The following is a 288,358-nucleotide window of genomic DNA, read 5'->3' as shown; positions in this document are numbered from 1 at the left end:
GAATGACATGGAGAACTTGTTAAAATGCCAGTTGTTGGATCACCACCCCCACAGATTTGATTCAATAGGTCTGAGGTGGGTTGCTCAAATTTACAACTCTAACTGGTTCCCAGTGATACACCAGCTGCTGGTCTGGCCACTATGCCTGAGTCATGTCAGTAAGTCAATTTCCCTTTTCCTAGCAGCTGGGAGAGCAGGGTCTGCCTGGAGAATCTCAGACAATTATTTTTCATTTATTCATTTACTCAATAAATACTTGCCAGGTACCCATAGAATCTCACCAAGTTCTAAATACAGGTTGGGGCAAAAGTCAGTTTACAGTTGTAATTACATGAAACAGAGTGCAGTCTTGTATTATTATGGAGTAACTAGGGGTCCAGTGCATGAATTCGTGCACCTTGATAGGGGCAGGTCTTGGCCCATTCTCCATGCCCCTGCCTGGCCCCTCTCACCACAGCCCCTAATCCCCTGTCTGCCGGCAGCCCTGCTCCCACCGCCACTGGCGCCAGGCACCGGCAGCGGGTGTGAGTGGGGCCAGTGCCGGCAGTGGATGCAAGCGGTGGTTCTGGCGCCAGCAATGGGTGCGAGCCCCCGGTGGGACCATGGCGCACAGGAGCAAAGAATTTTCAGTAACCACCAGAGGCTTGCCTTGATGACAGTGACTGGTGCCCTGCCTTGGTTTGGTGCTCCCGCTCACCTGCTCCACCATCTCGCTGCAGCCAATGCCCGCCATGTTCCGTGCATGCCCCCTGGTGATCACCGCACATCACAGCAACCAGTTGTTCGGTTGTTGGGTTATTTGGTTGTCCCGCCATTCGGTCTATTTGAATATTAGGGTTTTATATATAGAAATTATTGCATTATTTTCCATAGGACAACTGTAAACTTACTTTTGCCCCACCCTGTATACAGCTATGAATAATAAGACTTAGATGCACGAAATTCGTGCATGGGTGGGGTCCCTAGGTCTGGCAGGCGATCAGGGCCCGAAGGCCCTGGTGGGATCAGGAGAGGAGGTGACAGTGGCTGGCCAGGTGCAGAAGGAACAGACATCAGATGCCGATGCTGCCCTCAGCACCCCGCCACCCCACAGTTCCCTGCCTCCCCCCCTCCTTCCCTCAGTGCTGTGCCACCACCAGGGGCCTGCTGGCCAGGGGAGGGATGGGGGGAGGGGGCAGGGAAGGTTTTGATCCCCAGTTTGGAATGTGCAGGAGGCAGCCAATCAATGATTCTCTATCATCATTGATGTTTCTATCTCTATTTTCCTCTCCAAAATCAATCAAATATATATTTTAAAAATGCAAGGTTTTTTGAGGAAGAAAAAGGGAGCAAGGGAGCTATTGACAGGGAGACATTTGAGATCTTGCTCACATTTCAGATAGGATAAGGTAAGTTGGTCCTCAGGGGGTGACAGGTGAGGAGTGGCAGTGGGTGGAGCAGGGCACTGCGTGCTCAGGAACAGGCTGTAATGACTGGGAATGTCTTTGACAGTGACACCAAGTGTGTGTTGGAGCCATTGCTGGATTCATTCATCCCCAAGAGGTTTTGATTCCAGATGGGAGGAGAAACACAGAGATCAGCAGGCCTTTCTTAGCCTAGAAAGTGAAGCAGGAGGCAGGAGCGGGCTGCCCTACTTCCCTACAAATGTAAGCATGCAGTGTAACTGCACATGGATGTCAGTCACACGACCAAATCAATGCCCAGCCAACGCTGGTGGCTGTGTCCTGCCACTCTCTGGCTGTGCTGCGGTGCTATTGGCTGGGGGAGGTGGGGGAGTGAAGCCACGCCCCCTAGTGCATGTAGTCTAGGAAGGGGAGGCAGGAAGCCAGTAGCTGGAAGTAGCTGCACCTCACCGGTGAGTCCCTGCAAGCTTGCAGCATGTCAGCCAGGCCAGGCGGGGCCTGGGGAGGCCTTTCCCTCCTGGAGCCATTCTTCCCAGGGTGACAGCATTGGCCATTTTTGTTGTTGTTGTTGTTGTTGTTGTTTTATTGGAAAGCAAGCTCTGGACTTGCGGTTCCTGGGATCCCTGGGCCATAGCGTGCGCCTCCAGGCCTCACGGTGCCCCCCTCCCCTTCCTCCTGGGTTAAGCATCTGGCCCCTGGTGGTCATTACAGTCATTACTCCCTTTGGGCTTTTATTATATAGGATTGTTGCATTATTTTCCATAGGACAACTGTAAACTTACTTTTGCCCCACCCTGTATACAGCTATGAATAATAAGACTTAGATAACCATTGCTTTCAATGTGCCTACAAGCTAATTATGGAATTCTGATAAAGTATGTGATGATTATAAATAAGGACTCTATGAAACATAAGAGGGACACCACACAGACTTGTGGAGGGGACATGGAAGTCTTCCTGGAGAATGTGACACCTTCACTTACTTTTCTGAAATTTCCACTAAACTAAAAAATGAAAGAAAAAAAGCCTATAATTTAGAGTTAGTGTCCTCTTCCCTGAATTAATGTGAGAGCTTTCTTAGAAGGTACAACCTGCCACCTCTCTCAGCTACTTACAAAAACCTCAACACCACTACTATCTTAGAAAAATACAAATATAATCACATTACTCTCATGCCTAAAACTTCCTACAGCCTCAGGCTTAATGCCAAACTTCTTTGTGATCTTTTCCAGTGTGCACTTTCAATTTTCAAACATGCTACCAGCCACCCAAACACCTTATTCTCCAATCTTGTGGTATTTCTTGCTCATCCTGAACATGCTTTTTCTTTTGCATCTAGATATTGCACATACTCTTTTCTCTATCTAGAAATTTTATTGTTGTTGTTCTTGCATTGCCCAATTCCATGTTATCTGTTGCAGTTCAATGTTTTGGTCTTCTGTGAAGCCTTTTTAAATATATATATATATATTGATTGATTTCAGAGAGGAAGAAAAAGGGAGAGAGAAACATCAATGATGAGAGAGAATCATTGATCGGTTGCCTCCTGCAGGTCCCCCACTGGGAATCAAGCCTGCAACCAGAGCATGTGACCTGATCATGAATCGAACCATGATCTCCTGGTTCATAGGTCAACGCTCAACAACTAAGCCACACCAACTGCGTTGTGAAACCTTTCTTGATTTTTTTCTGGAAGACAAGCACTTCTTTTTCTGCATTACAAACATCTGGCAGATATATTCTTGTTAAGTGTGATGGGTTAATTATTTATTGACTTGTCTATCCACTAGACGAATGACTTACAACCAGTGTGCTGCAATACTTTTTAAAATACAGTGGGGCCTTGACTTACGAGTTTAATTGGTTCTGAGACTGAGCTCATTAAGGAGCTCGTTAACTCAAATTATTCTATCAACTCAATGCAAAAAATCAGCGGAGAGGCAGCTGGTATCTCAAAAAACTCGTTAGTTGGGACACTCGTAAGTCAAGGCCCCACTGTATGCAATACCTGACTATTTAGCCAGGGGCACTGATCTCTTTTACCATCGATTGTCAAATTTAAAAGTGACAATAGCCCATACAATAATAATCATCTGTGAATGAATCAAAATTATACCCATTTTTGTCAGATCAGCAAAATATGTATTTTTTGGTGTGCCACATAATTTTAGTAATTAGTTTATATGCCATGAGATGAAAAAGTTTGAAAATCACTGCCTAAGATTGGACTATAGATTATTGGGTAACAGAGACTATGAATTACTCATTTCATAACATAGTACTTACACAAACTAGGTGCATAATAGGTGTTTAATTGGTTACTGAATTTTAAAAAATGAAAAATGTGGGCCCAGTTACTTCTACCTTAATGATTACATAGTCTAATATTTTGTTTTTTTACTTAATACCAGTTTTAAATACCTAGATGAGTGAATCCAACAGACAGAGCTTGAGTCTAGAATCCATTATTTGTCCTCTAAGTTGTGACTTGAGGATAAGGTAGAGTTGTGCAATTCATAAAGTTTTCCCTTATCAGTTATGGATAGATAAATTAACCACCAAGGATAGGGGAGGGCATGAGTAAAAATGATAGAATCATTTGCCTCATTTATTTCTTTTCAACCCTCCAAATATCACTGTATGTGAAAAGAAATAACTAGGAAAGAGAAAATAACAGATGAGAGATTCAGTGAAATGTAGGGAGATGAGAAGCAAAGGAAAATAATAATTGATTTAGAGGAACAGAGAAAGTTTAAACCTAATTATCTGCAGAGGGGAGTTATGGGTGAGCCAAATTACTCCATGGAAGTCTGAGAGCTTTGATGATTGGAGGTACCCCAGAAAGAGAAAATAAAGTTATGCATAGAGTAACGTTCCCACAAGGGAATTCTTTCCCAGCATTTTCTGGGAAATTATGTTTTTCTTTACCTAGAGAAAAATCATTTGGAAAAACAAGAAAAATAATTACAATTTTCCTGCAAGAATTAAAGCTTAATAATCACCATAGAGATGTTACTAGTTTGAAGAAATAGACTGATTTCAAATTGGAAGCGAGAGCAGAAATCACTAATATGCAGGGTCAGAAAATAAGTTTGCAATTTTCAAGAACTAGGGCAAGAGCAGAGAGGAGAGAAGCATTTAAGATCTAATCAGTGGCTGTTGTGATATTATAAGTGTTTGTGGCCCCATCTGCTGCTAAGAGTACATCATTATTGCAAATAAAATAAATATTAATACATTTATATGCATAGTATACTTTACACAAATCCTTAGAGAGTTGTTCAGAAGCAAAGCAAGTTATTAAATTGGCAATTTGCACACGTGATTCTGTGTAGTGCTGTTAATTGTGTTAGGATATCAGAATGTTATGCTATAATCCAATAATGTTAACTAGACTTTTCCAATGTTTGAAAATACTCTGTGGGCTACAGGGGTTTGTAAACACTTTAACAGAAGAAATGCAAGTGGAAGAAGATAAGAATGTTGTAGAATACTAAAACAATTAGTAACTGATCTAAAATCTGAATCAGAAAAAGCAATATAAATTTCAATGGCAAAACCAAAGTTAGGGTAAATGAGTAAAATATTTTCATTACTGAAAAAGGAAATGACCTTTTATGAAGCAGCATATTCCCTAACATTCAACTTGAAGATTTTACTCGACCAATAACTGCCACAAAATACAAGGAATTTTTCTACAAAATGGAATATTTGTTACAAAATAAAAAGTCAAGACTATTGGACAGAGATCAAATACTTTGTGTGTTTTATTTTATTAAGTTTATTGGGGTCACATTGGTCAATAGGATTATATAGTTTTCTATGATACATGATCTCTATATTGCATTCTGTGCCCACTGACCTAAATCAAACCATCTTCCATCACCATATATTTGGCCCCATTTCCTCTCCCCGCCTCCATCCCCTTCCCTCTGATAACCAACCACCATACTGGTGTCTGTGTCTATGAGTTTCAGTTATATATTCCACATATGAGTGAAATTATATGGTTCTTAGCTTTTTCTGACTGACTTATTTTGCTAAGCATAATATTATCAAGGTCCATTTATGTTTCTTATGACTGAGTGATAATATATGCCATAGTATATATAACCACATCTTTATCCAGTCCTCTATTGAAGGACACTTTGGTTGTCTCTATATCGTGGCCACCGTGAATAATGTTGCAATGAACATAGGGGTTCCTATATCATTGCAGGTAAATGTTTTCAAGTTTTTCGGGTAGATACTCAGGAGAGGGATTTCTAGGTCCTATGGTAACTCTAGTTTTATTTTTTTTAAGAACTGCCAGACTGTTTTCCGGATGGTTTCCTTTTCTCTATAACTTCTCCAACTCTTGCTATCACTTGTCTTGTTAATAATAGCCACTCTAACAGGTGTGATGTGATATCTCATTGTAGTTTTGGGATGCAGTTCCGTAAAGCAGTGGTTCTCAACCTTCGTAATGCCGCGGCCCTTTAATACAGTTCCTGATGTTGTGGTGACCCCCAATTTCCTTGTTACAAATTGAACACAATTAAAGCATAGTGATTAATCACAAAAACAATATGTAATTACATATATGTTTTCCCGATGGTCTTAGGCAACCCCTGTGGAAGGGTCGTTCGACCCCCAAAGGGGTCGCGATCCACAGGTTGAGAACCACTGATCTAGAGGCTAGTGAAGTCAAATATCATTTTGTTTTGGCCATTTGTATGTCACCTTGGGAGAAGTGTCTATTTAGATGCTCTGCCCATGTTTTTATTGGAATGTTTGTTTGTTTGGTGTTGATTTGTATGAGTTTTTAATATATTTTTGATATTAAGCCTTTGTTAGAGCTGCTGTTTGAAAATATAATCTCCCATATGGTAGGTTGCCTTTCTGTTTTATTATAGGTTTCTTTTGCTTTGCAGAAGCTTTGATATAGTCCCATTCATTTATTTTTGTCTTCACTTCCTTGCATTTGTGGTCGATTTCATAGAATGTTCTGTATAATTAAGGTCCATAAGTTTAGTACCTATGTTTTCTTCTATTAATTTATTGTTTCAGATCTTATATATAGGTCTTTGATCCATTTTGAATTAAGTTTTGTACATGGCGACAAATAGTAATCTAGTTTTATTCTTCTGCATGTGGTTTTCCAGTCTCATAGTGTGATACTGCCAGTATTGTGTTTTCCCCTCAGGATTGCTTTGGCTATTTGGGATCTTTTGTGGTTCCATACAAATCTGATGATTTTTTCTTGTTCTATTTCTTTAAAAAATTTATATTGGGAGATGAATTTCACAATCATAAGATGAATGAAAGGTACATAATTCAGAATATTCATATGGTATAATTCTATTTATGTGAAGTTTAAAAGTAAGCAAAACTAAATATGTTGTTAGGGCCACATACATAAGATGCAAGATCATTTATTTTCACATTGGTAACATTGGTAAAGATAGTAGTTATTCTTTGGATTAGGAAGAGAGGGATATGCCATGAAAGGCAACTGGATCAGGGACTTGTAAGTTACTAGGGGATGCTTATTTCTTAATGAGAGTTTTGGCTACTTTGATATTGACTTCATTATTATTTGCTAAAATATGCATGTAGGTTTTATACACTCTTCTAATGTATGAATATATATTTTTTTAAATGCCTCTGTTTCAAGGCACTGTGTACCTAATAGCTACTGTACTCAAAGGCAACACCTTTTAAGGAGATCTATTTATCATTGACAAACCTTCAGTGAAAATGAAAAATTAACTCGTAACTGTTGTACATACTACCTGCCAGGATAAACAATATTACATTCAATTATGCATTAAAGATTTTTAAGAATATTATATGCTGAATCCTGTGAATATATTATACATCTGATTATAAGAAGCACAAGGTCATGATGGAAAGAAATAGATACAAATATATTGGTAGAAGTTTCACAAGAAAAATGATCTCCACCTTAAAATCTCCAATAATATATATTTTTAATTTAATTTTTTATATTTTTATTGTTTAAAGTTTTACATATGTCTCCTTTTTCCCCCGATTGACCCCTCTGGCCACTCGCCCCCCCCCCCCCCCCGCATAGGGCAAGCCCTCACCACCTCAGTGCCTGTGTCCATTGGTTATGCTAATATGCATGCAGATAAGTCCTTTGATTGATCTCTAACCCCCCCTCCCCTGCCATTTGTCTCTGGATCTATTTTTGTTCATCAGTTTATGTTGATCATTATATCCCACATATGAGTGAGATCATGTAATATTTCTCTTTCTCTGACTGGCTTATTTTGCTTAGCACAATGCTCTCCAGTTCCATCCATGCTGTTGCAAATGGTAAAAGTTCCTTTTTTTTTATATAGCGGTGAAGTATTCCATTGTGTAGATGTACCATAGTTTTTTATATAATTTAAGGTTATGGGTTCTCCACAAAAAAATTCGCTTCCAAAGAAGAGGTCTTATTAAAGCTTTTTCATACAGATTAGAGTTGGTTTTCTAGGAATGGAGACTTTGAAGGACATAGATATCATGATTATGTACTTTAGTATGGCCTGTACCCCTCACTTTTTGTTGCCCTTGTGATAAGGGCCAGGGTCTCTTTCATAATGTGAGTAAGAAGAGGTGGTGAAATGATAGAAATTGAGGTTACAAAGTAGTTGGAAACTAAACAGTGATAGGAATTTTATGCCATTCTGTGGTATTTTGACTCTAATTGAGTTATGGAAAACCTTCAAACTATTTTAAATAGTAGACACTACCAAGGTGAATAGTCACATGTCTATGTAGCTTAGAGTTAAAGGAAGAGAAAAAGCAAATACAGCCCTCCGCAAGAGGTCGAGTTTGAGAACAGAAAATATTGGGGAACTGTGAAAACACGGTTGATCAGTTGGAAATTAAAAATTAAACTTTCATCAAAATTTTGAAACTTTTAAAATTGAGTATATGATTTAGATATGGATAAGTAGATGTTTTTCTCTTCCTTCTTTCTATTTGACATAAGGATCTTTGAAGATAGCTTTGAATGAACTGAAGTACAGTAGAGGTTTTTGCCTAAGACACCATATTCTTACTATGAAACTAAAGCAAATACTGGTATTCTCTCTGCCTGGCTTGTTTGCCATTGGTGCCATGGTTCCTTAAGGAATAATCCATAGTATCTAAGTCCATGGTACTGTGGTTCTATGTGCTTTACAATGTCTTCTCCACAAGAATGTTATTTCAAATGGGAGATGACATTACCAGAATTAAGCTATGAAACCAGCAGTAAAAATATCATTACTGCTATTCCAGCTTGAAGATGCAAGGGCTGATCTGTTTATTTTTATTATCTTGCTTACATTTTCAATTTGAGTCACTGAAAATGTGGTTACAAAAAATAACAAGTTGAGGCATGTAGCTAGACATTGTAGTCTCAGCAAAGAAATCTGTGATTGGCAAACTCATAATTTGTCAGTTTCAGTGTTTTCACATGGGTCTCTTCAGTGACACTGATAAAAGGGCCTTGATTCAAACTCTGTAAATGATTCCTTGGAGAAGACTACTCAGAGTTCTAAAAGTCTGAGATCAAACCTGTACATTTCTACCTAGTTTTGTAGAATTGGTGTTGCAAAATATTCTTAGCCTTGTAGAAATAACACTTTACTCTTGAATAATCTATAATGATAAAAGCGTTATTTGCTAAATAGACTGGACAGGTGAACAACTTTCTGGATGGCCTTCCAGATGAAGTCTCAGTGGCAGGGGCTGAGGCAGAGGCAGTTAGGGGCGATCAGGCAGGCAGGGGAGCAGTTAGGGGCAATCAGGCAGGCAGGCTGGAGAGCAATTAAGGGCGATCAGGCAGGCAGGCAGAGTGGTTAGTGGTGATGAGGCAGGCATGCAGAGTGGTTAGATGCAATGAAGCAGAACAGTGAGTGGATAGGGGCAATGAGGCAGGCAGGCAGAGTGGTTAGGGGTGATGAGGCAGGCAGGCAGGCAAGTGGTTAGGAGCCAACGGTTCCAGATTGCAAAAGGGTGCAGGCTGGGCTGAGGAAGCCCCCCACCCCATTGTGCAAGAATTTTGTGCACTGGGCCTCTAGTAATAAATAATATGCTTAAAGTCAGGCACCAGCCTGGGCCATTATATGCTATGAAAATCAGCATTCTACATTTAAATTTTGGGCCCAAAGAAAAATATTTCTTAAAGAACTCCATATTTTTTGTATTACAAAGTAAACATTTTCTTTACTAGAGATATTTATTTTTTGCATTCCTGCATTGAAGAGACTATACCAGCAGAATTTCTACCTGTAATATACACTGTTCTAAAAATTCTAAGTGGAATACATCATTGACTTGATCTCTGAGTGCTAATGTGATAAAGAGATGTGACCCTATGGTTTTTTCTACTTTGTCACTTAACCTGCATTTTTCTTAGTTTCCAAATTGATATAGTCATATGTATCTTTGTACTATTAACTTATTTTGTGATCAACTTAGATAAGAAAAAATGTAAAACTTTGCTATATTTTCAAAAATCAAACAGGAACTATCATTTAAATCCTCTAAAATTTCTAAAGTACAACAAAATATATTTTTTTACCTCCTTGCTCCTCAATGCATGATCTGAAGATCAACAAGCATCAGCATTATCTGGAGCTTATTATATGCAGAATCCCAGGCCCCACCCCAGAGCTACTAAGTCACAATCTGCATTTGAACATGGTTTCCAGGTGACTAGAAGGCACATCAAACTTTGAGAAGCCCCTCTCTGGCTGAACTTTACAAGTGTACTACTGTAAAGATTTGGTCATATAAGTTGTAACTTTATACAAAGAGTGGAATTCTAGACATATGAATATTTTGCAGGAAATATTATGACTGTAGTTTGACAATGATCTAATTTGTGATCTCTTAGACGAAATAACTTAGCTGAGATAAATTGTACATAAGTGGAGAAGTGATTTCTATAGTAACCTAGGTCTCCTAGATGTTTAGAATTAGAAAATTGGAAAGTAATCATAGTGTCGCTAAAGCACAACCATAATGGATGAAACTCTTTGCCAAATGGCAAATGATTGAGTGGCTACCATTTGGCATCAAACTGAGATTTCTGCTGTTTTTTCAGTGGTAAAACATAAAGAACTTGCTATCAATTTTGAGATTGCTGTGACAACAAAATATGAAAAGTCTTCTCAATATCTGAGAGAAAAATGGTATCCAAACTGTCCATATTTGTAGCACGAGGCTAAGAGTCTCCTGACACACAACTAATTTATAATGACCCAGAACCCCTAATGATGATATCAATCTTAAACATGCAAAAACAATGTTTAGAATAAAAAATATCCTAGGAAGAGATCAGTCATATCATTAAAATACCACTTAGAACTTTCATACTGTTAATCAGGATATGACCTTATAGTAAGATTGTATTAAAATATTTTATTGTTGCAGTGCTAATAGATTGATGTATGATTGAAAGTTATAGGCCAGTGTAAAAAATTCTCTACTGTTAGTTCAAAATGCTTAGGCTTAAGCAACTCCCTGGGTTGTTACCCTACTAGACACTAAACTCATTCAAAAGCTAAGGACATAGAAAAAGGAATAAATTATTTTCAACATGTTGAAGGGATTGTTTCTCTAAAATATACATGTCCTTCCCAAAATGTTTTGTTGCTAGTGTTTTCAGTGGCTAAAAACCCAAAAGTGTTGAGTATCATTGAATTTGTAATGTCCTCACATGTTCTCTGATCACTAACAAAAATCCACTTATCAAGCTTTCTTGAGTCCTTTGTATGTGCTGTTCTGGAGAGATAAATCAGAGTCCCTGCAAAGAAAGAATCTTAGCATTTGTCTCTGCTTCCCATGCATTCTCTGTATGTATTGAAATAGTCTGATGTCCAGGTAAATCAGCCATACTGCTGATACTTTCCAACTATTTGCAATATCAATTCTCCAAAATTGGGTCCTGTCCTTGAAATTTAGTTTAACAGGGCCTGAGATCTCCATCTACCTTTTAAACATTCCCATTTCACCTTTCAGTGTACCTATAAAAATCTTATTCTTCAAAGCATATTTTTAAAATTTCATTTCTTTCTTGAAACATTTTGTAATAACTTCCTTGAACACCCCTAAATTTTCAGTGTTATCCCCCACATAGGTACTCCCATTACACCTCTCTCTTATGTCCCTCTATTAGTTTATTCCCTCCTTAGGGATAAAGTGTGTCTTATTCATCTTTGCATTTGCATTTCAGTTCCCAGTAGCTTGCACATAGTTACTTGTGAAATATCTATAGCAGCGACTTTCATCTGGTGTGCTGCAAAAGGCACACTGGTGTGCGCAAGAATTTTTAAAACATGCAATTCCTATTTAGTCAGGGGCACTGACCTCTTTTCCCTTAGACAGTCAAATAAAAATACAACAACAGCCAACACAATAATTGCCACTGTGAACGAATCAAAATTATACCTATTTTATTTTGTCAGATTAGCAAAAATATGTATTTTGGTATTCCACTAAAGTTTAGTAATTAGTTTATGTGTGCCATGAGGTGAAAAAGGTTTAAAATCACCGATCTATAGGATATTATTTAACCTAATCTCCCAGTGTCCAACACCGTGCATCCCAATTGTTGGGCTACTGCACAGTTTTCATGCATGAAGCACCTCTGTTGATTCTGGGCTCTTTGGCTCCTGACACTGATTCCTATAGTATCCTAATTCAGATTACTTAAAGAAAATAACTGCTTTTCACCTACCTGGTGAAATATTTATCTCACTTTAACTTTATTTTGACTCATGCCTTACACTTGAACTGAGCTCTGGCCTTGAATCTACTTTCTGAACTCACATCTCCCTTGCCTGTTCCTTAGCTGTGCTCTTATCTCTGCCAATGTTCAAGAGCTTAACTAACCTGGAACTGACTGGTCTTCTTCCCCATACTAGTTATAATAGTGTGCCAAGGCCTAAAATTTAGGGAAAGAACCAAAATTCTATCTTATGCTAGGCTGCCTTGGCTGATTATTTGAAGTAGATTATAGGAGAAAAAATGTACTGCCTCATACATGTAAGACACTCATAGTCCATTGTGTTTAATCAAGTGACCTTTTACAAAACCACTGTTCTAGAGTAGATGCTTTTCTAGGGGGTGGAGGTGGGAGCAATAGGAAGAGGAAGAGATTGAAAGATGAGTAAGATATTGACACTACCATCAATAAATTTTTTAGCATCAATCAGATATCCTGGCTGTGCTACTTACTAGTTATGTGATTTTATTCAAGCCACTTAAGCTGTTAACCAACTTTTTCTGTTGTCAAAAGAGGATAATTATTCCTACCTCACAGTTACATTTTAGAGAGTAGCATAGTGCATATGCATACATACATGTTTAATAAATGGTAGCAAATAGCTTACCCAAGTCTTCTCTTCTTCATTTGATAATTCCACTGATATTTAGCTTAACACACATCTACACTAATAAAAGAGAAAAATGGTAATTGGCGTACGACGATACCCTTTTCATTGGCTAATCAGGGCTATATGCAAATTAACTGCCAACTATGATTGGCAGTTAACTGCCAACTAAGATTGGCAGTTAACTGGCAACAAGATGGCGGTTAATTTGCATAGGTAGGCACAATGCAGGGAGGCGAAAGGGAAAGTAGGAAGAAGCCCCCTGCCACTGACAGTGATGGGAAACCCAGGGGGGAGAATCAGGCGCCTTTGCTGCCCTGGCCAGTGATAGCAGGAAGTAGGGGTGGAGCCAGCGATGGGAGCTGGACACGGTCGAAGCTGGCAGTCCCGGGAGCTAGGGGTCCCTTGCCTGGGCCTAAAGCGGAGCCCACGATCGCGGGGCCGCTGCAGCTGCGGGTCCCCGCTGCCTGAGCCGGACGCCTCAGCCAGAGGTGTTAGGCCTGGGCAGGGGCGGAGCCTGCAACCGCGGGGAGCTAGGGGTCCCCTGCCCAGGCCTGACACCTCTGCCAGAGGCCTCAGGCCTGGTCAAGGGGTCGATCCGGTGATTGGTGATCGGAGGGTGATGAGGGTCAACTCCTCTGGCCGAGGCATCAGGCCTGGGCGGGGGGCTGAGCCAGGGATTGGGGGGATATGATGGTCCCCTTGCCCAGGCCTGAAGCCTGGGTCAGAGGCGTCAGGCTTGGGCGGGGGGTGGAGCAAGCGATCAGAGGGAGATGGGGGTACCCTGCCCAGGCATGATTCCTGGGCCAGAGGCCTCAGGCCTGGGCTGGGGGCAGAACCAGTGATGGGGGGAAATGAGGGTCCCCTGCCCAGGCCTGACGCCTCTGTCAGAGGTGTCAGGCCTGGGCAAGGGGCCGATCCTGCGATTGGAGGATGATGGGGGTCAATGCCTGAGGGCTCCCAGTATGTGAGAGGGGGCAGTCTGGGTTGAGGGACACTCCACACACACACACACACACACACACACACACACACACACACACACACCCAGTGCACGAATTTTGTGCACCGGGCCCCTAGTTTTAGATATTACTTTCAAACATTTCTCAAAACTTGGTTTTCCACACTGTTGGATCATTAGAATCACTTGGGAAGGTTTTCAGATTCCCATCCCCCTAATTCTGATTTAATTTGTCTGGACTGGAAATAAAGGAAAAAGTCAGTAATTTTTCAAAGCTGTCAGGTAATTCAAATATACAGCCAAGATAGAATAACTTTGACAAGACACTTAAGTTCAACTTCATTCTCTCGTTCTTGTCTGCAAATATTTAACTCACCTGTGTACTCTGTCACAAATCTTTCCTTATAACCTTTTCTCTAAGTCAGGAGATGACACCAAACATGTCTATCACAGTATGATGCCACGGTCTAGAAAATCTGGATAATTACCATCAAGTACAACTGGATGACATTTTCCTTTCCAGAAACATTTTAAATTTTAGAACTAAGGGCCATGATTTCCCTGGTAACTGCGGTTGGGGGATGTTGGAACTTCTGATATAATAAAATTACCAACAAGGATCTAGATATAATTTTGGGGACCATATTGTATGAGTTCCTGCCCCAGATATACTGACAATATGAGTATACTTATTGGGATAATGCAATAGAATATTTGAAATTCACCTGACCCTTAACACCTGGAATATATGATTACTATGCATAGATCTTTTAAATCTGTTGGTCTTACACATGGTCGATCAATCTCACTTTAATCTGAAAGGCAAAATCATTTTTTACTCCTATGATGCCTGAATTTGCAGTACCATGAAGATTTCCCAGGTGTTTCTTTACAATTCATTGTCTGTCCAACATTTTTGAGCTAATGTTCTTGAAGTAGTCCCTAAATCAGTCTCTGATTGCACTTAAATTACCAAAGACTGAACATGAAAAGATGCTATCAGGGTCCCAACAGAGATCAGTCAGAACCTGCACTAAACTACAATGCGATGACCTCGAAACCCATAAAGAGAGAAGTGATACAGTTGAGGGTAATACAAGGTCCTGTCACTTCCTGATATTCTGTGTCTTCCTCCAAGTTTTGAGAAATGTTTTGAAATTTCTTTGAAAGCTACATTGCAGGAGATATCATTCAGTGGATGGCTCTGGGAGACATTTAATAAGTTTAATGGTGGAAAAGAGATAGGATGAACAGATGATAAAGAACATGTTTAAATGGAAGATAGCAAAAATTTTCCTTCTGAGTGAACATAAATTTTTAATTTAATAAGAGTCTCTTTGGATCAGCACCACTTTCTCATCTTTAGTCTTTATAGTTCAGGTGGGGTTGACACCACTTACAGCTCCAGACACCAGCTCCATGATGAGCCAAAGTCCTCTGCAGGACTTCTTTTGGAATCATTGTAAAAGTGGCACTGTCTTCCTCTGGGATGGCTAGCTGTAGATGATACAACCTAAAGTTACCATGGCTTTATTTTACGTTGTGTGAGGAAATTTTTATCCAAGAAAAAGTCTACCTAGAAGTAAGAAAAGCTCAGAGGTAGTAATAAATAAACAGTGTCATGATACCAGCTTCCTCTTGTACTACTCTGTTTAAAAACTTTGATTTCTTTATTAGATGGGAGATAAAGTTATTTATTTCAACGGTGAAAGCCTAGGTTTTCATTGTAACATGTACATTTGACCCTTAAAAAACACAGGTTTGAACTGTGAGTCCACTTACGTACATGAAGATTTTTTTCAATAAATACCATAAATGTATGTTCTCTTCTTTATGATTGTAACAATTTATTTTCTCTAGCTTACTTTATTGTAAGAATACAGTATATAATACATATCACATACAAAATATATGTTAATCAACTGTTTATGTTACAGATAAGGTTTCCAGTCAACAGTAGACCTTTAGGAGTTAGGGAATTAAAAGTTACATGGGGACTTTTGACTGTGTTGTTCAAGAGTCAATTTTAGATAGCTATCTAGTCAATTAGTTGTCATCTAAAGTAGCTATCCCTACCCTACTCCAAAAAACATTTGAGATAGTCAGTACTAGTACTAAGTCTCCAAGATAATTCATGGAGATGGAGGTGTAATCTCTTGTAATTTCTCAATGACGGGAATCATTTTTTGTTGATCTCCAACCTAATTTCAGAGGCAGATTGATAGGTGAATAAAAAAATAGAAAGAAATCTTCCATACCTCTGGATACTGTTTTTCAAAAACTATCTCAAAATTTTTCTCCAAATAAAAGACTGTATCTGCTGCAATAATTGTCAGAGAGAGAGGTGTCAAGGGAAGATATGTTGAATAATAAAATAACAGCCATCTGTTTAAAGACGGCTTGGCAGTCTTACCCCATAAAGGAAGCACTTATTTCCTGTGCCAGAATTGGTCCCAGGGAGTCAAACTAGACCTAGAAGTACTGTGGCTTTATTTCACACATTAGATGCAAAAGATCTAGCACTATTAAGGCTTCTGTATACCCAGATCCTTGTGTAATGCAATCAACTTAAACCCAGTCCTCATATTTGATGATTATGACCTTATTATAAATGTAACTGGCTTATTGAATTAACGACTTCATAGGAGTAGAAAGCAATTTCCCAATACAACTCCTTTAATCTACTCCTTCAATTTATACCACCACTCCTCAACTCCTAAGATAAAATCTCTGCCATTTCCAATAGATTTCCTTGTCAGCCCCTTCTACTCCCCACCCCACCTCTATTTTTCATTGTGGGGGAACGGAAATACCCATTTTAGTCTCACTGAGAGACTGAGACCTAATCATAGGACTAGAGAAACATCTCTGCCCATACTTCACACACACTCACACAACACACACACACACACGCACACACACACGCACACATACAACACACACAACACACACAACACACACAACACACACACACGCACGCGCACACACACACAACACACAACACACACACAACACACACACAACACACACACAACACACACACAACACACACACACAACACACACACACACACACATCCTATATAATAACGGTATTACAGCTTAAAAACTGCAAGCCTCAAATGCTATTTAAGGAGTATCTAGGGAAACTGATGGACAACCTTGGAAAACAGCATACTAGAGAAAATTTTAACCTTTGGCACCAGCAAACAGGCACCTCTGGCTACAGCAAAGAGGAGACATGATCTAACTCACTAGAAAAAACATGAAACCCTCATACTAAAAGCCTATCTACCTCAATTCTTTTTACCTAATACATTATGTCTAGTTTTTAACAGTTTTAACAGTTTTAACAGCAAAATACAAGGCATAAAAGCACCGTATCAGAACCCAACTTAGATACAATAGATATTTTGAAATTATTAGACTAGAAATTTAAAATATCTATGTTTAATATATAAAGGCTTGTTGTAACTTTTAAAAATTAACATTTGTTAAGGGCACACAGGATGCTGATGGTGAGCAGCAATTTCACATAAAAAAAAATTGCTAGAAATAAAAAATACTGTAATAGAAATAAAGAAAGCCTTTAACAGAATTATCAGTAGACTGGATATAGGTGAGGAAAGAATCAATGAGCATGAAGATATGTCATTAGTAATTTCCAAAATAAAATGCAAAAAGAAAAGGAATAGAATAGATGGAACAAAATATCCAAGAACTGTGGAATAATTACTAAAGTGTAATGAGAATACTAAAAGGAGAAAAAGAAAGAAAGAGAGAAAAAAAATAAAGAAAGAGAAAAATACTTGAAGTTATAATGACAGTATTTTCCCAAAGTAATGATAGAGCCAGGAAACTCAGACACAAGAAGCTCAGAGAACATTAAGCTATAAAATATCAAAACATCTACACATAGGTATATCATATTTGAACTGCAATTAAAAAAAGAAAATCTTGAAAGAAGCTAGAAGAAAAAAAATACCCTACTTATAGAGTAACAAAGATAAGAATAACATTAGGCTTTTCATCAAAAATCATGCAACGGAGAATAGTGGAGTGAAATATTTGAAGTGTTGAAAGAAAAAAAAACACACCAACCTAGAATTCTGTATCCAGCATAATTGCCCTTCAAAGGTGGAAGAGAAATACTTTCTCAGACAAACAAAAATTGAGGGAATTTGGCACCAGTAACATCAACCTTGTGAAAAACTTAAAATATTCAGAAAGAAGGTACGTGTAATAGAAACTAGGAGCTACATAAAGTAAGAAGCACATTATAGGAGTAATAAATGCAAGTAAAATAAAATCTTTTGTCTTTCTTATTCTTAATTGATCTAACAAATAAAAGTTTGTTCAAAAGAGTAACACAAACCATGCATTTGATGATTGTTGACTATGAATACACTAAATAAATGACATCACTGTTATAAGGAACTAGAGGCCTAGTGCACAAAATTCATGCACTCGGTGTGGGTGGGAGCGTTGTCTCTCGGCCTGGCCTGTGCCCTCTCACAGTCCAGGAGCCCCTTGATCAATCACCCCAAAGAGACAGGCCCTGCCCACCCTGTCAGGGCTCCGCAATGGATCACCCCCGCAGAGGGAGGCCCCGCCCATCTGCAACAGCACTGCCGCAGGGTAGCCTGGGGTCTCCCTCTTTGGGGTGATCATGGAGCACCCCAATTGATCCATCACCCTGCTGGCCACTGGCCTGAGCCTCTTTCTGCAGGGCCATCATGGGGCAATGGCTGGGCCCCCAACCAATTGCATTGCACCCGCCTTGGCTGGCCTGGTGCCAGTGGGTGTCATAGTGTGGTCATCTGGATTATCGTTCCGCTATTGGCTGTTTGGTCGATTTGCATATCACACTTTTATTATTAGAGATAGATAGAGTAAAAGTAAAGAGATAAATAAAAATGTACCATGCTAAAACTCATCAAAAGAAAGCTGGAGTATCTATGTTAATTGCAGACCAAAAAAAAAAAGCTTTAAAGCAAGGGAAATTATCCAGAAAAAGGTAGGGCATTACATATGATAAAATGGTAATTTCTTTAGGAAGACATAATAACCCATAATGTACTAGTATATGTGCCTAATGACAGAGCATCAGAAATATGTGAGGCAAATTGCCGAAACCGGTTTGGCTCAGTGGATAGAGCGTCGGCCTGCGGACTGAAGGGTCCCAGGTTCGATTCCGGTCAAGGGCATGTACCTGGGTTGCGGGCACATCCCCAGTGGGAGATGTGCAGGAGGCAGCTGATCGATGTTTCTCTCTCATCGATGTTTCTAACTCTATCTCTCTCCCTTCCTCTCTGTAAAACATCAATAAAATATATTAATAAAAAAAAAAGAAATATGTGAGGCAAAAAGTGATAGATCTGAAAGGAGAATTCACTATTATAGTTGGAGACTTTAACACTCCTATTTTAGTAATTGACAGATTCAACAGGCAGACAATCAGTAAGAACATAGTGAACTGAACAGCTCCATCAGTCATCTGGATCTAACTGACATTCAACAACAGTACAGCATACATTTTTCTCAAGCTCACTTGAATATTTACCAAGTTAGACCAGATTTAGGACCATAAAATGTAACCTATTAAAATTTGTGGGATACAAGGCAAATAGTGCTTAGAGCAGTGGTTCTCAACCTTCCTAATGCCGCGACCCTTTAATACAGTTCCTCATGTTGTGGTGACCCCCAACCATATTGTTTTTGTGATTAATCAATATGCTTTAATTATGTTCAATTTGTAACAATGAAAATACATCCTGTATATCAGATATTTACATTATGATTCATAACAGTAGCAAAATTACAGTTATGAGGTAGCAATGAAAATAATTTTATGGTTGGGGGTCACCACAACATGAGGAACTGTATTAAAGGGTCGCAGCATTAGGAAGGTTGAGAACCACTGGCTTAGAGGAAATATATAATTTGGAATGCATAATTTAAAAAGATTTAAGACCAATAATCTTAGCTTAGAAAACTAGAAAAAAAAAAGAAAATTAAATCCAAAGTAGACAGAAGAAAAGAAATAGAGCATTGTTGTATATTACATTTGTAAGAATTACCTTTATGGAGGAAATTCAGATGAAATTGAATGTTTACTATGTGTTATAAAAACAATGTCAAATTTTGTATCTAACATTTAATATCTGAGTAGCATCAAAATATTATCAAATATCTTCCCTGGCCAGTATGGCTTAGTTGGTTAAGTGTTGGGTTGTGAACCAAACATCATGGGTTCAATTCCCAGGTTGCAGGCTTGATTCCCAGTACAGTATATTGCAGAAGATAACTGATCAATGTTTCTCTCTCTCTACCTCTCCCTTCCTTTCTCTCTAAAAATCAATAAAAATATTTTTTTAAAAATCATCAGATCTCTCTGAGGCTCAATTTCTTCATGTAATAGAGACAATAACACCTATTTTATATGTTTATTGTGAGGATTAGGTAAAATAATTAATAAAAAACATTTAGCACAGTAACCATTCAAAATGGTAGGACTTGTCTTTGTCACCAACCTCATTATCACCATTATCACCACCACCATCATCATATCATCATCATCATCATCATCATCATCATCATTATCACAATTAAATGCATATTGATGAGAAATATTAACATACAAGGATAAATAAATTCTGGTAAGATAAATAGACAAATTGTAGAATCCACAAAAGAAGCTTCCTCTTTGCTAGGGAGCCTGCTTAAAGACCAGACTTTTTTAGAATATATTCTTATGTGAATCCATCCTAATATTGATGACTTACCTTCTCCTCAGTGACTGAACATTGAGGCACTTCATCTTTTCAAGTTCTGGTGAAACATTCCACTCATAACACTTCCTTATGGGAGATTTTGTAGAAGAAAGGAGAGGCTAATTATCATACACCTCAAAGAAAACAATATGGAAATTCTTATTGACATTTCTTTCTGTTCTATCAAACCCTTCTTAGTAGCCCTGCCAACAATGGTTTTGCTTTCTGTCTCCTTTCCCCCATAAAGTGCCAATTCCCCTGCCTTCTCTCCCCCTCTTTCATTTCCCTTTATAAACTTCAAATTCCTCTCTCCCTGTTATACAGATTAATTCAGCTTTCCTTGGCTATTCATCTCAAAACTTGTATAACAGATCATATAACCTGGACTCACAGAGGTTTTTTTTTTTTTTTTTTTTTCAGGACAACTCATTTTATTCTGTTTTGTAGACTCATCCTTGCCTGCCCATGGATGAAAGCCTAGGCCAGTCCCATAGCCTTTCCAGGGACTTTAAGTTTTTGTTAGTTTATTTATGTTTAGTCCAATTTAATATCAAAATTACTCTCATAAAAATTGAAGCTTCAACCTTCCCCCAATCTAAACCTAGCTCAGATTGGGAAAAACTTCAGTGGGGGAGGATTTTGTTGTGTGGTTCTTCATGATTTTCACTCTTCTCACTGTGCAACCTCTTGGTGGAGAGGGAAGCAAGACAAGGTTCATAAAAAGTCTGGAATGTATAGTGGTAATCTGTTACTCATGCCCTCCTGGAGTGATGGATGCTCAATGGCCCTTTGTGTGGGTGCATGATAATCTGAGGTCATGTCAGCAATATCTATAGGGATCTTCCACCTGTGCTCCATGGTAGGTTGATGTTTCCTGTGCTGGTTACCTACGACTCTCCCTATGGTCCTGGATTCCTTTCCTCCATCCTTGAAAGGGCTGTATCATACCTTCAAGCATTCCTCACTGGCAGGGCCCCTCTGAAGTGACCCAAACCTCCACCCTTCTACTGGTTACAGATGTGGCCCACGGGAATGATAAGCTTCCTTGTTCAGTTAGACTCTGGGATATGTAGACTATTCCCAGAGCAGCACTGTTTCTTAGTTTAGCACAGTACTCTGACGATAAAACTCTCTAAGAAACCCTTTCTACCAATATACCTTTATCAGTCACAACCCTTTCTATATATCCTAAAGGTGGTAATAGTCTATGGCAGTGATTGTCAACCTTTTTTGTCTCATGGCACACATAAACTAATAACTAAAATTCTGAGGCTCACCAAAAAATGTATCTTTTGCCGATTTTACAAAAAAAAAAGGTATAATTTTGATTCATTCACACTGGATGGCTATTGTGTTAGGTGTCATTGTTTAGTTGAAAATCTAAGGAAAAAAGATCAGTGCTTCTGACTAAATAGTCAGGTATTACATAGTTTAAAAATTCTTGTGACACACCAGTGTGTCTGCTATGGCACACTGGTTGAATATCATTGGGTCAGATTTGGCATCATCCTTTAGCAAATTGTGCATAGATGTTTTGGCACCATTACTAAAAAATGTGTGAGCACCAAACACCATTTGATTTGACTTTATGGCTTTATTCAAAACTAAGACAACAGGGTAATTCCCATTTTAACATCATGTTTTATTTGCATATAAAAATTCTTTGGTATGTTCAGGAAAACTTAGGAGTTATAGATTTAAAAAATTTATATATACTAGTATATATAGCAATGTAATGCATTGAGTTCCTATTTTTAAAAGCTTTTTTGTATTATTTTTTTATTTCTTGTATTTTATGTTAAATTGGAAGAAGTTCTTTAAGGGTATGCTCAAGAGATATAACCAGTGAAAGAGTTGGAGAAGGCTATTGTAGTGTGAAGAACTTTGCCTTATGGTAAATTCTCAAGAAAAAGTTCTTTTGTAATGCTGTCTGGGTGAGTAGGGTAGAGTGTGTCTCATATTTTAAATTTTTCTTAACTCTATATTTAATGTCTAGAGATATGGAGAATACTTCTATACACTTATACTACCTTCCAAAAATTGATATTCTTTAAAAATAACTATGTAATTGAAGTGTTAAAAGCCTTCCTTTAAAATAAAAAAACCTCAGAGTTGAATTAACTTTTTAAAAAATAGCTTCATTCTCTCTTCATTTGCATCATAAAACTTGAACTTAATAAACCACCAGTGGTATAAGTACATTAGAAGCTAGCTTGCCAATTAACATATTTTTGGTTGTGCAGCAATAACCAAGCATAGAAAAAGTTAAACAAGTTTGACTTTGATGTAATTATGTAGGAGACAAATTTAATCAGATATTTATTAGATTTCTCCAAGGATTCTCTGAAGCAGCAGCATTAGTATTGTTTTCCTAAATATTCACCCGAGCCAAATCTTCAATGAAAATAAACAAAGGAGCTCTCTTGCAAAGTTTCTAAACTCAGTTTCTTCTGCATCTTCTCACTCTGTGCAAGCATAAAACTCCCTTTCTGGCAATGGAGCTATTTGAGTTAAGTACATTGTCTGTTTATCTCAAGTTGACCAGCTAGTGTTGAGACGGCTTTATAGTAATTGCTTGTCTTATTACTCAGAGAATCTCCTAACAATCCTAGTGAGATTAGGAAAACAGGAATGTAATGGAAGGTTTGCACTAGGGTGTTAGAGAGATATGTCATCTAGTTAAGAAGAGCCTTTAGTGACATAGGTGGAAAGCTGTCCTACGATCTATTTTCCTACTTACATTGCCTTTTCAGTCCATCTTAGACATGTGAACGGGGGTGCTTGAATATAAACATTTGTGACCATTTTGTTTCTCAAGATCTCATGTGTTAGCATTCACATAGAGTAAACAAGTTTGTAATAAAAGGGATAGAAATAGAAACGCTTGGCACTTTGCTTAAACAATTTATGTCGTAATGCTGGTTTTCACCTACTATCAAGATAATTCGAGTCTCTGAAATTTAATGCTAAATCATCATTTGAATGTTTTTAAGTTCAGCTCCAACTGCAGTTGTCTATAATAAAATCTTCTCTGGAGCCAGATTTCATTAACTTTTTCAAATGTTTTCTAAATATATTATGGAACATCTTATCCTTCTTCTATTCTTCATTAAGGTTTCAAATAAAAACATGATAAATGCTGCTTTGATTGCAGTATTACAGTTCACAAATCTTACACTAAGTGGTAAGGGAATGTGAAGATAAATGGTGCTGGCTTCTCACTTACTAATTGTACTTTAGTGTAAGGGAAAAACAAGATGCCATCTTTCCCTTACTTTAAAAACATAAATGAACTAAGGGAAGAAAAGTTGGAAGGAAAATGGTGAATCTGGTAATTTCCAAAGATCACAGTTTGGAAGGAGGTAAAATTGAGTTTTGGGGGTTTGTTTACTTTTGTAGATTACTTTAAAAAACAAACTTGTTAAAAAGAGGAAATGTCTTATAAAAAATGTGCTTGGGTTTCTAATACAGCTAGATGCATGCTACTGAGTGGAAGAAACAGGACAGAAAAGAATAAGAAACACTGATTTAGTGGCTACAAATAACTTTTCACTTATGTCCAGTAATATTATTGGCTATCTTATTGACTGTAGTCATTGATCACCATTTCATTTTGTGTGTGCATTCCAGTTTTTGAAGAAATGGTGTGCTATCTGATCAATTTTCTTGCTTTTAGAGGGAAAGAGAAACTGTAAATTATTACACAAGGACATAAACATTTCTTTGAGAAGCAGAAACAGACTTTAGTGCAATTTTCCCTTGTTTACAAGGTGCCTGAAATGTCTTTTTTCTAAATAGTGTTTTGAGTTTATACTTATTACATCTGTCTATCTGCTACATTACAGTCTCATGAAATCCAAAAAAGTCCTAGGATACCCAGGTTAAACAGAAATAAAAAATCATACTCTTTCCTACTTCCCCAAAGAAAAAGCATTCTTCTCTCACTTCACCACTTATTCCCATTTTCCAATGGAACAGCAGCTTTGTTTAGCTTGATAGGTTTCAATAAGATATAAGATGTTGGAGACACCTATGTTAATAATAATAATCATTATTGTTATAACTATCCATAATTTATGTTCTACAGATATAGTTCTAAATTTTTAACCATTCATAATTTAAACATTTGAACTAAAAAGGACGGGTAATTCCAATTAAGATGGGTAGGTTGCATATGTTCTGCCAAAGATAGTAGAAACACTTTAGGTTACATTGGTTGGGGGGAGGGGGGAGGAGAGACAGTACTTTAGATATGAATGATTGATGAAAATTTATTCCATATCCTTTCAAAAAGAAAGTAATTGAGTCAACAAATATGTAGATTCATGGACAAACAGGACATGTTTACATTTAAGTTGTAAACCTACTTGAACAGTGTACTAAAGATTGTGTTGAGGTTTGAGAAAGAAAGGTGGTCTGCCAGCAACTCTCCTTATAATTTTTGAGCTATAATCGTGTGCCTGACTCAGTCTCTGTAAACAGAGCCAAATGCTCTTTTTGCACCAACTCAACTCTCTCTATTTGTTACTGTATTGCAGAAGAGAAGAAACTAACATTTAATGAATCCCTACTATGTGCCAAGCATTAAATTAGCACAATACCTATTTTATTTCATTTAATTCTTGTTTAAATCTGTGCCTGAGTAAACTGATCTGGGAGGGTTTTATAATCTTCTCCAACTAGTGGCAAAATACCTGCTTGTTAAATCCTAATACTCCTACCCTTTTTCTGAGGCTTGACTATACCATACTATCTTTTAAAGGATTGTATAGAGGAGAGCTCTGATCGCATAATATTTGGAAGATATGTTCAGGCATGTTGGTATTAAGCTAGACCTGCATATTGCTGTTTTATTTCAATACTAGAGGCCCGGTGTACAAAAATTTGTGCACTCGGGGGGGAGAGGGGGTCCCTCAGCCCGGCCTGTGCCCTCTCGCAGTCTGGGACCCCTCAGGAGATAATGACCTGCTGGCTTAGGCCTGCTCCCGGGTGGCAGAGGGCAGGCCCAATCCCTAGGTGCAGCCCCTGGTCGGACTCAGAGCAGGGCCGATTGGGGAGTTGGGGCACCGCCCCCTGTCACACTCAAGGCAGGGTCGATAGGGAAGTTGTGGCGCCACCCTGTCACGCACAGAGCAGGGTGGATCAGGCGGTTGGGGCGCTGCCTCCTGTCATGCACAGAGCAGGGCCCATCAGGGGGGTTGGGGCTCCATACCATGTCACACACAGAGCAGGGTTGATCAGGGGGTTGGGGAGCTCCCCCTGTCACACACAGAGTAGGGCCAATAGGGGAGTTGGGGCACCGCCCCCTGTCACACACAGAGCAGGGCGGATCAGGGGGTTGGGGTGCTGCCCTCTGTCACACACAGAGCAGGGCTGATCAGGGGGTTGAGTAGCTCCCCACTGTCACTCACAGAGCAGGGCCCATCAGGGGGTTGGGGCGCCGCCCTCTATCACCCACAGAGCAGGGCCGATCAGGGGTTTGAGGCTCTGCCACTGTCACACTCAGGGCAGGGCCGATGGGGAGGTTATGGCTCTAACCCGTCACACACAGAGCAGGGCCCGTGGGGGGAGAGGGGGTTGGGGCGCCGCCCTCTATCACCCACAGAGCAGGGCTGATCAGGGGGTTAGGGCGCTGCACCCTGTCACACACAGAGCCGCAGGGCGATGAGGGAGTTTGGGCGCTGCCCCCTGTCACACTGATCCCGGTGCTGGGAGGCATATTACCCTTTTACTATATAGAATAGAGGCCTGGTGCACGGGTGGGGGCTGGCTGGTTTGCCCTGAAGGGTGTCCTGGATCAGGGTGGGAGTCCCCACTGGGGTGCCTGGCCAGTCTGGCTGAGGGGCTGAGGGCCGTTTTCAGGCTGACAGGTGACTGAAGCTCCCAACCGCTCCTTTTTTTCTTTTTCTTTTTTTTTTATTCTGGGCCAGCTTTAGCTCTGAGACCTCGGCTGCTGAAAACAGGTTTCTGGCCTTTGTTTACAGTCTGTATTTGATACAATGTTGCAGTCCGGCTGGCTGAAGCCCAGCTGAGTAAAGCAGGTTTCTGGGGTTTTTTTACCTTCTATATTTGCAACATAGTTGCTTAGAGTTGCAGCTGAGAGGCCGGCAAGTCAGGCAGGGAACGTTGGAGTCCTCCGTCACTGAAGCAAGCAAGCCTCCCTGTTCGCATCAGCTGCCTGGCTGCCGGTCGCCATCTTGGCTGGCAGTTAATTTGCATATCTCCCTGATTAGCCAATGGGAAGGGTAGCGGTCGTACGCCAATTACCATCTTTCTCTTTTATTAGATAGGATGACTTTACTCAAATTTGAAGGGTTCAGAGATTTATGGGGAAATATCCCAATGTTCTATTTTAGGATATTTTCCCTCTTAAAGAATAATAATAGTATTTATGCATCTTGCTGTTTCATTCTATTATTCATAAATTTTTGACTTTTCTGAAAATTTTAACTATACAAATTACTTAAAAAGAAGTATTTTTGTCTTTATATTTGTTGTTGAGGGTATTACAGATGCCCCCATTTCCCCCCACTTCCCCCTTCACCCAGTTCCCACCCTACCCCAGGCCTTCAACACACTATTGTCTCTGTCCATGGATTATGCATATATGCATAGAGATTAACCAAAATAAGTATTTTTAAAAGATTTGGCATACATGGAAATTATAAGAATTGGTCATATACATGGTTTCATTTTGGTTTGACATTTTTATTCTGGGAAATCTAAATGAAATTAAATAATCATTAAAACCTGAATTTTTCATAAGCTTTTACATCTTATAAAATATTCTGCTACACAACTAGAAGAACTTATAGTGTCAACACAGTGTATTCAATGCATGAGCTTACATTAAGGAGATTCTTAGCTTCCCTACAAATCAGAAATGTAAGAGTTAGTCTGATTTAACATGCTCACAGATGGGAAGTACACATGTTTTTGCTTATTTTGCTTCTATCAAAGTTTCTCAGTCCAGATGTTTAGTGACTATAACATCCCTTTTCACTCTTCATGCACTGTGAGCTATCACCCATTAGGAGCAAGGAGGGCCTATGTTGTCTGGGAATCCAAGTAGACCGTGGACACTATTGGGGTTTTTAGTAGCACCAAATGTCTTATCCATCCAGTATTTCTTTATTTAAAAAATTCATATTATAGGCTTGAAAAGAGAAGAATACTCTCATACTTTAAAACAAATGATAATTCAGCCTGAATTTTCATTGCACGGGGGCATTCAACATATACTTCATATTTATATTAGAATAGCATCTTACATAGTTTCAGGATAGCAGGTTCAATTCCTTCCATAAAGCAGATGGAAATAATCTATGAAATTCATTTGTTCTCTCTTTCTTACTTGAAGAGAAATAACAGTTTAAAGCCTCTATGTTTAGTTTCGTTTTTCTTACTATATCCCCTTTGCTTGGAAATTGCTTCTAAATGTCTACTCTTTTTTATTGGGTGACATCCTATCTAATAAAGAGATAATATGCAAATTGACCATCACTTTAACACACAAGATGGCCGCCCCATGTGAACACAAGATGGCTAGCAGGGGAGGGCAGTTGGGAGGGACCAGGCCTGAAAGGGAGGGCAGTTGGGGGCAACCAGGCCTTCAGGCAAGGGCAGTTAGGAGGGAACAAGCCTGCAGGGAAGGGTAGTTAGGGGTGACCAGGCTGGCAGGGGAGGGCAGTTAGGGGCAATTCAGGCTGGCAGGGTAGCAGTTAGGCATTAATCAGGCTGGCTGGGGAGTGGTTAAGGGGTGATCAGGCTGGCAGGCATATGTGGTTACGGGCAATCAGGCAGGCAGGCAGGTGAGTGGTTGTGAGCCAGCAGTCCTGGATTGTGAAAGGGATGTCTGACTGCCCATTTAAGCCCAATCCCAGTGAAATTGGGCCTAAACGGGCAGGCAGACATCCTTCAAGGGGTCCCAGATTGGAGAGGGTGCAGGCTGGGCTGAGGAAACCCCCCCCCCATGCACGAATTTCATGCACTGGGCCTCTAGTCCTATCTAATAAAAGAGAAACATGGTAATTAGCGTACAACCGCTACCCTTCCCATTGGCTAATCAGCGAGATATGCAAATTAACGGCCAGCCAAGATGGCGGCCGGCAGCCAGGCAGCTTGAAACTAACATGAGGCTTGCTTGCTTTAGTGACTGAGGAAACCAACGTTCCCCGCCTGCCTTGCCAGCCTCTGAACCTGCAGTTTGAACCATTGTAACAAATATAGAAGCTAAACAAAACCCCAGAAACCTGCTTTCAGCGAGCCAGGATCTCAGAGCTGGAGTTATACATTGTTTTGATTATAGAACCCAAACAAACCAGATACCTGCTTTCAGCAGTGGAGGCCTAAGAGCTGGAGTCTCAGTGTTAAAGCTGGCCCAATATAAAAAAGAAAAAGAAAAAAAGGAGTGGTTGGGAGCTTCTGTCACCCGCCAGCCTGAAAACAGCCCTCAGCCCCTCACCCAGACTGGCCAGGCACCCCAGTGGGGACCCCCACCGTGAAGGGTGTGTGACCAGCTGCAAACAGCCATCATCCCCTCACCCAGGCTGGCCCCCCCCCCAGTGGGGACCCCCACCCTGATCCAGGACACTCTTCAGGGCAAACCAGCCGGCCCCCACACATGCACCAAGCCTCTATCCTATATAGTAAAAGGGTAATATTCCTCCCAGCACCGGGATCAGCAAGACAGGGGGCAGCGCCCAAACCCCCTGATTGCCCTGTGGCTCTGTGTGTGACAGGGGGTGGAGCCACAACCTCCCTATTGGCCCTGCTCTGTTCGTGACAGGGTGCGGCGCCCCAACCCCCTGATCGAACCTGCTCTGTGTGTGACAGGGTGCGGTGCCCGCCCCCCCACACATGGGCACTGCTCTGTGTGTGACGGGTTAGAGCCATAACCTCCCCATCAGCCCTGCCCTAAGTGTGACAGTGGCAGCGCCCCAACCGCATGATCGGCCCTGCTCTGTGGGTGATAGAGGGTGATGCCCCAACCTCCCCCCACAGGCCCTGCTCTGTGTGTGATGGGGTAGAGCCATAACCTCCCCATCGGCCCTGCCCTGAGTGCGACAGGGTATGGCACCCCAACCCCCTGATCCGCCCTGCTCTCTGTGTGACAGGGGGCAGTGCCCCAACGCCCCTATCAACCCTACTCTGTGCGTGACAGGGGGAGTTCCCCAACCCCCTGATGGGCCCTGCTCTGTGCATGACAGGGGGGAGCTCCCCAACCCCCTGATCGACCCTGCTCTGTGTGTGACAGGGTATGGAGCCCCAAACCCCCTGATGGGCCCTTCTCTGTGAGTGACGGGGGCAGTGCCCCAACCCCCTGATTGGCCCTGCTCTGTGCATGACAGGGGGTGGTACCACAACCTCCCCATCGACCCTGCCTTGAGTGTGACAGGGGGCGCTGCCCCAACCCCCCAATCAGCCCTACCCTGAGCATGACTGAGGGTGGCATCGCAACCTCCCAATCCGCCCTGCTCTGTGCATGACAGGGGCAGTGCCCCAACTCTGCAATCAGCCCTGCTCTGAGCCTGTCCAGGGGCTGCACCTAGGGATTGGGCCTGCCCTCTGCCACCCCGGAGCAGGCCTAAGCCAGCAGGTTGTTATCTCCCGAGGGGTCCCAGACTGCGAGAGGGCACAGGCCAGGCTGAGGGACCCCCCTTCTCCCGGAGTGCACAAATTTTTTGTGCACAGGGCCTCTAGTGTATAATAATAAAAGCATAATATGCTAATAGACCAGACAGCTGAATGGCCTTCTTGATGTCATTCTGGACGTCTTTTTGGATGAAGCCTCAGCAGCAGGGGTTGAGGCAGAGGTGGTTAAGGGTGATCAGGCAGGCAGGCAAGCAGTTAGGGGCAATCAGGCAGGCAAGCAGAATGGTTAGGGGCAATGAGACAGACATGCAGAGTGGTTAGGGGCAATCAAGCAGGCAGGCAGAGTGGTTAGGGGTGATCAGGCAGGCAGGCAGAGGCAGTTAGGGTTGATCAGGCAGGCAGGCAGAGGCAGTTAGGGATGATCAGGCAGGCAGGCAGAGTGGTTAAGTGCCATCATGCAGACAGGCAAGTGATTAGGGGTGATCAGGCATGCAAGCGGGCAAGTGGTTAGGAGCCAGCAGTCCCGGATTGTGAGAGGGATGTCCAACTGACAGTTTAGGCCTGATCTCTGTGGCAATCGGACATTCCCTGAGGGGTCCCGGATTGCAAAAGGGTGCAGGCCCGGCTGAGGGACCTTCCCCCGTGCATGAATTTTGTGAACCAGGCCTCTATTTGGTTAATAAAATTCTATTAGTTTCAAATGCACAATTCTATGGTACCTCATTTGTATATTGCATTGTTGAAAAAACTAGAAAAACAAACAAAAACTCATAGACACGGATAACGGTACGGTGGTTACCAGAGAGAGGGGTTTTGGGGAGATAATAAAGGGTAAAGAGGGTCAAATATATTATACAGTGATGGAAGAAGTTTTAAATTTCTACTGCTAATGACTTCCTTCACTTCCTAAAATCATAGCAATTATTTAGAATCCAGCTTAAACACCAACTCCTGACTAAAACCTCTAAATCTTAACCCTCTAAAACACACGCATGGATGCCATCCTTCCTTCCTATTGCATTTTTACACCACTCTTATTTAGAGCATTTACCATTCTTCCACAATTTACAGTCATTTCTATTCATATTTATCTCCTTCACTATAATTAACTTTCTTGTGAATGGGATTTTGACTTGTTTATTATTCTATTTCCATGTATAGTATATTTCCAGGAAGAGTGATTCATACATAGTGCTTAACAGTTGCAGTTTTTGTTGTTTATTTCTTGGTGGAATTAAACCCAAAGAGAATATAGACTATCATACAAGAGGTTTTCACAATCTCTTACTCAGACTTAGTCCAGATTGTCATGAAATTTGAGCATCCATTTTCCCATATACATACACAGCTTTTCATTTATTTTTCATTTCTTATACAGCGAGAACAGTGGGCACAAGGGGTTCTCTTCTCATAAGCCCTAATTGAGTCTTTGCTGGATTTCATGAAACAAATGGTTAGAATAATACTAGCCCTGTACAGAACTGAGAGAACTCATAATTTTAGTTGAGATGAGGCAAGAGAGAAATCACAGCAGACTGATTAGTGGAAACAGGCTACCCTGGTTTATTCAGAAAGGCTTGAGTGAAGGAGGTGTCAAAAACTCTGATAATATGAGCAACTTTGACTTCTATATTCCATCTTTTGTTTGAACAAACTCTCTAGGATTCAGTTGTGAATATCCTTTCCATTATTCTCTGAGTTAATATACTTTATTCTACTGTCAGAATCTGAGTAATACAAAACCTTCAGTTCAATAATGTCTTCCTTGAACACATAGAAAAAAGGTCTCAAGCATATTATGTGCTTTTGGCATTTATTTAAAGGTTGATGAAGTCTGAGTAAACTGTAGCTGCATTTTAAAACTCATTTGACATAGAAGTTGCCTAATAAATGCAATGTGAATAGTGGATGAATGACAAATATCACCGTACTTTCAGAATGAAAACTTTTAAGAAATAATCTTTTTAGAATTCTTTTTTTAAGTTCTAGAAATTATTCATGGTCACTTAAACCCTTCTTGCTGAATAAACATTCCAAATCCTAAAAGTTATATGTATTTCCATCTACTAAACAAAAATAAATGTGGGTTTTCTTAATTTCTAAATCAAAGCAATTATAAGCAAAAAATTATTTTCAAAAGTTTTCCTGACCCATTAATTTCTGCACAAAACCAATACAGAAAAGAACAATATTTGTCAGGTTTAAACTAAAGTCATGGTAACACATGTGGGGCATGGTTTATTTACAGTCTACAAACACTCTTGAAGTCTCTTTGGAATGAATGTCAGGGTGAGCTGGTGTCATCCTAAACATAATGGCTATGAATAAGCTCCTTCTGTATAAAATAAACTGGAGGCCTGGATCAGGCTGAAATTGGATCTCCAACATCCCCCGAGGAGTCCCAGATTGAGAGAGGGCACAGGCCAGGCCGAGGGACTCCACCAGTGCATGATTGGGGCTGGGGAGGGGTGTGGGAGGTTGGCCAGCTAGAGGGGGACCAAGGTAAAGCTCCAGGGCATGTCTGGCTCATCTCACTCAGTCCTGATTGACTGGACCTCAGCAGCAAGCTAACCTACCAGTCAGAGCGTCTGCCTCCTGGTGGTCAGTGCACGTCATAGCAAGAGGTTGAGCAGCCTTAGCATATCATTAGCATATTATGCTTTGATTGGTTGAACGGACAACCTGATGATCAGACACTTAGCATATTAGGCTTTTATTATATAGTGGGGCCTTGACTTACGAGTTTAATTCGTTCCGTGACAGAGCTCGTAACTCAAATTACTCGTATGTCAAATCAAAAAGTGAATGAGTGAGACACGTGATGCTGGGCTGATGTTGTGGCATTCGCTGTGCCAACTAATGGTGGGGTATCTGAAGCTGGTTTGTAACCCGAATTTTAGCTCACAACTCAAAGCAAAAAGTTGGCCAAGAGACAGCTCGTATCTCAAAAAACTCGTTAGTTGGGACACTCGTAAGTCAAGGCCCCACTGTATAGGATTATATAGGATAAATAGACTAAGTTAATATCTATTCTCTAACTGGTTCATTATCAGTACCTTTGAAGATCGATGTCATTTTCTTTGCCTCTATGTTAGTAATACCTGCTCATTTTGATAGGCCGATAGCTTTCAGGACACCATTTTGAGATATGTCTCAAAAGCAAAAATCGCTAACATGTTTGTGCCTTTTTTCTCTAGTTTGATGCAATTGTGCACTTTTATTGGAAACAGAATGTTGTAGAGAAGATTAGAGAGGATGGGATGTTGGATTTAAATAGGGATAGCATTTCCTACTGCTATTTGTTCTGAAATTCTAATATATTTGACTTACATCTGTTGAGCATCCAGGATGTGCTCAACACTTTCTTAAAGGCCATGGAGAAAAACATGAGAGTTATTATAAAAGAAAGCAATAATCTAGTGATGAAGGCAAATAAGTTTTCTGCAAGTTGGAGTGTGATTCATGCTGGTAGAGGTATGCACAAAGTTTGAAGGGCATGGAAGAAGCAGTTTAGGTAACAATTTTAATTGCAACTGAAAAATCAGAAAGCCTTTCTGATAAAGGGACACCTGCATTGTGTCTTGAAGAATGGGAAGGTTTCAATAGGCAGAGGTGGGAAATATAAGCTTGTGGGAAGATGAAACATAGGGGCAAATGTTTAGAAACAGAAGAGTGCATATTAGATTGTATATTGAATTCATGGACATAGAAGAGATTATAATTATAAGTTATAATTATAATGTAATGTCATTGAAGACTGATGGAATGTTCTTCCTTTGTTTTGATTTTCCACATAGTCTTTTATAGAATACAATTAAGACAAGCTAAAGAAGTTTTAGACTGAGATTGTTTTATAGCAATGCATCTTATATTTCAGTGGTGGAGACGTGGAAGTAGGGGAACTAGGTAGGATGCCATTTCACTTATTGGAGTGAGAACCTTAGGTGATAGCAATGAGAATTCAAAGGAGGAAAGCAATGTTAAATATACTATGAAGACCAAATTGAGAGCACTGAAACACCTCTTGGGTGTGGAATGAAAGGGATGGAGGTGACCCAAATGTTTCTGAATAGAAACTTTCTGAAGGGAATTCCAAGATGGGGAACTTAGGAGAATTGCACACATGGGGGCTATCATTGTAAGAATTTCCACCTCCGGGCTTGTACTTGGAAGGGAAGACTGTCATTGAGACAGTGGTGTAGTAAAAAACTGAGGAAGTAAACAAAACTGATAATTATGTATGAAGTGAGGGTACACAACTGCAAAGTAGAGTGCCCAAGTGCCAGATGAAGGTGTCAAATCTAGAGTATAAAGTCAGGAATCTAGGTCCTAGGAGAGAGAACAAGTACATGTGAGCCAAGAGTAAAAAGGGGGAGTTTCTAGGGAAAAATACTGTAATTGAGTCTCAGTGACCAGGGTGCGTATGTAGGTCCAGCTTAAAGGACCAAGACAGGAAAAGCAACTTTACCTCTTTTGAGAAAGTTTGAGGTGATTATATAGATAAACTGCTGAAAATTGTATTTGGGAATTAAGGGAAAAGTTGAAAGCTAAAAATGGAGAGAATTTGGATTCATTTTCATAGAGATGGAGTTCATATCATGGGGAAGCATAGACCACCAGAGAAAATACAGTGAAGGGAAAAATGACACACAATGCAACTTTGGTGGAGTGGGTTCCAGAAAACTGGAATAGAGGAAGAGTTATAAGGCCACTACATATGAATTTTCCAGTCAAAAAACACCCCTAAGTTTACAAAAAATGTAACTACTCACTTTTCCATAACTAAACTTAAATACCCCCCCCCCCCTTTTTGTTTCTGTAAAGCAGAAACCTTACTCTGTTGAATAAATTTCAGGATTTGCCAGATTTTCACCCACTGTTTCCCAGTTCAGTAGTTGGCAGAGAATATGACACATGAACTAGTGATAAAATTAGGAGTAAGACAAACTCACATTTATGAGAAAAGGAAGAAATCTCTATAAGAGAACCTTGTCTTCCTTTTAATACTCACCATTTCTAGAAAGAATGATAGTGAATAAAAACAACTCACAAAAGAACCCACCAAAATAAGAACATTTCTTAGCAGTTTTTAGTTCTTGGCTTTTCTATAAATCAGTGCATCATGTCAGCATGCATTTATTGATCATATATGATGTTGCTTGTTTGATCTACAAACATATTTGCTCAGTGAAGTGGATTTCCCACATGGAATTCTCAACTTCCTTGTTATAATTATACTAGAGGCCTGGTGCACAAAATTCATTCACTGGGGGGGGGGGTGTCCCTCAGCCCAGACTGCACCCTCTCCAATCTGGGAACCCTCAGGGGATATCGGACATCCCCCTCACAATCCCGGACTGCTGGCTCCCAACCACTCGCCTGCCTGCCTGCCTGATTGCCCCTAACTGCTTCTGCCTGACAGCCTGATCACCCCCTAACCACTCCCTTGCCAGCCTAAGTGATGCCTAACTGCTCCCCTTCCGGCCCAATTGCCCCCAACTTCCCTCCCCTGCCAACCCAGTTGCCCCCAATTGCCCTTCCCTGCCAGCCTGTTCACCCGCAACTGCCCTCCCCTGCAGGTCTGGTTGCCCCAACTGCCCTTCCCTGCCAGCCTGTTCCCCCTCAACTGCCCTCCCCTGCAGGTCTGGTTGCCCCCAACTTCCCTCCCCTGCTGGCCCAGTTGCCCCTAACTACCCTCCCCTGCTGGCCTGATCACCCACAACTGCCCTCCCCTGCCGGCCATCTTTTGGCTGTGGGTGCCGCCATCTTTGAAGGCGGACAGTCAATTAGCATATTACCACCTTATTGGCTGTGGGCACCACCATCTTTGAGGGTAGGGCAGTCAATTAGCATATTCCCTCATTGGCTTGGGTGCTGCCATCTTTGAGGGTGGGGCAGCAATTAGCATGTTCCCTCCTTATCTTTGAGGGTGGGGAAGTCAATTAGCATATTCCCTCCTTATTGGCTGTGGGCACAACCATCTTTGTGATGGCATGAGGGCCAATTAGCATGTTCCCTCTTTATTAGATAGGATCTTTATTTTCTTCACTGAATTCTCTTGTAATATTTTTTATTTCTATGTATTGATGCCCTAATGATACTAAAAACCCTTTAAATGTCAGAAGACTTTCTACCAAAAAAATGGCATAATGCTAGGCTCATGGGGCTTAATTAGAATATTAGATTAGCTAATTATGAGAAACAAAGTGGTTGTATGGGAAAACATCAGGAAACTTTTTATTCTTTCTGAAGTTTATAGCAGAATATAAAAAAGAAATCTCATTAAAGATTGTATTTCATTAATCATATCCAGAAAGAAAATGTCACCATGGACTGGGATTTGGAGGAGGAGTTCTTGAAGAACTTTTAAACTGCATTTCCCTTAACAGTCCTCTCAATCACTATGAAATTATAGGATACTCCAGTGGAGCACAAGCTGGTTAAAACCTTTTGAAAATAAGTTCTAGGCAGACAAAAATAAAACAAACAAAAAACACTGTTTGTTTGTAGCATTGCAAAGATGAGTATGTTTCTATTTCTATTCTGTTTATTTAGATCAGGGGATAGTAAACTATTACAAGTAGGCCAAATCCAACCACTGTCAGTTTTTATAAATAAAATTTTATTTGAAAACAGCCACACCCATTTGTTTACATGTTGGCTACGTTTGCAATAAAATGTGAGTTAAGTAGACCACAGAACTGAAAATATTGACTCTTTGACTCATTACAGAAAATGTATGTCAACCCTGATTTAGATGCTCTTACTGACTCTGCTCTCAAGTATTGATATGTGCTCTGCACACAGTAGTTGATAAATAAATACGACTGCTTAATTAACTCATTCATTCATCTGGTGTTGAATCTGCCTTATTTGGATTAAATAGCAGCTTCAATAATAAAAACACAAAATTTAATGTGGTTTCAAAATCTTCTTGTACATTTTCCAAATTCCAAATGACCAGAAATTATGGGTTGGGCATAAGAAAAACCAAAGCATTAATTTAAAAATTGTAATTGCTAGAATGGCCATGAGGAATGTTATTTTCTTACATTAACAAAACAAGTATTACTTGATTGATACCATCCTACTAAGTCCTATTGTGCTCATTTACCTGGAATCAATGGATCTTTTAATAAATAAATAATGTTTGCATAATTGTAACTTACCAAATCCTATAGAAATTATAAATCCTACAAATATATTTATCAGTTCAAATACAAAAACAATGTGGGAATAGATTTCCCTGGGCAGTGTAATGTTGATAAAAAGTGACTTCTGCCGATGAATCCCTCTGCTTCCTTTTATTGGTTCCCTTTTGCTTTGGAAGTGAGTTTGATGACCCAATGCAGTAGTTATTTTAGCTTAGATTTGCAAATATGACCTTCCCATCATTATTTGGCTATTATTATTATTATTTTTTTAATCAAAAAGCATCAATGCAGTTTATCTCAGTGCTTCTAATCTATGAGAATAACTTCTTAATGCTACATCAGAAGTCAATTCATCAATATTTAATTTGGAAAGCATAAGCAATTTAGCACAGGACTAGGTAACATACTAGAACAAAAGCAAAATAACACAAATTGAAGTATGAACAATGGCGGATAGACATTCTTAAACTCCAGGAGATCAATGAACCTCCCAAAACTCTATACAGGTCCAAGATGGCTGCTGATGGGCTGCAGGCTGCTAGACATTGTGAGAGTGAGAGAACAAAAGGAGAGTGCGTGGATGTGCGGGGAGTGTCAGTATTTGTGAGTGAGGGACAGCTATACTCCAAGGGACTGTTGGGGACTGACGGACCGGCCCCTGGCCCCTTAGGCAGGGCAGCCTCTACTGCTACTGAAATCTCTCACAGAGCGGCCGGCGCTGCCACAGAGGCCACACCATCTTGAAGGGGAGAGTGGCTGTGATCATCGGAGACTGACTGTGATCGGAACCCCAGCCTTACTGGGGAGATCTCAGATGCCACCTGGGACCTTACAAGGACAACGCCCAGGGACTAGTTACCTCAGCTGTGAATCCACTACCGCTGGAACTCCAACCTCCCTGAACACGGGCTCCTGGGAGGTCTGCTCAGGGGGAGACAAACGTGCGAATTGGCAGATGGCCCTGCGCCTTCTCACAGGGCAGAAGGAACAGCTGAATCAAAGAGCACCCACCCGGAACTGGCAAATTAAACACAGCTGGCATTGCCTAAAGAAAGGTGAGATTTGGGATCCAGGCTAGAGGGAGATACGCACGCAGTGGGGACTAGAGCCTCAGAGAAAGACTGTCCCCCACAAAATTCGTGGCTGTTGGGATCAGTGTAGGCCTTGAATGTGGAAGGGGATCCACAGGGCTGCGGGTAGAAGGGGATTCTAGATATTAACCCACCGCTGGACCCAGAAAGCCTGAAATACTGTACGGCTGCACAGGGTCCCGCACAGAGTCGCACGTAGAGTGTGCGCAGAGCCAGAGTAGAGAGGCCTGTTCATAGCAGCACAATTCACCATAGCTAAGATTTGGAAACAGCCTAAATGCTCATCAGCAAATGAATGGATTAGAAAACTGTGGTAGATCTACACAATGGAATATTATGCTGCTGTAAAAAAGAAGGAATTCTCACCATTTGCAATGGCATGGATGGAACTGGAGAGCATTTTGCTAAGTGAAATAAGCCAATCAATGAAAGAAAAATACCACATGATCTCACTCATTTATGGATAATAAAGACCATTATAAACTAATGAACAAAAATAGATACAGAGGCAGATCAGCATCGAACAGACTGTCAAACTACAGCGGGAAGGCTAGGTAGGGCTGGGGGGGGGGTGAGTAAGAGATCAACCGAAGGATTCGTATGCATGCATATAAGCATAACCAATGGACACAAGATACTGGGCGGTAGCGGAGACTAGGGGAAGGTCATTGGGGGAAAAAGGAGACATATGTACTACTCTTTGTAATACTTTAAGCAATAAAATAAAATTTAAAAAATCTGTATACAAAAAGTTGTGTAGTGCATGCACTTTTCTGAGAAGAGGTCCCACAACTCCAATCAACTTCTAAAGGGGCCAAACAGCGCAGAGTAGAATTCTGATCGCCTTCCCTATATTTTCTGTAATGAAAGCTGTGGAAGTTTACTCTTGGACATTTAATAGTCAATTTTCATGGAAAGAGGATATGAAGGAAAACAAATAAAAGTAACTTGCAAGGACTAGGCAGGGAAAAACGCCAAAGTGCTATTTACCGTCTAACTTTACTAGGTGTACCAGTTAATAATGCAGATTTTTTTCTTTTTTTTTTTTCAATAGATGGAGTTACACATATGTTGATATATATGCAATCTGATATGTATGCTATTTTGTTGTATTGACAGCAAACTTCAAAACTTCATATATCAAATTTGCTGAAGGTGTTAACATCATAGATATTTTTATGCTTAAAAATGTCAAATTTCATGCCAAAAAAAGAGCATTTGTGGGAAATTTTAATTCATTACTTTATTTTGAAGAAAAAATTATCGTATACTTTGGGAAGCTTATGGTGAACATGCTCCACCTCTAGATACTCGTGAATGCTGGTTTAAACGCTTTAAAAGTGATTGATGTGAAAGACAAAGAACTTCTAGGTCAATCGAAAAAGTTTGAAGACCAACAACTACAAGCATTATTGGATGAAGATGCGTGCCAAACTCAAAAACAACTTGCAGAAAGATTAAACATTTCTCAGCAAACAATTTCCAATCATTTACAAGCAATGGGAAAGATTTTAGAGGAAGGAAAATGTCAACTGAACAAAAGACAAATGGAAAACTGAAAAGTCATCTGTAAAATGTTGCTTCAATGGCACGAAAGAAAGTCTTTTTTTGCATCGAATTGTGACTGGCGATGAAAAGTGATTTATTTTGAGAAACCCAAATGCACAAAATCATGGGTTGATCCAGGTCAACCATCAACATCAACTGCAAGGCCAAATCTCTCTTCGGAAAGAAGACAATGCTCTGCGTTTGGTGGGATCAGGAAGGTGTGATGTATTATGAGCTTCTAAAACCAGGTGAAACCATCAATACTGATCACTATGGACAAAAAAATAATCAATTTAAACCACGCTTTGATTGTGAAACGACCATAATGTGCCAGAAGACTCGGCCAAGTAATTTTGCTTCATGATGATGCACCATCGCACACTTCAAAACCAGTTAAAGACACGTTTAAAGATCTTGCCTGGGAAGTATTAACCCACCCGCTGTATTCAACAGACCTTGCTCCTTCAGATTACCACTTGTTCTGATCTATGGCACACGCACTTTCTGAGCAGCACTTTGAAACATACGAAGAAATACAAATTGGGTCTCTGAATGGTTTGCCTCAAAACAAGAAAAGTTCTATTGGGACGGTACCCACAAATTTCCTGAAAGATGGGGAAATGTGTAGCTAGTGATGGACATTAGTTTGAACAAAGCACATTTGATGTTTCTCTTGAAATTATCGTGCTTTCTTTGATTACAGAAATCCGCCATTATTAACCGGTAGACCTAGTAGTAACATGTTCTGACTTAGAGAGGAGAAATAGGGATCTGAGTGTTAATATAAGCTGGAAGCAAGGAGGCTTCCACAGGATTTTTTCAAATCCTTAGAAAACTAAACTTAGTAGGAATAGAGCAATAGCAACAACTTAAAATGCAATCTAACTCAGGTTTTAGTTTCTGCATGTTAACAACTTATTTTTGACGATCACAAACTTCAATCAGAATACTTTAAAAAATATTCCTCATGCATTTCACAAATCTGACAAAGGACAAGTATTTAATTTACTTGCATTATACTATGAAGCTTTAACTGACTAGCTAATTAACATATATTTAAAATCATTAAGTAAAGGTAACAATGAAAAAGTCAATGCATTAATCTGATGGCACCCATTACTATGCAGTGTTCATTAACACTACTAGTAATTACCCTGGCATGTAGGCAAAATGTAGATGGAGGAATTTCCCTTAAAAGAAAGTTTAAGGGATTAAATATCATCATCAGTATCATCACTACTAAGGATAAAGCTGTTGCCGGTGGACAGGACCCCTTCTTTCTGAATATTCCCCAAACCACTCACAGTCCCTTTCTCATCAGAATCATCAAACAACTTTTCGGAATCATCATCTTTGAACATGTTTTCACCTATACCTTCTTCATCCTCCTTTGCATGTATTTATCTTCCTTTTCATCTGAATATTCAAACATCTTTTTATCTGTATCATCTTCTTCCTCCTTTTCATCAGCATCTTCAAGACCCTTTTCATCTGTATCTTCTTTTCCTCTTTTTTTAAACGTTTTTATTTATTTTTAGGGGGGGGGGAGGGAGAGGGATAGAGAGATAGAAACATCAACGAGAGAAGAAAATCATTAATCAGCTGCCTCCTGCAAGGTCCCAACTGGGGATCAAGCCCGCAACTGGTGACATCTTGGTTCCTGGGCTGAGGCTCAACCACTGAGCCACACCAGCAGGGCCTCTTTGTCTTCTTGTTCATCAGACTCATCATCAAAAACTTTTTTATATGCATCTTCTCCTTCCTTTTCATCTGATTCTTCCTCAAACTCTCTCAGAGCCTTCCTCATTCAACACTTCTTCAGAGCTGTCATCTTCAAATTCTGATTTTTTTCAGAGTCATTTTGTTCTCTTTTTCAAGAATTTTTTCATTAAACCCCTTGTCAGAGCCAGTCACAGTAAACTCTTTTCCTCCAAATTCTTTTTCAGAGCCATCTTTAAGCAGCTTTTCAGAAAAAGTCTTCTTCAGAGTCTCTTTCTGACTCATCTTCTTCAGACTCCTTGTTGGGGGCTGTTCTCTTCTACAGACTCCTTTGCAAAGCCAGTCTCTTCAAAATCATTTTTTTGAGTCACTTCTTTTTGGATTCTCTTCTGGGGCCATTCACTTTAGACTCTTTCATTGGACTATCCTCTTCCAACTCTTTTTTGGGACTGCCTTCTCCAGACTCTTTCAAGGTGGAGTATGGAAACCACACTCTGACCTTCTTTCAAAGCAGCCTTCTTCAGCTACTTTATGAGGCCACTCAGAATGCTCTTCCATCTTCTGTTTTTGCAAACTTCTTTTCATCTACAGGTTCTTCGGGTTCCATTTGAGTTGCAGCTTCTTGAGCATTCATTTTAGATGTGTTAGGATGCTCTGGAAGGCCCTGCCCTTTCTGAAGCACAGATGGAATTTGAACGCCAGAGACCTGTATTGGCCTTAGGAGTATTGAGAAAAGCCTCCCATCTTTTCAGCCTTTCCCCCCTTTTTCTCATGATCTCCACCTGATAATATGTAGTTCCATCCCACACTTGGGCAGTGATTTGACAACTGAACTACCATCCATTGAGGGTTTGAATACAATAATCAACTCTGTCTGGATCCCTAAAGATACAGAGGCCACACCATCTGGGTTTTTATCAAACAGAGCTTCCTAATTTGTCTAAACTTTGAACACTCTATTCAAAGATTTTCTCTGATCTTCTCATTCAGCACCAACAGATCACCCTCAAAATACAGAGAATGAAACATATTTTTGATGATGACCACTCACTCATGGCACATTCGGGATGGCCCATCTCCATTCTCTCAGGTCTCTAATCCAACTGCTTTTGATGCAGAGACGAATTTTTCTTGCAGTCCTAGCACTTCTTCTTCTTAGAGCCATCATATTCCCCCTTCAAAAGAAACTTTGCCACCTCAACATGTAATTCATAGGCTCTGATTTCATCTTCATCCAAAAGTTTTAATGTGAGATCCGCAGATTCCTTCTTCAAATAACAGCAAAGCCCATCTCCTTTAAGATTTCCTTGGTTATCTTTGTAAAGCTCAACCATAGATTTTTCTGTTTGAGGATCTTTCATAATGCCAGACTTGGACATAAACTGTATAAATTCATCCAGTGTAATGTTGGAGACAAACCAGACACAAATACACTTGGATTTCTGTCTTCTTCAACTTGAAACCATCCTGATTCTGCCTTTTTCTTTTCTCCCCTCTTTTTGGGATCAGTGGGTTCAGGGGTTTTTCTTTGAGGAGATTCTTCTGCAGGCCCAGTACTAACATCTAGTGCATTTGCAGTAGAGCTAAATGTACCATTATCATTAGAAAAGCCATAATTGGCCTGGTGTGTACCAATGAAATTTTCATTGATTTGGGAGAACCAAGCCTTTTTGTCCAGGTCCCACTCATAGGGGGTCTCATCTGGCTGCTGCCCAAAAGAATTGGTTTCTCTACCTGGAACTTTCTGGGTGTCTCTGTCCTTGGTGTCTCTGTACGATTGTTGCATTTGCAACTGTTCATCAAAGTCATCTTTCCCATCCAAGTTGTTGCCGCTCACATTGCCGACTTAGCCACGAGGCAGAGCCCAGGTGAGCTGAGAGGCCAAGATGAGGCGAGTCTGGAATGACTGCAGCTCAGAAGCAACGTGGGGAAATAACTTGAGAACCAGGGATGCCAGCTCAGACTGTGCAGTCACCTTGGTTGGCACTTCTTCGGCTGTTATTTTTTTATCCTCTTCTAAGGATTCTGCTTCACATTTGACTTTTTATTGTATACTATCATAATTTTACTTAGAAAATTAGTTTTTGAGAAGTATATATAAGAAACTAAAAATATATGATTGGTTGTCACATCCAGCGTATGTACAAATTTATATAAAGTTTATTAAATTAGTCAGCCCACTTGGGTTCATTGCTAAAAGCCAAAAGTAAGTGTCCCTAAGTGAGATAGGGGGAAATCATCTGGCTATTTCAGTCATGGGAGAGAAGATATTTAGCTTCATCCTGTAATTAGCATTTTCAGAAGGACCTTAATTACATATTACATTGCTTCTCCAGGCCATTGCACACAAAGGGGTCTTTTTGTGAGTTTAGAAGTAACTGTAATAACATGAATTTTAATGATTGACAGTCATGGGCTAAAATATAATCATGAACTGATGGCTTTTTCTGTCTGAAGAGATTTCTTGACTTTCAAGTATGTTTCTTGGAATAAATACTCCTTACAGGCTAAGTGAAAATATAAACAATATTATTTATTTTCTTTAAAGAACATAAACAATAAAAAAACTAAAACCACAAAAAGAAAAACACTAAAATATTTTATTGAATGAGAAGCCCTGTGCTTGCCAATCACTTACTTTGTAGAGTTCATTCATAACCTTATGAATTCATGTGAATAGGCATAAATTAAAGAAATAACTATTTTCTGTTACTCATTTTCAGGTATTACACAGAAGTAGCTTAAAGTTATGTTGTAAAGAAAAGAAACTAAGCTCAGACACAAACATGCAAGGTACTGTGATCAGGCTTTCCGAACACTTTGCTTTGTATTTTAAAATGTGCTCCTTATATGCAAAGTAATAAAAGCTAAATATACATGAGCTGCAATCCACAAATAGTTCCAGCTATACATCTAGAAGCACTGGTCAGGAGTGAGATGTATGCACCCCCAAAATAAGGCTGTAAAATCTACTTCAGCTGTAAGGATCAATAGTGTTTATTCAAAAGCTGAGCTGCGTGGTTTTAATGCAAAGCTGATTCTGCCTTCAGAAAGACCAGCTTTTTTTGCACTGTCCTGCAAGTTTGATTCATATACTCATTCATAATGTTTACTGAATGCCTAATGGAGGCCATAAAACTCCCTGCACAGATCTTAGGTAGAAACTTCTCCTCTTTGGCTGTTTTATTTCATCTCCCAGAATGGGGAGACATCCTCACTTGTTTTCAGAATTTAATTGGAGAACCACAGGAAATTATTTTTTGATAAGTATATTTCCTTTCTGACTGGCTTAAAATGCCAAAATATATGCTGCATAAGAGGGGCCTTAAGCTTTACCTTTATACAATACCCAAAATCAATGTGGTAGAAACTCTATAGGAAAACAATTTTTAAAAACATTCTTTAGCAATTAGGTTCTATTTGTGGAGGAGGCAGTTTCAAAATACATCAGAAAGCCTCCAGAAGCTCTGACTACTACTCTAAGCTGTTATTTACTTTATAAGCATAAAATGCTCCATACACCCACCAAAACAAAACAGGAGCCCTGGGTGGGAAAATGCACTGTCTTCAATGAGCGTCTTTCAGTTGGATCCTCTTACTGCTGGGGCTGTGCATATAGATGGGGTATTACTGTCTCTGATTTGAACTGGTATTTTTCATGAGTGAGAATTATAAAATCAGGTAGCTACAAGAATGCCTCTTAACACTCTGTAGGAAGGCCATTATATTTCCACTTAATCAAAATGTGTTTGTATGGATACAGTTGCCAACTTTTATAATTTGGTCAACTTTTATATAAGCAGTTTAAGAAGTATTGTCAACAAATAAGAAAGGAGAAATCAATCACAGATTGCAAAAATACTTCATAAATATTTGAACATTTTTATTTTAAAATGAAAAGACTATGAGAACCTACTATAACTATGAAAGAGTCATGATTTTTTGAATGAAAAAGAGTGATTCCATTCAGACACAATAATAATAAAAACATTTCAACATATATTCAGTTTCATAGAGGGATATTTATTTGAATGTTGGGAGAAGGAAGTATTAGACTAGCTTCCTGACCTTAAAGACACTACAAAATATGATTAGTGTGTGTTTCTTTTCATTTTTCTTAGGTATTTTATTTTTATTTTTTTTAAAAAAATTTATATATGTTTTTATTAATTTAATATAGAGGAAGAGAGAGGGAGAGAGGGATAGAAACATCAAGAATAAGAGAGAATCACTGATCGGCTGCCTCCTGCATGACCCCTACTGAGGATCAAGCCCACAGCCTGGGCATGTTCCCTGACCGGGGATTGAATCATGACTTTCTTGTTCATAGATGGACACTCAACCACTGAGTTATGCCAGTCAACCTATAATTACTGTTTTAATGAAAAACTTCACACACAAATGTTTCCAGCTTCAAGATTTAGTAGGCATTTTATATCATTACTAGAGGCCCAGTGCATGAATTCGTGCATGGGTGGGGTCTGGCAGGCCCCCCACCCCTGATGGGGGCCAGGGGCCTGATCAGGGGTAGGGTCAGCTGGGGGGAGGGGCTGCAGGAGGTTGGCCAGCCAGCCCTGCCCCCAATCGGGCCGGTTGACTGGCCACAGTGGGCATAATAGCGACATAGCGACCAGTCATTCCAGTCGTTCTGGCGTTCTAGTCACTGACATATATATATATATATATATATATATATATATATACTAAAATAATTCAAGGAACAACAAGGGACATTGTGAAAGAAAATAATTTGTCTTAAAAAAGACATTCTTCTCCTCCTTAAGGCTTTAATGGTTAGGTTTTCTGGAGTAAGATTTGTGTATTATAACTGTAGGATATAATGTTCTTACCATTCCCCTTTATGCCTATTACTACCATTTATCCTACTAAATATAAGTGATAATATAGAGGGTATGTATGCATGTGTATTAACTCAATGTGGACTTTATACAAAAAAATAAGTTATTATAAAACCTGGCCTTATCTTGAAGTGTTTTAAGGCACAGTCTTTGATATCTGAGCTTTGGTCCTCATATTTCAACAAATTATGTTGCTCACTTCTGCAGGACTAAAAACAATGAGCAACAATATATATTAAACTTTACTAGATGTCCGATGCACGAAAATTTGTGCAAAGTAGGCCTTCCTTCCCCTAGGCTGCCGGCACCAGCTTCCCTCCGGGACCCGGGACCCGGGCTTCCCTCCTTCAGCCGCTGGCAGGCACCCAGGACCCACGCTGGCTTCACCTAGGTCACTTGCAGGCACCTGGGACCCCAGCTGGTTTCCCTCTGGCCCCTGCTTTGTCAGGAAGGACATCCGGAATGACATCCAGAAGACGTCTGGTCTAGTTAGCATATTACCCTCTTATTATTATAGATGTAACACTCATTCATATAAACCAAGATCATGAATGAAAGCAATAACTACCACAGTGTCACTAATGAGGAAATATTTTTAAATGTTATGGATTTCATAGCACACAGACCTTGGCTGACACAATTTAAAATGACACTAATTTAAAGACTAATATTTTACCTTTATGATCAATAAATTATTAGGATTCACGTCACATGGAGTCTAATCATTAATATATTTTTAAAAATTGGTACTAATGCAACACAGTTAACTCCTTCACCTTAAGCTATTTTTTATTTGAAGTAGTTACCCTACATTCACAATGTATGTGAATGAATGGTTGCATTTTTGCTTCAAAATAAGCTTATTGGTATGTATACGTCAATTTATTTCATTATAACTCATTCTGTCCAAATATATATACATGAGTGCAGATGTATACTCCTTTATCTCTACAGAGAGATAATAATAATAATAGTTATTTGCCACGTGATTATTATGCAAAGGCATCATATAAATCATCATATATATTCTGATCCCAAACCTTTTGAGGAGGTTTTATTATCACGTTGCTCCTGTTGTTATTATTATTACTGTTGTTATCTTGTAGAAGATCAAATTGAAACTGGGAGATATAAAGTAACTTGCCAAAGATATCGTAACTAATAATCAGCATGCAGGCCTATATTCTTTACCATTAGGTACACTGCCTTCCCTCTGCTTTTAACTATTTGTACTACCCTTTCACCAAAATCATACCTATAATCTGCATGACTGGGCTCTGGGTTTTGGCAAGGATACTAAGTATGAAAAAAAGAAGAAAAAAACCCACTTTTATTTAAAGGTTCCAATATTATTCAGTCCCTGGAAGTCCCTGGGGAAGATGTCCTTTACTTAGGGAAAAATCCCAGAATAAGCTCTGAAGTAAAGTATGTTTGGGGGACAGGGGAACCCTACAAAATCACTGTGAATCTTAATGCAAATGTAAATATTGTGATTTGAAAAAGCAAATTGCTTCAAATATGATTGAGATAGAACTATATCTCTAAAGCTTAAATGCCATTTACCTAGGGTGTTGGATTGAGGGTAGTATAGAGATTTGAATAAATGCTTTTCTCCAGATTGAAAAATGTTGCTTGTTCGTGCGTGCGTGCGTGCGTGCGCGTGCGCGTGCGTGTGTGTGAAGACACAAGTTTACATATCAGTACAAATAGAAAAAAAGGAAACTTCACGGGAGGGAGAATCATATCAATAGAATGAATGCCAATACTTCATGTTTCAGAGGTGAAAAGGGATCAATTGTGTAAATGGTTTGTATACATTACATAAGCCTTGCTCAGCCCTACAGTTGTTAGGAGGAACACAACTTTCTGAGGATACAGGAACGCTACATGTGTTACTAACCATTGAAATTTTGGGCTGCTCCTGTGGTTCTGGAAGTGCTTCAACAATACTACTGAACTCAGCTTCTTGAATTGATATTAGAAACCGGGTAAAATAGCGGCTCTCAACCCTTCTATAGTCTTTGATGCACTGAGGGGAACACACCAAATAATCTGTTTCTTTCAGTCCTAATATTCTATAATTCTAGCTAAGTTGTCCCCTTTCAATGAAGTTGTGACTATTCAGCCATCAACCCTCCATCATTCCACCTTCACGCCCCATTCAAACTCTGTCTTCTTCTAATGCCTATCACTTCTTCTAAATTAACCTCATTATTTTTATTTTTTGTCAACTGTTATGTACACTAGAATTTTAATGGTTGTTATGCTGATTACATTGTCCTACATATTTACTAGTACATCATGTTTATTGTATTAAAGTAGCCTGATTCAGGTTGAGTTGCCTGGGAGTTACAGACTTATGTGCATCTAATCCAGCAAAGAGTGAGGAATTTCCCCTGAGCTCTGCACAAGGGACAGATAGTAGTACTGAGATGTATAAACAAGAAAAGATGCATTTTACAGAATCAAATAAGTTGTTGGTCTGCAAAATAGAAAAATAGAATTAATAGAATGAGATTAAAAAAAACACATATCAACAGAGATAAAGAAAGCCGAATCTGACTACATGCTGAGGGGGAAATTGTCCTAGCTTTGGAACTTATGTCAGCTCTGCTTGGAACAATGTATGATACATGTTAATCTAACCTAATCTAATCCAAGTAATATGATGTAAATATATATATATATATATATATATATATATATATATATATATACACACATACAGTCTATTCTGGCTAAAAATGTAGGTGCATACTGATTTTTTTAAAACACTATAATAATTATGCAGAGAAGGCCTTTGGAAGATGTTTATATAGCTATTAGTTAATAGGTTTTTTAAAATTCTGAGTAATGGCTTATTTAGAGAAAAACATAGCCACAATAGAAGAAAAAAACACACCACCAAAACCCAAGTATCTATTATAATACATTATAGCCTATAAGTCACAATTATATCAATGGATTCAGAAAATCAAGCCAAATAAAACTGATGTGATGAAAGAAATAGCAAGTACATTTTCAGGTAATGAATAATCTTTTATCACCATAGAATGTCAACTGAGGTTGGTTGCAGCAGTTCTTCTGTACTTACCAAGATCTTACATGACTGCCTCTTCAACATGTCACTGCTAGTTTTTAGGTCTTTGACCATCCTGGATAGCATTGAACTCTGTACCAGAGGCCTGCACCTTAAACTCTATTTTCATAGGCTTCTAATTAATACTCAATGAAAGATTTAGAAATGGAGAACATCTTGTTTAATCCAGTCAAGTCATATTTAGGAAACCACTGGAAATTTCATCCTCCCTTTTCTTTCCATCTCTTCTTTCCTCCTCCTCCCTCCTTCCTTTTCTTTCTGTTTCTTTTCTTTCCTCTCTCCCTCTTCCTTCCTTCCGTCCTTCCTGCCTTCCTTCCTTACTCCCATTTTTACTTTCTTTTGTAAGCACATAGGCATACTAAAAATCTCTCCATATTAAATATTAAAACACTTTAAATAGTATTCCACTTCTGTCCTTCCCTGCCAACCTTTAGATGAGTTTTTCCCAGATGCCCTTTATTTGCTTTCTGTCTCCCAGCACTTTTTTTTTTCCCAGTGCCATGGCACATATAGAACATGATAGATGACTAAAGCTGACAATGGCTCTAGGGACTGTCTCAGAGGATCTGCGGTTCTGCCTATTCCAAAATGCTGAGAGGATTGATAACATGGTGCACCTGTAACCCCTCCAGGATTCGCCGCTGTGCTGAGGTACAGCTGAGGGGTGCTCTGCTCAATTTAATTCATACAAACCTGAGTTCTGCTTACAGTAAAAACCTGACCTGCTCCCACCCAAGGTCATTTGAGATTTTTTTTGCTATTTAACATAACATATGATTTTACTTACATTGTTTTATGTGAAATATAAACAGTTTATTGGTCTCTTAAAAACATTGTACCCCCATTTTTTTTCTATAATTTTATTCCCTACTTTTCTCTCTGCTTGCATTGGACATATTTTGTGCACCACCTCTTGGTTCACTCTTACTTCAACAATTGCTGGTGTTATCAGCACCAGTTTCATGCCATGTGACCCAATAGTCTAGTGACCCTTATGGTTGACAGAATTTCTTATGCCTCTTTGGTAAGCCCCAGTAAGAGAGATCCCTAGGTTCTGAAGCAGGGCATGCTCTTGCTGCAGAGAATGACCCACGTGTTGAAAATTAGTTCTTGGCATGCTACTGGGATCCTTAAAGACTGAATGCCAGGCCATGGGAAACTGACTGTGAGATCAAAGGCACCATCATTAGTTGGATGTTATCAGATCCATCAACTCATAAGTTTTACTGTTGCAGCCATCTATCATATCCTGAGTGATTCATTTGGAAATGGGCCTGAGCAGGCCTGGAGGACACATGTAAGTTTCAGGAGCATGGCCCAGACTCCTCTGGCCGCTACTATAGTTGCACTGAGGCTTTCGCTAATGTCTCCATCTCTCTCAATTTGCACCTCTGGCTTCCTGACAGGGATCCCTATAACCTAATAATAGAAAAGGAAACACATCAGGCTAATTCACAGGTGGATCATCCCCGATTTCGTGGCCTCATTACCACATGATAGCCCAACTGAGAGGTGATCCTGCAGGACAGTGGAAAGGGGAAATCCTTCCAGGGGAACAGAACTGTCGGCTGTGAAGTTGGTCATTCATTCACCTTGTGTGAAGGTGAATGTGACCTGAGGGATAGCTATACAGAGTCTCCTGCACAGGACTAAATGGCTTAGCTGGTCGATCCAGGGACAGGGAGGAGCATCATTGGAAGATCGGAAACAAGGACATTTGGGGGAAAAGCATGCAGATGGACAAATGGGGACGGGCCGAAAGTGTGGCAATTTTTGAATTTTATGTTAATATCTATCAGAAACTGTCCTCCACAGAGAGCCACTAAAAAGCCATGTAAACAAAGGGGCTGTCTTGTAAATGCCAGCCTGCTTCCCCTCTGGGACCCAGTGTTTATGCAGTGGGCCCATGAGCAGTGTGGTCACGTATGCTGCCTATTCGTCTATTGCCTCTCAGCTCCCCTTTTGCCTACTTTGTGGAAATAAATCTGGGCCTTTATAGATTTTTCCTTTGTCAGATGACACCGTTTTAAGCTTAGTTAGTAGAAGGGGTGGGAGCAGAGCTGCCAGAGGAAGCGTTGCTCCTCCCTGGTCCCAGTGCACTTGCTTGCCAGGTTCCTGTAGTTCCCTGGCTTCTCCAGCTCTGGCTGCTACCCTGCGGGCCTGTCAGCAGCATCTCACAGCCAGCAGCTTCCCTTCTTTCTGGTTGTTTGTATCCCAGTATTTGTGGGGCACCATGAACAACTTTAAGCAGCACCTTAGAGAGTTCTGCCACACAACACTGCAGTGACTTTAGTGCTGGCCAGTAAGCCACAGCTGTGACCTCTCCAACAAGGGCTTGGTGAAAGCCCTGGGGTTGGGGGATTTCTCCTTTGGGTGCTCAATTGTAGTCCTAGGGATAGTGGCTATTTCTTTTCTTCTTCTTAAAAAAATGTATTTTTATTGATTTTCACAGAGAGAGGAAGGGCGAGGGACAGAGAGAAACACCGATGTGAGAGCAAAACATTGATAGGCTGCCTACTGCAGGCCCCCTACCAGGGACTGAGCCCAAAAGCCCCGTATGTGTCCTGACCAGGAATCCAACCAGCCACCTTTCCATGCATGGGACAATGTCCAACCAACTGAGCCACACTGGCCAGGGCATGGCTATTTCTTATATCTGCTCTTCCTATATTCTTTGAAGTTCTGTTTATTTCTTACTAGCCAATTCCTTGTTATTTAAATACTCAATTATAGTTAATAATCATTCATCTTTTCAGCTTTTAAGACATATAATTGACAAATAAAAACTGTATGTATTTAATGTGTACACTGATATTCTGATACACAGGCATACCTTGGAGATATTGCAGATTTGATTCCAGACCACTGTAATAAAGTGAGTCATGATCTTTTTGCTGGTGGAGGGTCTTGACTTTTATTTTTACAAAACACAACATCTGTGAAACACTATAAAGTGAAGTGTCACAAAAGGAGGTATGCTTGTATGTTTACATTGTGAAATGATCACTACAGTCAAGCTATAGTTAATAATTCTCTAACTAAAATTTTTATGTTCAAATGATGGTTTTCTCTATCTTCCCTGTTTGGACCCAGACTAATAACCATGGAAGCAGGCAAGAGACATAGGCATGGGCTCTACTGAATGGGCTCCCATTCATGAACCTTGATCTTGCTACTGACATTGCCAAATGCTTTTCTCTCAGCAGCAGAAACCAGTGCTGAGGTCTTGTTCTGGCTCCATCTCTTAAAGATTCCAGTCCACCACCTGGTGGCAAGTGATAACTATAAATGAGCCATTTCAGGAATCATAGTGCAACAAGAATTAAACAACTGTGAGCTTCATCTTCTCATGGATGAAGTCACCGCATCAGGCGAGCAAGCAAGCTAAGCCCACTTAAGTGCCGACTGAAGATGAGCAAAATCTTGAGTGGGTGGTAGAAGAAAGCTGATGAATGTTAATGAAGTCATTAGGATGACATTAGCTGGGAAAGTAGCTTGTTCCATTCACTCTTGTATATTAAATATATTTTAGAGATTACCAGCAACTACTAAATCATCAAAGCATGCATGATGGATTGTGTTTAATATGGGACAGGAGCAGATATGAGTGATGTAAAGAATCCATATATTTGTGCCTCACCTCTTACTTTCTGGACCCTCCTTTTTACTCTGGCAGTTACTGTCGCACCCAGGTGCACACTGCTCAAATGAAAGCATCCTCCTCATAGATCTCTCAGTTTCTATCCCAGTGCTTCCCTCCCAGCACCGTGTGAGTTTTCTAAGGAAACCCTTTCAGTCATTCTGACATAAGCATAAACCTCAGAGTGCAAGGGTCTTAACAGCCCAATGGGTCTACCTTGACCACTTGGCACTAGAGCCTATGAATAAATGCTGCCCCTTTATGTCCCCTGGGGTGGACAACTTTGGGGTGTATTACACATGGTTCTTCAGAAGTCCCTAGAGGACTGAAACCCCTGATACCCTTGGTGGGGGGTGAGTTCAGCAAGACACCTCAGATTGTCTCTTGCCCCTTGTTCAACTCTTTGCAGCACCCCACTCCCATTCTCAGGAATAACTTATCAAAATAAACCGCCTGCACCAAAGTATTGTCTCAGATTCTGGTTTGGGGGGGGGGGGGGGGCCTGGGCTAAGACAGATCTCTCTTATCTTTTACCTTCAACTTTCCAAATGTGTTCCTCTTCTGTTAGCTGTTCCATTAGGTGTTGATATTCCACAGATTCCAACCTTGGTCTTCTCCATCCACTTCCCTGCTTTATTTCATAAGCACTTTAACTATTATTTAATTGTTGAAAACGCTCAATCTGTTCCACCTGTCCACTTCATTCTTCTGACCCACACAACCCATCCCACACTCCCTAAGACATTATTTACTTAAATGTTCTAACATAGGTTGAATGTAGCATTAAAAGGAAAACTGAGCTCACATTTGCCAGCCCCATTCCTTCTCTGGCGTTTCCTGTTTGTGAATGACATTATAATACTCTGAGATGCACAAGCTAGGAAGCTGCAAATTATTTTTGTGTGGGGATTTTTTGTGTGAATGAATCTTGATACCTCCCTTTCTACAAACCCCCCTCCTACCCCTGGCAAACAATAAGCAAGACATGTGATTTCTACCTATTAAGGTCCTCAATTTTCCATCTCTACTTGACATTTCTGCAGCTTCCTGATTACTACCAACTCTCCTTTTCTCTTAATTTCTGTACCAACCATTATAAAGGAAGCTCAAAGAACAAGATGAGCCAGTGGGTGCAACAGAGGCAGTATGAGATGACTACTGTCTGCTGGCTGTTTGCCCAGGTCAGGGGACAGAGCTGGACTAGCTTAGTATCTAGTACATACTAAGCTAAATCTGTATTTGACTATTGGAGCAAATGTTGTAGAGAAGAAGAAGAAGAAGGAAGAGGAGGAAGAGGAGGAAGAGGAGGAGGAGGAGGAAGAGAAGGAGGAGGAGGAGAAGGAGGAGGAGGAGAAGGAGGAGGAGGAGGAGAATTGCAATTGAAATGAGTGAGGAAGAAATCTTTAGGTTAGTGTTTTACACATCTTCAAAACACTATCCTGCAATTCATTTAAAATATATATAAAGAAATTTTATTTGTTAAGACCTTACCAATAACATAGTATTTTCATTCCTATGTGAATATTGTAATGCAGTTGGCTAATGATTTTACTGGCATGTTATATATCTCTCATAGATCCAAAATCTCCAAAGATTTCTTAAGTTGGTAGGAACAAACATAAGGCTTGATATATGTATTGTTTTGGTGGTGGTTGGTCATAGAATAGGGGGAAGGTATAGAATTGGGAGAGGAGCAAAGAGTAAATCAGTTCTGAAGCACAACTTTTAAATCTCTATTATCACCCTTCTGAATTTCTTCATCTGTTTACTTTTTATATTACGTACATATTTTTGTATACTTCCTTAGATATCTTTGTTAACAAATTAAGAAGAGGGCCACATTCCCTCTTTATTTAAAAAATAAAATTAATTGTGTAAGTGAATTAGACATCCTGTATGACACAGGCAATTTATGGTTATGAGTCTAATAAAAATAATAATTTTCTATTAAGAAAAACTTTAGTTCATGTGTCATTAAGTTAGTAAAACAAATATAGCTACATATGTATTAAATTACTCTCAAGTAACCCTGGCTGCACTGGAAATGACTCATTTTCCAAGTGTAAACATACCTCTCTTTGCAACAGTTTATTATCTTACAGGTCAGCACAGTGGAAGTTGTACTTGGCATCCTTTTGACCTAAATAATGTTATATTTAAAAATATTGCCAGAGAACCCTGATTTGGATGTTTCTAAAAAGAATAATCTGATTTCAAAATAATAGTACAATACAATTATTACTAAAAGTATTTTTTCATCATAGTTCAAAATAAAACTGCATGCTGAAAATATTATTTCTCTAAAACTTCTTAGATCAACTGGAATATAGTTATCAGACCTAACATATTACACTCTTTCTTTTGCTCTGGAATTAGGCCAAATGACAATATGTGCATCTATGCATTGCCCGGTAGCAGGTGACTCTGCCATCTGGACATGTGTCCTTCACTTCACTGAGCAGGGCTCTGAAAAAATGCTGTATTACTGGCCTCAGGGCAACGAATGGAAGGGGGAGCAAGCAGCCCTATAGATCCTGCTCATAACTTACCTTTCCCTGTGGTATTTATAGCCTGATTGCATTTTATGAAGATTTTAAAGAAAAGGCCCAGGTTAAGAGAATTGAAATGTGGCTGTTGGCCCAGACATTCAAGCTTCTTTTGCCATTAAATGTTTCAGGATACTAGAGATTCTTTATCTTCTGGTTGTGATCCATAAAAGATTGCTGGGAAGCCTGCTGAATTGATCGGTGTGGGTTGTGAACGGGAAAGCTGGGTTGCCCACCTTGAGTTTCCTTTTTGATCACATCTAACCCAGCAGTTCCAGCAAAGACACCACAATGAGAGACCTCCAAGTTGCCCTGACTCAGGTTATTCACCTCCTTTGCATGTTTGGCTTACCGATTTATTTTGTAAAAATTCCTGCCCTTTCTCTTCTCAGATTAAAAGCAATACAATCTTGGTCTTGTCTCCTTTCTCTGTGACTTACATGCCTTTCCCTTTGATGTGTTATTTCTTAGTCCAGTTGGTTGGAATCACCTAAAATTCACTAGGAAGGCAGTCGCTGGTTGTCTTGTAGCCATTACTTGACAAGGCTGCAATTAGTTGGGCCATTTTATACCTGCTTTCCCAGCTGGGCATGGCATTTCGCTTTGCGGTGGTTTGTACCGGAACTGAAAGACTGACAGGGCACAGATTCCACATTCAGAGAACTCACAGAATCCTCTTTCCCTCTTTCCCTCTTTCCCTCTTTTCCTCTTTCCCTCTTTCCCTCTTTCCCTCTTTCCCTCTTTCCCTCTTTCCCTTTTCCTTCCTTCCTCCCTCTCTCTCTCTCTCTCTCTCTCTCTTCTCTCTCTCTCTCTCTCTCTCTCTCTCTCTCTCTCTCTCTCTCTCTCTCTCTTTCTTTCTTTCTTTCTTCTTTCTTTCTTTCTTTCTTCTTTCTTCCGTGCAAGTGTGTCTTTCTTCTGACATTTAACTGTTTTGATAGTGTTCAGTGGATAGCTTCTAACAAAGAAACCAAAATTGACTCCCACTTATGTTGGTAGCTCCTTATTTAATATTTCAGTTGACTTCTTTGAAAGATGCATCAGTTAAGGCTCATTTTCATAGTAATCATAGTTACAAGTGAACCTTTAAGCCCTGGAAATATGCCTTTCAAATAATTCAGAAAACATAGTGGACAATGCCACTTGTGTAAATTAATTCTCATGCTAAATTAAACCCTTTTAAATGAAGAATACATAGATGTTTTAAATTTAATGCCTGCTATTTCTATCATTGCTCAAAAAGTGCTGGCCAGGAAGGAGCGTGGTCTAAGAAAATTAAACCAATCCTTTCCTAAAGACTCCTTGTTATCAATGGAGAGCACTTCACCTTCTTCCCTCTGACCTCTATGATAATGTTTATTTTAGGCTTATTTACTGCGCTTGTATGATGGTAATTGATGCTTGCCTTTGTGAGTGATCCAGAAGAATCTTAGAAATGAGAGGAAGCTCCAGCAAGTATTCTATGAAGTCAGTGGTGCTCCATTGTCAACCCAGTGGGTCATCGCCTGAGCCAGTAATGGGTAGATATTTTACATAACTATTATGCAGCAATTAGTTATGCCTTTTTAATTAATTTTTTTTTTACTAAAAGCACCATTAATGGATCTCCATAGAATGCTTATCCAAGAGCTGTAATGATCAACTTAATAATGTCAAAAGCTCCTCTCAGTTTGTTTTATTTAGAAGATAAAAAATGTATATTTACCCTAGCTTGTTCTTTTAGAGAATTAAGATGCTAAATCTTGCCCACAATTATTAATATTTTTTCCTTTGGAACTCTATCTGAAAAGAAGTCAAATCCCTCTCTTGCTCTCAACATTTTTCTCTTTTGGTTTCATGAGGAATAAAAAATAATTCCAGCATTTTTACAATGCTACCAATTATCTATATATATAAAAGCCAGCGACTGTAATGCCATAACAACTGGAATGACCAGTCGCTATGACACCCACTGTGGCCAGTGAACTGGCCTGATCAGGGGGTGGGGCCAGCTGGCCAACCTCCCACAGCCACTCCCCCAGCCTGCCCGGCCCTGATTGGGCCCCTATTGGGGTGGGCTGGCTGACCGACCTTCCGCCATCTCCTCCTCAACAGGCCCAGCGCCAGTCCGCCCTGATTGGGGCCGGGCCAGCTGGACCCCACCCGTGCACAAATTTGTGTACTGGGCCTCTAGTTTCTAATAAACACCAAGCTCTCCTTTCTTCTTTAATAAATGTATTTCATCTTCATACTCCCTTCTCTCTACTCATAACTGTTCAATTCAGTTGAGATCCTCAGCACATTAAGTTAGACTCTCTGTGCAATTCTCATCCAGTTTGTCTCCCTCCATACAGATGACTCGACTCTGTTGCCAGAACTATTTCAGCTTTTACTCTCCTGCTGAATACCCTGAAGTGGTTCTCCCTTACCCACAGTTCCTTATCTGGGCATTCAAAGGCATTCAAATAGTTTCCATTGGTCCTCTATTATTCTCTACCATAGCAATATTAGCTTCACAGATTCTTTTTTTTTTCAATCCTCACCTACTTACTGATTCTTAGAGATAGGGGGAGAAAGATAGAAGAGAGAGGGAGGGAGGGAGGGAGGGAGGGAGAGAGAGAGAGAGAGAGAGAGAGAGAGAGAGAGAGAGAGAAACATAGATCGATTCAGTTGCCTCCTATACCCACCCACACTGGGAATCAAACCTGCAAACTTTTGGTGCATAAGACAACACTCCAACCAACTGAGCCACCTAGCCAGGGAAGCTTTACAGATTCTTTTAAATGCATCGTGATCATTCCCTTTCCCACATTTGGAATGGCTATTTCTTTTTCTCTCCTAATTCTGTTCAACCCCTGTCATTCTTTCATCCTCATGTTTGTTTGTTTGTTTGTTTGTTTGTTTATTTATTTATTTATTTATTTATTTATTTATTTATTTATTATATGAGGTCTTAGTAATCTCATGTCCCTGAATAGTAACATTTAACCTGCAAAACCTGATATGTATATTTATTTATGTTACATTGTATTTTTGTCCTGCTTATTCAACTTTATTTGCCTTTTCCTCCCCCAATAATTTACCCCACTTAATCACATGGAAAGTCTCTAAAAGCAGAGACCTTGTCTTAAACTTTGTATTCCTACAGCAACTGGTAAGTGTCAAGGTTGGAACATAAGCTCAACAAATGTATGTTGAGTATACTGTTTCCCTTAAATTTGAGAAATCAGATGTTTGGGAGCCAAATCAAGTACTTCTCTTAAACTATTAAATAATCATCCTATAGAATAAAGAGATAATATGCAAATTAACACTCATACCCTCACAAGATGGCTGCCTATGACCAGGTCGGCAGGGGAGTTAGTGAGGGATGACCAAATGACTGAATAGCAGGCTGTGTGGGGCGACCAGGCCGGTGGGGGTGCCATGAGGGGTAACCAGGCTGGTGGGGGGAGTAGTTGAGGGTGACCAAGCCAGCAGGGGGGGGCAGTTAGGGGCAACCAGGCTGGCAGAGGGGGGCAGTTGGAGGTGACCAGGTCAGCAGGGGGTCAGTTAGAAGCAACCAGGCTGGTGGAGGGGGCAGTTAGGGGTGACCAGGCTGGTGGGGGGGTGCAGTTGGGGGCAACCAGGCCAGCAGGGGGTCAGTTGGGGATGATTAGTCTGGCAGGGGGGCTTTGAGGGGTAACTAGGCCAGCGGGGTGCATTTGGGGGTGACCAGGCTGGTGGGGAGGGAAGTAAGGGGAGACCAGGCCAGCAGGGCGGGCAATAAGGGGTAACCAGACCGGCGAGGGGGCCACTTAGGAGTGACCAGGATGGCAGGGAGGGGGCAGTTGGAGGCAACCTGGCCGGCAGCGGGGGGCAGTTAGAGGTGATCATGCCAGCACGCAAAGGCAACGAGGGGCAATCAGGCCAGCAGAGGGGGACAGTTTGGGGCAACCAGGCAGACAGGCAGGTGAGCGATTAGGAGCCAGTAGTCCAGGATTGTGAGAGGGATGCCCGACTGCCGGTTTAGGCCTGATCCCTGGGGTTAGGCCTAAACCAGGAGTCAGACATCCCCCGAGGGGTCCCGGATTGGAGAGGGTGCAGGCTGGGCTGAGGGGACCACCCCCACCCCTGTGCACAAATTTTGTGCACCGGGCCCCTATCCTATAATAATAAAGGGATAATATACTAATTAGATTGGACATCATTCCAGATGTCCTTCTGGAAGAAACCGGGGCTGAAGGGAAGCCTGGGTCCAGGGTACCAGAGGGAAGCTGGTGCTGGCAGCCGGGGGAAGGAAGGTCTACTCTTGCACAAATTTCAGGTATTAGGCCTCTAGTAAAATAATATTTTGTGTATATGAAGCAACCACCAGACTATATGAAAATAAATAAGTTCTTTTATCCTAAGAATATTTGGGAAGAACTATCTTACATATACTCTTCAGAAAATTGTTAAGTTTTAAAAGGATATTTTTCTAACACTTTTACAGTAATATAAAATTCCTCATAAATTGGACTCTTTCTTGCCAGTTTCAAGTTGCCATAGTTATGCATCTTTGAATGTACCTATGATAACATTTGCTACGGTCACCTTTAGTTCTATATCATGTAGGCAGCCGACTTTGAATTTACTTTTGGAAGCAACTTGTTTTGATATATTTATCACACAAATTTTGTCAATTCATCCTTTATCACCAAAATGCTAAGAGCATCCAAATGAATGCCTAATTACTCATGTTATTTGTTTACAGAAAAATATCATAAAAATAACTGAGAAGGTTGATTCATTTAATCTATACTCATATTTCCTCTGAGTCCTAGAAGACATTTTGGCTTGTGGTGGTTTTTATTTTTAGGTATTACCTTCACTGGAAAGATCAAATGAGCCCAGCAGGGTTTCCCATGCTGCTCTAGTGATTATCATTTTTTTAATGCTGGCAGTTTCTATTTGTCAAGGCTGCTTCTGTCTATGAGACTTTCCAGTCTTAATAACTCTTTCACTAAAAAAATAAATAAAATTATCTCTCTGCTATTTTTGCTATTTGCATACAATACTTTCTAACCTTGTATTGATGGTTATTCTACATTAGACTCTAAGTACCTTGAAAGTTGGGCTTGGGTCTTATTTTGTCATGCACGCATTGCAGGCCCAAGGGCTGGAAGTAGGCATTAGATAAAACTTTGATTTATTTGTTAACTGATTAATTATAATAGCTGACATTTATTGTGTATTTAATATGTTCCAGGCACAACTCTAACCCAATTCACCCTCAGAAAACTCAATATGATATTCTTTTATTTACCCTACTTTACTGATGAGGAAACTGAGGCACAGAGAGGCTGAAAAAATTAACAGTCATATAGCTAATGTGTTCTGGAGCCAGCCTGGTCTGCCAGCTGCTGCAGTTTCCACTGTATGAAAGCTGTGCTTCATCTTCTGAAATTATTCTTTTTCATGGCATTTTTTTCTACTGCTCTGTTCAAACTTCCATTTTAGCTACATTATTGTTTTCTATGCTTTGAAACTGTTAATTGGGAAAAATGTCTAATCTTAGAGTGACGTTGCATTAAATATGGCTTTCCAAGTTTTTGTGGCATTCTGTTTTAGCGACTTGGTTTCACCATGTTATGTGTGACTGGTGGGTGATAAGGAAACTAGTCAGACCTTACCTATCCAATAAACTTGGATTGGTCTAATGCTTGATGCCATATTGTTTGAGCATCTTATTTATTGGAAAGGATTTAAAATACTGAATTCAGTGGAGCATCATGTTTTGGGATAATTCTAAGCCATGTTATAGTAAATTGGGTGCCTTTATATAGTGTTGAGGCTGGAATGCTAAAATTAGATTTTCCAGAATCACTTGAAGCTAGCAATCTTAATGCACTTTAGATTCCACCAATCAGATGTAGCTCTGTGAGTCTTGAGTACCAAGCCATGTGGAATGGAAAAGAGGCAGGGTCAGAGATATCAACTTTGTTTACTTACATTATGTCAACCATAATCACCACCTTCCCCATCTCACTGGCAATTTTCTGATGCTACAGCTTCTTAAATCAAGGAAACATTTCCATGGCAGCCCAGTCTGTGTTCTTCCTGAAGTCTAGGTCTAAAGTCTGTTCCTTTAGCCCTCCTAACAATTCTTTAGTTGTTAAATGTACTATTATAAATCTCTCTGTTTAAGCTTGGTAGAGTGAATTCTGTTCTCTGCAAGTGAATCTGACTGATGCAACTTTATCTAACTCTATGTTTGAGTTATTAAATATTAAGCCAGATTTTATAGCTGTGTCTTAGGATAGAGAAGTAACAAATCTTTGCTTTGCAATAAAATGTTTTTGGGCATTTGTTATTTATGCTTGTTGTAATACTTTCATTGCTCTCATAAAAAAGAAAACCTCTAAAATAATGTAGATAATTTAGCATTCAGGTTTACTGTTTTACTCAACATACATTTATTGAGTGCCTTCTCTGTGCCAGCAATAGTTCCTTGGTGAGGAGGCTACTGCAGTGAGCAAAACAAAGTGACTATTCACATGTAATGCAGAGTCTTCCCCATGAATTTACAGATTGAATGAACTTCCCACAAGTTCTTAGGTTACCAAATCAGTTGAAAATATTTCAAAAGCTTAAGATATAGTGATAATACCTCAAAACAGAAAGAGTTCAGTTTGGCATTGACATTACTAATTTAAAGAGTGGCCAGCTTACTAACCCATAAAATGGGGATTTATATTTCTTTCTCATGATGAGAATAGCAATAAATGGCTCATTGGAGAGATGGTTATGAATCACTTAGATGTGGAAAAAATAAATTTGAAAAAATCAATTTGGCAGTAGTGATGAGAATCATAGTCATTTTTAAATCTTAGTACTAGTAATAATATAGGAAACATGAAGAGAAGCAAAAGGCTTTCTTTAACAACTTATATTAAATTAAACTGGGGTTATTAGGCAACATATATACCACTTAAATCACCACAAGTACAGGAGGCCCTATAAAAATGGTCTTTCAATTTTTATCTACAATATGATCATATTTAAAAAGAGTACAAGGGAACTTTATGAAATTGTGTTAAATTAATTCCAGTTTCAACAGCAGTGATTCCAAAAAGGACTATCCATGCAATTTTAGGTATTAAATTAGGAAAGAGTATGTTGATATTTTCAGCCATAAAATAATTAGATTGCATTGGGATATTTTTTTAAAGAAATTGTCAAGCTTGATATTGAGAAGGAAAATAAGGGGGCAACGTTGGGGGCTTAGAGCCTCGTCCAGCATCTAGTTAAACAGTAATCTTCCCCATTCTAACTGACTTGGGTGGAGCTGCAAAGCCCACCCTGAGGGGCCGCCACAAGAAGATATATATCTCAAAACCTCCCCACATTGTCAGTTGAGGCTTTGGATCAGAGTCCCCTAGACTAGCAGCGCTGCTTAATAAAGGTTTGCTTTCCTGATTCCTCTGGGTGCTGGCTGTCATTCTCCTGGGCCATTTGCCACAACAATATGATTTGTTTCAACTGATCATTATATACATATCTAACCAAAATTAGAATACATATTTTATGTTTATTTTGTAAAGCAGAAATAGAAAAGTATGATGCTAGCTCTTTCATTGGGGATAAAGGTTAATAAGGTTAATCCCAAAGCAAAAGTTTTCCATTGTAAAGGAGAAAATTGTTGCAGTTTTCAATGACATTAAAATATGCATGCCTTGTCCTAGCTCAGTGGTCCGCAAACTACAGCTTGGCAAACCACGGCTCGCGAGCCACATGCGGCTCTTTGGCCCCTTGAGTGTGGCTCTTCCACAAAATACCGACTTCTGCGCCTGGGCCACGAAGTTTCAATCGCACTGTACGTGCGCGCCTGCACGTAGTATTTTGTGGAAGAGCCACACTCAAGGGGCCAAAGAGCCACATGTGGCTCGTGAGCCGCGGTTTGCCGACCATGGTCCTAGCTGGTTTGGCTCAGTGGATAGTGTCAGCCTGTGGACTGAACGGTCCCAGGTTTGGTTCTGGTAGAGGGCACATGCCTGGGTTGGCGGCTCAATCCCCAGGAGGCAGCCAATCAATGATTCTCTCTCATCATTGATGTTTCTGTCTCTCTCTCCCTCTCCCTTCCTCTCTGAAATCAATAAAATATGTGTGTGTGTGTGTGTGTGCCTGTGTGCCTGTGTGCATCTGTACATGTAGTTTTCCTAGGATTGAGTAAGGATTATTGTTGAAGGCGATATGGGAAAATTGGACTGGAATGCATGGTGTTCCTCTGGGCAGGACGGTTCCCGGGGTTCTTTGTCCAGTGGAGTGAGTGAACCACAGATGAAAAATGGTATAGCAAAAGGTGGACATTTATTGAGAAATAAGCACAGACTCACACATAGGGAGGGGGAAAGAGTCCCACTAAATCCCTTTTCCTTCAGTTATAAAGGCTGCAGATCTTTGTGCCTCGATATCCCCTCTGATTGGTTACGATCCCCCTTAGATTGGTTACTATAGCAACTCCAAGCTACCTCACGAAGTACTTGAGGTTCCCTCCTTCTTCTCCCTTATTGTTTCCTATTCCCTCTGAGCTTTCTTCCTCCCTCTCTGACTGAGGGGCTGCCTTCCCTTTATTCTGTAAATGTGTACCTTTCTGCTACTCCCAGCTCCCTTATCTTATGGAAATGAACCTTCTGCCACTCCCAGCTCCCTTATCTTATGGAAATGTACCCTTCGCAGCTCTGTAGCTCTGTGCTTTTTCCATGGACCCCTTAATTCCTAAAATTTCCTAAACCTGCCTATTTCGCACCTAAAAACTCCTTTTAGTGGGTTTAAATATTTTTTATTCAAAGATAAAGTACAATATGTAAGAACTGGAAGATATTTTATAAATTAGCAATTAAAACTGGTAATTATAAAAAGCACAAAAAGAATTCTCTCTGCCATATGAGTTACTATCTAAGGACATATGGGAAAAGGTGAGCCATCTTAAATGTAGCTTTCAGCCTTGTGTGCCAGATTTCATCACTGGGTGCTTGTCTTATTGTATTCAGTCTAATTTCTTACTTAGTAACCTAGTTTCTAGCCTATATTGATCATTCCATCCCTTGTTATCTCTTTCACCAAAACTGGTGTTCAGCCCCCAAGGCACAATCCTGCTATGAGCTGTTGAATGCCTCCTGAATTTTCATAGGATGTCTACTTCAAACCCCCCCCCCCACACCCCCCCACCCCGCTCCTGCCCACGCGTCCACATGCTAGCACCCTCTTGACCTCTTAGATGACATCTCTTCATTGTGTGAAACCAGTACACCATTCCTCATCTCAATGGTATGTGTTCTCCAAGCTATAGTTTTTCCAAGTCCTGAGGCACAGATTCTGACATGAGAAGATTTGAATCACAATGTGAAAGGAAGAAATGTAAATAAACAACAAATAAATGGGGGGCAGGGGGAGACAGAAACAGTAGAACACATGCTTGGTGGTTTTCTTGGTATTGCAGAGGATGCTGGCTGGATAAAAACCTTTGAACTGTCAATATCAGCCACAGGGAAGGAATCCTTCTAAATATAATACATATGTTAAGTATTTTATTCCATGAGCTAGATTAAAACTAACCTTTTTTTAAAAAAAAAAATCTTGTTTTCTTTAGAACCTATTGTTTTTCTTTCCTGAAAGTAATGCAAGAATTAATTGTTATGTTCTGTCACTTTGGACTTTTAAGGTTTTTGTTTTTTTATAGAGGCTTTTGTTTCCTGGAGGCATAATTCTTATATTCACCTTGGATTGCATTTTAATTCCCATTATGTCAAAACAAGTGATATTTGAGTGCTTGCCTGGTCACCTGTAATTCACAAACTAAGGCAATCTAAAGAAACTTGTCATCTCTCTGGTGACCTTAATCACCTCTATAAAACCAAGTTTGCTTTAGAGCTCAATATCCAGTGGAAATAAAGAGCTGTGATATCTAAATGTAGCTTTTTTACTTATACTAGCTAAATAGTGAGCTTGAATAAATCATTTAACTTAACTGAGAGCCTGTTTTTCTATTTATACTTACTATTATATGATATAGCTCAGTGATGGCGAACCTTTTGAGCTCGGCGTGTCAGCATGTTGAAAAACCCTAACTTAACTCTGGTGCCGTGTCACATATAGAAATTTTTTGATATTTGCAACCATAGTAAAACAAAGACTTATATTTTTTATATTTATTTTATATATTTTAATGCCATTTAACAAAGAAAAATCAACCAAAAAAATGAGTTTGCATGTCACCTCTGACACGCGTGCCAGAGGTTCGCCATCACTGATATAGCTCATTAGAAAATATATGCAGGAACATGTAAACTTCAACCTTTTGCCTTGTTGCACATTTGAAAGCAAGGTGGGTCTCAGGATTCTCCGCCGTAGCCACCTGTGAAAATTGGGCCAGGGTTTCCCTTCTTGCCACATGTGCTTAAACCATCAAGGTCTGAGTTGGAAATATACCCATGCCCTCAGTTTCCATAAGTAAGCAAAGGGTATAGGCTTAATCAAGTTGAACTAAGTGATCTCTGTGAATGGATCTTCAAAGACCTTTATCTATCAAAAGAAACAATGCTAGCTCTTTGTAAGTTAAAAAAAACAAAACACTTTTATTATGAGTGTTTTAATGCAAATTAGTTAATTGGTTATGGAAATCTCCTTTTAAAAACACCTTCTCAAAGAATTCATCTTCAAAATGCAAATGCATGGCTTATTTTCCTCTGTTATATAAATGTATTCATGCTAACAAAATAAAGTTCAAATCACTTTGATTCCTTATATATATTCAATGTATTACCACCCAACAAAGACCTAAGGCCACCAGAGATCATCAGATTATTCTTATTCTTCTGTCTTCTACTTACTAGTTTTCCAATTATTTTCAATAAATTTTTTATTGTTCTGATCATAAAATTAATGCATATTCATTGTAGGAAAAGTTCAAAGAGAATAAAGAACAAAAATGTCCATAAGCCTAGTACCAAGCAGTAACCAGTGTTAACAGACTTGAACTGATTTTTCAAGCTGCAAAATTCTAATTCTATTTGAAGATTGTAAAGTGGTACATTGTGCTTTTCACTTTTATTTATCCTAGGGCTTATTGATTTTTTTTTCCTTAACCTTACCTTTGAATGTTAATTGTTTCTAATGAGAATACCAAGCATTTGTCAAATAAACCATTTAGTTGAAAGAATTAATTTACTTTCATCCTGCTATACCAATGAATAATAATAGACTTTAGTCATGACATATATTCAGCCTAATAAGTGCAAATATAAGCTATGATAAAATAACTAAAAATTTACAAAACTAAGAAATAACTTACATTCAACAATATTTTCTTCACTATAATTTTACCTGCAATTCATTATTTGTCATCTTTTGTCCCTTTTTGTGTTTAACACTTATTATTAATTTAGTGGCTTAGCTTCACTCCTTCTATTTACAGAGGAGGAAATTAAGACTTAGTGACATAAAGATTCACCATGGATGATAAATATATGTATATTTGGACGAAGAAAGGGCTTCTATGGAAAGTACTCTCATAGGGTGATCTGATTATAAATTCCAAACTGGGCAGGTTATGGTGGGCAGTCATGCCTCAAAATATAAGCTGCTTTAGTAAAAGGTTTATCTTTCCCTTAAGTAAGCCCTGTTCATTTGTTCTGTACATCTAGGTCAACACACCTTTGAAATAAACCATAACAATCCTCAAGTGAGCACGTATCTTGTTAACTATCCTGTAATCCAATTCCTGCCTTGCTTTCTCCTACCTCCATATAATTTTCCTTTCCATCCCTCCCTAATTTCAAAGGCATAAATAAAGCTCTAAAACTGTTATTCTCCAGAGCATTTGAGATCTGGCTCCTCAAATATGTTGTCAGTTTGGCTCAACTAAACTAAACTTTTGTAAACATTCTCTACAAGTTTGGACCTTTCTTATATAGACTTTTTTTCCCTTCTGATAATACTTCCTATTTTCACCAATTCCCTCTTTCATACATCTTTGCCCCCTACTCACCACCCTTACTCACAGACTAGGGATGATATTCCATGTATATTTATCATAATGGACATACATATTGTTAATAATTTACATTGACTGATTTACAGCTTTTTCCTTGAGCTCTCAAGTGCCATTCCATCCTGCCTAGCCCCTTTACAATGCTGCTCAATGATCCAGCAATTAAACAGTTAATGCCAAATGGAATGGGAACGCCAAGACTGTCTCAGTGTTTACATCTATTCTGATTATCTGGTGCCATACCATGCTGCTGATAGATACTTTTAATATCACACTGGCTACACCAATATGCTTCCATAAGAACATCTGGGGGGAAAGTAAGGTTGGATCTTGAAAATACCATGCTAAGTGAAATAAGACAGATATAAAACTGAAATCAACAAATAAACAAAGAAGAAAAACAAACTCATACCAAACATACTGTTGGTAATCAGATATACGGGGGTGGGGGGAGTAAAGTGTGTCAAATATATGGTGGTGGAAGGAGATTTGACTTGGGGTGGTGGGCACACAATGCAATATACAGATGATGTGTCATAGAAATGTGTACACTTGAAATATATCATTTTATTAACCAACTAGAGGCCCGGTGCATGGATTCACGCACCAGTGGGGTCCCTCAACGTGGTCTGTGGGGATCAGGCTGAACCCAGCATCCATCATCTCCCGAGGGATGTAGTAGTGCATGAAGCAACAGGTGGCTGGGGAGGAGCCCGGGCCTGGGCTGGACACTGTGCTGCTCCCGCTCATCCTGGCTCTGCTTCAGGCTGCTGCTGCTTGGTAGTCTTGCTGCCTCTCCGCTGCGGTCTCCACGCGCCTGTGACTGAGAAGCAGCCACAGGCTCACGCCCAGTCAGTCCTGATGCCAGTCCCAATCCAGGTCCTGGTCTGGATGGGGAGGGGCGTGCAGAGGGAGTGTCCCCAGGAGAGGTTCTTCTGGCACTTTTCAGTCAGCTGAGCGGTGCTCCCACTGTGGGAGCGCACTGACCACCAGGGGGCAGTTCCTGCATTGAGTGTTTGTCCCCTGGTGGTCAGTGTGCATCATAGTGACTGGTTGACCAGTCACTTAGGCTTTTATATATATATAGACTAGAGGCCCAGTGCACAAAAATTTGTGCACTCAGGGGGGGAGGGGGGAGTCCCTCAGCCCGGCCTGTGCCCTCTCACAGTCTGGGACCCCTCAGGAGATAACGACCTGCTGGCTTAGGCCTGCTCCCAGGTGGCAGAGGGCAGGCCTAATCCCTAGGTGCAGCCCCTGGTTGGGCTCAGAGCAGGGTCGATGGGGAGGTTGCGGCACCACCCCCTGTCATGCACAGAGCAGGGTCAATCAGGGGGTTGGGGAGCTCCCCCCTGTCACGCACAGAGCAGGGTCGATCAGGGGGTTGGGAAGCTCCCCACTGTCATGCACAGAGCAGGGTGATCAGGGGGTTGGGGAGCTCCCCCCTGTCACTCACAGAGTAGGGCCGATAGGGGAGTTGGGGCACCGCCCTCTATCACGCACAGAGCAGGGCCGATCAGGGGGTTGGGGTGCCGCCACTGTCACACTCAGGGCAGGGCTGATGGGGAGGTTATGGATCTACCCCATCACACACAGAGCAGGGCCCGAGGGGGGGGGGTAGGGGCGCCGCTCTCTATCACCCACAGAGCAGGGCCAATCAGGGGTTTGGGGTGCCGCCACTCTCACACTCAGGGCAGGGCCGACGGGGAGGTTATGGCTCTACCCTGTCACACACAGAGCAGGGCCCGTGGGGGGTGGGGGGGGGGATTGTGGCCCCGCCCCATGTCACACACAGAGCCGCAGGGCGATCAGCGGGTTTGGGCGCTGCCCCCTGTCACGCTGATCCTGGTGCCTGGAGGCCTCGCGGCTCCGCTGATCCCGGTGCTGGGAGGCATATTACCCTTTTACTATATAGAATAGAGGCCTGGTGCATGGGTGGGCTGGATGGTTTGCCCTGAAGGGTGTCCTGGATCAGGGTGGGGGTCCCCACTGGGGTGCCTGGCCAGCCTGGGTGAGGGGATGATGGCTGTTTGCAGCTGGTCACACACCCTTCAGGGTGGGGGTCCCCACTGGGATGCCTGGCCAGTCTGGGTGAGGGGCTGAGGGCTGTTTTCAGGCTGGGACTGAAGCTTCCAACTGCTCCTTTTTTTCTTTTTTTTTTCTTTTTTATCTGGGCCAGCTTTAGCTCTCGCTTCAGCTCTGAGGCCTCTGCTGCTGAAAGAAGGCTATCTGGTTTGTTTAGGTTCTATAATCAAAATAATGTATAACTCCAGCTCTGAGATCCCAGCTCGCTGAAAGCAGGTTTCTGGGGTTTTGTTTAGCTTCTATATTTGTAACAATGTTTCTTAAACTGCAGGCTCAGAGGCCAGCAAGGCAGGCGGGGAACATTGGAGTCCTCTGTCACTGAAGCAAGCAAGCCTCATGTTAGTTTCAAGCTGCCTGGCTGCCGGCTGCCATCTTGGCTGGCAGTTAATTTACATATCTCACTGATTAGCCAATGGGAAGGGTAGCGGTCGTATGCCAATTACCATGTTTCTCTTTTATTAGATAGGATATCACCCTAATAAATTCGATTTCAAAAATAAGGGAAAGGAAAAAGGATGGAGAGGTGGAATAGTGTCTGCCATGCAGAGACAGAGATAGAACAGAAGCTAATGTTATCCTGCCAAGTGGACTTTGTGGGGAAAGCAGAGCTGCTTTAAGGACCTGGTTATGGAATATGGCACAGAGTTGGGGATGATGGCCTTCTGCACATGGGCTATTGTTTAGGAAGTTAAGAGGATCAACTATTATGGGCTTAAATAGCGATAAACTGACTACCGATCCTATTAGCCGCTTGATTTTCCTAGGAGAAGTTTACCAGTCTCCCTTCCCCCCACCCCCAGGCCCTGCTCTCTCATAGATTTTCTTCAGCAGAAGTTGTCTTTGGGATAAGAGTCCTAGAGGCCACTCATTCAGTTCAACTGCCATTAGATGGTTGGATCCCCTCCATAGCATGCCTAACACCTATCAACAAGTTTAAAAGGGAAGGAAAGTAGCACTATCTATTGCACACTTGCTGTGAATCTAGACACTCTGCTATGTGCCTGATGTACACTATCTCTTCATGTGAGCCTTTGAGGTAGAGGAGAGAGCAGGGGAGTGTATTTTGTCCCAGGTATAGGTCAGGCTTCTGGTGCAGACCCACCTTCCTCAGGGACATAAGCTGCACCGAAGTTACCCTGTCATTCTGGACTCTGAGTGACACTGCCTTGAGCTGAACCAGTAGATACTTTGCTAAGCTGATGGCCCACTGAAGAATGGCTACCCTGAAGAAACACTGGTGGAGATAACTCTACACCAAGTAAAGCCAATGTATTTGGGAAGCTGAACACACCCACACTCCCACTGGCTATTACAGCCCATGTTTGTTTGACTCCTCATAGTCACACAGATAATGTTACAGTAGGGGCTACTTTACATAAATTTTAGAAGATTCCCTCTCACTCCAGCTAAGGGCCACACATCCCCCCAGCTTTACTGAAATGTAATTGGCATATAACGTTGTGTAAGTTTAAGATGCACAACATGTTGACTTGATACACTTACATATTGCAGAATGATGACCACCATAGAGTTCACTACTACCTCCATCATGTCACATAATTACCATTTGTTTTTTGTGGTGAGAACCTTTAAGATCAACTCTCTCACAATTTTCAAGTATTTAATACAGTATTATAAACTATAATTACCATGCTATATATTAGATTAAAACTGGAAGTCTGTACTCTGACCAACATCTCCCCATTTTCTCCATCCTTCAGGTCCCAGTAATCAAACTAAAATAGCTCTTACTTTGCCTTCTTATTTGGTCTTATTTTTATTCCTTAGGGTTTTACAGAGAAATCTAATTCTTCCATAGGGTTATTCTTCAGACGATTAAAGAGTACAGTCTCCTGTCCACCAACTTCTCTTTTGTGGGTGAACACTGTCAATTTATCTCATTATTTCATGTATGGCATGGTTTCTAGTGTCTTCCTTATCCTGTATCTTGGCTTTGAATTTCTTTTAAATTCATCTTAAATGCAGTCCCAAGAACTTGGCACCATACCACTTAAAATGGCCAGCTCAAAATAGAAACCACCATCTTCTATATACTAGACATTTAAAGAAGCTAAAATTATATGGGTTTTATTTTTTAATACTTTTTAGTAACAAAATACCATTTTGTCATATAGTACAAAATATAAGTAGAAATAGCTGTTAGTTCAAAAGCTATTAAGTCCTGTTTTACTCTCTCTCCCCATATACTTCTTAAACTTTTTATTTTGAGATAATTCACATGCTGTAATAAAAAATAAATAATACAGAGAGATCATGTGCACTCTTAGCTCAGTTTTCTCCAATGATAAAAACTTAACACAACCAGAATATTGACATTAATGCATTTAGTAGGCACAACATTTTGATCACAAGAATCCCTCATGTTTCCCTTTCATAGTCACACTAGAGGCCTGATGCATGAAATTCATGCAAGAGTAGGCCTTCCTTCCCCAGCTTCCAGCACCGGCTTCCCTCTGGCACCCGGGACCCAGACTTCCCTCTGGCTGCCGGCAGGCACTCAGGACCCAGACTTCCCTCACAGCCCCAGCTTTGTCTGAAAGGTCATCTGGTCTAATTAGCATATTATGCTTTTATTATTATAGATCTTCTTCCTTCCTACTCCTAATCCCTTCTTAAACCCTGGCAACCACTAAACTGTTCTCCATTTTGGTAATGTTGTCATTTTAAGAATGTTATATAAATGAAAACATATAGCATGCAATATTTGGGGATTGCTTTTTCTACAATCAGCATAATTCCCAGGAGATTCATATAGGTTGTTGCATTAATCAATAGATCATTTCTTTTTACCGCTGAGCAGTAATCCACAGGATGGATGTATCATAGTTTATTTAACCATTCACCCATTGAAGGACATCTGTGTTGTTTCCGGTTTGATGCTATTATGAAGAAAGCTGCCATAAACATTTGTGCACAGGTTTTTGTGTAAACATAAGTTTTTATTTCTCTGGGATAAATTCCCAGGAGAGCAATTGGGTTGTGTGGTAGTATGTCTACATCTTTTTTTTTTTTTTTAAGAATAGCAGTTATATTTGACATTCCCACCAGCAATGCATGTATGATCCAGCTTCTCTCCTGACCAGCACTTGATGGTGTTACTATTTTTATATTTTATTGAACAGTATGCAGTGCTATCTCACTGTGGCCTTAATCCGCTTTCCCCTAATGTCTAAGGATATGCAACATCTTTTTATGTACTTGTCATCTATATATCCTTCTTGCTAAAATTTCTCTCCATGTCTTTACCCATTTTCTAATTGAATTATGTATTTCTATTATTGAGTTTCCCATATATTCTATATATTAGTCCTTCATTGAATATGTGGTTTGCAAATATTTTTTCTCAATCTGTAGCTTGTTTCTTAATATTCTCAAGAATCTTTTCACAGAGAAAACATTATTAATTTTGCTAAAGTCTACTTTATCAATTTTTATTTTATTTTATAGTTAATATTTTTGCTGTCAAATCTAATAACTCTTTTTTGGGGGGCCTATTCTTAAATCCCTTAGATTTCCTGTTAATTTTTTGTTTGTTTGTTTTGTTTTTGTTTTTTCTAAAAGTTTTATATTTAAGCATGTAAAATTTAGGTTAAGGTTGATTTAAATATATATGTATGATATCCAATCGCTAAACACTATTTGTTGAAAAGATTATCTTTCCTCCATTTAATTGTTTTTGAATCTCTTTCAATAATGAGTTGGGCATATTTGGGTTGCTCTATTTTGGATTCTCAATTCTATTCCATTGATCTTGGATTCTATACCTTTGGGTAAACTGCACTCCCTTTTATTTTTTTTAAAATATATTTTTACTGATTTCAGAGAGTAAGGGAGAGGTAGAGAGAGATAGAAACATCAATGATAAGAGAAAATCATTGATCAGCTGCCTCCTGCAGGGCCTTTACTGGAAACCAAGCCTGCAACCCAGAAATGTGCCCTTCATCAAAATCAAACCCAGGACCCTTCAGTCCACAGGCCAGTGCTCCATCCACTGAGCCAAACCAGCTAGGGCTGCACTTTCTTGATTATGGTAGCAATTCAGTTGATGGATAGACTGATTCCTCCCATGTTAATCTTTTTTCCCCAAAAAAATGTTTCAGCTACTCTAGTTCCTTTGCCATCCCATATAAATTTTAACATAATCGTCTCTATATCTATGAATGAAATTTTGATAGTAATTGTATTCTATGTGTATAGTCATGCACCACAAGCAATATTTCTGTCAACAATGGTTGACGTACACAGCAGTAGTTTTATAAGATTACTAGAGGCCCAGTGCATGAAATTCGTGCACAGGAGGGGGGTGCGCCTGAGCACGGCCTGCACTCTATCCAATCTGGGACCCCTCCGGGGATGTCCAACTGCCTCTCGCAATCTGACTCCTAACTGTTCACCTGCCTGATCGCCCCCAACCCCTCTGCCTACCTGCCTCATTGCCCCTAAACCCTCTGCCTACTGGCCTCATTGCCTCTAACCAACTCTGCCTGCCTGATCACCCCTAACCACCTCTGTCTCCCTGCCTGATTGCCCCTAACTTCTCCCCTACTAGCCTGATCACCCCTAAATGCTCCCCTGCTGGCCTGATCGCCCCTAACCATCTCTGCCTTGCCCTGCACCCAGGACCCAGGCTTCCCTCCTCCAGCTGGGTGCAGGCACCTGGGACCCAGGCTTCTCTTCTTCTGGTTGGCCACAGGCACCCAGGACCCAGGGTGGCTTCACCCGAGCCAGCCACAGATGCAAGGGATCATAGGCAGGCAGCTTCACCTGGGCCACAGCTGCAGGCACCCGGGACAGTGGGGTGGGAAGCTTACCCCTCTCCCAGGCCACAGCCGCAGACGCTGGTGCCCAGGACCGCAGGGAGGGAAGCTTGTCCCTCTCCTGGGCCACAGTCTGGCTGGTCCCCATTTCTCTCTCGTAAGCTCATTTGTGCCTGGATGGTCCCCATTCCTCCCTCCCCAGTGTTGAGTGTCTGAGCTGTGACAGCGTGATGGTGTGAGGGTGTGATGACCATTTGCATATTAGCTCTTTATTATATAGGATAATGGAGCTGAAAAATTCTTATCACTTGGTGACAATGTAGGCACCATAATGTTGTAGCATATAACACATTACTCACATGTTTGTGGTGCTACTAGTGTAAGTAAACCCACCGCACTGCCAATCTATATAAGTATAGCAATTAGGTACAGTACGTAATACTTGATGATAAGTGACTATGCTACTATTTATTTATTTACTGTACTATACTTTCTATCATTATGTTAGAGTGTACTCTTCCTAGTTATTTAAAAAATTGGTGTAAAACAGTATGCTGTGTTATGTCAACAGCAGCCTCATGCATCTTGTACTTACTGTGTCTCTATTTTCCTTCATTTTATTTTATTTTTTTCTATCACTGTTTATTCCCCCTATACCCTCTTCCACCTCCCCCCACAGCCCTTGTCCCTGTGTCTCTGGATTCCATCTTTTTTACTGCACTTAATTAATTAATCATTTTTTTAAAAAATGATTAATTAATTAATTTTATTGATGTTTTTACAGAGAGGAAGGGAGAGGGATAGAGAGTTAGAAACATCGATGAGAGAGAAACATTGATCAGCTGCCTCCTGCATACCCCCTACTGGGGATGTGCCCACAACCAAGGTACATGCCCTTGACTGGAATCAAACCTGGGACCCTTCAGTCTGCAGGCCGATGCTCTATCCACTGAGCCAAACCATTTAGGGCTACTGCACTTAATTTAATCTCATGTTGTTTTATACATCTATAGCCCCTAAGCCTTTGCTCAGGGACTAAATTGCCTAATGGCACTTTTCTCAGAGGCGCCTCTGTCGTTAAGGACATGTGACTGTCTGTCGATGTGAGAGAATGAACATCTTCAGTATGTTGAGTCTTCCAAACCATGACTATGCCATATCTACCTATTTATTTAGATATTTGATTTATTTTTATCAGAATTTTATAGTTTTCAGCATATAGACACTGTACATGTTTTGCTAGATTTACACCTAAGTATCCCATTTCTTTTTAAATAATTGCAAATGATATTTTTAATTTCAATATCCAAGTATTTATTGCTAGCGTATAGAAATACAATTCACTTTTGTATGTTTTTCTTATATTCTGTGTTTAGTGTGAGGCCTGTAGTAGTGCCTGCACCCCTGCATCATGGGAAGGGTCTCCATTTACTCTTTGCGCCCTCCCCCCTCCCGCCGCCCATGGCAGAACACTGTTGATCCTGCTAGGCTCTTCCCACACCTCTCCCTGGGGTAGGGTGGCTTCACTTCTTCCCTTTACCTTGGTGTCCTTGGGTGCCAGAGGGATTGCTGTCCCTCCCCTAGCGGCTTACTGCGTTAGCTTCCTATGTGAGTGAGTAGTCTTGGGAAGTGGCAATGTTTCAGGCTTGTCCCCTAGTAGCAGCAATTTCTCACCTCTTTCCTGTAAGTTCCTAGTGGAGACTCATGGAAAAGAGCCAGGGAGTGAATGCAAACTCCCTTTCTGTCTGGGCTCCCAGATGCTCTAAAATGACATGTGAGTTCATGTTCAACACTTAGAAATTTGCTAAAGTTCCAGATGACTTCTTACTTGCTTTCCTCTGGTGCTGTGTCAAACTGGAAACAGTTTGGGTTTCCTGATTTCCCTCAAAGAGGCTTGTCACTCTGAAATTAAGTTCACTTGCTTGATTTGCAGCCTCAGATCTCCAGTGGGTTCAAGAAAATGTTTGATTTTTGTAAATTATTCAACTTTCTCTTTTTGTTAGGATGGATGCAATGTTATCTTGAAGTTTCCTAGTTACTAAGTGGAAATGGAACTCTTCAGGAAGCATAATCAGTTTAAAAATAACACTAACCAGAAAGAAGAAAAAATATATTGGACTTTATAATTGATGTTTTATTCATTTGTGCACACCATTATGAGCATGAATAAACAAGCCAAATAGTAGGAGATTATATTTCCTACACCTATAACCAACAAAAGGCTCAAACCCAAAATACATAAAGAAATCCCACAAATTAATAACAAATAAAAAAGATAAATATGAGCAAGAGTGAATAAGCCTTTGACCAGTTTATCCAAAGAGCCAATAAACATATCAAAGGAACATAACCTTATCTGTCATTAGGGAAGTGCAAAAGAAAAGCATAAGGTACTGCTATGCACAGAGAGAAATTGCTAAAGTTAGAAAGATAATATATTGATATAACCACTTTGGAAAAGTGACATCATGTAGTAATGCTGGACATATGCATCTGAAATCAATAAAATTAGTTTTAAAAAATAAAAGGTAATAACTAGAAATATATTGCAGATATTTGTAACAATTAACTAAAAATTTGAAGTTAAAATGTTCTATTACTTCAAATTCACTTGACAATTTATGCCAAATCAAGAATCAACTGACGTTCAGAAATTCTTTTTCAAACTATTTTCTGGAACTGTATTAATCAGCTCAAAAATAATCACTTTTTGTGTACTAACTAAATGGCACCCTTCTCACCAGATGCTCAGTTTTACATGCTTCTTCTGACTTAATCTTTGCAACTCTGTAAAGTAGCGATTATCATACTTAACCTAAAGATAAAAAATATGAGGGCAAAAAACTTTATCAATTTTGTTTTATGTCACATAGTTAATTAAACCCTGAAGCAGGATTAGAAATCAGTCATTCCAATATTAAATATCCTTAAAACTTCCACTCTCTGCCATCTCTTGTGGGTTCATCAATGATAATAATTACCCTATGAGTATCATCATATATTCCCTCTCAACTCTTCAGGTAAAATTTCAGTTGATAGAATAATTACCTCGGGCATTGTTGTCACTATGAATAAAGTTAACCGAAATGCCCCTTGGAAAACCTTATATTGATATATGTATAATATGTATAGAAGAGAATGCACTCATTTATGAAGCACTTTTGCTTGACACTCCCGAGCTAGGCACTGTAGCTACAATAATAAACAGATTCCTGTTTTCAAAAGATTTATAATCTGGTAGCTGGAGGGTTAAATAGCAATACAATTAATTTATTTTACATTTAAAATAATTTAACTGTTGAGTGATAATTAAAATAAATGGGTTATAACAAAGAATCCTACTTCCTCTGGTTCTGTATTTCCCCCCCCCCCCCTCCATGTTTTGAAAATAAGCACCTTTATATAAGTAAAGCAAAAGCATTTCCCCGCTAAGTATAAAAGTACACGTTTTAAACAAAGGTGTTGCGGGTACCCTGAGATTCTGGCCCATTAAACTGCATCCCTTTGAGGAGGAATGGATTCTCCCTTGTCAGCTCAGAGGTACAGGCACCTGGAGATGTCTTCATGAAATGTGACTTATCTGACTTGGAGGCCCTAGTGAAGAATTCGGTTTGGAAATGACCTTTTTGAATTTTTTTTTTTTTTTTTTTTTACTTGTGGGAGTAAGAGAGGTAAGGATATAGAGTCAAGTAAAGGGTGGGTGTCTGCAGAGAAAGTCATTTCAGGAGATGCATTGCCCCTCCACAACCTATTACTTATGATATTAACTTGCCAGTGTGATTAACCAAGTTTATCTTCTGAAATAAAGGGTAATCCTTAACATCTACACTAATAAAAGAGAAACATGGTAATTGGCATACAACCGCTACCCTTCCCATTGGCTAATCAGCAAGATATGCAAATTAACTGTCAGCCAAGATGGCGGCTGGCAGCCAGGCAGCTGAGAACAGGAGGCTTGGTTGCCCCAGTGATGGAGGAAGCCAAGGTTCCCTGTCTTCAGCTGCAGGGCTCTGAGCTCCTGAAGCAACAACTCCAAAAGATACAATGTTTCAATTATAGAAGCTAAAAGATGGCGATTAATTTGCATACTCAGGCTCCAAACAGAGGAAGCCAAACAGCCCTGAAGCGGCAGGGCAGAGAGGCCTCCCGGCCCCGGGATCAGAGCAGCCGGGAGGCCTCAGGACCCCTGAATCAGCGGAGAAGCGAGGCCTCCCAGCACCGGGATCAGTGTGACAGGGGGCAGCGACCAAACCCCTGATCGCCCTGCGGGCTCTGGTTGTGACAGGGTGCGGAGCCCCAACCCTCTGATCGGCCCTGCTCTGTGTGTGACAGGGGGGAGCTCCCCAACCCCCTGGTGGGCCCTGCTCTGTGTGTGACAGGGTACGGAGCCCCAACCCCTTTGATGGGCCCTGCTGTGTGTGTGACAGGGGGTGGTGCCCCAACCTCCCCATCGACCCTGCCTTGAGTGTGACAGGGGGCAGTGCCCCAACCCCCCAATTGGCCCTACCCTGAGCGTGACTGAAGGTGGCATCACAACCTCCCAATCCACCCTGATCTGTGCATGACAGGGGGCGGTGCCCCAACTCCCCAATCGGCCCTGCTCTGAGCCTGACCAGGGGCTGCACCTAGGGATTGGGCCTGCCCTCTGCCACCCGGAAGCAGGCTTAAGCCAGCAGGTCGTTATCTCCCGAGGGGTCCCAGACTGCGAGAGGGCACAGGCCGGGCTGAGGGACCTCCTCTCCCCACCCCGAGTGCACAAATTTTTGTGCACCGGGCCTCTAGTGAAATTAATAAACAACTTTAAAGTTTGGGGATGGAAGGTTTCCATATATATGCTCGTTTTTCAATTAAAATACCTGAGAGCCTTGCTCTTTGAGTGCAACATATGGGAGAATTAAAAGTGAACCCATTATAATATCAGGTAATTGACTGAGTATCTCTCTCTCTCTCTCTCTCTCTCTCTCTCTCTCTCTCTCTCTCTCTCTCTTTCTCTTGTCCATTTCACTATTAGGGAAAGAATAACCAAAATTATTTTAAAAGCTGAAACAAACTCTAAGTAAAACACAGTAATTTCATCTACAAACTAATACCATTATTAACTTCTTTCTCTGGCTAAGGAAATATCAGTTAGAGTTCTGATCTTGGTACTATATTTCTAAAGTACCAACAAGAAGTACATTGTAGAATGAATTCATCTGTGGCAATTTTTTACAATTTAGAACAACCTGGCAGTAAATGTCTTGTTGAATTAATTTACTGATGAATAGTTAAGTGTGTGTTTGGGCCAGAATTTAAATATTGTCATTGGTGAATATTGACAAAAAGCCTCAAAGTAAATATTAAACAAAGATAAATAAAGCCTAAAAATATCCTCAGCAATCATAATACTTATTATTCCTGGACTTTGATTATTGGGTTTCCAATAAAAATACTACATGTCTATTATGTGGATCCAAACATCAATTGTCTTTTATAATTTTTTTAATTACAATTTACATTCAATATTATTTTGTATTAGTTTCAGGAATACAGCATAGTGGTTACACAATAATATATTTTACAGATATGTTCCCCAAGTATTTCCAGTACCCACCTGGCATCACACATAGTTATCACAATATTATTAACTATATCCCTATGCAATACTTTGCATGCATGACTATTCTGTAACTACAGATTTGTACTTCTTAATCCCTTCACCTTTTTCACCCAGTGTCCCAACTTCCCTACCCACTGGCAACCATCAGTCTGTTCTCTGTATCTATGGATCTGTTTCTGTTTTGTTTGTTTATTTAGATTGTTTAGATTCCACATATTAGTACAGCCATATGGTATTTCTCTTTCTTTGACTGACTTATTTCACTTAGCCTGAGGTCCATCCATGCTGTCACAAATGGTAAGATTTCATTGATTTTATAGCCAAGTAATATTTTCTTGTATACATGTACCACCACTTTTTTATCCACTCGTCTGTTGATGGGCACTTGGGGTGCTTCTATATCATGGCTATTGTAAATAATGCTGCAAAGAACATAGGGATGCATATATTCTTTCAAACTAGTGTTTTGAGTTTCTTATGATATATATCTAGAAGTGGAATCAGTGGGTCATAAGGAAGTTTCTTTTGTTGTTTTTAATCCTCATCTGAGGATTTTTTTTCATTGATTTTTAGAGAGAGTAGAAGGGAAAGGGAGAGAGAAAAATATTGATAGGAGAGAGACACATTGACTGGTTGCCTTGCACATGTGCCCCGACCAGGGCTGGGGATTGAGCCTGCAAGTGAGGTACATGCCCTTGATCAGAATGGACTCAGGACACCTTCAGTCCATGGGCCAAAGCCCTAACCACTGAGCGAAACTGGCTAGGGCCATTTTTAATTTTTTGAGGTAACTTCATACTGCTTTCCACAGTGGCTGCGCCAACCTGCATTCCCATCAATAGTGTGCAAGGGTTCCCTTTTCTCCACATTTTTCCAATACTTGTTCTTTGTTGATTTATTGATAGCCATTTGAGAGATATAAGGTGATTATCTCATTGTGGTTTTAATTTTAATTGTGATGTTGAGCATCTTTTCATATGTCTATTGGCCATCTCTATGTCCTCTTTGGAGAAGTGTTTATTTAGGTCCTCTGCCCATGTTTTAATTGGATTGTTCGTTTTATTGGTATTGAGTTGTATGAGTTCTCTATGAATTTTGGGTATTAACCCCTTATCTAAACATCAACTGTCTTTAAGTGCCACTAAATTTAGAATGAGTGAAATATTAAGTTTTTCAGCACGCAACTGAACTCATGAAATGTTCTTGTAACACTTGCTGAATGACTAAATTAATTTGACTGAAGAACATTTAATGCTCTACCAAATGGTGTATTTCCAGATACAATAAAATGTTCTGTTCTTCATTATAAAATGAGCATTTTCTTATAGGAAGCAATTTGTTATTGTGTCTACACTAGAACACATTATTTATTGACCTCCAAGTACTCTATAGCAAAAAGAATACTACACTTTAAAACAGACTTGAATGTGATATAAACTCTTATTCCTTCTAAATCATAACTTAGAACAGTTTTTCCTTGAGGTGAATTTATGGAAAATAATAGTTAAAGGCTGAATTTATTTAATGCCCAACCAGAATCACCATTAGTTTCAGTAGGAAAAAATGTTTTGCATCTCACTCCCCACCCCCCACCCCCCACCCCCCCAAAAAATCACACCAAACAAACAAAAAACCACATTTTTGCTAATTCAACAAACACTAGGTTTTATTCAGTTGGAAGAACTACTTCAATGGTTAACATGAGTTACAATGCAACTTAATATAGCAGTCTGTCTTCATTAATGTGATTTAACTAATGTAATTAAATTGCTTTAACTTGATATAGCTGCTTACCTGCTCTAATTTGTCCTTTGGGAGCTACTAAGAAACTTGGACTTAACCTATATTTATAAACAAAACACATATACGATACCCTGAATTTCTGTAGTGCCTTATATTGTAACATTTCCCAAATGAAGTAGTAAAGACAAAAATAAATCAATAAGCAATAGAAATTATGTCAGACCCAATGAACAAGTTGTCATCCAGGAGATCTGAAATAATAATATATGTGTCTTATAAATTAAAGCACTGGACTCTGAGAACTTAAAGCTTGCAACAGCTCCACACTCATGAAAATGACCAGGCTCTAGTTTTGAGCTACTTTTATGTTGAGGTAAGGGAAATTCTAAAGGCCTCTCACTCAAATTCTCATAGCCCCATACATTGTACTGCATGACTATACTCAGCCAGGTGTGTTTATTTTTAAAGTTGTGTTTAAGTTATACTGAGTGTTAATCTACCTAATTTTCCAATTTAAAGAATCAGCTATATTTCTCTTTCACCTTAAAATCCTATGAATAATATTATTTAAAGAAAGAACCTGAAGAAAATTTATTACTCGCAATTTGTATTGTTTTTTCTAAATTATCATCATATATAACTTGGGAGAGAGTGGTGGGAAAGTTCAAACTCTATGTGTAAATTCTAATTCAAAATAATATTCATATCCCTGTCTTTCTCCAGTTACCATGCTCTCTCCAATAGCCTTAACAGCCATAATTAAAAATATTTTCTACATTTATTGGTTTCATCTTCCTTTACATCCCCAACCTATTCCAATGTGACTTTGTTCCCATCACACTATGAAAAAATTATCTTGTTTGTATGACTAATGACTATTCATGTCACTCTCTGCTCCCAGCTTGCTTTACTTCTAGCAGTTATCCCCTCATTTGAGCCTTCCCTCCTTCTTGAAATCCTCACACGTTTTGCTTTCCAGAACACTATACTCTTCCAATGTTTCTCTTTCCATGCTGTCTGCTCCTTCTTCTCTATCCAAATTTATAGGTAAATAGCCTGTACTTCTCTCTTGAAGATTCAACAATTTCCACTGTCTACCTTATAAATATCTTTTCAATCTGTCCACTTCTCTCCTTCCCCATTTTTGTCCCATCAGTAAAAATCTAATGTACTCTCCTACCTGGGCAAACGGAGCTTCCTTATGGTCCTGCCACTTCAGCTTTAATTTCCTTCCAATTCATTCTTCACATTACTAGTACATTAAACTTTAAAATGTCAATCTGATTATGTCACTCCTGCTCTTAAAATCTTTCATTGATGTCTCAGTGTCCTTAAGAATTCCCAAACCCTCAACATAATCCACCAGATATTCCATAATATGATGGTCTCTTCTTTCCCATTTGATTTGTTATATGTGCTTGCTATATGGCTTTAAAATAATACAAATAAAGTGCAGGAGATGATATCTTTCAGGTAGAAAGAACACTGTGTGTAAAATTTTTGTGGTAAGAGAATAATTTCACATGAAGAACTGACAATTAAGTATCAGTGTTCAAGTACTAGGTTCTGAAATACTTGATACTTCAGCCTAGACTCTCGTTAAGTCTTGTGGATGAATGATGCTTTCAGGTCACAAAGAATTGGGGTCATGGAAAATTATAGACTGGGTGAATATGAAACATATGCAGTATAATGGTTAATTTAAAGTATCAATTTGCCTGGGCCAAGGGTTTCCAAACATTTGTTCAAACAGTATTCTGGATATGTCTGCAAGGGCATTTCTGGACGAGATTAACATTTAAATCAGTAGACTGAATAAAGCATTATTCACCCCAATGTGTGTGGGACCCATCTTGTCAATTGAAGGCCTAAATAGAAGAAAAGGGCTGACTGAGAGGAATTCTTCTGCTTTACTGCTTGAGCTAGGACATCAGTCCTTCCCTGTATTTGAACTCAAACTAAAAAACATTGGCTCTTCTTGCATCTTGACACTGTCAGTTTGGAAATGATACCACTGATTTTCCTGTTTCTGAGGCCTTTGGACTTGGGCTGTGGCTACATCATTGGCTGTCCAGGCTCTCCACCTTATGAACTGCAAATCTTGAAACTTCTCAGCTTCTATAATCATGTGAGCCATATCGTTATAATCTCTCCTCTTTCTCTCTCTTTGGGTGATGATAGAGAGATAGATAGATAGATAGATAGATAGATAGATAGATAGATAGATAGATAGATAGATAATAGATGGTCATGTACCTCATAATGACATTTCAGTCAACAATAGGCCACATATATGATGATGGTCCTATAAGATTATAATGGTGCTAAAAAATTCATATTGCCTAGTGATATCTTTGCCATCATAACATCATAGCACAGTGCATTAGATTACTGTAATATTCAGCACAGTAACATGTTACATTGGTTTGCAGCCTAGAAGCAATAAGATATACCATATAGCCTAGGTGTATAATAGGCTATACTATTTAGGTTTATGTAAGTGTACTCTATGAAGTTCACAAAACAATGGAGTCGCCTAATAACACACTTCTTAGAATATGTCCTTGTCACTAATTGATGAATAACTGTATCTAGATATATCTTAAATCTTAAGCCTTATTAAAAATTATTTTTGAGTCTTAAGATCTAATAGAATTTTTCTGTCTAGGTTTTAGACTTGCTTGGGTCCCATCACCCCTGTCTTTCTAATTTATCTAGTTCTAGATCTCTCTGTTATCTATCTATCTATCTATCTATCTATCTATCTATCTATCTATCTATCTACCTATCTATCATCTATCAACTATCCATTCATCCTTTTGGGTTTTTTTCTCTGAAGAACCCTGACTAATACAGATTTTGGTATGAAGAAATGAGGTGCTTCTGTCACAAATATCTAAACATGTGGAAGCAATTTTGGAATGGGATAATGGTTAGAGCCTGGAAAAGTTTGAGGTTCATGCTAGTAATATGAATGTAAAGGGCTATTCTAATGAAATCTCAGACAGGCATGAGGAACATGTTATTAGAACCTAAACAACAACAACAACAATAACACAGACAAACCTTGTTTTGAAAAGAACACTAAAGGTGTGGCTAAGCAACCATTTGATGAAGAGATCATGGATGTAACTCATGGACTTAATCAGCCATCTCAAGAGAAGCCAGAAATAGAGATGGGATTATGTCAGTAAATATACTGCCAGTTCCTAAAGGGGACACAGAAAGTGGGATGGAATGAAGGAAGGCTCTCGGACAGGAATGGACCATAGAAAGATTCAACTGCAAATATGTGTTATTTTTCAAAGAAAGGGAAGAATGATCCTGATGGCACATTAGAGATCATCAGGGCTGCTACTCCATCATAGACCAAAGGTTTCAAAGGGTGGAGCTGAAGGTGTGGAGCCACCCCTCAGAGCTATGGAGGTGATGTTGCCAACTCAGTGAGCCTGGAAAACACAGTATTAAACCAGAGAAGATTTTTTTAAAATTTTAATTGATTGAGTTTAGAAAGATACAGGGAGAGAGAGAGAGAGAGAGAGAGAGATAGAGAGAGAGAGAGAAGAGAAGAGAAGAGAAGAGGAGAGGAGAGGAGAGGAGAGGAGAGGAGAGGAGAGGAGAGGAGAGGAGAGGAGAGGAGAGGAGAGGAGAAGAGAGAGAGAATGAGAGCCACTGATTTGTTATTCCACTTATTTATGCATTCATTGGTTGATTCTTCTATGTGCACTTATAGGGATTGAAACCCAACCTTGGCATATTGGGATGATGCTCTAACCAACTGAGCTACCTGGCCAGGGCTCAAACCAAAGAGGATTATTCTTGAGCCTTAAGTTCTAATGAAATTTGTCTTTCTTAGGTATTGGACTTGCTTGGGACGCCTCACTCTTTCCTTCTGATTTCTTCCTTTTGGAATAAGAATGTTTGTCCTATGCCTGTCCCACCATTGTATTTTGAAGCACATCATTTGTCTGGTTTCCCAGGTTCACAGCTGGAGAGGAATTATGTATCAGGATGAATCATACCTTATCTATATCTAATTTAGATGATATTTAGATGAGACTTAGGACTTTAGACTTTATAATAGTTGTTGCTGGACTAAGTTAAAACTTTTGGGGCTACTGTGATAGAATGAATGTATATTGCATGCAATAAGAAAATGAATTTGGGGAGGCCAGGGATGCAACATATTGAAATTTGTCCTCCCAAAAGTCCCAAAGTGACCTTATCTAGAGATAGGGGCTTTAAGAGGTAATTAAGTTTAAATGAGGTCATGAGAGTGGAGTCCTAATCCAATAGGACTATGACCTTATATGAAGATCTCTCTCTCTCTCTCTCTCTCTCTCTCTCTCTCTCTCTCTCTCTCTCTCTCTCTCTCTCCTCTCTCTCTCTCCCTCCCCTCCCCCCCACCCCATTGTGAGGACACAATGAGAAGGCTGTTTGTAAACTAGACGAATCTTCTCACCACAACCCAGTCATGCTGGCACTCTGATCTCAGATTTCCAGCCTCTAGAATGGTGAGAAATAAATTTCTATTGTTTAAGCCACCCAGGGGTATTTTGTTATGCCAGCTTGAGTTGATGAAAACATGCAGAAAATAGAGGCTAAACCATACTGCTGCAGTGCTTACACAAAGGAATCTGAAAGCTCTTGCTAGAGTTTTGTCCTCTATTGGTTGCAAATAATACACCAAAAGTATTTTCTTATTGCTTTATAATGCATTCTCAAGTTTGCAGTAAATCTTTTTGGTAGCAATGAGCTAAAAAGAGGTTGCATGTTTAATGAAAAATTAAATACCAAATTTTTATTTCTCAAGATAGTAGATGATGAATGTGTAACTTGCAAGAATTGTTTGTTGACATTTACTATTCACTATGATGGATGGTACAGAAGCAGCTACAGAAGATGTGTTTGCGTATCAGTCCATGAAACATGTATTTTCATCTAAATCAAGTTGCCTGTTATTCTAAATTAATAATGTTTATTTTGACTCCACATTTTCTTGAACATATTTGAAGCATGAATGGTAGTGGCTAATGTATTGGCTTTATGATCAAAAGACCATCAGAACCAGTTAAAGGGTCCCAGGATAACACCACAGTCATTAAATGCTTCAGATAGAAAATAAGTGAATTTCAGTAATTTTTTTTCATGCAATTCATGAAATAAAAGAAAAACCTTTGCAAGTTCATTCTGCTGAAAGAGAAACATCTGCTATTATTGTAAATGTTATTGCAAACTTGATTAAGTTCAAAATTGAACAGAAAATTATTTGTTTTTGTGGCAATTATATGAATGCAGTACATGTGTGACAGAGCACAGTACTTTGGCAAAAACAATATTCTTACTAAATTAAGGAATTTATGGGGCAGAAATGTTCCTCTATCTGCCATGGTGTTCATATAAGTAATAATTACATTTTCAAACAGATAGCAATATCTACTAATCAAAATAGAACCTGTATATGTCACATTTTATAATATTGTTATATATGCCCACATATAAACTGTGATGAAGCAGATGTTGCATTAATTAGTAAAAGCTTGAGCAGAGCTGTACATACTTTCTCACTTTGCTGCTCAGCGTTATTTGTATTTTAGAAATGTTTTAACCTCTGAAGAACTACTTTGAAGTCAACTTAAGCCCTACAAGATAATAAGCCTTTTAAAAATTAAATCAGGCCTCTAAATTTCAGTTGCATTTGTTCAAAATCAGTTGAATAACTAAAAAAGTGTTTAATCAAGGGAATTTCAAATTTTTTTGTGTTCAAACTTTTAAAAATTGCAGTTAATCAACTAAATCTTACAACCAGGAAGACACACATTTGTCCTCACAAAAACAAGAATAGTTGTTATAATAATCTGTCAATTGACTCAAGTCCAATTTATGGCTTTTTTTTCTTCTGGGTCAGGATTAAGGATTCAGTGTAGAATCAAATACTGCCTTAACTGTTGTATTAATTATCTATTTCTGCATAACAAGTTACCACCAAGCTGAGTAGTTTAACACCATAACAATGTATTATCTATAGTGTTTATAGGTCAGGAAGTTGCAAACAACTTGGCTGAGTCTCTTATGAGGTTCTAGTCAAGGTGTTAATAGAGTTGAGTTCATCTGAGGGCTTGACTAGGGCTGACAGATCCCTTTCCAAAGTGGCTCCCTCACATGATTGGCAAGTAGGTTCTGGTTGTTGTCAGCCTACCTGAGTGGCCCCTGGCTTCCTCTAGAGCAAGCAATTCAAGAAGCAAGGGAGAAGTGACAGTGCCTTTTTTGATCTAGTTTCAAAGATCTCACACTGTCACTTCTACCACGTTCTCTAATCATACAGATCAACCTTGGTTCAGTGTGTGCTGGGACCACACATGGGTGTGGATACCAGAAAGTGAGGATAATTGAAGGTCATACTGAAGTTTGGCTACCAAACTGGTCATGTCCCTCTTTATCTCTTTTAATTAAAAAGGCAAAAAAAAAAAACAAACACCTGTATTTCAATGAACTAGTTTATAGTTCCACCAGTAAAATGAGCAGTCAAATAAATTATTTAATTATGATTCTTGACACTTTTTATCCTCAAATGTCTTCAAGTTTTGACAGTAACTTATACGGTTACCTTAGCCTTAGCTTAAAAAGCATTACTTTCATGAGTTATTTTGTGTGTGTGTGTGTGTGTGTGTGTGTGTGTGTGTGTGTTTGTTTATTTGTTTGCTTGTTTTTTGTTTTTTTTTTTACAAAGGTAGATGGCAGGAACTTGACTCCCTGTAGGACTATGGTATGTGCTGGGTTTATTTATTTATTTATTTGTTTGTTTATTTGTTTATTTGTTTATTTCCTTGCCTGAGAATATTTTTCCATTGATTTTTAGAGAGAGTGGGAGAGGGAAAGACAGAGAAACATCGATGTGAGAGAAACACATCGATTGGTTGCCTCCTGCATGAGCCCGAACCAGGGCATGGGCCAGGGATGAGACTGCAACCAATGTACATGCCCTTGACCGGAATCGAACCTGGGACCCTTCAGTCTGCAGCAGACACTGTCCACTGAGCCAAACCAGCTAGGGCTCTTTCTGGAGTTTTAAAAAAATCCATCCCATAATCAATTAATTTCTTCCTTTACACACTCCCTTTGTATCTTGAACTTTTCTTTACATGACACTTATTGAACATTGTCTTCTCTTTAAAATGGAACTTCCACAAGGGCAAAACATGTTTAAAATTAATAAATGGATTGAAGGCTATTCTGATGATCGATATTGTTATAGTGTTTGATCATTGTATTTAATATGTTATAACAAAATATGAAAGTAGAGTCAGTCAATTAAGATGCCAACTACAAACCCTTTAGTTATTCATTTATTCGCTCAACACGTGTACTGAGCACCACTACTGTATGTTAGAGGCCCTCCTAGAGGCTGGGGATTCAGTGCCTTGGGGTATATATAAGGGTTTTTCTCTCATGAGGCTTCCATTCAGAAGGAGGGTGACCAAAGCATACATCATAATTCCAGATTGTGATGAGTGCTAGATGTAATAAAATGTATTAATGTGATATGAAGTTCCGGGAAGTGTTGGGAGAAAAGGCTGCTTTAGACTGCTCTGTGCAGGTGGCATTTGAGCTGAGATTGAGTTAGCAAGGAGTCATCCATTGCAAGAGCAACAAGCTCTTTTTCAGGAAGGGATTATACATGAAATATAGAATAAAGGATCTGTGTTAGAAATGCCTATGTATTCGAATAGCTAGAGATTAAGTCAGATTCAATGATGAGAAACATTCTCAATTTTCTCAAAATGCATTTGATTTTCTTAAATGTAAAAGTATGTCTCTAGATTATTGCTATTGCTGTTATTACAATATTATTACTTGTTTTTATACAGTTGCTGTTGTCTGGTGAATACAAATGTGGTTAACTGATTTACTCACCAGGCACTCTGTAAATTTAAGCCATCTGTGAGTGCTTAATAATATGTTAATACATGCACCTAGTTGTGTTTCAGTTCATAATAGAGTATGAATCATCACATTCTTAGTTCTGAGGGCTTGCAGAAATCCTTGCCTTTTCCCTGAAGTCGTTCTGTATTCAAACTCCTCAAGCAAATAAGATTCTAATATAAAAATACAGTCTTAGTTCATTCAATTCAGATCATGTCCTTAAGCTGATGCTTTTGACACATGTGTTCTTTACCAGTGGTAGACACATTACTTTATAAACCAACTCTGAGATGGTGTTTTGCATCGGAATGAACAGAAACTTGAATTTTAGATTGCTGACTATGCACTTGGGTTTATGAATCTTGATCATGTCAATGCTTGTCCATAAATTCTGCACTGTAAATTATTAAAATAAACTAAATATTTAGTTGCATTGGTTGTGCATATAACTTATTATTCTAAATTATTTGTTCTTTAATCTTCTCTAAATATTACATTTATTCAAGTACATTTGTATGTGGCTCATAGTACTCTGTACAGCACATACATTTCTGAGAAATCCTGTGTAAATCTAACTATTTTAAATAGAGTTATTTTCTAAAAGCATATAAAGAGCTTGGACTTTAAAGGAATCCTACAGAATCACTTTTTCTAAGTAAGAGTCTTTTTATATAGTAACTTATCACTACTATTTCACCTATAGGGAGGTCAGATTTTCATGGACCAGGTTTTCTTAGAAAACATCCATACACATCACATTCCTTATTCACAGACACTGCTCTACTTTATAAAGGACTGCAATATCTGCATACAATCTATAATCACCCAACTATTTTAAGAATGATCAAAGATGATGACAAACAGACTCTGTATCTATGTTATTCATGAAACAATGTCCACAATATTGCTATTTGATCTCTGACCTTTTCTAATTGACTTAGCATCTGGATGGCCTCAGTACTGCATGCCAAGAAAGTCTGTTGTGCTTTCCTGGATTTGCCCCAGTATTTTATAACAATTTATACCTTTCTTGTAGTTGAACTATAGTGTCTTAAGATTATTATTTTGTTCACACTGTTTTTGGTCATAGTGCTTCCAATTTGACATAAAACAGATACTTCTTAACAGCACATAATAGTGCAAGGAGCATGGATTTTAGATTCCAAAAGACCTCTGCTTTAATAATGGCTCTGTTTCTTATAAACTGTGTGATCTTCAGCAGTTTATTTACATTCCCTGGACTCTGATCCTTCATCTGAAAGTCAGATAATGATAGCTCATAGCAATTTTGTGTTGATTAAAGGAATTAAGTGGTTACTATAATTGATATTAACAAATGGTACTATTGCTTGAGAGATTTTAAAACCATTCTTTATATATATGTAAATATAAACATACACATGCAGGGTGGGGCAAAATAAGCTTACACTTGTAAATAGAAGAGACATTAAGACTAATATATTATTATAGATAAAGGGGGACATTTTATTAGTTGTGAGTATGTGAAATACAGGGATTATTCTTGTATTATTATATTAATTATTGTATTATTTTCACAACTATAAACCCACTTTTGCCCCATTCTGTACACAGTGTGTGTGTGTGTGTGTGTGTGTGTGTATCTTTCTTCCAAAACATGCTTGTCCAGGGGGGGAAAAAATAGATAGTATCACACCAGGATTTCAACCTTCAATTACCTATTAAACTTTTCTTTCCTGAAACTTAAACAAAAAATAGATATGTTAAATATAATTTTAAAATGAGATAATCTTAAGATACATACTCTAAATTGTAAATACTTTAGCATTCTCTCATCAGTTACCAGGATCTTTGAGATATTTCATCTTTCTTGGACAGCCGTTTATCTCAGGGTAAACCAATGTGGCTATCTTACCTTAACCTAACTTACTATAATCTCTTGCACGAGTTTATAAATGTCAAGATACTGCTGTCAATTCCCTATACAACATTTCACCACAAATATTTGTCTGACCTTGTTGAGAGGCTAGTTCATATTTCTCATTGTAAGGAGACCTGTAACCATTTTTTTAAGGTATAAATCCTGCATACTTTATTATTGCATAACATAAACTGATGCTAAAGGCAACTTTTCCTGTCATCTCTCATTCATATCAAATAGAAGAGATTTAAAGACTAACATATGATTGGAGATAAAGGGGGACATATTATAATGATAAAAGAATAAGTTCCTCAAACTCATAAAAACCTCAAATTTGTATGTAACTATTAGCAAACTCTCAAATTATAGAAAGCAACAAGATGTAACAGAAAAGAAAAATAAATTCACAATTATAGTGGAAGGTTTTAACCCCAATTTCGCAGTAACTTTTTAATAAGAATATTGAATATTTTAACTACACAATTACAAGCTTTACCTGACATAAATAGAATACTGACCCAACAATTGCAAAGTACACTTAAAAATTATTAAAATTGATACATTCTCCCTATCTTAATAATTACAAAATTATAAATATTATAATAATTATAAAAATTCAATATAATGTTAGAAACCTATAATAACAATAAAATTAGAAAATTCTAATATGAAAAATTATAAATAAAATTCAAAATGTTATTAAGTAATAAATACATTAAAATGAGAAATGAAAATAAATGTAAAGATATATGTCAAAGAGGTAAATTTGCACTGAATGAAAATAAATGTAAAGATATATGTCAAAGAGGGAAATTTCGAAAAGCACAACCAACAAAAAATAACCCAAGAAGAAACAGAAAATCTAAAACTGTTAGAGAAATTTTTTCTTTAAAAACGTTTGCAAAAAATTCCAAGTGAAAATTATCTTTTATATTCAAATATATTCTTTAAAAATTATCTGTTTTAAAACCCAGTAGTTTGAAATTTGAACTTTTAATTATAGATAATATTCTAGTAGTGATTGTCCAATCCTAATATATGAAAACCCAAGGTTCGTAACGACCAACCAAAAGCTCAACTGAACACTGGAAGCCAGTCCTGCAGTCAGTGCTGGGTTGCCATGGCGATCCAGCACTGACTGCCAAGGAGGCTGCAGATCAGGCCCCAAGAGATGCCCAGAGAGATTGGCAGGGTCTGATCCACAGCCTCCGTGGCAGCTGTTGATCAGCCATTGCCTCTTTCTCTTCAGCTTCGCCAGCAGCTGCGCCTCTATTTCTCTCTGATCAAGCCTGGAGATAGGCCTGGAGATGCTGACTGGCATAGAAACCAACCAATCAGAACCAAATCTGGATTAACTGTGAGGAGCCAATGGTGGCCTAGGAGGTGGAGCTTTTCATGCTGACTGGCATAGAAACCTACCAATCAGAACCAAATCTGGGTGAAGTGTGAGAAGCCAATGGCTGCCTAGGAGGCAGAACTTCTGACACTGACTGGCATAGAAACTGACCAATCAGAACCTAATCTGGGTGAACTGTGAAGGCAGAACCAAAGGTGGAGGCTGAGGAGGGGTTTTAAGGGCAACAGCTGTTTGGTGTAAGGTGTAAGGAAGCATTTCAATTTTTAATGACTGGTTTGTCAGAATAGTGCATATGGCTATCAGTCCAGATATAGGGATCATGTATTTTTGTTTGCTGAGAGCACCTCCTCCTGCTGCAAAAGGCTCTCCCTCCCATTTAAGCAATCCTATCCTATATAATCTATCTATACTAATAAAAGGGTAATATGCTAATTAGACCAGGTTGATCAGCCATCTTCCAGATGTCTGACTTCCTTCCAGACAAAGCCATGGTAGTGGGGGCTGAGGCAGAGGAAGTTAGGGGTGATCAGGCCAGCAGGGGAGGGCAGTTAGGGCTGATCAGGCAGGCAGAGGCAGTTAGATCAGGCCGGAAAGGAAGGACCATTGGGGGTGAGATCAGGCCAGCAGGAGAGGGCAGTTGGGGGCAAGATCAGGCCTGCAGGGGAAGGCCTTTGGGGGTGAGATCAGGCCGGCAGGGTAGAGCAGTTAGGGCAAGATCAGGCTGGCAGGAGAGGGCCATTGGGGGTGAGATCAGACCAGCAGGGGAGGTCAGTTGGGGTCAACCAGGCCATCAGGGCAGGGCAGTTGAGGGCAAGATCAGGCCAGCAGGGAAGGGCAGTTAGGGGTGATCAGGCAGGGAGGCAGAGAGGTTAGGGGCGATCATGCAGGCAGGCAGAGACTGTTAGGGGCAATCAGGCAGGCAGGCAGGTGAGTGGTTAGGAGCCAGCGGTCCCATATTGCGAGAGGGATGTCTGACTGCCAGTTTAGGCCCAATCCAACAGGCAGTAGGACATCCCCTAAGGGGTCCCCGATTGGAGAGGGTGCAGGCTGGGCTGAGGGACCCCCCCCTCTGTGCACGAATTTTGTGCACCAGGCCACTAGTATTTTATAAAAACACAAAGGACTATAAAAGTTATAATTACAACTAGTACTAAATTGTGTTAATGACATTTTATTTTCTTGATTTATTCAGTTTTATAAAAATTCACTTGGTTACAAAATAGTTATTTATAAAGAATATTAGTATGTCAGTGTGAAACAAACCAATAAACCAAAGTTTAAATAATTAGGTATAAATAAGTAAATATATGTGTTATTTTTTTTTTTCTGAAATTATTTGTTCTTATGTTGAGAAATCAGTTGTTTTGTAGATAAATTTGTTTAAAAATGTGTAAAGAATTTCAAGTGAAGTGAAACAATATTAAGTCAGTGGGTGCAACAACAGCAATAAGAAAATGTCTGACTAAAATAGTATAATTAAAAATATTCATATGTTAAACTTTTTCCCTTTTGAATTATAGTATTTATTTTACTTTTTTATATTTTAATTTTTTACAACATAATTATATATCAAAGTTCAAAAATGGAAAGTTTTCACTGTCCCATTATATCATTTTTTAATTTTGTTATTCTTACTAAAAGTAATTTAGTTTATAGAGGAAGGGATTTGTGTTAAAAGTATCCATTGCAGGTGTCAAATACACTGAGTAAAAGACAGATAACTTGGAGTAATAAGAATTTCTCTTTCAAACATATTGTTAAAATAGTAAAAAGGTAAACAAGACTGGGATGATATTTATAACATATATAAGGTATAATATGGGCATTATATTCAGAATAGTAAGGAATTCCTAAAAATCAACAAGAAAAAAAAATAACTCACAAATGAAACTGGCAAAATCTTGAACAGCCACTTAAAGAGGGTATTCAAATGGTCAGTAACTATATAAAATTAATGCCAATTACATTCACAATGAGAATGCTACCAGTATCACTAAATGAAAAGAACTGACAATTCCAAGAGTTGATGAGGATGAACAGCCAAAAAGAATTTTACTACAATGTGATTGGCAGAGTAAATTGGCACAACCACTTAGGAAAAGTTGAAGACACACATTTTCTATGACCCAGCAATTCCACTCCTAGATATACCAATGTCTGTGTAACAATAATTTATAAGAATATCTAAAGCAGGTACAAGGATATTCACAGCAATATCATTCATAATATCTGAAAGCGAGAGTCCACTTAAATGTCCATTAATAATGGATTTACTAATTTTGGCTACAATGGAATACTCTATAGGAATAAAAATGAATATACTATAGCTACAAAGAGCATGGAGACATCTTGTAATCCCAATGATTAGCAAAAGAAATTAGACACTAAAAACAACTGTGTGATTCTTTTCATAAGAGCAGTTTTAATTAAGTTGTAGTCCTGAATAATGCCTACTTACTTAGGTGGTAATTTGAATGAAGAAAAGCAAGAGAAGTTTTTCTATTAAAATCAGGGCAGCATTTTTCTTGGAGTAGGACACTGGGTGGGGAAGGAGTGCATGGGGAAAATCATGTCCTGGCAGTTTGTTAGGGTGGATGTATGCTTTATAATAATTCAATGAATTGTATATCTTTATTTTGTGTACTTTATGTGTGTTTTATTTTACAATAAAATGTGGGCTTTCATATTTTTTAAATACTTTTCTTGATTTCAGAGAGAAAGGGAGAGGGAAAGATGAGAGAGAATCATTGATTGGCTGCCTCCTGCACGACCCCTACTGGGGATCAAGCCAGTAACCCAGGCATGTGCCCTGACTGAAAATCGAACTCTGACCTCTTGGTTCATAGGTCAACTCTCAACCACTGGGCCATGCTGTCTGGACTGGGCTTCTTTTTTTTTAAAGAAAGAGCTGTTGGTAATATTTTTTTGGCTTCCATTTCTTGGTATTACTTTTTGTAACACTAGTTGAAAGGTAGAGTGACTCCAGCAGCCATGGCAGTGGAGTTTTTATGAAAACAACAATTAACTCATCAGTCAATAAAACACCAAAACCACAACATCTGTAAGTCATCAAAGTACAAATCAGCTCTAAAGCTCTCTCATTCTTGCATGAGACTTAGAACACAAAAATATACAGGCTTCTACCACATGATGTCCAAAGTACTGGTGCATTTGAGGGAAAGATCTTACAGGATTTCAGTTCAAAGCACACGACTATCCTAGCTAGACTGGTAGAGTGTCTTGTGAGTTCCTTGGCTGGCTCTGAGGCACTGCACACATAGTTATACATAACTACAATCCCAAACAGTGGAAGATGGCACTCTTTGAAGTGTTAAACACTGCTTCCTGGAGGAATAGAGTTTCTTTATAGGGCCTTTTAGTGAACCATGAAAAAGTTATTGATTCCATTCCAATTTAATTTGTAAAGGCACTGGTACCATTCTCTTGCTGCAGCAGAATATAGTTCAAAAAATAGGTTCTGAATTATTCGGTGTCCTTTCTTATCTCCAATAGCTTTTTTTCTTTATTAGTAAATAATTTTCTATGATTAAAAACAGCAACTCTAGAATCCCTAAATATATTCTTTCTATAATAAAAAAGTGACAATAATAAAAACAATTTAAAATTTTGACACATTATGGATATTCATGAAGAAAACAAACTAAAAAAACTTAGAAAGTGATTGTACTTTAAACAAAATTTAATTTATTAACAGTAAAATACCAAGGAAACTACAAAAATAATCAGGGCGGTACTATGAAGACAAAACAATAATGCTCTACAAGTGTGGATAAGAAAAGAATATTTTTCACAGATAAATTAAAAGTACCCTATTTCCAGTTTTCTGTAAGCCAATAGTTCACTTCAATATTTTTAGACAAGGCCTTTGATTTATATCCAACAGTAGAACAAAATTTCTGAAGGGAGAAAATAGCAATTCTTCCAGTAAGAAAGAAATCATTTGCCTAATAAATGGACAGATTGAAACACAAAGGCCCTTTGGAAATAATGACATAAGCTAAATTTTGTTTTAATGTTAAAAAATGTAAAGAGTCATTCCCAGTGTGAAAAATATGTATTATTTTACTACCGTGGGCTAAGAAGCATATTCAATAGCAGGGATGGTCAATAGGAGTCAAATACTGTCTCCTACTTGATAAAAGCAGATCAGTTCTTCCACAATCATCCTGCGACCTCCCTTCTGCTGGTTGCTCAACTCCTGCCCTCCCTCTTCTACAGGGTCCCTGGCGAGCACTACTTATGCTCCTCCATCAGAGAATTTTTATGCTTCCCAGTTCAAAAGTGTTTTTCATAAAATAGGAAGATCTTATTTTTTTTCTTCTTAGCTTTGTTCAAATAAAGGGCACATTGAATTTATACATTCTTTTTTATAAACGGTATTAACCATAAAAATCAACATGGTCATATTATTCTTTCTGCCTGCTAGGCCCCAACCAATATTTCTAGCTTGATATTTTTTCCATTTTCACCTTTGGAAGTCTATTATCACTTAACCTAAGTGGATGGCTAACCCAGTCATCTTCCAGTCTTGCACTTAAGTGACTATTAGGATGTACTTTATGAAGTTTGAAGTGACCCTCTATTTCTTCTCATATAAAATATCTATAAGATATCAGTAACTGTCAGATACTATTTCTAGGGAAAAGCTACTGCATTTTCTCCAAGGTCATAATTGAACTAAAGCATCCAAGGGCAATGTTCTTAGACTGAATTCTATTTTTTCCCCTGAAACATATAACACAGGATTGATAAGCCTATAATTCGGAACCCACTTACAGACTTACAGGAAAATTATATATCTCTAACATTCCTGATGAAAGAACATAGGTCAAAGGCAAAAAGGAAACAGGGCAAGAAAAGAACAAAGTAGAAAAAAAATCCTTGAATCTATCTTGACTATAGAATAAAATTTTTGGAATTCTAAAGAGCTCTTTTAAAAAATTCTGAGGGCATGCCTTGATAGGCTAGCACATGTGGGAGCTGAGCTTATGGTGAGCACTCCATGAACATTAAATGGACTGGATTTCGAAAATAAAATAAATTGGTTGGCTGTACAAGTTAGATATCTCTGAATGTCCATGTTAAAGTCTACCAAAGGCTTCCTGAAGCTGATTGGTTTAGACACATCGTCCTCTGTGAATAGCATTTGATCTCACATATATATTCTAAATCATTGGAAGCAAAAGAATCTGAGTTTATTTCAACTATTTGTGGGAGGAAGGGTTTCTCCAAAGATTTTTTTTTCCTCTTTTTCCAGTTTACTCATTATTTTTAATATGAGTTAAATTAAGCCATCAACTGTGACACTTATCCACTTTTCACCCCCTCACCTTAGTCCCTACCAAACCAATACACTTCCTCTCTCATCCAGGTCCACCCCCTCCAAACAGGGGGATGGTTAGACTGTCTCCTCGCCAAAGCCAATCTCACCATCTTTACCCTTGATAGCATCCATGTTCATATCTTTAAGAATCTTACTCCCTAGATGTCCTCTCTTGTTCTTGCATTTACTTCTCTTCAATTTGCAAGCACTTTTCTCTGGACTTATAAAGTGCTCCAGTTTCTCTCATTCTAAAAAGAAATGTCCTGGCTGCAAATGTATTCTCCATCAATATACGACACTGTTTTCCTTTTCACTTTCAAGTTGAAAGTGAAACAATTTTTGCTCTTAAAACAAATAAAAAATAAAAAAATAATAAAAAAACAATTGCTTTCTAAATACCCAAACTATTGGCCACTTGGTAGTCCCTTTTTTACATTAACTTATTGTATTTCACTACCTTCTTAAAACAGTCAACTCTTTGTTTTTGTTGTTTGTTTCACTTTATATCTTCTATCATGTTTCACTGAGAGTGTCTTTTTAGGCTTTTTAAAATTCTTGATTTAGCAAGATAAGATTAGGTAAACTATCTTCAAGTTCATTTGAAATTGTTAGGTTTTGTATAAAAGACTGATTGCACTTTTTAAGATGTGGAAATGAGATCCTTTGGGGGGAAATCCTCAGGTAGAATCAGGTGTTCCTGTAAAACAATTATTCTTTTAAAAAATATATGTTTTTATTTATTTTAGAAAGAGAGGAAGGGAGAGGGCTAGAGAGTGAAAAAACATCAATGAGAGAGAAACGTTCTCAATCAGCTGCCTCCTGCATGCCCCTACCTGGGGATTGAGCCCACAACGCTGGTATGTGCCCTAACCAGGAAACAAACTAGTGATCTTTTTGGTTCATGGGTGTGCACTCAACCACTGAGCCACTCCAGCTGGGCAACAATTACTCTTATTTCCCTGAGTAAAGTCTCCTGAGAGATGCTTATTTCAGCAGGTAGTTACTGTCATTTGGATGTGGAGTTTGATGCTTTGAACTATAGTGCTTATCATATTATTTTAAAATATCAGTTTGTTCCATTTCCTGTTTTCCCATTGGAGTTTGAAATGAGCCCTATTTCCTAGGAAAGAATCTGAAAAAGTATTTTAATCATTTTTCTGAATGCTAACAAGACCAGTGAGTAATGTTTCCATGCTCACAGTCCAAAGACTCCATATTCCTCAGCTGAGATCATTCCATTAGATGCAACTGCTTTCCTGAGCTGTTGCCTTCTGAAAGGGGCCTAAGAGAACCTGGCCACAGTTTCCCTGTCTGTTCAATTCATTCCTAATGCCAGGCTAAAAGTAGCACTGTAATTGCACACCACAAAGCTAGTCTGTATTTTACCCTACTCTGGAAATTAGCCAAAATATATGCACAAAACCTGGAACTGGTCAGAAAGCCACAAAAGATGAAAATTTACACTCTTGGCAGCCGTGACAGTATTGCTGGCTTTAAAGTGCACACTGCTGCTTCCAGCTGGCATGACTGCAGGCCAAAGTCTCACTGGTTTCCATGAACTTCTACTCCCACCCATACATTAAGGATGGGACACACGGAAACAAAAATCACTAACACCAAGAAAAGTTCCAGTTTAAAGTTTCCAGTAGTTTCATACTTTGCAAACATTATTTTCTGACATTTTCATATTTGAAAAAATAATTTAAGTTCATATTAATCTTAGTAGTTAGTCATATCCAAACTATGACTTAACTAATGGCAGATGCACTTTCACACGATAGTGTCCCGAGTTAAAAGATTTCACTGAATAAAATAAATAGTAATTACAAATAGACAAAATTTTACATTTAATGTAAAGTGAAATATATATTACAATGTATTGAAACAGATATTCCATATATATTTAATGTGCATGCATATATGCATATATTATATACTTTAAATAAATTAAAATTGTTATGTGGAAATAAAAGATAGCTGCCAAAATTTTTCCTAAAAAAACATACTTGGTTTCCATGAAATTTATGTTTTGGCAGCCTTGTAATAATAAATAAAACTCTAAGGGTTAGAATGTGATTCAAAGATATCCAGTCTACAGTTGATTTCCAAACAAAGGAGTCAATATAATTCTTGTGAGCTTCATTGTCTGCTGCCAGAAAACCTATTTATTTATGAATAAGAAAGGCTTAGATATGTTGCCTCTTTAAGGATCACGGTCCTTATTTGGAACATAAGATCTTGTAAGACTTTTAAAAATGATCCATCCTAAGTTCAGCTGGCATCTTAGTTCACCATTAGGGAACTCTGTACTGGAGTTACCCCAGGGCTCCTTGGTCTATTGGAAAGATGGCCATGAAAGCACATTGAGGTTTCCTTGCATTCTCAGAGGTTTGGGGGACTGTCTTCAGTTATTTTTAAACTTGAGTTGGCTTGGTGTGATTTCCATATTATGAATTAGATACAGCTGTTCAAATGATAATTTAGACTTACACTTTAAAGCTTTTTTTACTGCAAAGATATGTCCTCTAAATCTGTTAGCCTACCATAATATGCCAAAGCAATTAAATTAAATCCACCATTTAAGTACAAAAATAAAATATCGTATCCATTTCTGACCCAACTCTCCTAGGTATATTTCAGAAGACCAAGAAGTTTCCCAAACTCTGCTCAAGTATGAGCCTACTTTTATCAGACATTACCTAATAGGCTGTTAGTTGGCTTTCATGGTGAGAAATATTTTACATGGGTTTAAAACTGTACTTAGTATGCATCACATTTAGGATGTACCCAGTCTCAAGCTGCAGAATATATATGAAACCAGAACTTCTCAACCAGTGTGCTACAGTGTGCCGTGAACGGATGGCTGGTGCCTGAAATACTAATTGTAGGTACAGTGACAGTGTCCAGGAAGGGCTGCCTGTGGCAATCAAAGTCCATGAGCCACTTGTCTCAGGTGAGGATCCTTACCTGTTTACTCCAGTGTGCCATACAAATATGATTTTATATGCGGTCACAATGTGTAAAGATAGAAAAGTACTGTCTGAATAATAGACAGTTTTCACTAAATCAAGACACCTCTAAGTAGGCTTTCCAGAATTTGTTTCAGAATTGGATCAATGGTTCAATAATGTCATCAAAGACCCAATCTCATTTCTTTCTTCCATTTTACCGTCTCAGCATGTTGACATTTGTCTTCAGGCCTGTCACCTCATGATTACAAGATGGCTGGCAAAGCTCCACACTTCATAATCTCACACAAGAGCATCCAGAGCAGGAGGCAGGGCAGGGATCAAAAACAATCTTTTTGTCATGAGGCCTTATCTTTTCTAAGTGCTCTACCACACTTCCCTTTGCGTCTTTACCTTGCATTGATGAGGGGCTACTTTCATGTGGACCTTGGCAGAGAGGAATAGGATTACCATGAATGGCTCGGACAGTCTTGATTTATCAGTGGGAGTGGGTATACTGTTCCCAGAACAGAGGGAAACAAGAGTTCAATTAGCAAGAAACATAGGAGAATGACTGCTAGGTAAGCAACCTTGGTGCCTTGGCTGGAGATTAATAAAAAAAAAAATGAAACAATGTTGTTTATAATTTTGAGTCATAACCTATTTCAAGTTAAAGGGAATATATAATTTCTTAAGTCTAACTGGCCTATTCTCAAACCTTGAAATACACCTGCTTCAAATTTTTATAACAAATTTAGGGTTTTTATTAATGTATAAATAACTTTCTGATATATTGTTTTAGCCACAGCAGTATTTGCAAAACAGATATGTGATAAAAGACATATCCAAAATATACAAAGAACTCTTAAAACTTAACAATAATAAAACAAGCAACTCAATTTTTAAAACTAGGCAAAGGTTCTGAACAGATATCTTATGAGGAAAAAAAATATATGGATGACAAACACATGAAAAGATGCTCACATTTTCTTGTCATCGGGGAAACTACAATATGGCATAAAACTACACACCTACTAAGATGAAAATCCAAGCTAACAATATCAACAGCCAGTGATGATATGATCTTGGTTTCTACTATCATTCACCAACAAAAGAACTAAGACTTCTTAGAGAACTGTATGATTCTATAGCTGGGACTGGGCATATACTAGATGAGACTGAGTCACCTGGAAGTGCCAAAAAGTAAGGAAGTGCTCAAAACACAAATAACCACAATGTTAGGGGGCATGTTAAAGGGACAAAGGAACCAACTAAAAGAGTTTCCAACAGCCAAAGCCACAATAATTTGATCTACAAAACAAACTAGTATTAGATTATAATGCAGAGTATAAACTAAATATTCTGAATCCAAGAAACAATGCTGCTTTATCCTTGCAAACAGAAGTATCTCCTTTAAAATTGTACCCTTGAAGGCATACATGGTGGGGTAAAAGGGAGAAGTCTTTCTACCTATTATATTGTTCACATATTGTTCAGTAATATCACATTTTAATATATATATAAATATATATATATATATTTTTATTGATATTTTACAGAGAGGAAGGGAGAGAGTTAGTTAGAAACATCGATGAGAGAGAAACATCAATCAGCTGCCTCCTGCACATCTCCTACTGGGGATGTGCCCGCAACCCAGGTACATGCCCTTGACCGGAATCGAACCTGGGACCTTTCAGTCCGCAAGCCGACGCTCTATCCACTGAGCCAAACCGGTTTCGGCAACACATTTTAAATAATATCACTTTCAGCTCCATAAAATGTTGTGCTACACTGAAAAGCCATATCTAAGATACAAGGTACAAGAGCAAAGTGTGTCACACATTTTCAGTAGAAATAAAAGATTAGGTCTGCCTTTTTCTTTCCTTAAAAGACCATGATGGAATGAATTAGATGAAGGTCTTTCATGATTCATCCCTCTAAATTTGGTGGCCTCTACTCCCAGAGAGGTTGCAGGCCACTTGTGAGCCAATTGTAGAAGAAAGAAGTGAGGGAAGGAAGGGATGGGGGGGGGGGGGAGGTTGCATAAAGGAATTGAGCAAAAAAGAAAGAACTCATAGACACAAACAATAATGTGGTGATTAATTGCAGAGATAGGAGGGGGTGGGTAGAGGTGGAAGAGGGTATAGGGGGGACAAATGGTGATGGGAAAAATAAAATAAAATTAGATGAAAGAAGAACCAGAAATGGAGTCAGGATACCTTAATTCTAATCCTGCCCCTTTCGTTATTTAAGCAGTAGTTTCACCTGAGCAAATATTTTTGATTTTGCTGAGTTTCTTATTTGAAAAACAAGGTATTTTTCCAACAAATGGAACTCAAAAATTCTGTGGAATCGCTCCCTTCTTTTGAATAGCAAAGGCTAGCGATGGGTCACTTGTCCTTTCAGGGCAGGCTGAGCTAACCCTTGATCTCTGTGCTGAGCAGCTGAGCATCTGAGCATCATGGTTAAAGCTCTAAACTTGGAGAGGCCACAGCCTACCTGGAGGGCAGAGGAAATGGTCTAGGAGCAATTGTTTCCATATGCATTTCCAGAGCTGAGACACAGGAGTGCTTTGGAGTAGGCAGGAAGAGGAAGCAATTTATCCTCTTTCACATTCTTCAGAAAGCTTCCTGGGGAGTTCATGACCTTGGTCTACCAAACACCTTTCTGGGTATTGATTCTTGAAAGGGAGTCAGAAGCAACCTTAGGAGTTTACGGGCAACCAACCTTTTCATCCACAGGCTTGACAACCTCTGTTTAAACAGAATTTGAAAGAGTAATTTTGCCAATGATATTTTTAGGCAACACATATTAATATCATAAAAAATGAAGTGTGTGTAGTTATCACATTTTGCTTAAGCACAAGTAATGATCATCCTGGTAATAATATTTGAGGCTTTGCCCATTGTTTAGCCCAATGGCAAATCAGCAGGTAAAAATTAGTAATGTCTTTTCTTCATCCATTAAAAAAGCTTATAGAGTGTCCAATCAATGTCATATCTAATACACACGGGGAACATTCACTTTCTGACTTTTCTTAATATTCTTTTCCCAGACACAGGTTTATATCTACCCACACCTTACCAACACAGAGAGGAAGAAAACTGAATTCCCAGTAATGATATATATTTTAAAAATTCTCACATTATAACCATAAATGTACACTAAAAATGATAAGATACTTGTGGCCATGGGTGTCGGCTGCCCTCTGATATTTTTCTCCATCCTTCAATTACACTGGCTTTTGATCGCCATTGGGAAATACATTTTCAGTGGTGCCTGAAGCCAATAATTATGTTCTTTAAATGATGTGCTTGAAATACATAGCTTTTCCCCTCACACCTCTCCAGCTGCCACCACGGTTTCTCACAGTTCCTGTCTCTGGCTTAGTTTTATGGGCCTTGCATAGGAGCAAAGGACCAACACTATCTCTTCTATTTCTGGAGGACATGCAAATATACCATCTTGAAATATAACTAGAATGCCCTATTTAGCAGAGTACAAATAACAGATACATAACAACAGTGTTGGAGGCAATAAAACATGTTTGGTTTTGCATAAACGATTAAAATTGTGGCTTGGTTGTTTTTAAGACTAAATGTATATCAGTAGGGAACACACACACACACACACACAAACAATGGCTTTATTTCTTCAACTACAGCTTGAGAGTGGACTGACCAGTGCCATATACAATATAGGAAAGGATATTTCAGGTGTGTGTGTGTGTGTGTGTGTGTGTATATCAATGTATATATGTGCATATATAAGGGTTTTGTTTCCTTATTCACTCAACCACTCAACCACCATTTGTCTTTTGACTGGAGCATTTAATCCATTTTATTTAAAGTAATTGTTGATAGATATTCTTTATTGCTGTTTTATTATTTATCTTTTTATCTTTTTCTTCTTCTTCATAAAGAACACCCTTTAGCTTTTCTTGTAATACTGATTTGGTGGTGATGAACTCCTTTAGCTTTTTGTTGTCTGGAAAGCTCTTTATCTGTCCTTCAATTCTAAATGATGGCTTTGCTGGGTAGAGTCATCGTTGTTGTAGGTTCTTGCTATTCATCACTTTGAATATTGCTTGCCAAACCCTTCTGGCCTGCAAAGTTTCTGTTGAGAAATCAGCTGGACAAGCTTATGAGAGCTCTCTTGTAGACAATTAACTGCTTTTCTCTTGCTTCTTTTAAGATTCCCTCTTTTCTTTAATATTTGGAATTTTATGATGTGTCTTTGTGTGCCGCCTCTTTGGATTCATCTTGGATGGGACTCTGCACTTCTTGGACCATATGTTTATTGCATTCACTACATTAAGAAAGCTTTCCATCATTTGTTTCAAATAGGATTTCAATTTCTTTCTCTCTCTCTGATCCTTCTGGCACCCCCATGATGTAAATGTTGGTATGCTTGAAGTTGTCCCAGAGGCTTCTTAAACTATGCTCTTTTTTTATTCTTTTTTCTTCTTCTTCTTCTGATTGGTGTTTTCTACTTTATCCTTCGGATTGATGATTTGATTGTCTGCTTCATCTGTTCTACCATTGATTTCCTTTAATGTATTTTTCATTTTAGTTATTATATTCTTCATTTATGACTGATTCTTTTTTATGTTTTCTATCTCCATCTTTGTTTCCTATCGCTTTGTTAAAGTTTTTACTAAGTTCATCTACTCTTCCCCTAAATTCATTGAGCATTCTTATAATCAGTGTTTTGAACTCTGCATCTGGTACATTGCTTTTCTCCATTTTATTTAGTGATTTTTCTGGAGTTTTGTTCTGTTCTTTCATTTGAAACTTGTTTCTTTGTCTCCTTATTTTGGCCACCTTCCTGTGTCTGTTTCTAAGTATTAGGTAGAGCTACTGTGTCTCTGAGTCTTGGTAGATTGGCTTATGTAGTAGGTGTCCTGTAGGGCCCAGTGGCACAGTCTCCCCAGTCACCTTTAGCTGGGTTTTCTGGGTGTGCCCTTTGTGCGGGCTGTGTGCACCCTACTGTTGTAGTTGAGCCTTGACAGCTGTTGGCATGTCAGTGGGAGGGCCATTTGGCTGGGAGGACTGGCTGTGATTATGGAGGAGGAGCTGCTGTGCAGCAGCCAAACCCACAGAGCAAAATGTGTTTCAAGGGTGTTCTGCTGCTTGATGATTCTGCCACTTGAGTGAGCCACTCATGGAGGTAGTTTCATGATGCCCCAGCATGGTCTGAAACTGGCCACCAGATGTGCTGGCTCTGAGGCCTCTCAAGAGGTGCAGGCCAAGGTTAGCCACCACCTGTGCCCTGCCCTGGGCCAACTGGCATGATCTACAGATCAATCTGTAAATGGCTGCTGTTTGTGCTGGACTTAGAGCAGGGGTGGGCAAACTTTTTGACTCGAGGGCCACAATGGGTTCTTAAACTGGACCAGAGGGCCGGAACAAAAGCATGGATGGAGTGTTTGTCTGAACTAATATAAATTCAAAGTAAACATCATTACATAAAAGGGTACAGTCTTTTTTTTTTATTTTTTTTTAGTTTTATTCATTTCAAACGGGCCGGATCCGGCCCGCGGGCCATAGTTTGCCCACGGCTGACTTAGAGGTTCCTGAGAGGGGCCAACCTACAAATTAAGGCCACCTGTCACCAGTGCCAGGCCTGAGGCTACTTAACAAGAGGTATGAGGCATACTGAGGCCAGATGCTATGTGTTTGGGGTTTGTGAGCTGTTGAGAGATTTTAGGAAACCCCAAAGCATAAGCCAGGACAACCATTTAAATGAAAAGCCACTGGAAATGGCTTGGGTGGTCCCACAAATTGGGTAGTGTTGGTTCTCAGGGAGTCACCAGGATGAGGCCAAAACTGTTAGCTAGGGTAATGATGACTCAGATATGATGCTTGTCTGCTGGCTCTGTGGGATAGGGTTCAGCAAAGAAACAATGGCCTCTGCCAGCACTTCCACTGGGAGAAAGCTGCCCCTATAGCAGTTATCCCAAAGCAAGACAATTCAGTTTCTCCCCATATGTCCCTGGCAACTTTCAAGCTGCTGCCCCAGAGCTGGAGCTCAGAACAAGTGAGTCGGAGTAAGTCATGTGTGGGCCTTTAAGAGGAATGCCTGGGATTCCAGAAGCCCTGCATCTCACTCAGCCATAATCTCCATTAGTTTTCACAGCCAGAAGTTATGGGAACTTATCTTCCTGGCACTGTAACCCTGGGCTGATCGGCCTGTGGTGGGGCTGGGACTCCTTGTTCCTGGAGTGGACTTCTGTAGCCAACTTATCCCTCCTGATTTTTAACTGCCATACGTGGGTGTGGGATCAGACCATTCAGTCTCCATCCCTATGTCAGTCTCAATGTGGCTTCTTCTTTATATCCTTAGTTATAGGACTTCTGTTCAGCAAGGTTTCAGGTGGTGCTGAATGGTGGCTGTTCTGTCGTTTAGTTGTAATTCTGATGTGGTTGTGGAAGAACGAGAATACTGAATTTACCCATTCTTCCATCTTGACTGGAAGCTCCACACAACTTTAAATAAATATTCCTCAATTTCAAAATAAAAAAGTTCTACAGAAATTTCGAAGTGCTATAAGCTTAAGCTTTGCATTAAACAATTATATCTTATAAGGAAAAGGGTGTTATGAGAAAGAACAGTAGAAAACTAAAATTTTATAATGAAGGAAATAAAAAAACCCACAGAACCGTAACATTCTAATGAGTAGCACACACTATTCCAGTGCACTGTACGAAGTAAATGTCCTCTTTGGCGTGGGGTTCAGGAACAAATCCCGAAGGAGGAAGACATCCCTGGAGGGGACAAGAACCTCAGAGGGTTTCCAGGAAGGATTCGTTCAGAAGGCTGCAGGTTTCCCATTGAGCTCCTCTTAGCCCCTGGCATGTGGACAGGAGATATAACCAGGTGTAGCATTTTACACTCTTTAACAAAGAAAAACCCAAGCCTTTTAAATATATTTTAAACAAGATGTTACTTTCTTAGATTGAGCTCATCATGTACCATGAGAGGTACATTGTTCTCTCCTGAAAACAGACCTACAAAATAGGGCTGCTGAGAAAAGAGGTAATTGGAACTGACAACTAGAGAATTGAATTGCCTTTAGTTACCAGATGTCTAGATTTTTTTTTCTTTTAGTGGGTTGGTTCTTCACGAGATGAGAATCATTTGTAGAACTGGACTATCAATTGAGAATAGGAAACACCTGATTGTGTTGGGATGGTTCTTAAAAAGAACTGTCAGTTCTACTATTGGGGGTGAGGGGTCCTAATAATGAAAGACAAATTTAAATGTAATGACACAAGATAACATCAATTGAAAGATGACTATAATTTGTATATGTGATTTACTTGAGAAACATTCTTAACTACTTCATCAGCTCCCTACTGAATACCTGAATTCAGGTACTTAAATATTATTTCATTAAGTCCTCAAATATTCTTAATTTCTCTCTCTTCTTCTTCTTCTTCTTCTTCTTCTTCTTCTTCTTCTTCTTCTTCTTCTTCTTCTCTCTCTCTCTCTCTCTCTCTCTCTCTCTCTCTCTCTCTCTCTCTCTCTCTCCTCTCCTCTCCTCTCCTCTCCTCTCCTCTCCTCTCCTCTCCTCTCCTCTCCTCTCCTCCACTTCTTCCTTTCCACCCTTCCTTCTTCTCTCCCTCCATCCCATAAACTTGTCATAATATGATGTTGAAGCTAGATAAAGGCACTTTCTACTTTCCTAAAGAAATCCAGAAATACAGGTTCCTATGAATTAAATAAATAAAATGGTCATGCTGTACTATTAGAGATTTTCTATATGACTGTAAGCATTGAATTTTTCATAACTATATTATGTTTCATTTCTCAAAGAAAAAAATCCAGTGCATTCATTAATATGCCAGCTTCCTAAAACCTAAATGCAACCATTATGTAAAATTGCTTTAATGATTTGAAAGATACATTACAAAAATAAGCTTGTCTTTGGGTTTCATTTAAAGTGAATTGTCATGTTTTAAACATAGGAGCAATATAAATTAAACTGCCATAGTATATGCCAAAAGTGAAATTTCAGAGAAAATAATTTCAAAAGCTTTTTTTTCTTTTTCTTTTTCCTTTGAGGAAAGTTTTCATTTTTCCTGGAATTTTAACAGTTTCATAGACTTTATTCTATGTTAATCAGTGCGTTTTCACTAGCCAATCTCAGTTACACAAGAAAGTAAGAAATATAATTGTTCAAAAGCACTGAGAAATCTGAAGGGCTGGGTTAATGTACTCAAATATGATGTCACCAAATCTCAAACTCTCTCTCCCTCTCTTTCTCACACACCCACACACCATAGTCGTACTTATCTTTCCTTAAAATCGTATTGTTGTGAGTATTACCAATTTCCCTCCTTCGCCCCCATTGCCCCCGTCCACCTGGTTCCCACCCCAGCTTAGGCCTTCACTGCCCTATTGTCTGTGTCCATGGCAATGTATATATGCATACAAATTCTTTGATTAATGTCTTCCTGCCCCAATTCCCCCTTCCCTCAGAGGTTCATCATTCTGTTCCATGTTTCCATTCCTCTGGATCTATTTTATTCATCAATTTAGTCCTACTTATCTTTTTATTGATGTTATTCTTAGGAAAACTTGCCCAGAGTGGCCAGGATTGGCTAGCAAACTGTGTTTCCCAGAACAAGTTCCAGATCTTATTAACAGGGAGAGGGATGGTTCCAAATAATCAAGTTTGAAACATGTTGAATAAATAAAAATTAATGGTCGTCTTTACTATAGGCTTCTCTGAGCCTTGAATACAGTGTAATACTCATGACTCTCCAAGAGGGATCGAAATCATACCTGCAGCAATTTCTAAGTTAACGACCCACGGAATCTTTTTCTTTTCCCTTTTACTGAGGCAGATCTGCTAGCACTAGTAAGACAAAGAAATAAACAAGGAAGCATATAAAACACTCTCTCAGCACAGTCTCCGGGGCTCCGTTCCATGCCCCCATTTTCTTGATTGCTTGGCTTATTCTTTGAGGACAGCTATGAATCCGAATCAGCATTTTAACAATGTCACTGGATGACTTGTGTGTACATTACACTTTGAGAAGTAGTGTCTTAGAACATTTTGAAAGGGTCATTAAAAATTACTGACTAAATAGAAAAAAAAAAAATCACCGACTACGTGGTTTCCAGAAACACTTTTCTGTGTACATTCAAATATCCCTGCCATTCTGCCATGGGAAGAACCAGAATAGCTCAGACCAGCAAATTTATCCTTGGTTTCTGTTTCCCTAAAGCCATGTCGAGTTGAGTGATCCTCCAATACTACCCTGTCTTTTGAGGCCTCTTTAAATGGCCAGTTATAATTCATTCAGGAGATAATCTCCAGGCTGTCGTCTCGTTTCCTCTGTGATTGAGCATCACTCTGCTTTTTATGTTTAACCTGCATTCACTCCAGCAGCATTTTATTTATGGTTGAACTAAATTTCCAGGCTTAGGACTGTTTCTTCCCCACTTTGTGAAATCTGCCAGCATGCAATATGCAAATATAAACGTTCAGACCTGTCAGGTGTGGGCTAGGCCTAGCATAAAGAACTTGGTGTTGGTGCCCTGACTTGGAACATGGCCGGGCTGCCTTTACTTACTGTTAAATGGACAGCCCTGCCTGGCATTGTTATTTGCTGGGATGTGTATGTGTGCGCGCAGTAACTACAATCTCTGGAAAATCAAAGAATCTCACTGCTTACCAGTCCAGTGACTAACATGGCGCTCAGCACAGTGTGAACACAAAAAATAATGGAGCAAATGGTATTATTCTCTTCTCATTCTAAAACACAAAGGATTACATTATACAGAGTGAAGGAAAGGTCAAATTGTTTTGAAGTTTACAATACATGTGACCATAACAAACTCAAAAGTCTTTTGATGGTACTATCACTTTATACTGAAAAAAAAAACCCCACAAAAAAACAAGCGTTTGAGGTAGCGACATATGCCCAAAAATAAGGAGCGGAGAAATAATTTTGCTAATTGCTTCTCCTTGACATTTAAACACTGACTAAGTGACATTGCAGCCAGGTAGCGAGGTAAATCAAGCTCCCAGAAATATCAAGTTTTATCTTTTAAACTATATTTCCCTCTCATTCTGAAAAATCACATTGGAGAATCGACAGAGAATTTAAAGCACAAGTGAGTCAGCAGACATCAAATGAAAACACCCACCAGCACTGATGCAGATCTCAGAACCCTGAGCTAATAAACACGGTTTAAAGGCCTTAATGGCCTCCAGCAGCTGGGAGAACGTAAGGGGGGCGGAAGAAAAACGCCTTCCCTTTTCCTTAACCCTGTTTTCCAAAAGTTTCCAGCGCTGCCCACCCACTCAGTTAATTTCCTAAGAGCTTGCTGATGGGGTGGACAGGCATAAGAACTCCCCAGTGCAATAAAACTCAGTGATGAAATTATAGAGGAATAAGCAGCAGACTTTCCACAAGAGGTATATGACATTTCATACTTCCAGAAGGTCTTCTGCCAGGTAAAGGCACCACACTGTCTCATATTAGCCTTGAGAGCAACCAGCTGGAACTCAGCTATAGTCACACATCTCACAGTGACAGCACTGGCTCTGGGCTACCAAGGCTGAGCCTTTCACCGCTGGAAAGAGTGTAAACCAAGCCTGCAAGGTAGGTAGGATTCCTGAGAAATCCTCTGCTTTCATTCATTTTATCTTCCAGACATGCCCTATCTCCATAACAGGTTATCCTAGTAGCCGATCTAATCACCTCTAAGTATCCATACAAACCCCAAAGACAGTCAGTGGGTGTTTTATTGCCCATATTCCTCCTGAAATCCTCCTGAAATACTGCCTAGGTCTCATTATCTAAAAATACTCCAAAACCCTGTTGCTTTTTTCTGAAGAGATGCTCTGAAGAGCAGTTCTCGCTTCTGTGCAGTGGAATTCCAGAAGGATTATCTTCCCTGTTCTGTTCATTAAGGTCAACTAACTTTATGTTCAACATCATTCATGACTACTGTGTACATAAGTGTGTTTGCAATTCACCCTGGAAGAGGTAGGACAGGAAAGTAATAGCTTGAATTCACATGACATTTATTTTCCTCTATTGATATCAAAGGGATTAAACAAAATGATCTCATTTCATATTCTAAAGTTCCTGAAACCCCCCCACCCCTTTTTTCAGTATAGGACAGATCTGAATCTGCTGTTGCTGCAAATAGAATCCATAACTGATTTTACCTGTGTGCCATGTTCTCCCATGTGGGCTCACTTACTCCCCAGCCAATCCAATTCCAAGGACTAGACATTGCTTAAAAGAATTTTTAAAATATTTGTTCTTGCAATTGCTTCACAGGATATTTTGCCCTTTTATTTTCTCTTTTGATTGTTTGTCTATCCCATGTCCCCTCCCTCATTTCAGATTCTAAGTCTTTATTACTATGAACTTCTGAGTACTTCCAGGCTTTGGCACCTTAGCCCTCCTGCTAAATGGTGCTTACTATTTGTGGGGACCCTGTCTACAGTGCGACGGATGTTCAAGGCCACTCTGAGCATGGGAATCCTAATTAGTGTTCAAGGCTAAGACGCTAATATGCAGGTGCAAGAAGGAAGGCACAGTAATCTATGTACACTGTGCAAGTGTACCCTTCTATAACCCAAAAGACTGATGTCATTATTTTAGCAAGAAGCCTCTTTGGTCTAAGTTAGTATAAAGTATGTTACTGACCAGCCATATCAGAGACAGCTGCTTAGTGAGGTTGTAGCTCTAAGGATGGCTCCTGTATAGCTCCTCTGTTGGAAGCTACTACAACGTTGTGGGAAAGATGTATTGTTATCTAGCTGGATTAATAATTGTATAGGACTTTACTTTGAAGAACTGCTATGTCTAATAGCTCCTGTCATAGCAATGGCTACTTGGACTACAATAAAGACTTTCTTATATACCCACAACTTCTCATGGCTTCTCAGTTGAATACCCAGCATCCAAGGGGGTCCAGTCCCTGGCAGAGGGGCTGGGACCCAACAGTTGGCATAGTAGAGGAGGAGTTAAGGAGTGAGTACTCCAACACTATTCCACTGAGATTCAAACATTGAAATTCAACACCTGGAGCTAATGAGCAAAACCATTTATGAGGAAAGGAAGAAGAGCTTAAGGGAATGTCGGCCTGCAGTCAGAATGGGGAGAGGGTGCAAGAGAGATAACTTTCTTTTCTTGTTTCTTTATGTATATTCTAGAGGCCTGGTGCACAAAATTCGTGCATGGCGGGGGGGTGGGCATTCCTCAGCCTGGCCTGCACCCTCTCCAATCTGGGACCCCTCAGGGGATGTCTGACTGCCGGTTTAGGCCCGATCCCCCAGGGTGTAAACCAGCAGTCATACATCCCTCTTGCAATCTGGGACTGCTGGCTCCTAACCGCTCACCTGCCTGCCTGCCTGATCATCCCTAACCCCTCTGCCTGCCTGCGTGATCGCCCCTAACTTTCCCCCCTGCCAGCCTGATCAACCCTAACTTGCCCCCCTGCTGGCCTGATTGCCCCTAACTTGCTCCCCTGCCAGCCTGATCTCCCATAACAGCCTCTGCCTCAGCCCCAGCCTAAGCCACAGTCTGGCCTCCCTCTGTGGGAAGCTACTTGGCGGATCAGGGGAAGGCACCGCCCCCATTACCCTGCTGTTGCTGCCACTGCCAGCCTGAGCCTTGGCCCTTCGCAATTTCCCATGGCTACCTGATCCTGGGCCCTTCACAGCTGGTACAGCTTTGTCTGGAAGGATGTCTGGAAGGTCGTCTGAAAGATGTCTGCCCTTAATTAGCATATTACCCTTTTATTAGTATAGATTTATTTTATATTTTCCATTACTATTTATCGCCTCTATGCCCTCTTCCACCTCCATCCATCCGCCTCCACATCCTCAATCACTACATTGTTGTCATGAGTTCTCTCTCTTTTTTTCCTTTTTTGCTCAACCTATGAGTCACGCAGAGAGAGAGCTTGTTATTGTTGAGTAAACCACATCTGTTTAGCAATGTTTAGCAATGTCTTTTAAGAATTAGGACTGCCCTAATTCGGGCTGGGAAATCAGTTGGTTAGAGCATTGTCCCAAGGTTGCAGGCTCAATCCCCCATCAGGGCACATACAAGAATCAACAAATGAATGCATAAATAAGTGGAACAACAAATCAGTGTTTCTCTCTCCCATCTTCTCTCTCTCTCAAATCAGTTTAAAAATTTAAAAATTATCATCAAGGGGGAAAAAAAGGAATAAAATATTTCATATATCCTGGAGTCTTTGAAAAGAAGAAGTCCAGCCTTGTACCTTATATTGGTGGAAGAATAGGTAGTTTGCTTTGGAAATATGTGGCCTTGACTTCTGTTCTGCCACATTACTGTGTATTATTGGACAAGATAACTTACCTCTTTAAGCCTCAATTTCCTCATCTATAAATATAACTTGTTATGTACATATCATGGGATCATTTTGGGGATTAATAATTGTTTAAAAGTATAGCACAGTGTAAAACATTTAGCAAGTTCTCAGAAATAGTAACTATTATCAATCATCATGCTACAGCTTTTATTCTCATGTGTTAGCTTTATAAGATGGAACAACTAGATTGGGAAAACCTGTATTCGCAACTGGGTCTCACTTATCTGTTTATATTATTAACTAGAGGCCTGATGCACAAAATTCATGCTTCCGTCCCCTGGCTGCTGGCACCGGCTTCCCTCTGGCACCTGGGACCCAGGATTTCTTCTGACCGCCAGCAGGTACCCAGGACGCAGGCTTCCCTCACAGCCCTGGCTTCATCTGGAAGGTCATCCAGAAGGATGTCCAGAAGGACATCAGGTCTAATTAGCATATTATGCTTTTATTATTAGAGATCAGATGATTTGTTACATGGTTATGTTAAATCAGTGGACACTGCTGAAATTCTAGATAATAAAGAGCTAATATGCAAATGGTCATCATGCTCTATCGCCCTCACGCCAGAGCTGGGGGAGCTGAGGCCATGCCCCCTGCCCTGGGGCCAGGTCCAGGGGACTTAAGCCTGTGCTCCCTCTTCTAGCACCTGGGCCAGGGGACCTCAGGCCAGGCCAGGGGACATGAGGCTGTACCCCCCCACCCCAGTGGGGTTTGATGGGGGACCTGAGGCTGTGCACCCCACCCGGCGCTGGGCCAGGGGACTTGAGGCTGCGCCCCCGGCCCTGCGGGGCTTGACAGGGGTGAGGCCGGCCAGGTCTGGGTCTTGCACAATTTTGAGTGGGTGGAGACTTGACTCTGGGTCCCGCAGCACACCCCTGACTCTGACAGGAGGGAGATTTTCATATACATTTTACTAATTTTCTTTCATCTCTGACACTTCAATTATAGAGAAAGGGCAAATAGCAATATTAAAATATTTCCTCTAATTTAATTCCCTTTTTGTTAAAATATATTTTATTGATTTTTTACAGAGAGGAAGGGAGAGGGATAGAGAGTTAGAAACATCGATGAAAGGAAAACATCCATCAGCTGCCTTCTGCACACCCCCTACTGGGGTTGTGCCCACAACCAAGGTAGGTAAAATCTGAGTGTCAATTGAATCAGATGCTTAAAACATGTGAATTTTACTGATATTCTGGTTTATTGATATTCTTTCTTCTATTCTGGTTCAGTCTAGTCCACTCTGTTTCTTTAGATTCCTTCCTATCCTATCCTATCCTATCCTATCCTATCCTATCCTATCCTATCCTATCCCATTCAAATGAAATCCTAAGCTATTTATTTTTCTAGACACTAATGGGTCACAACCCACAGTTATGAAATTCTGGTTTATAGCAATGAATTTAAAAAAACTGTGGCTCGCCCTAATCAATAAAAATTTTTGAAATAAAAAAGCATAGGTAGATGTAGAAACACATCTACTGCTATTTATATTTATTAAATGTTAAGAAAAATTTTATCTTATTTGTTAGATAAAAATATAAGTTATATAATTTCCCTCAGCATACCATGTATAAGGTCTAAGCTTAGCTCCCACTTATATGACATTGGGCCAGTGGACTAAATTCTCTAAACTTAGAATTTATCTGAAAACTGGGAATGAGAGCATATTTTTTTATAGGTTTGTTGGGATAATTTAATTAACCATTGGGTTTAAAGCACTTGATCTGCCCACAAGTAAATAATGTTATTTTTAAATTAATATTAATTGCAAAACTTTTATGGATTACCTACTGTATGACTATATGCCAGACACTGAGAGAACACAAAGAACTATAGAGACAAGCTATGATGATGAAGATGATGATAATGATAGTGATGAAGTAGAAGATAGAACATGAAGAGTAAAGAGACATTGTAATCTAGTAGGAAAGCCAGCCTATATAAATACTATAAAATGAGGCAGAGTATAACATTATAATATGCCTTAATTAACACATATTTCATATGCTATCTAACAGTTAGTGTGAAACAAATATTTTTGAGTACTTGCAATTCATGAATGAATGAGTTCCAGCTTTAGCCATTGCCGTACAACCAAAAGAAGTGACATACTGAGAGAACATGAGCATCATTAATGCCACTTGCCAACTAAGAGAAAAAATAAATGTGATTATCAAATTTCCCATAGTAATTTTTACTTTATCAAATGTGTGTATTTCCAAAACAATGGTTACAAGTGAGAATCACAGCTCTTTTTTGTTTTGAACAGATTATTTCATGTGCATCATAATATTATGGAGAGGAAATAACTGCTATTAAACTTCTTTTTTTCTTACTTAGCAATCAGAGGGCAAAGGCACCTAACTACATACCAGTTAAGGAAACTTAAAGTTGCATACTAATAACCCACGGTTTCTTCAAATGCATAAAATTAATTTAAATATTTTATAGATAAACCACTTTATAAATCAACAGACAAAAACTGTTATAACTATATTACTAATTATTTTCACATAAATATTAAAGGGCCACTTTAAAACATTGTTCATTTTCTTATCTTCTCTCTCTCACCATTTCTTTTCTATTGTAAAGCCAATAGAAAATCTCCTTAAACAGGTCTCAAGTTATGGAGAATGTGGAAAAGGGTTTCAGATTTACTTTTTTATGCAGTAACTTATGTTTTATCATTCATAGGATGCAGCCTATAAGGTGACACATTGTAGCCAGATAGAGAAGTGATATTTTTCAATTGCTATTGACTGTAGTTCTGTTTTTATTAACCCTCTTGCTGGTAAATCTAAATGCAGCTCTGTGGAATCAGATGTGAAATGATAACTTTCTTTAGTGCCATTCAGGCAATGGAGAATGATTTTCCACTTGTGGAAATATCATCTAGGAAATAACCTACATGGCAATTTGTCAAAAAAAAGAAATCCATCACAAAATTTGATAACACTATTTGAGAGTGAGGCATGTACGTAGTTTCACAGTTACCATTTGACCCTTGCTGTCCCCAAGATTATCAATCTTCCTGTTTCTTTCACTCCTTCATTCTCTCAGCCTCCTCTCTCCCTTTGCCAAAGAAACTAGCAGCTGGGTGGAGTGCATGCAATAGCTTTCAAATCTTTTTTTAATTCAATAAAATAACACTGTAAGGTTGACAAGGTAGGAACATTATCTCTGTTCCATAAAAAAGGAAACTGAAACCACAATTAAGTGACTCGCCTAAGGTAATGCAGCTAGAAAGAGGCACACATGTGGCTAACATCTCTTTCTGGGTCATTGCTCTTTGGAATACTGAGGCATTAGGGGGGGAAAATGAAAGAAGTCATAAAAACCGAGAAGGCTTAAGTCTATAATACTGTTTCTGCACATTCTTATGACCTAAGTTGAACTGTGTCCAGCATGGCCAGTGGTGAACCTGAGGAGGGGTGGTAAAGGTTTAAAAAAAACACAGACAAGAGAATATAGTTGGGGCCAGGTGGATCACTGCACCTGGATGAGGACACAGTGACCCCGCCTGTAAGCCGAATCTTTATTTTATAGTCAGATCACACAAAGCAAAACCAGGGAGTGGTCAAGATATTTACAATGTTCTTGAGATTTTCAAATCTGCTTCTTTACTGTTATTGCAGTTCTCTGAACTCTATCAAGCTTTGTTTTGGCAGCACTTGCTGTGCCTCCCGCAGCCCACATCCCTCAGCTACCTAGGACTACAAGATCAAATTATAAGGTCAAGCTTACATAAAACGATAGCCTTTGGCTATAATTGTGCTGGGAGGGCTTTGCCCTCCAAGCTGGGACTTGTATGTGGCTTTGCCACAAGAGGACCATGCCCTCTCATCAGTCAGAGACTTGATCCTGTCTAAACACTGTAGCTGTTCTCCATACTTAACTAGAGGCCCGGTGCATGAATTTGTGAATGGGTGGGATCCCTCTGGGAGGCCTGCAGGGATCGGGTTGAAACCCACAGTCCAACACTACTTGCAGCTCCTACCTGCCACTCTTGCTCATCCCAGCCCTACTGTGCCTGCTGCTGGCTTGCACCTAATCAGTCCTGATTGGGAGAGGCTCACACTGCTGCAGCAGCACTCGCCAGCCATGAGCCCTGCGCCTGGCACCCTCCCAAGGTGAGTGGCCTGCAGGATTGAGCTGAAACCTTCTCTCCGACATCCCCCGAGGGTTCCTGGATTGCGAGAGGGTGCAAGCCAGGCTGAAGGACCCCACCAGTACATGATCAGGCTGGGAAGGGGCTGTAGGAGGGCTTCTGGGTGTGTTTGGCCCATCTCACTCAGTCTGGATCAGCGGGACCCCAGCAGCAAGCTAACCTACCAGTCAGAGCATCTGCCCCTCAGTGGTCAGTGCACATCATAGCGACTGATCGACCAGTTGACTGTCTGCCCCCTGGTGGTCAGTGCACATCATAGTGAGCAGTTGAGCAGCCTTAGCATATCATTAGCATCTTACACTTTGATTGGTTGTTCTGCCGCTTGGTCTATTTGCATATTACCCTTTTATTATATAGGATTATTTTAAAGTAACTAATCTTTTTTATTTTTTTTTGCATTTTTTTAAATTAAATCTTTATTGTTCAGATTATTACATTTGTTCCTCTTTTTTCCCCCCATAACTCCCCTCCTCCCAGTTCCCGCCACACCCTCTGCCCTCACTCCCCACCCCCCCACCCACTGTCCTCATCCATAGGTGCATGATTTTTGTCCAGTCTCTTCCCGCATCTCCCACACCCCTTTTCCCCCCAAGAATAGTCAGTCCATTCCCTTTCTATGTCCCTGATTCTATTATGATCACCAGATTATTTATTCACTTGATTCTTAGATTCACTTGTTGATAGATGCATATTTGTTGTTCATAATTTGTATCTTTACCTTTTTCTTCTTCTTCCTCTTCTTAAAGGATACCTTTCAGCATTTCATATAATACTGGTTTGGTGGTGATGAACTCCTTTAGCTTTTCCTTATCTGTGAAGCTCTTTATCTGACCTTCAGTTCTGAATGATAGCTTTGCTGGATAAAGTAATCTTGGTTGTAGGTTCTTGGTATTCATCACTTTGAATATTTCTTGCCACTCCCTCCTGGCCTGCAAAGTTTCTGTTGAGAAATCAGCTGACAGTCATATGGGTATTCCCTTGTAGGTAACTGGGTTTCTTTCTCTTGCTGCTTTTAAGATTCTCTCTTTGTCTTTTGCTCTTGGCATTTTAATTATGATGTGTCTTGGTGTGGTCCTCTTTGGATTCCTTTTGTTTGGGATTCTCTGTGCTTCCTGGACCTGTAAGTCTATTTCTTTCACCAGGAGGGGGAAGTTTTCTGTCATTATTTCTTCAAATAGGTTTTCAATATCTTGCTCTCTCTCATCTTCTGGCACCCCTATAATTCTGATGTTGGTACGCTTGAAGCTGTCCCAGAGGCTCCTTACACTATCTTCGTATTTTCGGATTCTTCTTTCATTTTGCTTTTCCAGTTGGGTGGTTTTTGCTTCTTCACGTTTCGAATCTTTGACTTGATTCTTGCGCTCCTCTGGTCTGCTGTTGGGTGTCTGTATAATATTCTTTATTTCAGTCAGTGTATCCTTAATTTCTAGTTGGTTCTTTATCACAACATTGAGGGTCTCATTCGATTTCTTGAGGATCTCACTACATTTATCGGCGGTCTCACCAGTCTTTTTGAGGGCCTTACTAAGTTTATCGGCTGCTTCTAGACAGTTCTTGAGAGACCTTAATAGTGTGGTTTTGAGCTCTATATCTTCCATTTCTGACATTTGCATCCTGTTTCTTTGTCTCTGCATTTTTTTTATCTTTTCTTGGTGCACCCCCTAGTGGTCTTTGTGCGCAGTCTTGTTGTAATTAAGCCTTGATTGTTGTCGGCAATACCAGGGGTGATTTGACCTCCAGGCTAACTGGCTATGAGAGTCAGCTGTGTCTGCAGTGGGAGAGCTTCTGTGCTGGATCTCTAGGGCGGTGCTAATCTAGCATTTGCCTGAGGCTATCTGGCAAATGGCTCTGTGCAGGGCTTGGGCGGGGCGGGTCCCCGGGGATCTACAGGGCGGGCAGAGCAAGCAGTTATGGCTGCTCTCAGTTCCATCCCTAGGTGCTCTGCCTCTCAGAGTCCCAGCAACCAATGCAAACCTCGGAGAGAAAGCTGCCTTTGAGTTCCGACCAAAGCCAGACAGTCCCGCTTCTCCCGTTTGAGTTTGGGTCCCCAGAGACTCGCCTGGATCTGGAGCTCAGAGTCTGAAACTCCCTCCCGATTGAAAACAACAACCGCGCCCTCACCGCCAGCCCGCTCTGCGCGCGCACTCCGCACCTGAGTATTTCACTTCAGCACGGCGCCTCCTCTGAGTCTGGGTATGATATTCTCTTTCCTCCTAGTTGTAGAATTTCCACTCAGCCAGCCTTCCTGTGGTTCTGGTTGATGTCCATTCTGTCCTTTAGTTATATCTCTGAAGTGGTTGTTCGAGGCAGCAATCTCCGGTGTTAACCTATGCCACCATCTTGGTTTCTCCACTAATCTTTTTTAGAAAGTGTATCAGTTATCCATCACCACAATAATGCTGTGTAGTAAACCTCCCCCAAACCCAATGGCATAAAACTATAAGCATCTATTTTTGCCTTTGAGTTTCTGGATCAGCTGGGTGATTCTTGTGGTCTCAGATGAGCCTACTTGTATAGCTACAGAGAACTGTAGACTGGACAGATGGCACTGATGATTGTGCCTAGATTCCCTTCCATGCTTTAATGTTGACTAAACATAGGCTGGTTTAGAATAGTTTCAGCTGTGATAACTGGATTCTCCTCTCTGTGGCTTCTTGGCATCCATCAGCTTAACCAGTCTTGATAGAGGGGTGCCAAGTTTCCAAGGGAGTGAGCATTAGGGCAGAAGACCTTTATTGACCAAGGTTCAGGAGTAGAACACTGTCACTTTCATTACACTCAATATGGCAAAGAAGATTGAAAGGGCAACCCAGGTTCAAGAGATGGTAAAGCAGACTCCACCTCTTAATGATAAGAGCTATAAAGTTACTTTGCAAGGAGCAAGGAGTGGGGAGTCATCAGGGCCAATTTTGCAGTCAATCTAATACAGAAACCACCTTTTATCAAACCAGTGAACAAGGCTTTGGAGAAGACAAAGATGACTATACTCCCTTTAATATGTGGGAGTTTACAGTCTGGTAATAGAGAAAAGCATGTCAAAAGATCATTATGATAGGCATGAAAATGAAAACCTTGATCTACAAAACTGAAGAATGTAAAACATGTAACTTTCTTAATTATTCTGTAAACAAATTTAATGTGTGTCTTGAGTCCTACTTTAATCTATAAACATATTTTATCAATTATAGATAACAAATAAATTCCAAGTTTCCTAAATAAATTCAATGTCTTCTCAGTGAGGTCAGAGTAAACCTCTCTCCCCCTTGTCATAGGATCAAGGAGCCCCGGTATTGCCCTTAATTGCCTCTCATTTTTATCTGTGAAAATGTAGTATTCCATATGGTCTTCATTCTGAATCCTTCTTCATTTCCTAATAAATTTGTGCCTAATTCTAGGCAAATTTGTGTAACTAGGTCACAAATGTTAGAATACACATCTAGTGACCTGGAGATTAAAGAAAAGATACATTTTATTTAGCACCAATTTTAATAAATAAACATTCATGGATATGATTTTGATATAAGCACATTCCAGAATGAAAAGGATTTCTATTTTTAGAAACTAAACAAAATTGCATATGGAGAGAGCACTGAACTGGGAACTGAGATATCATGAACAATAATTATCCATGTGGCTCTAGCAAAATCATGTTGCTTCTCTGGCCTCAGTCTCTTCAGTTCTTTATTAAGTGAATTGGACTAGAGAAATATTTCAGTCCCTATCAGCATTCAAACCCTACAGTTCTTAGGAAATTGAAGAGTCATTTGTGGCATTAAGAAGAAAGATGGAGAAAGAGAGAATCAAAAGAAAACTGATAAGATCACAACTTATAGTGTACATCTGAGGATGATTTATTAACCTAGCTGAGATAATAATGGTTGAATAGCACATATTTTAGTATTACATAGGGTATCTAATATTAGTCTTGGTATGAAAGAAACATTTTAATAGAACACTGTGTACTCATTACAGTATCAATATTCAATTGCAAAGTAACATACCTCATTGTTATTATATTAATGATGTCTATCTATGATTTCCTCTCCAATGATAACATTATTGTCAACAGCTAAACTATGAAAGGACAAGAAGTCACTTTTAGATTCCCTAATAAGAAGCATAACTGCCAACACATTTCAATTTAAAATATTATTACTAATATTATTTTATAATCTGGTTAGTCATACATTTTCCCAATTGATTTACAATCATTGAAATGATCTATTTACTAACAATGGTTACTTTGTTCAATACTGATAAATGCTACTTATTGACCACATGATTGATTTCTCAATTTTAATATTATGCAAATATTTCAAGACTATTTAGTTGCCATAATTAATGATGATCCTAATGAATTAAACCATGATTAATGCTGATTTAATGTAATCATAAGTGAATAAAATTTCTAGCTAAAACTTTTCAAGAAAGGCTTTGGGCAGAGGACATCTAATATTGAAACTGATGTGAGTTCGCTGCTTATTGTGAACTGCACAATAATAATCTCATGTTGAAAAGCACTAACCCTGGGGGGTTTTGTTTTTTAACCTTAACTTTGGAAACAGACTATGATTACTCATGCTTTGGTTTTCAATTATTAAATCACACTACCCCATGACTTTGAGACCGACTACTTTTAAACCTCCGTGGTACATTTTGTTCAGTCTGCTACCAGTACCAACCAAGCTAAAATAAATAAATAAATAAATAAATAAATAAATAAATAAATAAATAATTATTTAAAGCATATGAAGGGTATAAAAGCTAATCATCATAGTTCTTATTGACTAGTTTTGTAAAGATACTGTCTTGTCGAGGATGAGGAAAGTTAGCTACAATTTGCTATTTCTTCAGTTAAGAAAACGTCATAATCTACCAAATTGATGCAGCAAATGGGGGAAACTATTCAATTGACATGCAGCATTGGTTCTTCAAATACAAAAGAGGTAGACATGACCTCCCATTCTATTCCCCACATTGCCGTCCCCCTCCCCCCACACACACATGATTAATGCTGATTTAATGTAATCATAAGTAAATAAAACAATTTGGAACAATAGTAACAATTAATAGTAACAATTTGGAAAGGGACCAGGTATTGCCATACACCTGGCAGACTTTTAATAAATGTTGGGCAATGATGAGTTAAATATTAAAAATTGTTGTTATTAAAAGTCCCTCCCCTCCTTCACTAAAACAAAACATAACACCTCAACGCGAAGAAAAAGTCATTTTGCTCTGATTTCATGACCTTATTTAGCTAACCCTGCCTTTGTTTTCCTTTTTACTTTTTTTTCTCTTTTCTCCTTATTCCTCACTAGAGGCCTGGTGCATGAAATTAATGCCTTGGGGGAGGGTACCCTCTCCAATCCAGGACTCCTCGGGGGATGTCCAACTGCCAGTTTAGCCCCTGGAATCAGACCTAAACTGGCAGTTGGGCATCTCTCTCACAATCCAGGACTGCTGGCTCCTAACTGCTCACCTGCCTGCCTGCCTGACTGATTGCCCTTAACTGCCCCACCCCCTGCCGACCTGGTTACCCCCAACTGCCACCCTGCTGCCTGGTCACCCCTCACTGCCCCCCCCCCGCCAGCCTGGTCACCCCCAACTGCCCCCCCCACTGCCTGGTTGCTCCCAACTGCCCCCCCCCACCCCCGGCCTCGTCACCCCATGCAGCCTGCTGTTCAGTCATCTGGTCGTCCCTCACTAACCCCCCTGCCGGCCTTGTCGCCCCAGGCATCCTGCTGGTCATTACTGTTACTGTGCTGGTGTCTCAGACAATTTGCATATTCCTCTATTATTAATATAGATGATTATTTTAGCTACTCTGTAATGGTCTGAGTGTTTGAGTCTGTTGGGAAGCTCAGCCACCCCAAGCCTATTGTACTGTAAACCTAAAAGGAGCTTCTGAGTGCCACAGGGACCTGCCTCTGCTGGTACACAGGGCAGCCTCCTCAGGAGTTTCTGCTGAGAAGGGACCCACTGATGGGAAGGGACCCACTGATGGTTAGCTAACAGAGCTGAGTCTTTCCGTGGACAAACAGGTGTAATCACACAAATTTCCTCAAAAGTAAACTGGTTGTAAGTGGGTGGGTGGCCCATGTATCTGTTAGTATGGAAACCGCCCATGCACAAGTGTGTTATTTCACAGGTAATGTCCTTCGAGGGCCAGTTGAAATTCCCTGGACTTCCAAGGTAAGCAGATGCCTCTGTCTCTCCCATGTCTCTAAAGGCCTAAAGCCATATGGTCTGATAAAAGAGAGCTCTTAAGCAAAGATAGGTTAAGTAAACCATAGTAAATTTTATGTAATGGATTATAACACAACTTTAAATACTCATGAGGTAGAAGAATATGTATTGGCATGGGAAACAGTTACTAATAAGTGGTTAAGGCTACAAAAACTATTGTTCCAAAGATGCACTATTTTGATCAAAACTATAATAGACCCATGAGATCTTATTTTCTCTTATCTAAAGTACACCATCAATGTATTCTATGTATTGATTATAAGAGTTACTATAATTTAAGAAAATATAAATAGAAGTTCAGGCATTTTAAAATCAAGGTACAGTACAGCCGTGGGCAAACTACGGCCCGCGGGCCGGATCCGGCCTGTTTGAAATGAATAAAACTAAAAAAAGAAAAAGGACCGTACCTTTTTATGTAATGATGTTTACTTTGAATTTATATTAGTTCACACAAACACTCCATCCATGCTTTTGTTCCAGCCCTCCGGTCCAGTTTAAGAACCCATTGTGGCCCTCGAGTCAAAAAGTTTGCCCACCCCTGGTACAGTACATTATCTGATATAGTACATGTTATGTTTTTATGTTGAATGCTACATAGCACATTGTAATGGATTTTATATACATTAATAAGATGTGGCAACTTGTGTATGTTGTATATTAAATAATATGTACTATAATTATATTATGTTTTTTTGTTATATGTTATTTAAATACATCTTACATTTTTTATAAAGACTGGCATGAAATCACATTTGAGAGTTTTTTTCCTCTACCTTTTTCAGTGTTCTGACTTTTTTCTGCCTTCAGTAGGTATTACTTTTGTAATTACAAAAAAAGTTTAAACTTTAAAAAAAATAATAGTTCAACCGTTAAATAAATCAAACAGCCAATATGTTTGCATTTTTTCTCCTCTGCTGATTTTCTATTCTCCTGATGGTAAAAATGATGAAGACTATAAAAAATTTTTTAAAAAAATAAAATAAATATAAATGATGAAGGCTGTGGGAGCACAGCCTAGCTCTGTCCCTTGGAGAAACCCCTCTGGGGTCTGGCATGCTGTGTGCACAGAGCCTTTGTGGGAAGTGGGGAGGTGAATGTGAAACAGGCTTAGTGACCAAACTCAGCTGTTTTCCCGCAAATGGAGCCTGGGGCCTGCCATGGTAGGGTTCAGGGCCGCACCAGCCACCATCTATGTGGGCACTGTCACCCCCCCAGGAGCAAGCAGTTGGCTGTCCCATGGTCAGTGACAACAATGGAGCAGCTGCTCCTTGGCCATGGCTGCAGGTCCCAGACTATGACCACAGTGGTCTGGGCAGCTTCTGAAGCACAGTGAGTCACATCTCCTCCTCTTCTCAGAACACACCTATGGGTCCACGTGGGAGAAGCCAGGGGGGAGCCTGATCATTACCGCCTGTACTTTTAGAATGAGGGCAGCCAGGGTACCCCTCTTCAGACAGAATGTTGGAGGCCAGCTGGTCCTCCCTCATCTGCATTGTCTACATCTCCTTCCTTATTCACTTTCCCTTCCATCTACTGGTAAACCCCCATCTTCTTCCAAATAGTGCCTTTCTTACTTGACATTGGGATTATCATGCCACTTCTAATGAATCGAGGCAATGTATGGAGGGGAGAGAATAAAGTGGACTTTGGGGAAAAAGGGGGGGGTGCTATTTAGACATGCTGTTGAGCAAATATGTAATTTCAGCATTTGGACTATTGACCAAAACGGCTGGTCTGACTTCCATTGCACTTGCTTATTGAATACACTGTCAAAATGTATCTCTGAAAAGTTTATTTAGCAGGATTAAAACTAGAACCATGAATTTGACTGCCTGTATCAGATGGCCAAGATGGACCTGGCCAGGCAAGACCAGGGAAGAGACCCAGAGAGGTGGAAGGATTTCAGAGGTTTTGCACAAGTGGTTGAAGAAGACAACTGCCCAAGTCCAGAGAAAGCAGTAAAAGACAGCCACTGGCAGATCTCTGCACATTTGACACTGATACTGGGCTTCTGCCTTCACTCAGTCAAGGGCAGAGATGTAGGAGGGGAGAAGCTGGACTTCACGTACACAAGGAAGGTAGTAGGGAGCGAAAAGTGAGAACACCTGACTCAGGGCTGACCAGGGGAAGACTCAAAGCAATTGGCAGAGGCCCCTGCATTGAAGGAAAGTCGAAGAGTGAGAACTTGGCCAAAAAGACTGTAGGAGAAGGAAAAAGAACAGAGTGGCTATTAGGGCAAAATAGTGAAAATAATTTCAAATGAGCAAGGAAACTGTACTATTTTTTTTTCTTTTTGCCAATAGTAGGAATTTGAGGTATGAGGAAATGGTTTAAAAATAAACCAGGGAGTGCTCGGGCTGGGTGGCTCAGTTGGTTTGGAGCATTGTCCCATACATCAAAAGGCTTCAGGTTCGCTTCCGCAGTTGAGGCAACTGATCAAGTCTCTCTCACACATTAATGTCTCCCTCTCTCTCTTCTTCTCTCTTTCTAGTCAATAAACACATCCTGGGGTGAAAATAAAAAACAAAAATAAAAATAAACCAGGGAGCAACTAGAAATGTGTCACAGATATAAAAGCTCTCCATCTTCTGAAAAAGTCTGAGGAAAGGCCCACACTTGTGCTCTTGGAATGATGAACCAATTCTTCTTACCTGTTCACCTCTCAGGATAGAGTAAACAATTTGCACAGACTGAAATTTGAGGAACACAGGGGGTATTGACTTCCACATTAAATTACCCATGATACTTGCCATGTTTTCTTTCTGAAGCTTACATTTCTGTTCAGAAAACTCTGTTAAAACAGCTGTTGTATATTTCAGATGTTCTAATAATACTGATCAGTGGGTTGAGATGCTTCTGATTTTTTTTTTGCATCAGTCCAATGAATAAAAACCATTGGACATGACCTATTCAATCTATTTATGGGTCCTGTGGCAGAAAGTAAACTTACATACTTTTTTTTGATAGCCACAAAAACATTTACCAGGTAAGTTGGTAAGTGATATAATGGTTTTCTTTTTAAAAAATGTCTCAAAATTTTTTCTGCAACCTATTGTTTTCCCACCTAAAACCACATATCTAGGGACCTAAAACAGATATTTCTTAAAATGTTTTATTTTATATCCATTAAAAAACTACCATTGCTTATTCATGATGCTTTACCCTTTGTGCAGCTGAGTCGCCTGAAGCAAGATAAGGAGAAATGTTCTAACCCACATCTCAGGTTGTGTTTGAACTTCAGTGCATATCTGACCCTCTGTGTTTAACAGAATGCCTTCTTAGTAGTAATCACCTCTTGCCAGAGTTTTCAATAAATGAGTGACAGTCGCCTGTAATTAAGTCCCTTTGGTTACTTTGTATAATTCTCTGAAGCTTTCTTCTTTCTTTTGCTTTTTCCTTCATAAACATTTTGGAAGAAAATGCCATGAAAACACATTACTTTTACCATAGAAAATACTAATTAAAAACTTAAGAAAAATGGTTATTTCCCTATACAAAATTAATAATGATTAATAAATTCTTACAATAGCTCTCTGTAAAAAACAAACAAACAAACAACAAAACAACTTAGTCTAAATAGCCTGTTAATCTGAGCATCCTAAGAATATTTTAAACTACTACTATATATCTCAGGATGTTAATAGAAGTCTAAGTATTATATCAACTTGCCCATTATTATAAGTAATGTGGAAACTTATATAAAATCAAACAAAGAGCCAGATGCATCACAAAATAACACTGCTTATTAAGGGTTTGAAAAATGCCAACGCAGAATGGTGTTCAGGGTTCACATATCCAACATGCAGTATCATGAACTGTGAAGAGCGGATAGAGATGGTATTATATTGCCATTGGAATGAAAATTTTCCAGTGACACCTGGAAACATTAGATACATGAAAATATCACAATAGCAAAATGGTCCATCTATGTGGTGATTAGATTTTCATCCACAATCCAAAGTTTTCTGGTGGGCTGAACCTAAGAATGTTTGCATGTACACATCAGGAAATAGAGACAAGTAACAATGATGAAATCATTGAAAAGAGAAAAAAGAGGTTTATCAAATGAAGGTGAGAAAATTAAACATTTTTATTATTCAATTTCCAAAGGTATACAGCAGCAATCGTTATCATTGTTGGTATAATATGTTATCATTTTTTAAATATTAGGCATATATCTTGTGTCATGCTAAATGTAAGGTGATTTCTTTCTTCAAGAAAATAAAAGTCAACATAATTTTTATGACTTGCTAGAAGTGTCTAGTTATTATTTATTACAAAGTTTCTAAAAATTAATTTCTATAATAGTAGCTTGCTACATATAATTCACAACCTCAGGTGAGCATGAACTGTGGTATTGTAATCTTATGATGATTTATTTGTATTTGAGCCACAATTTCACTGGATGGTAGAAAATTAATTTCTTTAGATTTACATAGTGTTGAGGTATTGGACTTAACAGGCACAACCTATGATGTGTTGGTCAACCTACTCTTTGGAAAAATAATAATAATAAAAATAGCCTTGCTTGATAGTGTTTGCCAGTTTCCATAGTATAAATATTCCTGTCAAATTCATAGTACCTTTCCAATCACTAAAGGTACACAGATGGGAAGAAATGTGCACCATTGGTTTTTTCATGTGAACCAGCTCCCACAGAGCATCGTCATGTATCTGTCCTAAATGTCATCAATAATCCTCTTTCCAGCTTGGTCTCATCTTTAGGTCACTCCCACTTGAGGCTTCTTCTGATCTTCTACTATTCTGTGTGAGGTCCACAACACTCTGTTATGCAAAAAACATTCTACTAGATAATGGAAAATGTTATGATGCTAACTCAGGCCTAGGCATATGAAACAGGTATTATCTCTTCTTCTGCACCAGGAAGGGAACCGAGGAACTGGTGGTCTATGGCTGTGGCTTTATGCTTTTAGAGCCTCAAACCCATCTCAAGTCCCTTGTCTTCTCGAGGCAGTGAGTCAGAAGAGGGATGCCTGCCAATTTTTCACCTTTCTTTGATTCCCAGGTGACAGCCTTCTACCTTTAATCTTAGTCCAAACATCTTTTACCTAGTTTTAGCAGAGGTCAAAATAGATACTGCTTCATCATATATTCTTCCAAATGTTTTCACTTTGCCCTGAACTTTAGATTCTGGATATTCTAAAGCCAGGAATTTTATTCCTTTATAACCTGCATTCTTCTGTGTGCTTTAGTTGCCAGAGCTAGGAAAGGTTCATGGGATATGAAACACAGGAGAAAACTATCTGTTAATATGTTTAAATATTTTCCTAATCTATGCCCTCTTCTGTTAAGGTTGGTTCTGGGTACTCTAAGTAAATAATGAATATAATACACACAGAGAGAATGCATATATGCACATATACATGTATATATATATATAAAGTTAATTGTTTCATAACTTTCACAATATAGTCATTTATCTTTGGAGATCATGGCTTACACCTCCTTCCTGATACAGGAGTCTCTCTTTCCAGGCACATTACAAATTGTCTCCCCTCCTGTACTTAAATTTAAAAACTATATTAGAAGATCTTGTTAGAAAATAATCTAAATATTATATGGAAAAGTGTTCTGAATGCTGAGCCTCTCTATAATTCTTGTTTGGTCCCAGTCTTGGTGAATGTAGCTTTCTGGTGTCCTCGTATTCTAATCCTTCATGGAATAAATATTTTCTAACTTTTAACTGTTTATTATATACTAGAGGCCTGGTGCACAAAATTCTTGCACTCGAGGGGATGGGGGGGTCCCTCAGCCCAGGCTGCACCCTCTCGCAGTCCAGGAGCCCTTGGAAGATGTCTCACTGATGGCTTAGGCCCGCTCCCTGCAGGTCCACAATGGCTTAGGAGCAGTCCAGGAGCCCTTGGAAGATGTCTCACTGATGGCTTAGGCCCGTCCCTGCAGGGAGCGGGCCTAAGCCATCAGTCAGACATTCTCAGTGTTGCCGCGGAGGCAGGAGAGGCCCCTGCCACCGCTTCTGTGCTCGCCAGCCGCCAGTCGTGAGCCCGGCTTCAGGCTGAGTGGTGCTCCCGCTGTGGGAGTGCACTGACCACCAGGGGGCTGCTCCTGCGTTGAGCGTCTGCCCTCTGGTGGTCAGTGCACGTCATAGCAACTAGTAATTCCACCATTGGGCCAAAAACCAGCTCTCCAACATCCCCCAAGGGGTCCTGGATTGCGAGAGGGCACAGGACAGGCCATGGGACCCCACCAGTGCATGATTGGGACCGGGGAGGGATGCAGTAGGTTGGCCAGCTAAGGAGGGACTGCAGGAGGGCTCCAGGGTATGTCCGGCCCATCTCACTCAGTCCAGATCAGTCCTGCAGCAAGCTAACCTACTTGGTGGAGCATCTACCCACTGGAGGTCAGTGCACATCATCACAACTGGTTGACCTGTCTACTGTCTGTCCCCTGGTGGTCAGTGCACATCATAGCAAGCAGTTGAGTGGCCTTAGCATATTATTAGCATATTACACTTTGATTGGTTGAATGACTGACTGGACAACCGGACACTTAGCATATTAAGCTTTTATTATATAGGATTATTATTTTGAAATTTGTCCCTTTTCTGAGGCCTTCTTTAGACACATTTCCTTTGGCATAGAAGACAGAGTGGATAGTGCTCAGAATGTTATTCAACCAGCACCAAGCAGCCTAAAATTACAAGAGGAATCTTTCCTCCTTTGATTTGGATTTTACATTGCTATTAATTAGCATCAATTTATTTATATCAGTAATTCCTACTCTTAAACTTTGTTTACTACACTCCTAAATCATCTATATTGCAGACCCACAGAGGATAGTGAAAGAGCATGGGTGCTGGGGTCAGGCCGCCTGGGCTCAAATCCCAGCAATGTCTCTTGCAGTTCATTGAGTTATCACTTTATTTAGCCTGTCGTAGCATCTCTGATTAATTGAGGCAATTATAGTGAAAGTACTTGGTGCAATGTGTGCATTCAGTAAATATTCCTTTCCCCACCCTTTTGCTCCTAGATTTTACATTTATCCCTGTCAAAATCACTGAATTTCATCTTGAGTTTGGCTCACATGTGTACATACCAGGAATAGCTTGGAATCTCCATCTAACTCTTGTCTACAAGTTATCCAGGTTAAATCAACACTATTTGTTGTAAATGCACTGTGTGCAAAGCAACGAACTACTGCTAAAGGTAATGAGAGGGGTGGAAAGGGGTAGTTTTTAGAAATAAATATTAATAAAGCACAGTCTCTATCCTCCAACAATCTAGAAGCTACTGGAGGATAGCTCTATGAAAATAACAGACATGGTGTAAATAGAACAGAGGTATGTGCACAGCTGTGTAGGAACATGCAAGAGGAAGTCATTAAATAAATTCGAATAGAGTGGGAATGTGGACGAGGTTGTTTTCAAATGGATCCTTGAGTGATGAATAAGAAGCAGGGAGAAGGTGCTATACTGGTGGAAGCAGGAGTATAGAAACAGAGATTAAGATTAAAATCTCACCAAGGAGTGGTGATAAATTGTATATTTTTGCTTCGTAGGCTGGAGAAAGGAAGGGCATGTGCCATCTTTATGTTGATGCTCAGGCCTATATTAGCCTCAGTCATTATGTTTGAAGAGATGAACTGAAGTTGTAAGTCATGAGGGTTACAGAGTGGTTTTCCTATCATACTTAAAATTAACTTTTGGTCCCCCCCCCCCAAAAAAAAAAAATCAGCTGTGTATAGTGCAAATAATTTCTAGCTCCTCTATGCAAACTTTGTTGTTTTGATTGGTTTATGTCTTCAGATCCATAAATCTCTCAAGAAATTTGCGTAATTTAAAATGTTATTTTTTAAATGTTACTTAATTGTTCAGTGGGGACCCTATTAAGCTGGCTCCTATTTCCTTTGAAATAATTGCATCATTTTATGCACTTCCTTACTTTCTGGCACAACAATACTGTCTAAGCTCTTCTTATTCCTTCTCTGCTCCAGTCTTAAAATAAGGTATGGCTAGTGAAAATTGGTATTCACAAATCAAAGTCTAGGTTATAAAAATGTTCATTTTTACTGGAGTTTCCTTGCTTTTAGGCCTTTTCCACTGACCTAGACCTAGTGAGAAAAAAATATATACATATATATATATATATATACACACACATATATATATACACACATATATATATATATATATATATATATATATATATATGTATATTGAATTCATCAGCATATTAAAAGAATCATACACCATGATCAAGTGTAATTTATCCCTGGGATGCAAGGATGGTTCAACAATGCAAATTAATAAATATGATATACCACATTAATAGAATGAAAAATAAAAATGACATGATCACCCAGCTGATGTGTTTCAGTCGGTTGAGCATCATCCCGTGGACCAATAGGTTGCCAGTTCAATACCTCGTCAGGGAACATGCCCAGGTTGCGGGCTCGATCCCCAGTCAGGGGCGTGCAGGAGGTAGGTAGCCAATTGATATTTCTCTCTCATCAATGTTTCTATCTCTCTCTCTACCTCTCCCTTTCTCTCTAAAAACTCAATGAAAACATTTTTTTTTAAATGTTGTGATCATTTCAATAGATGCAGAAAACATATTTGACAAACTAGAACATTCTTTCATGCTAAAAATGCTCAACACAATACAGGCCATATATGACAAACTCACAGCTAAAGACCCCACTAAAACACTATTAGACTAATCAACGCATTCAGTAAAGTTTCAAGATAAAAAATCAACATACTGAAACCAGTTGTGTTTCTATACACTAACAACACTTGAAAAGGAAATAAAACTATCCCATTTGCAATAGCGTCAGAAACAACAGAATACTTCAGAATAAATTTTACCAAGAAGGTGAAAGATCTGTATAGTAAAAAGTACATGACTTTGATGAAAGAAATTGAAGAAGATGCAAACAAATGGAAATGTATCTCTGAAACTTGGATTCACCCTGGACGGTAGTACATGAGATTTTCAGAGAAGAGAAGAGTGAGAAGGCAGGTAGGGCCAATTCTTGGCAATAGAATTAGTGGAGAAAAGGAGATAAAGAAGGATTCTTTAGGACAACTAGGTGAACCAGAAGTGTGACAGACACATCATGAAATCAAGTAGAGATAGAGGAAAGGGAAAAGGGCAAAGGCAGGCCTGGAATGGTACAAGGAGGGCAGTGCTCCTCCTCCCCATGTCCACACTCGTTGTCACCTCTTTTTCTGCTGGGCTCCATAACCAGGCCAATCCACAATCATAGATCTGATGAAGCCCTTCTGTGCATGCTAAATTTCCTGTTTCTCCACCTCTGAATACAAAATGAGCATTAGGAAAAGAGAACTCAAAACTCTATATTTCTTCCAGGTGTGTGTGTGTGGGGGGGGGGGGCGGTGGGGGGGGGGCGGGCAGGGGCGTGGGGCACGTGCAGGGAAACAACCACAAAAACTTTTTCCCAGGAAAAAAAATTTCATACTTAATCAGAACTAGACTTGTTTACTTAGCTATTGGACACTTTAAGTTCTTGGAAAAGCCTATTTAACAGCAAAATAAATAATTTTTTTCTTGCTAAAATAAGGCAAAGCATCTTATTAGATAAAAACTTCTCAGTCCATCGTCTTATCTGGTCATTGTTTCTCAATAACAATATCCAGTCAGCCCCTATCTGGAGGTTAATATTAAACATAAAAGTGGATTTTTTTTTTATGATTTCACAATTAGGGACTCTGAAGTGTTTGTAATCTGCCTTGGACTTTCTTTCCCATGGACAGCCCCTAGGATCTATACACGCAAGGAATATTAGGAGAATAGGAATCATGGTGCCATATTATTATTACCTAAACCAGCACCCAGTGCCTCAACACAGGACCCCTTCGGTAAAGTATCCTGAAATGTGTAATTTTAACTTGAATTCAAAGGGGAGTTTAGCTATCCATTTCCCCTTTTCATATAAATCGTAGCCCCAGCAATCTCAGGTGTGCCTGGAGGCTCACGGAGGGAAAGATGGCTCTGCTGTTCTCACCTAAAGGTAGAAGATTAAAGGTTCAAACTGAAGGTGAAGGTTGGGTAAGAAAAAGAGAGGAAACAAAAGACCAGCTGGAGTTTCCCTGAGCAGAGAGATGTGACCAGGACTGCTTCCACATGAACACTGGGACCACCAGGGAGGAGGCGGGGCGGGGAGGTCATGCTTTCTGCCTTTCAGATGGAATAACCTAACCTCCTAGAAAAGTCTAACCCAGAGAATATCATGGGCTCAGGAGAGGCAGGGTAAGATGAGGAGCTCATCCTCCCTTAGGAGGAAGCCAGAAGCGGGCAAAGGTAAGCTGACTTGCCATGGAGTGCGAATCAGTAACAGCCCCTTTGCCTACAGAAGCTATATGCCTTTTCTATAAAAAAGTCTTTTTGTCAGGGAAAAAAAAAATTTCTCTCATGATAGGCTGGAGAAATTTATGGGAAATCAGTGACATAATCTGTCTTCGCAACCGCAAAGATTTTGATTTGGTCTCACATGGTATGAGTATATCAAAATAGAGACAATACGTTCATTTGTTAGATGCATAACTAGTTTTCAGATCCTACCCAATAAAATGTCTTGAGTAAATGAAAATCAAATTGGAGGGGCATCAAGAAAATGAAACTACACATGCTCACTTCTGTGCACAGCCCCTTCCATGTTTTAACCCAGAGCCATAGGAGTAATACTCATAGATGAGCAGCCTGACAAAGAATGCTGCCCTTAATGAGCATGCTCAGCATTTCAGAAGAGAATGTAGAACTAGAGTGACCTTGTAAACTGAAGCATTAATAGAAGAGGTTCACAGAGGACAACTGCCACATAATACACCTGAGGAAACAGTCTTTACACAAGTTCAATAGGCCAAGGTTTGACAAATTATGAGTTAGACTGGAAAATAGAACATGGTGGGTGACAAGCTTGCTTGTATCTTCAGTGAAGCCCTGTTTATAGTTTAAAAAGAAAGTACGACATTGTAAGTTTTAAAAAAAATCAGTTAGTCTAGCCATTATCTTGGGAGAAAAATCAGCCAGAACATATATTGGCATATGTTTAACAAAATAATGGGGGTAGTAGAGTATACAGAGAAGAGATGCAAAGATTCTTTAATTCAGTGTCACATCTGAAACAAACATAAAAAAAAACACACAAGGTTTATTTTGTTGGTAAAAAATAAAACTGAGGAGAATTGTAATAGTCATCTAATAGAAAAAGGTCTAATAGGCAGTAGTGACAAGCAGTTCTCTTGCCCCACAGTGGATAAAATATTAAAGAAAAAAGGCTTAAACAACAGCCTGAGAGAGATTTATTTTTACCTCCCTACTCAGGCAAACTTGAAAAATTCACTATTTATGAAGCTCAATTACCTATTTGGTTAATATACATGTGTATATGTGCTAAATGCATGCTGTGGTCATATTATTCAAGGTGATTTTCTTAAGCCCAAGTTCTGTCATATAATATTTAACACAACACTACTTGCAATTAAACCTTTAGCATGGTCTTTGGATGTTGTAATAAACAATATAGATTGTCCTGTCTTATAGCTGGTGACCATTGGTCAGGTGTTGAATCTCATTCCCCAAAGCAATCCATTCTGTTTTTAGCTTAAGAAACTTTAGACTTCCTTGAATATCGATTTAGAGAAAGAAGCCAAATAGAAAATTAGTTCCCATGTGAATGAGTTTGCTTTCAAGTACTTTGGGTTAGGCATTATTGTCATTTCTAAAGTGGTCATAGTCTATTGTGCAAATTAACTTTTCAAGATCTAAATTACAACAAAGTGTAACAGTATCCCATTCTCGTGTAATATAAACATTATTTTTTATTTGTTATGTGCATATTACAACCCTAATGTAACTAGTTTATAAAGTTATATATTTTGCCAATTTAAATGCTTTTTTATTGATTGATTTAGAGAGAGAGGGTAAAAGGGAGAGAGGGAGAGAGGGAAAGGGAGAGAGAGAGAGAGAGAGAGAGAGAGAGAGAGAGAGAGAGACATTGACTTGTTGTTCCACTTATTTATGCATTCATAGGTTGATTCTTGCATGTTCCCAGACCAGGGATTGAACCCTCAACCTTGGCATAGCCAGACAATTCTCCAACAAACTGAGCTACCTGGCCAGGGCTTAAATGCTTTTTAAAGATGTGTTTGTGTAAGGACTCTTAAACAATGCATGAGTTGGTCCAGGATGGCCTTCCAGGAGATCTTAAAGAAGGAAATGGGTTCCTATGGTCTGCAATAAAGTTTGTTGTTTTTTTTTGGTGGTTTTTTTTTTTAAAGTTAGCACTTTGGTAGAGAGATGTAATGTGGAATATCTTTTTAGCTCTGTGTTTAGTCTGTTATTAATAGTACAAATATATTAGGTGGATATGACTGCTGAGACGATATAACCGATAGATCATAAAATCATGGTGTGTAGACAGATAGATAAATAGATGAGATAGATAGATAGAGATTTTATAAATCTTCCTCTCCGAACTCTTTGTTGCACTGACAAGTTAGGAAGAGAGGCCCAGAGTCCAAATTGCAGACTAGCATTTAGCCCAGGCTAGACTTTGAAATGTTTTCCTTGTATTTGTAATAGGTAGTGTTGTAAAAGACATTATTACTTAATAATGCTAGAAAACAGAGAGGCACCAACTTCTTTTGTAATTCTGCATCTTTTTACCAGGGTAAAATAATTATTTTAAATTAATAAGACAGTTCTAGCTTTAGGGTTTGCTACTAAATTTCAATCCAGAGAACCAGACATCTTTGAAACTCTATAATGGAAATTCTAACAGAGTTTTAAGTTACCACTGTGTGTCTCTGCTATAAAACCATCCATGCAAAGAACATAGTTCATTTATCCACAATGTTATCAACATTGGCCTTAAATTAAATCTTCATACATTTTAACAAGATATAACAGCCATGATTTATTTGTGATATATATGACATAATCATAAAAACATCAGTGCACCAGATCCAATGTTTTGCATCTTTGTAATTCTTTAAATTATTTTTCATTTATAAAAAAAGTCAAAGTAATTTCACATGACATCAATATGCATAGAATACAGTGTATATAACAGTTAAACTCTTCTAAAATATTTCTTGTAACCAACAGTAATTTATTAAGTAATAAACCAGGAAGCTCATTAATGCAAAACCATTAATTTTCTTCTTTTAATATTATGAGAGAGATTCCATTTTAATTTCAAATGTGAATGGTTGATATAAGAGTGCAATTTTTATAGCAGTAGTTACAGACTGATTACATTTTGTTTATGTTAAGTAATTCTCAAGTTTTAATAATCTCTGGAATGTTACTCAGCATTCTATTAATAATAATAGTGTTTCAACACATTGTTGAATCTTATAATGTATCTGATAGTTGGCAGGTGAGGTTTGTGGCTTTTGCAATAGACAAAGCACATACTTTGCCCTCGAGGTGCTTGTGATTTAAATAGAGACAAACATAGACACAGATAATTACCAAAAGGTCTCACAATTGCAATAGTTGAAGTAAGACATTTATTATCTAGGAGATTTTGAGACATACAGGTATTACTCTGTGTGGCCTCTTGACATGCTGGCCAGCTGGTCTTCACATTTTGATATGCAGATTTCTGTAACAAATGTTTCTTAACTCTCTGCCCCACCCCAATGCTCCTACCACATGCATCCATGTATGTATTAATGTCAATGCCTTACAGATGTCTAGCATTTGGGAGGTGGTACTCAACAAACATTGGTCTAATGAGTTATCTTAATTGACTTGCTTTGCTAAAAAGCAGGTTCTCAACTATTTACAAAATGTAAATTTGGTAGGAACTTTAGTTGAGGAGTGTTTCCTGCACACTCATGCTCACCAGAAAATAAAGTATGTAACAAGATGATATGAACTGTCAATAAATGCCTGACCTACCAATGAATGAGGCTATCTGCTCCTCATATGTAGAGAAAATGCAAAGGAGATCAAATATATTTATATTACTTAACTTCTAAAGTTCAATGAAGTACCCTCTCCTGGTAGCCAGATACTCTACAGCATGTTCTGGAGCAGAGTAAACAAAGAAAGTAAATGATGTTAGTTCTTTGAATCTACCACCCCCTCTAGACCCACTCCCCACTCCACAGCCTATATACACATATCTGACAAGTTTGAGGAAATGAGAGACAGGAACAGAAGAAGATGTGTAAGGCCTCCTTCTGGGTAATCCTGATAATGAAGACAGTGGTTATGATTGGAGGTTGGAGGTAATTGTGAATATATTGCTTCTTCTTTCCTGGTATATGCTATTTAGCACAACTCCAGATCCAGCTAAACCTGTTGGACAATAGGGAAGGACAACAGAAAGAAGGTAGAGTGACAGAGCCAGGTGGAAGAAGGCAAAGAATATTCCATGTGTACAATGTGGGAATTCCAAGTTCCTATGGACATAGAGTGAAGTCAGGTTTTAGCTATGAGAGTAAATTTATGTGTTGTCACCCTAAAACCTGCCCAGGAAGGCAAGGATATCTAATGAATAGAGCTCTGATTGTAGAAAACTCATGGTTGGCTGGTAGGGAGAATTGGGGTGGTCAAAACAGCCCAAATGTGCCTTATCAGAAATATTATTTCCACTTTAGTTACTGAGGAGGCCCAGATGGAGGTTTTAAGAGTGTCCAATGTGCCTCATGAGAGAGCCAGCAATAGGACCCATCCACACTTAGAGGGGCAATAATCAGGGTCTTAGAATGTGGGTATCAGCAGAGCCATAGGACACTGCTGGGTTGTGGCCTTGCCCTTTCTCCAAAATCTCCTTTCTGTAGCTGTGTGAAGTTGTGCAATAACACCATACAATCTATAAGAAGCTTTGCATTGAACAGTACACACAATAATAATGCCCAATTTAAACTAGATATTTTGTGTTACACAGAGTTTACTACAATTGGAGGGCCTGACTAGCTTACTAGCTGGGAGCCCAACAGTCAAAGGAAGCATGTCGGGTGCAAACTAAAGCAAACTCTTTGTTTATAAACATCTGATTTGTGAAAGTAAAATTTATTCTTATTATATGCTAGAGGACTATTTATTGTTTTGCTTTTGGAGTATGTGGGAATTAATCATTTGGAATAAAAAGATTTGGGACAGAGTTCCAGTTACTCAAATCTGGGGGGAGAAAAACCCAAGATAAAAATTAAGACTCACCAGGGAAGGACATGCAGCTGTGTAAAAATATGAAATATTATTTTGTGTTATAGTTTTTCCCACTGAATCCTCTCACCTGCTCACCGAACTCTCTCAAATGAATCCCAAAGGCCTATTCACCCGCCCCTGCAGATGCCCCTCTTCTTTGCAACTTGTTCATACTAATAACTGTGAATGACCCCTGTGGAAAGAGAAACAAAATGGGCAAGAACCATTCAATATTTAAAGGATATCTGCAGAGCCAGTGTTTCTGTGAGGAGAGACTGAGGAACTGGCTACAAGCTGGGGAAGAAAAAGAAGGAAATCCATAGGGAAGGATGAAGAGACATCTTTATGGCCCAGGATATGGAAAACTTTGGTTGAGAGTTCCAGAGAAATGAATCTGGGAGCTGACTCAGTGCCAAGCTGTATGCAGAGCCAGCAGATAGAGAAACATTTTTATTTTTAATAATTCTCAAAGACACTTCTTCTGAAAATGTGATCCCTGGACCAGCAGAAGCATCTGCAAACTTGTTAGAATGCACATTCCTGGGCCCAACACATGATCTACTGAAGCAGAAACTCTGGGTTGGACTCCAGAGATATGTGTTTAACAAACTCTGTTGGCGATTTTGATACACACTCAAGTTTAAGAACCACTGCTCCAAGATGAAGGTACTAGTGATGAAGCATGCCTCAAATACTCCACTCTCATCTTTGGCATTTCTTCTGATCTGCTGCATTCTGTCTACAAATTTTGATGCTTTTTTTTTTTCATGGGGTGTCTAGGAAGTGCCAACTAAAAGTACTGGACAATGGTTAAAACTCAGACCTCATTTTTTTAAATGACTACTTTAAAAAAATATATTTTTTTATTGATTTTAGAGAGGAATGGAGAGAGATAGAGAGATAGAAACATCAATGATGAGAGAGAATCATTGATAGGCTGCCTCTTGAACACCCCACACTAGAGATGGAGCCCACAACTCCACCATATGCCCTCACTGGAAATCAAACCATAACCTCCTGGTTCATAGGTCAATGCTCAACCATTCAGCCATGCTGTCTGGGCTCATGCCTCATTTTTTAATGTACCTAATTAGTTAAGTGACTAAAAAAAATCTAGGGATTGTAGTGGTCTAGTTATGACACCAGGGATAACAACCAAATGTGAGTAATGATAACCATGTCATAAATGCCAGCTGGCCTAAAGATACCATTGATTTTAAGACATAAGTGAAAGGTGATAAAAATGAGATATGTTAAAAATTTTTATAAGCATTTGAAATGATGAATTATGACAAAAGAGAAGAACAATATATGCAGTTACAATGATAATTAAAATAGACAAGGTAATACTAGTAAGGAAATAAAGCAGGCACTAGGGATAAGACCCAGTTCTAGAGCAGAACTAGGACGTAAGTTGAGAACAACATCCAAAATGTTGGGATACTGGCTTCCTTGCCTATGGATCCTGAGGCCGGGAGTAAGGCAAATCTATGGTTGAGAGGTTTATGGTCTGCTTGTGGGAATTAGAAAGATCTATTCAGGTCTGTGCACAACACCGGGGGAGGGACAACACACCCAGACATTGGCATGTTGGGAATGGGAGGCCACTAAGGACTGAAAGAATGAAGATCATCCAGAGTCACCATGGAGTAATATTACTTCCTTCACAATTCTTCCTTTAGATTGCTTCATCTGTCTTCACTTGGGCCCAGATAAATGGAGTATAAAGTTAATAATGTATTTTTTATTCTGCCTGTGCCAAGATTTATATACTTCAACTGTGGTTATGGGATTATGGGCACAGTTGCATATATTGAGAGTAAGGGCAGTGTCTTAGTCCCTTTGAGTTGCCATAAGAAAGTACCATAGAGACTCAGAAGATGGCGGCCAGCAGGATGGAAGTGAGAGAGAGTGTGAGAGAGTGAGGGAGTAAAAGGGGAGTATGTGGACATGTGGTGTGTGTGTGTGTGTGTGTGTGTGTGTGTGTGTGTGTGTGTGAGCAAGGGACAGTTAGATCCTGCAAGACTCTTGGGGGCTGGTGGACCAGGCTCTCTTGGATGGGGAGTCCCTGCTACCCCTGTGGGCACTCCCAAATGGCTGGCGCTGGCACAGAAACCATACCATCTTGAAGGGCAGAGCTGCTGTGACTAGGATCCCAGCCTTACCGCCACCCAAACTGGCCTCAGATGAAAATCGAGACCCTACAGCCAATTTGGACAAAGACCTGCTACCATAGCTACAGACTCACGGACACTGACTTCACCCATACCAGTCTCAGGCTACTGTGAGTCCCAAAGTGTGTTCACCTCCTGCCTATCCACCTCTGCAGCACAGGTCCCATGCATCTCAAGCTGGCCCCCTGACTGTCAGCGCATGTGGACCCACCCAGACTACAGTGGAGGTGTCTCCCGAGCACCCAGCTGGCCCCTCTGACTGTCGGTGCATGAGGCCCCACCTACTATGTCTACTGCATCTCTGAGGCACCCAGCCAGCCCCCCTGACTGTCAGTATGCACAGACCACGCTGGGATTGCGGCAGCAGCACCTCCTGGGGACCTGAACGGGCCACCTAACTATGGGTGTGTGTGACACTCCCGCCAAGCCCGCCATCGCAGCTCAGGTCTCCCACAACTGGGCTTCTGGACCCTTCAGTAATAGCAGAAATGGAGAGACAAAACAAACCCCAAAGGAAAGAAAAAGAGGACTCACCCCAAAAGTGGGAACTAAATGAAAAAGAGGCATGTAACATGTCAGAAAAAGAATTCAGAGTAATGGTCATACAGTTCATAGATCAGATGGACAAGAAAATCAACAACCTATATAAGGACCAAGAAGAAATCAAAAGTGATATATCTACAATCAGTAACACAATGGAAGGCTTCAACAGTAGACTAAGAATAGCAGGGGACTGAATTAGTGAGCTATAAGATAGAGCAGAGAAATAAGCCCAATCTGAACAGCAACTGGAAAAAAAAAGTTAGAAAGCAGGAGGAGAGCCTAAGGGAGCTTTGGGACAACATGAAACAAAGTAACATACATATAATAAGGGTGCCATAAGGACAAGAAGAGCAGCAAGGATTAGAGAACCTATTTGAAGAAATAATGACAGAAAACTTCCCTGATATGGTGAAGGAAAAAGTCACCCAAGCACAGAGAGTACCAAACCAGTTGAGCCCCAAAAGACCCACCCCAGTAATCCCACTTCTAGAAATATATCCCAAGAAAACAGAAACACCAATAAGAAATGAATCCCTATGTTCATAGCAGCACAATTTATAATAACTAAGATTTGGAAACAGCCTAAGTGCCCAATAGCAGATGAGTGGATTAAAAAAATGGTGGTACATCTACACAATGGAATACTACGCTACTGTAAAAAAGAATGAATTTTTACCATTTACAATAACATGGATGGAACTGGAGAGCATTATGCTAAGTGAAGTAAGCCAGTCAGAGGAAGATAAATATCACATGATCTCATTCAGTTGTGTAATACAATGAACAACATAAGCTGATGAACAAAAATAGAACCAGAGTCATAGAAGCATCAAACAGACTATCCAACCTATTAGGGGAGGTGTGGGGTGAGGGGGTAAAAGATCAACCAAAGGACTGTATGCATGCATATGAGCATAACCAATGGACATAGACGGGAGGTGGGGGTGAGGGCATGTGCTGGAGGGTGGGTGCGGCTGGGGAGTGGTCAATGGGGGAAAAAAGGAGACCAATGTAATACTTCAAACAATAAAGAATTTAAATTTTAAAAAGTACCATAGATTGAGTGACTTTTACACAGCAGAAATTTATTTCTCACAGTTCTGGAAGCTGAGAGTCTGAGATTAGAGTTCTGGTAAAAGCTCTCTTCCTGACTTATAGACTTCTGACTTCTCATTGTATCCCCACATAGTGAAAAAAGAGTTGGTTAACTAGCTAGCTATCTGACATTTTCTAATAAAGCAGAGAATCCCATTCATGAAGGCTCTCTCCTCATCATCTAACAGCCTTGCCAAAGCTCACCTCCAAAATACTCCCACATTGGGAAATTGGTTTTAGCACATGAATTGGGGGTTGGGAGACACCAGAACAATCAGTCCATTGCAAGTAGCAATGCCTTGGAATATAGATATTTTAAAATTAAAAATGGGGGTCAAGAAAGTGTCAACTAAAATAAGTTTGAATTTCTGACCAAGGAACTAAAACTATCTTTCCTAACTAAAACTATCTTTCAGTTTGAGATACAGATCTGTCCCTTTATTCTCTCATGGGGCACATCATACAGGGCATAATTTTCTACTTGGTCGCATGTAGGAGGTTTTTGAGACAGGTTTATTATGATTATATCTCCTTCTCACTGTTAGCTTCTGAAAAAGCCTAAAATGTTTGAATTTGAAGGTCATACTCCACTCCATGAAAAATTAAATCATTTATATTCCAGATAACTGCTTATTAAACTAGACAAAATAATTCTTATGAGGATTTTTAGGAGAACTTTGGAAAATTTTTATTAAATATTTTAATTAAATAAAGTGATCCTATATAATAAAGAGCTAATATGCTAATTAGACTGGATGGTGAAATGACTTTCTGGAACGATCTTCAGACAACCTTCTGGAAAGACCATTGGGCAGGGAGCAGGGCCGTGGGGTTACAAGGCAGCTAGGGCTGTGAGGGACGAGGCAACCGAGGCTATGAGGGCCAAGGCAGCCAGGGCTTCAAGGGCCTACTCTTGCATGAATCTCATGCATTGGGCCTCCAGTAAAAAATATTAAATTGTTTTAATTAAAAAAACAGTTAAAACCTATAGTTAACATAAAATAGGAATCATATTCAGCATGAGTCATATTTTCTTAAAAATTAATCCCATGCTATGCTAAGCATGAATTGAGAACAACTGCACTAATAAGACAAAACTGGGCCCACATGGAACCTATCAAAATATTAAGCATATTATTACAAATGAGAGTCCTCAATGACTAGCTATACTTGGCAGCAACATCTTTTTATAGAAGAAATAGTTGTGATTCTCAGTTGGTTGGCTACGATTAACCAATTACAGTAATTTTTCAGGGCAATTTTACCTTTCTAACCCTGTGTCTAGTGACATGCTCTGTGAACTTTGGCCAGAACATATCTTGCTGTTGGGTTAGGTTGGTGGATGCCACACATGCCCTTCTTGCTTTCAGGAATGGTGTGGCCTTGGTGAGAGTCTCTGAAGTCTGTCTGTGCTCCAGTCTCAACTCTCCCTCTCTCCTATCAGTTTTAGCTTATACATATGTCCTCCAGTGATTTCAAAAATTTTTAGAAGTTTCCTTTTCCTTTTTTTTAATTTAAATTCTTCATTGTTTAAAGTATTACAAAAGTCTCCTTTTTTCCCCCATTGACCTCTCTCTGGCTGCCCCCACCCCCCAGCATGTGCACTCACCCCCCACCCCCCGTTGTGTCCATTGGTTTTGCTTATATGCATGTATACAAGTTCTTTGGTTGATCTCTTACCCACTCAAGCCCTGCCTTCCCTCATAGGTTGGACAATCTGTTCGATGCTTCTATGACTCTGGTTCTATTTTGGTTCCTCAGTTTACATTGTTCATTATATTCCACAAGTGAGTGAGATCATGTGATATTTATCTTTCTCTGACAGGCTTATTTCGCTTAGCATAATGCTCTCCAGTTCCATCCATGCTGTTGCAAATGAATTCCTTCTTTTTTCACATCTGCGTAGTATTAAATTGTGTAGATGTACCACCATTTTTTAATCCACTCACCTGTTGATGGGCCAAATCTTAGCTATGGTAAATTGTGTTGCTATGAACATAGAGGTGTATAGTTCCTTTCTGATTAGTGATTCTGTTTTCTTGGGATATATTCCTAGAAGTGGGATTACTAGGTCAAATGGAAGTTCCATTTTTAATTTTTTGCAGAAATGCCATATTGTTTTCCACAGTGGCTGCTCCAGTCTGCATTACCACCAGCAGTGCAAGAAGGTTCCTTTCTCTCCTCATCCTCTCCAGCACTTGTCCTTTGTTGACCTGTTGATGATAGCCGTTCTGACAGGTATGAGATGGTACCTCATTGTTGTTTTGATTTGCATCTCACAGATGATTAGTGACTTTGAGCATGTTTTCATATGTCTCTAAGTTTTCTGTATGCCCTCTTTCAAAAAGTGTCTATGTCCTTTGCCCATTTTTTTTATTGGATTGTTGAACTTCATGTTGTTAAGTTGTATGAGTTCCCTATAAATTTTGGAGATTAGATCCTTATCTGATGTAACATTGGCAAATATGTTATCCCATGCTGTGGACTTTCTTGTTGTTTTGTTGATGGTTTCTTTTGCTCTGCAGAAGCTTTTTATTTTGATGTAGTCCCATTTGTTTATTTTCTCCTTAGTTTCCATTACCCTAGGGTCTGTATCAGTAAAAATATTGCTACAACAAATGTCTGCTATTTTTCTGCCTATGGCTTCTTGTAGGATCTTTATGGTTTCCCATCTTACGTTTAAGTCCTTTATCCATTTTCAGTTTATATTTGTGTATGGTGTAAGTTGATGGTCTAGTTTCTTTTCTTTTCTTTTTTTTTTGTATGTATCTGTCCAATTTTCCCAACACCATTTATTGAAGATACTGTCTTGACTCTATTGTATGCTCTTGCCTCCTTTGTCAAATATTAATTGAGTATAATGGCTTGGGCTGATTTCTGGGTTCTCTGTTCTGTTCCATTGGTCTATAAGTATGTTCTTGTGCCCATATCAGGCAGTTTTGAGAGCAATGGCTTTTTAGTATAGCTTGATACCTGGTAATATGATTCCCTCCAACTTTGTTCTTCTTTCTCAAGATTGCTGCAGCTATTCGGGGTCTTTTCTTATTCCAGATGACTTTTTGGAGAGTTCGACCTAGGTCTGTGAAATATGCTGTTGGTATTTTAATGGGGATTACATTGAATCTATAGGTTGCTTTGGGTAGTATGGACATTTTAATGATGTTGATTCTACCAATCCATGAACATGGTATATTCTTCCATTTGTTTATGTCTTCCTCAATCTCTTTTTTCAGTGTCCTGTAATTTTCTGAGTGCAGGTCCTTTATCTCCTTGGCTAAATTTATTCCTAGGTATCTTAATTTTTTTTTGTTTCAATGGTAAATGAGATTATTTTTTTAAATTTCTTTTTTGGTGAGTTCATTATTGATGTATAAAGAAGCCATAGATTTCTGGGTGTTAATTTTGTATCCTGCTACATTGCCAAATTCATTTATTGCTTCTAGTAGTTTTTTTGATAGAGTCTTTAGGATTTTCTATGTACAATATAATGTCATCTGCGAATAATGACAGCTTTACTTCTTTTCCAATTTGGATGCCTTTTATTTCTTCTCCTTGTCTGGTAGCTATAGCTAGTACTTCCAGTACTATGTCAAACAGGAGTGGTGAAAGTGGGCATCCCTGTCTTGTTCCTGTTCTTAGGAGGAATGGTTTTAGTTTTTTCCCATTGAGTATGATGTTGGTGAAGTTTCCTTTTCTTAAAAGAGATGATAAAAATATAAAAATCTGCTGAGTGAAAAGTAGTTTATTCTCAGTAGGAAGACAACTTCAGAGAAATTGGACATATTGATAATGCTGGCAAGAGGTAGAATGGGAAAGAGGAAAGAATATAGTTTCTGGAGTTAGTGTCCAGGGTAGTGATTCTGCCACCCATCACCTAAGCACATTACATAATCTCTCCAAGTCTCTGTTCCTTCTTCTATATAATGGAACTCATAACTTCTACCTTTTAGGATTATTGTAGGAGGCATAATTTTTGTGATAAGGTCACAAAACTTAATCCATCTTACAATTTGGATAGGTAGAGAAAATGTAGTACTTTCAATTCATTTAATATTAATCTGCTCTTTCTCCTGAACCTCCACTCATGCTTAAATAAAAAATAAATAACAAATACCTACATTAAACATTGAAGTAATACTAACAGATAAATTCTCAAATCTCAGTAGCCCAACAATCCAGTGTGGATGTGGTCTAGTGACTCTCTACCAAGTGGTAACTCAGGGATCCAGGCTTCCTCATCTTTTATCTCTATCATTGCCAAACTCTTATAGTCATCCTAGACATTAACATCTACCTGATAGATGGAGAAAAAGGAGCTAAAAGGGGAATGTTGTATTAACACTTAGCCGTCTAGGCCAGGAAGAAATACACATTACTTATAATCATTGACTGTAACAATGCAATTACTACATTTTGTTGATAACTATTCAAGTGCTCTGCCTAGACATAAGAGGAGCTAGGAAGACATCTCCCAATTATATTTATCCAATATGGAAGGGTAGCACAAATTTTTGCCATAAAAGATTTCTTCTTAACTTTCAAGTATTAGGTGTAGTGCTGCTGCCTCTAATTTAATGCTTCCGGAGAGTAGGCACCTCTCCATGGGACTGCTGATCACATAGACCAGGGGTCCCCAAACTTTTTAAACAGGGGGCCAGTTCACTGTCCCTTAGACCATTGGAGGGCTGGACTATAGTTTTAAAAAAAACTATGAACAAATTCCTATGCACACTGCACATATCTTATTTTGAAGTAAAAAAACAAAATGGGAACAAACACAATATTTGTATTTGCATGTGGCCCGCGTGCCGTAGTTTGAGGACCCCTGACATAGACGATGATCTCTTGGAGAGTAAGGCTGACTTATTCAATTTTTTATCTCCAGCAACTAGCTGTGTTCTAGCATGCAAAAAATGTTTAATAATGTTTTTAGAATAAATCAATATAAAATGAGCTTTTAAAGCAAGTTGTAATATATCATACTTCAATTCAGTAGCTTTCAAAGTGTCCCCAGACCAGCATCATTGTTATCTGGGAACTTATTAGAAATACAAATTCTGGGCCCTACTCTGACCTACTGAATCTGGGGTATGACCCAGAAATCTCATGTTTTCCTTTCAGGTGATTCTGACACATACTATAAAATTTGAGCACCATTGCGGTAGGTAGTTCATTAACATTTTTCCTAAGAATGTCCAGGTTTAAAAACTTGTATTTACAAAAAAGCTAAGTCTGCTTTGTTTCTTTTTAAAGTAAAAGCTATTGAATTTGATAAGTAAGGAATTTCCTTAGATATTCTTGAAATATTTTTTATTTGGTGGGCCACATGCAAAGATTCCATGAGTTTATGAACAATGTGTTTTGAACCCTGACATTTTGTAACTTTTCCAGAGACATCCTGTCATTGTTTTATGTACAGAATTTCCATTGAATTAGGTGAAGTGAAGAGAATAGGTCAATAGCAGGATATGGACTCAGATTACCTAAACAGAGATATGTCGCCCCTCCCACGGCCGAGTTCTTCCAGGCTGCATGCTTCATTGTCTGCTACTCTGGTGACTTCCTCACCCAGAGACACAAGGCTGCATGTAATCCTATATTGTCCACATATCACAAAGCTAAAGTTTTTAGTCATTTTTCACCATCCTTTGAAAAGATTGGTGCCACCTAAGAAGATTACTATACCTTTTACTTTCAATTTTATCATTAGACCATATTTAATTTATCAGTTTTTCCTGGTGGACTAAGTCAAGCTAATAGTCTATTTATCTAACAGACTAAATTTAAGATTAGCTAATAGAATTGTAGCTGAGACATCGCTTTAATTGAATTGGGGCTGAATGTCATTCTGAGCTGACTTTATGACAGCTAATCAATGCCTTTAATGGGACACTTCATGATGCCACCACTTCCTTAAAGTAAATGCCCCCGTGTAATAGAGCTATGCCAAATGTCATTAAAGCAAATGCACGTAAGCTAAGATGGTTCCAAATGTGTGAATTCACAGTGTTTTGCTTTTATTATTCCTATAAATAATAAGAAATTATTGTCTATTTAAACATTTATTAATAAGTTGTTGTCCGTTTCTGCCAGAAACACCTAGAAGGTTTTTAACTTTTCCTTCAGAATCCCCATGTAGGTTGACATAGTGACTGATGGCATCATTACCCAGCATACCCTTGGTAACTGTAATAATCAGTATTGTCTGAAATAAATAACAGGTTTAACTCACTATAGAACTTAAGTTTTCCTGAAAGTACCAGGACAGTTTCTCAAATATTAATGTGAGATAACCACCTGCAGCTCTTGTTAAAAATGTGGCCTCTAGCCATAGCGGTTTGGCTCGGTGGATGGAGCATCAGCCTGCGGACTGGGGGGTCCCGGGTTCAATTCCAGTCAGGGGCATGTACCTTGGTTGCGGGCGCATCCCCAGTGGGGGGTGTGCGGGGGGCGGCTGATCAATGTTTCTCTCTCATCGATGTTTCTAACTCTGTCCCTCTTCCTCTCTGTAAAAAAATCAATCATATATATATATATATATATATATATATATATATATATATATATATATATATTGAATGTGGCCTCTAATTCAGTAGGTCTGGAGTGGGTCTGCATGTATAACACACTGATTTTAATGCTGCCAGTCCACACATTTTTGGTGCAAAGTCACTAGAAGGCATCGTATTGGAACCAATAGAAAAACAAGTGAAAAATAACACAATAAATACTCTTACAAACTGTTGCAATTTCTACATTTCCTATGTATTAACTATCCAACTTGTAAGCATTTTTTGAGTAGTGTATGTGATGGTAATAATAGTCTTGTATTTCTAGCCAATATACAATAAAGGAGCTTATGCTCTCACCTCCATGCTAATGTGGAAACAAACGTGAGTATAGAATGGCTAGAAATAGCAGCTTCATTTTCAAGCTTGTAAGAATAATAATATAAATATTTGCTCTAGCTTATTTACTGTATATTTATTTTCCCTAGCTGTTTATTATATAGATATTTGTTCTAGATTATTTACTGTATATATTTGCTCTAAATTATTTACTGTGTGTATACTTGCTCTAGATTACTGACTGTCCTTGTAAGGACTAGCAGAGCAGTCACTTGTTCTGAAGTGCAAGCTTTTTCCTTTCATAAACATAGTGTGCCTTCTCCAGAGCAACCTGCACTTTAATAATGATCACAAAGCTATGCTTTCTTAGAAAATTAATTCTAGCACATGCCTTGGCCAGTTTGATTTCCGCTCCCAGGTAATTCCCATTTCCCCCCCAGTTACAGCAAAAGCCTCTTTATTTTCTTACCTCCATAGACTTCTCCCTCTCACCCTGCCCCTCACCTTTGGGTTCCTCTCAATGAGCCTGATTGAACAAGAGCAGTCACCTCTGAGTGGTACTCTTCCTTGTAATTACTGTTATTTTTAACTTGAGAAAACCACCTGGTTGGACTGCTGCCTGTGTGCCAGGCAGAGACAGCTGTTCTCGGTGTCTGCCACAGCCGTGCCGCAGCCTGCCGGGAAATATGCTACAAGCAGGAGTTTGGCGTAGGGTCAGTTTGGACCTAAGGCCTCCCTGATAGCTCATCCTCACTCTGGTTTGCTGGCATCATCAGCAATGCTCCTCCAACCCAAAGAGAATGCTGCTGTTCTCTTGCTCTGTCTCTGCAGCACACACATACACACGCACACACACATATGTGCACACACAGACACACATTCATTTTCCACAGACTCTCCTTGGAATGGAAAGGGAAGTCTTGTAAGGAATTGGATGTGTGCCACATTGCCATCGGCTATACTGTAGGTGCTTTGGAGAGAGCTTGTGAAGAAACATATGGGCCTCATGGAAGAAACAGCTGCTTGTTCAAAGTAAAAAATAAAAAATAAAAGTTGCCCCACTGTTAATTTGGAACCTCTAGAAGGAAAGCTGATGGTGATTAAATGAAGGAAGCTGCTGGAGGGTTTATTCTGCCCATATCCCTCCAGCTGAGGCATCTCTATTCCACTGAGTTTTAAACAGATATCATTAAGGATGTGTTCTGTATTTAGATTCTGAGAAGATTTAAGAAATCCTCATACTAGGCAAGTTCAAAAATTGGATTACTTCTTCCTCCAAACAAGTATTAAAGGAGAGAAGGAGAGAGAGAGGGAGAAAAAAGGGAGAGAGAGAGAGAGAGAGAGAGAGAGAGAGAGAGAGAGAGAGAGAGAGAGAGATTGATTGATTTAGATTTGCACCAAACAGCCAGCATGGTCAAGATTTCCAAAAGGATTCTTGCACCTTCTCCCAAATTTTTGGACATTTTAAAAGATAATTAAGAACTGAAAGCAACTAGTCATGGTTTTCAAAAGTGTAACTTTAATTACCCAGAAATGATTTGATAACACGATAATTTATAATACAATTTTTTAAAAATTTACTCACACACTTGAAAATGATCTAAAAATATACACATCATGAAGGCTATAAGTTTCTTTAAATTAAAATGAGCGCCTATGGCCCTGGCCCAGTGTGGCTCAGTTTGTGGGTGCATTGTCCCTTACACTGAAAGGTTGTGGATTTGATCCCCTGTTGGAGCTCATATGGGAGACAACAGACTGATGTTTATCTCCGCATTGATGTTTTTCTCTCACCCCCTCTCTTTCCTTTCCTCTCTTTCTAAAATCAATATGTATGTCCTTGGGTAAGGACTAATTGTTAAAATTAGCACTTATGATCATAAGAATAAATATTAAATAATTTTTATCTCTATGTTTCAATATAACAAGTGGAGACCACAGTCCTTTACTTATACTTGACAATATAGAACATATAGGAAAATCCACTGCCACATGTTTGCTCAAGTAAGGATACTTAGATACTAATGAAATCATTATGTGTCTATTAAATGGGTTACCACAAACACATGTGTGTGTTATGTGTGTGTATACATACAGACATACATGTGTACATAATATATACATAGTATAATTTAATTTTTATAATTTAAGTCATATATTTACAATTATTTCTTTACATAGTAAATATGTGACATGAAACATAATACTTTTCTGAGGCATGAGATTAAGAATGTTCTATTTTCTTCTTTTTGTCCAACTGTACTTCCTGATTTTTAGACTTAGTATCAACTACTTATAAAGCAAAAATAAAGAGTGAGAGGAGAGAAACATTTTACAGGGTAATTTAACCTGCTTTCAGGTCACTCTGAGATGTTCTGGAGCTCAGCTCTGAAGAAGAGCAGGCACTGATGTTAAGAATCTGCCCTAGCAGGGTATACTTCTGGTTGTTAAGGATTCTCTTTATCTAGAGAAAAAGTCCTTAAAATACTCTCCATGGGCCAAATCTAGCCTATAACCTGTTTTGTAAATAAGTTTTATTGGAACACAGCTATAACCATTGATTTATGTACTGTCTAGGGCTGTCTTTGACCACAACAGCAGAGTTGAGTAGTTCCCACAGAGACTATGTGACCCACAAAAATCTAAAATATTTACTATCTGACCCTTTATGGAATGTTTGCTGACTCCTAATTTTATCTCAAGGCAAGGGACTTCTAGAATGTTCTTGTATTTAATACAAAGCCCACCTATTCCAATGCTTAAAGCTATGGTTGGTGACATTGTCAAAATCTGAAACATCATTAAACTTTTTAATGATTTTTAGAAATATATATATATTTAGTGATTTCAGAGAGGAAGGGATAGAGAGATAGAAACATCAATGATGAGAAAAAATCATGGATCGGCTACCTCCTGCACACCCCCTACTGGGGATTGAGCCCACAACCCTGGCATGTGCCCTTGACAGGAATCAAACCTGTAGCCACATGATTTTTAATACCATTATTTCAAGTAAATTCAGTTCATGTGCATCTAATTCAATCAAATGTAATTCAACAAAATGTGCTTTTGGAAGATATTTTTAGTGTTCAAAAAAGCACACACATCCTTCCCAGATCCCAGACATTGTGCTCCTGCTGGGGTGAATAAACTCCAGACCCTAAAAATGAGTTGTAATTAAACTTGGGATTAACAAGGTCAAGTATGTATGAGCGCTTTCTCTCTTTTTAAAGATGCTAATTTGAGTAAGAATTAGCCCTGAGAAAGTTGGCATAAGATCCTATTTTAAAGTTAAAGTGTCACAAGTTTTTATTCTCAACAAAGATAAGTCCCTCAATCAAGTTTCTTCTCTACATTTTATTTACTTTGGGCATGGATATCAGTAAAATACTGTATGTCAGAGTAATTGCTTAAAATATACCTGTCCTCTTCAAGAAGTACCATTCATTCTTCAAGTTCAGTGTAGACAATCAGAGGAAAGCAAATACAGATTTACTGATCACGAGCCCAAGCATCCCAATCAAATTTGCCAAACATGCACTGCTCACTTACCAGTGTTGGGTCTCTAAGATACTCAAGTGAGAGACTCGCTCAAAAAGCTCCCAATGTGATTTATTTTGGGGTCTTATAGCTCGTGATTCCTTATGGACTGTGTGAGACCACCCTGGAGAATCCGGACCTCTTGCTTTCCACTACACTTTTTCTTCATGGCTTTCCTTGTATGATAAGTATTTTCGTATCAAATCAGAGAGTTTTTTCTAAGCCTGCTGAGAGAGAAAGGCTTAGGATCTGTGCTTAGTCACCAATCTCCTGTAATTACCTAACTAACTGCTCGTGATTGTATAACCCAAAAAATTAGCCTTCAATTAATCTAGTGCAAAAATGAGAAGGCTGTGACAGAAATCCCACATAAATATTAAGGTACTATTATGAATGATATTCTTATGGTTTAGAAAGTTAAAATTTAATATAAAATCATTGATAAAAAATAATAATAGATTTGCATCGAGCTAGACAATTGATATGAATTATCTCATGTATTTTCCCCAAAAGTTTTATGAGGTAATTTATATTATTATCTATGTTTTACATAAGACTCAGGAAGGTTAAATAACTCTCTGAAGATCATAAGTTAGTAAAAAGTAGAGCAAGGACTCAAGCCAGGTCTATCTGTTTGCAATGCTTATGTTTTATTATCTCCCAACTTACTACCTTGCACATTTCTATATGTGCCCTACATAGTTGACTCCACATTTCTTTTTGTTACACAAGAAATGCTAGTTGTTTAAATCTTAAAATAAAACTAAGAATGTGGGTAAGTCTAAGTAAAATTAAGGTAAATTTGTATATCTTCACGATATTGCAATAGAGTATTAGGAGATAAAAAGAGGTGACGCCTTAATAGACTTGATCTTACCTTATTTAAATTTAAAAACTATCATTTTTATAAGTAACTAGTGAACCAGTGCGTGAAATCGCATGAGACCCAGGACCCTGCCTGTGCCGCACAGGAACCCCCTGAGTCCCGCCCTGCAGGGCCAGCGCCACGAGGGACTCCCCCGATGCACCCCCTGGTCAAGTCCCCGCCAGCACCCGCCCATGGGACACAGCATCAAGTTCCCGCCCACCTGCACGCACCTGCTATGCACACAGCCTCCTGTTGATCAGTCATTATGGTGTGACAGTGTCATGACCACAGGCTTTTATTATATAGGATAAACAATTTTTTTCTCCTAGGGTGGAGACTAGGGTTTATCTTTCTTTTGGAAAAATGTCTTAAGTGAACGTTTAGTTAAGCATATTTAGGGGCATGTTCCCTGTGTTCCTGACTAAGCCAGGAGTTCTTTGAATTTCCCCTAAGCTAATGATTTAAGCTGAGATAGTAAGTATTTTACTCAGTAAAGTGAATATATGCCCCCTAAGAGTTGGAAAGGTTTTTCCATTCTTAATTTGTAAGTGCACCATCTTTGCCTAGATGCTATGGTTCAGTCTTGGTTGTTGCATATATGTGCAATGAAGCTTTTAATGACAGGAGTAGTAACCCAATACACTTTAACTTCTCTTCATGTTACACCAGAGAAAATACAGTGACAGGAATTAGATGAAATTTGGTGCCTTACAAATTGAGTGTAACCGTTGGTGCTTGTTTCATATGGAATATACCAGATTAGAAGGTAATGTATTTGTCTATCATCAAAGCTATTTTATCAGAGTCATAGGGTCAGATCAAGCCCATGAATGTGGGAGGTGGGATTTCATCTGTATGGCTTTTCCCACCTCTCCTGGGAAATGCTTAGGGAAGTGGGCTTAGCTTTGGGAAGCAAAGACTTCTTTATTGCCCATCTGGGCCCAAGTGTTAACTGGTTCTGGAAATGGAGGCAACAACTTGCTGGCAGTGTTCATGGCAGTGGGGTGAGCTATCCTTTGCCACATAGAACTTCAGGAGTTGGTCAAGGAGCTGGCCTAGTAAGGAACTATAATATTTGTTTAGACTCTAGAAGAGTAGCCTCATTTAAGAGTGACCTTCTACAAAATTTTCTTTGTCTTCAAGGTTCATTAAAGCCAGTTGTCCTTTGAGGAATTTGCAGAGAAACAATCTACTTCAAAATGTGCTGTGGTATTCTCCTTTGTATGGGCAGGTGGGCTGGGGGGAAGTGGAAGGCATGAGGTTGAGGCTTGGCTCAGCAAAGCAACAAAGTCACAAAGGTCAACCATGGCTGAGGTGGCAAGAGGAATAGAAGAGGAAAAACCAGAGAGACCTGATCCCAAAGACACATGAGAGGACACAGTTTAGGGACACTTGGGTTGGGGGGGGGGGCAATCTCTAGCAATCATGCCATAAGGACTATGTATTTTTTAAATAAAAAGTTACTTGGTCATCATAGACTATTGATACCTAGGGTTTATGTGTTACATGAGAATGATAAAAACAGGTTTAGAAATAGTCTCATCTTTAACAGACTTCTCCTGCTGTGGTGGAAGCCTGCCTTGACTTCTCTCAGGCCCAGTAACTGATCTGTCTACTGAGGGGTTCATGTGTTCAATGGTATACAGATAATAAAAACATACTTCCTCATAAAGACCTACATCCACGTAGAAACCTGTCAACTGCTACTCTTCGTGAGATAAAAAAGTGAGGGAACTCTTCCAAAGAAACCAATGTTCAAAATGCAAACCTGTCCACTTCATTCCATGCCTTTTTCCCAGGACTCCTCCCCCACAGAGATTCAGGTGAAACATTCACTACACTCACCAAGTTTGAGCATTTGGAACGTTTATCACTGTGTACGACCTGGCTACAGCTTCCATGTGCTATGCAGCCAGGAATTTATTAATTTACTCAGAACCCCTCTTTGTACGAGGTGCTACAATCGGAGATTAGATGATCACAGTGTTCACTTTCATGTTGCTTATGGGCTCTTTCTGAAAGGATTTAAGAAGACATATATGAGTGACGATAACATAAAAATGGCAAGTTGGGATCACAATATAATAGAGATCATACAAAGATTGAAGGAAAATTGATGGTACTGATTTCCTGAGGGGAATTGCTTTCTACTCAGATTTGGAGTTCCTTTCTAAGAGTTCTGAGCACATAAAGGGCTTAGGGAGAGCAAATATATGAGAAATGCTTTGTGGATATTTCCTTTTTAACCAAGGCTAAACTTAAATTAAAATTTTTCCTATAAGGTCTTTGTGTAAAAGAACCTGAAAATCAAAGTAAATTTTATTTTCAAATATGGTTTTGTAAAACACGAAATATCGAAGCAAATAATTTTTCTGTTGCCCTTCTTTTTTCTCTTATGACTTCATAAAAGGATGCAGAGCTATGATGTGGGATCTCAAAGTATGTATCTCAGAGCATACTTTTATATGATCTCAGAGTAATTAAATACACTATTAAATAATCTCTCTCAAATATGAGTTATTTTAAATATACTTTGATGGGTGTCCTCTCTATCATTTATCAATCTGTCTATCTCTCTATCATGTACCTATCATCTATGTGCCTGATGTACCTGTCATTAACTGTGAAAATTTGGAGACTGGAGTTAATTGCTCAGAATGGCTACTATTGTTCAACATGGGCCTTGCCCACTGAGTAACATCATATAAACCCATATTTGTCTAAAAAAAAATCTTTACATTTGTCTTGGCAATTGCATAATTGTTATTTGAATTTCAAACTTCTGTTATGAATGTAATTGAAAAAATATTCCAGGCTTATAGTAATGGTTGATTGTTTCTACTATTAAAAATAAACAAATGCACATACAAAGCCAGAATCCAAAACCAAAATCCTTAGTTTGAACCTGTGGAAGATTAATTCCATAGGAAGATGGATTTTCCTTTTCTCTGAGTGTGGCAGCATGAATAAATTTCAAAATATTCCACCCTCCCTGCCCAAGGAGCTGAAAAATAAATGATCCACTGATGAGATTTAATAATTATATGAATACCTATAAAATAATAGTTCTGTGGTAATTGATTCAGAGAAATATTCTCAGAAAGTAAGCACCCTTATAGCTCTATCTGATTATCATAACTGTTACTTTACCAGAGAAAATGTTCTATTTTCCATTGTGATAGGTATTGGAATGGTTAGAAAATTCACATCCTGCCCTCAAGGAATATAAAATCACTATGAGCACTTTCCAGTTTGCTATAGTCATGAGTAGATCTTCTCTGGGATGTGGCAGCACAATAAAGCTACCAACACAACATAGAGTTTATCATATTATAGCTTATTAGCTATATCTAGGTCCTTTTCAAAAGAAGTCACCTCTCTCTTTGGGTCCTCCCGATCTTTAAAGGCATGGTGGCCTGTCTGATGAACTCTAGAGCTCATCTCCTTCTTGAACAAGCTGCTCTTCCGGGCAGCTCTTTGAGCCAATGATATGTCCTTTTTGGTTCAACACCCTCAACAATCAGTGCTCTGCTAGTCTGGTTGATTTCTCAGTCTGATTCCCTCCAGCCCCTGTTTTTTTAACTCAATCTATTGTATATTTATTAAGCTCTTGCAAACCCCCCCCCCTCACTCTTTTACACACACATACACACACACACACACACTACTGCTCTGGTAAAACTTCTTTGCCCTACAACAAATTAGCATATATATTATATGTTAGTGTATACATGATGTATGATGATATATGAGAGGTAAATAATGGATGCATACAGCTCACTTTTAAGTATTCATGCCTAGAAGTATACATTCATTTTGCCTTTAAAGAAATTTTAAGAAAGGTTTTAGAGTTTTGTAAAATCTAGAAGGTGAAATAGTTTTTGGCACAAAATGTAAGAATGGGAAACAAAATGGAAGTGATTTAAAACACATGATTTCATTTTACATGAACTTTAGAGATGAACAGTATTATATCTCTTTATTTTAGAGTAAAAAAGAGACAAATTTCACCATAGAAAAAAGGCAAAAGGAAAACATTTTTTAAAGGTAAGAATATTGCAGAAGAAATCAACTGAATAACATAGTGGGGGTTTTGTTTTTTATTTTGTTTAAGAAAAAATAAAACATAAAGATAAATTTCGATTATGACAGAATCGGCTGATAAAATATGCCTGCGAAGAGAAATCTGTAATTTAGGAAAAGCCTTATAATAATTTATTTTTATAATCTGACCTGGCCACTTCCCTTAGAGCACATTCCATCTCTAGTGCAATCAGCAGTAGCTCCATCAAAGTCTGCCGAGTATAAATATTAACTCATCTTCAAAGAAGCATGTGAGTACTAAATTCAAACCTATTTTGCTTTTCTAGACAGGTAATAGATTATAACTATCTGCTTGGTTCCCTGTCGCTGCCTCCTGTGACCTTCAGAACTGAGATCACTAAAACACTAGAGATTCAGCCTTAATCAGTTTCTCAGTCTAGACTGGTCTCCAGGGACTTGGAAGGAGCCCAAAACTAACAACACTCTGTCTCGACCACTTCAGAACTGCTGCAGGTCTGGCTCAAAATGTAAGAATTTATTAAGCTCTGACCGTAGAGTCTAATAAAGAATTTGAGATCACAATGTATATCCTTGCCTTTCCCATTTCACTAAATGATCCCCAAGTTCCCCCCTTCCCCATGACATTCCACAATTAGAATTCTGCCTGAGGTCCAGCCTCTATGTAGGTACCTGCCACCAGCTGTCTGAACTTCTTAATGGCATGAGGCATATCCTGCCAGATCCCCACCCATTGCTGACTGTTGAATCCCGCCCCTTCCCCAGTGCTAACTTCTCCCAGGCCTGCTCTTCAAGTTTCTCCCTATAACTTATTCTACCTCCCAAGTTCCGGTTTCTTCCTATTACTTGTTCTGCCTCCCAAGTTCTTCCTGATCTCTAGATTTCACCCTCCTACACAGGCCTTTTCTGTCACTGATTGAGCAGTATAAGCACTCCTCCAAGTACCATCTAATCATCCTGGCTGAGCTTTGTATTGTCTCCAAAGGATTGTTTCACAGGCTTTCTTATGATTAGACACATTCACAGATATAGGAGGACTCAGAGATCCTGCATTCCAGCTCTCATATAATATAGATAAACAAGCTAAGATCATACATCGTGTGTATACTTATAAAAAATTCTCTCCCAATGATATGTTTTTTATTGATTTGAGAGAGAGGGTAAGAGCGATGAGAGGGAGGGAGGGAGGGAGAGAGCGAGAGAGAGAGAGAGAGAGAAAGAGAGAGAGAGAGAGAGAGAGAGAGAGAGAGAGAGAGAGAGAGAGAGAGAGAGAAATGAGAGAAACATTGATCAGTTGCCTCTCATATGCATCCTAATTGGAAATTTAACCTGCAACCTTTTGGTGTACAGGAGTGACCACATTCCAACCAACCAAGCTACCCAGCCAGGGCATGTCTTGATTATACTTTTTACACAAAGAAATACTCAAGCATACATAGGTATTACTAAGTATTTCTGATCTTAAACATCTCTCAGAACTAGCTCCCAGTCAAGGCTGTAGTATTGGGATTAAAATACACAGGTTATGTTATCCATTGTTAAGAGCTGCAGAGCAATATAATTAATCAATACTGTATTTGTTTCCTCTGGACTGTGGTAATCTAAAGGACATAAAATAAAATACCCAAACAACTGGGAACAAAAGGTGTTAAACACCAGAGAACAATATGTGCTAAATGTTAAAAATTCACACCACTAGAACTATGAGAGTTACTTGGGACCTAAGCTGGATTTTGAAGGATGCACATGGATCCTTCAAAATGAATAGGAAAAGAGAGAGGAGTAAACCAGGAGCAAAGATTCAGAGAACGGGATCCTTTACTAGTAGAATGAACTAACCCAGCAAAGGACCAGGCTGATTAGAGCAGGGCTTAGTTCTGGGTAAAAAGAAAATGCTAAGGAGACTTGTCAGAATCTATGTATCAAAGTTCCTCCTCCCAAAAGCGACTTAGGAAAAAGGCTCCTGGGTTCAAAATCATAATGAGAACACATGAGACTAATCTCCATCTCAACTGTGACATTGAGCTAGAAGTTCAACCTTATGGACTTCACTTTTTTTGGTTGTTGTTTTCAGTTCTAAAATCTCTATATGTAAAAGGCTAAGCGACCATCTGACCATCAGATGCTATGATGCACAATGATCACCAGGGGCCAGACGCTCAATGCAGGAGCTGCCAAGCTGCAGTGACTTGGCATCAGTGGTTCTTGGGTGACGCACCCCAGAACCAGAGAGGAGGGAGCCCAATTCCAGGGTGTGTCACCAGAGAACTGCACTCTTGCAATCCTGGACCCCTTGGAGGATGTCAGAGAGCTGGTTTTGGCCCAATCCCTGCAGGCCAGACCGAGGGACCCCACCTGCCAGAGCGACCCCACTCACTCCGCAGATGCCCATCGAGCTGCGACACTGCTCCAGATGCAGCCAGCCAGGGAGGGACCATGGGAGGTTGGCTCCAGGGCATGCCCGGCCCATCTCATCCAGTCTTGCCCCGCTAGCCACTTTCTAATTAATTTCCTTTCAATGTGCATGAATGCTTGCACCAGGACACTAGTAGATAATAAAAAAACTAGGGATGCCTACACCTTGTTCCTACATTGAGAAAAGGATATGTTAACATAACATTGTCATATACATTGGTCAGTATCTTTGTTTCATAAACGTGACTCCACTGCAGCATCTTCAAACACTGGGTTCACTTTTGTTTAGGGAAATAATTATTGAATGCGCACTATGCACCATACTATTTAGGGATTGTCACAAATAAGTCTGATCAGATCTATCAAGGTTTTGAGTTCATTCTACTGCTCTTAGGTTGGTCTTCAGTGACCCTGGTATAGTTCTTGAAACCTCGGATTTCCCACAGCATTGCAGATAACCATTAACCACTGGTTAGCCCTTATGGTTGAATTTATCCCTTCGATTTTGACTGAACTCAAGTGCCCTATGGAAAACTTGAGCCAGATCTCGAATCCAGGACTTTGTTCATCGGACCTTGACCCCTACCTCTCCTTTGCCAACTCCTTGATCCTGAAAATAGGACACTGTCTTCTATGACCCAGAATCAGGCTAATGCCTTGAAAACTGGTGCCTGGAAACTTACATAGCTTTTTCTTCTCACCATACATGTTCTAGTTCTTAATAAAAGGTTATTTCTGTCAAGCCAAAGAGGACCACTTTGGCTGTCCCCTTCCCCTAGCCTTCAGTGAAAGGCCCTGAAATGCTTTTCAGTCATGCTTATCTTATGGATGAGACATCCTCATATTGTATACACAGGTCATGACCCCAGTACCAATCTCCATCCTGTTGAAAACCTAAGGGCCTAGTCACACCATGAATTCTTTTCCTAGTTTGAAGCCCCCAACCAAGCCCCCTGTCTATTGCTCCTTTAGCTTTGCTGAAACTACATGCTTTCCCACATTTCTCCTTAATTTGGCCGAGGAGGATCCTGACTTTAGTGCAGTACTAAACTTATATCCCACTGAACTTAAATCTGAAACCTTAGGGCTTGCACAAAGTAGCATTTAAATAATCTCAGGTGTTTACAGTCCTGCAGGAGAGTTTTAGCTCTGTGATACATTCAGACACCACTTTAGTTGCACATTAAGCATTTTAACATTTCTTTATGTCAGTGACAGCTTTCACACACAAAGTCAAAGATTCAGATCAGATTCAGGCACCCTAGCTTTTCAGTGAATGGTGCCTGAAATTAAATGACTTTGCCTTGGCCTAAAGTGGGGGCTGATGCTCAGCATTTCCTTTATAGAGCCACGGTTCACATTCAGAGAGCTTCTAATTGCCTCTTTAGCGATGTTGCTTGTGTTCGGCAATTCCTGTTCCTGAAGCAAGAGATTTGCTGTGATGCCAGGCAGGGTCAAGCTTCTACAGAGCAGCTGGTAAAGTATGTGTGGATTGTGGGAGAGCAACACCCAGACTGATTTTTCAAAGCCTGATCTTATGATTTAATCAGATCATTGTGAGAATTTTCACTCATTAATGAGCAAAATGTTCAGAAAAAGATTTTGATTAGTGTCATATTTTCCTATCTCTGGAAATAGCTCCTTTACTGCCCTATATTAAATATAGCTTCAAGGAGAAGTATTGGGAATAGATTTTTAGAAAACCTCACATCATTGATCAGTATATTTTCATGTGCCTAAACTTTTACAGTGAGAATTTCTGGTTTAGTTAATTTTTCAATCTGTTTCATTTGCTTTGGGTGATAGAGAAAGGGAAACCATTTACAGAACAAAAACAAACATTAACAGTTGCCATGCTGGACTTTTTCACTTAAGAACAACTTTTTTTGTTTAAAAAAAGGAATATTTCAAAGTATAACAAAGTTATTAGATAGATCATGATGTATTTCAGTTATACTGAATTAAGTTTTGCTTTCAAATAGCTAACATTTTGGATGTTGCTGCTTGAATTTGAATAAACCATTCATCTTAAATATAACACTAAAGCTATCTTGTAAGCTCCATATATTATGTTAGCCTCACGGCATTAATCTGAGAAAGGGAATTAGTTTGATTTAGATGGCTTAAGCCAAATCCAATTTTTGGATTTGTCTGTAAACATGGGATCATGACTGTTTTTTTGAAGATTTGCTAGGTTTCCACAGTTACGATTATACTCCAATGAAATGGCATAAGATAACAAGAGGAGGGAAAATAAATCTCACATATGAAACTGATCTTGGTATTTATTATAGGTTTGAAATTGCACAATCCTCTTGTCAACTTTAAGCCCTATTTCCAGTTTGATTTCACTTTGATATTATAGACCTAAAAGTGGAGAATGACATTGTAGAAAGACTGCAGAAGTCCTGAATGGGTTGATTAGTTGGTTGGAGCACTCTCCGGTACACCAAAAGGTTGCCAGTTTGATTCCCAGTCAGGGCTCCTACCTAGGTTGCAGGTTTGATCCTGGGCAGGGCGCATACAGGAGACAACCAATTGATGTCTCCCTCTCTCTCTCTCTCCCTCTCTCTCTCTCTTCCTCTCTCTAAAAAATCAATAAAAAATATATCCTTAGGTGAGGATTAATAAAATAAGAAGAAAGAGTGTAGAGCTGGTAGCTCTCAGTTCTTGCCCTTTATACCCTAGAACACTCTAAAAAAATTTTTTTTTAAGTAAAAAAGGACTTTACAATATACAAAAAACTAGAGGCCCGGTGCACGAAATTTGTGCACTGGAGGGGGGGGGGGATCCCTAAGCCCGGATTCTGAGAGGGCGCAGGCCAGGGTGAGGGACCTCACTGGTGCACACTCAAGGTTGGGGAGGGATGTAGGAGGTTAGCCAGCTGGAGAGGGACCGTGGGGGGGGGGGCTCCAGGGCATGTCCAGCCCATCTCACTCAGTCCCAATCAGCCAAACCCCAGCAGCAAGCTAACCTGCTGGTCTGAGTTTCTGCCCCCTGGTTATCAGTGCACATCATAGCGACTGGTCAACCAGTTGACTATTTGCATCCTGGTGGTCAGTGCACATCATAGTGAGCAGTCGAGCGGCTTTAGCATATCATTAGCATATTACATTTTGATTGATTGAATGGATGACCAGACAACCGAATACTTAGCATATTAGGCTTTTATTTCATAGGACTAGAGGCCCAGTGCACAAATTCATGCATGGGTGGGGTCCAAATGGCCTGACCCCAATCAGGGCAGATCGGAGCTGGGCCTGTCGGGAGGAGGAGATGGCGGGAGGTTGGCCGGCTGGCCCGCCTGGATCAGGGCCAGATCAGGGCCAGGCCAGCTGGAGGAAGGGGCCGCGGGCAATTGGCCAGTGGGCTCTGCCCCCAATTGGGAATGGGGGGCTGATTGGGGCAGGGCCAGCCATGGGGAGGGGCTATGGGTGGTGGGCCGGCTGGCCCCACCCCTGAATGGGGTGCATGGGGGGTGCTGGATGCCATGGGTTGTTGGCCGGCCAGTCCTGCCCCTGATCGGGGTGAGGGGGCTGATCTGGGGTGGAGCCAGACAGGGGGAGGGGCTTCTGGAGATTGGCTGGCCAGCCCTGCTCCCTATTAAGGTAGGGTGGCGATCAGGGCCAGGGATGGCCAGGGGGAGGGGTTTCAGGAGGTTGGCCACCCAGCCCCGCCTCCTATTGGGGTGGGAAGTATGATCAGGGGTTGGGTGTCCAGGAGGAGGGACTGCAGGAGGTTGACTGCCCAGCCCTGGCCCCTATTGGGGTGGAAGAGTCCGATCAGGGGCAGGCCGGCAGGGGGCAGGAGCCCTGAGGTTGGTCGCCAGCCCCACCCCCTGATTGGGCGGGTGGCTGGCCACAGTGGATGCATAGCGACTGGTTGTTAGGTTGTTATGGCTGTTATGGTAGCTGTCTTTTTATATATATAGATGTGCACTGCTAAAGCATATTCTATCCAGCCAAATGCCATTGGACACACCTTTTCTGGATCTGCTACATTTCTTGGACCCCTTGTACCATTAATTGCACTGCCCCTGCCAAATCCTAAACTTAGTTTAATCCAACTGCTTCAGGAAATGGCAAGGTATAGCAGAAAACTAGAACAGAAGTTTTATGTCAGAAAAATTCTGATCCTGCTACTTAATGTTTCTTTCTAAACCTTGTTTTTCTAACTCTAAATGTAATTAATATTTTCTTCACCAGTCAGAGAAAAGAATAAATGAGATTACCTACATACAATGTTTAACATTGTCAGATAAAACCCATTTAACAAGTGCTAGCTCCATTTCTCTATTCCCACATGTGGTTAGGTACTCTTTGTATCGGTCAAAACAAAAAAAGTATAAAAACAAAATTATAGGACACCTTGCAAATTTAACTTGGATTTATCTCTATAATATTAACTAGAGATTTGCAAAGGTAGGGAACCACCTTTCTCCACTATCTTTCATAATCTGAGCACTTTCAAATCAGCCTCTAGATTTCTTAATTCCCCCCAAAATCCTTAACTACTAGAGCAATTTTTGACTAACCCGGTGAGATTTCCTCTTTTACTCCTTTTTTATTGAGTTCATGTTCAGTATAGCTAAAACTTTTCTTTCTGTGTAGTTGTCCTCAAAAGAACAGTCACGTTGGTAAATTATTATAAATTATACGAACTATATTCACCTAGATCCCCCTGGGGTCTCTAACACTGGCAAATAACTGCTAGAAAGAACAATGGCAGAGGTACCTGAAACTGCCTTTTGTTTAGTTCTAATTTTTATAAAATAAAATTGCATAAATTTTGGCTTTTCCTCTTCTTTTGGGATTTAAAGCCTGAGGCTATAAAAGAGTTCAAATCTGTGAACAGAATCATGAAAATGTCTTGGTGCTCACCTGTTGAAAGCTTCAAGGAAAACAGAACTCTAATATCTCTATACTCAAATTTGAATATTGCTCTATTTGTCATTATATTAATCTTTTGTGCAAAGACCTTATTATTTAGATTCTTGGTAAATCATGTTTTTCTTCAAATTTCCCAAAACAGCATCTCCATGATCCACTCAAGGTTAGGTGTAGGCCAGAGATTCTGAGACACTTCACCATTTTGCTACACCACGTTGATCTATATAGCATACCTTTGTTATGATGCTAAATCACTATTTTACATTTGAATATCAATAGTAGGGATGTAAGTAGTATTATCATAAACAGTGTGTAATAATTTTAGGGATATTATAAAATATTACACTAACATATTCTCAGAAATCATTGTGTCCATTCTCTGTGGAGGGGTCCTGTGGTCCAAAGGGACCAAGCATCTGTGATCTTTCCCAAAGAATGAAATTAATACAGTACCATAATAATAAAAGCTAATTTTAATTTTGCAATACTTTTAAAAACTCAAGTTATGAAATTTTGAACCTATTTAAATTTTACTGATTCAGGGTCACTATTGAGGTTAGTATTAATGTAGAATTGGAAATGCATGGTATATTTACAATGAATCCTAACACTTCTAATGATCAGATATTAGGACCCAGGATTCCATTGCCCACAATGGAAAATGACTCACCTAAACTAATTTTACACATTACAGTAAAAAATACAGGGGTTTAACAAATGTATATACATGTGCATTTTGAGCAGAATTTATTTCTTCATCCACTTGACCATTTATTCATTTACCTATCCATTCATTCATCCCAGAGCAGCACCATTAATTGTGAATGGTGCATTACTCTATCTATAGCATTCCCTCAGCTACAAATTTTTCTCACTCGTCCTTAAGTCCTATTCATTGTTTTATTAGACTATATACCCATTCTCCTTTGTGGTGGTTAATTATATGTGTCAAACTGACCAGTTCATGAGGTGCACCGATAACTCGCTAAACAGTTTTTCTAGGATTACCTACGATGGTGTTTCTGGGAAAATTAGAATTTGAGAGTAGATAGTTCTTTCCAATGTGGGTGGTTATCATCCAATCAATTTCAGGCTTTTAAAGAACAAAAAGGTGGAAGAAGGGAGAATCTTCTCTCTGCTTCACTACTTGAGCTGTACATCAGGCTTTTACTGTTCTTGGAATGGGATTTATACAATTGGCTATCCTGGATCTTCAACTGGCCGACAGAATATCATGAAACCTCAGCCTCCATAACCCTATGAGTCAATTGTTTATATAAGTCTCTCAATATATAGGTATATAGATTAGATAAATAGATAGACAGTTAGATAGATAATCTATTGGGTTTTGTTTTGTTTTTTTTTTCTGTGACTTATTCACCTGTCTACTTTCCCCTCTCTATGTAGGCTTCTCAGTCAATTAATTCCCTTCCTAACCCTCCTGCATCTTTGAATACTTCTATCTCTTTAGCTTTGAGGGTTGTGGTAGATAGAATTCTAAGATGATCCCCAAGATTCCCAACCTCTATTGTACATGTCCGATGCAATCTCTTCCCCTTTAGTATGGTAAGGACCAGTGAACATGATGGGATAGTCACTCTTGTGATTTTATTAGGGTAAGGCTCTGTCATAGCACAGTAAAGATGGATTTTTGGACCTCAGAGGCCATGTTGTGAGTGGACAAGGTGGCTAGGACCTGAGTGTGGCCCCTGGAAGTTGAGACTGAATCCCTGTTGACAGCCAGCAGAAAACTAAAAGCTCAGTCCTATGACCTCAAGGAGTTGACTTCTGACAACAATTTGAATGTGCTTAGAAAAGGACCTTGAGCTTCAAATGAAAATTCAGTCTGGCTGACACCTGGCTGGGGATGTAACTACAGTGTGCCCAGGCTTTTGACCTACAAAAACAGAAAGATAACAAATGTGTGTTATTTTAAGCTGATAAGTTTATCAGCAGACTCAGGGTGTTGAAAATTATGTTGAACTGATAACTCTGTTCTAATCAAACCAGCCAAGGGTGAGTTGGGAGAAACCAAGACAATCTCAAGTGAGGCGGATGTCTACCATGTCTACCAAAACAGCCTGCCATGTTTTCAGTATAAATGGGTATCATATATACTGGCAGGTTGCTGACAACATCAAGAATCACACAGTTTTGTGGAGCCACTCATCTGTCTTCTGGGAGATTTTGCTTGTCAATTATCCTCCATGGCACAACCTGGAGCTCACCTCTTCATGCAAATTTGGGGGGCCTGGGGGTTGTTTAAGGCCAGTGTTTCTTAATCTGGGAACTATTGACATTTTGGGGATGTTGTGAGGAACTATCCTGTGCATTCTAGGAAATTTAGCAGCATTCCTGACCTCTACCCACTAGTTGCCACTCATGACAATCTAAAATGTCTTTAGACATTTCCAAATATCTCCTAGAGGCAAAATTTCCCCTATTTAAAAACCTCTGTCTTAGGAGGTTAATAGTCTTAGGGTTTAAAGCTTCTTTGGCAATAAAATCATTTCAAAAATACATCAACTATTGATCTATTTGTTATCAGTCATTTTTAGACACTACCAACTGTCAATAAGCCCAAACTTTCTTCCTAGACATAATTTTTAAGCTTGATACCTTGGCAACTCTCGGGCCATCTAGGTTGAGTGGAAAGGCAACACCTGAATTTTATGGAGTGACAACAGATCAGACTCTTTGACTCTTTCAATCTTATTTTCTGTACTTTGTATTCTAGAAAACACTTGGATTTTCCATTCCTTCATAGTGTCACATTTCTGGATTCTATTTCCTTTCATTTCTGTTTGCAAACTAGCCAATTCTTAATTAAACTTCTTTCCTTGTTGTAATACCTTAGCCAATAGCAACCAACACATGTTCGCTTTGACTCTTCCCAGACATGTCCTGAGAGTTTCAGGCTCAGCTGGCATATGGCTTCCTTTAGAGTGGTCATAAATAACAGTTCACTGTAAGTTCTCCCACTGTGTCACAGGTCTCCGTAAGGTTCTAGCCTTCCGTTTGATTTTATGCAGTTTGCCACCTAACCACTAAGCCACATATTTTAGGTTTTGCAATTACTGGCTTGAAAGTGTTTAGACTCTGTAGAAAAAATAATACAGAAGATTTACTTATAGTTGTAAAATAGAATCTAAATATTTTTTAATTTAAATCATTTTTTTTATTTTTCAATTACACTTGATATACAATATTATATTAGTTTCAGGTGTACACCCTAATCATTAAACATTCTATAACCTACTAAGTGAACATCCCAATAAATCCTGCACCCATCTGACACTATACATAGTTATTTGAATACTATTGCCTATATTCCCTATGCTGCACTTTACATCCCCATGACTATTCTGTAACAATCAATTTGCACTTCTTAATCCCTTCAACTTTTTCCCCCAACCTAGATGGCCCAAGAGTTTCCAAGGTATCAAGCTTAAAAATTATATCTAGGAAGAAAGTTTGGGCTTATTGACAGTTGGTAGTGTCTAAAAATTACTGATAACAAATAGATCAATAGTTGATGTATTTTTGAAATGATTTTATTGCCAAAAAAGCTTTAAACCCTAAGACTATTAACCTCCTAAGACAGAGGTTTTTAAATAGGGGAAATTTTGCCTCTAGGAGATATTTGGAAATGTCTAAAGACATTTTAGATTGTCACCCTACCCATCTGGCAGCCATTAAAATGTTCTCTGTATCTATGAGTCTGTTTCTGTTCTGCTTGTTTATTTTGAGTTTTAGATGCAATTATTGACTGATATGTATTTGTTGCCATTTTATTGTTCAGAATTTTTATCTTTTTTTTCTCCTTTAACATTTCATGAAATACTGGTTTGGTGGTGATGAACTCCTTTAGCTTTTCCTTGTCTGGGAAGCTCTTTATATGTCTGTGGGTTCTAAATGCTATATTTGCTGGATAAAGTAATCTTGATTATAGATCCTTGCTTTTCATAATTTTGAATATTTCTTGCCAATCCCTTCTGGCCTCCAAAATTTCTGTTAAGAAACCAGCTGACAGTCTTATGGGAGTGCCCTTGTAGGTAACTAACTGTTTTTCTCTTGCTGTTTTTGAGATTCTTTCTTTGTCATTAACCTTTGGTGTATAATTGTGATGTGTATTGGTGTGGGCCTTTTTGGGTTCACTTTGTTTGGGACTCTTTATGCTTCCTGGACTTGTAACTCTATTTTCTTCACTAGGTTAGGAAGTCATTTTTTTCAAGTAGGTTTTCAAATTCTTATTCTCTCTCTTCTTCTTCTGGTACCCCCATGAAGTGAATGTTGGTACCCTTGAAGTTATCCCAGAGGCACTTTAGACTATCTTCATTTAATTCTTTTTTCTTTTTGCTGTTCTGATTGTGTATTTTTTGCTTCCTTATATAACAAATCACTGATTTGATTCTCAGCTTCATCTATTCTACAGCTGATTTCCTGTAAATTATTTATTTCAGTTAGTGTATTCTCCATTTCTGACTAGTTCTTTTTTATGGTTTCCATGCCCTCTTTCATATTGCTGAATTTCTGATTTCAGCTACTCTTCCTTTAAGTTCATTGAGTATGCTTATAACCAGTGTTTTATACTCTGCATCTAGTAAATCACTTGTCTCTGTTTTATTTAGTTCTTTTTCTGGAATTTTGTTCTGTTCTTTCATTTGGGACATTTTTCTTTGTCTTCTTATTCTGGCAATATCCCTGTGTTTGTTTCTATATATTAGGTAGAGCTGCTACATCTCCCAGGCTTGGTAGAGTGGACTAATGTAGTAGGTGTCCTATAGGGTCCTGAGGCATAGCCCCCCCTCCCCCAATTCATACATGCTGAGTACTCCAGTTACACATCCCCACATTGTAGGCTGTGTGCACCCTCCTGTTGTGGTTGAACCTTAATTGTTCTTGGCATGTCAATAGGAGAGATTTACCCCCAGGCTTATCTACTGCAATGATTGACTGTGACCACTGATAAAGATTTTTTTATTGTGACAATGTAAAGTAAACTTCTATATATAAGAACAGAAAAACAAAGGTCCAGATGTGTTTAGAACAGTGATGGCGAACCTATGACACGCGTGTCAGATGTGACACGTGAACTCATTTTTTTGGTTGATTTTTTTTGTTAAATGGCATTTAAATATATAAAATAAATGCCAAAAAAATATAAGTATTTGTTTTACTCTGGTTGCAAATATCAAAAAATTTCAATATGTGACACGGCACCAGAGTTAAGTTAGGGTTTTTCAAAATGCTGACACGCCAAGCCCAAAAGGTTCGCCATCACTGGTTTAGACTAATAAATATCTTGGTAATTGGGTGTGGGTGAAATTACTCTAGTTAAAAGTAAGAGTGAAGAACAGGCCAACAATTGTCACTTTAAACATTGTCTCTTGCAAAAGTTATACTATTTTGAATACTATTATGTCTAGAAAAGTTTCCCAAATATGTTTGCCTTCAGCTTTTTGTTTATAAATAATTATCTGTTATTACTTGAATTTAGAAAACCTGGGACTATTGTGAAAAGTAGGCAATTTCCCCACCAATTACAGCTTTGTGTGAAAATGGTGACTGGGAGATAGTAATCGCATTGGAATAGAACTACCTTTGTGAAAGCCTCACTCTGTGGGGCTCCTTCTATAGTTCAGATAATGTATCCTTGTTATTCGGGCTCTGAGGCTTATCAAAAGAGATGAAATTAATCATGCTGGGCTGTGTGATATGTTTTGGAGAACGGACATGACTCCACTAAAATGAATAAGGCAAAATAATTTTCTGTGGGCTTTTGAATCCTAAGGTTACCCTCCTATTTCCCCCTACAGTCCATCTCCAGATTAAAGCTTGGGGCAATCACCAGATTTTAAAGTAAGCAGGGAGGAGGGGGGAGGGAGAAGGGAGGAGGCAATCTGCACCTGGAAACCATTTTCTTGATTTGTGCTGGCTGGAGTCCTGGAGATTTAACAGCAACTCTGCCTCTCTGGGATTTCTTTGAAATCTGGGCAGGATGATTTGTCTGAAGGGAGGGTTTTGGGGGAAGTAGGGTGGGGAAAAATCTATTCCTGGTTGCCACATTGTTGTTCGGCAATGGAGGAACTTGGCCTGACTAGGGTTTGAGTTTAAAGGAAATCTATGAGGCAGCCTCAAGTATGCAGGAATTTGCTGTCCTGAACTTGCCAAATGTTCCAAGGTAACTGGGTATTGTATTCACTGTAGGGGGTTGCCAACATCAAGGCTCACACAATTCTATGTTGGGGACCTTTCCAATAGCTGTACAAATTATAATGTGTTTTCTTCTGTGTTAGCGCATTCCAAGGATGACAAATAATCATCTCTTTGCTTACATTACCTGGAAATGCACAGCAATACATTTTCTTGTAAAGTTTCCTTTGTTGTGCCATCGAGTATTTGCATACTTAGAAGTTATTTTTTGTTCTTTTTTTGTTTTTTCATTTGTGCAAACTAAAAGTGAGGCCCCAAATGTAAAATGTATGTTACACAGGAAGGAGGACAAAAATATAACAGGATAAAAGTGATATTTTAATTTACATGAACATTTTTCATACAATTTTATACAGTATTCATCATTAATGAGTTTGCACTTCTGTCTATGTTCCTATCCTCATACAGTGCAAAACTGTAAGCAAATTTTTGAAAGGTACTAACTATTGTAAGAATTATAACTTTTGGGGGAGTTCTTACTATATGCTAGGAACTTTACTCACTATGTCTTATCCTCACATGAAGACTGCTCAGGAGAGAAGCTAACTTACTTCTTACTTCTTCAAGGCTACTCAGTTAGTAAATGTTTGCTCCCAGATTTGTGCTGTGGGTGAGGACACATCAGAGCTCAGTAAGCCTTTTAATTATGCATTGTCTCACAAATCTCTTCTCTTTAATAGAGCAAGCTTGGAACTAAATATCATTTTTTATTCTTCTCATACAAAAGAGGCCATGTGACCTGATGGTTAGGCCCTGAAGACCTGGGTTTGAATTTTGTCTCCACCACTATGACTTTGTGACCTCAAGCAAGACCCTTCATTTACATGTCACTGAATTGCTCCATGTCACTGAATTGCTCCAGCTATAATAAGCTTGCCTATGCTCTAAAGTCATTCCTTGAATTAAAATACAGTAAGAAAAATCCAGTTTCTCTATGAATGTTAATTAGTACTTCTATAAACATAGAGAGGAAAATTATACCCAAAGAAACACAATAAATAGTAAGTATAAGTCAACACTTTTTGACCATGTCTTCCCTATGTTCCATCATGAACAGGCCTCTACATATCGACCATTTGTTCTTCTGTCCAGTCGATTTACATATTACCCTTTTATTATATAGGATTCCCAGTGGCTAGCACAAAGTTTAGCACATAGTGGCTGCTGAATGAATATTATATAGGAGGGAGCAAAAGTAGGTTTACAGATGTAATAGAAATAAGTAATACAATAATTAGTAAATAATAATGAAATAAGAATAAATGCTGTTTTGCACTCCATAGGGGGAGCACCACTCAGCCACAAGCCGGGCTGATGGCTGGCGAGCGCTACAGCCCGCCTCTGTGGCAGCGCTAAGGATGTCTCACTGACAGCTTAGGTCTGCTCCCCTAAGCCATCAGTCGGACATCCTCTGAGGACTCTCAGACTGCAAAGGGGTGCAGGCCAGCCTGAGGGATGGCCACCAAGTGCACAGATGTCATGCACCAGGCCTCTAGTCTATTTATTTATTTATTTATTTATTTATTTATTTATTTATTTATTTGGCTAATATGCTAAGTGTCTATCCAGGTAATGATGTCACGTAGCAATGCCCAGCTTCCTCTCCCTAGCAACTAGCCTCCTTGGAATTTCTTCAGCCCAAGAACACGATTTGCTTTATAGCCAGGTGAAAACATTTTACACTTTAACCAAATATCTATGAAGCATTTTCCCTTGCCTCATCTCATTTGATCCTCACAGAAGTTCTGGAGTAGATAGATAGGAGACTTGGTGGAATCCTGTTTTCTTTTCATTAGCCAGAAAATGGAAATTTAGAAAGCTTAAAAACTTGACCCGACTTGAAAGAAGTAAGAAATGGTGGACCTTGAAAATGACTTCAGGTTTTCTCACTGCACAGAATTAACACTGCTGCAGTTAAATATTTTACCCTTTGTTCTCCCTGCATGATCTACAATAATAATCTCTTTCATGTTGATATTTACTGCCATGTTGCTGACAACTACCTGAAAGAGAAGTTGGGGTGCTTCCCTTGGCTGGAAAAAGTTTAGCTAAATCAGAAGGCAGGTCTAAATTAAGCAAGTTTATTCTATATCTTAAAAAGGCTAAGTTGACTCGCACATGTGTGATACATATAAAGCTCTTGATGGCATCAATTGCACACATTTTGATCTGTCATTGTTGATCGTGAATTTGGTTGACACTTCTATTATAGAGAAAGGGTGAATAGCAATATTAAAATATTTCTTCTAATTAATTTCCTTTCAATGTGCATGGATTCATGCACCAGGCCTCTAGTATAGGTATATAAGGCTCAGTTTTGTGTTTTCAAGAAGTTCGCCTTCTGGTGGGGACAAGAAAAAAGGCAAAGCTAGGTCTCATGTACCTTCACACCAGGTCACATATGCTGTGATGGGGTCTGAGAGAGCACTGTGACAGTTTTAAACACAGACTGGCTGACTCTGAAGAGCTGATACCTAAAATGAGATTTGATGGATGAATGGAAGTACATCAGGCGAAGAAGGTGAAGGAGAGGCAGAGGGCATTGCAGAGGAAGAGAGCAGTGTACACAAAGGTGCAGCACCATTAAAATGCAGGACACTCTCCATCAACTGCAAGTAGTTTGAGCTGGTGCAGGCACACACACAAAGGCAAGTAAAAGGACATCTGGCAAGGGAAGCTACAAGGACCCGATTATGGCCCGTGAATTCAGATGTTGGTAAAAGTCCACAAATAATGCCATGCTACTTAAAAGAGAACATGCTGTGAAGAGAATAGATGAGCAAGGGTTAATTCTCAAATGGCTAGGGTTTTCTGAGAATTCTATTCAAGGAGCCATTGTAATTGGGTGAGTTGAATTATAGTACATCCGTTGACCTTGTCATCAGTTGAAGAGCAGTTAAATGTCAGCACCCTTACCAAACAAGACCTGCAGAATTTAGTAAAAAGAAAATGAACAATAAAAAACTATTGGAGAGAGTGGGTTTCATATCTGTTGATTTAAAATGTGAGAGTAAATTTTTCTTCCTGAATGTACAAAATTATAGATTAGGCTAGCTTACAGGAGGGAACGTTGCTAAAACTTCATGCAGTTTTTATGAGATAAGCTCTTCTAGGTTGAATGATGTTGCCATGGCTTACCTCAATTATGAAATAAATACTACAGAAGGTGGGCAAGGAAGAGTAGTGACAAGAAATTGCCTTTCTCAGAACATTTGTATTTTATTGTACCTGTCTAGTTGAAACACACAATTCCTCAAAGCATAGGTACACAGAACTTTTAGCTGAAGGTACACAAGACCTAGCTTTACCTAGAGGAAATGTTCATTGGGAAAAATCTGGAAAAAGTATTACAATGAAAATAATCATTCTTCTGAAACATACCCTATGGAGCAAGGTTCCCCAGTGAAGCCTAAGCTTGCTCACTTAGAATTCAATGTGCCTTCACATCCGCTGGGTTCTCTTCCACGAGGAGACTATTTGTGTGGAGAAGCGGGTAGCCTCTGAGAAAGAGTGAATCAAAAAGAGGCGTATAAGTTTTGTTGAATAGCAGTCACAGTCCTCAGGGGTTAGGGCAAAGTAGAAGGATACTTCTCACTCAGATGGTCTTCCAGACCCCATGTCCTGTGCAAACAGGATTGAGGTGAAGATGAGACCACTAAAAGTAAAAAGTTGAAAAAAATGAGTTGCAAAACCCTCAACTGGAGGCTTTAGGAACACAAGGCAGCACTCATTTGGCACTTCAATAGCCATGTAAACTGATATTTACAGTGTTCACCATGGATCATGTAAGTGTTGCAAGTATATTTAAATTACTGAATCCTCTCCACAACCTTGTGAGCTAGATATTGTTTTTATTGACAATGATTAAAGGGAATTGCAACATAGAAAAGTTGAGAAACTTGTCCAAGGTCACATGGCAAGTAAGTAGGAAAAGTGGGATTTAAACCTAGTCACTCAGCCTCTAAAGCCCATGCTGTGAACCATAGTGACACTTAAAGGTAGTAGGGAGAAGGGAGCTCCTCCGCTGAGACATCCTTCAAGGGTCCTAGGCACCATTAACAGCGTTTGCACTTTTGCATCTCATGTGCACTTCTGCACAATGAGGGGTGTTGTACTGAAGGACCCATGACTTCAATAGCAACAATTTGAGCCGGTGGGGGCAACATTGGAGTGGGAGGGTGGAGGGACTTGGGGGAGTCAGAGGTTCATCACCAACAATAATAATAGGTGCTGGAGGAGGAAAGAAGGAAAATCAAGCAAATCATGTGGTTGTTGAGTGGTATTCATCAGTCCACATGGGAACACCCCTCTCTGCACTCCTGAGCTATAGGAGAGACAGAAAGAGGGTGGGAAGTCTCCCCAAGGAGAGGGGCAAGAGTCAGAGGAATGTTGTCCATGAACATTGTATGACCCGATTTTGGGTGTGGCCAGAGAAAAATTAAACACATTTGTAATTATTACCAGTAACTAATATAAATATTTGGAAAGTCCAAAATGACCTTTTATAGCTCATTTTAACTGTAAAATAATGCCAAGAAGAGTGGTGAAGTTATGGGACAATACAACAGAGTCTTACCAGTGGAAGTAGGGAAGGATTGGATTTTAAAAATTTAATTCAATCACTGACCAATGGAGTAAAAAGCTCTCATAGGTATCAAACTTCCTTATATCCCAGTGTCCTTGGTGATAAATAGCAATACAGCAGTTATTCTCTGATAACTTGTAAAGATGAATGTGAAGACAAGAACCTTAGTAATAACAGAACAATAACATCCTAGATAATGAATTAGTCCTATATGTAAAATTTTATTTTTCACCAGGGATATAGCATATTTTCCTTTCAGCATTATTTTGCAATTCTACGGTGTCTAAGGCCATATGCTAAACTAAAATTTCCATTGTAAGTAGTGATTTAAATGTTATATACAAATGAGGTGGGTTATTCCATTTCACTAAATGAAAAATAATGCTGCATGATGCTGTAGAACCGGCCAAATAAAACAAACCAAGCTTGGGAAATCATCCCAGAAATCATAGTAGAATTTTTAAATACAATTCTATTAAAAATGTTTTTATTGACTTTTAGGGAGAAGGATAGAAAGATAGAAATATTGATGAGAAACATCATCAATCAGCTGCCTTCTTCATGACCCCTACCTACTGGAGATCAAGCCTGCAATCTGGGCTTGTGTCTTGACTGGGAATTGAACCAGTGATCTCTTGGTTCATGGGTCTATACTCAACCACTGAGCCACACCAGTCAGGCTAAAATTCTGTTTTAAAACATGAAAATAATTTTATCCCATCCTAAGTGACATTTTTCATAAAACAAAATATTGTAGTAAACAAAATGATGACCTATGGTGTATGTGAAATCATAAATTTATGAAACCATGTTTCCCAAAGGAAAAAAAATAACTATAAAAAACTTCAAGAATTCTGTTCATTTAGGATTCTAAGATAGCTACCCTATAAAGTCCTCCTTAACCATGTTTTTGCGTGTCAGAGACTATATGTCTTGTATAAATCAGTTTCGGGAAACTTTCTAACACCACACTCTTACATTTTTCTACTGACTTTAGAACTTTCTAGTTTGGTATTTGTCTTCTACTCAGTGATTATATTATTCTTATAATAACCAACCTTCTTCTCCTTTTTTAAAAATTCCCTATCACAAAACTTACACTGTGCCTTACAATGTAACTTGCTATGCAGAGATGTAAAATATATCTCCGTGAGTCAAGAGTAGCATCATAAATACTCTATTATGGGACACTAATGAAGGGGACTGTGCCAAGGTACCGATTGCCCTAGCTTAGCAACGGGTGCATAAAAGAGTCATAAATCAGCAGTTGTTTAAAGCTGGATTGTAGTACTTAACATATAAAATATGGTCTGTGTCAAATTCAGAGTTGCAGATTCGCCTAATCCACTGGTAAACTGATACACATAACAAAAAGTAACCAGTATATTAACATCAGCCTGTGCCCACTTGACTTTATGTTCCTTGGCCCTTGTAAGTGCAGAGACAGTTGCTGAAACCAGAAAGCCAAACCTGTCGGCTGAGTAATGTCCCTCACCATCTAGGGCCCCCAGAAAGTATACTGTAAGTGAACCTTTAACAGGTTTCTGGTGGAGATAACTGTGAAGTATTCAAAATAAAGTTGGCTATGGCTATTTCTCCTAAACACCTATTTTTCATTCTAATAATGAAAATAGATACGTGGTTAGAGCTATGTTGGTTTTCTCTAGAATATTTCCTCTATTGAATATTTATTCCATATTCAACCCCCATTTTATACAAATCACAGCCAAAACAGTCTTTTATAGCCTGGCATTTCATGGAAAGGAGTCTCTTTGGGAATCTAAAGAATAAGATTCAGTGGGAAAATTTAGCCTCTGGCTGCTTTATAAAATTAAATACTTCAACCAAACAATTTGCATAATGAAATGGTATCATCCATAAGAGATTTGGGAAATTGTAGCAAATGAAGCTAAACTACAGTTTAAGGATATGTTGTAAGGGGTAGATAAGTGAATCTTCTTAATTCAGATAGTTTTATGTGGGTTTTTTGTTTGTTTGATTGTTTTTTTCTGGGAGTGATCTCTTCACTCAGTTTTTGAATGGACCATTCTCATTGAAAAACAACAGCTGTTTGCTCTTGTGTGCACACTAGTTTTCACCATTTACCTGAGGAAGATTTTAAAATTCCTGGTGCCTCTTTCATTCTTTAATCTTGTAGTTTACATATTTGGCTAATAAGTCAGTAGATGATTGGAATTGGGGATATCCATTAACACAATACAAAGGGGTGTCAGGAGTTATCCTGAACTTCTCCCCTTGACCCTGAGTTGTTTACTTACGTTAAGCATTGGTTCACATCGCCACACACTCAACTGTGCCCTTCCAGGAAGAGGCAGCTCTGCAGTCATAAATTTCCTCACACCTGTGCTAGACTCCAGAATCATTGAGCTATTACTCTGTTCCTTTTTGGAGACTGACTGTCAAAGGGATTGTTTCGATGAAGAAAGGGAATCAGAAATGTTCACTATGAGTTTTCTGCAAATCATAATGTAATGTTTTCTGGACCCCTTGGATCCTATCCTTAGTTTTGTTTGTTTGTTTGTTTGCTTGTTTGTTTGTTTTTGTTTTTGTTTTTTTATGTGTGGGTGTTTTGTTTTTTTTTAACCTAACCTCTTGATAAACAGGAAATTTCTTGTGAGGTTGGAAAACCTGCATTAAAATAAAAGAATAACAGAGTTTTACATCTTAATGAATAGCATAATGAATGTTCTTCTGTCCAATAAACATTTTAATTAATTGCTTTTATTTTTAATTTCTTAAGAAGCTCTGGTATTTCCAGATTCCTAAGTGGTTTGGGACCATGCTCCTCCAACTTCACAGCTGTCATCATCAAACATTATTGAGTACTGTTGTGTACAGCGCCATTGAGTTCTGGAACTAATCAAGAACCACTTTATGGAACTGAGTAACCATACCTAATTTGTACAAAGACCTCCTCTCCCTCTCTCCAGCTGAACCACCTGCTCTTGGCTGCTAGAGGGTCTTAGAAAATCTTTGCTTAAAGAATCCTTCATTTCTGGGTACTGGGATGATTAGGGACAATTGACTATTAAAAACAAATAATTAATGCCACATTATCAACTACATTTGACTGTAGAGCTAGCAATTTTAGTGGGCCATGCCTGGGAAGAAATTGGGGCTAGTGTCCAATGTAAAGGACAAAGAAAGGAAATACAACTTTTCCTGATCTTTTCCATAGCCTTATGACTGTGATTCATTAAAGGTATTCCTTACTACTCTGAGCTCCCAATACACATACTATAGGTGGGTTTTAGGTTTGGAACCATTATCATATTGCAGTCAGGGCAGCCTAGTTTATACTGTCATAAAAAAGTAACCCAAAAGTTTCAGTGACTTTGCACAAGATTTTTGTCTTACGCAGGGAAATTGTAATGCAGATCAAGTGACTTTCCAAGGAAGCTATCCTCCATGCAGTGACTCAGTGATCCAGGCTGCTTTGATCTGCAAAACTGCCTTGTCAACATGCCATTTCCAGATCACCTCATAGGGGAAGAGAGACCAAGAGTCTCCCACCACTTTTCATATGACTCGGCCTAGAAGTGGCAATGATCTTACAACCCATTGGTTTGAAAGAGCCATGTTCCCTAACTGCAAAGAGTCTGTGAAATATAGGAGAGCATGCGGATATTTGGTGAACTTTAAATATCTTTGCCACAGTGATTTAAAGCATAGGCTACTAGTATGTAATATTGGTAAGAGGTCAGCATTACATTAATCTTGCTTTAGATATCATTTAAAAAATGAAACACAGAAAGGTAGTTAACTTTTCCAAAGTCACAAAGTGGTTCATCAGGAATTAAGCCTGGGCGACCTACCTCTACAGCCCAAACTCCTAACCATGAGTGAATTTGCAGTGTCACTATCAATTTTCTGTGGCTTTTGGAAAATCATTTTATGTTTCTTATTTTTCCCATTTTCAAACTAGATATAAGGATATCTATCCATTGGAACTTACTGATCACAAATAAGGTACATATTGTGCATATAGATTTTTTTTTTTTTACCATTTTTGAAGTACCACTAGAGGCCAGGGATATTTTATATCTACTATAATCTTCATAATACCTCAGGATGGGGAGGAGGATGAGGATTAGGATGATGATGCTAAAGACAATGACAATTAGGATGATATCTGGCATTTATTGAAGACAATATCATGCTCTGTACTAAGCACTTAACAAACTATTCACTTAATCTTTATTATACTACTATGACTTGATAATGTACAGAAGATTTTAAATAAGGCTAATAAGTGATAGAGCTGGGGTTCAAAAACCTGCCCTTTTCCCTGGCCTATGTGGCTGAGTTGCTTGGGCGTCATCCTGTGCACCAAGAGGTTGCTGTTTCAATTCAGGTCAGGGCACATGCCCAGGTTGCAGGCTCAATCCCTGGTAGGGGCCATGCAGAAGGCAACCAATTGATGTTTCTCTCTCATTAATGTTTCCATCTCTCTATTCCTCTCCCTTTCTCTCTCTAAAAAAAATGTAGAGTTGCATAATGGTTAGTTGAAGTTAGCTTCTACAACTTCAACTAACCGTTGTGAGAGAATATTTTTCCCTAATGTATTGTGTCTTAAACGTTAAACTTTACTTGGAAACATACAAAATTTTGAGAATTCATGACTCTGAGATCTATTTTCCTTACTTTGGAAATAAAAATAATTTAATTTTTATTCTTCTCTTTTTAATAAATTACAGTTTATCTAGGTTTCTTTCTTTCCCTCTTCATATACTTGTTTGTTTCTTTGCCAGTCACATACCATACCTGGTATTATACTTGGGGGCAAGGGATGACTGTTTTACAATTCTTTCTGAAACTGCTCTTAAAAATAATGAGCAGACATCCATTTTAATTATTCATTGATTCATTCATTCAACAAATATAGGATGACCATCCACTTCATACCTGCCAGGCTGTACTAGTATGTAATATTGTTAAGACACTATGAAAAAGTACCCACCTTCTTGAAACTTAATAAGGGGAGACAGACAACAAACATACAAGTGTGTGTGTGTGTGTGTGTGTGTGTGTGTGTGTGTGTGTGTGTGTTAGAGGTTGAGATAAGTTATGGAAGAAAATAATGTGGGTTAAGTAGATCAGGAATGCCAAAATGACAAAATATATTTTTTATAAGGTCATCATGGAGCATCAAGTAGAAAAACCAATAAACAACTACTGCAATAAACCTACCAACTTTTTCTAATTCATATTGAAATTAAAACCTGAAGGGAAGGGAAGGCAAGGGAAGTAAAAACCACTTTATTTTATTTTGTGTATAAAGGGAAAGTGTGGTGCTATTTAAATGTCCAGTATTCCCAAGAAGTTCCTGATCTTATCAACACGTTAAAAAAATTCCATAGTGTATGTCTTTCTGTCTGTCTACCTATCCATCCATCCACCCACCCACTCATCTATCTATTCTAGCCTGTCATTGACAATATGGGCCAGGAGAGTCACAGCCAGGACTGAGCTCAGAGGCCCATGAGAGTAAAAGAAACATATTGCCTGGACATTATCAGAAGGCCATTATTTATTTAATTAACACCCCCTTTGTGAGCTTTATTGTGTGGCTGGCACTGTCCTAGCAACTGGAGATATGAGATTATTTGCCTCCTGGCCCTAAAAGAGCTTACATTCTAAGCTTTCAAACCCAGCAATGCAGGTCCCTATAGTGAGATTTCACTCTTGGCCTGGGTAGTTGCTTTAATAAAATGTTTTCATTAATTTAATATATCCAAAATATTATCATTTCAACATATAATCAATGTAAAAATTACTAATATTTTATACCTTTTTTCATACTAAGGCTTCAAAATCCTATGTATATTTCATATGTACAACACATATCAATGCAGATTGGCCTGAATTCAAGTCAATAATTGCCAACTGTGGCTATTGGCCGTCATAGCTAACAGTACAGCTATAGAAAATGGTATATGATTGATTTTTAAGGGGCGCTAGTATATGTACTAGCCTAACTCTTTTGTCCCAGTCCTTACCTATGGTTCAGGAATGTTGTCTTCCTACCTGGTGGTCAACTTCACCAATCATTTCCCCTTTTCCATATGACACATAACCTTAACATACAAAGTGATGTCTTCCCTGTTACAGGCTTGACTTTAACAGTGAAATCCTAACCTATGTGTACTCAGATTACGGAGTGTGTAGGCTCTTACTGTATTGACCTGACTTTTCGCTCTTGGTGGGTGGGCCAGCATGTCAGTTAACATGGTTTGGCCACAAGTGATAGACTCTAGTAATGACATAACATTTTGCCACTTACTTTTTGCTTGTCATGAAGTCTGGAGCTAGACAATCCCAAAGATGGCTTGGAGATCAAGGCTCAAGTGTCTCTTTACCTTTTCCATGCCCTCCACCTCTGCCATGCTCCTCATGTCGGCTTATGCTCTGCTTTATTGCCTCAGGATCTCAAATTGTTCAAGAAACATTTTCATCACACAAGCTCAAAAATGGTCTGAAAGTGAAAGAATGAAGAACAGGACAATAACGTATTTCTTTGAGCCTCAATCTCTCATTCCTGGAGGGAAAATATGTCTGAGATGCTCCCAGGAGATTTTCCTTGCATCTTATTGGATAGACCTAAGTCATATGCCTACATTTAGCTAGAAGAAAAATGGCAAAAGTCCATCTGAATTTGGAATTGTTGGGTAACATTTACTTTAAATGGAGCAAGAGCTAAGCATGAGCCTGACTTAATCTCAAATCAGTGAAAGTGACTATAGGCTCTTTCTTTCTTTCTTTTTTTTTTTTTTTTTTTTTTTTTTTTTTTTTTTTTTTTTTTTGCTGGAGACAGGTTCTAGGCTGAGATCAAACCTGGGGTGGGAGAGTGTAGTGGGGTGGTTGGATTCCCATGGATAAGTGATAAAAGGAGAGGACAGATGAAAACATCATTGGTGACAGAACCAGTTTTGAGAACATTTGAATGCCAGATAGAGTACTTCTTACTTTATTATGAAGATAAGGAGAACTTATTAAAATTTACTGAGCAAAGATGTGCCAATAAGAAATTTTAAACTGGTGGCATTGTGAAGTTTGGGAGTAAGTGAAGGTAAATCAGTACCTCCACTGGGTCTCTGCCTATGTGCAGTGCTTTCCTCCGCACACAAAATAAGAGAGAGAAAAATCCGCATGGCATGGACAAAGACTTTTAATATAGTCCACAGAATAACCCCGGAGGAACCTCTGCAGTGTCTGGGAAGAGCGTGAGGAGTAGGATTAAGCTGGCACTTTCAGACTAGAGAACTTAAAACTCACTAAATATAAAGGTTGGCCAGTTATAAGAAGCATTTCCCATATAAAAGTGTAAATAGGTAAGAGATTCAAAATGATTATTTTTCCCTTTAAAAAATGATAATATCATAAAGGAGCACATATGGATTAATGAAAAAGTTGAGGCTCTTGAATTTGAGTAAAAGAAGATATTTTAAATTAGTATTATAAGGACAAAAATAGTAGTGAAATTAAGATATCACTCCTTAATTTCATATTTCAGTTTTAAGCTGAGTGGCTCTTCATTCTCATGAACAACCACAAGAGAAAGGTTACACAGGCATAGCCAATGCATATTTTTGTGGTTATGTCTCTTTGTCTTCAGGTAGAAAAAAATGAGCTTAATTATTTTATAATCATTACAGTTTTCTCAGTCCCATTGCTCTTTGACCTTACAGCAAATTCTCCCTGGATAGCTTAATATTCTCTACCATTTAAAGTCAAATTCCTACATTGCTTTTATTTGAAAAGGTCTTGTAACCATAGATATAATTGCCTGATTAAAAACCCTTCAGCTTCCATGTTAAAAGTACACTGCTTTTATCTTCTAATGGGATGAGTTCAGATGGTCCCAAGCAATATTTTTTAAACTGCCACTTAATCCTTTACAGCTAATAAGCTGTTCTACAAGATGATGGTGATTATCCACAAGGTTGTGTAATTTATCTTAGCAGGTTTTTTTCTCTTCAGTTTAATTGATGTCAACAAAATGCAGGAATCTGTAATATTAGGATAAATTAATATCAATCTTTAAAATTACAATTTATTATAGAACGTAAAACAAAGTTTAGAAGACACATTTCCAGTTTGCCCTTAAGGAAAAAAAAGAAACATTTCTGAAGAGTCATTGTCCACTTATCCTATTTGTTTTAACTGGTCAGATTTTATTGCTTTTGTTCAAAGGTCATCACCGATGGTTTGGTGTAAGGAATTGAATATAATGTGATATTTAGAAGAACAAGCAGAACAGTGATTTTTCTAAGCATGAATATATGTAACACATCAGAGATAATAACCTAATAGGAATCACCACTTATTTTACTAAGTATAATAACTTAAATTGAGCTCTGATATTTAAGCTGCAAATAAAAGATGGTAAATGTTAAATTTTACATAGATATCTGCACTAAAGAGTGAGCAGCATCTTTTCCAGAATGCTATTTAAATTTACTAGGTGTTACTCCAACTGCTATTGGGTCCAGAAACAGTGGGATTAAACTGAAATGAAAGACATGTGCCTCAAATATTTGTAAAATGCTTAGCTGCTCTAGGAGAGCCTACTTGAATTGTAGCTAACGTGTGGTCTGCCAAAGATCTATAGACGTATTTGAGCTTGGGGAGCTATGATTTCTGATCACTTCAGAAGTCTTCCAACAAACTAAGAAAAATCAAGTTTTTTTTAATTGTGTAGAACATTTTGGTTGACTTTCCAGTTGTGAATATTAATATCTATGTATCAGAACAAACGAAGACCTATTTGGCTTCAGGAGTCAAAGACACTTGACTTAGTAGAGCTGTGGTCGTATTGTCCTCCATTTGCTTCTCTCTTCTTTGCTTCAGATATGCAAATTAATGGAGATGCTGGCCAGAGCAAAGCAGTCTCTTAATCTTTGTCCCCAATACTGAGACTGTATTAGTTAGCTTTAGGTTCACACAGGACAATTTCATGACAGAGAATATCAACACACAGAGATATTCCCAATTGGCTTCCTCATTACTACAGACTCAGGAATACAATGCTAAACCCTGGGTACCCTTTGCTTCAGCTTCCTTTATCTTTCCTAAATCTGTAAGACAAAGGATTTAATCCAGCTCTATCATTTTTTTCTTTACAAATTGTAATTATTATCAACAGTAATAATAAACTCAGTCTTTACAGTTTTATCATTGAACCAGGCAAAGTTTGATGAATAAATTTTGAATAAATCCAACTTTTGCCCAGACCTCATGAAATGAAGTTTTCTGACTAAGGAGAATTTTACTTTTTCCTACTCCAGTATAGCAACACGACGAAGTTGTTTGGAAATAACTCTGTAAGATTTCCTGCTCTGCAGTGTGTTTATGTCATCCCAACTAACCCTGTTTTATAGAGATTGCACATTTAGATGGTATATACTACCATTAGCAATGTACAATCATTGGGTGTGAAGCCCCTCAAGTCCAGCCCTCTCTGTTATGAGGACCTTGAGAGTTATAGCCATTTGACAGAAGGTACAAACTAGTAATAAATGGGAGAACTCACCCTTGGGTTTTCTGACCCTCAGTGCAATAAATTTTTCTCAATTACCTCTCATCTCTTTCTGCACCACTATCATATAAATTGACATTTAATAAAATGGCATTCACATTTTTGTTTGACTTGACACAAGTGACACAGTTATGATGATTTTTATGCAACTTAATAGTCACCTCTCTCAGTTGCAGTATATTAGGAACAGAGTAGACATTGCAACTTTGACAATTCTGGCAGAGCGTTGCCACTGAAGAAAGCAAGACAGAAGGTACAATAGACAAACATTCCAATTTGTCTTCTGTCATCATTCTCATCTCTCTTATAGGGGAAAGAGAATGTTAGAAAGCTAACAGTATCTTTCATACTTTGGATCACTGTTGGGGGCGAGGGGGGGAGGGGATCCAAAGTTCATGCCTATGGGATTTGAATTGAGGAAGGAAATAGTTAGAGAAAGCACATTGAAGAATCTAGAATGTCTCAGTTATTGAAAAAACCATTTTTGAAATAGACTGCATAACTGAAATAGAGAATGGACTAACTCCTGCTCGTATTTCCTTGCTAAACTTAGCCACATGCAATTCACACATGTTTCTCTTTTGATCTTAGAGGGTGTATGGCACACAACTTTCCATAGTATTTAATAAACTCCTTTTGTTACAAGCAACAAAAACAAAACAAAACAAACCCTCATGCTCCTTAGCTTTAAAAAGGAGGGCATTTTGTGCACATCACTGCTGGGGAGGGGGCCAAAATTTGGCCTCATGACAACTGAATGCAGGGACTCAACCACTGTCTGGGTATTTCTTTCTCTTTCTCTTCATTTCTTGTCTCCACTTTCCTCTGATTATTAGTTTCATTCTCTGCTGTCACCTATGATAGTTCTTTCTCCACCCACTCAGGGATATGTGTTTGCCAGCAACTCCGTGATTATGTTCTTTTAGCCTTGCAAAAGGGAGACAAGAAAACTCTCTACCAACTTAACTCAGGTAGACAAATCTTCCAGAAAGATTTTGTTTGCCCTGGCTTGGATCATGTGGCTGCTTTGAACCAGTCACTATAAACCAAAGGCTTGAGAACTCTGTTCTTCCTAATTTGGCCATGTGTTTATACCTGCTGCCAGATTATTTACCAGAATAAATGAAAGTAGCAAAGACCTGACCACTTTAAGAATCCTAAGCATAGTAACTACCTTAATTTTCACCTAATAATAACTAATAGCCAACACTTACTGGATGCTTACCATGCTACTACCAACAGTCTAAGGGCTTTACATTTATTAACTATTTTCATTCTCATGAGGTGAGCTCTATTATTACTTCCACACTAGAAGAAACTGAAACTCACTGGGGTTAAATAATTTACCCAGGTCACACAGCTAAGTGGCAAAGTCATAGCAGCTTGGTCCAGGGCATATTCTTTAATTTGTACAGTGTATTTTTACATCCTGAAGGCCTACTGGAAAACTTTTGCCCACATCTACAGAGATTCTTCCTTTATTATCTTTGGTACTTAGCAATATTTTCTCATTTAAAGTCAACTTCTTCACTTTAATTAACTCTTCATCACCTTTTGCTTCTTCGTGAATTTGTTCAGTAATTATTCCCTTTTTGCCAGTATCTTTGAACGCATTTTCTAAATCATCTTCCTTAATTTTAGCAACAGCCATAATCTCTTACTTTTATCATTCAGGTTTTTTATATTTTATTATTATTTTTTTAATCCTCACCTGAGGACATGCTTAGAGAGAGGAAGAAAGAGAGAGAAAAACAAAGATGTTAGAAAGATTGATTGGTTGCCTTCACATACATGCCCTGACCAGGAATCAAACCCCAAACCCAAGTATGTGCCTTGACCGGGAATCAAACTGGCAACCCTTCAGTACATGGGACAGTGCACCAACCAACTGAGCCACTCTGGCTGGGTTCACTCAAGTTTTTCAAAGCATTGTATTTTACTCAGTGCCTCTGTTTCATTACTCCTTCCCATTCCCTGGAAACCACCACATCTGGCGTCTGCCCTATCCTTACTCCCTCCTGTACACACTATTACAGTGAAGTGGTTTCTTCAGGGATTTCACTACCATTGAGTTCCCCAAGGGTAACTCCAATGGATTAGCCTGGATTTTACCTCGGTACCACCAAACATTCTTACTTCCTCACTTTATAATGCTCAATGTACCTCACACCCCTAAGAATATTCCTTCTCATTGTTTTTTGGACATCTTTCTTCAGCCACTCCTTGAATGATACACTTCTCCAGGGGCCTGTAGTTTGCTCCTCTGTTTTCTTGCTCTGTGATCGCCCCTTAGGAATTGTGTCACACAGACCTATGAGTCTAACTTCCATCTCTATGCTGGGAACTCCCATTTATGGGTCCAGTGCTGGCTCTTCTCCCTGAATTCTACATCCATATATCTGATTTCTCCAAATATCTTCACCTGGACCTTATCTTATAAATCATATAGATCCAATGAATAGCTTTAACCAGAATAGAAGTAGGATCTTATTTTTATTTTATAAAAAAAGAAAAACACTCAAGAAGCAACATAAAGCTTGAGTTGGGATTCTTAGTAAGATTATTTAAGAAGATATTGAAATAGTGCCAAGATAAGGAAATATTGAATTAGAACACATTGGATGGAGAAAAAAGATATGAAATATTTCAGACAAAATTGACTAAATTGGGCAATTGACTGATTGTAGGTACAAGAGAGGAGTGCTTCAGAGTGACTTCTAGATTCCTGACTTAAATACTTAAACAATGATGCCATCAAACCAGATTGGAATACAGGAGAATGAACAATCTCTGTAAGGGAAAAATCATAAATGCAGTTCTAAGACCGTGTGTCTACCCTCTGCTCTCTTTTCTGCTCACCATTCTAAACATACTTATATTTACTTTAGCTTAATTAACTGGCTCCAGGTTCATCCCCACAGCTGCTGGATAGAGACAACAAAACCCCTTTAACAAAGCTGAAATGAAAACATTTTAAGAAAAGCAAAATGAGAGGGAAAAAAGAACTGCTACTCCAGAAGGAATTCTCTAGATGAAAGCAAACTGCCTGGTCCCAGAGAAAATGAATTTTAGCTACTTGCTCACTTGTATCTCTCTGATACAAAAGCATCTCTTCCCTGTTTCCACCCCCCTGACCCCCTGCATTGACTTTAATCATTGACCTTTGATCCCTCTTGCTCACTAAACTCCCTTTTCAGTATCTGCTTGTTCTTCAAGAAGCAATTCTTGGTACCATTAATCTATTGTGGATACTGTTAATCACTTGAGTGCTTTATGCTGAGGGGTATTGTCTTTATTCCTTTTTATCTATTCTCTACAGAATTCATTCCCATAGCTGATACTAGATCAGCTCCCAGCCCCAAACTGCAACTTTAAATTTTGTTTTGCACAGATACAAAGAAGTTGGAGCCAAATGTTTCTTGTCTTAGGTTAATAATCCCTCTATAAATCACCTATGTGTATTGTAATGATTTTCTAAACCTGGCTAATGTGAGCATTGTTATCACAACATGAATGCCCTACAAAACCAGGAATAGCTAGTGCTTCATATGTATGAGAAAGACATTATATATTGAAATATTGAGCAAACTCCTTCCGGCTTTACAAAGTCTATAATGAGCCATTTTTTTGGCTTTTAATTTTGTCACAGGCATGGAACAAAGAAACAGGTTTGGAAACAAGAATAAATCTTAACTCTACACAAAAGCCTAGTCCACTAGAATTCCACCAAGGAGAATCATCCCATGCAATTTCCCTGTGCAGTAGCCCATTGCTTTATATGATGAGATTATTCTGCTGTTCTCAAATGCACAATCTGAGAGCAGGGCACACTGGCTAAGGAACATGAATTGGCCTTCTGAGTTTACTCATCCTAAATGCACATTCATCCTCAGGGTTTGGCTGATGATGATGTTGAAACTACATTGTAAAACGGAAGTGAGGTGGAGGAGTCTCATGCAGGGCACTAGCAAGTAGGGAAGAAGAATACCACACCACTAACAATACTACAAAAATCCTACAGGTGTGTGAGTGGGCATACAATTTTATATTTATCTATTTATACATTTGATTGATACACCCCTGCCACACCATTTACTAAGTCTGAATTTCATTCGCTGCTTTCTCCCTTTTAAGGATATTTAATTTGATGTAAGCTTGGCAGAAATATTTGGGAGCCAGAGACTATACAATTTATCTTCACAGGCTCTCAAATCTCCCAATGAAAATAAAACATCTATAATAATAAAAGGCTAATATGCAAATGGTCGTGATGCCCTCACACCAAAACTACCAATCAGCAGGAGGCTGCGTGTGCAGCAGGCTCAGGAGGGCAGAAGGCTCAAGTGGGTGGGGCTGCATGCATGGCGAGGCTGGGGTACATGAGGCTGTGTCCCCCACCCGGTGCGGCTTGATGGGGGATGTGAGTCTGCATCCCCCACCCGGTGCCGGCTGGGGGACAGGGAAAATAGCAATGTTAAAATATTTCCTCTAATTAATTCCCTTTTAATGTGCATGAACTTAGTGCACTGGGCCACTAATAATTTAATATCTTTCAAAGGAATGCACTACTAAATTATTGTTATAGATCTTTAGGTGAAATCCCACAAAAATAAAAAATAAAAATTACTCTCCTGAGTAAAATATTTTTAAAATTTCTTGCTTGAAAAGTATTTTATGTTTGACTTTGGGTGGTGGGCACACAAGGCAATATAGAGATGATGTATCATAGAATTATAGACTTGAAACCTATGTAATTTTATTAACCAATATCACTCCAATGAATGTAATTAAAAGGAAAACAATTTGAAAAAATGAACTCTAATTAATATTTATCTTAAAACTAGAGGCCCATTGCATGAAGATTCATGCAATAGGCCTTCTTTCCCCTGGCTGCCAGCACCAGTTTTCCTCTGGTACCGGGACCCAGACCTTCACTCTGGACACCGCCTTCCATCTTCGTTCCGGACACAGTCTTTGCTGTGGCTTGAGCCTTCAGTCTTTGCTCCTCACTCTGGTGGGAGTCTTCAGTCTCCAGCCACAGCTGCTCCTGTAGCTCCTTCCGTCCCCACCCTCCCCCTCATAGCTTGATTGCTGCTTCGCCTGCAGACCTCGCCCACGGGCTCCTGGGTTCCAGGGGGCTGCCTTTCCTGCGGCCCAGCTTTCCAATCATGATCACAATCACGATCACAATCACGGGCCGCAGACAAGGCAGATCCTGGGTCCCAGAGGGCCACCTTGCCTGTGGCCTGGCTTTCCGGCAGCTCCTGGGTTCACACATGGGGGCCTGGATGGTGGCTCCCAGTGTCCCGCCCTGCCTGCAGTATGCAAATTACCCCCTATCTTTGTTAGTGGTTAATTTGCATATTGTGCTGATTAGCCAATGGGAGGCATAGCGAAGATATGGTCAATTACCATGTTTGTCTATTATTAGATAGGATAAGAGTAAATGATTACTAGTTTCTCAACTTTGAAGTGAAAACAATTGATATCTAGTGTAAAAATGAGCCCAAACAGTGCCTCCTTCATGTCTATGTTGCTACTTTTAGCAAATGTGAAAAAGCACTTCACCGGGTTCAAATCACAGCTCATTTATTAAAATTTCTATTGAAACCACACCCATAAAAAGTGTTAGTTAGAATCCCATAGCTCCTGAGCATGCCTCCAAGACTGTTTAAAGATTTATAATGCCCTGAGAGATTGAGGTCTATATGGGAAATCTTAATTCCTGCTCTGAGCCTTACAGATTTTATCCAAGAATTAATGGTGTTAGTACAAACATACCCTAAAGGCCAGACTTGCTAATGCACATTTAATTTTTGCCATGGATGACCGTCTCCCCTGAGAAAACTATCCAATCATAAAAGTAACAAAGATTTGCAGCAAGGGTATGACACTGAATATAGAATAAGTGGAGAAGGAGATAGCTAGGTTTTGATCAAAGTCTTTAACAAAATCCCTTTACCACTGGGATTTTGGTTAACTAAAGCTCATCACTTTTAATCTGGAGAAATGCAGGAGGCCCAAGGCCCAAATAAGAGAAAGTTATGTGGCTAACATGCTGAATACATCTCTAAAAGGAGAAATGTCATTACTTAGGAGGTAAATTCTCTGAGAAGTTAGTGCTCACCTAAGTTCTGATGTCTTATAAATAAACCATCATTATTGTTTATACTAGAGGCCCAGTGTACGAAATTTGTGTTCCCCAGCCCGGCCTGTGCCCTCTCACAATCCAGGACCCCTCAGGTAGGGTCCCTAGGCCTGGTGGCGACCAGGGCCTATCAGGGTTTTACTTCCCCCAGTTTCCAGCAGCTGGCCCCACCCCCGTTGCTGCCACTGCTTGTCATCTGTGCAGCGCTGCCTCCCCTCTCACTATCAGTCACCTCCCTCTGTGGGTGACAGGCATGGGTGCAATAATTTGGCTAGCCTGGGCCTCCCTCTGTGGGGCAATCGCTGGCCAACTCCGCACACCTGCCACAGCGTCACTGGCTGGTGGCCTGGGCCTCCCTCTGTTGGGTGATCATGGGGCAATGGCGGGGGCCCCCCAATAAATCACATCATACCTGCCTTGGCTGGCCTGGCGCCAATGCATGTCATAGCATGGTCATCTGGAAGGTTGTCTGGATGGTCGTTCTGCTGTTCAGTCATTCGGTTGATTTGCAGGTTACACTTTTATTATTATAGACTAGAGGTCTGGTGCATGAAATTCATGCACGGGGGTGTCTCTCAGCTTGGTCTGCACCCTCTCCAATCTGGGATCCCTCTTGCAATCCGGGACCACTGGCTCCTAACAGCTTGCCTGCCTACCAGCTTGATCGCCGCCTAACCGTTCCCCTGCCAGCCTGATGGCCCCCAACTCCCCCCCTGACAGGCCTTCTCACCCCCAACTACCCCCCCTGCCGGTCTGCTTGCCCCCAACTGCCCCCCTAACCTGCTCCCCCACAACTGCCCCCCCCGCCAGCCTGCTTGTCCCCAAATGGCCCCCCCTGCTGAGCTGATCACCCCCAACTGCCCTCCCCTCCTGTCTGATCACCCCTAACTGCCTCAGCCCTGCCACCATGGCTTTGTCTGGAAGGACGTCGGAAGGTCTCCCAGAAGGTCTCCTGGTCTAATTAGCATATTAACCTTTTATTAGTATCAGGGGTGGGCAAACTTTTTGACTCAAGGGCCACAATGGGTTCTTAAACTGGACCGGAGGGCCGGAACAAAAGCATGGATGGAGTGTTTGTGTGAACTAATATAAATTCAAAGTAAACATCATTACATAAAAGGGTACGGTCTTTTTTTTTTTTTTTTTAGTTTTATTCATTTCAAACTGGCCGCATCCGGCCTGTGGGCCGTAGTTTGCCCACGGCTGGTATAGATTCTCTGAAGGTGTCCTCTTTTCACTTACTATTAGATTTAATGTAAAAGAAAACATAAACTCTTTTAGCAGCATAATTCACAGTCTACACTGTATGCTTTTCATTGCAGGGAAATGGTAATCCTCAGATGTTTTGTAACATGGTCTCTAACAGCATTCACTCATTCATTTGGGCAGTAATAAACAGTTATTCTGAATAAAAATCTCACTAGGGTATCAAAGCTTATTGGAAATTATGACAAGTGAGCAAAGCTGAATTGTTGGTAAGTCAAGTCGTTTTTGCCTTGAAACTGGGTTCTATGTTAACCTCATCAGCATTTTCAACTTTCAGTTTTCGGGGTGTGTGTTTTTTTATTCTATCTTCAATGCTGGTGAAGGTTAGAAATTGTTTTACTTTATGAAGCCAGTAAACTTTTAGAAATGCATTATTGCCATAATCACCAACTTGGATTTACATGGATGAAGGATTCTCTGCCCAGATTTTCATAAATGAAATCCCCTGGGTATGTCTTTTATTTAAGACCCCTCCCTCCCCCAATCCTGAAAGGATGGACCTGCTACAACAGTTCTTCCTGGACACTCAGTTCACATGAGGAGGGAGGCTAATAGATTGTGTGCCTGTTACCCCGACGTTGACTCATACTGAGTTTTGAGCTAACACATGATTCAGATATCCATGGCACGCCCAATCACCATCTGATAGCCAGTGTATAATAGGACATGCTCAGAATAACTATATAGATTATAGAACAAAGTATACCTACTTCACTTGAATGTAGACTGATTTTCTCAAGGTACGTTGCTGGTATGTCAGGAGCTTGTTCTTGTCCCGGGTATAGGCAAGCTCTTCTGTTCTTCAGCATACTCTAAGCATGCCTTTACCCCTCACTTCTTTAACAGTTACCCCTTCAAAGTCAAGTTAGCTAATTACTTTGTTAAGTCATGAATGAATTAAAAGTTAATCACTTTGAGCAAGTATAGCAATTGTTTCACTGTAATGGAAATTTACATGGCTATATTTAGAATCCTGCCTAACTAGAAATAAAATTACCCTCTATGATGATTACATTTATGTTAGCTTTACTGGATCTCAGGATGCGCAAATAGCTGGTTAAACATTATTTTGGGGTGTATCTGTGGGGGTGTCTCTGGAAGAGATCAGCCTTTGAGTCAATGGGCTGAGGAAAGCAGCTGGTACTCCCCAATGTGGGTGGGCAGCATCCAATCCGTGGAGGGCCTGCACAGAACAAAACGGCAGAGGAAGGTGAACTTGAGGATCCCTGCCCGGCTGCGTGGGAGGATGGTCCTGGTGCTCAGGCCTTTAGACTCAGACTGGAGTCTATACCAGTGATGGCGAACCTATGACACGCGTGTCAGAGGTGACACGCGAACTCATTTTTTTGGTTGATTTTCCTTTGTTCAATGGCATTTAAATATATAAAATAAATATCAAAAATATAAGTCTTTGTTTTACTATGGTTGCAAATATCAAAAAATTTCTATATGTGACACGGCACCAGAGTTAAGTTAGGGTTTTTCAAAATGCTGACATGCCGAGTTCTGAAGGTTCTCCATCACTGGTCTATACCATGGGCTCTGGGCTCTCGGTTCCCGGGTTTCAAAACACACGCCGGCAGCCTGTCCTGGGTTTCCTTTTTGCAGACAGACGATAGACCCTGGAACGTCTCAGCCTCCATCATCGCATGAGCCAATACAATAGTCCTGCCTCACCCACAGTTTTGCTTTCTATGGTTTCAGTTACCCACCATCAACTGTGGTTCAAAATTATTAAACAGAAAATTCCAGAAATAAACAATGCATAAGTTCTAAGTTTTATGCTATTCTGAGCAGTGTGACGAACTCTCCTACCATCCCACTGGGTTCCGGCCTGGGACGTTTCTCATGCCTTTGTCCAGTGTCTCGACACTGTTTCCATACACACCCCATTCCCCACTTCACTCCCCAATTGTCACTTAGTAGCCATCTTGGTCATCAGATCACCTGCTGGGGTATCATAGTGCTTGTGTTCCAGTCACTCTTACTTTACTTAATTTCACATTCACAATACTTTTATTACAGTATATTTTTATGGTTGTTCTATATTATGTTATTTTTATTCATCTCTTACTGTATCTAATTTACAAACTAAACTTTATTCTAGGTATGTATGTATAGAAAAAAAGATAGTCTATATAGGGTTCAGTACTATCTGTGGTTTTAGGCATTCACAGGGAGCCTTGGCATATATCCCTGCGAATAAGGGGAAGCTGCTGTATCTTGTAATAAATTTTTATTGGTTCAATTTCTCCTGAGAAGCCTGACTGATATTCTCTCTATTTGGAAACCTGTTTTCCCTCCAAATCTGTAGTTATCAGTGGGACCAATGGAGTGTGCACATTCCCATCCCAACCAGTCACCTCCCCTCTGTCAAAGGCCTCCCCAGACCAAAGACAAACTCATGGATAATGACATTGTTCTGCACCCTGTTTCTTAGGTTATTGGGCTCTCAGACCTCCCAGGAGAGTACCTAAGTGCACAGCTTCAGGAATTTTATACTATTTATTCATTTACCCACTAGTTCACAGTCTGTAGGTCTTCTTCTGATTTTAGTGTACTAGTATCTAATGTCTTCTGCATCTTACCAGCTATTACTTTTGTGCATGAAAAAGTAACTTTCAGTCCCCCCAAAACTAGCCAATCATCTAACAATCAAGGCAACCTCTGGTTCTCAGATGCAATGCAGATTTCAAATCACAGATGCCATTTGGTTTAAGAGAACTGAAATAGACCAGTGTGTTTATTCCCCAGAATTCCCTTTGTTTCTGTTAAAGGTACTACACTTTTAATATACAATTAAATATTACTATAAAATACATAAGCATATATTTCTGAACTTTCTTACTGCTAAGTGAAGCCTAAGTTTCTTTTCAGTAACTCATTCACTGATTATTACAATATTAAAGAAAGATCCTATTGATAATTACTAAATGATCTGCTCTCTCTGAGTCACTGTAAAGTATATACTTACATTTTAACTATTTACATAACTAACAATAAAAACTAAAACCAATTGTAAAGAATGACTAATGTAACATCCAAACAAAATTGAGGCTCCTCAGTTTGCATATGGATTGGGGCAATTCTTCATCTAAATCAATTCTCTCCTTGACTCACAGGAATAAGCATTTGAATTCTGTCTAAGAATTTTACCCACAAATGGGGAGATATATATATACCTCATCTCTGGTTGGATCAGAGTTATTCAGAGATTGTATACTGATATATGCTCAAGCAGAGCAGCCCTATTTGGTCAGTTTGTTTTTTGGTCTTTAGTATTACTACTCTCAGCTCCCTATAGAAGAATGTCAGAGGGTCAATGCCTACAAATTCAAAGTCAGGAAACAAGGTTTCTCCTACAAAAAAGAGGAAACTCTTTTCTCCAAATTCAAAGCCATCTTAGCTTGTTTCCAAAGATTGAGAAGATTTTGAGTGAAGGAAAATAGCTGCCATAAAATAATCATTTGGGGGTCTAAGTGAGAATTTTAAAAAATACGCATGGTTTTAAAAGTCTGTTGCCAGTGTTAAAACACCTCATTTGTCCAAAATAAACTTTCAGGAGCACAACCAAATTCTATAGCATTCAATGAAAATCAAGACAACGTTGGACCAATAAGAAATGCTGACAGGTACAGTAATTATGCAAAATAAGGTAGTTTTCATTTTAGAGATGTGCAGAACAGACAAGAATGTGAGTAATTGTGTGTCTGCCATTTAAGTACACATTCCATGTGCCAAGAAGGTACCCTTAAATCTTGGTCCAAGCAAATATGTTCTTGCCTTCTTTTCAGAAGACTCTTTGTTTAATCTCTCTGGAAATTTCGTTTTATTTTTTAAGTCTCCTCCTTCAGTTGCTAATGGACAAAGTTTCTTTTTGTCTTTAGCTAGATATTTTCTTCTGAAAGACAAACAATGGTATTTCTTTTTATTTCTGCTGGGGATAATTTGGGCCTTGTTATTTGAAATCCATGACTATGACTAAGAGGAGAGAGGCGATGTTATTGCAAAGAAATGAACAAAAACATGTCAAATGAAAATGTAAAAAAATTAAAATATTTTAAGCTATTAGGCAGTTTCACAAAGATAGTACCAAATAGAGAGCTCAGACAGAGTGAAAATGTTAACATACAAAATTCTTGTGAGAGTTTAATGGAAAAAGGCACCAAAAATGATTATGTCTGTGATATATATATAATGAGAGAAAAAGGTGGATTATTAGTAGGATGTCAGGGGGGTTGCAGGCAAAGATTAAAGTCAAACTTTAATGATGTAATAGTCCTCAGAAATTAGAACAATCATATTGGATCATATATTTTACTTAATTAAAACATGTAAATGGCTTTGGAAATTAAAAATGTAATTTCTTTAAACCAGAGAACAAATTTATAGAAATTGTACTCAACGGATTTGATAGAATTGCAAGATTAGCAAATACAAGTACAAGATACCAATTTTAATTCAAATTTCAAATAGCCCAGCCAGTGTAAATAATTTTCAAGAGAAGTATATTCCAAGTACTGCAAGAAATATAGTGAATAGACTGCAAGGCAAGGATGTGTTTGTTGAAACAAGAATTAGGGATGACCCTAAGCAGCTGGAATTTGTACTTTTAAGCAGACACACAATGACGTATTTTCCTGTTTGCTCATCTCTAATATGAAAATTCTCTTGTTTTCTATGAATATTTCTCAGCGTGGGACATACTTATATTTTTATAATTATCTGTTGTTTATTTGAAATTCAGATTTAAGTGAACATCCTGTATTTTATCTGACAACACTAGAAAATTCTAGAATTATTTTTAATGGCAGTGACATTTAACATTAAAAAGATGTTGATCCAAATTTCATATAATTTGGAATATTTAATACTGAAAAGAAGTTATTTTAGAAAAGGAGAGATTTCTCAAATATAGTTATGATCAAACCTTAGGAAATGCATTTTTCAATGTATCTGAGTTAGAATTTTTCCAATCCAAAGTACTTAATCTCCAGTTTGTCAAGTTTGGGTTTTGATTTTGCTTTTTTGAAATTTGGAGATTTAGGGAGGACAAAAGGTATTAATATCCTTGCAAAATCTGTGTTTCCCTCTTCACGTTGTTACACACCATCCCCATTGTGTCCTTGCCTAAAACAGTCAATCTAATCTGTCTTCTGTCATTTTCTCTTTGCTACATTGTACATGGCTTTCCAGGCTGTTTCAGGATGGGTCCAGGGTCTTCAGTCTGACCCTCAACTCTTTTTTTCACAAGTCATGACTTTCTCAGATCAGCAGTGACCAGAAAGCTGACAGAAATGTTTAGTCAGGTAAGCTTCCCTGGGATACTGATTTGTTTTTATCTCTAATTATCTATAATAATAAAAGGGTAATATGCTGATTAGACTGAACGTCTTCCGGACATCATTCCAGATGTCATTCCTGACAAAGCTGGGCCGGAAGGAAGCCAGCCCAGGTCCCGGGTGCCTGCCAGTGGCTGGAGGAGGAAAGTCCAGGTCCTGGATGCTGGAGGGAAGCCTATGCCAGCAGCCAGGGGAAGGAAGGCCTACTCTTGCACGAATTTTCATGCATCAGGCCTCTAGTTTAATATAATTGATATGGTTAATAAATGTTCCCGTGTCCATAAAGGACCTTAAAAACACACCACTGCCCTTTTGTCTGATAAAAACCATCACAATGCCATTTGGCATTAACTTAATGTAGATGCCACATGTAAATTCTAGAAACTTTCACTCCAGACATCAACAGTCAGAGCTATTGCTACTCGGAAGGAAATTCATTAGCAGCAAAACTATTCTCACCTCAGCCTAGAGTCACTCTAAGAGGCCTCCTGAAAGTAAATCTGTGTCAGGGACTCACTGGTTGGGTGAGATAGAAGTTTAATGATTCAAATATCTGTACACAACAGAGTGACCTTGTAGGCCACCGTGAATAGGACAAAAGGAAAAGTAAACTTTAAGTCATCTCAACAGTGAATTTAATACTTTAAATAGAAAGCTCCTAAATCAACTATAGCTGTGTGAAAGTATTTGAATTTGTAAGAGTAATTTATATATCCTGGAGAAAGGTGATTGTCAGGTATACATATTACAGATATTTTCTCCCAGACTATAGTTTGACTTTTAATTTCTTGTTTTCACATTATTATTATTTTATTGAGGCATAAATGACATAAGACATTGCATTAGTTTCAGGTGTACAACACAATGATTTTGATGCCAAAATTTCTGTTCAGGTCTGAGTTCATTGTCTTGCAAAATTGATGAATGAATTCACAGAAAAAATGGTTAGCAGAAGCAAAGTTTATTGAGAGAAAGACAACTCCCCGTAGCAAGGAGCAGCAGGAAGAGGACCTAAAGCGGGTTACCTGCAAAGCTTCTTTGTCTCAGGGGCCCTTAAGCTATCCTGGAAAAGGTGCAGCTGGGGTTCCACAAGAGTAAAAAGCAGGCCAGTGTCCAGCTTTTGTGCCTTGTTACAGCCGGGTATATATAGTTCAGTGTCCAAGAGACTTAAAGCCTAGTAGTCCGTGTGTGGTCTCCCACATGGCCTGAAGCCATGTTTGCACAGGGGAGCATGTACTCCAGCTAGGAACCCAGTTCGCCAGAGAAAGAAGAGAAGAGAGTGGGCTTTTTCGTCTAGGCCCTAGACCAGTGATGGCGAACCTATGACACGCGTGTCAGAGGTGACACGCGAACTCATTATTTTGGTTGATTTTTCTTTGTTAAATGGCATTTAAATATATAAAATAAATGTTGAAAATATAAATACTTGTTTTACTATGGTTGCAAATATCAAAAAATTTCTATATGTGACATGGCACCAGAGTTAAGTTAGGGTTTTTCAAAATGCTGACACGCCGAGCTCAAAAGGTTCGCCATCACTGCCCTAGACTCTAGGGATATATATATATGCCTTGCTAGCTCCTGATTGGTCCTTTTAAAGAATTCTGTCTTAGCAATATCATTGAGATTGGTTATATCCTCACTGTCTTGTGATTGGTTATCTGCAGACTATCTTAGCAACAACCATACATTTTTAAAGCTCACCTCTCCTGCAAGTATCCTTCTTTCTTTACCTAGCTGGCTTGCCTTAGTAACTTCTTCCTAACTGGGTTCCCCAATTCTACTTCCTTCCCCTTATGGTCCAGTCCCTGACCACCTAACTTTGTTCTGTCTCCTCAATTTGACACCCATATATATTGTTTGTTTATTTTTTCCATTGACACCCTTCACCCCGCACCCATCCCTCCCAACCCTTTACCACACTATTGTCTGTATCCATGGGCTATGCATATATGCATTTAAGTTCCCCAGTTAATCTTTCCCCCACCTACCCATTCCCCCCTTCCCTCTGAAATTTATGAGTCTGTTCCATGCTTCTATGTCTCTGGATCTATTTTGTTCCTCAGTTTATTTCATTCATTGGAGTCCACATATGAATGAGATCATGTGATACTTATCTTTCTCTGACTGGCTTATTTCACTTAGCGTAATAGTCTCCAGGTCCATCCATGCTGTTGCAAATAGTGTCTTAATGAGCAGAAATTATAAATTTTAACAAAGTACAGTTTGTAAGATTTTTCCCTTTTAAGAATCCTAAGAACCTTTGTCTGCCCCAAGGTCATGGATGTAATCTCACATATTTTATCCTAGAAACTACTAGTATAGTTTATCTTTTATATTTAGGGATGTAATTCATTTCAAGTTAATTGTGTGTATCACATGAGTTATGGGTCAAGTGGATTTTGCTCAGTTTTGTTTGCTTAAAAAAAAAAAGTTATATCATCTCCAATTACTGCTTGTGTTTTTTTACTTTCCAGTAGCTTTAAAGTAGTAGTTGTTGTTTTTAAATTTTGTCAAGAGTCTATAATTATTAACATTAGGTGTTTTAGTCCATTCAGGGTGATATACAAAAATACTATAAACTGGGTGGCTTAAAAACACTATTTCTCATAGTTCTCAAGGCTGGCAAGTTCAATATCAAGGTGACAGCAGATTCAATATCTGGTGAGGGCCTGCTTCCTGGCTCATACATAGCCAGCTTCTTTGTTCTACATGGCAGAGTGCTATTTCAATTCAAGCTACTTCTTTATTGCCAAAACCCCTTTCAGACATGAGTAACCTCTTCAGGTCAAGGGAGTTTGGTGATAATGCCTAAGTAACTCATTCCTTCTGGTATATTGCCAGACTATCTTGTACCAGCCAGTTGTGCCAAACTACCAGGCTTCCAATTGGTGGTGTCTTTGAGAAACATGAAATATTTTAGGTTAGGTGGTTAAAAAAAAAAAAAAAAATTGGTTTAAATAGAAGTTGAGCACCTGGACAGCATTATGCTACGTGAAATAAACCAGTTAGAGAAAGATAAGTAGCATACGATTTCACTCATATGTGGAATTGAATGAACAAAATAAACTAACAAGCAAAATAGAGATAGACTGATAGAGAGCAGGATGACAGCTGTCAGGTGGAGGGGGAGTTGAGGGTCTGGGTGGGGGTGGTGGAGGAATTGGTGGAGGTGGTGAACAAAAAAACTCATTGACACCAAGAACAGTGTGGTGACTGCCAGCAGGGAGAGGGTGGGGAGATAAATGGTGATGGCAGGAGACTTGACTTGGGGTGAGGAATACACAATACATGATACAGATGATGTAGTATAGAATTGTATACCTGATATCTATATAATTTTGTTAACTAGTATCACCCTAATAAATTTAATAAAAAGCATAAAAAAATAAAAGCTGAGCAATCCTGCCTTAGAGGATATATATATATATTCTAATAATAGACAAACAGGGTAATTGACCATACCTTCGCTACGCCTCCCATTGGCTAATCAGTGAGATATGCAAATTAACTGCCAACAAAGATGGTGGTTAATTTGCATAGATGGCTCCGGCAGAGCAGCGAAGGCACTGAAGGTGGCTCGGCCAGAGCATCGAAGGCTGAAGGCGGCTCGGGCCGGAGTGAAGGCCTGGATGCCAGGTGCCGGAGGAAAACCGATGCCAGCAGCCAGGGGAAGGGAAGGCCTATTGCACGAATCCTTTCATGCAACAGGCCTCTAGTATATATATAAATATATATATAAATTTATTGTATTGCTTGGTACTCATTTTTTAGTTTTCAATAAACCCTTTCATAGCAGTGAGACAAAAAGCACATTTTTTAATGAAAAATTAAATAATAAATTTCTATTTCTCAGGACAGTTGATAATAAGCAAGTAATTTGTTTGTCTATATTTAATGTTCAACATGAGGGCAATTCTAACAGCAGGAACTGTGAAAACCAAAGGACACATCTAATAAAGAGCTACCAACATCTGGAAGCAGGTCCAAGATGGTGAGAGGAAGATGCTGAGCTCGCCCTCTCCTAAGAACACCTATATTTTGAGCATTCACTCCTCAGAGCCAAACTGAAAGCCAACTGAACAGCTTCTGTCAACAAACAAAAGAGAGACTTCAGAGGGAAGGTGAGGGAATGTGAGAGTTCTCTGGAAGATGAGGGAAGATTCAAGACCAGAGGAATTGGGTAAGTGCGATTGTTTACATTCCCCTGCACCTGGATAGAGGGCAGGAGCTCTATCCAGCATCTCTGGCTGATGTGTAAGGCTGCTATAGTGCCCCTGCAGCCACTCCTCCAAGAACTAGAGCCAACAAAGACAGGAGAGCTCAATAGTGTGCATACAAGGGACTCCTTCACCTGGGAATTGATCCAGCTGGTACAGTAGAATGCTGATGTGTGCATCCACAGAACTGCGTGTACCCAGAACTGCAAGGCTCCCCTGCCTGGACAAAGTGCAGAGCCAACAGAACATTGAGTTACCCACTTGCAGGGATGCCCTGTCCAGAGTAAGTACAGAGATAGTGGAGTGCTGCTGCAGGCCTGTGGGGCGGCCTGCCTGGGAAGGGTTCAGAACTACCAAAATGAGACCATGTGCTCACACAGAGTTGCCCCACCTGGAGAAAGTGCAGAGCTAGTAGGGCATTGCCAGGTAGCCACTAAGAGCAGCCCTGCCAGGACCCAGCTCCTGCAACAGACAATTAAAGCAACAGGTAGACCCCATGCTGGTGGTGTAGCCCCATCTGAATCAGAAGGGAAAGGAAGGAAGTGCATACCCGGTTGTCCTGCCCAGAACAGTCTCCCTCTGGCCAAGCAACATATCAGGCACCACATGAGCCCCCCTGACTACAATGCAACCAGCCTGCCAAAACTTTCCACCACACAGTCTATACAGAGACCACTTTTTCAACATTGTGAGATTGCTATTTCATCTCATTCATAGAAACAAACACAGAAAGTCAAACAAAATGGGCAGACAGAAGAATATGCTCCAATTAAAAGAACAAGAGGAAAACCATGGAGAAAAACTGAAACAGAGATAAGCAATTTGCCTGATAAAGAAGTTAAAGAAAAGGTCATTAGAATACTCAACAAACTTTCGTAGAATAGAGGAACTCAGAGAGCACTACTGCAAAGAGTTAGAACCAATGAGAGATAAAGAATACAAGAGCTAAAATGAAGACTGCATTAGAAGGAATAGACAGCAGGTTAGTTAACATAAAAGAATGGATAAGAGACCTGCAAGACAGAATAGTCGACACCAGCCAATAAAAACAGCAAAATAAAAAAAATAATTCTGAAATATGAAGATAGTATAGGGGACCTCTGGGATAGCATCAAGTGCTCTAACATTTGCATGTAGAAGGAGAAGAGAGTATGGGGCAGAAATTATATTTGAAAAATTAATTGGAGGGAGTGAAATAGGTGAAAAAATGTAAAGGAGAATATAGTACATAATATTGTGATAAGTTTGCATGGTGACAGCTGATTACTAGAATTAGTGTGGTGATGACACCGTAAGATATATGAATGTTGAATCACTCTATTGTACAACTGAAAGTAATATAATATTGTATACCAACTGTAATTAAATTTAACAACTGAAACTGAACAAAAAATAAAAAGGAAATCAAGCATAGAAAAAGGGGCTGAAGGAAGCAAGAAGCAGATTTTTAAAGAATTTCCAAATGCATAACCTTAGAGGAATTAGAGAGAAAAATTTATTTGTCTTTAAAAGATTTTATTTTTTTATTGTTCTATATAATGAAGTCTTTAAAATAGTGAACTTAGATTATAAATATGACTGCCATCTCACTCAGAACCTTAGCATTATATGCCATAATGGGAAGTGCATATTAAGCAGCAGAGCACTTCCATTTTAGTAAGAGCACCCTGAGGGACTAAGAAGACTGTTCGGAGGGGACAGGACACTGACAGGAGGTGAGCAGGTCAGATGCCATGTCCAGATTCCAGGTGGAGATGGTGATGCTCAGGAGAGTGCAGTGGCAGTGTGGACAGAACACTGTGTATGTGAGATATTCAGGAGATGAATGGACAGATTTTGTATCAGTTGGAGACTAAGAGGAAAGTATGGAGAAGAGTTGAGAAATCATCAACAATTCATTCATTCATTTGTTCAAAAATAGTTAAGTGCCTGCTGTGTGTCAGGCACTCTACAAGGTAGTGGAAAGATAGCCATTCACACAAGAGACCAATCTGTGCCCTCATGGGAATTTATATTTTAGGTGAGGGAGCAAATTATTAAACACATACACAATGATACCTGTTTGAAAGTGGAGATAAACTGGGTGTGGTGATTAAGAGTGAATATATTTTATTGCCATTAATTATAATAGGAAACTTCAGGTTGAGGATGGAAGGAAAAAGGGGATGCTCTCATTAAGAACATGCTAGTTTTAAGTGTCTGTGCAAGATGTCCTGAGAGTAGTTGTGCAACTATCTCAGCTAATTCTTAAGATTCTCTCCAATTTCAAATCAAATATTTTTGGTATTCAACCCATCATTCTCTCTATGAGTACATATTCCGGGTGTCTCTGCTACAAAGAGTTAGAGGAATTAAAGAATTATACATTAGTTAGCATTCGCTGAGTGTTCACAAAGTGCCTGGCACTGTTCTAAGCTCCTTACATAGATCAGCTCATTTAATGTTCACAGCAACCCTTGGAAGTAGTGTTATTATTATTTCCATGATCCAGATAAAGAAATTGAGTTATAGAGACAGTACTGCACATGGTTTCCCATGGCCACACAGCTGGTAAAGGGTGAAACACTGGAGGCTATTGCTCTAACTATTACACTGTGACATCTCTCCTTAACACGGATACCGTTACTAGCACATTATAAGCACATTTTTTACTCAAATTTTTCTTATTCCTATATTTGTGTTTGTGGACTTATTAACCTATCTAAACTGATTTTGCTTAATCTCTTGAGCACCTCCTTTAATAAAAGGGAGTCTTCCCAGGTCCTATAAAATAATTACTTTCCTATTAGAGAGGATACTGGTCTCTAAGGCTCTACCAACCTGCCTTGGGATACTTTTGTAAATGACTTCCTATATATATAAACAGTATAAGTTTTCCATCAGTGTCAGAACTAGAGTGAAATGCCAAGGAAGCAAAATTTAAGGAGGCAGTTACTATCAGGTTCTAACCCTACACTTGCACAACTCCAAAAGAATGAGTGCCACCTTAAATTTTGTGGTCTACGCACCTAGCTTACCTCATCCTGGTACAAATTGTTTTCTACCCTTTCTTCCTAGAGATTAAGTTCCCATGTGCTTTTATAGCATCTGAAATTACACTATAACAGCATTTTGCCCTTCTGGTCTATGTTCCTAGCTGTTTGAGGGTAGGGACAAAGTCTGTCATCTTCACAATTATATCTCCAGCCCTTAGTGCAGAGTAGGTGTTCAATAAATATTTCAAAATGAATTACGAGTTCATTCAGAAACTCTAGGAAACTGAGTACATTAAAGCAGCAGGACATTTTCTCTATCCTTGAAGCTCAAACCTCAAAGAGAAAAGACATGAATCAGATAGCCACACAGCAGTGAGCTGCATTCTATAACAGAGGCATGGGCAGAAGTTTCAAGAGCACAAAGAAGGGAGCGAGAACAACCATCTGGGAGATGAAGGGTGTCGACCAGAGCTTCTGCCTATTCTACCGGTCCCATCGACTTCTTCCCTAAATCCAAGTCTGCAGGGCAGCCATGTGGATTATCTGAGAGCAAAACAGGCAAGGATAGAAGAGTCATTTGTGAACATGAATTACCTAATGAAGCAGTTGGACAGGGAGGAGGAGGAGTTCATTTTCTAACAAATTAAATTTGGCATGCTGCAAGACATCCCAAGTGGAGTATTCCTAAAATGCTGGGTTTGAGGTTCAAGATAAAAAACAATCAAGGACAAAGCTGTAAAATTGGAAGTCATAGCATAAAAGCAATAGTTGAAACTTTGGTGAAAAGATAGACTATGTAAAAATATTCATATAAAATTTTATATGAACAAGACTGCTGTTCCTTGCATTTTGTTCTTTTTTTTAAAATCCCCACCTGAGGATAATTTTCCATTGATTTTTAGAGAGAAGGAAGAGGAGAGACAGAGAGAGAAACATCGATGTGAGAGAGACACATCCATTGGCTGCCTCTGGGCACACCTGGCCTGGGGTCAGGGACCAGTGCAGGAGATCGAGCCTGCAACCTAGGCATGTGCCCTTGACTGCAATCAAACCTGGGACTCTTCAGTCCGCGGGCCAATTGTCTATCCACTGAGCCAAACTGGCTAGAGCTGTTTCTTGCATTTTAATTGTCTCTTTCTCAAACCCTTGTGATAGCAAAATGTTGGTTTTTATGCAATTTTTTCCCCTACAGTACTAAATCTTGATACAGTCACTACTATATATGTTAACTATCTTCAGGCTGTCTGTAGTAAGTTTGAATTATTAGATTCCTCTGAGACCTAGAGGATTTTTCTTTCTGTCATTACTTACCATTTATCTATCCCACCTATAGAATATAGATGTTTTACAAGAATATTTCTAGGTACATAAATAAATTATGTGGCTGGTTGCAAAGATTGGTTGTTATAGCAAGATTCCAGTGTATTACAATTAATAACCCAAACTGTGATAAGAGAGAGAGAAAAAAAGGAGAAAGACTATGTTCTTCTCAATCCTCACTGGTACCTTTCATAAAGTGGCAGGAAAGATTTGCCATAATGGACTCTGTTACCAGTGATACACTTATGTCATGGACACAGCATCTTGGGAAAGTGAAGGTGCTTACAGATATAGAGTGCCATCAATTAGAAACGTCAATGCAGTAGTTCCCAGACGCTATGGACAACCAGATTAATCATACTATACTTTTCTTTTTACAAATGCTTATTGGGATGTATATGGAGGGGGGAAAGTTAGATTCATTCTCCCCTGCCCTCCTCCCTTCTCTTTCTCTCTATTTCCACTGCTTGGCTCCACAAAGGGTTGGGAACAGCTAAAAAGAGAGTCCACGTTAAAAGGTAGTTAAATTGATAATGGAGATCAAGGAAAATTTAACTAAAATAGAAATTTAACAGTAGCCAAAGGCAGAATACAAATTTGCAGACTCAACGGGTCAGCTGGGTTGTTGCTGTTGGGCTTCACAATGGACTCTGAATTTTCTGGAAGGTGGAGCAAAATGGAGATATAAATGTCTACACATAATTCTTGTTACAAAAAAAGAGGAATAGAGTAATAGGGTAGTATCCAAGGGGAATCAAAGTTATCCTAGCAGTGATCTTATAAGGTCTCTCATGGGACTACGAGGCATTTAAATTTTTCATTTAATTTTCACAACAAGGCAAGTATCAGTTTTAATAGCTCACAATTGAGGAAACTGGACACAAACACAGAAAACAGTTTGTCCAGTCATGCTGGTGCTAAATGTCAGGGGCAGGATTCAAACCCAGCTCATCTGACTCTTTTTATTTTTACTGCTGCTTTCATAGCTTGCCCTCTCCTGAGAAACACTAGCCTACCCTGCATCCCTTAATGCATTCCTGAAAATCCTCTGTGAACCCAATATATCTATCATCTATCTAGTAAATACAGGTGTGTATATATGTATATCTCTCCCACATATGTATATTTATCACCCATATACATATGTGTACATACATTCACATATATAGATACATATGGTAAATCAAATTGTTTTTTTTATTGGGAAGATTTATGAACCAGGGATATTTTATCTCATAACTAGTACTCATTTGGCAGTAGCTCCCAGCTTTTAACCTCATCTTTAACATACAAATTGAAAACAGTGGGGGGTCCATGGAAATTCTCCACAGACCCCCATAGACAAGAGTGAAATGGAGCTATTCTGGAGGAGGCCTGGCTTGGACACGGGGAGTACTGTGCTCTCAGAGACCCTGCAGGGCACCACTCCATCAAACACAATTTTAAACAAATGCCTTTAGCATTGACGAATGTAACTGTCATATTCACTGTCTTGTTTAATGGTTTAATTTGTACTTTTAAAAAATTCTGTTGCGTAGATTGGTCTGGAACATCCTTCATTTTAAAGGTGAAGAAACTGGGGCTCAAGTTAATGATGTGGTGTGACCACTGTTAATCTACTGGCATTTGTGCTCTTCCTTTAAAATTTTTTTTAATTTTTATTAATTTGAGAGGGAGATAGAGAGAGATTTCTTGTCCTACTTCTTTATGCATTCCTTGGCTGATTCTTGTATGTGCCCTGACCGGAAATCAACCTGCCACCTTGGTGTATGAGGACAATGCTCTAACCAACGGAGCTGCCCAGCCAGGGCTTGCGTTTGTGTTCTTGTCTGGATTGAAGCCCCTTATAGAAGTCGGGTCATATTTAAAATGGTCATTCACAAAGTGCATTAAGTTCTGCCTTCTCATTGGAGAGAGAGTATAGCCTGAGGGACTGTTCTGCTGGCCTGATCACAATTCTGTAACTGATCTTGAGATCCACACTTAGTGAGTTTGCTTCTGTTCTTCCACATGTGGAAAGAGAAACTGGAGACCTGTCTCTCCCAGAATGAATAATGTCTGAACATTCATCATCCAGGAAGGCAGAACTTGGTGGCTGTGCCTGCAGGGCACGTCTGACTGCTCCCATATGCTCTCCCGCTGCCTCTGATTCTATTAGCTGAATATCGTAGAAAAAAAGCAATGAATTTCACAATCTACAGCAGGATCTTCAAAATAGGGTCATAGACTCTTAGAATGTCCACAGATGGGCTTCGGAAGGTCTATGGACCTCCTGATATCATATACAAAATTTTGTGTGATGTACATTTTTAAAGAGTCTATAGCTTTCCTCAGCTTTTCAAAGGGGGCTGCAAATTTCCAGGAAATTGTGACACAAACCATTGAGCCTCTGCACAGAGAGGTACATCACTGACTGTGGTAGATCACAGTGAATGGGTCCTTCAGTGTAGGTTTGGCCCAGGCAGAGAACCATGAAGCCAAGGTCCTGCGAACGTTAGAGAAGGGATAGAGTTTTGGTTTCTATCTAGAAGGTGCCTTGTCAATATCAGGGGGAGAAAACATTGTAGCTAGCACTCGAGGGACTGTTCCATAAACTGCCAAGTTGACATTAATTAAACACTAATGACCATGACTGAAAGATATTAATTCATATAGCAAAAGATCATCCTAGTATGTACTCATGATTAATAATAAAACACTGGTTAAACTGATAGGATGATAGCAGAATAAATATCTTAAGCTCTTCAAGCATATAATAGGCAGTAGTGCTTCTTATATTTAGGGATTGGGTCTATAGCTTTTGTGGCATATTCAAAGTTATCTAAGACTCCAAAAGAGTATAAGAACCACTGATTTCATACAAACTTTCCTCAGGATTTATTACTAGGTGTTTGAATAAATTTATCTTTTCCTATGTTGACATAGCTACAACTTTTGTCTGTATATAAAAATAAGGTGGCTGTTTCTTCCTGCTCTCAGCTGTTAAATAATCAAGAAGGCCCCTGAAATTGCCTTCACACACCAACAGAGGCTGTGCTGCTTCTCTGAATACAAACAAGATGAAGAGTGGCTTGCAAATATGGGTCCTGGAGTCTGAAAGCATCAGGAACATACACAGTGGAGAAAATTTAAGATAGAAACAGAGCAGTTCAAATGGCAGTAGTGATAAACACATGGAGGGGGTAAAGCATGGCGTGTGTTTCAGCGGGTGGGAGACACAATTCCTCTCTCTGCGCCTCATCTCAGATAAATGCGGGAGGTGCTCACAGCAGGTCTCTATATATCTTGTTCCAGTTTTTCCCTAGTTAGACCCCCGTTTCATTCAATGCTTAATATCCCATTGAGAAAGCCAAAAGCAGCATTTTTGTATTTTTATGCTTCCATGCCATTAGGAAGAAAACACTGAGATAAAATTGGAAGTCTAGGCATATCTCAGAGATATTGAGGGGTGGCTTCCTGACCACCATAACAAAGTGAGTATGGCAATAAAGCGAGTTGTAATCTTTTTTTGCTGGTGGAGGATCTTGCCTTCAATTCGTAAAAAATGCAACATCTGTGAAGCCCAACAAAGCAAGGCACAATAAAACAAGGCATGCTTGTACACAGGGAATAAGTAACACCTGTGAAAGATGAGAGGCGAGCGATGCAGCATTGGGCAGAGAGAGCCTTCAGACAGCATTGCTGATCAGACACCTATGAAAGGAAACAGGCTTGGGGAGAAGAGCCCCACACCAGGACACAGATCAGAAAGTCCCAGCCAGCTCAGATGAAGTTCTAGAGGAAAAACCCTCACTAGAGGAATCCTGAACTAGGCAGAAACAACTAAGCCCCACTCCCCTTCCATTCTCAGTCCTCTAATGGGGGTTGTTCTAAAGGAGTGTGGCCTTGAGCTGCAAGTTGAGATGGAGTGTGAAATTGTACCATTGCAGCTGAAGGGCAAGTTCTGTCTTGAGGGGACATCTGAGTGACCCACCTGCACAACTGTCACAGCCCCTTCCCATTGACATGAATGATGAATCCTTAGCCTTTTTTTAAAAGTCTGAAATAATCTAAATTAATAAATAAATTGCTTTTCCCAAGGATTATTTAAAATGATAGAAAGGGAGTCTTTTCTTGGTTTTTTTTTTTGGTTTTGTTTTTTACTCTGTAGTAGAGAGGCTAGAAATAAAGGAAATTTTAAAGGACACAACATGGCACAGTGGAAAGATAGGGTTAAGCATAGTTGTATCTCAAGAGTCCTTCAGGTTTTTATCCTCCTGTCCACAAACACTGATGAAGACATTACTGTATCCTAGAGAACTCTCTATAACAAAACTGTTGCCGAAACCGGTTTGGCTCAGTGGATAGAGCGTCGGCCTGCGGACTGAGGGGTCCCAGGTTCGATTCTGGTCAAGGGCATGTACCTGGGTTGCGGGCATATCCCCAGTAGGAGATGTGCAGGAGGCAGCTGATCAATGTTTCTCTCTCATCGATGTTTCTAACTCTCTATCTCTCTCCCTTCCTCTCTGTAAAAAATCAATAAAATATATTTTAAAAAAAAACTGTTGATGTGAACATCAGTTCCTACAGTGAACCTTCACAGTCTCATTGTGGTGATCTAACAATCAGTAGTAACAAAGCAAAGTGTTAGAGACTCTCTGGTCTGTATATGACTTCATTCTCCTTGCTGTTATCACTGTCGACATCGCCATCATCACCAAGTGTTATTCATGTGCTATTTTCCTTACTCAGCCCTTTAAATGCACGACCTTATTTAAACCTTACATAAAGATCCTATCAGGTAGCTAAGAACATTTCTTGAAAGAATGAATAAAAGGAAGGGAGCAGAACTGAGGTGAAAAGAGGAGATACCCTCCAGGCACAGGGAACGGGAGCCTGAGGGCTCTCGAAGGTGAGGACTCTGGCACAGTCAGAATCCGCCTACCCATAATTCCTTGTAGCTGCAGCCCACATTCCACATTGACAGGGAGTGTAGGAAAAGGTAAAATTGGTGGAATGAAGTAGATCTTGAGAAATGTTGTGATCTAAGCTATGATAGTTACTTTTGGTGTTGAAATGATGAGGAACTACTGGAGGAATTTAAGCCTTAGCTGCCTGTCTCTCCTCCTGGGTAATCTTACCCTCACCCAGCTCTCGGGATTTTGCTGCTGTAGTATAAGAGATACCCACAGTGAAAGCACAATAGTGTCAGATAGCAGATCAAGTCTTCTCTAGCATTGCTACTCTTACATAGGCAGCACCTGTGAGAGTTTTAGGAATGCTAATTAGCCCCCATACTCTGAGCATGGGGCTCCGGGATTTGCATTTAACCCACCCCCAGGTGATTCTGAAATTCAAAATTTGGAGGAACTCAGCTCTGAACCAGAGCTGTTTTCGAGTGCGTGGTCTGCTCCCTCGTGCTGGCCTGTGCACTGTTTCTGGCTCCTGAGGATGTCTGCACAGAAACTGAGGGTGTTTAGAAACATTTAAGCAGTTCATCAGAAAGATATGTTGGTTGACTATTATTTAAATTTTTGGCTTTGTATTTTCTAGTGGCTATTTTATCTCACTTTTCTAAATGTTTTATTTTTATGATATTTTACAAAAGTAACAATCTGTGAAGGAGTTGGATGCACACACACAAATTGGCCCTCCTTCATCACAGAAGCTTGAGGTGTTGTCTACACTGAGCCATTGTGGCTCTTTTCACAACTTCTTTTCAGTTCAGGCATCATGTTCACAGAAAACATTGAATATTCCATTTTGGAAAGGTAAATGTTAACTTATGTTTTGCACCTTGCATATGCTATTATCATTCCCAGGGCCCCTTGATTTCCTGCTTTGGGGTCACTTGACAAATGAGCCTATTTTCCCCCAAGTGCTGTTGCTAGGAAGCAAGATACCAGCTTCTCATACTTCCCACTGACTTCAGTTTTCCAGATGTGTTCAGACCCCGAGATTAAACAATAGACAAAAGAGGCCAGAAGGAAAGCATTTTAGTGCAATATATTTGGGTAGTGTTATCATAAGCAAGGTTTGAATTGGCCTATTGAAACAGAAAAAAAAATATGGATAATTTTCATGTTGTAAAATCACCAGAAATATTTAATTTTCATGGAAACAAAATACCCTTTAAATATATCATTAAAAATCTGTGGAAGTGCAATATAATACTGCCAAGCTTCCTTTGGGGAGCCCTTGTGCTTTATAGTTTTGAGGGGGAGTTTATAGTCCTCTTCTGCTTTTAATGAAATAGACAATGAGCTGTCTTCAAAAGGAGAAGGATTTCTTCAATAGAAAATAATTAAGTGAAATAAACGAATCCCTTACTTGTTTTACAGAAAAAAAAAAATCACACAAAATAAGTGTGATCAAAAGATGATTTAATGACAGAAGCTGACTCAAGTTGTTATGGCAACTAGAATCTGAAAGTACCTGGTTAGCCTGTGTGTTTTATTTTCCTCCCCGACCCCTCCTTTTTTTTTAAGAAAGAAAAAAAGAATTGTCTTCCATCTGGTTTAATCACAGTGTTAAAATACCAGCATCAAAGAAAAGTACCTAATAAGGATAATTTCACATCTGTTTCAAGACAAGTGATATTTCACCTTAACAAGAAATAAATACAATTGTAGGCAAAAGTCTTTCAGGAGAAGAGAATATGATTGTACATTATCAAGTAGGTAAAGACTCTTAATAATTTAAGTACTAGAGGCCCGGTGCACAAAATTTTGTGCACTCGGGGGAAGGAAGGGGTCCCTCGGCCCGGCCTGCGCCCATTTGCAGTTCAGGACTCCTTGGTGGATGTCCACCTGTAAACTTAGGCCCACTCCCTGAGGGATCAGGCCTAAGCTTGCAGTCAGACATCCTTCTGGCAGCCAGGGAGCCCTCAGGGGATGTCCAACTAAAGGCTTAGGTCCCCAAGGGATCGGGTCTAAATCATTAGTTGGACATTCTTAGTGCTGCCACGGAGGTGGGAGAGGCTCCTGCCACCACCACTGCGCTGGCCAGCCAAGAGCCAGATTCTGGCTGAGTGGCACTCCCCATATGGAAGTGCACTGACCACCAGGGGGCAGCTCCTGCATTAAGCGTCTGCCCCCTGGTGGCCAGTGCACATCATAGCAACCGGTCATTCTGCCGTTCAGTCAATGTGCATATTAGCATTTTATTATTATTATATAAGATGTCCCTATTTCCCCCCGTTTGCCACCTCTACCCAGCTCTTGCCCCCCACTTCTCTCTGGTCATCACCATACTGTTGTCTGTGTCCATGGGTTGTGCATATATTTTCTTTGGCTAATCCCTTCTTTAAATTCACTTCTTTAAATTTTTATTTTCAGATAAGTGCTTATACTGCACTATTATATATTTTCTATTATATCATTTAGAATTAAGATATTTTTAATTGAACCCTTGTAAATTTTAGCACAATTTAATAAATTATGCTAGAAGCAATTAGATTTTTCATGTAATGCATACACATTTCAATTAATATTTTATTAATTTTTAATTTTTTAATATTTTAATTTGAAATAATCTCATACATGTAAAAAACTATAAAATACTACAGCATATTATATATACCCTTCACAAAATTTCTTAGGTGTTAATAATTTAAACATAACCATTACACAACTAACAAATTTGGAATATACTTTTCTTAATAAACTCTTTAATGTTACTTAATCCATTTACTTTGTTTTTGTTAATCTTCACCCAAGGATATTTTTCCATTAAATTTTAGAGAGCGTGAAGGGAAAGGGAGAGACACTTTGATTGGTTGCCTCCTGCACATGCTTTGATAAGGACTGGGGATCAAGCCAGCAACTGAGGTACATGCCCTTGACTGGAATCGAACCTGGGACCCTTCAGTCCACGGGATAATGCTCTATCCACTGAGCAAAACAGGCTGCAGCTTAATTCATTTACTTTTAATCTATATGTGTGTTTATATTTAAAGTGGGTTTTGTTTTTGATTCACCCTCATAATCTGTCTTTTAATTGGTGCGCTTATGCCACTGACTTTCAGAGTGCTTACTGATAGAGTTACTACCTTATCAGGCAGCTTCTGCGGCTTCTGGGGCGGGCATGCTTTGCCGCCCCGGAACCTGCCAATCTCGGGCCCTGGGGTGGCCAGCCTGCCCTAGAGGGTGGCATGCTGGCAGTTTGTGCTGTCCAGCCCTGCCTGCAGTATGCAAATTAGCCATCATCTTTGTTGGCAGTTAATTTGCATATCGTGTTGATTAGCCAATGGGAGACATAGCGAAGGTACGGTCAATTACCATGTTTGTCTGTTACTAGATAGGATGTGCTAGTGTGGTATTCTTTACCTTGAATTATGATAGCTAGATCCATCATTCCTTTCTTTCCTTTTTTTGTTTTTCTTCCCACCCGAAGAGGAAAGCGCAGAATTTTGGTTGTGCAGAGGGCCGGAGGTGCTGTTCAGTTTTTTTAAGTACCGCGCGCTAACCGATTGTGCCACTGGAGCTCCAAAGAGGTGCTGTTCAGTTTTTGATGTTCCCACTTTAGTAACCTCTGTCAGCTGTCTACGTGAGAGCTTTCCTTTTGTTTTGGGTACTAACTGTAAAGAAATAAGACAACTTTCATTGGAATGGGAACTTTAAAATATATTTTTAAGCCATAAGAATATATATTGTATGAAAAAGTTTATTTTGCCCAACTTGCTGCAGTCAGCTGCTCTTTAATATCACAATATTCTCCTTATTTTGTACTTGAAGGTGAAATAATTATGAAACCTGTATTGGCAACCAAACAATGAACCAACCAGAATAGCTCCATTGGAATCCAAGCTAGTAGACACATTTAGTAAGTAGGGAAGCATGCTTTTTTGCTTCCGTTTGTAAGCAAGTTATGGATTCTTAGGAATATTCTCTCCTGGATCCATAAGCGAGGGGCAAGCCCGCTAAGGTGATTCCTGCTGCCTAGTTGTTCCAAGCAGAGGTGTTTCAGTACCTCAATTTTCATTCTTTGTAAAAGAGAGGTATTGATCCAGCTTAAGCCTCTAATACATTCATTTCATATGCACTCTATTCTCAGGAGTCCTTTAGTCTCAGGGATCCTTTATCTGTAAAGAGGTTAACCTATAGGGAAAAAATGACTGTGGCTATTTGTAGTTCTACTGAGCTAGGCGTGTTGGGAAGGATAATACCACCAGTTTAATACAATAAAATCAGGGGTTGCCTGTGGGCTCCTGTGATCTCTATAGGTTACTCTATAAATGACAAAGCAGGGTTGTCTGCCTGAGAAAATGATGCTGCTGATTGTGATCAATGTATCCTTTCATTTTGAGTTACTTCTCTGATACTCCAATTGAAAGAGGTTAATTAAACAGAAAGCTGAATGCACAGAAATAAAGTAATGAGCTGATCATGAGGGCTTCCTTTAAGTCTAGTAGTCTCACCTGCTGAGTACCAACATAAGTTAATATTTATTCACACCAATGATTTATATATTATACCAAACAACTAGGTGTGCTGTGGCAGGTGATATAAGTAAGTTGTAATAGGAATGGGAATTCTCTACACGTGTTTTAGAATTTGGAGTCTCAGTTTCCTTGGGAATAGAAAACACTGAAAAAAGAAAAGCTTCATTTCTAAAACAGTGGTTAATATATGCAGTGAGGTAGTAAGTATTAAACCATGTAAGTTAGTATCTTCATATTTCTAAAACATCAGAAAACCACGAGTTACTTGCTCTCTAACTACTAGAATCACTCAAGTTTAACTAGACACAATTGCCAGGTAGGGAATATTTTCCAAAGAAGCAGGGAATTTGTAAACTCACTATGGCAGTCTCTATTTATCAGGAGAAAGATTCTAAATCCTCAAAGGTGTCTTTGACAAAAATTAGATTAAAAATTACTGTACAAAAGAGATCCTATAAGATTGACTTCGGTTTACAGAGCTAACAGTGGCAAAAGTAGAAATCCAAAGAAATGTCTTAAAAACCAACTCTCAAGAACCCTGCACTAAGTTTCTTTGAAATTCCTTATTAAATGAATTTTTCTTCATTTGGAGTCCTGTTTGTGTAGAAGATAATTATTTCTGATATTTTTAAGGTAGTAGGTAATTTATTATCCTAAGGATGGCAGGTGTCTCTCTCTCTCTCTCTCTCTCTCTCTCTCTCTCTCTCTCTCTCTCTCTCTCTCCCTCTCCGTCCCTCCCTCCCTCTTGCATAGCACCACTGAGGCATCAGTCTCAATCTTTCTCATCTATATCTTTATTCTGAGGTAAATTTCCAAACACAGAGTGCTTGCTGAGAGAACACTCTTGGGTTGTTTTTTATGCCTGGGTGCCCTAAACAGTCAATCTGTGAGGAAGCTTAGGATAAAACTCCCCTTAAATAGGAACAGTATTGCTGCATAACAAACTTATACAAAACTTTCTGCCTGCACACATTGCATATTTATTACCTTATACTATTTGGAGGTTGGGAATTCAGGGGTAGCTTAACTGGTCTGAGGTTTCGGTCAAGATGGTAGTGGACCTGCATAATCTGAGGCTTGACAGGGACTGCAACATCCATTTCAGAGATGGCTCACTCACATGGCGGTTGACAGGAAGCCTCTGCCCCTCACTGGCTGTGGACAGGTAGCTTTAGTTCTCTGCACACTGACCTCCCCACAGGGCTGTTGGAGTATTATCATGATATGGTGACTGGCTTCCTTCCCTCAAAGGAAGCGATCCAAGAGAAAGACAACAACAAGAAAGCCATGATGCCTTTAAAGACCTGGTTGCAGAAGCAGACATCACCACATCTGCCACACTATTTGTTAGATGCAAGTTGCTAGTTACAGCACCACTCAAGGGGGAGGAGGAATTAGTCTCTGAGGGAAGTAGCAATATAGTTTAGATTACAGTTTAGAAGCGCCCCAAATAATTAGCTGGCATTGTCTAATTCCTGCTCTCAAGACATTATTGAGATATGAGGAACACACAGATGGCAGCATGAAGAGATCAAGGAGACAGAGAAGCCAAGAGTTAGCAAAACCCTTGAGACAGGGAAAAAATATATATATAGCATGGAGGGTAAGGTGAGGAGCTGGCTGCCGCAGTAAATATTGTAGAAGCAAAGAAGCAGAGCACCTAGGTCATCATGATGGCAGGATCCTGACAGCCTTTTACTGTTGGTCTTGGATTCTGTATCAACACATGCAATTCAGCTGCATGTTTATTCTGGAGCTGGTGATAGCTGTAGCCTTTATTTCCATACTATCATCACTGTTACTTTAGGTGGCTCTTGAACGTTAAAAAAGGGGCAAATATAATCATTTGAATGAAAGAGCTACATATCTACCAAGAAATTTTGGGAATTACTGAGAAACATACCAAAATAAATGCACCAATAATTCTAATACTAAAAGGCATATATAGTTCATAGTTTATCATTTATAATTTTCAATGCATTTTTACATAGTTAATATCTTGCTTTCTTTTCTTACCATTGTATAAATGTTTTCCCACACCATCAAAATACTTTGTACATCTAATTCTTTTTTAAGGTTATTTTTACTGATATCTTTTTTCTTCCTGTTCTCCACATTGGATAGTCTGTATTAATTTTCTTCAAATTCCCTGATTCTTTCTTCTTCTGCCAGGTCAAATCTACTACTGAGTACACTCTCTTGAATTTTTACTTCAGTCACTGTGTATTTCAACACTAGAGTATCCTTTTTGAAATACTTTCTATATCCTCATTAATATTCTGTATTTTAATCTTATCTTTCCTTTTACTTAAGGAATGCTTTTCTTTAGTTCTTTGCACATATTTATAAAAGGTTTGAAATGAAGCTTGTCTGCTAAGTCCAACATATGGGACCCCACAAAAATATTATCTATTGCCTGATTATCTTTCATATGTATGGGTAACACTTTCCTGTTTCTTTGCATGTTTCATTTTTCAGAAAAAATAATTATTTTATATAATGTATTGCCTATAGTGTCTGATTTTCAGCCTGGGACTTGTTATTGTTTGATTCTCTTTCTTTGTTTAGTGGATTTTCTTGGATTAATTCTACAAAGTCTATTTTTTCTGAAGTGTGGTATTTCTGTTGTCAGTGCTTAGAATTCTCAACTTTTTGAGGAAACTCCATACTGTTTTCCACAGTGGCTGCACCAGTCTGCATTCCCACCAGCAGTGCATGAGGGTTCCTTTTTCTCTGCATCCTCTTCAGCACTTGTCGTTTGTTGATTTGTTGATGATAGCCATTCTGACAGTTGTGAGATGGTACCATATTGTCATTTTGATTTGCATCTCTCAGATGATTAGTGACTTTGAGCATGTTTTCATATGTCTCTTGGCCTTCCTTATGTCTTCTTTCAAAAAGTATCTATTTAGGTCTGTTGCCCATTTTTTGATTGGGTTGTTACCTTCCTCTTGTTAAGTTGTATGAGTTGCCTGTAAATGTTGGAGATTAAACCCATATCAGAGATATCCTTGGCTAATATGTTCTCCCATACAGTGAGCTTTCTTGTTGTTTTGTTAATGGTTTCTTTTGCTGTGCAAATTCTTTCCTATTAAATTTCTGGTGGGTCTGTTTGTTTGCTACTAGTATCCAAATGATTCTCTAATTGTTTACCAGTATGATCTCCATTGGAGGGACAATGCCTTTATGCAGGAGTTCCTTCACTCTGTTCCAAATTAAGTCAGCCCCCTCAGGCAGTGCTCTAGTACTGCCAGTCCTCAAGTCTTGCCTTCCCCTTAGGACAGTGCTTCTCAACCTTCCTAATGCCGCGACCCTTTAATACAGTTCCTCATGTTGTGGTGACCCCCAATTTCATTGTTACAAATTGAACATAATTAAAGCATAGTGATTAATCACAAAAACAATATGTAATTATATATGTGTTTTCTGATGGTCTTAGGCGACCCCTGTGAAAGGGTCGTTCGACCCTCAAAGGGGTCGCGACCCACAGGTTGAGAACCACTGCCTTAGGAGAAACTCTGTTAGCTGTTCTAGAGCTGAAGTGTGTGGGATAGTGTGTTTCTTCCAGAGGGATATCTTTTCCCTAAGAGGGAGCGTAGGGAAATGGTAGTCCCATTCTTCTTGAGTAAACCTGACTGGCATGAAACTTCTGCCCTATGAGCAGATGCTGGAGGATAAGGGGAGCTGTTGGGGGACAACAAAAGCCCTAAATCTCTTTGGCCTGCAGCTCATGACTTGCCATGTTTAACAAGAATAGAGTTGGAGTTGAGTAAAGCTGGAAGACTCTATTTTCTTGGCTATACCCACCTGGAATAGATCGGAAACATAGATCTTGGACAGGTGATGAAGGAGTCCTCCTGCAGTGACACCATTGCCTTACAACTGAGAGGTGGAGAGAGGAGATAGAAAGTGAGGAGAAGGGAGTCAACCTGTTCTTGGCTTTGCCCAGCCGGAGTGAACCTGTGACACTGAGAAGGATGCATGCAGGGGAAGGGGAGCAGTTTCTGGATCAAATGCCAGAGATTACTACTGTTCTTACTGAAATTGTAGACTTGTTTTTGAAAATAAATTCTTCTCAATTTATTGCCTGCTCTCAGATCAATTCCCAAAGACTTTAAATAGTTGTTTGGTAATTTTCACCAGTTTTCTGATCCTTTCGCTAGAGAGTCTATACACACACGCAGCCAAAGTCTTTGTGTAGATTTCTACAGCTGATGTTTGATCCCAAGTCTGGGAGTTGGCACAGTTATTTCTGAACTCCTTTTTAACCTACATGTCTCATCCTTGGCTCCTCCCCAAACCTAGAAGGCTTACTGCAGCAGCTTCTTTTCCTGAGAAATCTCCCTTATGATAAAGTCATATTAAGAGAAGCTTTTAGAATTAAAAACAAAACCTGCCTTTATCTTTTCAACAAATTTGTTTTTCAAGATGGTTGTTATACCCTGAACTAAGAAAGTCCAACTTGACTCAAAACCTAAGTAGTGATACTGTTGCTCTAGCCCTGTACATACATTTCTCATAAAGCACTGAAATGCTTTTATTCAACAAATGAGGAATCACAGGGCATCATGATTTAAGGAGGATTCAAATTTAAATATTAAACTGGCATAACAATGATGTCAGCTTAGGTAAAATAATAGGCCGACTAATATAAGTTAAGAGGGGGTAGAAGAGAATTTTGAAATAAACTGCCAGAGTGAGTAGATGACTCACTGTAGATGTTCTATAACTATAAAATAAACCCTACTCCTGACTCAGCTGGCTGGGCATCAACAGATTGGTGACTCAGAAGTAATCATTATAAAAAGAATGGTGGGCATATTGACTAAAAATAGTAAGACTGAATGACCCATGGCATAAAATGATGAATCATATACTTTGTTTAGTTAATTTTTAGAGAGGGAGGAAAGGGAAGAGAGAAAAACATTGATGTGAGAGAGATACATGCATCTGTTGCTGGTTGCCTCTCATACACACCCCGAACAGGGATTGAACCTGCAACGTAGGCATGTGCCCTGACCAGGAATCGAATTCATGACTTTCTGGTGCCTGGGACAGTGCTCCAGCCAACTGAGCCACACCAGCTGCTTTGAATGCCACTGTTTTCTATTAGTGATACTAGCATTCCCCCAGCCACTTAACATTGAAAAGCAAATGAGTTAAATATTTTATTATATATCATTAAAAGCATAGCAGAGCATATATGTTCAGTAAGAGTCATACTTATAAACATTCATACGACTAATGTATTTAATAACAAAAACATTACTATTCCATTTGCATATACATTTGGGCTATCTCCACAACTAAAGAGATCCCTAAATTTTATTTTTCTTATTTACTTGCCTTTTAGATATTCTTATACTTTTTTTTACAAAAAAAGGAAAGTTACTATATGTAGTTTTCTGTGACTTAATTTGTTTAACTCAACATTATTTTTTATAATGTTTACCCATATTGTGGGTCAGGATAGCTCACTTATTTTTTCAAATTTTTTTGTTTGAAATATAATTCACATACCATAAAATTCACCTGTTTAAAGTATACAATTCCCTTGTTGATTTCATAACCTTGTGAATTTCACCACTACCTAAGTCTAAGACATTTTCATCACCAATAAAAGAAACTCATGGTCTTTAACAATCATTCCTAATTTCCTTCGTCCCCCAGGCTCTCACAACCACTTTCTGTCTCTATGAATTTTCCTATGAGAACATTTCATATTATGTCTGATTTATTTTACTTACCACAAAATTTTCAAGGTTTTTGACCCATATTGTAGCATGGGTCAGTACTTAATTTCTTCTTATGACTAAATAATTTTCCACTGAGCAGTGTACCACATTTTTTTAATTCATTCATTAGTTTGTAGACATACGGGTTGTTTCACATTTTGGTTACTATGAATAATGCTTCTATAAACATTCATAAACAAGTTTTCTTTTGTGTGTGTGTGGACATATTTTTTTAATATGTTTTGTTGAATTCAGAGAGGAAGGGAGAGGAAGAGAGAGAGAGAGAGAGAGAGAGAGAGAGAGAGAGAGAGAAGCAACAGTGATGAGAAAAATCATTGATCAGCTGCCTCCTGCACGCCCCACACTGAGGATCAAGCCCTCAACCTGAGACCACAACCCGGGCATGTACCCTGACCAAGAATCAAACCATGACCTCCTTGTTCATAGGTCAATGTTCAACCACTGATCCATCCTGGCCAGCTGGCCAGGCTGGACATATGTTTTTAATTCTCTTGTTATATCCCTAGGTGTGGGATTGCTAGGTTATATGGCAACTCTGTTTAACTTTTGGAGGAACTGGCAAACAATTTTATAAGGTGACTCTGACTTTCTTTCTCACTAGCAACTCATGAAGATTCTAACTTCTTGAAATCCTCACTAATGTTAGTGTTCCATTAAAAAAAATTATAGCTATCTTAGAACATGTAAAATAGTGTTTCATTGTGATTTTGATTTTCATTTCCCTAATGATGGTGCTCATTTGTCCATGTGCTTGTTATTTGTGCTCCCTCCCCCCACACACACACACCCAGAAATGTCTATTCATATGCTTTACCCATTTAAAAATTGGGTGACTTGTTTTTTTAATGGTGGATTTCAAGTGTTCATATACAGTGGATACAGTGGATACAAGTTTCTTATCAAATACAAAACCTGTGGGAATACAAGTCCTCAGACACCGGGTATTAGATGAAGATATGAGCAGTTGCCCTAGCTGGTTTGGCTCAGTGGATAGAGCATTGGCCTACGAACTGAAATGTTCCAGGTTCGATTCTGGTCAAGAGCACATGCCCGGGTTGTGGGCTCAATCCCAAGTGGGGGACTTGCAGGAGGCAGCCAATCCATGATTCTCTGTCATCATGGAGATTTCTATCTTTCTCTCCTTCATCCTTCCTCTCTGAAATCAATAAAAATATATTTTAAATTTTTTTAAAAAAATATGAGTAGTCATCCTATATAATAAAAGGATAAGATGCAAATCAACCGAATGGCAGAACGAATAGTCACTACGACATGCACTGACCACTGGGGGCAGACGCTCAATGCAGGAGCTGCCCCTTGGTGGTCAGTGTGCTCTCAGAAAGGGGAGTGCTGCTCAGCCAGAAACCCTGAGCCGGCTCATGGCTGGCAAGCACAGCGGCGATGGGGATGTCTGGCTGATGGCGTAGGCCTGCTCCCCACATCAGTCGGACACCCCCGAGGTCTCCTGGACTGCGAGGGCACAGGATGGGTTGAGGGACACCCGCCCAAGTACACGAATTTTGTGCACCAGGCCTCTAGTAGGCATATAAGACAGTCTTTATTGCAGACCAAGTAGCCATTGCTAACAGGGAGCCATCAGATAAAACAATTTTTCAAAGTAGCCTCACAAAACAGCTGCAGCAAACATAGGAGCCAGCCACCTGCTGGTCAGTAACACACTCTTACACTAGCTTAGACAAAAGAGGCTTCTTGCCAAATAGTGACATAAATATTTGTGTTATAGAAAGGTATGCCTGCACATTGCATACAGTAAGATTGCTGTGTCCTTGCTTTTGCATTTGCATATGGCAAGTTGGCCTTGAACATCCAGTGTATTCTGATTAGGGTTCCCACAAAACACTTTTGTGGATTTTGTCTATTCACTTTCTTCATGCTAGTGCTATTCAGTGCACAAATGGTAGCTTTTAAGAAGTCCAAATTCTAGATTTTTTTTCTTTGATTCATTCTGCTTTTGATGTCATATCTAAAAAAAATTGTTGACTGATTTAATGTCACAAAGATTTATGCCTGTATTTTATTGTTTTACACTTTTAGCTCTTAAATGTATGGCTTAGATCTATTTTGACTTAGTTGTCATATATAATATGAGGTAGGGGCCAAATTAATTCTTTTATACGTGAATATAAAGTTGTCCCAGCAATGTGTCTTAAAAAGATTATTCTTTCCCCATTGAATAGTATAGGAAGTTAAATGGTGACCCCAAAAAGATATGTCCATATTTTTTAATCTCCAGAACCTGTGAATATTATCTTTAAAAAAAAAAAAAAAGAATATTTGCATATTTAATTAAGGATCTCAAAATGAAATTATCCTGGATTATCCAGGTGGGTTCTATACAGGGTAGGGCAAAATTAGGTTTATTCTTGTATTATTATTAATTACTAGTTGCCCGATGCATGAAATTTGTGCACATTAAAAGGGAATTAATTAGAGGAAATATTTTTATATTGCTATTTGCCCTTTCTCTATAATAGAAGTGTCAGAGATGAAAGAAAATTAGTAAAATGTATATGAAAATCTTCCTTCTCTCAGAGTCTGGGGCACACTGCGGGACCCAGAGTCAAGTCCCTGTCAACCCGTGTGCACCTTGAAATTGCACGAGACCCAGACCTGGACAGCCCCACCCCTGTCAAGTCCTGCGGGATGGGGGGTGCAGCCTCAGGGCCCCTGTCAAGCCCTGCTGGGTGGGGGGTGTGTGCAGCCTCAGATCCCCTGGCCTGGTGCTGGGCAGAGGGCACAGTCTCAGGTCCCTCAGCACACCCTCAGGTCCCCCGGCCCAGCGCCAGGTCAGGGACATGGCCTCAGGTCCCCTGTCAAGCCCCGCCAGGCAGGGGGTGCAGCCTGAGGTCCCCCGGCTTGGCACTGGGGTGGGGGGTACAGCCTGAGGTCCCCCATCAAGCCCCACTGGGCAGGGGACGCAGCCTGAGGTCCCCTGGCCTGGCGCCAGGGCAGGGTGCACGACCTGAGGTCTCCTGGCCCAGCGCCAGGTGAGTGGCATGGCCTGAGGGCCCCCATCAAGCCGGGCTGGGTGAGGGGTGCAGCCTGAGATCCCTCGCCCCAACCAGGTGCCATGCAACCTCAAGTCCCTGCTGTTCGGTTGTGAAGTTATGGTGTCCCAGCTAATTTGCATATTCCTCTCTATTATATAGATAATGTTATATTATTCTGATTGATTGTATACTGATCTCAACCAGCATTCCTAGGTTAAATCCCACTTGGTTATAGTGAATATTCTTTTTTATATGCTCCTGGATTTGGTTTCTAGCACTTTGTTGAGGATTTTGCCTATACAGTGGGGCCTTGACTTACGAGAGTCCTGACTAATGAGTTTTTCGAGATACGAGCCGTCTCTTGGCCGATTTTTTGCTTTGAGTTGCGAGCTAAAATTTGGGTTACGAGCCAGCTTCAGATACCCCACCGCTAGTTGGCGCAGCGAACATCACAGTGAACGCCACAACATCAGCCCAGAATCACGTGTCTCACTCATTCACTTTAAGATTTCACATACAAGTAATTTGAGTTACGAGCTCCATCATGGAACGAATTAAACTCGTAAGTTGAGGCCTCACTGTACTCATTTGATGTATTGGTATGCAATTTTGTTGTGATGTCATGGTTTGGTTTGGTATCTGGGTAATGCTGGCCTTATAGAAAGAGTTAGGCAGTATTCCCTTCTCTTTCAAAGTTTGGAAGTGTTTTTGAAGTATTAGTGGCAATCCCTCTTTATATATTTGGTAGCATTTATTAGGGAAACCACCTGTGGGCTTGAACTTTTTGTTGGAAGTTTTTCCTATTGCTAACTCAATCTCTGTCCTTGGAGATTTTCTATTTATTCTTGAGTTAATTTCAGTAATTTGTATCTTTCTTGAAATGTATCTGCTATATATAGGTATATAATTGTTGACACATTTCAATTGTTTATTCTATTACCCTTAATCTTTTTTATTTCTGTAATGTCACCCATTTCTTTTCTGTTTTTAGTAATTTGAGAGTTCTTGCTGTTTTGCTTTGTCAGTGTAGGTAAATACGTCTCAATTTTGTTTTTGCAAGAAGGCAAGTGTAGGTTAATCAGGATACTGGTAACCTATGCTTCCCTCTTTCCTATTTTTCCTTAGCCTTATCCTATCTAATAAAAGAGAAACATGGTAATTGGCATACGACCACTACTCTTCCCATTGGCTAATCAGAGCAATATGCAAATTAACTGTCAGCCAAGATGGCGGCCGGCAGCCAGGCAGCTTGAAACTAACATGAGGCTCACTTGCTTCAGTGACGGAGGAAACCAACGTTCCCCACCTGCCTTGCCGGCCTCTGAGCCTGCGTGTTGAAACATTTTAACAAATATAGAAGCTAAAAAAAAACCCAGAAACCAGCTTTCAGCGAGCTGGGATCTCAGAGCTGGAGTCAGAACTGGAGTTATTCATTGTTTCGAATCGAAACAAACCAGATACCTACTTTCAGCAGCGGAGGCCTAAGAGCTGGAGCCTCAGAGCTAAAGCTGGCCCAGAATTAAAAAAAAAGAAAAGAAAAAAGGAACAGTTGGGAGCTTCCATCACCCGCCACCCTGAAAACAGCCCTCAGCCCCTCACCCAGACTGGCCAGGCACCCCAGTGGGGACCCCCACCCTGAAGGGTGTGTGACCAGCTGCAAACAGCCATCATCCCCTCACCCAGGCTGGCCAGGCACCCCAGTGGGGACCCCCACCCTGATCCAGGACACCCTTCAGGACAAACCAGCCAGCCCCACCCATGCACCAGGCCTCTACCCTATATAGGAAAAGGGTAATATGCCTCCCAGCACCAGGATCAGCGGAGCCGCGAGGCCTCCCAGCACCGGGATCAGCGTGACAGGGGGCAGCGCCCAAACCCCCTGATCGCCCTGCGGCTCTGTGTGTGACAGGTGGCGGGGCCACAACCTCCCTATCCGCCCTGCTCTGTTTGTGACAGGGGAAGGTGCCCCAACCTCCTGATCAGCCCTGCTCTGTACCTGATACGGGGGAGCTCCCCAACCTCTGATCGCCCTGCGGCTCTGTGTGTGACAGGGTGCGGCGCCCCAGCCTGCCCCCCCCCCCACGGGCCCTGCTCTGTGTGTGACAGGGTAGAGCCATAACCTCCCCATGGGCCCTGCCCTGAGTGTGACAGTGGCGGCATCCCAACCCCCTGATCCGCCCTGCTCTGTGTGTGACACGAGGCGGCTCCTCAACTCCCCTATCGGCCGTACTCTCTGAGTGACAGGGGGGAGCTCCCCAACCCCCTGATGGGCCCTGCTCTGTGCATGACAGGGGGGAGCTCCCCAACCCCCTGATCGACCCTGCTCCGTGCGTGACAGGGTAAGGAGCCCCAACCCCTAAATTGGCCCTGCTCTGTACATGACAGGGGGTGGCGCCGAAACCTGCCCATCGACCCTGCCTTGAGTGTGACAGCGGGTGGCACCCCAACACCCCAATCAACCCTGCTCTGAGCCCGACCAGGGGCTGCACCTAGGGATTGGGCCTGCCCTCTGCCACCTGGGAGCAGGCCTAAGCCAGCAGGGCGTTATCTCCTGAGGGGTCCCAGACTGTGAGAGGGCACAGGCCAGGCTGAGGGACCCCCCCTTCCCCCCGAGTACACAAATTTTTGTGCACCGGGCCTCTAGTTAAAGTATATTTGACACATGACATTGTGTAAGTTTAATATGATGATTTGATGTATATGTATATACCAGAGGCCCAGTGCACTAATTCGTGCACAGGTGGGGTCCCTCAGGGTGACCTGTGGGAATCGGCCCCACCTTGCACCCCCAGCCTCACAGCCCCAGCTCGTGCCCCCAGCCTCACAGTCCCATAGCCCCACCTAGCACCCCACCTTGGCCTGCGCCGTCTGCTCACCTGCTCCACCATCCCACCGCAGTCCTGCTCTCCTCAGGGCCCATCGGGGCTGGCAGTGCCTCCACTGCTGCCCACTGCCAGCACAGCATTGCCACTGCCCACCATGTTCTGTGCAACCCCCTGGTGGTCAGCGCATGTCATAGTGAGCTGTCAAACTCCCAGTCGGACAATTGGCATATTAGGCTTTTATTATATAGGAAGATTGTGACATGTTTACCATAGTGTGGGAACCACGCCAGAGGCCCCTGATCGTTAAGGCCAATTAGAGCACAGAAGCCTTGTTGTCAATACACCAGACTGTCCCAGGCCTCCCTGCACCTAGGCTAAGAGACCATAAGCAGCTGCAAGGCCACAGCGATCTCACAGTACACTGTGCCCTTCTGGTTGATGTCATGGTTGGCAACCAGCCTTCTTTGTCTCTGGAACAATGTACAGGTTACTGACCAGCTAGTGTGAGAAGCAGAGAATAGGCACAGAGCATGTAACTCCTATGTGTGCAGGAGAGGCTAGAGAGCTCAGATGGAGCTGAGAGCTGGTATTACCACAATGGAAGGCTAAGAGCTCAGAGAGAACTCTGATATAGCTACTACGTTAACCAGCGAGAGTGTGAAGATGAAGCTGGAGAAATGAAGTGGGAGAGAAGCTCGGAGATAGTTACTATGTGAGGCTACAGAGATCAGCCAGTGTCCTGGGCAGGCGAGACAGGAGAAGCTGCTGAGTAAGAGAGGCTAGAGCAGCTGCTGAGGCAGAGAGCTTAGGCACCACTATGATGTGAGGTGGAGAGTCTAGGGGGCAGCATGCAGCTGCCCAGATAATAACTGTGGGTACAAAGATTAATGCTCCTTTGTGGGAAAGATGTATATGTTAACCAGCTGGTGTACAGCTGCCTATCTGTACATGGGACTTTGCTCTGAAGGACTGTTCTGTCGGACAGCTATATGGCCACTGGCTTCTGCAATAAAGACTCATGCTGATATACCCACAATTTCTCATGGCTTCTCTGTCTAAGACCCGGTGTCCTAGGAGGTCCAGCCCTAGGCAGAGGGGCTCAGATCCAACACCTGTGAGCAGAGGATAAAGGAGGAAGTTGGACTAAGTTCCCAACAGTTAGTACAGTCGGCAGGGTTCGAGAAGGAACCAGCCCTGGCATACATTTGGTACAATTTATCAGTGAAGCCATCTGGACTTGAAATTTTTTGAAAAGAATTGAGAAGAATATATGGACTCAGAGGAACTCAGAGCAGCAGTACTGAGCAGTGCTCTTGCTGTCTCTGACACATAGTAAGGTTAATTAACACATCCATTAACTCACATAGTTACCTTTTTATGTTGGAGTGAGAACAATTAAATTCTATTTCCGTAGCAACTTTCAAGTATACAATGCAATATTGTTAACTAGTTACCATGCTGTACATTAGGATACTAGAATTTGCTTATCTTAAAACTAGAAGTGTGTACCCTTTCTGCTAGATATCTGATTGAGCCATGTTTGGACCAAACCACCCAACAGCAGAATAAAAAAAAAAAAAAATGACCCTTTTGGATGCGTCACAGACAGGAGAATATCTCAGCAAAGTGTTTTCCAATTCTTGACCCACAAAATTGTGAGATATAACAATAATTATTGGCTTAGGATACCAAGCTTTGAGGTAGTTATGCAGCAATAGATGATGGCAACAGAATCTCATCAGTGTTCATGTACAAAATAAAACACATGCATGTGTAGGTACTGTGGCACTGAAACAATATACATATTCTTTAATAGGTGACTGGTTAAATAAATTATGGGGCAGATATTCATTGGAAAATATATGCAGTGGTAAAAAAAACATTAAGTATGTTTTATGCACTTAAATAGAAATATCTCTGAGATTTGTTTAGTGAAGAAAGAAAAATGTAGAATAGTATGTTGAATATGCAACTGTTTTGTAAAAAATGGGACAAGGAGTATATAAATGTGTGAAAAGGGAGGCAAAATATATTCATTCATATTAGTTATCTGCAGAAAGTGAGCCTCAGTGTCTAGGAAATTTTGCCTTATACCTTTTATCTTTTATCATTTTTACATTTTAAGAAAACATATTTTTAAAATGAAATTAATAGGATTAGATACATTTTTGATACCCTAGTCCAAAACCTGTAAAGTGACTTGCTCATTAGTCTTCTTGTCTCTGATCAGGCCCTTACTTAGTGACAACTGCTTTGCTTCTTCTCAGTAGCAACCTTGATCTGACTCCTTGACAGAAAACTCTTTAGATCTCTGCATAACTCTCAAGATAAACTTTAAGTTCCTATCTATCCTAATATATAAAAACCCTGGTCTGTCACAACCAGAGGCTTGACCAAGTCAGTCCAGCAGTCAGCGCTGGGTTGCCACGGTGACCCAGCGCTGACTGCTGAGGGGGCTGCGAATCAGGCCTGGAGAGAGGCCTGAAGAGAGAAGCAGGGTCTGATCCGTAGCCTCTGTGGCAACTGTTGATCAGCACTTGCTTCTCTTTCTCTCCAGCAGCCGTGCCTCCGTTTCTCTTCAGGCCTCCACCAGGGCTTCTGATCAGCCCTGTTTTTCTGATCAGGCCCCATTGATAGGCCCAGAGACACTGACTGGCATAGAAACTGACCAATCAGAACCAAATTGGGTAAACTGTGAGGAGTAAATGGCTGCCTAAGAGGCGGAGCTTTTGACGTTGACAGCCATAGAAACCAACCAATCAGAACCAAATCTGGGTGAACTGTGAGGAACCGATGGCTGCCTAGGAGGCGGAGCTTTTGATACTGACTGGCATAGAAACCAACCAATCAGAACCAAATTGGCCAGCAGAGGAGGGCAATTGGGGATGAGATCAGGCTGGCAGGGGAGGGCACTTGGGGGGGACCAGGCCAGCAGGGGAGGGAAGTTGGGGTTCATCAGGTCAGCAGGGGAGGGCAGTTGAGGGGGACCAGGCTGGTAGGGGAGGGCAGTTGTGGGTGAGATCATGCCATCAGGGGAGGGCAATTGGGGGTGAGATCAGGCCAGCAGGGGAGGGCAGTTGGGGATGACCGAGCTGGCAGGGGAGGGCACTTGCGGGTGATCGGGCTGGCAGGGGAGCAGTTAGGTGTTAACCAGGCCAGCAGAGGAGTGGTTAGGGCAGTGATGGTGAACCTATGACACCATCACCTCTGACATGCGAACTCATTTTTTTTGGTTGATTTTTCTTTGTTAAATGGCATTTAAATAAATAAAATAAATATCAAAAATATAAATCTTTGTTTTACTATGGTTGCAAATATCAAAAAATTTCTATATGTGACACGGCACCAGAGTTCAGTTAGGGTTTTTCAAAATGCTGACACACCGAGCTCAAAAGGTTCGCCATCACTGAGTTAGGGTGTGATCAGGCTGGCAGGCAGAAGCGGTTAGGGGCAATCAGGCAGGTGAGCAGTTAGGAGCCAGCAGTCCCGGATTGTGAGAGGGATGTCCCAGATTGGAGAGGGTGCAGGCTGGACAAGGGATACCTGCCCACTCCCCCCCCCCCCCAGTGCATGAATTTTGTGCACGGGGCCTCTAGTATATATATAAAAGGCTAATATGCTAAGTGTTTGACCATCTGACCAGTTGCTATGATGTGCACTGACCACCAGGGGACAAATGCTCAATGCAGGAGCGGCCGTGATGTGCACTGGCCATTTACAAAAAATGCTACTATGGACCTGGCACCCACAAGGCAACACTTGGCTTCCCCCAAGTGGGACACAGGCCTCACCACCACCCCAGAGCAACAGCCCATTAAATCGTAGCCAACACTGCCATGACTCCATGGCCAACCCAGAAATGGTCATTGTGGGCACCGGGTAATGACATCATGTAGCAATGCCTAGCTTCCTCTCCCTAGCAACTAGCCTCCTTGGAGTTTCTTCAGCCCGGTAACATGACTTGCTTTATAGCCATGTGCAAACATTTACACTTTAACCAAATGTCTGTGAAGCGTTTTCCCGTGCCTCATCTCATTTGATCCTCACAGAAGTTCTGGAGTAGGTATATAGGAGACTTGGTAGAATCCTCTTTTCTTTTCATTAGCCAAAAAATAGAAATTTATAAAGCTTGGAAACGTGATCTGACTGAAAAGAAGTAAGAAATGGTGGACCTTGAAAATGACTTCAGGTTTTCCCACTGCACAGAATATAGTCAAACACTGCGACAGTTAAATATTTTACCCTTGTTCTCCCTGCATGATCTGCAATAATAACCTGCTTCATATTGATATTTACTGCTGTGTTGCTGACAATTACCTGAAAGAGAAGTTGGGGTGCTTCACTGGGCTAGAAAAAGTTTAGCTACATCAGAAAGCAGGTCTAAGTAAACAAGTTTATTCTACATATATAAAAGGCTAAGTTGACTCGCGCATGCGTGATACATATAAAGCTCTCGCTGCCACCAATTGCACGCATGTGTTTTGATCTGTCATGGTCAATTGAGAATTTGGTTGACACTTCTATTATAGAGAAAGGGCAAATAGCGATATTAAAATATTTTTTCTAATTAATTGTCTTTCAATGTGCATGAATTTGTGCACCAGGCCACTAGTCTATGATATTTAAGGTTTCTCTTAGTTCAGCCTAAGTCTAATTCTCCAGCCCTGATCTCCTATCACTCCTCACTCCCAGCATTTTATCTTCTGGCAATAGTCAATAATTTATAGTTTCTTGAAAACATGACAATGTGTCACACGTTATGCTTATGTGAATGCTATTTCCACTACTTGCAATTACTTTTCTCTTTTCCTCTTCTCTCCCCCAGAATCTCCTGGTGAACTTCATTTGAGCCTCTCAAAATAGTATTTTGATTTCATTTACCATCATTCATCACTGGAATGAATCACTTATTTTTTTGCACCTATATATAGACTATATGCATATTTTTTTGCAATTCTGACAGTTTTATGTGTGTTTTTTTATTTTAATTTAGAAACCTTTTTAAATTTACATACCTTTCATCACTATTAGATTGGGATTCCATTGAAAGCAGAAATAATCTCTGTGTCCCAGTTTCAAACTCAGCCCATATAAGATGGTAAATTCTCAGAAACTGATTGCGAACAGAACTGAAAGGTTGTTTTATAAATGTGTGTGTGTGTGTGTGTGTGTGTGTGTGTGTATAAAATTTATATATATATATAAATAAATAATTTGGCAGCCTTAGGTCTTATTTTATATATTTTATATTGAATGTGAAAACATAATCAGAACTAGTGTTTTCTAGTGGTAGCATTACTAAAAATATATATATATTTCCTTCAGACACTTCAAATGTACAGTTTTCCCAGGCAAACATTTTTTTCTTTAGGCAAGATGACACAGTGACAAAATGTAAGGCAGCTTTTTGGCAGTATAGCTAGAATTCAAAACAATAATAAAGGGGGTTTGTCAAGGAGAAATATGGTGAAAAAGTGTTTTCTCAATAATTTTATTACAAGAATAATCAATTAAAATGTCCATTTTCTATGAGTTTACTTGGAAATAAATAAGCCCTGATTTTTTTCTCTTCAGAAAGATCATGTAGGTGTCATTTGTTGCTGAGTAACTATGAAGCAAGGGAACAGTTTACTTAATTACAGAAAAGATCTATTGCACGTTTGTATATCACGCCTGGGTAAAAAGATTTAGAGGGAAAGTTATCTTCCTGCAAAATCCCTGGATAGTCGCTTACAGTGTCATTTGAATACTTGAGATGCGGAACAGTAGATGTTCTAAACCTGTTCATATTCTCTTAGTGACAAGCGAATGCTTTTTATAGCTTGTATTTGCTGTGGGCTTCATTTGGAGGTTCAACTGTTCCTGATAAGCAGTTTTCAATAAAAATGGAAACATCAAGCCAGGTCGTGCCCATTCTGGCGTTCTGGAGATTCTCACTTTCCTCTGAGCATGTTTTAGAGTTTGGGAATGTATGAGGTGCAGTCTTCCCTATTTTATGTGAATTCGCATGTCATTTTACTTTAAGTATGTTTACATAACATCATTTTGCTTTTAAGCATTTAATCAATTAGAGCCATGATTTCATTTAAATACCTGGATGCCTCATAAATTCAGTTTTGCTCAAACCAAGGCCAAACTTTAGACATCATGATGGTGTTCCTATGGAGCTAAGTAGGACCTAACAGTGTTTTTATTTTTAAACAAACGCTTGGTGGCTGCTTGACAAACACGTCATTCTAATTCCATTGTTATTTGTTATTATGTACAAACTAGAAGCCTGGTGCATGAGATTTGTGTACTCAGGGGGCGGGAGGAGCCCTCAGCCCAGCCTGTACCCTTTTGTAGTACAGAAGGCCTTGGGGGATATCCAACTGCTGGCTTAGGCCCAGTCCCCAGGGGGGGCGGGCCTAAGCCAGCAGTTAGACATCCTTAGCATTGCCACGGAGGTGAGAGAAGCCCCCGCCACTGCTGCTGCGCTCAGCAGCAGTGAGCATGGTTTCTGGCTGAGCAGCACTCCCGCTGTGGGAGCACACTGACCACCAGGGGGCAGCTCCTGCATTGAGCGTCTGCCTCATGGTGGTCAGTGTGCATCATAACCAGTCCTTCTGCTGTTCACTTGATTTGCATATTAGCCTTTTATTATATAGGATGGGAGTATACACATATATACATTTTTCTTTTTAAGTATTCTTACACAGGTGATGCATACTGTATATACTGTTCTAAGCTTACATTTTCCACTTATTCACCTTGGGTATTGTTTCACAACTGATTAAATTTTCTTAAACACCTAGAGAACATTTCATTATCTGAAGTTACTATAATTTAATGCATCTTATAAAATGAGTATTTAGATTGTTTCTATTATTTTTAATATTAACAATAAATACCCACATAAATATTTTCTATAACATGTGGGGATATAATTGTGTGATAAATTTCTCAAAGTGGAAGCTTTTAGAAAGGGGTGTTAGTTTAAGTTGCTCATATGGAAAAAGATGTGCAGGTTTTGATTATTATAATAGCTTTATTAATTCAAAAGAATGTCACAATGGCACAGTAAACCTACTTTTGCCCAGGTAATATCTTAGCTCAGGCTGCAATAGCAAATATTGTAAACTGGGTGGCTTATCAACAAAAATGTGTATCTCACAGTTCTGGAGATCAGGGTGCCAACATGGTTGGGTTCTAGTGAGAGCCCTCTACTGGGTTGCAGACAGCTCACTTGTGGTGGTGTGTCCTCATCAGGTGGAGAGCAGAGAGCTGGAGGGAGAGTTCCTGTCTCTCTATAAGGGCATCAATGCCAGTCAAGAGGGCTGCTCTGCCCTCATGACCTAATCACCTTCTGAAGACCCGCACCTCCTAATACTAGCATATTGGAGACTGGGATTTCAAATAGGGATTTTGGGAGGGGAACACTAACATTCAGTCCATAACATAAAAGATACTTAATTCCCCATTTCTACATAAGTTACCTATGAGCTTCCTGTTTGAAAAATGACAAAATTATTATATTGCCACTTCCTCTCTCCAGATCCCCATCACTTAATTTTTAGTTGATATATTTCTTTGATATTATTTTTATGCCTTTAAATATATGTATACTAGTGGCCCAGTGCACAAAATTTGTGCATGGGGTGGGGGGGGGGGGGTTTCCCTCAGCCCAGCCTGCACCCTCTCTAATCTGAGACCCCTCAGGGGATGTCTGACTGCCAGTTTAGCATGCCAGCAGCGGGGGCAGCTAAGGGCAATCAGGCAGTCGGACATCCTTCTCACAATCCGAGACCACTAGCTCCTAACCACTCACCTGCCTGCCTGCCTGATCATCCCTAACCACTCTGCCTGCCAGCCTGCTTGCCCCCAACTACCCCCCACCGGCCTCCTCACCCCCAACTTCCCCCCCTTGCTGGCCTGATTGACCCCAACTTCCCCCACTGCCAGCCTGATTGCCCCCAACTGATCCCCTGCTAGCCTGCTTGGCCCCAACTGACACCCCTGCCATCCCGATTGCCCCCAACTGCCCCCCCCCGTTGGCCTGCTTGCCCCCAAGTGGTCCCCCCTGCCAGCTTGCTCGCCCCCAACTTCCCCCACCACTGGCCTGATCACCCCAACGGCCCTTCCCTCCTGACCTGATCCCCCCTAACTGCTTCTGCCTTGGCCCTGCCACTGTGGCTTTGTCTGGGCGGTGGCCACGGAGCCAGCTGGGCTGACCAAGGAAGCCAAGGCACCCATTAATGAAAATTTTATTTTTTATTTTTTATTTTTTTCCAATAAGAGTGCCTAAGAACTACATTTTAATTGCATTGATTTTCAAATGAGAGAATTTAAATTATTTATTGGATCAATTTTTCTCCCCAAGTACCTTTGAGCACTTTTCTATTGTTTCCTGTCACTGAATATTACTGTGAAGCCTGAGATTAGCCTGATTTCTTTACCTTTACCTTACAGGTAGCTTGATCTTCTTGTCTAAGTGCCTACTTTCATTATCTTATTTCAATAACTTTACTAGGGTATGTTGTGATATTGAGCCTTCAGTGTCAATCTCTCTGAGAAAATGTCTTTTCATGTCTAAAGATTCACACCTGTTTTTGTTTGTTTGTTTGTTGTGTGTGTGTATGTTTTCTGGCAAGGTTTTTTGAATTATATCTGTATTTATTTTTATATCTACAGTTGTTCCTTAGTAACTGTAGAAATTTGGTTCTCAAAATCTCCTGTGAATACCAAAATATGTAGATGCTCAAGTCCCTAAAATAATTGGCATAGTATTTGCATAGAACCTACATAGACTATAGTTGGGTTTGCCTACAGACTTCTTCATGTGAACTCATAGTGCTTGACAAGTAGCAAATTCAAGTTTTGGTTTTTGGAACTTTATTGGATTCTAAAATGTCTTTTCAATCCATGAATGTGAAACCCATCAACATGGGAAGCTGACTGCATTTTAATTCTTTTCTTTGGGCTCCTGAATGCATATATTGGATATTCTTATATGCCTTTTTTGTCTGTTACATTTTCTATGTAATTTTAACTTTCTTTAACATTTTACTTGTTTCTTCCTGACCTGTATTTGATGATTTGTACTGTGTTTTCATAGGGTGTAGTGCCCCTTTGCTCTCTTTTTATGTACCAATTTTCTGTTACCAGAACTGATAAAGTTTCATTTTTCTCTAAAAGCTAATGTTATATCTCCTTCTGTTAGAGCTTTCCTGAGCTTTTTATATTCCTGCTATGAACTATTGCCTCCTACCATCTATGTGAACTTGTAATTTTTTAGTGCTTCCAATTCTCTAAATTAGAAATAGGGTAATAATTGTTCTACTTGATAGGGATGTAGTGGAAATTAAATGAGTTAATTTATTTAAAGCACTTACAATAGTGTCTTACCAATGGTAAGCACCTTATAAAAGCTTGTCATTATATTTGTGGTTTTATTAATAGAGGCAACTCCTTTTTTATTTTTATTTTTATAATTCATACAGATATTTGATCCCAATCTTTATCTGCTTTGTGGCAACATTGTTCTTGTGAGTGTTTTTTTGTTTGTTTGTTTGTTTGTTTTGTGTTTTTTTTTTTTTCCAATCTGACGTCTGGCTCTTTGGAAACATACATACTCACATGTATGTAGTAAAGTAGATAAATAATTAAGTGGCCTAGTCAAGGAAAATGTGAGCAAAAGTTAAAATTAAATACTAGGAAATAGGATTATAAAATAAGTTGAAGACTCCTAAAAGTATATTTCTCACAATTCTATGCAGACACATTTTGAAAGAATTCATGAAATGTAGAAATATCTATAAAATATATCTTATCTAAATGAGGGCAGGAAAGGAGGAAAAGCCTAAAGAGACTAATGATAATTGAAGAAGTTGATAAAATCAGGCTCCAAATGGTGTTGTAGGTAGGTATTTGTAACCCTCAGGGACCAGGTTATTCCAATGCTCTTCTACGTTTTGAATAGCACAGTGAAGGAAAGGCTTTATAGGACCAGTAATATATCTAAACCTGAAAATAGCACTTTTACTCATAAACACATATACACCATAGCAACTGCACCTACCACCACCACAAATATTACAGAATAAACTATTTTTTAAATTAAGATATAATCCTATATAATAAAGAGGTGATATGCAAATTGACCATCATACCCTCACACAACATGGCCACCCCCATGTGGTCAAAGATGGCCACCTTCATGTGGTCACAAGATGGCTACCACAAGATGGCCAGCAGGGGAGGGCAGTTGGGGGCAACCAGGCCTGCAGGGGAGGGCAGTTGGGGGCAACCGGGCCTGCAGGGGAGGGAAGTTAGGGGCAACCAGGCCGGCAGGGGAGGGTAGTTGGGGGCAATTGGGCCAGCAGGCAAGCAGTTAGGCATCGATCAGGCTGGTAGGGGAGTAGTAAGGGGGTGATCAGGCTGGCAGGCAGAAGCAGTTAGGGGAAATCAGGCAGTCAGGCAGGTGAGTGGTTGGGAGCCAGCAGTCCCGGATTGTGAGAGGGATGTCCGACTGCTGATGGGTCCCAGATTGGAAAGGGTGCAGGCTGGGCTGAGGGACACCCTGACCCAGTACACCAGCGCTTTTAGTTATTATATAACATTGTATTACTTTAAGGTGTGCAACATAATGATTGACATATCTATATATTGGGAAATGATTACCACAATAATTTTAGTTAACATCCCTCAACACACTTAGTTACAATAGTTTTTCTTGTGATAAGAACTTTTAAAATTTGCTTTCTTGGCCTTGGCCAGGTAACTCAGTTGGTAAGGGCATCGTACTGATATATCAAGGCTATGGATTAGATCCCCATTCAGGGCACATACAAGAATCAGAATCAACCAATGAATGCAATAAATCAGTGAAACAAAAAAATCTGTTTCCCTCTCTCTCCCACCCTCTCTTCCTTCTTCTCTTTTTCTAAAATTAATAAATAAAAATATAAAAATAAAAATTAATTTCTAGAAAAAAATACTTCCTTAGTAACTGTCAAAAATACAATACCGCATTGCTAACTAGAGTCCCTATGTTGTATATTATATCCCCAGAACTTGACTTATAATGTGAGTTTGTGCCTTTGGACCACCTTCACCCATCTCCTCTGATCCTTGCCTCTGGCTACCACCACTATATTCTCCATATCTGTGAGTTCAGTGGGTTTTGTGTGTTTGTATTAGATTCCACATATAATTGAGATCATATGGTATTTGCTTTACTCTGTCTCATTACACTCTCTTATTTAACTTAGCATAATGCCCTTGAGGTTCATCCATGTTGTGGCAAATGGCAGAGTATCCTTCTTTTTAAAGCTGAACAATATTCCATTGTATATATACCACATATACTTTATCCATTCATTCATTGGTGGACACGTAGGTTGTTTCCATATCTTGACTATTATAAATAATGCTTCAATGAACATGGGGATGCAGGTATCTTTTTGAGATAGGGATTTCATTTCCTTCAAATAGATATCCAAAAGTGAAACTGCTGGATCATACTGTAGTTCTATCTTTAATTTTCTGAGGCACCTTCATACTAATTTTTATAGTGTTCACACTACAGAATAATCTTAAGGGTAGAATTCATCATACTTTAAAAGAACAATGAAGCACCAAAAATGGGGTTTAGAAGAGGAGTGCAACAATGTTTTAATATTAGAAGTTATTCTAATCTATATATATAAAAGGCTAAGTGTCCATCTGTCCATCCGACCAGTAGCACACTGACCACCAGGGGGCAGATGCTCAATGCAGAAGCTGCCATGATGTACATTGGCCATTTAAAGAAAAACAGCACCACAGACCTGGTGCCAGCAAAGCAACACTCGGCTTCCCCCAAATGGGACACAGGCCCCACCACCACCCTGGAGCAACACCCCACCAAATTACAGCCAATACTGCCAAGACCCCGTGGCGCAAAATGCGGCCCACAGCCCAGCCCAGCCCAGAAATGGTGGCTGTGGGTGCCGGGTAATGACGTCAAGTGGCAATGCCCAGCTTCCTCTCCCTAGCGACTAGCAACTAGCATTCTTGGAGTTTCTTCAGCCCAGGAACATAACTTGCTATATAGCCAGGTGCAAACATTTTACAGTTTAACTAAATGTTTGTGAAGTGTTTTCCCATGCCTCATCTCATTTGATCCTCACAGAAGTCCTAGAGTAGGTATATAGGAGACTTGGTAGAATCCTATTTTCTTTTATTTTTTTAAAATATATTTTTATTGGTTTCAGAGAGGAAGGGAGAGGGAGAGAGAGAGAGATAGAAACATCAATGATGAGAGAGAATCATTGATCAGCTGCCTCCTGCACACCCTCTACTGGGGATTGAACCTGCAACCCCAGCATGTGCCCTTGACTGGAATTGAACCTGGGACCCTTCAGTCTGCAGGCCAATGCTCTATACACTGAGCCAAACCAGACAGGGCCCTATTTTCTTTTTATTAGCAAGACGTGAATAACAATATTAAAATATTTCTTCTAATTAATTTCCTTTCAATGTGCACAAATCCATGAACAAGGACACTATAATATAAATTACTATATCAATCAGGTAAAATCATATAATCACCTCAACAGATTCTCCCAAAAGTATTTTATAGAACAGTTTCTATTCTGCCTAAAATATGTAGGAATAGTTACATATCCCTCCCTGATGTGTGTGCATTACATATATATTAACATATGTATACATATCATATATATATATATATATACTAGAGGCCCGGTGCACAAAAATTTGTGCACTCGGGGGGAAGGGGGGTTCCCTCAGCCCGGCCTGTGCCCTCTCGCAGTCTGGGACCCCTCGGGAGATAAAGACCTGCTGGCTTAGGCCTGCTCCCGGGTGGCAGAGGGCAGGCCCAATCCCTAGGTCCAGCCCCTGGTCGGACTCAGAGCAGGGCTGATTGGGGAGTTGGGGCGCCGCCCCTGTCATGCACAGAGCAAGGCGGATCAGGAGGTTGCGATGCCACCTTCAGTCACGCTCAGAGTAGGGCTGATTGGGGGGTTGGGGCACCGCCCCCTGTCACACTCAAGGCAGGGTCGATAGGCAGGTTGCGGCACCACCCCCTGTCACACACAGAGCAGGGCCAATCAGGGGGTTGGGGAGCTCCCCCCGTCACTCACAGAGTAGGGCCGATAGGGGAGTTGGGCACTGCCCCCTGTCACACACAGAGCAGGGCGGATCAGGGGGTTGGGGCGCTGTACCCTGTCACACTCAGGGCAGGGCCAATGGGGAGGTTATGGCTCTACCCCATCACACACAGAGCAGGGCCCGTAGGGGGCGTTTGGGACATCGCCCTCTATCACCCACAGTGCAGGGCTGATCAGGGGGTTGAGGAGCTCCCCCCTGTCACGAACAGAGCAGGGCCAATAGGGAGGTTGTGGCCCCACCCCCTGTCACACACAGAGCCGCAGGGCGATCAGGGGGTTTGGGCGCTGCCCCCTGTCATGCTGATCCCGGTGCCGGGAGGCCTCGCGGCTCCGCCGATCCCGGTGCTGGGGGGCATATTACCCTTTTACTATATAGGATAGAGGCCTGGTGCATGGGTGGGGGCCTGATGGTTTGCCCTGAAGGGTGTCCTGGATCAGGGTAGGGGTCCCCACTGGGGTGCCTTGCCAGCCTGGGTGAGGGGATGATGGCTGTTTGCAGCTGGTCACACACCCTTCAGGGTGGTGGTCCCCTCTAGGGTGCCTGGCCAGTCTGGATGAGGGGCTGAGGGCTGTTTTCAGGCTGGCGAGTGACTGAAGCTCCCAACCACTCCTCTTTTTCTTTTCTTTTTTTAATCTGGGCCAGCTTTAGCTCGGAGGCTTGGCTCCAGCTCTTAGGCCTCCACTGCTGAAAGTAGGTTTCTGGCCTTTGTTTACCTTCTGTATTTGAAACAATGTTGCGATCCTGCTGGCTGAAGCCAGGCCGACTAAAGCAGGTTTCTTGGGTTTTGTTTAGCTTCTATATTTGTAACATAGTTGCTTAGAGTTGCAGCTCAGAGGCCTGCAGCGGCAGGTGGGGAACATTGGAGTCCCCCGTCACTGAAGCAAGCAAGCCTCATGTTCACTTTAAGTTGCCTGGCTGCCGGCCGCCATCTTGGCTGGCAGTTAATTTGCATATTGCCCTGATTAGCCAATGGGAAGGGGAGTGGTCGTATGCTAATTACCATGTTCCTCTTTTATTAGATAGGATATATATGTATATATATATATATATATATATCTCCACACATATGTGTATGTGTGTATACCTTCTCTATATTTCTAGGTAGGTATACATTAAATAAACAGAAGCTTTTATGCTTAATGGTGAATAGTTAGATGACATTCCTATGAAATTATGATAAAATACGCTTTCATCACTTCTATACTTTTATATTTCTCTGAAATCATGAGCTGATGTAACTGGACAAGAGTGAAATAAGTAATAGTGTCAGAAAGTTAAGTGAAAAACATCATTATATGCAAGTAATATGTTTGAATAATAGAAGAGCATCAACTGAAAATGTATTAGAAATGAGAATGCAATGATAATAATAGTGCTAGTCACAAATACACACACACACCCATACAAATTATATAATATATGAATAAAGTTGCAACAAAAACATGTAAAGAAAACCTGAACAAGGAAAGTTTAAATTCCAAATAAAGAAAACCTTAAGCTTTAATCCATTTATTTTTTGTTTATTATGTTTGTTTTTACTTTAGGGAGAGAAGAAGGGAGAAAGAAACATTGATATGAAAAATAAACATTGATTGGTTGCCTACTGCATGCCCCCTGACCAGGGGGATTGAACCCACAACCTGGGCATGTCCCTTGACCTGACCAGGAATTGAACTGGTGACCTTTCAGTGCACAGGATAATGCTCAACCAACTGAGCCACACCAGCCAGGGTTCATCCACTTATTAAAAAATTGGAAAAATACACCTTGTTCTTATAAGACCGAATACTATTAAAACTGTGAACAGGCAATTCTTAATTTTATTTATAAATAAAATGAGGCCTCAACTAAAATAGTCTTCAAAATTTAAAAAAAAAAAACACATGAGAAAATTATACAAATTGTATTTACAAAAACAAAATATAAGGCTGGCTATATTATGCATTACGTGTTGTTGAGGCAGCTCTGACTTCTGGCCACTGTATGAATGAGTGCTGTGCACAAAGTCCTGCACTCAACAGCTCTGCTCAGCTTCTGTGGACACACACTTATGGCTTGTTTTATGCTGTCAATCCATCCCCTACTTAATTTCCTCTTTTTCTGCTGTCTTCTAGCATTATTGTCTTTTCCAAAGAACCCTGCCTTCTCATAATGTGCTCAAAGTAGGATAACTTCAGTTTGGTCTTAGTTACCTCCAGCGATGTTTCAGGGTCAATATGATCTAGGACCCAGTTGTTATGGTCCCTAAAGGAGGGACCAACAGATATAATGATAATTCTAAATTAATGAATTAAAACTTTATTTTCATACTGGAGAATCTATAGAAATCAGAACTTGGTTTTCCAGAAATAGAATCAAACATAATTTAATTTATGGTAGAGGAATCAGTGAGAGAAGAATTACCCACGCACCCCCACCCAATTTACGCTGTGCCTGTCCATATTATGTTTGACTTTTTTCCCCCTCTTGACCGCTTTATCATATGTCATGGTGATTGCTTTTAAAAGTAATGCTCACTCTAACACTGATTTAAATTCCCTCAGCAATAAACTTAATGTATTTTTTTCTTGTTTTATCACATCATTAAAGCATTAATGTTTTCTACTGCACAGAGGCCGTGGTAAGCAGGAAAGGGAGAACTGGACCAACTGGAAGCTAGGGAGCCAGCCTCACCTTGGGAAAGGTGGGGCAACTGGGCAAGGAGCTTAAATGGTCTGTGACTTTGAATTCAGCTCCTGCCCTGTAAAAGGTGCACTATGACCTGTTCCGCTATGTATTACAGCTACTATAGAGGGGGGCTGGTCAGGAGACCCTGGAACAGTGGTGAAAAATGAAAACCACCAATGTTCATGCTTACTTTCACTTCTAAATGTTCTAAGCTGTTTGAAAAGTTTCCTTCTCTTTAGGACTTATTTCTAGAAATAAGAGAATGCTTTAGAAAAATCCTTCTTATTTTTGTTTTCAGGATTGTTTCAGTCATTAAATTAAGCTCATAGGCACATACTGAATTTTATATGAAATCTCATAATGCAATCTCATGTTAACTTATTCACTAGTCATAAAATAAAATTGCTGGGATAATTATATAACTCATATTTTATTAATGCTTAATTAAAGATATAGGTTAAGTAATTGTGGTATATTACAGTACTAGTGAACCAGAAAGTTATAATAAACAATACAATGACAGAAAATTACTAGATAGAGGCATTTAGTTTTATGAATCTTTTAGTCAAATTCATAAATAGATTATATCATTTTCATATGTTTTAGGGATTCATATTAACCATTCTAAATAAATTTCTGCCATGGTAATAGTATGATCATAAAGGTGGTTTTCTTTGACAAGCTGAAGCAGATATCAACGTGCCCTTTGGGTTTTTTCATAAATCCAATTTTTAGATCTAATGTCAATCGTGACTTAGAAGTAAATTGAGAGAAAGATTGACAAAAAGTCATAGATTGAATAACCACAGGGACTTAGGTTTAGGGGCCTCAGGGGGCACTGTGACTTATTGAATTATAACCTTAAGCCAAATTAAACAGTTCCCTCTTTAGTTCTCTCCTGCCAGTCAAAGGCTGGCTCTGTAGTCCACACTGCAGTCCAGAGTGAAACGGTTGTCGTTGGCTTCCAATGCTATTCATCCCTGATCTTTCAAATCACCATTGGGCCCAGACACTGTGTGGTAACAGGTAGAATATTAACCTGACTATGTAGACAATGGTGACAAAAGTTTGTTGTTCTAGGTTTCTCTAGGACAGTGGCTTATATATTTTATTACAACTTGCATATGTAAATAGATCCTTTAGGAAAACAAATGGATCAAATAATGAACAAAAAGAAAATAGAATATTTTAGCTAATTATGAATTAGGCCTTACTATATAATTTTTCATAAAGTAAACTATTATTTTTAAAGTTATTGTCAATGACCTAGAATATCAGGGCCTGGAATAGCTTTTTTTCAAACTGCAATTCAATATATGAACTTCACAGAAAAGATCAAACCCGGTTAGTTTAATTTCTCTTCTGAAGTGTGGAGAGCTGTCTCCCCTTGAAGCCCTCCAGAAATGAGGGGAAATTAATTTTTACAAGACATAGGTAGCTGGCACTGAGCTCTTGGTCTATGTTCTACTCTATTCTCTTCCCATTGATGACATATGAGGAAAGCATATCAAAGGAACAGGGAATAGTCCTCAAATGGAAAATACTTAGAGAAGTAAGGAACTGTGCTTCACTCTGCATCTCCATGCATGGTTGATTTTCAGTATTCATTTTGATTTGCATGGGGTATGACTTATTACCTGCAAATGAAAAATGCTGAATTTTTTACAGCATTAGTAGACAACAAACAAGCTGTGGATGGCTGGCTCAAGGTCCACACGCAGTATCACCTCTACAAAGACTTTCTGGCAACTCTTTCACCTAATTAGCACAACACTTCATGGCAGTGATGTTCACTGTAAACTTCCTTCGTTCTCCTTTTCTCCCTTTGGTTTTCCTTTCTCCAAAGAGTAACTTATGTTTGCTCCAATCCATAGGATTTAGTAGAAGATGACACACAGTCAATATAGCCCACCATCCTCAGGAACCAGGGTTGGTCTGTATGTCGGAAGCAGAAGAGCAAATACAGATGGGCATAAAGAAAAAATGTTTGATGCAACAGGTTTCTCAGAGTTTACTGGACCTTTCTAAAATGTTTGTGAAGAGATGGGGTGAGAGGTTTACTGAGGCACCAAGGCCTGAACCCAGAGAGGTTTTCTATTTCCTGGGTATTTCTAGAACAAGCCTGACCAGGCAGAGGTTCTTTAAGTAGGAGTCACAAATCAAAGTACAGTTTATTTGATCCTTGTGTGTGTTTTTAAAGTAAAACCTTTATTGAACTTATTGTGCAAAACGTTGTAAAGAATAATACAGAGACATCACCTGTATACTTTACCAGGTTCACTTCATGGTGACATTTTACAAAACTATAGAATACTATGACATTCAGGATACTGGAGTTGATACAAAACACTGGTCTTATCCATATTTCTGTAGTTCAGCTTGTACTTGTGTGTGTATGTAGTTCTATCAATTTTTATCACATGTATACGTTCATGTAGCCACCACCCTCATCAAGATATTAAACAGTTTCATCACCACAAGTATTCCTATACCCTCTTCCCTCAGTATTTCCTCTCCAAAAATTCTTGGCATCCACTGAGCTAGCTGTTCAATCATTTCTGAAATTGTGTTGTTTCAAAACATCATATAAATAGAACTATATGGCATGTTCCATTTGGGAATTGGCTTTCTCCCCCCCACTGATTATATTTACCTGGGGTTTCATTCAATTTGTTGTCCAGGCCACTAATTGTTAGAAGGGCTCCTGATGGGTCCTTGTTACAGGCTCGCCTAGTAGTTTCCACTGGTCTTCTGATAGGTTCAAGAGAGAAATGGGCCTTCCTGCTCTCCCTTCTTATGCTAGGACAGAGGTCAGACATTCCCAGTCTAGATAGCCATGTGTTGGTAGAAGGAAATTACACGCCTGACCGCTCTGTTATTCTTCCAGTCTTGGAGTGCTAAACCCATTCCAGTTCTCTTTACCAGATTTCAGACTCTTATGGTTGCCTTTCACATTATTTCTAGGCTTTCTAGTCACACTGATTGGAGCAGAAGGCCTCATGGTGGTTCACATTTTTCTATTTATCTTCTCGCTCCCTTCTCCTCCTTCCCCCAAATATCCTCTCTCTTGTTTTATAAGTTCACATATTTACCTCATATGGAACTTGAATACAAAAGTTAGGATGCCTTTAACCTGTAATTCAGCATATGTTACTAAGATTGACTGAAATAATGAAGTAACAATAAGAAGGCTTGGAAGTAGGGGATTACAGATTTGGCTAATTCAGTGAGAACCTTGGACATTGTTTTGGTGTTTTGTTCATGATGGGAAGATATCTGTTGCAGCCTCCAGCATTATATCACCTAAAAGGCAACTTCCAGTCTTAGGGAGGCACAGGTTCCAGTTTTGTCTTTAAAGGGATACTTTCCTTGAAGCCCTCCAACAGATGGTCTCCTAAATCTCATTGACTAGGGATGTGTCACATGTAAGCCTGCTACCAGTGGGAATATAATTACTGTAATTGTCTTGGAGTAATTAACATTTACTTTATCTTTAGTTTTGGAAGGATTTCATAATTAAAGCACACTGGCATTGAATTTCAAAATAATATTGCAGCTTCATTTGGAAGGAAGTGGGTGATGATGGCTGTGGTTAGGCCATACTAGACTACTTTAGTGTGTTACTTGTCTTATTTTAATCGTGAAGGCTGATTTGATTTTTGAAATATAAACTGGTAGAGATTAGATTGAGATTAGGACTAAAGAGGATGGGATGCTGAGATAAACTGATTCAACTACAGAGTTGGTCATTAACCTGTAAAAGTCTGTTTGTAAGAAAGGAATTAGATTTTAGGGCTGATAGTCACAGTTTCAAGTCAAGCTTTCAGTCACAACTGATAACAGGGCTACCAGGTTAGTAGGATAGCCTAGGAAAGTGCAAACAATGGCCCAGGGGTCAAATAGGAACCCAGACGTCATCCAAGTCATGTTAGGCCTCAGAGGCTGCTGATGGATTGGTTCAAAATTCGACAGATCTTACTCCACAAACACAGGGCATCAGTGATGCTTGTTGGAAAGAAAAGGCAGTGGCTCCCATCGAAAAATCTAGTTATCAATGGTTATTTGCCATCCTAAAGTAAGTAACTCAGCAATGCACTTTTCAATTTTAGAAGATTTATGTCATTCAGAAATATTTGAAGTCTTTAATTTTTCAGAACACTGATTCAATTCAACAGCTGAGAATTATTGAAAACTAAGGTTCATTTAGCCAAGCACTGTTGGATATTATTTAGAAAATAATCCATGATCTGGCTTAGGGCACTGACACTAGGATAGAAAATAAAATTAATTGGTTGAGTTATTAAATATTTATTAATGCTAGCATTAGTTGAAAATTTATGTGCCTGGTTCTATTCCAGGTACTGATGGTTCAAGTCTCTATTCCTTGGAGAGCAGACATTCAATTGAAAATTTACTAATTAGATGCTAGACTCTAAACGAATGTGAGAATGCAAAGATGAATATGTTCTCTAACTTCAGCAGTTTAGTCTGGAAAGCAAAATAGGACAGACTTTTTACCTATCCTGCTTATCATTGAAATCCAGTGAACCAGCAGAGACACTGGCACAGAACTGATGCTCAGAACCCTTTTTGCATAAATGAATATGTAAATAACCAACTACAATATTGCATGGTACTGCTATACTAAAAGTGCAAAGGGAGTGTTAGAGTAGGGAGGATACTTGAAAGGTTAATTATGCTTTCTGTGGAAATACAAGGCAGGAAAGGGAGAGCCCCAGAAGGAATAACATTTGAACTAAAGCTTGAAGGACGAGCAGGACTTGGGTAAGTGAGACGTGAAGAAACAAAATGCACAAATGTGTAAACTTACTTTGGAGTCTTGAGAAATGTGCATATGAAGGAACCTCTAGTGGATAATGAGTGGATGATGGCTGGAGATGACCTTGGAAAGGTAGGATGGAGTGATTTGGGGAAGACTTAAATATACTCTTTAAGTGGCTTATACTTTATTTTTGTAGGCAATGGAAAATCATCAATTGCATTTAAAGCATAAACCACATGATAAGATATGATTTATATAAAGGACTAGAGGCCCAATGCACGAAATTCGTGTAAGAGTAGGCCTCCTATCCCCCGGCCACCGGCACCAGCTTCCCTCTGGCCACTGGTGCCTAGGACCTGGGCTTCATCCGGAAGGTCATCCAGAAAGACATCTGGAAGGATGTCCCAGCATACTACGCTTTTATTATTATTATAGATACTCAGGCAGCATTGTGGAGGATGGGTTGGACACAACCATGAACCAGGGATTAAACGAAATAGACATTTGCAGTAATCCAAGTAAAAATGCTGAGAGCCAGAGTTAGGGTACTGGCCTTGGGAATGACAAAGTGTTTTGTGGCGTTGAGAGAGATTTTAGAAGTAGATTAATGAGACTTGATAATTGATTGGGTATTTATGGTGATAAAGGAGATGGGGAATCAATTTTTACTCTGTGGTTTTTGGTTTGGGGAATCAAGTATTGTGGTTAACTAATCAAGGAATAGTGTTCTTGGGGAGAAAATTGAGATAAGTTCTCTCACTAAAAATATTATAGCCCAGGCAGAACAACTGACATAAGACAAATATTAATAAGGTGTTAGTTACTTGGAATATGTAATTTTGGTGTTTTTAAAGTTTTATTGAAGTATAACATTCACAAGACATAAGTGATCAAAGCAATGAATTCAGCACAAAGTGACACACCTACATAAACCATCACACAGGTTAAGAAATAAAACATGATTAGCACCTGCAAATTAATAAATAATTAGTAAGTATGTTATGCTAGCCCGGCTGGCTTGGCTCAGTGGTTGAGCATTGGCCTGTGAATCAGGAGGTCACGGTTTGGTTCGGGTCAGGGCATATGCCCAGGTTGCAGGCTTGTTCTCCAGTAGGAGGTATTCGGGAGGCAGCAATCAATGATTCTCTCTCATCATTGATGTTTCTATCTCTCTCTCCCTCTTCCTTCCTCTCTAAAATCAATAAAAACATATTTAAATAATGCTAGTCTGGCAATCAACATACCTATCGGTTCTAAAACAAAAAGGTAAAATGTCTACAAGAAAATAAAAGAAACTTGAGTCTGTTTCTTACCTCATTAGATGAAATGGCTAGATTTTCTTTTCAGTATTTGAGAACTAAGTTTGACCTGATTTGACTTAAAATTTAGATTCTGTGAAAAACAACCAGGGAGGCAACTTCAAGAGGTAAGTAGTTACCATTCAGAGTAGTTGAATCTGAGATACAGCAAGAGGCCCATGTGCCTACAGTAGGAAAGTATGCCAAACATACCAAGGAGCTGAGGACAGAACAAATGGGTTTTTCAGATAAATTAAATAGTCCTTTTCAAATTGGAGGTCATTAGTGCAGAAGCTGTGAATTATAGACATTGATTTTCTGCTTCTTACTTGGGCAGTAACTATAGCTAATATTTATTGACCTCTTACTGTGTGCTGGGGACAGTTCTATGGTCTTTATAGGTATTAAATAATTTAAACCTTGCTATTAGTATCATCAGATGAGGTGCCTGGTGCAGAGAGCAACTGTGTGATTTTCCTGAAGTCACAGCTGGGAAGTTGTGGAACGGGGCTTTGAACATGGGCACTTGGCTACAGAACCAGTGCTGAATATTTCCTACACTGATCCTAACCTCCATGGAGGACACAATACCCTGAAAAGCAGCAGAGTAACTTGTCTAATTAGTGGTAGATAATAATGTTCCCAAGCCATTGCTCATTCAATGACATAGCACCAAAGATTCTGGAGGAATAATTTTATCAAGAGGCAGTATAATGGTGTGTACACATAGGAAGAATGTTTAACCTCTGTTTATTCATACACCTAATATTCATTTCTTGGACACTTGGTACAAGTCAGATAATGTGCCTGTTCGGAATTCTGCTTTTGGACATCTTAGAGAAGTAAGCATACCAGCAAATGATTTCAGTGTGATAAATAATCTTATAACGGTCGATGGCAGCATGGGACAGGGAGCGAGGCTTCCTGCCTGGAGGTTGAGTATGGAGGAAACGTTTGAATTGCCTCGCAAAGGATGAGCAGAAATTTTTCAGATAAGGAAGGGGAAGACTTGGGTGAAAAACCTGGCTAGAAGGACAAAAGAAAAGGCTGGAAGCACAAGCAAAATCAGGCTAAACCTGCATTTCACCTTTCTCACAGATTTCAAACTTCTTTGACCCTGACAATTGTAAATGTTTAATTGCATTCAAAACAAACGTTTCCTGAACTGGCTTCCCCATTAGGAAAGTATTGTCTTTTATTTTTCCTCTCCCTTTTTTTCCTTCCCTTCCGTTTTTTTCAAAAATCTAGAAAAGTTTGAGATCCACATAATTGTTTAATTGACCCAGCAGGAGATCATTGCCTGTAGTGGGAAAGAATTTTTGAAAGGACTTACATATTTACTAGAGGCCCAGTGCACGAATTTGTGCACCAGCGGGGCCCCTTGGCCTGGCCTGTGGGATCAGGCTGAAACTGGCTCTCTGACATCCCCCCGAGGGGTCCCGGATTGAGAGAGGGCTCAGGCCAGGCCGAGGGACCCCACTGATGCACGATTGGGGCCAGGGAAGGACACCGGAGGTTGGCCAGCTGGGGAGGGACCACGGCAGGGCTCCAGGGTGTGTCAGGCCCTTCTCTCTCAGTCCTGATCTGTAGGACCCCAGCAACAAGCTAACTTACTGGTAGGAGCATCTGCCCCCTGGTGGTCAGTGCATGTCATAATGTGCAGTTGAGCAGCCTTAGCATATCATTAGCATATTACGCTTTGATTGGTTGAACGGCTGACCAATCGACCTGACACTTAACATATTAAGCTTTTATTACATAGGATAATTTAGAAAAACCACTTTTGACTTTAGGGTAAGGATTAGAGCAAGATAATTCTGGTGGCCAGATGTGAGGTCCAGACCCAGTGAAGAATTATTCAGAATTATTCAAAAAACTGAGGAAGGAAATGAGCCCTGTGATTGAGAAATTAGACTGCAGAGGATGATTGCCATTATAATTATAACAAAAGAAACAGTCTGAGACTCAAAAATAGTTTAGATATGGGACGGAGAGAGAAAAAGGACTCCAGACCTAGACATGTGAGAGTTCATACACTTGAATATTAAAGTTTATGAAAACTTAATAAATAAATTCCTTTTTAGCTTCAGAGTACTCCTTCCTGACAACTGTCAAAATGACCCATCCTTTACATATCAAATTTTCTTCTCTCTAGTATCCCAATTAAATGATCCTGCTCAAATGTTCTTTTCTCTATTTATGACCTCATGACAGGCTTTTAATTTTTCCTCCAGCACTTCAAAGAATTTCCTATCCAGTAGATTATGCACAGAATCCCATTAGAGAATAATTTGAAAAAGAATAAAATGTTTGACCCTTATAAAATTCAACATGAAAAGAAATATAAGAAAATAAGTGTCTGGCCTTAATGTACTCTAAAGTTGTAAAAAGGTCCTGATGATTTAAGGAAGAAGTGGGTTAGCTCTTTAATGAGAATATATTAAAGGATATATTGCTGTTTGGAAGAAGTTACTGTTGTGGTAGTGTGAAAATCAGATGTCTTAAAAGTGAAAATATTTGTTTTCTATACTTTCTGTGGGTCATAAGTGCATAGGCAGCTTAGATGAGTCCTCTGGCTCAAGGTCTCTCACAAGGGTATCGCCAAGGTGTGGCCGGAGCTGTGGTCTCCACTGAGGCTTCCGGGGACAGGATGCTCCCAAGCTCACTCAGGTGGTTAGCAGGATTCAGGTTCTCACCAGTCATGGAACTGAGGGTCTCACCAGTTGTCGGATAGGTGGTTTCTAGAGGTTCCCTCCATTCCTTCCCTCCCATTTGAGCCTCTCCATTGGGCAGTTTACAAGATGTCAGCTCACTTCATCAGAGTGAGCACGATGGAAATACAGTCTCTTTGAATCTTATATCGGAAGTAACATCCTCTCATCTCTTTTGTCCCATTCTATGAATTAGAAGTGAGTCACTTGGTTCAGCTCACCTTCATGGGAGGGCATTACACAAGAACCTGGATACCAGGAGGTGGGGCCATGGCAGAGGCTGCTTACCACAATTATTTTGTTGTTGTTGTTAGGGAAAGGATAAAGACTAGGGATAGAGATATCCTTTTATACTTTCACAAATATAGGTATTTTTACACAAAAGTTTTGATATTTGCTTAAATGTCACTAGGATATTTCTTAAAGAAAATAAGAAATAGGTTTTCAGGGCTTTTAATCAGTTGGAATGCAGAAAAATTTGGCAAACACAGAAAAATAAATTTGGAATGGATCAGGAGACCTGAGTGCTACCTTGAGGCCTAACATTAACAAAAATTCATGATCTGCTTCTGCAAAGCTATAAACTCTTTGTGCTTCAGTTTTATGATCTATAAAATCAAATGGTACTTTCCATCAAGGGCTTTCAAGCTTTTTTTGACTGCAATGCACAGTACAAAATTTATTTTACATAGGGACCAGCCTGGTATACACATATGAAACCAGTTCACAGATAACTGAAACAAAAGTTTCTAGAAACAATAATTATTCCTACTAAGCACAACACTCACTCTGGTATTTTCCTTTATATTTTATTCTGTTAAAATACTTTGTTCTATTTAATAGCAAATTATGAGATGATCTAGTTAACTTTTTTATTACCTTATAATGAATGCCAATCCTCAATTTGAATGCATGGTGATAGCTACAGCTACTCCTAAAACTACAAGACTAATCTAGGGTTATTTGTTATATCTGTGAAGATGATGAAAAGGATGAAAAAAGAAAGGTGCTCATTTCTCTTACTCCTTAAGCATCAAGTTCCCTGGCTAACAGTCTATTAGCAAGGCTATCTTTCTCTCCATTACCACCAACATGTATGTACAGTGGTAGTCCCCCTCCCCCTTGTCCATGGTTTTGCTTTCCATAGTTTTTATTACCCATGGTTAACTGTGGTCCAAAAATATTAAATGAAAAATTCCAGAAATAAACAACTCATAAGTTTTACATTGTGTGCCGTTCTGAGTAGCATGATGAAATCTTTCCAACTCTGTCCCATCCGGGACATGAATCAACCCTTTGCCCAATGTATCCACACTGTGTATGCTCCCCTCCCATTAGTCATTTAGTAGCCATCTTGGTTATCAGAGAGAGAGAGAGAGAAACCACATAACATAACTTGTATGACAGTATATTGTCATAATTGTTCTATTTTATTATTAGTTATTGTTGCCAACCTCTTATTGTGCCTAATTTGTAAATCGAACTTTATCATAGGTATGTATGTCTAGGAAAAAACATAATTTATATAGGGATCAGTATTATCTATAGTTTCAGTATTATCCATTGGGGTCTTGGAACATATCCCTCGCCCTTGGATAAGGGGAAACCATTCTACCTCATTTTGTAAGGAGGACATGTGCACCTATTTCAAAAACTAATGATTACATGGGACAAATAGGCTTTGCCTGGGCTATCAACTCTCCCCAAAATCCTTTTTTCTTTTTAATCCTCACCCAAGGATACAGTTTTATTGATTTTGAGAGAGAGAGAGAGAGAGAGAGAGAGAGAGAGAGAGAGAGAGAAAGAGAAACATCAATGTGAGAGAGAAGCATCTATTGCTTGTCCCCCTACACACCCCAACCAGGGATTGAACCCACGATCTCTATGTGCCCTGATTGGAAACCTTTTGATGAACTCGCAGCCTTTTGATGAATGAGATGATGCTCCAACGGAGCTGCCAGGGCTCCCAAAAATTCTTAATTCCCGCAAATCACCTTCCTTTCCTAATCTGCTAGGTTCAAGGGGTTATTGATCCTGTCACATAAGTGCTGTGCTTTGCTCTCTGTTTCATTCTCAGTTGCTCATCCTGTGGTTGTATTATAGTTTGTGTGACATGCAGTGCTAACTTCATGAGGAATTTCTACTAAGAAGGGAATTTTACCTAAATCAGGAAATTTTTATCTTTACTGCTTTTGAGCATCTGTTAAGTACTGGACAATGCACAGGACATGCATATGTTGTTTCTAAAAACTGTCACCAAAATATAGCTAATGGAAGGGCAGCATGAGATTTGTGGCAGCTCACTGGAAGTCACACTTTGTAGAAGTTTTCTCTGTTAGCTTAATAGTCATGTGAATTTTGAACTCTATGATATGTGCTTGTTTTAATATCTAATCAAATGTTTTACATTATTTATGAGTCATATTACTTTAACTACCCTCAGTCCTCAATGTTATAATAAAATTTATGTTCCAGGAGGCTGCACCATAGTTTCCCTGGCTCAGAGCAGACTACTCTGAGGAATTTTGAGAAGCATGAGACAGAATTTTTTCCCCTCATATAATTCTCCTAGTCACCTTATGAAATAGGTTTTATTGTCCTGATTTGGCAGATGAGAGATCAGAAGCTTCAGAAACTTATATAAGTGGAAAACAATAGCATTAGAACTTAAACCAGGTTTGCCTCCCAAGCTTTTGTTTGATTTATTATATCACAATGCCTTTAAATCTTTAAGAAATGAGAAAAAGTCCAGATAATTCTTAAGTATCCTCTGTAGATATATCAAGGGTTCTGTACATTTCTAGTGTAAATTTTGTATCCTAGAAGAGAACATGTGGTGAATATGGAAATTAAAACACATATTCCTTCAAGAAGGAATTAGTGCATCTGAAAGTCACTGTTTTATAAAGTCAGATTCAGGAGAAGTCCAGAAAACATTATGTAGATTAAATACCTGGGTTCCTATGATATTAGTCACATTGTAGGAAATAGATTAAATGACTGGTTTGTTGGGAACAAGGATTGAATTCTGGTGGTGTTACATCCAAGGTTTCTGGATTTCCGCGTTTTCTCTTTGCCAATATTCTCCACTCACGCTGAATTTTCCAGGTCCCTCATAATCTAATTGTTTGTGGAACCAGAGTGCATGGGAGTGCTTATAGAAAAGGGGGGAGAGCCCTAACCCATGTGACTCAGTTGGTTGGGTGTCATCCTGTGCACCAAAAGGTTGCTGGTTCAATTACTGGTCATGGCACATGCCTGGATTGTGGTCTCTTTCCCAGTAGGGGTATGCAGGAAGCAGCTGATCAATGTTTCATGATGTTTCTCTCTCCCTCTACCTTCCTCTCTGTAAAAAAATCAATAAAATATATTTTAAAAATAAAAATAAATTCTTACTTATTCTTTCAGCTACTTGCAGCTCCCTCAATGGTTATAAGGGGATATAGGTCCACCAGTTACATGAAAAAAACAATCTAGAAATTAAAGTTAGAGCAGAAAAAAGTATTACTGGTCCCGATTTCCTTTCATCCAAATAATTATTTCCATATTCTTCCTAACACTCTCAAGGTTGACACCTTGACCTTGGACTTCCCAGCTTCCAGAACTGTGAGAAATATTTGTTGTTTAAGCTACAAGTCCGTGGTATTGCTATAGCAACCCAAACTGACTAAGATAAGAGTTAAGTATTTTTCTGATTTAGGATAACTATTCCCTTGATTTACAGCGTAGACCCCATGTATATATCATTAAAATATACAGGGTGTGGCAAAAGTAGGCTTACAGTTATGAGTACATGAAACACTGAGTCTATCCTTGTATTATTTGTTAAGTATTGTATTTTCCGTACAAACAACAGTAAACCCACTTTTGCCCCTCCCTGTACATATTTTAGGTCTTCTTTTGTTTTCAACATCATGAATTAGAATATTTATTTTTCTATGACTTGTATCTTTCCTCACGATTGTTTGTGAGATCCATGTGGCCATAGACAGCATTCCAAATAAATATAGCATGCAGCTAGAGTTTACTTTTCAATGCTATATAGTATTCCATATACATGTAGCTTTCATTTATTTCCCATTTCTTTTTTTTTATTGATTTTTTACAGAGAGGAAGGGAGAGGGATAGAGAGTTACAAACATTGATGAGAGAGAAACATCGATCAGCTGCCATCTGCATACCCGCTACTGGGGATGTGCCCACAACCAAGGTACATACCCTTAACCAGAATCGAACCCAGGACCCTTCAGTCCACAGGTTGACGTTCTATCCACTGAGCCAAACTGGTTAGGGCTCTTTCCCATTTCTATACTGTGATTCCTGTAGCAGTAGTTCATTTACTTATACTTTTTTAATATATATTTCATTGATTTTTTTACAGAGAGGAAGGGAGAGAGATAGAGAGTTCGAAACACCAATGAGAGAGAGAGACATCGATTAGCTGCCTCCTGAATACCCCCCAATGGGGATGTGCCCACAACCAAGGTACATGCCCTTGACCGGAATTGAACTGGTCTGTCCACAGGCTGACACTCTATCCACTGAGCCAAACCAGTCAGGGCTACTTATACTTTTATACAGACTTATGCATGGCATGTAGCAGTGGTTACTTTATTTGCATTTTTATATACTATTCCATGTAGTTGTACATGTAGTTCACTTGTTTTCTTTGCTGTAGAGTATTCTATGTGTGAGCTTTCAACACTTTATTCTATTATTTAGTGGACATCTTATTTGTTGCTGGTTTAGAGTTATTATGTAGGATGTTGCTAAGAAGACTACATATTGTATGTGTGTCCTGGTGCTCAGTGTTAGTAGAAAATGCCAAGTTGTTTGCCCAAGTGGCAATTGATTTACTTTTCCACCCATTTTGTATGAGAATTCACATTGTTCTATATTATTTTATGATTTTACTTTCAGATTTAAATTTAGCAATGAGTATATATTATATTTACTATCAGAAAATAGTTTTATCTTATTTTCAAAAAAATATTGTCCTTACAGAGGGTGTAGACACTATTATATCATCATTAAGTATATGTATATATAATGAGTTTTTAATCCTTTGCCACTGATGTGATTGATCTTTTTAAAAAAAAAATATATATATATATATATATATATGTATATTATTGATTTTTTTACAGAGGAAGGGTGAGGGATAGAGAGTTAGAAACATCGATGAGAGAGAAACATCAATCAGCTGCCTCCTGCACACCCCTACTGGGTACCCGCAACCAAGGTACATGCCCTTGACCGGAATCGAACCTGGGACTCTTGAGTCTGCAGGCCAACGCTCTATCCACTGAGCCAAACCGGTTAGGGCGTGATTGATCTTATTGATGCTTAACTGTAACTTTAAAATATATTTATAGCTGTTAGCAAAACAATTGGAAACAAATAACCTCCAATTCCCAAAACAAATGATCACTTTATATACCTGATATGATGCTCACACGAAGTACTGAGTACTTACCAGAAAGTCCCAGATAAATAAGACAAGGAGAAAGATGTGAATTCTATTATCTGATTTGGGAATAGTAAAGAAATTTACTTCCCTTTTTTTTCTGTAATAAAACTGCTATGTGGCGACTGTGGAGAATTCTTGAATTGTAAGATAAATGGCTGTGATTTTTATAGAGTGTTGGTATTTAAACAGAAGCGTGAACTATCACAAGGCTTGAGAAAATAAAGGTCTTGTTCTCTCCAGAGATCACCATCTCATTTTGGGGAATGATCTCTTTCTGAAATGTGCACTGCTTTCCTGGTGCCCTGGCTGTACCGAGACCAGCAAGGTCCTGCAAGCTACAGCAGCAAAAACAATGTGCATCAAACAGGCATGACCCAATTAGGAGGAACAATAGTTTGCCTGGGAAAAGATCTCCTTACCTTTAGGTCTAATCCACATAACAAACATATTGATTTGGACGTGCTCACTTACAATATGAAATGAAACTTGCATTTAAATATTCTCTTACTGTATTTGAAGTGCTTAAAGCTTGTTTTACAGACATCTACCATGGAGATCAGAGAACCACATTTTAAAATTCCAAATCCTATCAGGTTAATTTTTAAAGCAGACTCTCAACAAATAAATACATACACATAAATTTATACATTTTGCTTGTATGATTGAATTAATATAATTAAATAGTATAAAACCTGCATGAAATATAAACTTAATTTCCAAAAATTAAAAAAGCTGAAATAAATGTTAATTTAAATGTTTTTTCTTTCATACTATAAAACACTATTGCACTACTCACAAATAGCTAAAAATAGAGCGATACAACTGAAACATGTTTTTTGTTTTTTTCTTCAAAGCTTTGTTTAGCAATTTATGATACAGCACCTTAAGGTCTGATTGTAGGTGATATTTATTTTTATATTAGGTTTTAAGGCTATTACAGCTGAAAATTTTATTTCACTAACATACAAATGTTCTGACTGCTAAATGGACTCACTGCTAAATAATAAAACATATTTTCAATCCCATCCCTAAGTTTCCAAAACATCTGTTGAAAATAGAGTGATTAAATGTAAATATCTTGTAATGTTAAACATAGTAGGTGCTACTTTTTAATAGTTTTAATGAGTACATTTATACTTTATTGAAACACTTTATTTGGAAGCTCTTAAAACAGGTTAGAAAGGCTCATTTTTTATTTTTTCAGTTGTGCAAATATGAAGGTTTTTGATTAACTTGTTTGTATCATTTTTTTCAATGACAACAATCCCATAAAGATGAAAATATTTTTAAACATCAATTTCCAAAATTTTCTTTTCATAGCATGATTTTCTTTTAAATAGACGATATTTTGTGATCTTGTTAAAAATACCATCTTTATTTTAAAAGTACAAATTAAGTATATTTTTCTCATAAATATTTTCCGGGTAACATTGATTATGACTACTTTTTAACAGATTAAGACTCAACAAAGTTAACCCTCTTATCTTTTGTAAGAGAACACTATACAACTCATCTTTTAATTGATAAGCCTTTTCAGGATTCTTCTGTGAGTCAGTCATTGAATCTACTGTCTCCTTGCAGTGATGAGCAGAATCTGGAGTAGAGTTAAAATTTTCTGCTACTTCATAGTTGATGTGATCTTGGACAAATTGCTTAGTGTTTGACTCAAAAGACTTATATATGTATTCACACACCATGCCATTAAATATTGTAAGAATGCCTCCATATTTTAAAAACTCCCATCTAGTGATAAAAGCTGGGCCATGACCTAAAGCAGTGGGCCTGCTGTGGCCCAGTTTCAAGGTATACCATTCATTAGGCTGTACAGGTGCAAGAGAGACTTTGATTGACATCTTATAGCAGTTTATTCATTTTATTTGCGTCTGGTTTCAGTTCTTGGCTGTAATAGCTTATCTATAAATGATGTCATGGATGAATTCCACAACCAGGGCTATCTCTGTGTTCTTCTCGCTGATTCCCTTCTCCATTCCATCACCGACAACTATCTTCAGTGGCTCACAAAGAAAAGTAGTTCTTATATATTTCATTACTGAAATAGTACATTGCAATACCATAACTGATACATCATAATCCATAGCTTTATCCAAAGAACAAATCCAAAAACACAATGTGTGTTTATGAATTGTGTCCTCCAGTCTTTGCAATATTGTCTATTTCCCAGCAGTATTTGCCTCCCCCCACCTCCACTTCCAATGATTTTAGATTGTGTCTCTGCTGTTTTCAGGGCAACATTGCAAAATCCATTTTACTATTGCAGGAAGGTGTGTCTCCTCTTTTGTACAAGGCACTTGGATTTCCCAATGAAAACCTTAAGAAACTTCTAAACACTTACCATATAGTTTAATAAGGAAATTTGATAAAATACTGCGTAGTGTGTGATGTGACAGTTTTAAGGGATGTTTATTTTTAAGTCTTGGATATTCATTTTTTTATGTTGCTAAAATGATGGCTGTATACTATCACTAATATCTTAAGGCAAAGAATGTACTTAGGCTGAGATTAATTTATTATCAAATATGTACATACAAATATTCTTTGATTATTTTGAATTCTCTGATGGTAATCGCTTCTGTGGTGTAATGTTAAAAAGATCTTGTATAAGGAATTGGAGATGTCAGCTCTATCATTTAATTACTAGTGGCCTGGTGCACAAAATTCGTGCACGGGGGATGGGGTGTTCCTCAGCCAGACCTGTATCCTCTCCAATCTGGGACCCCTCGAAGGATGTCCTACTGCCAGTTTAGAGGGATCAGGCCTAAACCGGCAGTCGGACATCCCTCTCATAATCCCGGACTGCCGGCTCCTAACCGCTCACCTGCCTGCCTGCCTGCCTAATTACCCCTAACTACTCTGCCTGCCGGCCTGCTCGCCTCCAACTGCCCCCCGCCACCAGCCTGCTCGACCCCAAATGCCCCCCCTGACAGCCTGCTCACCCCCAAATGCTCCCCTGCTGGCCTGCTCACTCCAAACTGCCCCCCCCCGCTGTCCTGATCACCTTTAACTGACCCTCACTCACGGCCTCCTTGCCCCCAACTGGCCCCCCTGTTGGTCTGCTCACCCCCAATGGCCCCACCCCCCACCAGCCTGATCACCCACAACTGCCCTCCCCTCTTGGCCTCTAACTGCCTCTACCTCAGACCCACCACCATGGCTTTGTCCAGAAGAAAGTTTGGAAGGTCTCCTGGAATGTCTCCCAGTATAATTAGCATATTACCTTTTCATTAGTATAGATAGAGGCCTGGTGCACGGGTGGGGGCTGGCTGATTTGCCCTGAAGGGTGTCCTGGATAAGGGTGGGAGTTCCCTTGGGAGGTGGGGCGGCCTGGGCAAGGAGCCTATGGTAGATTACAGACCAGTCACACCCCAATGGGGTGAGGGGGTCCCCACTGGGGGGTGTGGCCAGCCTGGGTGAAGGGCTGAGGGCTGTTTTCAAGCTGACCACACCCCCTTCAGGTTGGGAGTCCCCACTGGGGTGCCTGGCCAGTCTGGGTGAGGGGCTGACTGCTGCTCAGGAAGTGACTGAGGACTGTGTGTCTACTCATCGGTGGGGAGCTGGGGTTCCATTGCCAACCTGGCTGACTCTGATCCCCACTACCCCCGCTCCTACATCAAGGATGACTTCAACTATGGCAGCTGTGTGGCCTCTGCCAGCATACACATCCACATGGGTAGGTCACCCTCTCTGTGGCTCGCCAGGCGTGGCTGCTGCCCAGTCGCCCCAGAGGCAGATTTCGGGTTCCCACGCCGGACTCCCAGGGAGAACTGGGTTGGAGGGAAAGCACTTTGCCTGGAGCAGAGCACCCATCCTGTGCAGGGCTCACAGGGTTTGTGTCTCTGATCCTGCCCTCAGCAGCCCCAGTGCCGAGTTGGTGGGCTTTGGGGCTGCTGGGTGCCGACCCCCCCCCACCCCCCTGCCATGGGTTTGTGTCTCCAATCCTGCCCCCAGCATCCCCAACACCATGGTGGCAGGGCTTGGGTCTGCTGGGTGCCGGACACTCCTGTATGTTGTGTCTCTCATCCAGCCTCCAGCAGCCCCAGCACCGTGGTGGCTGGCCTTGGGTCTGCTGGGTGCCGGGCCTACGGGTTTGTGTCTCTGATACCCCCAGCAGCCCCAGCACCTTGATGGCAGGGCTTGGCACTGCTGGGTGCTGGGGCTGCGGATCTGTGTCTTTGATCAGGCCCCAGCATCGTGGTGGCTGGCCTTGGGGCTGCTGGGTGCCGGACGCTCCTGTGTGTTGTGTCTCTCATCCAGCCTCCAGTAGTCCCAGCACCATGATGGCAGGGCTTGGCACTGCTGGGTGCTGGGCCTGCATGTTTGTGTCTCTGATCGGGCCCCTAGCAGCCCCTGCAAGAATAGGGCTTCCTTGGGCCAATCACGCCACCAAGCCCCACCGCCCAGGACCGCACACAGGGGTCCCATCCACCCAGGGTCGCACACGGGGGTCCCGACTGCCCAGGGCTGCTTACAGGGGTCCCGGCCGCCTAGGACCACACACGGGGATCCCGGCTGGGAGCGGGGCTTAGGCGGCACACAGGGGCCCAGATGGCGGCTCGCGCTGGCCCGCCCTGCCTGCAGTATGCAAATCAACCGCCATCTTTGTTGGCGGTTAATTTGCATATCACGCTGATTAGCCAATGGGAGGCATAGCGAAGGTATGGTCAATTACCATGTTTGTCTATTATTAGATTAGATATTTATAAACATATATTAAAGTAGGCGTCATACTGTATTTACTGTTTTGTAACTGGCTTTCTTCTAAGACATGTATACATCTAGTAGTAAAATTTTCTGTAAGTTATTAACCACTTATATTTAAGTGGTTATTTTTAGTCTTGCTATCTTGTCTGAGTGCAATCAAATCACTAGTTTTCATGAGAGTCAAGCTTAAATTTTATGGGTCGACCATAATTTACAGAAAGGCATGTAGTGAGCATAGAATGACAAATTAATTATGGGGTGTTTTTTTTTATTAAAACACAAGAGAAACTTTTTTTAATATTTTTTTATTGATTTCATAGAGGAAGGGAGATAGAGAGATAGAAACTTCAATGATGAGAGAGAATCATTGATTGGCTGCATCCTACATGCCCCCTACTGGGATGGATCAAGCCCTCAACCTCAGCATGTGTCCTTGGCCAGAATCAAACCTGGGACCTTTTAGTCCACAGGCCAGTGCTCTATCCACTGAGCCAAACTGGCTAGGGCAAGGGAAACATTTTATTAACTTTAATATAGTCTTATATTATTGGGCTATCCATCAATGATTATGAAAGGTCTTTTAATTCAGGAAAATATTTTTAACCTGCATAACTTCAATTAAATGTGATTGGTGTTTTAGTGCAAACAGGCTCCCTCAGAAAAGTTTTAGAGTTATTTTCTAAAGTCATTGCACAAAAAATACCTCAGAATGACATGAGATGAAACTCTACATGCCTTACTAAATGATGAGAACAAGTGGCAATCAGAAGGGACAGTGTTTACTGGCAGGTGTAATGACAAAAAATGACCTAATTGTAGTAGTGCTGGAGCAGGTGGAGTGGTTGATAAATTCGTGTCAGGCTATCTCAAGATTTGATTTTTAGACTGAAAAAAATTACTTCCATTATGCATGTAAAATATATCTCTATTTTCAAGCCCAGCCCATTTATAAAAAGACTAGAGAGGTGTGGGAAGGTGAGAAAGAGTCATACTCTGGGAACTGAGTTAAATGAGGATAGAATTAGGAAACAACAGTTAAGAAGGATTTTTTTTTCTCTAGGAATAAGGAACTTGCCTTTTTTTTTTAATAATCACTTACTGTATAAAAGTATGTTTTTCTACTTGCAAACTGAAAGGTCTAGTATTTTCCAGTTGCAAATATAAACAGGAACTAAAATTTTAATTAATGACTTTAAATATCTTATGACTCTGATTGGTGTGGCTCAGTTGGTTGGACTTCTTCCCATGCACTGAAAGGTTGCCAGTTGGATTCCCCATCAGGGCACATGCCCAGGTTGCAGGTTCCATTCCCAGTGTGGGGCATATAGAAGACAGCTGATCAATGATTCGCTCTCATCATTGATGTTTCTAACTCTCCTTCTCCCTTCCTCTCTGATATACATATTCCTCTGATATTACTTGTTGAGAGCAAAAGCAGAGATATTGGGTTTTATGGGGTAAATTAGGTAAAACTGACCTAGTTCTCAGTTTAATCTTAGGGAACTGTCTGCATTGCGCCATACTGTCTTTGGTGGCAGTTGGTACTTCCTGAGGTTTCTGAAAAACTTTGGAGTCCTGTGTCCTGGTGTGCAAGGAGAAACAAAGCAGAAACAGCCTGCGGAGAAGAGCCCATAGTCATGTCACAGAAACAAGACCAGTGGGGTGGGGGGTGGACCTGGGACCTGCATCAGGAGGAGAAAACGCCTGGCTTCCTTTTCCTGGACACTGGGAGAGCATTCTACTACTTCTCAGTTTCTCCATCTGCTGACATTTAGGAAACCAAACCCAAAAGCAGTGTATCACAGCAGCAGCTCCAGGCATAAGGCTGCTTCAAACCAACATTGATTTGTTATACATCTTTAATCAAGTGGGAATGGCATGTTGTGAATATTTCTAGCAAGTGAATTTACTAGTGCTTTAAGATTAGCCCAACCTAGATATTTTGTGGAAGTTTGGTTTTATTTTGATCCTTGGGCAAAACAAAATAAAACAGTACTGTATGTAATTTAGAACCAAAATGAAGCAACAAGAAAGCAGGCATTCATCCTAAGTTCTCTTATTAAAATTCCCAGTGCCAGATCTGTAATCAGATCTTCCATGTGGAGTTTGCCATTTCATTGAAGAGAAAGTAAAAGCTCTGAAAAACAAACATGAAAAAATAAGGAGGAAAAGTACAAGATGTGCTGATTTTCCTTCCATGAAAATACCATAGTATTGATGGAACTGATTTCAGATGAAAACTAAGAAAAAGGGTTCGTTGAATTGCTCCACGTTTCTCTTCTTAATCCATCAGTTTCCCAGGTCGAAGAGGTGAATATATCCCCTCGATGGGTCTGCCCTCTCCTACATCACCATGGTGACCTTCTGTGCATTTCCTAGCAGTTAATAGGCTAGTTTAAGGGCCCTGGGCTTTGCCTTGGGCTCTTAACTAGCATCTGGTTAACTGGCAGGAAATGTTTCCTTTCTGTTGCTTACTTTTATATATTCTTAATAGAACAGAAAGTACCTTGGCTGAGGTAAAAGATGTTGCACTTTTCAGCATCTCATTTGTAAATAGCCCTGTTATGAGTAATAGGAAGTGATCCAGCTGGTTGTAAAAAGACACACATTTAATGGGCAACTCCTGGTGGACTAATGGATTTGCTTGGAAAAACATTGTACCTGCAGGACACATTGCTCTGGTTTCTGTTCTGAACATAATGAGCCTGTGTTCAAGCAGAGATGCACACAAATCTCTCTAGGAGTTATAAACCTTAAATTATACCAGAGAAAAAAAAATTTTAAACACAAACACAAATCTAGATCCCCTTAGAGACTAACATTGTACTATCTGAGCACAATGCTTTCCTAAGGTACAGTAATTTCCAGGTACAAGGTAGATCCACTTTTATATGGAATGGAATGTCCCTTTAAAATTTTACACCTGGTCCATACAGCTTATGAATGTACTGCAGGAAGAGGGCCACTGTTGCCTCCATTGGCTGTTATTGCTCTGCTCTTTTCTGACACTGAAATAGTACCTCTAATACAGTATTTTTATGGCATTTTACGTCATCAGAATTTGATTCCTGTTGAACTTGGTGACCTCATGTTTTATTTTTAAATTGTATTTTTTTCCTCTAAAACGTTTTTTTATTAATTTTTACTTAGTCAAACAAAAATTTATTGGACACTCACCACAGTGCTAGGGTTATTCCATATACATCTAATACCCACTGAAGCCAGGGGCCATGTCAACATGTCTTCGTGCCTGGCTTTGCTACCTTAACAGAGTAGCTAAGATTATGCATTCTGATGTCAGAATGGCAGGAACTGTAGCTCAGTGACTTGGGCAATTTACTTAATCTTGTGCCTTAGTTTTCTCATTTGTAAAATTTAGATGATAGCAGTATCCACCTCAAAATGGTATGAGTCTCAGAGGAAATAACCCATGTTGAGTACCTGTTTATCCTGGCTTACTATTAGCATCAAAAATGTTAAAAATTCATCATTTATAATAGGTGCTTAATATATTAGTTCTGATTCTCTAGAGCAGTGGTTCTCAACCTTGGCTGCACATTAGAATCACCTGGGAATCTTTTTAAAATCCTGATTTCTGGGCCTCATCCTCCAGAAATTCTGTTTCTTTGTTACTCATGTTGTGGCCCCACCTCATAACAAAGAAACAGAATTTCCAGAGGATGAGGCCCAGAAATCAGGATTTTAAAAAGATTCCCAGGTGATTCTAATGTGTAGCCAAGGTTGAGAACCACTGCTCTAGAGAAATAGGATCAACAATATGTGTGTGTGTGTGTGTGTGCCTTTGTGTGTGGATACTTATACATATATGCACATCTATAATACATATTCTATCTAATAATAGACAAACATGGTAATTAACCGTACCTCCGACACGCTTCCCATCGGCTAATCAGGGCTATATGCAAATTAACTGCCAACCAAGATGGCGGCTAGCAGCCAGGCAGCTGAAACGAACAGGAGGCTTGCTTGCTCCAGTGAAGGAGGAAGCCAAGGTTCCCTGCCTGCCTCTGCCAGCCTCTGAGCTTGCACTCTAAGAAACAATGTTGCAAGTATAGAAGGTAAACAAAACCCAGAAACCTGCTTTCAGCAAGCCAGGCTTCAGCCAGCAGGACCGCAACATTGTTTCAATTATAGAATCCAAACAATCTCAGATCCCTGCTTTCAGCAGCCCAGGTCTCAGAGCTGCAGCCGAACCTCAGAGCTAAAGCCGGCTCTCAGCTCCAGTGACAGCCATAGAAGGTAAATAAATCCCAGAATAAAAAGAAAAAAAGGAGAGGTTGGGAGCTTCAGTCGCCCGCCAGCCTGAAAACGGCCCTCAGCCCTCACCCAGACTGGCCAGACACCCCAGTGGGGACCCCCACCCTGAAGGGGGTGTGGCCAGCTGCAAACAGCCATCCCCTCATCCAGGCTGGCCAGGCACCCAAACGGGACCCCCACCCTGAAGCATCAAGATGGCGGCTAATTTGCATACTGAAGGCGGGCAGCAGCAGGCAAGGCTGTCCTCTGTCCCGGGACCCGGATCCGTGACCTGCCGGGCAGGAGGCACCACGGGAGGCTGTCCGTGGTCTGGGACCCGGATCCGTGACCCTGCCAGGCGGGGGGCAGTGCTTGAGGCTGTCCGCGGAACCAAGACATGGATCTGTGACCCTACCAGGTGGGGGGCAGCGCTTGAGGCTGTCTGTGGTCCCGGGACCCGGATCCATGACCCTTCCCAGCAGGGCGGCAACTCGCACAGGGGCAGATCAGCCGGGGTTGGGCAGGGCAGGACACCTGGCTTCTGTCCAGCCCCAGTCACTCTGGGCAGGTGAGCAACGCAGAGAGCCTCTGGACAGGGGAGGCAGGCCATCCAAGGGCGGCCTGTACTCCCCACAGGCGGTGGTGACAACTGTGAGCATGCCACCCAGAGCCTGCAGGCTGAGCTGAAGTATCGCCTGCAGATCATCAATGCCCAGGAGTGGCTGTGCAAGATCCACCTCCTGGCCCAGAAGGTGCAGGATCGCAGGGACAGCCACCGTGGCGGGCCAGACTGACGTCCTCCTGGCCACACCAGGGGTGTTTGCGGATCTGCAAAGCCAGAGGCCTCCGGTGTGCACATCCCTCCCTGGCATGCGAACATCCCCCAGCACACTGTCACCCTCCTGCGCCTGCAACAGTTGCAAACCAAGGCATGCACAAGGTACCCCCACCTCTCCACTGCACTTCCATCAATGCAGCATGCCTAACACCCCCACAGGATGTGCACACATCCCCTCTGATGTGCTTACGTCCTTTGGTGAGTGTCTGGGTGTTCTGGGTGCTGAGGGTGGGGGCCTGTGAGATGACAGTGAGAGGGCGGAGTAGTGATGCTCTGTTCCCATGGAGGCCAGTGCAGATACAATATCACCCTAGGGGGTTAATGCAGGTGCTGAGGCAAGAGCAGATGCAGACAGACACACCTGGTGGGCACGGGCGGCCCTCGCTGAGGTGCCTTAGGTCAGAGTTCAAGATCAAGAACCCAGAGGTGGAGAGGAATTCCGTCCTCTCAGTGAAACAGTGGTATAGTCAGGGCGACTGTAGAGGAGGAATGTGCACTTTGGGTGCCAGCACCCATGAGTGAAGCCTTCCCTGACTGAGCCTCGCTTGTTTGGGGCCTAGCTCACTCCTGCCGGGCAGCGGGTGACAGGACATGCTTTTCCAAATTAATGAGAGAAAACGTTGATTCTCCTGCTGCCCACGAAAGTGGAAAGTGAAGTGGGGAGACATGTGGGGAGTGAGCGAGGTTCCCTGTCTGGGGGTTCCAAATCTGCTGTTGGTTTCTTTCACTGCTGACTAGAGATATACAGGGTATCCCCCCAAAATGTATACACACTTTGAATACCTACTAATTCCAATAGTTTTAAGCATAAGAAAGAAACAACAATGGAGCTGTTATCTGTTAAAAGTGTGGGCACAAACAGGGAGTTGGACATTCCATGAGGGGTCTCAGATTGGAGAGGGTGAAGGCCAGACTGAGGGGCCCCTCCGCCCCACCCCAGTGCGCGAATTTCATGCACCGGGCTACTAGTATACATATACATACATATATATATATATATATATATATATATATATATATATATATACACACACACACACATACAGGGGTGGGCAAAAGTAAGGTTATGGTTCTTAATACACAAATAATTGATATATTTATTTGTATTATTTCCATACAACTATAAACCTACTTTTGCCCACCCTGCATTAAATCCCAGAAATATTTTTCTTAAATTATATTGCTAAACTGAGGAAATAATTATTTCCCTTCTTCTTTTTGTAATTCTTTCCTATTCTCCCTCCCCCATCACCTGGAAATAGTGGCTCTCCATAAAAGGGTCATGACTTCAACTCTTAGCTTGCACTTCCTTCTTCATTGTACATCCCCATATACATTACCCTATTTATTCCTTTCATCTGTATTGTGCGGTGTTAACAGTTTATAGCTGTTAACACCAAAATTCATCCTATTCAATTAAGTAATAGTAGGTGACAAAGAGAGGCCTGGCCTTCTGCCATTTTATTGCAGGGTTTCTGGACCTCAGCACTATGTGACATCTCAGTCCAGATAACACTTTGTTGTGGTGATGGTGGTGGTGGAAAATACAAAAATCTAATCTGTTTGAAGATTGTCATTCTAATATCTTCAAAATTTCAGATTTAGAACTATTATAAGGCACTAGACATTTAAAGAGTTGTACTTATAAATTTAACTCATAATATGTGCTTTATGCCAAATGAAAATATTACCAGATAAACTATAAACCTATGATAAATGTCTAGTAATCCTACTAATAAAAAGAGTAATATGCAAATTAACTGTCACACCCTCACTCCATCACTCTGTCAGAAAGATGGCTGAGGCCATGGAGCTGGAATGAGCAGGAGGCTTGTGTTGCCCCCAGCAATGGAGGAAGCCAAGCTTCCCACCTGCCCTAGCTGGGCCTGAGCTCTGCTCAAGGCTACAAAGTTTCAATTACAGAAGATAAATAAATCCCAGATTCCTGCTTTCAGCCCACGGGCGTGGCCAACCTGAAAACGGCCATCAGCCCCTCACCCAGGCTGGCCAGGCACCCCAGCGAGACCCCCCTCACTCTGAAGGGGGTGTTACCAGCCTGCAAACAGCCATCAACCCCTCACCCAGGCTGGCCACACCCCCATGGGGTAAGGGTCCCCACTGGGGAGCTTGACCAGCCTTCAAACAGCCATCAGCCCCTCACCCAGGCTAGCCAGGCACCCCAGCAGGACCCTCCACCCTGATCCAGGACACCCTTCAGGGCAAGCCAGCCAGCCCCCACCCATGCACCAGGTCTCTATCCTATATAATAAAAGGGTAATATGCAAATGGACCCCAATAGCAGAACAACTGGGAATGACTGGTCACTATGACACACACTGACCACCAGGGGGCAGACACTCAATGCAGGAGCTGCCCCCTGGTGGTCAGTGCACTCCCACAGGGGAAGCTCTGCTCAGCCACAAGCCAGGCTGACAGCTGCCAGCACAGCGGTGGTGGCAGGAGCCTTTCCCGCCTCCCCAGCAGCGCTAAGGATGTCTGACTGCAGCTTAGGCCTGCTCCCCGCTGGCAAGTGGACATCCCCTGAGGGTTCCCGGGCTGCCAGAGGGATGTCTGACTGCCAGCTTAGACCCGATACTCTGGGGAGCGGGCCTAAGTCAGAAGGTGGTCATCCCCTGAGGGATACCAGACTGCGAGAGGGCACAGGCTGGGCTGAGGGAACCCCCCTCCCCCCGAGTGCACAAATTTTTGTGCACTGGGCCTCTAGTACTATATAATAAAAGGCCAATATGCAAATAGACCAAATGGCAAAACAATCAAACAACCAAACAACTGGTCTCTATGATGTGTGCTAACCACCAAGGGACGCACAGGGAACATTGCAGGTATCGGCTGCAGCAGGATGGGGGAGCAGATGAGCGGGTGCACCAGACCAAGGCAGAGCGCCATTCACTGTCATCAGGGCGAGCTTCTGGTGGTTACTGAAAATTCTTTGCTCCAGCGTGCTGCAGTCCCACCCAGTGCTCACACCTGCTGCTGGTACCGGCACTAGCCCAGCTCGCATCCACTGCCAGTGCTGGAGCCACCACTTGCACCCACTGCCAGCACCCAGTACCAGCCCCAATCACTCAGCGCCATCAGTGGGTGTGAGCAGCGGCTGCCAGTCCCAATCACCCCTCAGGGCTTTTCCACATCCCCCTGCTCCTGAGGGGTGATCGAGGCTGGCAGCCACCACTCGCACCCACTGCTGGTGCTGGCCCCCCTTGCGCCCACAGCTGGCACGGGAGCCAAAGCTCGCTCTTGCTGCTGGCGCCCAGCGCTGGGCCAAATCGCTCAGTGCCATCAGTGGGTATGAGCAGCAGCTGCCAGCCCCGATCTCCCCTGAGGGCTTTTCCACCTCCTCCTGCTCCTGAGAGGTGATCAGGGCAGCAGCTGCCGCTCACACCTGCTGCTGGAGCAGGCCCCAATTGCTCTGTGCTGTTAGTGGGTGTGAGCGGGGCCGGTGCCGTCAGCATGTGGGAGCGGTGGCAGTGGGAGCAGGGCTGCAGGCAGACAGGGGACCGGGGGCCAAGGTGGGAGGGGTCAGGTGGGGTCACAGGGGATGGGCCAAGACCTGCCCCTGTGCCCACCGCAGCCTCGCGGCCCACAGTTCCCTTCAAGGTGCACGAATTTGTGCACTGGGAGCCTCGTATAGTAATAATAAACAGATGCAGTGAAGTACCAGGGTAAAGGTAAGTGTTGGGTATATAGTAGTTGGAAATATGAAAAGGAATATAGTATCTGTTCCTCCAATGGCTCCTGCTCAGTTTTATTTAGCACACATGGACAAAAAAGATCTGAACCAGCCTTGCCTACCATTAACCTATAATGAATTAAGTCTTACCTGATATACTTTGATTCACTTATTTTTAGAGGAAAACATGCCACATTCCATGTTTATAAATGGCCATAATTAGATTTTCTCTATCTTTCTACAAAAGCCTTTGAAATGGCTTCAGTAGTGATTGAAATAGGACAGAAGGGTCATTGGACCACGACCATGCACTCCTGATGTTGTCACCACCACTACTGGCTGCCCCAAAAAAACAAAAATATTTCTACTGCTCAGTGTCGCAAACTAGAATTTCAAACAGCAGTGAACAGGACCCCTTTGATCCCTGAGGCTTTTCTGGGGCAAAGAGGCAGCACTTCCCACCTTAATAGTCTCTGCTTCAATGTCCTCAGTTGCTGGGTGAAACTGTGCTTTGAAATAACTGCAGAATGAGGATCAAGGAATATTAGTGCTGGAAATATAAGAAGCCGGAGTTTCTTTTTTCTCTTCTTGTAGAATACCTTCAGACTTGTGGATGAGAACAGTGGTGTGTGTGTGTTTGCTGTTCACTTTCTTTTTAAAAAAATATATATTTGTATTGATTTCAGAGCGGAAGGGAGAAGAGAGAGATAGAAACATCCATGATTAGAATGAATCATTGATCAGCGTCATCCTGCACACCCCATACTGGGGTTTGAGCCTACAACTGGTGCATGTGTCCTGACTGAGAATCACACTGTGACCTCCTGGTTCATAGGTCAATGCTCAACCACTGAGCCATGCCTGTTGGGCTGCTGTTCATTTTCAATAGACATACTTGTCAGCTGTTGCTTTAAATGCTGCCCTGCCTGGGCATAGTACAGATGGATGACAGTGAAACAAAGAAATAGGGGCTTTCATTTTACGTAAATCATTGTGTTAATTGGGGATCAGGTGGTGTAAGCACACAAGGGGAAAATAGTATTTATAGAAGCTGTCAGTATACAGCATACACACTCCAGCTTTAGCCCTGTGTGGAAAGAGCAGACAGCCTATTTCAAGATATATTAGAAAATTAAGCACTTCTTCGGCCAGCAGCATGTCAAATCTGATGACTTCAAATATAAAACAAGAAGAAAAGTAGACTTTCTCTACTGATGAGCTTCTCCCTGCCCCCACCATTCTTTCAAACATATTACAAACCTAGTTAAGGCTTTGGAATGTCCTTCTTGCAATTAATTTTCTGAATTCAATCATAATATAATTGTCTCTACATTGTTAGCTTTTGTTTTCTTAATTGGAATAAATAGCAATCAAGGCTTGTTAAACTTTACCTTAATAAATACATTTAACTCATTGTTATTTCTCTGTGGAGCTGTGGCTTAATACTTAGGTTGCTTAGTTGTCCCAGAGCCTAGGATGAAGGCTTTGGCCTCGGTAATTATTGTCCACACTGTCTGAATTTGTTATATAATTACTTGATATTCTGCTTCATTTTCACTGTTTAGACTTGGCCTTTAAGCACTTGGCATTTGCTCACAGGAAGGAATTTACAAACGCAGTCCTCGGCTGATAAATGTAATAGTACATGATGGTGTGAATCTTAATTAGAGAATCACACATCTCTAGTACATTAGGGTCAAGAGCTTCTAAGCATCAGAGTAGTGTGTTTATCTCATTAGTATATGCAGCTTTGGAATTGATTATTGCAATAATAACAGTTTTTTTTAAAAAAAATTAGGGTAATTAAAACTTGTAGTGTTCCCTTTTTATGTTGGGTAAACATTAGTTGATTTTTTTTTTAATTTAAGTTGTTTTAAAATTAGCCTTTAGGGTGTTGATTTTAAAAAACCTGTGGTTCTTTTTTGTAAATAGGCAGTTTTGTAGAAACGGCCAGAATGCTTAATGCTTAACACAGATATGACATTGTAGGAAGAGAAAAGCCAAGGCTTATGTTAAGTGGGAAATAGGCTTTGATATAAACAGCTTTTTACCGGTGGAAATTGTCCCTTAAGTATTCTTTTTTTTTTTAAATATATTTTATTGATTTTTTACAGAGAGGAAGGGAGAGAGATAGAGAGTTAGAAACATCGATGAGAGAGAAACATCGATCAGCTGCCTCCTGCACATCTCCCACTGGGGAGGTGCCCGCAACCCAGGTACATGCCCTTGACCGGAATCGAACCTGGGACCTTTCAGTCCGCAGGCAGACGCTCTATCCACTGAGCCAAACCGGTTTTGGCAAGTATTCTTTATTGCCCTCTAATTGTCTAACAATATTCTTCCCCCCTACCAAACCCCTCTCCTCCTTGAGATCTATAAGACTAGGGCAAGAAATTATCTGGATAAAATGATTTTCATATAGATTTACCTTATTGTAGAAAGACACATCTGTCGCCATGTCTCTCTCTACTTATCACCTATCAACAGGTATTTGATAAACATTTACTCCATTCAATCATCTATGCCGAATGCAATGGAGAAAACAGAGTTCTATATAGCATTGCCTAGGTTCAGGCGTTTACAGAGCTGGGACTCTCTGGTGTTTGAGGAAGGAGGGTGGACAAGTCACAAACTCACCCAGGGGACTTGTTAAGAGAACTTTATCTTTGAGCAACAAAATAAATAATGACAGCATTTGATTTTAACCCACAGAATAAATTAAGTATACATGAGACCATACTCATATAAAAACAGATAATTGAATAAATAAATGAGAGGGACAAATCTTCCTTATAGAATACCAAGTATTATACATAGATAACCCCCTTCAAGAGGTTGAGCTTAATTCCTCTCCCCTTGAGTATGGGCTGGACTTAGTGACTAGCTTCCAAATAATAAGAGAATGGAAAGGGAAAAACAGTGAGTTTACAGTGGCAAAACCTATAATCCCCACCTTAATCAAGAGATCAAGGTTTACATCATCAGTGATAGTCAAAGTGATATCATGTACTCCTGGTACCTTCTTAAAAAATGTATCTTTATTGTCAAAGTACTACAGATTTCCCCTCTCCCCCATTGGCTCCTCTCCACCCTGCCACACCCACTTCTCTGGGTATTGTGATGAGAAGGTACCTTAGTCATCTCAGGCTATTATAACCAATTACCACAGACCAGGTGGCTTAAAGAGCAAACATTTATTTCTCACAGTTCTGGAGTCTGCGAAGTCCAACATTAAGGTGCTACAGGTTCTGTGTCTGGTGAGGGCCCTCTTCCTGGTTTGCAAACAGCAGTTTTCTCGAGCTATCTTCATAGGACAGAAAGTGAGCTTATGCCTCTGGTATCTTCTCTTTTTAAAGACTTTATTTTATTTTTTTTAGAGTAGTTTCAGATTCAGAGCAAAATTGAGAGGAAGGCACAGAAATTTCCCTTATACTCCCTGCCCTAACACATACATAGCCATCTTATTATCAACATCCCTCTCTCACCAGAGTGGAACATTTGTTACCAGTTGATGAGCCTGCATAGCACTCAAGTTCATAAGTGACTTAGGACTCCCTCTTGGGCTTGTGCATTTTAAGGGCTTAAATGTATATGAACAAATGTATAATGACATGTATCTACCAATGTAGTGTCACACAGAATAATTGCACTGCCCTGAATATCTTCTGTGTCCCCTGTCTCTTCATATGAGGACACTAATCCCATTCATGAGAGCTCTGCACTCATGGCCTCATTACCTTCCAAACGCTCCCCCTCCAAATGCCATCATGCTGTCCATTTGGGCCTAAACATATGAATTTGCGAGGAGTGGGATACAACATTAAATCCATAGCAGAAGAGCGCTTTACTCTGTGGTATTTTCCCAGGCTTTCACTCAGATCATGAGGAAGCACCAAATGGAAGGGCATTCTACAAAATATCTGCCCAATCCTCTTTAAGTTTTAAGATTAAAAAAGTAAGGAAGCCTGAGAAACTGTCACAGATTAGGGGAGACTCAGGAAACATAACTACATGCAACCCATCAATCAACATTTGATCCCAGAGGAGGGAGGGAATATTAGTGGAACAAGTGGCAAATTCTGAACGTAGTCTTTAGTTTCATTATACTTTTGTACCAATAATTACAAGACATTAAGATTAGGGGGAAATGGGAATACGATGTATGCATTTTCTGAACTGTTTTTGCCCATTTTCTAAAACTGTAAAATTATTTCAACATAAAATATTTGTTGAGAAATATGCCATTGAACAACTGTGTGCTACTAAGAGCTTCTAGTTTAAGAGGAAGGACAGTCACCACCCAAGTTAGAGATGGCTTCTGGGAGGAATGGGCAATATGACAGGCCCTCAAACTGGGTAGGATTTGAAGTCAAGTCACTGATTCGTCCAAACCATGAGGTTTTGTGCCACATCTCTACTTTTTGACCTTTTGAATAAAACAGGATTCTTATTGATACTACTCAAGTAATCCTGATCTCAAAGCAAAATTTAAGGTTTTGTCTTAAGTTTGGGGGCCCTGAGACTAGCTAATTCTATCCAAGTCTTCTTTTTCCAAGAGACCCTAGACATTGCCCAAATTGAAGATTCCTCTAGTCACCAGGATCCTCTGCTGCTGTTCTCCTGGGGTTCTACGTGGTCCTTCCTCTGTCCACTGGCTCCGCTCTCCTCTCTGAAAGCGACATCACCCTTATTCGTTGTTTGATCTTAGAGGTGAGTCATTTAAGTAAAAGCCTTTTCACTGCAAGGCTTTTACTTAAAAGAAGCTTCCGCCAAAAGTAAAACTTAACTTTCTGCAGCGTTTTCTCTTCTTTCCCCGTTACTGTTGAACAAATTGAAGAGGCAATTAAAAGGGATCAAAAACACCCAGGACCCAATGGATTTTCAGCCAGTTCTTTCATGATTTTAAAAGAAAAGAGAATTCTTATACAGTGTAAGAAATTGAAAATCATGGGAAAATGACAAAAGGTGCCTACTATTTTGATGAGATTAGTTAATTCTATTAGCAAAACCTAGTAATGAATGATAACAACAGAAAAAACTATACAGACTAATTTTACTTATGAATAAGATATAGAGATGCAAAATAAAATATTAGCAAAAAGTGTATCAGTTTATTAAAAGAATAAACCCATGGACATAAATGCAGAAAAGGCTACTTCATTGTAACAGCTGCATACTCATTATGTCCATGTGCCATAATTTAACATTTCTCTGTTGGTGACTTATTTGGATTTTCTTTTAATTTTGACTACTACAAAAAATGTTTTGTACATACATTCTAATGCACATATTTCTGTAGGCATAATATTGAAATGGGAAATTAGTTTCCCCAGGAAGAAGTGAATAAAAATACAATACCCACTTGATAAATTTTAGTAAGCTAGAAATGAAAGAAGCAGTCTTAATTTGATAGTGTATATTAACAAGAAATAGCATAATACCGAAACATAAATTATGCAAAAACACCTTAAAATTATATAAAATATGGAAACAGTACTTGTTCAAAAACATTCAACTAATATTGTTAGCAATTCGGTTTGTATCTTTTTGCATCTGTTTACATGTTAAAGCATAAATATATAGATGAATGAATGTGTAGATATTTAAGCAAGTTTAAAAATAGTATTATGTGACACTATTACTAAATTTCTTTCTAAACTTTATCAACATATTAAGTTCCTTTTGTATTAGTCCATATAGCTTTATCTCATTCATTTTAATAGTTACATACTTTATAGTATACCATAATATATTTAACTCTTCCTCTATTTAGGATGTTTTAGGGATTCTCCAAATTTTATTATTTCATTAATGTCATTTGGAACTTTTTGTACATTTATTCTTATTCATATTTCTGTAGGATGAGTATCAATAAATAGGTAGAAAAGTAAGGAGAGGCAAGCTAGGGTAAAATTTGGAGGAGCCTACCCAAGCAGAGAAGAAAGATAAGGCATTACCTAAAAGTGGTAAAAGACATATACTTTTGGAAATAAAAAATATATATCCCAATGAGATAACAGCACAAGAAGTCCCAAAAAACTCACCTGTGTGTCCCTTCTCAATCCACTCTAATTAAGATTCAGGCTCTTCCCTCCCCTGAAAACTTCTCTGGCCATGGTAACTGGGGCCATTCATGCCACAGGATATTTTTCCTCATGATATTTGGTTTTATTGGCCATCATTTTCCCCTGAAATGTGGGCTAACTTGGATTCCAAGCAACAGTTTTCCTGGAGCTCTTTGCTTTCTGACCCCTCCACTCCTGTTTCTTTTCAGGTGCCCTTAATCCGCCCCACATTATAACTAGCGCAGATCCCCAGGGTTTGTCTTTCACTGTCTCCTTACTCTTCCTGTTCTTATTATGTGGGTTTATCCACCCCCTTGGCTTTAAATAGCATCTGGAATTCAACATTTACAGCTCTAGCCCTGGCCAGTGTTTCTCAGTGGCTGGAGCATTGGCCTGCTCACAGAGCGTGCAGAAAGCAACCAATCGCTGTGTCTCTCTCACATTGATGTTTCTCTCTCTCCATCCCTTCTCCCCTTCCACTTTCTCTAAAAACCAATGGAAAAAATATCCGTGGGTGAGGATTAACAAAAAAATAAAAACATGTACAGCTCTAAAATACATCTCTCCCCTGAGTTTTAGAACCATCTATATCCATCTGTTGACTAGACTCATGAGAATCCCAAAAGAGCTTCAAAATCAACAGGTCCAGAACTGAATTCTAACTTCACTCCCATTCTCAATATTTTCCTCCTTTTCAATGATTAATTATTTGTATTCATTAACTATCAATTCAAAATACCACTTTCACCAAATCCCACATCTAATTGTATCAGTTAGCACCTCAAATATCAGGGACCCAAAATAGTGGTGTTTTAGACGAAAGGCAAATTATTGTATATTTAAGATTACTTTTCCACATAAATTATTTTGTGGATCTAAAATGTTCCATTTATTGTCAATAATCTGACTACTTACATATGAAAAACCTATCATTTTAACTACATTTTATAAAATGTATGTCAAAATAGATTTTTCTTTATATATTGTAGATATTAGTCCCTTATTACAGTTATTGTTTGCAAATACCTCCTCCCATTCAGTTGGCCTTTTTGTTTTGTTAATGATGTCTTCTGCTGTGCAGAAGCTTTTTAGTTTGATGTAGTCCTATTCACTTATATTTGCTTTTACTTCTCTTGCCTTTGGGGTCAGGCTCACAAAAACCCCTCTGAGACCAAGGTCCATAAGTTTAGTATCTGTGTTTCCTCTAAGTATTTTGTTTTGGGTCTTATATTCATTGGTTGATTCTTGTTTATGTCCTGACCAGGGATCAAACTTGCAACCTAAGCATATCTGAATGATGTTCTAACCAACTGAGCTACTTGGCCAGAGCCAATGAGTTAACTTTTGGATAGGGCAGTGATGGTGAATCTTTTGAGCTCTGTGCATCAGCATTTTGAAAAACCCTAACTTAACTCTGGTGCCGTGTCACATATAGAAATTTTTTGATATTTGCAACCATAGTAAAACAAAGACTTATATTTTTGATATTTCTTTTATATATTTAAATGCCATTTAACAAAGAAAAATCAACCAAAAAAATGAGTTCGTGTGTTACCTCTGACACGTGTGTCATAGGTTCACCATCACCGGTATATGGTGTCAGATAGCAGTGTAGTTTTGTTTTTTTGTATGTGGCTTTCCATATTTTTCTAACACCATTTATTGAGGAATCTTTCCTTTCTCTATTGTATGTTTTTAGCTCCTTTGTCAAAAATGAGTTACCTATATATGTGTGGGTTTATTTTGGGGTTCTCAGTTCTCTTACATTAGTCTGTGTGTCTATTTTTCTGCCAATACCATACTGTTTTTGCCAATAGCATCAGTTTTTGGTTATTGTAGCTTTGTAGTGTAATTTGAAGTCAAGGAATGTGATACTCTTGCTTTATTTTTATCTCAGTATTGCTTTGGCTCTTTGGGGTCTTTTGTGTTTCCATGCAAATTTGAGGATGATGTTCTATTTTTCAAAACATTGCTGAATAAATTTAATTTAAAAATAAAAAGTTAAAAAAATTAAATAGTAAAAATAGACTTTTTATCTTATTGTTTTTTATTGTTGACACTATTACATATGTCCCGATTTTTTCTCCTTTTTCCCACCTAACTCAACCCCAACCATCCCCTTCCCTCTGGCAATCACCATATTGTTGTCTGTGTCTATGGATTACACATATATGTTCTTTGCTTAATCTCTTTACCTTCTTTCATCCAGTCCTCCAACCTCCTCCCCTCTGACAACTGTCAGTCTGTTCCATGTATTCATGCCTCTGTTTCTACTTTGTTCGTCAATTTATTTTGTTCATTAGATTCCACATATAAGTGAGATTATATGGTATATGTCTTTTTCTTACTTGCTTATTTCACTTAGTGTCTCCATACTGTCTCAAAGAGTAAGAGATCCTTCCCTTTTGCAGCTGCATAGTATTTCATTTTGTTAATGTACCACAGCTTTTTTTTTCCTCATCTGCTGATGGGCTCTTGGACTGTTTCTAGATCTTAGCTATTGTAAACTGTGCTGCTATGAACATATGGGTGCATATCTTCTTTCTGATTGGTGTCTCGAGATTCTTAGGATATATTCCTATAAGTGGGCTCACTGGGTCAAATGGAAGTTTTATTTTTAATTTTTTGAGGAAACTCCATACTGTTTTCCTAGTGACTGCACCAACCTTCCTACCAGCCGTGCGGAAGGTTGGCACAGTCAACACATCCTAACCAGCACTTGTCATTTGTTGATTTGTTGATGGCTAACAATTCTGACAGATGTGAGGTAATAGCTCATTGTGGTTTTAATTTGCATCTCTCTGATGATTAGTGACATTGAGCATTTTTTCATACATCTACTGGCCATCTAAATGTCCTCTTCAGAGAAGTGTCTCTTCAGGTCCTTGTTTATTTTAAAATTAGATTGTTTGTCTTCCCTGTGTTAGTTGAATAAGTTATGTATATATTTTGGAGATTAACCCCCTACCCTATGCATTATTGGTAAATATATTCTCCACAGTGGGTTCCCTTTTCATTTTGTTGGTGGTTTCTTTTGCTGTGCAGGAGCTTTTTAGTGTTTCATGTTTAGCTGAAACAAGGATAAGGATTCTTCTCCTCTATCTGGACAAATGTGAGGTTATTCAAATACCTCATATTACTTATTGACGGGGCACTTACTGTGAAATACTGTTGAAAAAGACTGCACACATACAAATTATTCAATGGAAAAATCTGATTCAAATTCTCAGTTTTTAGAGGTTCTGTTTACTTGCATCTGCAATGATAGACGATGCCATTAATGAGGACTCCTGTTAATCCTTAATTCCCCTTGAGTTTGGGGTGGTGATTTAAAAAACAAAAAAAGGAAATATATTCCAATTTATAAAAGCCCATATTAAAAAAAATGTTAAATATCAATGAAATCTTATAAATGATACAGTTTTAATTAAAGTTAAAATAGGCAAACTTATTCATTATCATCAACATAAAAATATTATGTTCCTTTGGGCACATTACTGAACATAGACCTAGAATACATGAATCCTAATCTTTGGAGAGATCTCAGAAATGATATAATTTAAAGGTCAGGGTGCCCAGAGGCCAAATTTGGCCTGCTAACTATATGTGTTTTTGCGTTCCAAATGTCCCAAACACAACGTGACTGCCGTCAGCTGAGGGTGGGGCTAGATGTTTCACTCCAGTGTGCCATATGTTCTGTCTCCTCATATTAACTCTGCTCTGTGTCCTCCTGCATACCTTCCCGGGCCTTTGACTCATTTCCCAATTAAGCACATCTGCCAGGTGGTGCTCCAGTCTCTGCTTGAACACTCTCAGGCGTGGGGAACAGAGAGCTTATTAAAATTCCAGGCAGCCTTCGTGGTTAGAAAGTTCACTTATACTGAGCATCAACTCGATTCCCAGGAACTTACACCTAATGGTCGAGCTAGGTAGAATGAGCTTAATGCCTCTCCCACATGACAAAACTTTAGATAATTGATGGGCTCTATCACATCTCCCCATTTCATTCAAGGGCTTTTCTTCCCAAGGTTAAAGACCCTCAATTTCTTTAATGTCCCTCATTTGGCATTCACCATCCTGATAATCCACCTTTGAATGAATGCAGTTTCATTTGTCAATGACCCCTATAAAATGTGTTTCTGAGAATGAACACAGTGATCTACATGTGGTCTACACAGCCCAGGGTAGAGAGAGGCTATTAACACCTGTATTCTGGGCATTATGCTTCCATTAATGAAATTGAGGGCTGCATTAACTGTTGTTAAACAGTTAGCAACAGGGATGGAAATGATGGTTAAAGCATGAAATGCAGCTTGAACCAGGTTCAAAGAAATGAGGGTGCAGTTTAGAAGTTAGTGAATAAATAATTGAGATATGTTCTAATGCTCAGGAAAATTCTCTATTTCAAAGGACACAGGAACTGTATAAGCAAATATATTAATTTAAAAAACTTGAGAAGAATGAACAAAAACTAAAATGGCTGTGTCTGGGTTAATAATGATTACTCTCTTTCTTTCTTTCCTATAATGTGCTTATTGCATGTTTTACAGTTTGAATAAATTTTTTAAAAATATTGTCATGTTGAAAATATTGAGCATGACTACTCTATATTGCCATATGGTTTTTATCCCTCACATTTCTACATTGTTTACATAAAAATAATGCTCAAATATGCATGCCTGTTCATGTAACTAGTTTCTGAAATTTAGCAAGGGAAATCAATATTCATTTCACATTTGCAAGTAAAAGTTTCCTATATAAATTTTTTGCTTCACTTTTCCCAATTCCCTCTTTTCCACATTGCCATGGCTGACCTCTATGATCTCAGAAGTTGAAGGCACAATCCACTCTGATTCCAAGGCCACTCAAACAGGCAGAAAATGGTGTATTTTACCATCAGTATCTTAGTCTAAAAACTGGTGGGTGCTTTAGGGACAACAAAAAGTTATCCCTTTCAAGCCCCCTGTCCCTGTACAGCTATAAACTAATGAGTTTAAACTACAAAATCCTACTTGCTTGGATACCTTTCAAGTTTCTGAGAAGGATCCTAATGTTTAATATTCATCATTTTGTATCTTTTCTGATTAAAAATGGCCTCAAAGTTATGTAAACATCAGGCCACACAACACCTGGATTTACCCTCTCTATTCTTCTTTCCAAACTACTTGACAGACTTGAAAGCTTTTTCACCTGCCCATGTATTGGCTTGATTTCAGGGTGTGGGATTCTGCCTTGGTCCTTAATCTGAAGCCCTGCCCCATCATTCAGCCCAGTAGAGCATGTCCTTGCTATAGCTCAATGCTTAGGGATGTCTCTCCTCCCTTGTTCTTGCCAGTCTCTTGCTCAGGGAGACTTTCCTCTGATTCTCAACCTCAAATGCTTGGCATTTGAGGCTGGGATGCTCAGGAGTGGATAATGCCTGCCTCAGACTTCTGGGCATGCTCTCACCCCAGTGTCCGCTGTCATGACTCACTCACTGTCCTTCGATTTCCAGAAGAGTGACTTCGGTCACTACCTCTCCTGAGCACTGTGCCTGATCCTTCTGCTATACTTTAGCATCATGTCATATGACCTAAATTGTTTTCTCCAGTCCCAGTTAGCCCTGGTGTCTATCTGAATGAGGTCCTGGCTCATTCTTCCTACCCACCTGCTTTGAGTCATCATAAAGAGTTCTCAAAAGCCTTATACCAATGATAGATATTATTCTGCATATAAAGCATGAGGACACAGTTTCGATGAAAAAAAAAAAAAAAAGGAAAATCCTAAAGATATGAATGATGTTGAGGCCATTGTCAATTCCTGGCTTCTCTAAGATTTTAGCACATGGCTCCAGATTCTTTTCACTCTAATCCTGGCAACAGTCCCAGTGACTTGAGTAGCATCATGGGTATAAACCTGCCAGTACTCTAGCTTCCTGAGTTTATAAGCTTAATTTCAATGATCTTTTCTTTCCTTTTAGCTTTAGAGTCACAGGTACAGATATTATGTTTACTTGATCCTTTGATCAGGAATAAAGGATATTGTAGCCATTTTATACCTCCAGCCAAGACTAGCATAGCACTTTAAATATATATTAGGAGCACAATAAATATTGATTAAATTAATCAATAAATATTTGGAAAGCTTAACTATAAAATCATAAATGATAAATGAAGCTTGAGGGAGGTAAGTGTTTTGGGAATAATAATTGAAAGTTAAGTTCAGGAAGACATTTATTAAATGATCATTCAAGTTCAAATAGTGTTCTCCCTTTTGTTGTATTCTAGATATGAATAACATAAGATTTAGAAATTATAACTTTTCTCTGTATTATCAAGATATACTGTATTTTTAAAATTATTCTCATTGTATTTTAAAACTACACAGTATCACTTAACATTTGAACAATAACTTATTCTTTGAAAAGGTGGTACCTTCACAAAGCAACTCATCGCATAGCTATAATTTTAACAATTAGATAATGGTTTATTTGCATTGTTATCTAAATTACAGTTATTAAATGGTTATCTAAAGCTGTTCTAATAGACCTGATACATTATATATGCAATACACTATATACATATAAAAGGCACAAGGATAAAGGAGGTTTTCTTGGAGTTTTTGTTAGTATTTGGGGACACAGAATGATGTGTAAGTGTGCACATTGTATTGGAATACTAACAAGCTGGTATTATATCCTGTTCTTTTCTTTGAGAGTCATGAGTACACATATTGTCAAAGACCTCACTGGAGATTTTGTCCATAAAAATAATTCTTGAAGCACAGCCTTTATGAGACCCTTTGATTTGTTTCCCAAAGGTCAGTTTCAATCCTGGTAGCTTGCTGTAGGAATGTTTTTAATTTTTATTCAGTAATCCCTACTTCCTCTAACTGCATTGCACATCCTATCACCCAGCAAATAAAAAGCCAAGCAGTAAAGTTGGTTAGCTAGGCATACTGTGTAAAACATGGTGATTTATTCTTTCAGTGGCCTTAATGATAGTTTTAGTGTAGTAAATTTTTTATTGCAGTAAATTATTTATTGCAGGAGAGGCATGTAAGTCAACAAGGAATGCGGAAATAATAGTGGAGAAATTTATGTTGTTTTTCTAAAGAGTCTTTTTCCCCGCTCTGTGCTTCTAACAACAACAACAGAAAACCTTCCATTATATGAAGTAAATGCTTGAAATAACATGGGATAGATCAAGTTAGTAAAGAGGACAAATTACAGGTGCAATTTCTAGGGGTTTCCTGAGATGAGTTCTTCTCATTCTACTTGTATGCAGCCACCTAGCTCACTGGCTTACTGTCAGAATAGCTTTCCAGTTGCTACTATCTGGTAAGAGTCAAAGTCCTAATGTTTTCCAGGTTATTGATATTTGTACATGAAAACCTTTAGTGCATTTTCAAGAATGTGTCTAACTCGGGGACAGTGGAGATCAAATTTCCTCTTCCAACTCTTTGCCTAATCAGTTGGAGGGCAGAATGTGACAAATAAGTTCTCATTAGTAATTAAATGTCTCTATAGAATAGATGACCTGTGATTTAGAATTCTAGAAGCACGCATTGTTCACATCTATTGTACAATGAAACCACATCCTTATAGTAAGAACCCTATAATCTTGAAGTCTTCTTGGAATATTAAAATGAAAGTGAGAAATGACTTTATAATAAAACCTTTTTATTTATTTGCTTTCTTAATTACTTATTTAGTCATTGATTACTCCCAATTAGTATAAGTAGTAAATGGCCAAGAAGTTTCTATGAACCATAGTATTGGATTAGTCAGAACAGGTCTGTCAGCAATCTTCCCAAATAGAACAGTTAAACTACAAAACATTTGAACAGTAACTAAATCACCCCTGTTATTGAAATAAAAAAGCATTACATAACACTTCAATAGTCCATAATTAACCATGCATTTTAAAGGCCAACATCCATTTGATGAAAAGGTGTAATACCTTTTCAGTTGTTTCCTAGGACCCTGAAAAAAATTGCCTGGCATCATATGACAGCAATTAAATAAATATTTACTGAACAAATAAATGTATATATCTTGGTTTAGTGAAGTAGATCTTCATTTTTTCAAAAAGAGTTTCTGATTTACTGATTTTTGGCGCTCTCACACATCTGCTGATACCTTTTGTTGCTTTCACGTGTGAAAGCCAATTTGGCTGCCATAAAAATCTGGCATCCATAGATTTTCTTTTAAACATTTAAAGGTGTCACATCCATTATCATTTTATACAGTTGCTCTTCATTCTCTGCCCCGTCTCTTCTCATGGTTTTCTGCTCCTGTCCTACTCTGATCATTCCTTTAAAAAATAGTGATGATCAAGCAGTTTTCCGAAAAAAAAAAAAAAAATTTTTTCTCCTGCTTCTGATAGTAAATAATATCTAAAGAATTATTTTCTTTTGAATTTTTAAGATATTGTTTCCTTTTTCTTATGTATAGTACTATTTCCTGCTACATGTTGTTTTATTTCACTCTTATCACCTAGATTGAGGGGATATTTATGGTTTCTCATTAGGTGAGTTCTGTGGATCTTAGTTAGTCCATTCATTGCATGTTAGGGACCTCAGCCTCTAAGATGCCTGGATATTTGTGTAGATCTCAAGGCCACTGATCCCATTATTACTCAAGGCAGAGTAAGAAAAAGTAGTCGAAGTCATTAGTCATTCTAGAGTGGCAAATTGAAACCACAATGAGATATTAGTAGCATATCTAAACAAATGGCTAAAATGACTTTTCTAAAAAGACCCCACCACATGTTGCTAAGAATGTGGATGAAGTGGAACTCCTATGCTGCTTGCTGGTGGGAATGTAGAGTGATAAGACTGCTTGGTAAAATAGTTTGGAGGTTTAAAAAGCTCAACATGCATTTACCATATAACACAGTTATTCCATTCATAAGTATTTACCCATGAAAAATAGAAGCATACACCCATACAAAAATTTATATATAAATGCTCATAGCCCCAAATTGGAAACCACTCAAATGTCGATCAATAAATGAATTGATAAACAAACCCCAGTATATCCATTCAATTGAATACTAATCAGTAAAACAGATGAACTATTTAAACATGATACAACATGAATGAATGTCAAAATAATCACATGGCATGAGAAAAGTTAGACAAAAGAGAGTAGATATTATATGATTTATATAAAATTCTAGAAAATACAAATTAATCTATCTTAATAGAAAGCAGATCAATGGTTTCTTGGTGGGGTGAAGGATTATAAACAGGTAATTAAGAAGT

At 39.7% G+C, this 288,358-nt stretch overlaps 1 pseudogene across 1 annotated transcript; it reads right to left on the bottom strand.

Moving 5' to 3' along the window:
- Nucleotides 1-41,112: 41,112 nt before the first annotated feature.
- LOC308513729 (17S U2 SnRNP complex component HTATSF1-like) lies at nt 41,113-49,633 on the bottom strand (annotated as a pseudogene). Its single transcript has 5 exons — nt 49,574-49,633; nt 48,380-48,508; nt 43,944-43,998; nt 41,582-43,465; nt 41,113-41,392 (listed from the first exon to the last, which is right to left on the bottom strand). The product of its transcript is annotated as a 17S U2 SnRNP complex component HTATSF1-like (transcript).
- Nucleotides 49,634-288,358: the final 238,725 nt, after the last annotated feature.

Source organism: Myotis nattereri (assembly GCF_964212035.1).
Source record: "Myotis nattereri genome assembly, chromosome: 2".
Taxonomy (NCBI): domain Eukaryota; kingdom Metazoa; phylum Chordata; class Mammalia; order Chiroptera; family Vespertilionidae; genus Myotis; species Myotis nattereri.
Note: the sequence above shows the minus strand (reverse complement) of the source record. Positions and strands in the feature narration are given on the sequence as shown.